Genomic DNA, 288358 nt, shown 5'->3' on the forward strand with positions numbered 1-288358 from the left:
TGCTGTTACCAGTGAAGGAACGAGGAAAGACACTGCAGGGTCTTCAGTCCTGAAAATCTTCCCAAGTATAAACACTCAATTTACAGAATGTAAAACATCATATGAATCACATGTGCAAATTCAGGACCACAACAAGATAAAAACATTGATTTTTTTTCTCCATAGCTCACAGAGGGTTCAATTCTGCTCTGATGAAACCAGTAGAAATCTTTGCCTTTGTCTTTTAAAGGGCAGTCACATTCTTTTACTCTCCTCTCAAAGAGTCCTCCAACTTTTCACCTCCCTTGCTTTTAGTCCAGCTTTCAACAACAGTCACTTAGTGATTCGTGGAAATCAGCAGTAAGTGTACAGCATTTCTATTTTTTATCTCACTTCTTTTAATCTTCCTGCTTACTGCTGGTGGGGTTTGGGTTTTTTTCATTTTTAGGCAAGTGTTTTCAGCTTCCCCTCATCTGTTCCACTCTGGAGTTGCTGTCCTTGCCACTCCTTTACATTCTTGCTTTCCATTTGACGTTTGCGTTTAGGTACTCTTCATCCACATGATTGTTTCCAATCAAACTACTATTAGGGACCAACAGCTCCCTAATATTTGCTGCCTCTACATTTAATCCATCACAAGCCACAGGAGACCTATTTTTCCCACAGTTGTCTAGCCCTTGAAATGAAGATTGCAGATAATTTGTAGAATTATAATCAACTGATAGATAAATCAATAAAGAAATTCAGCTCTATTAATGACCACCCATACTTTCCAAACTAAAAAAAAACCCCAAAGTAGTAAAAAATTTCACTGGTTACTTCAGCATTTATCTTCTCGGTGTCTTTTTTGGCCCTCCATAAGAGCACAAACAGTTCAGATAAGCATTAGTGCACAGAACAAGAACACATCCATAAAATAAGGTACTCATTAACAGTAAATTTCAGCGCCCAGATTCCTTACCAATATGCCAAGAAAATCAAGATGAAGGACTGGCAGGAATTTCAGGCCTGCTGTATATATTCTTTTATAATTTCTTTAAAGATGAGATGGGAGAAAATACACTTAGTTGTTTGTAAGACTCTTTAGAAAGAAGCAAAATTTGCTTTGAAGTTCACAAACTTGCGAATATTTGAGCTTGAGGCTGTTACACTGAACTGCTTGTTAAGTCCAGCAGGAACAATCTGTTGCACTATTAATTTAAGAGATCTATATACCTGCACTACTAACGATGCTGTCATTAAGAGAAGAGGGAGTGCTTCCTTCCTAAGACCTCCAGTGATCTTCACGTTGGCATGTTATGCATCAATCTGGAACTCGCAGCTGGATCAGGTACCAAGCCCCTACTTTCTCTTCTTTACAGTTTGTTTATATCTTTTGCAACTTGCTTAATTTCACGTCACCTTAGGAACCTTAGTTGGTCTCCCAACTGATCACCCAGCTAACAGCCAGAGGTGTGTCAACGAGAAGGTACTTGAGTTCACTCGCATTTAGCTGATTTAGCCACATGAACTGCAACCATAGCAGAGCCCAGGTACCTGTGCCAGGGCTGCTTGCTAATGGCAGCAACACCAGAAGCAGATAAACAGACAAAAAGTTCCAAATAAGCAAAACATCTGAGAAGCAGCAGGGTGTCACATGGCACAGGAGCACTTCAAATAGTGCTGGACTCCTACATGTGGGCAACTAAATCAAGCCTCTGAACATTGGTGTCTTAATCTGTGAGGTGAACCCCACACTTACAATAAATTTGCACAAAAATATATAAGAAGATTTTAGGGCACATCTCTCTCAAGTTTCATGGGACACAGTAGACCTCTGAGAGGCAGCAGAAGAGTCACCATAGTTTTGGTGGGTTTGAGGGGGGTGAATGTCCAACGCACAATTAACCTTTATAATTGTTTTATATTTTCAAGGGTTACTTTAGTAGAAAAAGGACTGGAAATATCTTTTTAAAAGAATCTGGAAAGCCTAAACACTTTGAGAAGCGCACAAAGACGGGGAGTCGACACATCTGTGTGAAGTGTCTCATCCGAACTCCAAAAACATTGCTTCTGAACAAGTAACTCTGGAAGACTCCATTACAGTCATTTGGACTTCGTGAGAGACTGAAATATACAAACATACTTCCTCCCACTGACAAAGAGACACCCTGTGTGATTGCATTGCAGGGGATGTTGCTGCAGAAGCAACCATAAACATCCATAAGAAGCAGTCTTATGGATGTTTATGGAGAATAGGTGCATTCTGGAAGATCAGACAAAAGCTGCAAACCAAATTTGCTGAGCTGTAAAGCCTACAACCCTGCCAGAGATACTCAGAAGTAAAGGCAGCCTTTGAACTGTATGTTATATGCAGCACGTTGCTGCTGACGAGCCTCAAATGGGAAAGCAGTGACAGATCAGGCAGCTTCTCTTCTAGCTAGAAAGGTACCTCAACTGCTTTTGGGCAAAAGAGGTCCACAGTTCTGTTTCTCATTGGAATTGATTCCTCACAATTAAGGCTAATCCTTCATTTGATGTTTACTCAGTTTACTGTCTTTCTGCATTCTGCACTGTCCACATCTGGCATTACACTTTGTATTTATTCTAGCCAACATACATTTATTCATCAGCTGTGTTTGTTCTAGCTATGATTGAGATGGCAATTTCATTCTAAGTCTTTGCATGCATTGATGGATACATTACCTTTCAGCTGAACTTTCTCATGCTTGTTCTCAGGCCAGAACTTACATTTTTTCTTAAAGTTAGAAGAAAATGTGTAGTCCTTTTCAAACCTCTCAAATTCAGATGTGAGAACGCGGCATTTTAACACAAACGCTTTTTGATACAAAGTGCTTTTTTATTTCTGTTTTTGAGTCCTTCCATTTTAAAGCAACTCTGAAATTATAGGCTCAAGTATTTCTTCAAATGTTATCATAAATGTGAAAAAGGCACAAGACTGTGTTTAGGAAAGGTAAGGTTTGTAAGGAGAAGGAACACCACCACTCCTGTTTGTGCGTGAACTCCAATGGGAGGGTAAAGTGTGTGACTGTGAGAATGTCTGAGTCACATTTGCATACAAATAGTTACAGAGCACTCAAATGAGTCATGAAAATTCACATAGTTTCTAAAAATGAGTGGATATGTTAATGCAATGGTAAGGTTGAGATTTCAATTGAAGATAAGCAAAAATATTTACTGTTCTGATTTCAAAAGGGACTTTAACTTCTGCCCTTATTCCTACCTACAACAGCCTACGTAGCATTCATTCAATTCAGATCTTGCCAGTATTTATCTATAGAGAGCTTTGAATTTTTTTTTTTTTTTTTAAGGGAGGGTGGATTTTTTTGGTGCAATCCAACATTATTTTTCTTGCATTAATGGCGAAGTGCCTTATGTCTGTATCGCTTTCTATTTTATGGCCACAATATCTGCTGACTTTCTTATCCTCCCTTCTAGAGACAACACTTAAAAACAGCACTATGCAACATCTTGAAGGTTATCAGAAGTAGGGCACAGAGCAGTGCTAACCCACTGACTACAGAAGGCACTGCAGAGACAAGGCCCTTTTCCTGAAGCTTTACCTCCTGCCTTCAGGAACCACTAAGGTGATAAACCTCTCCATTACAAGCACACAGGCAGCCTGAAACTAGCATTCAGAGTGGGTAATAGTGTCTGCTGAAAGAGTAACTGGACAGGATTTCTGGAAGTAAAAAAATCAGATGAGCAAGGAGAAAGCTGGGGCAGTCTGGGGCCCGGAGCAGACAGGATATATATTTATGAAGGACATCCGACAAAGGTGTAATAGTGATATCTTATCAACGAGTCATAAATAAACTTAAATTCTGTGTCCTGGTAAAAACAGGCACTTGGGCTAGGATGGTCTCATGTGCTGTTCAGGAAAGTAAGGAAGGTGTCAGAGAGCTGGGCTTTGTGCAAAGAGAAAGATAGGAAGGGGAAAGAGCTACCGGTTTTTGGACGAAGGCTTGGGTCCTTACTTGCAGAGCTGTGTCAGGCAGTATTAGAGGATGATTGAAAATGAGTTAGGATTTGTTGCTATAATGACAAAACAAAATTTAAAAAAACTTGAGTGCTGTTCATGTCCAGGACCCAGAAGACAAAGCAGCAGGCTTACTACAGCTTGAAGAGCTCACTCTCCATTACAACAGTTTATAAAAGCTAAGGTAATGTAACAAAGAGCAGAAAGAACAACGGATTTTTCTTTCTCTAGTACTAAGTGCAACAGCTAAGCAACTCAGAAAGATGACTCTCATTGATAACTCTACTCGCATACCAGCTATCATAAGCACCTCTCCATGCCACGGGTAACACTGTTATTGCTCTAGGAGAAGACATCACGTGAGGACTACAGGAACCAAGTACTGCCTGACTTTTGCATCTGTCATCCTCGCAAGCTGCCTGATTTTAAAACATTAGCAAAAATGGGAAGGTAACAGCTTGTGTTTGTTCTGTCATCCCCCCACTTCAAGACCCCTGACGCATTGAGAGACAGACTGCGGGTCAGGTTCTGCTCTGCCCCGTTCTTTCTGTAGTTATTTACACCTGTACAAACTGAGTGGAAAACATGCAAAATGGTACCATTTTGTTTTGATAGTGTTTTACCCTCACTTCACAGGGGTGAGAATGAATAGACAGGGTGCAAGGCAGTGGAGAATCAGGGATTCTGTATATTAAAAAACAGTGCAGACAGCCGCAGAAAGTGTCAAACACCATACAAAAGGACTGTTCATGCATTCACGCTCAGCATCTGTGATCCGGACAGTATAAACAGAAGTCAGTATCTTTGTGCTATGTGGGGCTTATAGGGTTTTGTTTATATAATTTAAAAATCAGCAGACCTGCAAGGCTGAATGTTGCAGGGTACTTTGCAAACAGCAATCTCACCCGTTCACAGCAGTTCAGAATCCTCTGGAGTATACACTGAGGAATTCCCTTATTGTTGGTAGATGGTGAAAGCCACTGTCAGATGACTGATGCTGGCTCTCTGCTACATGATGCTGGAGCCTACCGTTTTAACTAAAAACCCTAAAACAATTTGAAGAATTGCCTGTCTGAAGCTCTGATTAGCTAGGATGCCTGCCCCTTCCATACGCAGTTAGGCAAGTAATAGCAACTAGGAAGGGAGCCTTTCTGCCACTCTGAAAGGTTAAGATCTGTGGCTCCATACGCAAGAAAGCCACCCCCCCAAAACGGACCTTTGATGCTTGAAGCCAACATGTGTTAACGTATTCTGAAAGGGTGGACTCTGCATCAGTCCCTCAGCGAGGCAAGGGAGCTAAATTCACAGATGTGCGAGAGTCATGAAGAATGAAAGAAGTATGGTGGCTAAAAGCAAACTGGTAGAGTTGTGACTGAAGGAGAGGGAAGGTAACAACCAGCGGAGCTGAGAGCTGCTCTTATCTACGTCAGCTTCCAGTGACAGCTGGTGATTACTAAAACGGCATTATGGCCTTGTCCTCCCCAGCAGGAAAGGGGTTGATAGTAAAAACAGAGTAGAGATAATGTGAGCATGTTTTCACATAGGCTGCCTAGAAAACAATTTAACTTCCAGTCTGCCTAGCTATTATCAGCAATGCCCCATAGGCATCAGGGTCAAAGGGCATCTTAAGGAGTGATTTGAAGGAGAACGGCTGGAGAGAATTTTCCAGACCTTTGTTCCATGCATGGAGGATAGGATGCAGGAAAGCATGAAGATATCTGGGTGGGAAAAGGAGTAACGCATGGTAAAGGTCGGCATCGCTAGCAGAGCAAAGGTCATGTTCAGCGATGCGCTAAGTTAATAGAGCTGGAAAGAATGGATAAAGAGAGTCCGAAAAAAGAGCAAGGTTCTTTTTCGCCTGGAGCACAGAGCATGTAAGGTGAGGGCAGTGGCTGTAGGTGCAGGTTTTCCTCTTTAACTATCTGGTTTGTGAATTGATGGCATTTTTTGTTGTCTGGAAGAAAATCTCATGCATCCTGGGATTTTGCCTTGGTCTCCCTCATACTGTAAGCACGCTTGAGAGCTATTAAGTCGAACAGCCACTAGTTAAGCAGTTAAAGCTGGGCTCTGACAGGTTTCCCAAGCTGCTTCTGAATGTATTTGGCAAATAAATTCCTCCTCATCTGCTAATTTCAGACTTTTAAAATAATTTAGCTCTCAAGTACATAACATAAAGTGATTATCTTGTTCTTTACAGTCTGAGGGCAGAATCTATTTAGAACCTGAGCAAGCTGGCTACATGCAAGTGGAAGAAAGCTTTAGATAAAATTCACTTGCCAACCCAGAGCAGTGAAACAAATTCCCTCTCCACTCTCACGGGCAACTGCTATACTAGCCAAATACCAGCTACATCCCTCATATACATTCACAAACACACCTGAAGCTGGATCCAAAGCTGTGAACTAACAGGGAGAGTCTTCCTGGGTTTCACTGGATTTGCATCAGGCCCCATGTGCGTAAAGCATCAAGACTACTAAGTCTCCATCAAAGGAGTTTCCACAGCCTGTTTCATGTCTTACCCACAGCCACCCCCGTAACAGCTGATCCACGCAGACAGCCTGCTTACTCTATACAGGAATGTACATTTGCAGCTTATACACATGCGCTTAATTCCACAAAACACTACCAAAATAGCAGAAAAGAGAGCAATTGGCACACTGCAGATTGCTCCCTAAAACAATTCTGCAAGGTGTGTTGCTGCTCTCAGTACAGAGCAGAGAGTATCATCTCCCCAAATGGCAATGCCTTACCAGGTTTAAAAAAGGAACATCTGCATTACAGCAAAAAACACCCAGACAACAAAAAAATTACCTAAAACTTTCCCATGACATTTGCTTTTCCTTGATAGAATCTATACAAACACTATTGAAAACAAAGCAGAAGCCACATAAAAAAAAAAAAGACAAAACCATTGAAGCAGAACGTGGCCACTTTGTACAAAATAATTTCTGCAAACGTAGTCAAATACTCCCAAATACTCATCAAAATTTTAACATCAGATATGTCTTTAAAGTGATGATGGATCCTACGGAAAGATCCTGTACCCTAAATGATACTAAATGGATACAGGAAGAATGATTTTTCCTATCTTGTGGAACTTTTCAGGATTTCAGCAGTCTTACTATCATGCTTCAAAAGAAAACCAAGAGTATTCTCCTGAATATTTTCTCAAGAAATTCTCAAAGAAGTGGTCTGATGTTTAAAAGGCCTGTCAAAAACCAAGGCTTCATATCCTGTTCTTCCCAGTTCAGACTGCAACTCAGAATTTCCATTGCACCAGGTGAATGTCCCAAATCACCACTTCTGGAGTGTCTCTTATGTGAAGATTATAAGGACCTCATTGGGTCAGTCTTGAACCTGTATCTCCCATAAACTAGGAAATTTAGCTAGGTAGGGCTAAAATCACCACAGTTTACTTCACAAGTTGTCCTAACAGGAGACAGAAATACAGGAAACTTCTTCAGAAGCATTCAGTTTCTGGATAGTGTTGCTTATTTTAGCTTGTCATTTCAAATGAAAGAAACCTAAAGCAATGAATAGAGATCTGAAACTTGAATTCTCCCTCTCCCCTGTTCCCCTTTAATCCCTAGACTTCCTTGTTCCGGCTCCAAGTCCTCATCCAGCTGTGACTGGTACTTTCCTTGGTCCTCCAGCCCCATCATGCTCAAGCCAACCAACCCATCATCATCCTTCTCCCCATCTCCCTCAGTGTCACCTGGTCCCTGACGGTCACCTTACTGGCTCTGCACCACCTTGCGAGTTCCCAGCTGGAGAGCAGGAGCTAGAAGCAATCTATGGGCCGTGAAAAGCTTACTGGAAAGGAGACTGGAATGTCCCTTATTACAATGAACTTCTGCCACCCCAGAATCATTTCCCACACTTACTAGAATATACTCTGTCCTACCCTCAAAAGGGATATTCCCTTTTCAAGGAAAAAAGAAAAAAAAATTATAAGCTGTTAACTTTAAACCAATGGTCATTTGTGAAGCAGCTAACCAGAAAATGTACTGGTTAATAACTCTAGTCTGGCTGCCAAGCTTGTGATAGATGGGACCTGTTACTTCAGAGTGCTTGGCATTTTCATTACACTTTAGATATTTAAGAACAACTCCCATTGACTTCCCACGTGGTAAACAGTCTCCTGACAAAAGTCTGCTTTAAATGACTTGTCCATCATCTCACAAAAAACTTTGTGGCAGAGGCATGGATTGAATTAAGTCCTCCACAGCAGAATTCAGCTGTTTTATGGGAGCATCCTGCTTCTTTCACAACCCTTTGCATACCTTCTACAATAACTGAGGCAAGGCTCCCACAGAAAGCAACCTCCCTCACTACGTAAGTTGCATCTATGCTGCAGACTAATAAGCAGTCCTGCAATCGAAGATTACCACAGCAAAAAAGCAGAAATGCACGAAGCTTACAACTACGAGCATCTAGCCTAGAGGTTACACGCTATGGCCTGTAAATCCCCACTACTCCACAAGACCACAGCCAGAACAACTGCTTGGTGAAAGTATATTAGTCACCGCTCATTTTCTCACTGCTGTCAAGGGTTTTAATTAAAATGTGTCAAGTCACACAAAAAAACATTTGGAGAATTGTCAAGAAAGTCTGAGAACCAACCCTGGCATAGACCATCCACATCAAGATCAGGGTGTCTAGTTAAACCATATGCTGGTTGGGCCAAGGACAGCTGGACTCAGAAGTCAAGGGGGTATCAGGGTAGGGTTGGAGTCTTTTAGACTTCTGTATTAGGAAGAAATAAGTCACCACGGAAGCAACGATTTTCTCAATTGCCTGTCAACTGAGTCTTGAAAGACAGGCTTAGATGTAGACATCAACCAGACACATGCCTTAAGTCAAGTGAGGTGAATCCCATCTCCAGAGCCAAGAGACTTGTAGAGCTGTGAAAGAGAGTAAGAAGCACAAAACTATTGCTACTGAAGTGCAAACAAAGCAGAGTGAGAAGGCAGAAAATTAAGAAACTGCAGAAAGTCCAAATTCTGACTGTACAATGGAGAACAACTGAGATCCTCAGCTAGGTATAAACCAGCTGTTTCGTTCTGGCCCAAAATATTCTAAGAAGTCTGCAGATCCTTTTAATGTTTTCAGACCTCTTGTCTCTGCTGGAAACAATAGCTTGAGGCCTTAAGTAATTTAATTTTGAGTCCATTCCCGACTACTTTTACGTTGCCAAATTTAAACATCTTGGGTGCACATATAGTTTCAGTATTTTGATAAAAGAAGTAGAAGGGTTTCTGAAGCATGTGTTTTGTAATAGTTGAAGGCATTCAGCCTTATGGAGCGATTGACATGAACAATGTGGTGGAATCATCTTCAACTGTATTTGTAGCTAAAAACCCATCAGGAGAACATACGACTTTAATTTCATCAAACTGGACACTTATTGTCCACCACTGCCTCTACAATCTAAACTTTCCAAAATGACTGGACATAACCCTTTGATGACCTTTGACAAATATTACACTATAAAAACACATAGCTTGTCTTTTCCTGCAATCATCCATTTGCAAAGAATATATTCGCATCAAACTTAGACTAGCACAAAAAAACACTTGCAGTCCTGTAATCTGATAAGAAGGCTGGGTGACCTTTTGCTGATCTCTGATGAAACAATAAGGTACATATTTGGGACTTATCCTGTAGTACACCTCAGCATTACTCCACATTATCAAAAATGAAAAACTATAGCTTTTTGAAAGTGAAAATTACATGCTCAGCTCTTCAGGACCAGGATTAAAGGTAACATTTTTAAAGGCATCCAACCTCCAGTTTTAGAAGTGAGAGACAGATTTTTCTGGGTATGCAAGTGCATAAAATGCAATATACACTTAGTGATATTTTCCATTGTACTTAACTTTCTTTGAGTTAAATAAGGAGCCTTTCAGCTTTCTGAAAATCCCAGCTGTAACCTCTTTGTATCTTCAGACATTTTTAATGCATATGTTTATGCAACTGGCTCCTCTCTTACAAATAGTATGCAGTGCCTCTGGTCACTTAGACCATCCACAAAAGAAGTTTGCACAATGCCATTTAATAGTTCCACATTTTCAGACACCCAGTGCCAGGATTCACAAGTGCAAACTAGGGGCACACATGACCTTTAGGCTCTACAGGCTCAGAGAAAGATACACATCATCCCAGGACATTTCACCCCAGCTATCCATCCCCAGCCTCCCAACGGAAGGAATGACCATTGTACAGAGACAGAACTCAAATGACTAACTCTGATTACATACCCAATTTTTAAAGGCTAAAATCGGGTATGATGAATGAGAAAAATTAGTCATCTGCAGTGGAATTCACCTCACTTGGCATCTATAAGTCAGGCTTCTGGTCGAAATTGGTTGTCTAGCTTCTGCCGAGAACCGATGGGGAGCGACGGCCCCCAGCGAGGAGATTCATTCCATCCGGAGAGAGGTGTTGAACAGGCACAGAATGAATCACTCTCTGCAGGTGTCTCTTGTTCTCTCTTCCCACTGACTATAGAGAGACGAGACACCAAACCTCTAAATAGCTAAGATAAGGTGAGATGAACCTCACCCTCAAGAATGGGTGAGTCTGCCAGGCCAGGCCCAGCGTTCAGGCTTCTTGCCATCCAGGAGATGCCTTTACCCCTGAGATACAGTGTCAGGCTCCCTCTTGTTTATAATCCCTCTGGCCCTTTGAAATTTGCATCTATTTCTTTACCGTGGCAAGCTAGAACAGGATGGGTGGGTGTCCTCCACCTTAGCCTTATCTCTGCTCTGGTCGTTAGGGATGCTTTGCAAGCAGGAGGGAGTTTATATCACCTCTGATGAGGAGAACATTGAATCTGAGTCTCTTGCTTCCAGGGCAAGTGCTCTCACGAGAAAAATTGCGTATAAAAAAGCAGCAGTTCTTTTCCTTCTCTCCCCCTGAACTTTCCGGCAGCTACAGCTGCTGCGCTTTGTGCTAAACTCCATGCTGTCAGTGTGCATTTAAGCATGATCTGAGCACACCTCCTGGACCAGGCCTCTCAAGAGATTTAGACACATACCTATTTTGTGATTCTCAGGTGGGTTTATGCAGGTGACAGTCACTAAGAACGTCAGCTTAACCTAGATAACGCTCATTCTGGGCCCATAAAAAAGCAGAGTTTTAACAGCCTAGGAAACTTCACTGGAACTCACACGGTTCAGCAGGACTCATGAGGGTGCACTTGCATTTGGGATGCGCTGCACACATTTTGCTAAGCTGCACTTCCAGTATCCAAATGCTGAGTGGAATTAAGCTCTCCTGATCATAGAAAATTTTGCCCTCTACATTAGTTAAAAAGGACTGAGAATGCTGTGGGTCCTGTCCTAACACAACCAACAGCGATAGCTTTGGTAAAGCACTAAATTAGTACTGCCTGCGTAATACTACAAGGCTTTCCATCACGCAACTGAGGCATTCTGCCTGAAGTGAACAGGAAGGCGAGGTTATAGATTCACCAACAATTAGATGACAGTCACAGTACAGACTCCATTCCTCCTCTGTGTTCATGAAACATTATTACTGAGCAAGAACAAACACACAAAGCATACTATACAAACACATCTATACTTGAAATTATCATAATTTTACAATTTGAAGGGGGAAGGGTGTTTAAAACCATACCTGGAACAGGTTTTCAAGATCTTCTCCCACCAATGCAATTCCCAATCCCTCCTTTTTCCAGTGAAATTAAGCCAAGCATTTTGTGATCTTATTCCCACAGGCCTGTACCTAAAAATCAAAGTTAGACCAAAGTGGGAGGCTGAGGGGAGCTGGACCAGCCAGCCAGATAATTAACAAAAGAAAGAATAAGCCCATTTTTTTTCCTTGGTTTATTCCTTACCACATGCGAAGTACTGTCAGTAACCTCCTGCCTGGCCCCTCTCCCTTTTCTATTCTAAATGGATTTTCCAGAGAATTGTTAGGGAGTGCAAAATTTGCAACATTTTAGACCTATACTAATTTAAAGGTATCCCTAGAAAAGCTACAGTAGATGAAAACCATCTGCTATGTAAGCCATGCACTAAGAAGTGAACTTGTTTGATCCCAGATTTTAGCACAACCACGTTAAGTTAGAGCCACCCAACTGGTTCACTATAAACACTTCTAGAAGACATGCTATGTAACTTAATTAAAACATAGACATTGCATTAATAAAATAGTTAAAGATTTTAAAAAATAAATGTTTTTGCTTTTGAGTAAAAACGTAAGAGTTAATACATGGATTTAATACACCTCACACCAGTAACACCTACTATGCCAGAGAAATGCTGCTTTCAGAAAGATTTCATGGCAGTATTCTTCAAGTAGCATCAGGTAAAAAACAGCCCTTTGCAGATGGCAGTTGATGTAGAAATGCCTTCAGGGCACTGGTCCTCCTTACAGAAATGAGAAACCCTACAAAACAGAAGAAACCATTAGAACTGAAGTGTCTGAATTTGGACTCGATATAGATGTCCCAGCAAAACCACACAATTCACGTAGAAACACCCCTCTTTGCAGGGTGGCGCTAGAAAATACAGTTTGAGTAAAAGGCATTCCTGCAGAACAGTAGCTTGGGAACGTGATCATAAAACGATATGCATGTCAAAATTGAATCAGAACAAAGGCCTGTCCATCCAACACTTCTGGCCAAAAAGCAGACATTTAGGAAAAATGAGAAAATATATATGTTTCGTCACAATACTTCCCAAGCCGCCAACAACATGCAGCTTGGGAATAAAACAGCCGCAAATGAGGGATGTTTAAAAGTGGGGATGAAGGGAATGATACTGTACAAAAGCAACATTATTCAAAAGCATAGTAGGGGGAGAGGAAAAGAGATCTTACAGTTGGCAGATCCACGGCATTTGCAAATACAGCCCAGAAAAGAATGGAGTTCGGAAACGGGACTCAGAGAAGGTGCATCCATACGTTTCTTGAATAACACAGAGGGGTTCAGAGTGGGGTGGGTGGAAGCAACATGCTGCGCATCCTCACAGCCAAGTGAGGTACCTGGAAGTGAGGGGGAGCCGTGATGCCAGCCCTGCTGCCCTGAGACATGCTGCCAAAGGGACGTGAAGAGCCCTGCCACGGGCAACACGGGGGTGCCGGGAAGCAGGACTCATGCTCCCAGCAGCACGGTTGTTCACAAATAGCCCTGGGAGCAGGGAGATGTCACCCTGCTGCTGCTCCGGGGCTGCCCACACAGATGGGGTGCACCAGGGCCCCGCTTCCCAGCTGGCGGCGCACAGCATCGGTGTCCCACGGGCAGCTCCACTCCACCGGGACCGGGGCCGGGTGAACCACCGGCAGCGTTCACACACAGCAGCACACGACGGGCGTGTGGCAGAGGGCTTGCGGCCACAGCCGCGTCCCTGCGAGCCAGCGCTGCGGCGCTGGGGACAGGGGGAACAAGGAGGGCCTGCTGCTTGCATGGCACGGAGCTGAGCACTGAAGCAGGGGAAAGTAGAAATAAAATTTAAAAAAAAAAAAAAATCCCTTCCCCCAAGGCAGCTGCAGAGTGCGATGAAACCCCCTTTTAGGCACAATCAGCCCTGAGCATCTGGGCAAGGATGAGGTGGGTGCAAAGTGCACGGGGAGGAAATGTGTCAGCTGCAGCATCTGAGAGCAGCAGAGCAAACTCAGACGGGAAATGAGCTTGCAAAGTGCACCCAACAAGATGATCGCGGGGATAAGTTGCTTCTATGGAAACTGCAGCCCGATGAACCAAAAAACAGTTTGATGGCAAAGTTTTAGCAGGAGCCGGCTCATGCCTGGTTTCAGCTACATTCCCCACCCCCTAAAGAAAAAAAAGGGAAAAAGCTGCACAATGTGTTTCTTGTTATGGACAAAAAAAAAAAGAAATGGGGACACAGGTTTTTTCCTGTATGGGCTACATCATATTAAGCTGTAAGTTTAGTTCTGGACAAACAATCTCTTGTTGCATCTCTGGGATGGAGGTTAATGAATTCCCACAGATGATGTTGGCCAAACAGTGGTCGGCTTGTGACTTGATTTCCAGCATCATGATGTGAGGGGATCAGTATAGAAAAGCACTTTGAAGGGAAGAGGCTGCCTACAGCAGGATTGTTTCTACAAGCTAATTGTACTGAGTGCAGCTGCACAAAGCTGGATCAACAGTAATAGAAGGCGGCGCAGACTTCCTGACGCCAGCCCCGCAGAGCTCCCACCAACAGCCTGGCAATTCCAGATTGTTTTCCAGACCTTATCTCTCCCCCAAGTTTTTTTTTTTTTCTTTCGCCCTTTTTTTTTTTTTTTTTTTAATTTTGTGACCGGAACAAAAGTAACAGGAAAATCCTTTGTGAAAGTAGAAAATGCTGTTACAGATCGGTGCCTTTCGCAGAAGTTGTAACTAAATATTTTGCATGCATTACTCTCTCCCTCCCGCTCAAAAGAAAGAAAAGGGGAAAAAAAAAAAGCCAACCCCCAAACTTCTAAAACTTTTCTTTGAATGAATTGGAAACGTGAGGCAAACAAAAGGCACCGGGTGGTTAAAAGCAGCCGGGTTTAGCGAGATATTTCACCTGGTACATTGAAAACTCCTGTATCAAAACATATTTGGACACCCCGCTTGGATAGGTTGAATGGTGTCAATGACTTGGAAACGGGCCAATTTTGACAGATTTTTTTTTTTTTTTTTTTAGTCTGGCTTGATGGCTTAAATACGCGGCAATTAAAACCATTTACATTATTACTAGATGTTTTCGACAAATTTCATTAGAGGCATGGGACAGGGCGCGCGCAGGAACCTGCCAGTCCCTGAGGGGGGCGGCGGCGCAGCCCCATGGGCTCTGCCGGGAGCCCCCTTCGCCCCGCGTCTGTCACGGACACCGGGAGCCCCGGCCCGAGGGGTTGCTGTGTGACCCAGGGGCTGGTCTTAGGAGACCTTAAAAAGCGAGAGAACAGGCAACCTTTATAAAAAGCGTGATTTTTCCTCATAGAAAATACATGGGGGGGGGACGGGGGAACGACGGGGACGGGGACACACGGACGGACAGGACAGAAATTCCCCCCTCTCCCCCGCACCACAGCCGGGGCAGCCCGGCTCGCTCCTTCCCGCCCGGGTCGCGGCGGCCCGGCCCCGCGGGGCAGCCCGGCGGGGGCCAGCGGCGCCGGGATCTCTCCCGCGGAGGCGCCCCCGCGTCCGTGCGCGATTTTGCCCGTTTTACTCTTTTCTCTCCCCTTTCTGCGGGCGCCCCCCACCTCACATTCCCCCCCCCCCCCCCCCCCCCCCCCCCCCCCCCCCCCGCGGCATGGCGGGGCGTCCGGCGGCGGCCCCCGCTGCAGGTGCGCCCGGGAGGGGGAAGCGGGGCCGGGCCGCCGCCTGCCGCCGCCGCGGGCGCAGCCCCGGTCGCCATGGCAGCCGCCTGAGCGGCGCCGCCGGGCCCGGGCGGCGCGGGCGGGGGGGGCGGCGGCGAGGGGCTGATGTCACGGGGCTGGCGCCGCGCAGTCCAGGCCGGCCCCGGGCGCGGGGCGGCGGGGCGGGGCGGGGCGCGGCGCCCGGGGCGCGGGGAGGCGGGGGGGGGGGGGCGCCCCCGGGGGCGGCCGCGCACCCGCCGCCACCGCCGCGCACCCCAGCGCCGCCGCGGTCTGGCGCCGGGGGCCCCCCACGGCGGGGCGGCCCGCACCACCCCCCCCCCTCCCCCCCGGAGCGGAGCCGCGGGTTCGAGCCTCCGGGCGGCGGCGGGGCTGGGCTGGGGGGGACGCGGAGGAGAAAGCGGCGCTCTGTGCATGGCGAGCGGGCGAGGGTTTCCTACCAGATGTTTGCAGCGGCGTTTCGGGGTTGGGAACCGGCCGTAAAAATCCCGGCTGAACACAAAAGGCGGACGCGGCTCCCCGAGGCACCCGCCGCCACACGGGGGGCCCGTCCGCGCCTGGGACGTGCCCTGAGGTCCTGGGGAAGAGCCCCCGAGGAGCAGCTCGCAGCCCCGGTGGTTTCGGAGAGTGCCCCCGGAGCCCACCCGGCTCCCCGCGCGTCCCCCCGCCGGGGCACGGGCAGCGGGAGTGCCGCAGCTGCAGAGACCGTTCGTGTGACATGTGTTAGAGAGCAGGGAGCTTTCAGAGGTGGCGAGCCGCTGCCAAAGCTTTCAGGGTTAAAAGCAGAACTGAGGGAATGAAATGTTACGGAAAGATACCTCAGCCGCTTGCCTACTCGCAGGCTCTACTTTTCGTGCAGAAAGCGCACATGACAATCATTTGATGACAGAGAAAATAACCAGGTTAGCCTCTCTTCGCACAACTTCTCAGTGTTTTAAAAAGCGTGCTAAGCCCTCAGTATGGAAAACGGAAACCATTTGCAAAGGGATCCTCTGCAAAGCCCGGACGGACGCTACTGTAACACCGCTGCGCTGTCCAAGAATGACAAATAACGATAGGAGAAGCATGAACATACTTGTTTACGTTGGCTATTATTATACCAAAAATAGCGTCAAAATTTCTTCCACTGGTGCATTCATGAAACAGAAACACAAGCACGTTGACGGACTAAAACCTGTGGCCGCAGATCAAGTACCAGACACGCTTGAAACTGAGATCTTCGTGATGTAAAGGACTGAAGGCGCTCTAAGTGGTGATTTTAACCGAGTCGTTAATTGACAGGGTGTTTTTTATTATTATTTACTCTCTTTAACTGCACTTGAACAATGTATTTGTCTTCCTATCAGATTGAACGCCGAGATTCACTTTCACCCTTCGCGTTTCAAAACGCGTTGAATTGTGTTCCTGTCAGCCTCGGCACCGCCTACAGTCCACCCCCAGAGAAAAGCCCCGGGGCGAACACCCTGGTGCGGCAGCCACCAAAATGTCCTGCTAGAGAATAGCCAGCCACCGGCGCAGGAATGCCACGTTAATTGGAAAAAATACCGGTCCAGCTCTCGGCAGCTTTGTCTCCAAGTGTCCGTAATGTTCCTCCCCCACAGCCCCAACTCCCTTAGTGTAGCTATGCAACAACAGCGCAGATAAATCCAATTATTTGTCTGCTTTTAATAGTTATGATTGACAGCACAATCCTCGCTGATTTTATGGACGTATGCCGTTACTACGTTTTTGTTTGCAATGAACACTAACGTACTTTAAGCATCCGGGTGGTTATTACAGAATTGCTGCGTTTTGTGTAGAATGTCATTTATATTAATAGTATATGTATGTCCACGCTTTCCTAAGTTTAACCTTCCTCAGGTAGTATGTGAAAAGACGGGTGGAAGCTATGTCGGTATGTTATACAGCCGTTACAATAAGCAAAACATAGAAAAATACAATGGAGCTAAACTTAAAAAAAAAAAATAAAGGCACTTCTCCAGCTAAACAAAAAAACCCCAACTTTTTCCTCTGGAATGTTTCTGGAAGATGTTTCATTGGCTGCAACCAAAAGCTGCAAAAAGTACAGCGTGTAGCAAGTATTTGCATTTGTCACCAGAAACAATCTATGCATAATTAATGACAGTACTGTGTCACAAGCACTGATAGGGTGCAGATGAGCAGCCTTTCAAGGGTAATACATGTAAATGCACTTCCAATATGCACAGTTCCTTAATGATCTCCAATTAATAGCATCATCTAAAATATCCCTGTCCTCACGAAGCAGGGAGCTAACAGTGACGCCTGACTCAGTCCGGGCTCTCGGTGCCCTGTTCTCATCAAGACAGAAAGTTGCAGTCGGTTTTTTATAGGTCTATCTTTATTCTTGATGCTTACATCTCCTGCTTACATCTGCAGCCTACAGTGCTCTGCTGCCGACCCGACCATTGATTTACGCTGCCGTGTTTTAAACAGGTACACGCAAAAACCGCTCCACGCTTTAATTCAGTGACTTTGGGGAAGGCTCAGCCTCCGCCAGCCCCTCGGTACAGCGTTATCTGGTTGTCCCACACGCTGTGCCCCTCGCCCCGGCACCGCCAGCCCTCACAGCTGCTGCGCGCTCACCCCCGCCTCAGCGCCGGTCCTTCAACCCGCCGCGCTCCGTGCCCTTACAGAGAGGGGAACAGCGGCGGGGGGGGACGACACCCGCTGCCCCCGAGGGGAGGGAACGCGGACGGGGGCGCCGCGATGGCGCTCCGGTCTCCGCACAGCGCGGCCCGCCCCGCGGGGCTGCGACCCGCGCCTTTGTGGCGGGCCGGGCGCCAGCGGGCCGGCCGCGGGGGCCGCGCACTATTTACTCCCTCAGCTGTGCGGCGCGGCCACGCCCCCTCCCGGGATTGGCTCTCCAGGCGGAAGGCCCGCGCGGCCCCCGCGCTGCTCGCCCCACCAGTGAGGGCGCCCCGGGGTGATGGACGTGCCGGCGGCCGCCAATCGCAGCGAGCGCGGGCTGGGCTCGGCGGCGGCGGCGGCGGCGGCGGCATAAGAGGAGGCCGCGCAGCCCTGCGCCTCAGTGCGAGCTCCGGCAGCGCCCAGAGGGGGAGGGCAGCGCCACCGCTCCGCAGGCTTCCCGACCGACCGACCATCCGCCCGCTGGAACCGCGCTCCTCGCCCGCCTTGCAGCATGAAAGCCTTCAGCCCGGTGCGGTCCGTCAGGAAAAACGGTCTCTCGGAGCACAACCTGGGCATCTCCCGGAGCAAAACCCCCGTGGATGACCCCATGAGCCTGCTGTACAACATGAATGACTGCTACTCCAAGCTGAAAGAGCTGGTGCCCAGCATCCCGCAGAACAAGAAAGTGAGCAAGATGGAAATCCTGCAGCACGTTATCGACTACATCCTGGACCTGCAGATCGCCTTGGACTCGCACCCTAGCATCGTCAGCCTCCACCACCAGAGACCCGGGCAAAACCCTTCCTCCAGAACTCCTCTGACCACCCTAAACACAGACATCAGCATCCTCTCGCTACAGGTAAACGCCTTCCCCCGAGCCCCCCGGCTCTCCGCTGACCTAGAGAGGGGAGTTTAAGTCGGTGTTAGAAATGCCTTTAGCGCAGAGCGCGGTGGTCACTGAGGGGACAGGGCTAGATGATACGGCCGCCGCTCCCCGCTGGCGGGGTCTGTAGCCAGACGTGCCGCGGGTGAAGCGCTTCGTGATCCAGGACAGTTTTCTCCTGCTTCCCCGAGTGCTCGGGCACCTCACCCTTACCCTTGTGGTGTTTTCTCCTCGCAGGCGTCCGAATTCCCCTCAGAGCTCATGTCAAGTGACAGCAAAGCACTTTGTGGCTGAAGCGAACGGTGAGTGCAGTGCATCTTATTTCTAAACTTCAGGTAAAAAGTGCCTCCCTGGGGAATGGGAGGCGTGATGGCTATTTCTAAAAATCGGTCCTAAAAGTTGATTAGGAGATGCCTTTATAATCAGTAAGAAATTAGACTAATAACTGAGTCTTACAGTCCAAAGTGTATTTTGTTGCTAAGGTTCATTAAGCAGCACAGGCTGCTTTGATACTACTCGCTGCTTAACGCAAAGTCTCTTGTTATCTGTTCTTGGAGTCTTAACTTCCTGGGCCAAAGGGACTGATTAAGTTGGGAATCTTGGCACAATTCCTTAAATTCTGTGATGTGGGATTGTCTGTGCTATCAGTTAAATAAGTGACTGCTTTTAATCAAATAATTGCTCTAAGAGGCAGACTGGCGCCTCTGAGCATTGCATTTACAGAGATCTAAATAGAGATTGGACTGAGAATCCTCTTTCTACCCTTTCCCTTGAGTGTATGTTATTTTAATGTTCAATTTGTGCTCTTGAGAGCGAGTGTGTGAGGGTGTATGTGTTGCATCTGGACGCCAGGGTTTGCCCAATCTCTGAGTGTTTGGTTAAATGTTCAAACTGTGGCTTCCTCTCTGGCGCCAGTCTGTCCGGATCTCTGCCCTGTTAGCATTCTCCTAAATATGCCTCTTTTCAATCTCTTGCAGGTGTTCCACTGATGAGATTTTTTTTTTTTTGCACAAGAAAATGTCTACAGGATTTTTTCAAGGTGCTGAATTTATTTTTCAGCTGTATCTGGAGGGGAAAATCCACATCTAACTAAAAGGACCTTTTAAAATTAATAAAGAAGAAAAAAATCAAGATTGATCTTTATCCCCACCCCATTCTTCAACTTGGACTGAACCTAGTTATTTATGAAGAGACTCTTAAATACCCTTTCCCTAGTTGGAAGGCTTCCTTTATATACTATTCCCAACGTGGGGAGCGAAACAAAAATCTCACAAGGAGTTGCCCATTTTAAAGCAGACTTTGCCTTTTTTTTCCAAAGGTGGAGCGTGAGTACCAGAAGGATCCAGTGTTCAGGTTTTTAGGAAAGTCTGGTCAGAAATTACCTTTTTGACACAAACCTAGGACTGAATGCTGTGTATATATTTATATATAAATATATATATGAGTGAAACATTGTGAACTCTTTAATTAGAGTTTTCTTGTATAGTGGCAGAAATACACATTTCTGCAAAAAGTGTAATGATGTACTTAATCATGCTAAACTTTTTATAAAAGTTTAGTTGTAAACTTAACCCTTTTTATACAAAATAAATCAAGTGTGTTTATTGAACTGATTGCTTGCTCTATTCTTTGGGGACCAACTGTTTGCTGGCTTTGATTTGTGTTGTGTTTTGGGTTTTTTTAAAATACTTATACATTGTTATGACTTTACAAAGTAAAAATTCAAATATGTAGAGAATATAAAGAATAAAATTACCTGAAGTGAATAATAATTCTTGTAACTTGGAAAACCTTATTTAAGTGTGTATTCCAAACTTCTAAGTGATCTGCCTGTAAACAGCGTGAAAGGAACTAGAAAAGGAATTTACTATAGAGGGGATGCTATTGACAAAGTGTTTGGAAACATACAAAAGCAGTTAATTCTGAGACATTCCCATGGAGTATTGCCTCTCTTCCCCCCACCCCACCCCTGTGGATGATTCAGTTCTCAGTAGTAATGGCCCAGATCTGTTAATTTGTGTTTAGAATAATCACTCAGAATTAAGGGTTGTGGGTGGTTATTAGTCCCCCAACTATTAAATTTCTCTAAAAAGGCTTTGAATGTGAGAGTTGGTGATGCGTTAACATGGGATCTAGAATGATGAAGTGACTGTTGCCTTTCCACACTGGAATTTTCATGCTTCCATGCAATATTTCAATGAAATGGGGTTTCTAATCAGTTGCAGCAGCTTCTCTGTATGACTAAGATACTGAGAATTGAGCTAAATCACTGTTGTGTTACTGATTAAACTTTGGCTGCTCCTAAAGGGACTCTTTCTCCATAAGAATTAAATTAAGTTTGAAATAGGAGTCTGAATTCCTGAAAGCCAGTAACAGTTATTTCTTCTTTCTCTTTTGCCCTCAGAAGCTATGCAATATCCCTTATTCAAGGGACACTTACTGTACCCTATGAATCCACTATAACTAGTCACTGTTCATTAGATCTGTTTAGTTGTCGTAAGACAGTGGATGCAGGAACTGTGCCTCACCAGATGACATTCTAATTTAAGCTCACTTATAAACTTGCCTGAAATAGGAAGTTAAGTTTTAAGTCCTACATATGAACTGAAGAGAATCACTTGCAATAGGAACGGAGGAAACTTCACTGATGCTTCGGGTAAGTACAGCGCTCTGGCAGGCACGGCACTTTGGGCCTGAGGGAGCATGTTTAGGGACTCTCAGAGTGAAAGGCAGGAGCCTCACCTGGGGCCAGTAACGCTTTCACCAGCAAACAGGTGGGTGGGTGGTGCTGTGGGGCAGCAGCAGCTGCCTTTCCTTGCCCTTGACACCAAATCCATTCACGTAGGCTGGGAGAAAGCCAGCTCTGATCTCTTAATGCAGAAGCTGCCCTGCCCAAGCAGAAGCGCACCCTCTCAGAGGATCAATGCAATCAGAAGACAAGAAGGGTTAGCAAAAGCTGGGGGGGGGGGGGCTGACACGGGACAGGGCTGATCTACTGCTTCTCACCATGCCCCCCCAGTCCAGCAGGGATTAAGGAAATCTCTCCGTGCAGCGCACACTGGCTGTGCCGCCTGTGGCCAAACCTCGCTACTGTCTCAACACCCAGAGTGCATGGTTTGTTCCAGCGTCGTGCAATGAACGTTTAACCCTGACAGCCCAGTACTAAAACATTTCATCGTCGCAAATCAACACGCCTCAGTCCCTAAAATACTCCTTTTCGTGTAATATTTTAGCTAACTCTGAACAGTAGCAGATTCGGGGTTTTAATCACAGTATTGAGATCTTCCTCCTTCCAAACTAGTAACAATCTAACGTAATCGCCACTCAATTTCTCCCTCAAAACTGATTTTTCACCCTGTTGTTCATTTTCGGGTGAGACCACAGTAAGCGTCACTTTAAACCCACAGTTCAGTTTATGAAATTAAAGAGCTGCAACAGTCAGAGCATTGTAATTATTTTAAGATCAACCCCTTTAGAAACTCAGGCATTTGCACTTTGATATTTTTAAGCTACAGGATGATTAACACACTTGTAGAATGAAACCAATTTCCTTATCATGCATAGCCAAAAGAGAAATTCACAATTTACAAGGCGTGGGGAGCTGAGCAGGAAAACAAACAAACATGTTTTTTAAAATGTAAATTAAGAAAGGAAAAATTTTTTCCTCTTTCAGGATTAACTAATTCATCGTCTCAACAATGCATTCCTATGATCAAAACTAGGGGCTTAAGCTAGGTGCTCTACTTAGAGATCCACTCTCTGGTTTTGTTCTTAAGATTGTGTCGTTCAAAGATAAACAGCAAGGTCAAAGCTGAGTGCCCAAAGCCTTAACATTAATTCTTGAAGTTTCCTTGAAGATGTGGGATTTCTTTCTTGTCTAGCATTGTCATTGTCTCTCCAGAATACATGAGAAAAATCTGTGAAATTTTCACCACTTTCCCTGGCCCATTTACTCTGAACGCAGTTGTTGCCCACAGTCCTGTTAACTGACTAGCTGAACACAGTAGATTGAGAGGACCCATACTCTACTACATGATAGCAAAATAGTTTTGGCAACAATCATATTTAAACACTGTAAAATCTTTTCAAGTAGGCCATACACGGAAGTTGCAAATGCACCTATAGACACATCCCCACAGGGAAAAAAAAAAAAGGATCCAACAAGAGATTGAAGAGGACTCTCCCCTCCAGAAGAGAGGTTTCCAAACCTGGCTTTGCTTGTGTATTGCCCTTAACAACACATGGACCAGCCCAAGCCATGAATGTGCACTGAAATGTCTCATTTGGATTTCCAGGGAACATCTTTGTATTATAAAACGTGTAACGCACTGCTGGTGATAGGTATTACAGCAGTTCAGAAATCAGCCGTCTCACACACATGGGTGGTAGGAGTCCCTCCAGTCTATCACCAGGTAAGGGAAACGCAGAGAGCAGACGGCTGGGTTTTGTTTACTCTCCCCTGGGAAAACAGCATTGTGTCTATTGCACCAAAAATATTCATAAGCCACGTAAAGAACCAGTGCCAACATTTTGACAAAAACACGACCGAGAACGCTGACTCAAAGCTAAAAAAGGACGCACCTTTGAGCTGCCGCCTCTCCGCGGGGCCGGGGCGGGTGCATGGAGGGCCACTGCCACCCTCTGGTCCGGGCGCAGAAAGCAGGCGCCGCTCCAGCCCACCGCTCGCGGTTGCTGTATGCAAAGCAAAAGACATGTTTTTAGAAGGGTAAATCGCTCGATTCTTTCCATTTTATGAACAACAATCAGAGCACAGGTCTTCCATGGATTATTTAAAATCACATTTTATAGTTGCATCTGGGAAATGACGTTTTAGCTAATTCAGCTCTGCTAGCTGGGGATGTCACTCCTAAGAAGTAAAGTGGTTCGTAAAAATCTGAAGAGAAAGCTGCATTAAAGTAATAAATACTTTGCTTGTACTGTTATGGGAAAAGCACCATTTGATTAGCACTAGTTTGTATTTGACTCTGGAAAGTAAAACACGTTCTCTAAACAGACTGTAAGAGTAAAGTATGCGTTAAGGATTCTCCTATATAACAGTTTGCAGTCTGGATCAATTCATGCAATGTGGAAAAGATATAAAATAACTTACTAATGAGAATTATCGTATTTCTGAGTAAGCATCTCTTTCTGTTTATGACTGTCCTTGCTTACTTACACGCAACAAAAAATGATTTACACAGCTTTTACTGGAAGCTGTAAGGAAGAGGGATAACAGAATGCAACTGTTGTGTGACAAAAGATTGAGTAAACTACATAAACGCTGGTATTGAATTTTGTTCAGAAAAAGGTTTTCACAAATGTACTCTTTAAAACTACTGTTTTGCAAAAGGATCAGTATTTTCTGAATCTACAGATAAATGAAAACGTTTGATCTTTGAAATCCAATTTGTTTTATCCACATTACCGTTTTCCTCTCTAGAACAGCCATCTAAGATATCGTAATTCTAAAGTGTAAGAGCCAAATGCAAACACTATTTCAATAAAACAAAGCTTATATTTCACAGCAATAGTCACTGATTTTGTGAGCCACTTGCTAAAGTAAATTGAAGGGGAAGAGGAAACAAACAACTTTTGGAGTCGATCATAGTAACTGAGAGGAATTCATATTTCAGTTGGCTGCTTGCCTTGAAAAAACATTAAGAATGAGGGGACACGGGGCAAAGACTGTAAACAGGGCCAAACTGAGAAAAATGAATTGCACAGAAAGTGCTGCAGTGGACTTACTGCTGCTAGCTGCCCTAGAAGACAGCTCTTTACTTGCTGTCTATCCTCACAAGAATGTGATGAATGAACAGATAATACGACATTATATGAAGTTACAGGACCTATCCGGATTTGAAACAATTAAACTAACTACATTACTTGCCCAAAAGAGTATGTCGTTATAATTTCCAGTAAATATCCCCACAAACTACACCATGTCTGTGGTGAACAGTTTTATGAATAGATCAGGTATTGCTACTTAAAACTAAGAGCTTGAGCCAGCCGCTAAGTTTTACTACTGATGGCAGAACTTCAAAAGCTCACACAAAGCTCTTGTTTTATTTCTTTTTTTAAACAGAACTGGACTGTAAATCTGCTGAATTTCTCTTTAATTTGGAAGAGAACAAATTGATACTTACCATCTTGCATTTGAGCAGGCACAGGACCATCAGTATTGCCTCACTGAAGCCCACCTCGTGCAGCCCTCTCGCTGACAGCTGCAGCAGCCAGTGCCTAGGGAGGAGCGTAAGACCAGCGTCAGGTGGTCCTTCCTCCACGTACTCTCAGCATCTCGTGCTCTCTGAGAACAGCCTTCCTGATATTTTTGGCATGTAGATTCACTTTGTTGTACTGTTTGTCAACACAGAACTTGAATATCCTACCTGAGTTATACCTATCATCTTATTTTTTTCCTCATCCTGAGAAGAGGTGTAGTGCTCTGAAGGGGGAGAGAGAGGGCAGGAAGAAAAGGGGAGGACAGAGATAATGTAAGACTATCTCCTGCATATTAGACTGGGCAAGATCAAAGCAGCGTATCTTGCCTTAAACAAGCAATGAGGTTGAAGTTCGAGTTGTGTTTTCAGTCTTGTGCAAGTGTCTTTCACCTGGAGTAGAGAGCCCAGCCTCCTACCCAGACCGACCATCTCACTCAAGCAGAAAGTTTCTTACGCCCCACAGAACTGAGTTGGTTTAGCTATGCCTGATACCAGCACCCCAGGGAAATGCAATGTACTAGACAACCTCTGGAAGTGTCCTTCAGCCATATTTTCTGTCAGCCTCATGCTCATCCACAAGCTCTACGTGATCTTTTAGAAATTTGTGCAGTACTTGAAGAGAAGGGATGTGATTACAGTCTACTGGAAACCAATGTAGAGAGCAGAAAATACAGGAGAGCTTGTGCTCCCAACAGATGCTGGTGCTGAGATTTCTGCCATGTTCAGACCAGTAGCTTCATACCCAGCTGTAACATATTGATGCACTCTAGAAAAGACATAAACTCGTACAGCATCAGAAAGGCACAGAGACTCACCTCACTGGAAATGGGAGAAAACGTTACTCATGGACGTTGTTATGCAGGAGGTTAACTACAAGAGATGTGGAAGATGACAGAAGATACCTATCCTCCATTTGTTAAGGGTAGGAGAGTTCTGCTCCCAGAGCAAGAGTATGCAAAAAAAGACCAAGAATATGAACATGTAAATATTTTTTTAAGTTCAGATTCAGTGTCAACATGAGTTAACATACAGGAATAAAGTGATGGGAAAGCTATTTCAGAAAAACTGGTTAAGCTACATTTCACAACTTCTTGGAAAAGTATCTCACTTGTGCTTTTGTATTTCTGCTCATAAGTATATGAAAAAACTGTGCCACTGCTAGAGGTTTGCTTTTTTAATTAAAAAGTTTGTGTAAAACACATTAAGTAAACCTCCCATTAGTACTTTTCAAAAGATGTAATAGTTAGAAGGCTGAGTAAATTACATGCCAAATCTATAAACTCAGTCTAGCTCTTGTTAAAAAGTTGTTTTACTGCACATAGATGTTTCCACCCAACAGATATGAAGTAAGGTGCTACACATGTGGACACATACTGTTTACTAATCCTTACTGATTCCCATTTTGCTCAGATTATCCCATCGTTGCTCTTACCACTCTTACAGAAAAAGCTAGAAGTGTTGGTTGGACCTCATCCTGTAAGTATTAAAATTTCACAGTACCTATAAAATTAAATTTCTAAATTCCACTGTAAATCTGCTTCTTCAGTCATTCAAAAATTTTAAGAGATCCTTGGAGATTGAACTTTTTGACTGAATTCGTTTGATTCATGCACCTACCTAAGGATCTTTCTATCCTTCCAATCTAAATCTAATTTAGAAAAAAAGCCATGCTTAGAGGAAAAAAAAGCTTAATTGTTTAGAATTTTGGACCTTTGTAATAAATATATACATAAAAACTGTGTATGTTATGTACACACCACATCCAACATGCAATTAGCAGTTTATTGACAGCATGATGAAAATTTTCATAATCTGAAACAGATTGTCACTGATATTGAATGGTATGTTATTTTTTGGCAGCTTTAAGTACTTACTATTATTTTTATTACTATTTCAGGGGGCTCTGAGGTCGGCAATATTGTCCAAAAAGATAAAACAAAGGTGGATGAACAGCACTTGCCAGGAAGCACTTACAGATATCCAAAGGCAGAAACATATACCTGGACTATGACAGACCTGGAGGAAAGCAGATTTGTGAGTTATGAGCCTAAAAATAACTGAAGTTTTTCAAATGCAAAAAGAAACTCAGAAGCCAGGCAGAGTGAGAAAATGAAGCAGGTACTTTAGGATTTATTAGAGTTCCACTGGAAAATGTGACGTGGCAACAACCTGTCACAAAACAATGGAAATGTGACTAAAAGTGGAAGAATGAGACAAGAGGGACACACGGCACAGAAAGAATGAGTGATATCGTATTCCCCCTACCCTCTCCCCCCGGAAGAAAATCACCATGATTCTGCCAGGGGAAGGGAAGAAAAGCAGGTTTTATGCAAAGAATCACAAGTAATGAAAAAATGGAAAATACAATGAATGAGACAAAGAAGAACTGTCCAGGTAAGAAAGAGGCAGAATAGAAGAAAGTATTTTTACAACGCAGAAAGTGAGCGCAGCCACAAATTCTACAAGAAAAAAATCAAGAAATATTAGAACAAAGGTATGGAAAACTTACTTGTCCTGTGAACTAAGGAAGGGGATGGATGGATTTATCCTCCAGCCTCACTGATGAGTTTTAACAAAGAGCTAAAAAAACCTATTGTAATTCCACAGTATTTACAAATATAAAACGCTAGTTCCAGCTGGTCTTGAACCTCAATCAGAATGTAAATAATTTTTTTTTTCCCATTTTGTAGATTATTCACACTGCATAACCTATGGAAGATAAACTGGGATTTTAGCCCTTGATTCTTAGGCCTACCATAATTGACCAGATTTTACATTTTTTGAAGGAAAAATAAGATAATTACCTGTAAAAGTATTTCTTAAAAACTTCCTTTTCCAGGTTCATTTGCTAGGAAAATCATGAATTAATCATCTTCAGTAACTCAATTCCTGCCAAGCATACTGTAACAACAAAATATTATCATAGGAAGCATGTAATTCATTTAAAATAGGGAGAAGAAAAAATAGGTCAACTTTGACAACTTATTTTTTTAGATTCCATATTCAGGTTCATTGAATAGTGTTACTTCTGATTAAATCCTATGTATTTCACATGACCTCACATATGATTTCAGGGGTTTACCAATAAATGTGTAAATAAATAAGTAATCAGGAGATTTTTTTAATATTGTTTACAGAAGGAATAAAAAGTGGGTTTTTTTCCTTCAGATCTATATGCAGCAAAGGATAAAAAGGACTATTATTATATAAAAAATAAGACATGATGAGCAGAGTTCAGTAAATGACAGAGAGGAAAGGAGGACTCACACTAAAACCAAGAGTTCTGTGATCTAAATTTCTCCATCAATCAGATTTGCCAATGAAAGTCGTTCACTAAGAAACAGTAGAGGCAGGTTCTTTTGATATACAATTTTCAGGTTTACAAAGGAAAACCAACTCTATAAATGCTACTGTTGGGGGCATTAATTCATGCAGCAACCCAAAGGTTAGAGAGGGAGTGGATGTGACGAAGCAGCATTTTTCCAAACCTGAAAAAGGATACATCTGTGGTACAGCTGCGAAGCATGACTGCACTATGTGAAGACGAGCCTAAGCAAGCTTTCATCCTGTTAGGTTGGGTACCAACACCAGAGAAGATTGTCCAGTACAGACTTCAATGTAGGAGACAGCCATGGAAAATATACCAGGCTGTACTGACATCTAAATCTTTGCAACCTGACTGCTCTTGCTGCTTCAGACAGCTGGTTCAGTCATACTCATCTGCGTGAGCTGACCTAACACCATCAGACTACAGTATAGACATACCCAAAAGCAAATGCCAGGGGGCTTCACTGGAGCTATACTTGGAACTATTACTTCACATAATCAATTACTGGATATCTGTCCTTATCTTTGAGACACTGTCACATTGAAATGTAGGACCTAAAAGTAAATGTAAGGTAACTGTGTGGCAATTTGATGTGAGTCATAACAGAAAAAGGTCTCAAAAAAGAACACTTGCAAAGAGACCTTCAGATAGAGATGCCTCTTTAAGTAACTGAGTATTTCACCGAGCAGGCATTCATAGACATTCTTCAGTTTCCTGGAGAGAAAAAAAAGCTTTATAAATGTAATCATTTTCAAGTTTAAAAAGTACTAGTTTACTATCTCTTAGTCTCTGAACTATTGCTGAAATGTATTTTTAAGTTTTTTGATCAACTGATGGCTTCCACGCATTTCTTAAGCACTTAATTACAAGTTGGGAAAGAAGGTCCATTTCATTTGATGCCTATAAAGTTGGTGAATGATTTAAGGTGTCCATGAAAACACTTAAAAGCTACAAACACTTCTTACCTTTCCCTTCAAAGTTCTGGTGTTTAAGCAGCTCAAACAAGTAATTTATCAGCTGTTGAAGGTGATGAAACAGGGCTTCACTGATGTGGGGGAAAATAACGATCTCGTGGTTAAGACTTTGAACTGGGAGTTATGAGACATAGCTCTTAGCCCCAATTTCCCACAGACTTTGTATGTGACCTCTGCAAGTCACTTCACTCCTTCATGTTTCTATGCATCTGTAAAAATGGGAAATTTAGTTCTCTCTCTCGGGAATTCTTACGAACCAGCATGTCCAAAATGGTATGATACTGGGCTACCTTTGTAATAGTAAACAATGGCAGCAACATTCTTGGGCATTAAAATTAGTCATTTATCCTGTGAAATTGTACCTTCCACATGTTCAAACAACTGCCAGTCATGACTTCGGAGTTACATGGCCTAGAAGCCCTCCCAGAGTAGCCACTGCTTTTAGTATTATGTTTTAAAGAGAGAGTATCCGTATCAATAGGAGAGATTCCATCACCATAGGCCAAAGAATGGTCCTTATCCTGTTGGAAGTGTTAATGTAGATTCAAGCCCTAGTTTTGCTTATGTTACTAAGTAAAAAAGAGCCAGGGAGAAAGCATAAGCACTGGGCACCCACACATCTCTCTGTAAGGAAAAAGCTGTTTCTTTGGGCCTGAATGTAGATCAGGTAACATGATTTTATGTAGATTGCATTTTGCTTAAACAAGCACATTAGATACACATTCTCTCTCCTTTCTTACCATCCTCTAATAGTATAACGAGGATTTAAATTTAGCAGACCCTTGAGGAATTGAACAACATAATGTAAACAGTGAAGAGACAATTAAAACAAGAGCCTGAATGATGCTGTGACAAAGGAGAGACAGGGCGCTGAAGTGCAAAATTTCTTAAGAAGTTAAAAAGTAAACAGCAGACCATTTTACTTGGATTCTTCCAAGATGCATACATTTAAATATCGATGTTAATAACATTGTAACATGGAAGCGAAAACCCAACATGAAGATAGGCTGGGTGTAACGTCACTGTGCAAAATACAGGAATCACACTTGTGACTGGAAGCCTGGACATCAAGGGCATGAACAAGAAACTATTAATCTGATATGCAAAATATACTGGTTTGCTCCCCTGTTTCAGCTGGCAACCACTGTATCCCATACAACTGGAATGGTCTGTGGTTTCCCCTGTTATTGTTGCCGCTGTCTCTGCCTCCAACCAGCTTTGTGTCCCCTGGCACTTTCTATTTCACAGTATAAAGTGTGACCTTTTGCATTTGAACTTCTATTTCTGCTCCTCTGAGGGTGAATTTTGCAACTCTTGCTTTTTCACGGGTATTTATACCCAGGCCTACTCCATCAGTGAATTTCCCGGGAAAACAAATGTTTTGGCACATGCTGTTTTTCCTTTGGGAGTCCCATCAGTGGTGAATGCAGTGACAGCTGCTGCTTGAAACCAATTTCTGTGCATTTTGCTATGTAAAACCAAAAAGTGCAAACCAGAGTGGCAGGAGGTCATCTTATGATTCTTCTTGTTCACTTATATTACTCTCAAGCGCTCCCAGTGAATGAAATTCCACAACTTCCCTAGGTAACACTGATATTACTTTATTAGAAAGCTTTTATTTTCACAATATTGTTTATTTTCCACCACAAATTAGAAGCTGATTACTTTGTGCTCCACTGATGGAGCTTCTTATAATCTTTCTGTAAGAATATTTTACATGTCAAGAAATTATGTCCATTCACGCTTCCTTCTTCTAAACTCAACAAATCCAACTCTTTCAATATTACATACCTGTAAGTCATGTTTTCTAAATGTTTTTGCCATTCTTCTCCAGTTGCTTATTAAAGGTGCTCAGGTCTGGACACAGTACACCTTCAGCAGCAGAGCATACCTCTCCTGGATTGTATGATACTCCTATTAATACACCCCTCAGAGATTTCCCTTTCTTCCCTCTACCTTCAACAGTATCACTTATCTTGTTAGCTTAGTACTGGTTTACTAGCCATGCTAAAACCCCATTGTCTTCTGTGTATTTCAGTGGGTTATACTCCATTTTATCTTTCTGCATTTGATTTCACTTTTGTAAGTGCAATACTTTATACTTGCATTTACTGAATGACATCATGTTAATTTACAGTCCTCGATCTATCAAGTAATTCTGTCCTTCAGGATAAGGCAGGTTCAGACACGGGTAAACTTTGAAATTCCACCAGTAAGGTTGCTAATAAAAATTCTGAATAAAAATGGACCAAACAGAACCCCATGTGACCCTACTTTGACATGAGATAATTGATAATCACTCCAAGTCTACCTTTTCAAGCAGTCTGCTTTCACTTCATTGCATGATTTGCTTAAGCTTCGATGATAAAAGTCTTACTGAAGTCAAACATATCACATCTGCTGTATCCATCTTCTGCAGGCTAGTTAGTCAGCCAAAGGAGGAAATTAGAGCAATTTGATAAGGGTCATTCCTGAAAACTCCATATTGACTTTCATACTTGAAGTTTAAACACCTGATGAATAATAAAAGCTTGATGAATAAAGTTCCTGCAGATATCAAAGTAAAGATGACTTGTAATTCCCCAGGCCCTCCCTTTTCCCTTAAATATGGTTCCAGGTAGTCCTCTCCTGTCTTCTGATAGCTATATCTCCATGATACAGCTGTCTCTCCTTTTCTCCAAGAAAACTGAATATAGTTTATAGATTGTTTTGACTGGATCCTTAGCTTCAACAGGAAGCAGAGCTAGACCATACTGACTTGAGCCAGTCATTGAAAGAAAAACAAATACGCTTAAATTACTACCTGGACAAAAAACTGTTGGTATGCTGGACAGGTCTAAGTGTTCAGAACCTCCTGTTTCTGATCTCAGAAGTTTTCTTTTTTTAATAATTATTTATTTCTTAGGATTACATAACTCCCCTGCATAATTTAGCTTTGTAAGATAATTGGAGAGAAGAAAAATATATTCAAAGGTAAACCGCTGGTGCTGTCCTTCAACAAGCCAAACAGTTATGTGGGGTCAACTTATCTTGAATTATTTTTGTTTCTGCCTGATTTTCTTCAGAGAGCATTAAACAGAAAACCTTACAATAGCTAAACGTGAATGCATTTTGATGATGTTTTCTTAGGAGTATTTTCAAATCCAAATAATTCTAAGATACCTGAATCAAATAAATTTCAGTGCTATATAGCATCAATTTGGAAGATTTTAATGACTACCTTCAGTAATTTTTCTTCTGAAATCTCTTTTCTTTAGCAGTGATTTACTTTCTTAGAAGTGTTGTTCATTTACATATTCATATCGTAATTGCACATGTTCCCAGGCAGTTAAGAATTTTCAACCTTTGCGCTGCCCATGGCATGTGTTCACACCACATCCTCAGCTCATACTTGAGATATAGGTGCTGTATCATCTCAGTTCTGGCTCCACTACCAAACTCCAGAATTCTCAGAAAGACTTACCCTTTGGGGTAACCTATGAATAGTTTTTTTCTCCATTTTTAAATGTGTATTTAAAGACCTCCATGCATTAGTCTCAGTGACCTGGAAAGGGGTGTCCAAGTCCTCATACTAAGACTGACAGATCAATCTTACAAGCTTAATGTTAACTCCTACATACCTGTGTGATGGCATACCTCTTGCTGAATGTCGGCTCAAAGTCTGTTGGCTCTGCTCTAAGCAGAGAAGAGCTTGACAACTATCTACAGTGGAGACTCTCCTTAAGGGTTGCCAGAGTTCTGATGAAGAGTGCCACTATGAGTGAGCAGGTTCCACCGTAGACAAGTCATATATCATTATCCTGTTTAGCAGCCTTTTCAGATAGGTTTGCTCTGCTATTAACATGATCCTGACTGGATCCTGTGAAGACAAAACAGCCCCTCTTAACATCCTGGTCATGGAAGAATGGCCTGGGTATGGGAGGCTACATGAAAATTACATTCACTAGTTAAAATAGTATCACTTGGAAAAAGGGGAAGCTATAGGACTTCATACACGCTTTATCCAAAAAAGTGGAAGTGGCAGAGAGGGACGTAAGTGTGGATTTCACCTGCTCTCCTGAACAATGTTACAACCTGAGAAGAAACGTGATCATGAATGGCAATGTTGTAAACTCTACCGAGGTTCTGTCCTGCAGTCCTAGTCCTGATGATTACCCAGTTTGTTCCTGTTGGTCTTCCACACTGCAAACAATTTAATTAAACCTAGACAACCTTTGAGAATACCGAATGAACACATGCGGCTGGCGCACCAAGATAACTTTGCCAAGTGAATGGGGAGCAAACTGTGGCATGGCTGAGCTGCTTTAGCTCCAACAGAAAGTCCAAAGACTGGACCTTCAGCCAAGAGAGAGAACAGACAGAAGGCTTTGTAGATAACTCTCTCAGAGAGCCCTTTATGCTCTTGATAAGGATCTCTCTCATAGCATAGGAACATCAGTACTCTAACACTGACAGACATCCAGTATTCACGTTAAAATAGGAAGGTTGAGCGGACTAGGACAGGCAAAGAATTTTTCATCAGATCAGAGATCAGAAAGAGATGTTATTTTGAGATTTGTTACTGACAGAGCAAAAAAATCTTACAATGTGATGTAAGAAATCCCAGAAATGTGCATATTGAATTTCTGATCATAGACCTGGGAACATATTGAACAGCGATTAAGGTTAAGGACACCTTAGGAACAGAAAGCTCTGCTTCTTATATTAAAGACAAAAAATATGTATTGAAATAAATCAGGAGATATATATACACACATGCACACAAAATCAGGACAGAAAAATTAGGATTCTGTTCCCAATCATGACTCAAGTCATCCACCACATATTTAAAGTACTCAGGAGAGGAATGGGCAGATGAATATGGTGCTTAACGTATCAAAAACAAGGACTTCTGGACTGTGAGGAGTAGACCTTGTACCACACTATACATTGATACAATACATCACTTTGGTGTTGTCAGTTGTCACTTGAACATGTCATCTCTGAATGTGAACGAGAAATGCCCAGCACGTGTTTCAGACATAAGTTTTGAGATACTGATGAGCAGAATTTCTTCCTCTTCAGTCAGAGCATGTCTCGAAGAATTGATATGTTATGGTCTTGTAATTAAAATATGTAGAAAGAGACATCTTTTTGCATAAAGTGGCTGAGTTTCACTATCATAGTCAGGGATTTCTCAACTTCTAGAAGTATGCCATGGGATTACGCAGTTCACAGCTAGACCTCAAAATATGTGCTGATAGATATAAAAAAAACCACAAAACAAAAATGCCCTAAGGTTGTTTTTCCAGGTATTACAGAAAGACTAGAAAGGAGCTCATCATAGTAGGAGGATGAGTGTCCAACTACTTTATCCAACTTTCCACAGCCTGAAATGAATCCTGAGGAGAAAGAACTGATAGGTTTCTTCCTTCCCCACTCTCCCTTGAACTCCAGGGGCTATTTAACTACAGGTGATTTTTTTTTTTTGTCTACTGGCCCTTAAATTAAAAAAAAAAATTTGAAGAATGATAAAGTAGTTTATAGAACCTGAGCAAACTGGTCTTATAATATGTTTTTAAGAAGCCAGTCATTCAGGCAAATGAGTCCTGGTCCATCTCAGATGAGCAATCATCACTGTCGGGTCTTTGCTAAAAGACAACTAGTCCAAACAAAAGTAATTTGCATTGTTTTCTGAAAGTCCAAATATTTTCAAGGATGAGAATAAAATAACAGTCCCCTTCCTACACTGGAAAAATAACAGAAGTGGGACTACTTTCCTGAATTTGAATTTTAAGCATAAATGCCTTCTGTTGCAAATCTAGGATGAATCACCATTGTACTTTCTGCTTGGAAGTAAAGTGTGTGTACTGCAAATGCAGAAAAATGAGTTCTATGGGTCCCAGTATTGCAAAGAACCTACCAGGTGCTTAAAGAAATTACCGTACAGAGAGGCCTGAAAGTTGATGTGAAGACTGTGGGACCAAAAAAGAGAAAAGATAATTATCAAACACCGTAGCCATGGACTACAAAATTAAAGACTCGAGTTCATATTAGCATATAAAAAGATCTGATGAAGCTGAGCTAGTCTGTCATCAGATGGAAGAGAGGCAGAAGGTAGCACAGATGGTGAAAACAGAGGAAATTATTCATGGTTCCTCATCACACCTTGAAAGGAGCTACTGAAAAGATGATGTTGAAAATTAAGACCAGAAGGCATCCAGGAACAACAAAACCTCTAAACTCTCCTTTATATTCCAAAGGTGTAAATATGTCCTGAGGTTAAATAGGCTTATGGTTTGAGGATTCGTCTTTTATAGAAAATGAAAAAAAATCAAGATTTCTTTTTATCTTTCAGAGTAAAAATACCTGAACACCAAAGGTTGGCTCTTGAGTGTTTAAACAAATGTAGAACCTCATAAATCCTGGCATACTAGATCAACACTCATGAACATAAGTCTTCAAAGTTTGTCCTTCTTCAGATTACTTCAAAGCAAGAGCTAAAATGTCCTGTACATTACATTATTTGCAGTGCCATTCAGACCTGCAGCATCAAGCATAACTTACAGAGGTCCATGAGGAAAATTAACCCTCCCTGAGTGCAGCCCTAAAGTTCTAGAATCTTAATAGACTACTTACAAAGCAGATGAGCTGACAACTGTGCTTATCTTATGAGCAAGCATTGCCTGATTATTTATCAGGAATAGTTGTAAGGAAACCAAGAAGCAGATTTTTCCCCCCACTAAATAAAGTTTGAAGATTCTTTCCATTGGCAGATATAAACTAATGCACTTTTTTTCACATGTCCATTACTGTCCACAACAAAGATATAACATAAAATATATTTTAGAACCAGTTTTGTGGGCTGTGGGTATGTGTATCCTGTGAATTTTCCAGGACATGAGGAAGAGGATGGAGAGAAGTGAGGAAAAAATTTATTGTAGAACCTAGACCCTACCTACGTTGTAAAACCTACCTAGGGTAAAAAAAACCACCAAACAAAAATCCCCATCCAAGCAAAAACCACCACCATCACCGCAGCAGAAGAGCATTTTCTGCCATTGCTGAAGTGGGAAAAATTGCAGTGTGCAGCAGTTCTGAGGTTATGATGAAAAAGTTGAAGAGAAGGTAAGCTACACTGTCAGCAACCAAAGCCCCAACTACCAGTCAGGTGGTGAGGCAGAACTGAAACAGTTCCAAGTATTCTACACAATGTACTCATGCACTGAACATGGTGAGTGGGGGCCAGACAGGACATAAACATGTCCAGTAAGAACAAGGGAAAGCAAATATACTCAGTCCCAAATGACTGGCATGCCAAAGACATTCAAAGTTAGAATCTTAACTTTTTGCCAAAAGGAGAGGACCACAAACAGGCTGCAAGGTTTACAGTCAAATAGGAAACATAAAGAGGATGGAAAACAAAAATGCTGAGTGATGACAGAAAGCTAACTTAATAGCAATCTTCAGTTTAGATTTCAGGACTTCTCATGGCTTAAATGAACATGAAATAACAGAGGCCTCTGATATCAAAAGTCCAATTTGACTGGCAGATGAAAGCTCAGGACTCAATTCTTGACTCTCCTAGAAAAATATGTATAATTCTGTATTCTACCATTGCTGAGGTGGGAAAGGCTTTTTCTGGTGTCCAAAATGAGGCTAGTAAATTTTGCTGCCTCTCAAAAGTACTATGACAAATTCAGAAAGATTTGAAGGTGCCGTGATACGTAAACAGATTCAAGACTACGTATTGCCTTTAGCCAAGCACAAACCATCACATTATTTCAGAACAGAGAAATATTAAAAACAAAAAAGTTAAATCTCTGCTGATTGCTTCCCTGTAGTTTAATTAGTGAGGAAAGCCAGTAAGGCATCACAGAATTTCCATTTTAGTTTTACTGTTCCCCACAGTCAATATTTTATGCCTGTGTTTTTATTTCTAGGTTCCAGGGACACATACAAACCATTCAAACTTTGTTGTTTTGTTTTCTATCACGAGAAATCTGGGACACAAATAAAATCTTGTAATGGACCACTATTATTTCTCTCCTCTCCTTCTCTTTCATAAACACGTTGTACTCAAGTAACGATATACAGACACTCTGGTTTACTTACAAAGATAATTCTGCAATCCAGGTTACTTCTGTAAGAAGCAACGAGGATACATGACGTCAGTACTCAGAAAGGAGACTTGAAACATGAAAGAACCCTGTACACTGTGCTATGTAATGGCAACGTTAAGAATTCACATTACAAAACGTATGCTCTGTTGCTAGAATCCCATCTTTAAAAGAAATACACACTAACTCTCAAATACAACCTTTTGTTACATACAACCTCACACAACCGCTCACCTAATTTTTTTTCCTCCAAAAGACCATGTTCTTCCAAAATATTCCAAAGATTTTTTTTTCCTTCCACTTCAGAAGAAGGTGACCCTAAGATATGATAAACTAAGAGAAGGAAATTGGCCAACAGCATTTCTTTTAGAAGTTTATCCAGTGTCACTATCATAATAAAACATGCTTTGGGGAAAAAAGAACACCTTTTAATGCTTAAGGCCCAAACATTTGGTGTTGTGAGTATCAGTCTTATTAAGGAACTACAATCACTTATGACTGAGAAAACATTGCTAAAAAACCTGTAGCTCTGAGTCTTTCTGGAAGACGGGGCATAAATTTCTAAACCAAAACTTAACTAAAATACTAAGTGCATCTCAGGAGTCAGACCTGCAAATGAAAATACAAATATTAGACTCAAAGCTCAATAAAAGAAGAAAACCCCCTCTATCATTAGCCTTATGTTTCACCACAAAGAACTGAATCATTACAGTGCCAGAAGCTGTGCTAAGCTGCAATGAATACAGGCCTCTATTAGAAAAATCCATGTGAAGACTTTAACAAAGCAATCATAAGCAACCTAACCATAAATCAATGAAATAAAACAAGAAACACACTACAGCCAAAAAAGAATCAGCTTTTCATCAGCTTTAAATTGCATTTTGACTTCTATATCCTGCTTCCATTTGTTAACCAAAGGGCAGAACATACTGCATACTCAGCTTGCATGATAGACATCTTTAATGAAAAAGTTATCTGGATGTTAAATAGCTCAATCTTTTTAACACTGTTTTATAGGTCTCTGTGTGCCAATTAGTCTTTAGAAAATTCTAGTTCTCTTGGAAACATGGTTTGATATTATTTATACTTCATATTATTAAAATTTTTGAGCACCCACCTCCCTTTCTCCTTTTTGTTGAAATTCAGAAACCTGTGAGAACATAAACTCATGAAACTGTTCTGTATTTCCATGAAGAAAGATTCTAAGTAAAATTATCCCCACCCTGCCCTTATACTGATGAAGTGGGCCTTAATAAAGATAACCGAAATCTAGAAAATACAATGCACAAGGCTAACAGAAAACAGCGTGTAAGGTTAGCGGTCTTTCCAGTCTTCTCTGCTTAACCGGAATTTGAATTCTGCTCCAAGTTCTCCCCACCACAGCTATTATTTGGCACAGAAAAGACCAAAATCCTAACAGCAGGCTTTATCTTACACTAATTAGCGCATTGTATTTCTCTCATGTATCTGAAAATTCACTACTAGGTATTAACACTGCTATTTTACCACAACTGTGGCTTTCTGTTAAGAAACCTCAAATATCCAGGTATTATTTTCTTTTGCAATTTCTTAATAATGTATTTAGAAACTTAAATAAACCTGTCACAGGTGATAAAGCTATCTAGCATCAAGGCCACGGGGTGCCACATGCTGGACTATGGATAACAGATGCTACTGGGATCCTCTGCCTGTGTGTCTCATGGCCATACAAAGAACTGCCCATATTCTTACCATGAGGTCCAGAAAGCTTCCCACGAGAGCTGCAAAGGTAAAAAACAGGCTTCAAGGATTCTGTGGACAGAAGTGAATAGCTGAACCCCAGACCACAAGAGAAACCACTTATTTTCAGCATGCTGTATAAACGCATGCTAAGTGTGTCCCAGGAAAGTTTCCCAAAGATTATATAAAGAAAAAAATAAGAGAAGAAACAAAAAAATGAACAGCATTTGAAAAGAAAACTTAAGAAAGCTCAGGACTGAAAACTTACTAATGCCACATACATATTCTGCTGCATGGACAAAGTCATACAGGGTGATCAGATATCCCAGGCTGACAAGGACAAGCTCAAAATGGAAACCTTTTTTCAGAATCTCTAAGCATTTTACTAGATCATTATTTTTTTTGCAAGTTTTACAAGTGGGATGTAAGAATTTCCCTCTCCCTCTTCCTCATAAACTGCAACCCTGGAAAAAGCTGGCAAATAGCCACAGACATCTCACATAAATCCTGGAATGTTACTTGCATCCAATTTTTCCTTTCAAAAACGATTTATTTTCACCCTACCATGCAAACATATCCAGGCATCAGAACAAGAGGACAAGCCAAACTGTGCTCTTCAGATTCAGTTAGGCAAAGAAGTCATGGTTTCGAGTTCCTGTAGTGTTCAGTCATCCAAAATTAGAGTTGATACATAAACCATCATTACAAGAGTTCTGGAAAGTGGTGAGTACCAGAAATAAGTTTGCAGTTGTCTTACTGCTTTATACTCTTCATTCATTTCCATTCTTCATGGAACTCTTGGGTTCCATGATTCCCACAAGTCACAGAGCTAACATTTAATATTTCAACACTGGAAATTGTTTATGGTTCCTTAACTCCAAGAACTGTGCAACAAACTAAGCAAGCTAGTAATCATAGCAACTGTGGTAGAGAAAAAACAAGTTTCAGCTATGAAACTGCAGTGTATTTCTAATTCTTCCAAATGCTATTCTTTCATATTCTACATGTGAAAAATTCATTAAACATGTACAGTAACTAACATATATGTCTATTATGTACTAAAAGACACTTCTTACTACTGTGCTGTATTAAGTACTCCATTTCTCTCTTCTCTCTTTTCCTCTCCCCCTTTATCAGAGTACTACACTTTCTTCTGTTTGCTTATGAACACCTGTATAAAAAAATTAAAAAGATGCTTCAATGGAGAAGAAAAATGCACTCTGTCTAGTTATTTTTATGCAAGTAGATTCTAAGTGTCAGTTATATTTACTGCCCTATTAACAAACAGCTTTTGTAGCATACTGTCCTTGAATTAGCTATGAAGCACTCATATTTTGCTGATTCTAGGAACTTCGCTAGGAAGGCATTAAATAACAAGCCCATGAACACATCTGATTATATAAACTACAGCATGCATTACTATGTAATGCAGTTAAAGCAGTTAAAGGAAGCAGGACTGAACCACTGTTTGGAACTGAAATGATTTTAGATACCCACATCCCATGCGGGGCATGGATCTACATACCCAAGGTATTACATTAAGCCCTCTACATTCTTACACAGACATCTTGCTTGTAACTATTGTTTCTTAGTGGTAGTAAGCAATTACACTGGTATTAATGAATACAAGACAGAAACACTGAAAAGTTTTCCACTCAACTACCTATTTCATCCCAATTCTGGTATTTTATGAAGACTTGAGGGATAAAATTTTCAGGAAGAAAAAGATCTCAAAACCATATGAAAATTTAAAATTCATCCATTTGGATTATTTGAGGACTTTAACAGTCAAAATGACTTGAAATAACTGGTATCTTTCATCAATACTGTATGTCTAAACGAAGAAGGCTACACTTCTTGTCCTCTCTTACAAAACAATGCTTATAAGTACCTTTCTGTAAAAAGCTTTTACATCCCAAAAATTTCAGAAAGCAGAGTGATGTACTTTTTTTTTTTTTTTTTTTAAAACAGATAGAACCTAAACCAAAAAACTGTTCCCAAAGATTCGGCAAAATATCATGAAGCTACACAGGCTTTGGGGGCTTCTTAGTTTGTTTTGGGAGGCTTTTTGGTTAAACTAATAATCTTTCTAATAGATAAAGATATGTGCACACAAGTTTCCAGTACTTCTGTAGCACTCTGATGAGTAAATTTTAATTCAATCAAATAACGCACCAATTTAACAGAATCCAAAAACGTACAGATCACGTCTCCAGTCCTGTAAGTGCGAGACATCCATGGAATGAAAAAATAAAGAGCCTAGATAAAGCCAGTTTTTCTCTGTTGACTCTGGCATAGAAAAGCATCCTCTTGATTTGCATAACAAAGGCCACAACCACAGGGTCCGCTGGAGGCATCTGTTTGGAGATGCAGTAGGACAGAAACAAAGCTGCGTAGAACTACCAGCACATGTTAACTGCCACACACAGCAGGATTACTGCTTTGGACTAGCGGAAGGTGGCCACATCTCTGCAGCTCACACCACTTCCTTTAGAAACGCCTACTTTGGCAATTCCATTCAGCAAATGTATTTTTATACTTGATGCTTATTTAGTATTGTATTAATAACAATATTGTTTTAATGCATTCCTTTTAATTAAATCTGTGAAGTACTTTAACCAAAACAACATGGATGTAACATTTTTATCAAGTGAAGAAATAAAATACTGCAATAGATAGAAATTTGGACACAAACCCAACATGCCAATTTATTTTTTATTCTCTTTGTACTACCAGAATCTAGTTTGAACAATTCTTCCTCAAAAACATGCAGATTTCACTGGACAGTATAAGTATTTGCTACAATAACATTCAGGTACATTACTTAGATGACATAAAAATCTTCAAACACTGTACTTCAGAAATAAAGAAGCTGGCATACAGCTCTGACAAGATTCCAAAAAGTAAGCATTATTTTTAAAATGGCAAACACTGCTTATTTTTCTTTCCATAACCAAATGATAAACACTGTACCAAGGAAAGATCACGCACAGCAACAGATACTCCATAAGTTCAGACACCACATTCATACTTTATCCTTACAATATTTTAATGTCGCTCAGGTGGTTGCGTCTATTTAGACCAGTGACTGTAAAATTATGTACCTATAATAAATAATGGATCCACTAAATCAACAATAAGGTATTACCTTATAAATAATTGCCAATTCCAATGACACATCAAGACAATGTTCCTTACAAACCTTATCACCACTCTACCCGAAGTTCACAAAGTCAATAGCAATTACTGAACATACAGAGAGTAAAAGTGTACACATAGCCAAACAGGTATCTTAACACTCAAATTTCAACATATGTAATATATGTTGCACACATTTATCCACTAATTAACGCAAAGTTTGATAAGGGTGTCACAGGTTGTGATATTTAATCTTCTGGCATCCCTTACATCAAATGGCAAAGATGCACAGTCTTAACTTTACTCGCAAGTATGCAGACTTAACTGGAATGTTTAGAAGGGATAAGTAATACGTATTCCAACAGAAAGTAAAATCACATCATAATTTTAATAATTAAACCATATTTACTTCTGTAACATCTGCCCCTGACCAAACCTTTGCACAGTGTCTTAACAAAGAACTGGTTTTCCATGCTGACAAGTACTGCTTTTATATCTGGGGAAGGTCTGAAGTAATTTGCTTCTTGTAACAATTACTTCTTCTCTCCAAGAAAATGACTGAAAATAATCTAGACCTTCTATTACAATATTGAAAGCTTAAACTACAGAGCTTCATGTAACCACACACTGAGAAAGAATTCCAAGCAAGCTACAATTCATGGGCATACTCTGTTTTAACCCGGCTGCTTTTTACAGGATACTCTCTCTTTCTTCTCCAAAACCAGCCCCTTCTGAGGCCGTAACAGTGTGGAGCTCTGACGAATCTTTTGAAAGCCTGGTATAACTTGAACGCTGGCTGCGCTTGTGAGCAACACTCTTCAGGTTCTCATTCTGAACTGCAGTTGAATTGGAACCTGAGCCAGGGTGCAGGATAATTTGAGGTGAATCTCTGATACCTTGTATTTCTTCAAAATTTTGATTAGCTCGATTGTTTGGAGCACTGTTATTATTTAAGGTCACTGTACTAGGGGTTCTATTTAAATTATAGACTTTCTGGCAAGCTGGCCAGTTCTCTTCTGGGCTACTTGCTATCAAGCTGCTTTCAGAAGGGCTTTTCTTATCTTCTGAGCAAATAGACATGCGAACCACAGCTGGATCTTGAAGGCCACTAAGGCTGTGTGGAATTCCTCTCTTTCCACTGTGACTGTCATCTTCAAGCTCAATGAGATTTGCCTTTTCAAGCTGTGAATCATCTGCTCCTTCATTATGGAGGGAATGATTTGGAGAACTTTCGTTGGATCTTACACCAGAGTCAGACGAATCTTTTTTATCCAAAAGGGCATCTGTCAAATACTCCTTTGCTTTGATGAAGGTTCTAATAGGTTCAGATCCATGTTCTGGAGATTTGGGCTGCTTCTCTGTTTTGCCATCTGTTTTCTTATCTTTACCTTCCTTAAGAAGTGGAGTATTATCTGATTCCTCAGTTCCTGACTCATCTTCATCACTTGGAAGTTTCTGATACCGGAGAGTAACTCCCTTAAGCTTTAAATCTGCAGCCTGGAAAATACTTGTTCTTTCCGAAGACTTCTTTCCTGGGAGAAGCTTGGAACCAGACTGATCAGATTTTTCATCTTCTTCAGTAATAGGATCCAAAGGAGATGCATCATTAGTAGAAACACCTGAAGTACTGTAATCAACAACATCATTCCTCTTCAGCAAGAAGGACTTTCTTCCATCATCTTGTTTCTGTTCACCATCTTTTCCTTTTTCCTGTTCTGCACTGGAATGCAAGGAACCCCCTGATGTACTCTGCCCCATATAGAAAGCACTTGAGCTATGAGGGGAGGACCTACCACTTACTGTAGTAGAATTGGCGCCTCCTTCTAACTGTGACATTTGAGCAATATACTCTCTGTATGCATCTCTGTATTCTGCCTGCACCTTGTCAGTAAGCTTTGATATTTCAATACTAGAATCTTGAGAGTTAAGACTTGAAAGACTTGGAGTTCTACGAGTTTGTGACTGGGAAAAAAGAGAGAGAGAGAGAGAGAGAGAGAACAGTTAAGTGAACTATTTATTTTGACTTTTACTAATCTTTTTAAATTAAATAACTCAAAGCATTAAGTATGTGCTTAAATGATTTTTTTTGTTGGGAATAGATTATGCAAGTGAAATTGTCAATACTATAATTAAAATATGCTTACTATAATCATATATATGCAATCACACACATTCACTAAACTTAGGAAGTATTCCTATTGTTGGTCCCCATAGCATAATTTTTCCACGAAACAAGCATTTTATCCAGTGCATTTGAGGCTAACTCTTTTTGAGTATACAATTATAACAAATTTGTACGTCAAGACAGGCTTTTCTAATATGTTTTTGTACATTTACAAAATTAGCATTTTATATTAAAAAGATAACAAGAGTTCACCTAAATGCTAAACGTCTCTCAAAAACATTTTTGAAAGACCCCCATCATACATACTTCAATATATCCTGGCAAAATTCCATTGCATATAGCTGATTTCAGAAAAATCAGTTCTCAGACAAACATATTCTTCTTTGCCCCCACCTCTGCTCTCTTTTAGCGTTCACACGGAGAATTCCATAGGCATAGAATACTAGGCCGTCTATTAAATTCTAGAACCAAGGTCTAGCACAGAGCTGAACAAGGTAAGGAGTGGATTGTGGCTGAACATACAGCTTTGTGTCATGCCTATAACGGGCTGCTCACTACCACCAAGCAAGAGGCGTACGGTGCCCAGTGCACTGGAGCTGAGGCATTGACTTAAGCAGTACGTACTTTAGGAAACCTATTCAACTTTGCAATGCACAAGAGATCAGATTTTGAAAGACTGTTGAAATATTATGTCTTATTTGGGGCAACACTGAAAATGAACCATGTGTCAAAAACCTACCTTCTGCTAGAAAACACTATTAAAAAAAACCTAAAAGGGCTCAGTAATTTTAACAAGCTACATGTAAGCAGGAAAATTAATGTGTGGATTCAAACACTTTGAATGAATTTAAGATTTAGAACAGAATTGCTTAATGTTATAGATATACCCTCTTGGTCCATCCTTCTCTTTCTCACCCTCTGTTTTTCTTTTCTCCCTTCCCTCCACCTTTTTCCTGCTCTTATATGCATCCTTCTTATCTTTCTTGTTTCTGTTCATCATCTTTTCCTTTTTCTTGTTCTGCACTGGAATGCAATGCAAACCAACATGTTTGTTTCCTTCTCAGAAGATGCTCATAATCCCCCCAGCAAGCAACATACACAAGATCTGCAGGTTCCATTATTCCATCTATATTACTAAACCAGTATTACTGACAGCTTTTCATAAGATCAATAATGTTGTATATACACTAGAACATTGGGGAACAGCTAAACATGATTAACTAAAGGAAAATGGTGTTTAAGTGATTTCTATCTGCCATGACACCTAAGCAATTCAATGCCCAAAGCAAAATGCAAGAATCTCACAAATATTAACACTTGATTATTTATGCATATTCATTACTATTTATCCATACTCACAGCAGCTGTGGTTCCTCACCAAAAAGAGAGCTATCTGATTTTATTGTGCATTTCCAGGAGTACTCCTCCTTTTTTACACAGAAGTAGCAATATTCTTTTTTAATCAATATTGACTTCAAAAATTCCAACAGGCGAATTCTAATGTTTTCTTAAGGACAAACTACCTTTCTCATTCTTTTGATTTAACTTCAGATAACTATATGGGCATCGGATGCACTATTTATTTAAACTTGCATTTTAAAGAATGTTTTAAAAAAGATTTTCTTGTATTTCTTTCTGTGTTTCTGACACAAAAACAACATAACAAATGTGAGTCATGCCACTTCAGTTTTGAAAAACATACATTAATACTCCGTTGCTGGAAATAGGCAGTAAGGGTAATCAGGATCCTACAAACACACACAAGTGTGCACGCACACACACACACAGAGGTATCAGGGATAGAAATCTATCTCTGGGATATACATCTCAAGCCTCTTTTCAGCAACAATTTTGAATATTAAAAATATCACCTACAGCTAGTAACTTGGGGTGTCTTCCTATTTTGATGCACCTTCAAGATTTTCTAATTTAGACTTCTAAAACCAGAGATGAGAAAGCTGCTAAATGTTCAGGTTTTGGTGTGGTTTGGTTTTTTTAAAAATGCTAATCACTACTTAGATATCAACTGATTTGTCTTATTTCTTAAAGAGGACAAAAAAAAAAAAAAAATCACACATTTCGGGTGATTTCATAAGATACAAAAGAAAACTGACCATAACCTATGACAGAAACTGTAGTTAGAGAAGGATGTCAGCTCTAGAGTCTATGAATAGATTATGCAGTGTCAGGACAAGGCTCTGATGTCATGGAGCACTGTAGTTGTCTGTTTGAAAAAACCTAATAAATGTATCTGTAATCCTTTGAATAGCATAACATCCGGCTAACACATAGCTAAAATATTTCACACACAAAGTCTGAACACTACGATAAACAGAAATCTTGCAGGATGCCACCCTAAGCAAGATGAGAAAAGCATGATAGCTTTGATTTTTTTCTTTTGAAGAGTGATTACTCAAACAGATGAATAGTTTTCAGATGGCAAGGACAAAGTCTTGGACTCAGAGAGTGTGATTAGAGTTTACATCTCTGCAAAACTGGTCTTTGCCAAGACTGAGAACTGAAAGTTCTTGAACTGTCACAGTAGACTTATTTCTTGACCTCTCTGTATCCAAGAATAGAAAAACCCCTTTACCATACAGGTAAGCAAGCAGAATACATTTCTCTATTAAATACCTGCCAACTTAAGTTACTATGGCGTGGAGGAGCTTCATCAAGACCAATTGCGTTGAGTTCTTCAAAGCTGAAGTTAAGCGTGTAGGGAGCTTGACCAGAAAGACCTGTAAGCTCAGTGTGAGGCAACTCAGTGTTATGCCCAGGACGACGAGTAAGTTCATTATGAGGAATCGCAGTGGTAACATGCTCAGTTGTTCCACGAGGATCTTCCTGAACAGCCTGATTTTCTGAATTTCTCATTTCAAGTATCTTAATACACAAAAGGAGACAGTATAAATGTAATTATATAAATAGAAAAAGTTCTCAAGATTGTTAAAGAAGAATTCTATTAAAAATAGGAACAAGGAACTCACAACTGTAAAAGTGTACTTGCATATGTGGTTGTGATCATGGAAAAGTATGAAGAAAAATCTGTTCACAGATCTAGTGCATTCAATGTCTTCACTGCAAATCACATTTTAAGATTTTTTTTGTATTTACCAATCATTCTTATTACTGCTGAAACCTTAAAAGAACTCATATGCCACAAAACACTTAAATTCTTGTAAAACTAAGTAAGTGATAAATTACAAATTTAAAAGCAAAACCAAACACTTCCATTTTATAGTTTAATCAACCTGAACCTAACAATAAATCTCATCTTGTAATTCTCAGTGTTTTCAAGACTGATTTAGCAGTTCAGAGACATACTGTAATTTTCAGAAAGAAAACTGGCAATATACTAAAAATACTTCAGAGAAAACACAGTTCTCTGTGATGCATAACCCTCACTGTAAAACTGTCATTTACTCTCAAACCAGGAGGAAGGAAATGGGGGAAATAAGATATCTATATATATGCTTCAATAATAGTATTCAATGCAGCATTCTTGCATTATACAAGTATGTGTCAATCGAATATTGTACATTTATCTCATTGGCTTGATTTTTAGCTTAACTTTCTTTAAAAATTATGCTTATGCAATTGTGTGCCATGCATCCCTAACACGGCTGCCCACCGGCTGTCCTGGCTGTCCACTTCCTCGCACTAATATACTTTAAACTCCCTGACTAACTTTTAACAGAAGGACAGAGGCTTCAAAGAGAATTAAGTTCTGACAATTTCATTAAAATAGGCAAATTTTAAAAGGGAAAAGGGAACCCATACAGGAAAAATAGATCTTACAAAAAGAGGAGGCAAAACTTCAGAGTTCACAATCAATTAAGATGCAAATCCACAGGCAACCAGTTCTTCGTTAAAGTGCTCAAGACAAAAAGACAAAGTAACAAAATAATAAATGCATGCATGTTTTAAGACGATACTTATCATCTTAAAGATGACGATAACAAGAAAGCAACAGGAAAGAAAAAAAGATAAGGTTCATAATGAAAAAGACTAATTTATGATGACCTGAATACTGAAGAGAAAGTCTTACCGTGCTCCTGAACAGGTGCCAGTCACCAAAATTCATATTCATTTCTTTTTTCAGTTCATCAATGTTGCACTGAGCCAAGACACGGCCATTTATGTTTGCCTAAAACAATAAAACTAAACAATGTAGATCACCGATACAAGACTTATGGCGTGGCAGTAACAGACTAAAAAGGTAATTAAAATTGGATATGTTGATGGGGACTACTAGTGAAACTCCCCAACATCACTCTTAAGTCCAATCCTATATAATAAACATGTGTTTTTATAAAATAATATTTATTGATGATTGCTGATGGACAAGAAGAACCTATGTGTCATGAAAAAAATGAAAATAGTAAACCCATCAAAAAATGTGTATATGAAAGGCAATATGATTGTGTTCTATAAATAGACATAAGGAAACAACACATCAGTGGCAGAAAATTTCACAGACAATAAACCACATTCATCTGCCTAGATTTCTCAGACTCAGAACACAAACGGACTGCAGATGCCCAAGTATCTGAAGGTAATCAGACAATTAAGTCCCAGGCATCATCTGACCCCTTGCTTGAGGCATTTAAGATCAAGTACTACCTCCATCAAGTTCCCTCCCTGCATAAATACAGGCTTACACTCCTCCCATCATCAGGAATACCCGGGGACAGAAGACTAGACTTCTTTCTAATTTTCATCATCATTCAGAGATCAACACAGAAGTGCCTAAACACCATCTGTATTCCAGGAAGGTGATTCTGTATGTTAGGCATGTTTATGTAGTGCTTAACTTTCAACAGCACCAAATTCAGTACAGAACCATTTTCATTACATAACAATGAGAGGTATTTCTCTTTATACCATGTATCAGTGGACAGACAGAATGTAAAAGAGGAACCATGTCTTAGGAGAGTAGCGACAAAATGGAAGACCCAAGTTGAGAGCTCTGCTCAGTCTGAGGGATCTCAGTGGTTTTGTTCCCATATCCCAGCAGATGGTCTTAATCAAACCAGGAAAAAGATGAGGCTGAGCCATTTTCATTCTTCCTTTTTACATGATATCACTTGCAGTAAGAAATGCAAGAATATAAATAAGAGGAATCTCATTAGAGATAACTGATAAGCACATTCCTTTAGCACTCTAGAGCCACTGAAGCAACTGGAATTTTTTGCAGCTACACTTCATGAGCTGCAATCTGACATCCTACTTCATGCTTTAAGCAACATTGCTGAAGCTTCCTATGATAAACCTGTCTCTTAATCCTTGAATCAACATCTTCCCTGTATTTTTTAAGATACAATAGGTACCGGGACAAAGCAAGCTCAGCAAAAACATTCACTAATGACAACCTTCATATTTTTCCCTTCTTTCTTCGTAAAAGGAGCACACAGAGCAGTGGGAAAAAAGGAATAAAGACAAAAATGATTCTGTGCTAATGTCTCAGAGAAAAGAGCAGTAACAGAAAAATGTACAGTGGCCTTTTTCTGAAGCAAATAGATGTGGAATGTGATAAGAGAGAAATGGAACCATCTTCACCACTCATTTAAAACAGAAGAGATGTGCCAATTTCTCATGGGGGGGGGGGGGGGGGGGGGGATGTTGCTACCTGGATACAGAACACATTTGCAACCCTATTTATCTACACATGGCAATTTTGAAATCGTTTTTCTTGCTTCTTTTCTCAAAATAACGAGTCTCATCAGCATTTATATTTTTGAGTCTGTTTTTCCTTTTTGAGAAAGAGCATTTTCTCTGAAAAATATATGCTTGCATTAAAATGTCCTCCAAACTTAGCACACATAGAAGTTAGGATGTTGGTTTGACATTTGATGTGTTTCAATAAACATTTTCAATAAATGAGGCAACTAAGTATTTCCTTTTCCTTGTGTATCTCCATGTTTAGGTACTAAATACATTAATGAAATTCAGCTGAGACCTTTCTTATAGTTGCAGAGTACTGAGGTAGCATGCTCTGGTCCAGACCATCTATCTGCTTTAGCTTCTCACACACAGCTTCCACACTCATTGTGCTCAGACACACATGTGATACTCCTGCGGTCGATCCCGTGCCTGTTCCTGCTCCCTGTAAGAAGTGAGAAAATGTGTACATAAGATTTGTTCAAATACTCAGTACACCCAGAATTTCACAATATACACTAAACACAAATCAAGCTGTGTTCAACTACACTTTAAAATTAAGAGATGGGAATAAGAATGCACAGGCATTTTTAATTACTATCAGAATATCTATATATTGGGAAACATTTATTATAGGTATTTATATGAGAAAAAACATAGCATCTTGAGTCCTGCCTATGTGAGAAAATAACTCTCTTAAATAACGTTATTTAAGAAAAGCAACATAAAAATCAGAAATATTAAGTAAGGGTTAATCAATTTCAAATGCACCTTTACTCAGAGCTTCCCCCTGATTTTAATAATTAGTTTGGTTTTGGGTTTGTTTTGGTTTTTTTTTAAATAATACAGACACAACTTAGATTTTCCTGTCTTAAAAACTCCTGGTTTAGTATCAGACAAAGACAACCTAAAACATAACTCCTCAATTACTTGGATTCATTGGGTAATTTTAGCAACATCTGTCCATTTTCCAGAGGCTCCTTCAGCTCCATTTATGCAAGATCAGCCAAGGGGCTGTGTACCACAGTACAGAAACACAGAGCAGCACTGCCACTGCCCTCCAAGATAGTATGAGGATGCCTCATGGATCTTGAACTTTGGCAAGATTTAGGTAGAAATTATTCACAACTCAGATCTGTAACATAGAAGTTGTCCTGTTAATGTTGCCAGCCTCTGGGAATTTCAAAGACAGCGTGGAAAAACAAAACAAATGCATCTGCAGGTAGTCAGTATACTAAGACAGTTATGTTCTCAGAAAAACCCACATTCTCCCTGGCTGGGGACCTGTGCATTAAGTAGGAGCAAAGTGCAAAGCTCTAAACAGTTACACTACTGATTCCAAATTCCTAACAGCAAAATCAGAACCAGTTCTATCAGCTATGAAATACTTGTATGCCCTCCTCCTGGGAGGGAGGTTGCACCCTCCCCTTTTTCTGAACATGAAGTTTTGGTTTCAGCACTGTAGACCATGCATCAAATGAAGCTCATTTTTGGAGGATGCAAAAGTGCTTCTAAAGCTTCAGAGCTTATCACCACATGCGTAAACCCTGGGATGTAGATGTGCATTTTGACTATCCAGAGTTCAGTTAATCAAGTTTGACTATATTCCTAAAATCACCAATGAAGACTGTTTTTATAGTCACAGTACCTTTTTTCCATTTTTATTTAATTACTTCAAAGTTATTTAATCTTTCAAAATTAATATAAATTAATAGATCCAAATATATTGCTTACGAAAGCCAAGCATTATCACACAGAATGGCATTAACCATATCTGAATTATCTAACCCAGGATATTTAAGAAGAATTTATTCAACTATTAATTCCAAGGCAGCAAGCCAAAAACCCATTATCTACTAGTATTTAACCTCAGAGTTATTTCTAACTTATTGTTATTGGAGATATCCTGATCTGGGGAGGTAGGCACGCTCCCCACCTAAGCTACTCTGAGTTTCAAAGTTTAGATGCTATTACATGTAATTCCCCCGACGTTCTTTGCCAGATGTGCTTGAAACAGACTTAAAACTGGCAAACTATCAACTTCACTCGAGAACACTACAGGAGGCTGTGGGGAAACTAAGCCTAGTAGTTCGCACACTTGCCTGAAAACAGAGCTGGGGCACTAATCTTTGTTCCTTTGACCATTTATTTTTTTTTTTAATGTGATGTCAACTGGACACTAAACAAACATAAGATATACCCCATTTTCTGGGTAGGTAGTCTACCTAAATTATTGCATAAAAATTAAGCATTATAATTCCACTACAGTCTAGGCACCTAACTTAGGGGCTTGTATTACTTCCGAGGACAAGAGTTACTTTTCAGATTCTGCAATGTCTTCCTAATTAGGTGCCTACAATACCTAATTAGTTATCACATTAGGCATCTAAAGGAGGAAATTTAGGTCTTAATCTAGTCTGATTTTTAGCACAGCTAAAATCTTTATCATGTTAAGCATATAAGCCAACCATCAAACTGATGAAGATGACAGGAAGAAGCTTCATCCATAAACTATTTATCATATACTTCTTTTATGTACATCTCTATTTTTCCTCTTTAAAAAATCACTTCGAGTTTTTCTTCAGAATACCAGTTTTGTCTATTATTTCCCCATAAACACACTATTTACACACTATTTATGAGTTAGGGAATACATCAATGAAGAAAAGTTATTAAGTTAATTCAAATCTTAATTATTTTTTCAAAGAAAGCTTATCAATTAAAATAAAAGAAACCATTATAGCCAAAATTACATTGTGGCACTACTAAAATAAATGATCCCTAAGCAATGTGTGTAAGCAATTGCCTTTGTTCTCTAAATCTATTCAATACATTATCTATCTCATATCTACAAATAAATGAAGAAAAGTTTTAAACACTTCTAATTTAACAGTTCTCCTTCAGATCAAAATATTTTTTTAACAATCAAGAACAAGTCATTCTTTCTGCATGCATTAAGAGTTAGTTTAGAAACTCTCTTCTGTGTATAAAAAAATACGGAAAAGCGCTAAAATATTTAGACTATTTTTGTTAAAGTGTGAACTGTCTGAAATAGATGCACATTAATCCAAATCATTCTTTATAAAAAGCACCCTCCAAAGAATAAGTAATGTAACAGCTTTAGGGATACTGTCATCATGTAAGTGAATTAAAACTGTACTTAAACTGACACATTTTTCAGCCTTAGTGGTTTTGTTAGAGGTGCTTAGAGAACATTAGTCTGAAAAGTATTTGCCATGCAAAAGCTAAAAGCAGCTTGTCAAAACAAACCTCAAGGCTAGTAATGAGCATTAGTTTACAGACAGCCCAGCATGAAGCACCAGTATGATAGCTTCTGAAATGACTCTGAAATAAGTGAATGATAATTCAAAGAAGGTGGCTGTACCTGTCTGTTTTTGTTTAACCCAGACTTACACAGCTTTGAGAAAAGGACAAAACAGAATGAAAAGAAACAACAGCTTAAAGCAACATCAGAAAGGTTGAACATACAGATGACGTGCTTTGAAGTAAACAGAGGAAATCAGTGTTAGGACAGAAACGGGATATTTTCATAATGTGATGAAACTTTTAAGATAGACCTTCAGAATATACATTTAGTATATGCTATACAAATACTATTTTCCTATGAGCGGAATACTCCATTTTGCACTTGTGAAAAAGTAACACTTGCTGTATTTTGTTTGCATAAAAGTTTTACATTATGTTTCTGATGGAAAATCCTGCTTTTAACCATTCTCCAGCCATTTCAAGATCACATTATACCATCAATGTATCTCAAATAACTTTGAAACCTTGTATCTAAGCACACACCACCTCCCCACCCCCCAAAAAAGCAAACCACCACTACCCACAGAACTGAAAAGGTACTTCTTTTAAGAACAAATATTCAAAGCACAAAAATGTTACATAGAAGCACCTGGAAAATCCATATAAGAAAACTTCCATGCCACACACTTTCATTCAGGCTCAAACTTTTGAAAAGCACTCCCAGTTTCTTGAAGAGTATTGTACGTTGATCTACACTACATGCTCTGGGCCATGTTAGTTCTCACTCAAAGCACACATACTACATCTTAAGGTATTATATATTCAATGCAGTATGAAAAATGTATTTAAACAAAGTAATTATATTGCAATAAGCTGCATCCTAACAAGTCATAATCAACAATGTAAACTAAAGCACACAATTAAGTTTATGACAGATAACCACTGCTAATGCTAGTTTGATTTCTAACATAATAGGGGACACCATGAACAGATATTGGTAACACTACAATCCAATGGTACTCTTCAGAAGAGCACTCTAGAAGTTTTTGCAGTTCCTGTCAGAAATAACCATTTGTATAGTAAAGTCAGCAGAAATGGATGTTTGCCTCCACCACAGCTGTGCCAAGGTTGACATGTTAAGTCAAGCTTATTTTCATTAGCCATTTAAGCCGATACCCTAAAATCTGCACTGCACCTTCATGTTGATACAACTACATAGATGGTATGGGTAAACTCAGCGGTTTGACATCTAATGTTTTGATCCATTCAGTGAAGAACAGTAAACTACAGTCTGAGATAGACAAGTTTTATCATCAGCAACAGAATCCAAATATAGAAGGTGGCAGAAGTCAAATTATTGATACAGGATGACCGCTCTCAAAGTATTTCTGATTTCCACTATGCTAACCTAGACTTACAGTGATTTTACAGGACTAATGATTAGGATATGAAATTTCATAACTTGGTCACCTCCAGTGTCAGACTGACAACAACGGCAGGGCCTTAACTAGATCATGTAACAGCCTCAACACAGCTCTGCCAACTCATACAATGAGTAGCAATGATGATCTGCATTAAAAAAATTGATACTCCTGAAGAAACTGGGTTTTGCCCTGTAAGACTTAGAACATTCAAAAGAATGATTATTCTCTATTTTACACAGATGTAAAATTGCAACATTTCTGGCTCCTTCCCAGATTTGCATGAAAGACAAATTTTGATTCTACACGCTCCTCTTGTTTTCAATCATCAAACCAGTTACACATCTTGGTGCTCATTAACTACTTTGTACAGTTTTTTAGTTTATTTCATTACTTTGCATGCACCAATCCATTTAATAAGTAAAAGCTGTATTATTTATATAGTGGCAATGACCCATCAATTAAGAGCTACCTAAATAGCTGGATGAAATTATTGTACCCATCACCTCTGGATAATTGCAGTACCTAAAACAAGTATAATACTGTTTCCTTTCAAAGACATTTCAATAAAGTCGACAAAAGAGGTGTTTTTAGAATAGATGAAACCCTGATGAGGTATCCTGTCAGGCACACACTCTTCTTTACTGAGAGGGTGGTCAAACACTGGAACAGGCTTCCTAGGGAGGTGGTGGATGTCCCAAGCCTGTCAGTGTTTAAGAGGCATTTGGACAATGCCCTTAACAACATGCTTTAACTTCTGGTCAGCCCTGAAGTGGTCAGGCAGTTGGACTAGATGATCATTGTACATCCCTTCCAACTGGAACAGTCTATTCTATTCTATTCTAATACCATACTAACAACATTCTCGCAAACTACCCAAGAGATTTTAAAAAATTCAAAATTTTAGATTTACACTATAGGTTAAATATTGCTAAGTCTTAGAAAAGTGTATGATCTGATGTGCTGTACTACACAGATTCACGGCAGTATAAATTAAACTCAAAAACAGATCTAATAAAATCCTCCATTATTGTTATTTCAAACAAAGTTTCTTTTTAATGTTCTAAGTCCTGTATTTTCTTACCTACAGCCAACAGACTACATAACTTACATGAGTCTTTTAAATTGCTGCTTGAAACTGCAGCCTATGTGTGCTTAAGATACACACTCAGAGCGGCAAGCAGAAGAGCAACCAGGTCTGGGTCTGCTGCTGGAGGTCATTCACTACTTTGCCCTGAGACTAAATCCCACTTTTCCAGTCCTGTATCCCTTCTCACACTCACAGATACACACATACTTCAGCCATCACTCTGCTACTTTCTTAAAAGTCCCTACTTTTTCTCCTTGCACTGACATGCTGCAAAGGACTGGGAAGAGAATGGGATACTGAGATAAGGAATCAAACACAGGGAAGGCATCAGCATCTCCAAAAACATACTACCAGAAAAACTTACTCCGAAGTCATCCTTTCATACAAGGTAACTGATGACCTCGAAGAGGTAACATTGCATCGCCCATACATGGGTGCTCAGTGAAGGTTATGTGCAGTTAAATATGGTTCTGGAATTTGTGTGGGGTTTTTTTCATTGCACAACAATGGAAAGACATTTTTGCAATCATTTACTAGAAGAAAAAATAACCGAGATCAAACTATAACTGTTGCCAACAACTACTGGAAGCAAGTATTAAGAGAATGATGACAATCATATTAACCTCTTTGCTTTGGCAATAAACCATGATTTTCCATCGATTCCCACAGTTAGAGTTAAAACAGATACCCATAAAGAAGACATCTTTGTGTGAATACTTAGGATAAAACAACAACAAGTCATGGAAAAGGTAGATGTTAGCATTCTGACTCAAGAATAAGCTTATGACCAGCAACTTTTTTTTTTTAAAGTTTCTATCAAAAGTTGCTTTATACTATGTTAACTGCAATAGCTTTATGTCACCAACTAAAGAAGTATGGATCAGGTGAGAGAGCTGACTAAAGGAGAAAAAACACAGTTACTTCATTCTAAAATCTAAGCGCTGAATGACCAGCTGTCATTCTTCACTCTGTTTAGCTACCACAACACTCTTTTTACTGAAAGCTCACCACAGCTACTGAAAAAGGCAAGGGGAAAACTACAGGGGAAAAATCTAATACATCTTATAAGTCAAATATTAGCTCTTAAATTCATTCACGAACTACATTAGTTTTCAACTATTCTATTTGCCCACCAAAGCCACTGATGCAGTGTTAGTGAACTGCAGTTATGATTAATGCAGACTCATTACTGCTGAAAAAGCAATGAGATGCTAAAATTTCCACACCACATGACTACTCATTTACCATTGAGGGGTCTGTGGGTGAAGGAAGCCCCTCATCAGCATCCTCCTTGATAACATCCTAACAACAACAAAATATTATGGTTTGGGTAAAAAGATCAAGAGCTTAAGAAAAAATATGAAGTAAACACTGAATGAGAATGATCTTGTAATAATACATAATTCAACAGAAACACATTTGTTCTCCTTGTGATTAAAGATTTTACCACCTTTTAATAGCTTTGCTCATTGTATCAATGTCCTAGAAATAAACTGATTGACAAGTGAGGCTTTTACTTTTTTAGCTTTCCTTAGTTCTTAATTCCATTTGAACAGCCATCTGTCAGTAAAATACATACTGTTAAATAGGAATTTTATTGTCTACAGGAAGCTAGAAAAGTCTTCTTGTTTTTCCTTTTTAATGGGTAAAGTTCAATTATACGTACTTACAAAACCAAGCTGTAACTGATGCATACTTAAGATAAAATGTATTTTGTTTTACTTAAATATTTAAAACATTCCTTTTAACTTTTTACTTTGGCCTTCCAATTTCTAGTATTCTCTACAACATAAAAGGATGTTACTTTAGCTTATAAAATTTGAAGATAAATTTACAAGTAGCACTCTTTTCTTACAATATTACGCTATTATCAATTTCTTTACTGTAGTATAGCTGGCATTTTCATTAAAATATTTTCCTGCCAATACTACAGGTCATACTCCTCTAATCTTGATACCTGGATGTTAGAATTGGTTTTCCTCTCTAAGTAATTTCTAAAGTTAAAACAAAACACATTTTACATTACATGTTAATAACACCTTTGCTTAAACTATTTGTAATATAGAGCTTGTACTTGTCTAATACTGAATCATCATTAATAACCTTCATTTTCATTACTTGCTATATTTATTGTCTAGGTTAGTATTTGAATTATCCTTCAAAATACTTACTAGGCCATTGTTCTGATCTCTGGACAAACTCGTTTTTAGTGGTGGACGTGAGATGAGATGAGAACTGCCAGGGTAATACCTTGGCATGTAAAGATATGGGGCAAAGAATGGCTATGGAAAAAAAAAAATGTAACAAAAAAGGGACAAACAATTACACAAATCAAAATGTAATAATAAAATAAAACTTATTTCAACAAAACACATCCTCTAGTTGAGTTTAATAAAGTGAAAAATAGCAATTACTAATAGCTTTCTTTACTTTTTGCATTGAACAGAATTCAATCAAAAGTTCTGGAGTTCTTCAAAATCCCTCAGTGCCAATGGGTGCTCTGGCATGGTATTCTGGAGGAACAGAGTTGGAGTGGTTTTGGTAGCTACACTCTAACATCTGTTCTGAGTATGGGAAAAGGATCATTTAAGGATAATTCTGATAATTTCACTCTCTCAGACCTGCTAAATCCAAAATTAGATGCTCAGTAAAACTTACAATGTTTCATAATACTGAAGACAACTGTACCAAAAGAAAAAAATGTGATGCATAATAGCATCACTAGTACTTCCCATATTTGTGGTAACCAATCTGAAGGCTTCCACAAATACTAATTTTATAGATCTAGAAATAGATTTTTATAGCAGACAATATTTGAGCTTTGTTTTGTTGAAAATACATCAATGCATGTTGTTCAATACAAATACCATTTTAAAGGACAACGTTAATTATCATAAAACAAATATCAGAAATATTTTTTTAAAATAGAAATACTTTTTTCCCCCCCTCCACATATATCAGGTAACTTTAATTACGATTTTTAGAACCAGGTTCCTTTTTATCCCTTTCTACTAACCAATTTCAAGAAAATAAACACTATCCAAGTTTCCAAAAGTCAGCACATCAGTGTAAAGGGTCCAAATGAGAACTCAGGCTTTTAATAAAGTCACTTCTAGAAGATACAGAGATCTCAAAATTATAAATATACCTCCAACAGAGGACTCCATATGCTCCAATCTTTCAAGTTTTAAAATCAGCTGTAAAAACGTGTTCCCTGAAATTCACATGCTACCCACCAGGATGCAACAAAACCTCTGTGTGTGTGTGTATGCACAAGCATGCATTTAAGAGTTATGAACCTTACAACTGGCAATACAGTTAGGAGGTACAAACTGCTTTTCCAATATTGTGAAATTTTGTTTTGACCTATCTGTGAATTTGAGTTAGGTTTTGAAACAAAGATTTTCATCTCCTTATTAATCCTATTTTAAGGCAACATAATGGAAACCAATAGAGCCTTCAGACTTTAGGAAAGCAGAATTACAGTGCTCACTGCTTTCAATTCATTACCCAGTTCTTAAGAAAAACACACAGAAATCTCAAAATAATGGCTGTATTACAGGTTTCTGATGTTTCTATACATAGCATTTAAAAAACTGTATTACCCAGCTATTTAACAAAACAGAACATACTATTTGGTTTGTGTTTCTGCACATGACAAGATTCTGAGTCATCTACTGCACCAAATTCAGCATAGAGTAAATAATTTTATGACTCAATGGCCAATATATGAGGGAGGAGTAAAATTTGTTGACGTATTCCACTTTGGATTTGTCTATAAGGACTAAAAAAACTCTGCATTCAGAAGCAGCTGTAAATGAACTGAGAAATTGAAGTTTAATTCCTGCGTACATCGATTACTTAGATGGCATATGCTACAGCTTTGAGTAATTTCTGGAAAACACAAATCGTTCCATATTCTTAGCTGCTAGACATAGTCTTTGCACACTCTTTCACACAATTACCACAAGAAGTTCATATGCTCTTCCAACATACGAAGTGACATGATATGCATTGTAACCATTAGTCTAAATGTGGAAGTTTGGTTTGATTTGTTCTAAATAGGTAGGAGAACCAATACCTAGCCTTTGCCTTACATTTACTGGTTAGTATAGGATGACTCAGAAAATTCACTGATTTAAAACTATTTCACTGTCATAAGGTACAGATTCTATGGGATTTTCTGGAAATAAAACTCCCTTTTAAAAGAGTTCATGTTATTTCTAGAATAATTAAATGCCTCAGTTTTCCACTAACAGCTTAAATCACGTGGAAAACCCCCAAGCATGAAATGCTTAATGATCATACCGCATTCAAGTGCCTAGCTCTCACTGCAAAGACTATCCTCTGAAACAGAGTGAGCCCCTGTTTGTTGGTTGCGATTCATCAAACTACAAAGCAATGAAAAAAATCTGTCCAATAAGGCAATTATCCCACAATTCTTTCATAATTTCTAATTATGCCTTGAGCCCACTTCAGCTACTCCACTGCTTCCCAGTCGTGGGATTAATTCTCCATTATAGGCTTGAACTCTACAGACTCAATCTTCATTTGAAGTACGGTAATACAGATATCATGAAAACATGAGATCACTGGTTCATGTTGGGCATGAACCAGTGTAGAGCTGTTCTCCAACTCTGCTGATAGCCTATAAAGCGTGTGGTGTTTATTATTTTTCCAAGATATCAAAGATTTTGCTCCTCTTTTGCAAAAAAAGTCTTCACATACCATAATTTCTTGTCCCCACCCAGGAAATCCCAGTTAGACTTGCCTACTGCTCTGACCTTCCCCATAAGAACCATGATCTCCACAATGATCCATAATAGCAGCAATTGTGAGAAGCTGAACTTGAATCCAACTTGTAGTCAAGCCATTAGACAGTGGTAAAATGTACACGTCCAGCATAGTCCTATACTGAGAGCAAAAGCACCAAGTTGAAGAGCTGCTAAATGGGACTATAATCTTTCCTTTACAGCTACACAGAGGGAGAATGAGGTTTTAAACCAAAAATGAATAGATTATATCACTGGAAGTTCAAGGTCCCTAACATAGGAGCATCTAAAGAACAAAGCAGAAACATACATAATAAAAAACCCTGTATTTCCTAAAAATAAACAGAGTTTTTTCCCCAACAGCTCAAAGGCTTTTTTCTTAAGCACAAATGAATGCTTAAAAACAACAGGATAGGAACCATTTACTGGTCTGAATAAGGCATCTATCCCTAGAACTTAGGCCGTTTTTGCATAACATTCAGGCATTTCCACAGAAGCATTTGAACCCACTCTGTTGTGTCATACAGGTATCCAAGACCTCTCTCAGAAACTTCTACTGTGGAGAGCCTATTCTTCAGTTGCTGTTCTTTTTTTTAAACACTTTTCTTACAAAAATCTGAGAAATGAAATATGATTGAAAATGCTGAAGGAAACAGTCTTTCAGTCTAAATTTTCTATTATATGGTTCTCATCACTTACCTCAGTATGTAGTGTTCATGACAGTACCTTTATGACTCCAAAGTAACGAATATAGCTCTTTGTCAATATTTGAAAGTGTGAAACACTAAAAACAATTATACCTTAGAAGGGCAGTATAAAATTCCAGAGAGAAAGGCCAAAACAGAAGTATTTTAGTCTTCAGCAGGCAAAAAAGTAAGCATGCCTGTAAGCCTGTGTATGCACTTAATACAAATGAACAAATAAACTGATTGTAAGAACAGCTTATGACTCACCAATAATTGCTTTTGTAATGCTTATTAGAGCCAAAAAACCACACAAGTTTCAACTGTATATCACCCCATACTTTAAACCTTGTCATGTACAGTAACACAGACACAAAAACAGAGCTTCCAAATAAACGCCTACTTTAACAAAGCTGAGCTAGTACCTGCACACAGATTCATGTGACAAGCATTCATCAGTGTTGGACTACTTCAAAGTATATGTAATTTTAAGTTATTTTCAACAAAACAGTATATTGTCACTGTATTGAGGGTATATAAGAATAATTTTAGAACTGATAACTTAAGAAGTTCTGTGCTACATGTACTCTTTTCTGCCTTGGTTGACAAACACTAATTTAGGAATAACGCAATTTTCTTTCCAGCTTATTAGCTTAAACATTTACGTATGGTCAATTCTACTTAAAGTTGAGGCCATTTCCTGTATATAGGAGTAAGCTATGACTTATATCAGCTCTCTACTTTTTTTTTTCCTGATAGTACTGCAGGAAAAAAAAAAGTAAAAAATAAAGTTTAAAAATACTGACTACATCGCACAAAAATAGAAAGTTTAGACTTGATCCAACTATACAGTAAAGTACTTCATTCAATTTTCAAGTGAGCTATGCCCAGGACTATGTTTTCTGAGGCCCACAAATAGATGAAAAATATATGTTTCATGTAATTTATTTTAATTCCTTTAAACTAGTGCAACACCGGTGTACGGAAAAGATCCCAGCATAACTTTAAAAAGAGACAAAAGGGAAGACAGACATACATTCTTGTGATGTAGCTCCCCACTTGAGCTTCTGTATGTTTTAACCAAAGTCACCAAGAAAAAGTCAGGATCCCTTCCAATGTCTGTGAGCAAGTATGTGAACGATTGAGCACAGTTTACCCCACAAAAATAAAAACACCCCTGCAATATTCTACAGTTGAGCAGTGTCTCAAAATGATTTGACCTTTTTTCCCCCCTTGTGTAATTTGTTTTTCTGATGCAATTTACCACAGACTCCCCCAGTCTGGGGGGAGTGACTGAACATTACTGTGAAATTTACCAACTTTTGGACTTTTCTCCATTCCTAAATAAAACTTGCATGGGTCTTTTAATATTTTATAGATGACATCTGCAATATTACCAGATTAAATCAGAAGAATGTTAATTGGTTCTCGATTATTTACCCGATTGTAAAATGGATGCTGAGGTCCTGTCATACCACTATAGTAACTGCTATGAGGTTGTGGTGATAAAACTCCGCTATTGAAAGGTCCATTGAAAGAGGTTGTAGAAGAGCAAGCTGATGAAGGCTGACTGAACAGAGATGTTGCTCTAGCAGGAGCCTCATGTAAAGGCAATGTGGGATAAGGAAGTCCTCCAATATTCATTTGATCTCTTGCAGCACGAACATCTGAAAAATAAAAAGGTAAAAAAGAATGAGATTTTGCTTGAAATATCTGAAAAAGTTTTGATTTGTTTGCCAATTCATTACAGTACATTTTTGTGTATTTAACTCCAATCAGAATTCATCAAGTAGAATGTCAAATGTCACTTTCAGCTGCATTTGGTTGATTTCTCTTGAGGATCACATCTACAAAGGAGTCTTTAGGAGAGTTAGGACAATTTATTGCATAAATTTATGTAGCATATTAAATGCCTCTAAACATTCTCTCTCAGAGAGAAAAAGTTACAAATCTCAACCCAAATGGGAAGAAATGCAGGAATACATCACGCCAAGTGTGTCTCTGAGGGTATGTCTGATGTGATAGTCAGACCTGTACTGTTTCTGAAGAGATTAAGTGGACAAAGTTAGGCCATCCCACTGCAGCTATCAAGTGCAGAGAAGAAAGTTAGAAAAAAGTAATAACAAAAAGGATTCCAGCTGAGGACTGAAGAAAAGTCTCATGACAGAAAGACAGGCAAAGAGAACTATTAATGCCTGAATTCAGTTCCCACCTAGAATACTGACTGTCATACCAAAGACTCATAAGGATCCTATTTTAAATTTAAAGTTCTGGTTTTCTTCATAGGTTTAGCATCTCTTAACAGGTGGAAATGTTAGGATGCCTTAGCCTTACTCCAGACCAAATAGTAATCCCTAAGACTGGACAAGAAGTGCCGTACCATGCGTCACATCAATCCACAGCAGCAGTGAGCAGTCAGAACATTTAATGCTGAGCAGAGTGTTTTTGCAGAACAGAACAAACCTGAACCTGAGTGCATTTTTTGAGACTACAAACAACTAAAGATAACTGTGTAACAACCACTGCACAATAACAACACTTGCCCTAGGATGAATTTAAATATCATACTATAGCAGACTAAAAAGTAACTCACAGGTACCAACTGCACAGGTATCTAGTGGGCTATACATCAAATGGAGACGTTCCACTTTGTTTCACTGGCTTCAGTTCTACACGATCTTACTGACGCTATTCAAAATTGTTAACAAAGATCTGAAAGTCAACTGCATCTCTACTACTAAAATATCATTGTGTGTGTTGGTTTCCTCCATCTGCCAAAGCAGTCTTCAAGTCAAGAACAGTGGATTCCCCCCTCCAAAAGAGAAGCTTTAGTCTAGCGTGATCTGTCCTTTACAGCAAAGCTACTAAGAGAAACTGAATGGCCTGTTACTGAAGTCAAATCAGACAAACTGAAGGTCTGATTTGATGAACAAATCAGGATTCTGCGTAACATGCGAAGTAGCTCTACCTAAAATGAAAAGAAATAATACAATTGTCATTTTCAATTTATTCAACAGCATACTCACCTGCAATGATTTCTCGTAGCTTGGGATCTAAGTTTACAGTACATGGCAAAAAGGTTCTTACGTCACGTGCAACAAGAACAGGTGTTCGAGAAGATAAAAACACTTCAAAGTTCCGTATATCTCCATCAATTTCAAGTAGAGGTTCAACATCTTTAGTTGTAGGAATATTCTTTGAAATTCTGGGGGGAAAAAAATTAGATAAATCATAAACCATGTTTATTAGAGTATGACTTCCATTTGCATAGTGATATTCTAGGGCAAAATACTAGTACACTTGCATCCTTTCTCCCTGCTCTCTGGAAAATGAGGAGAACCCATAAAGAGCTGCACTGTCTGCAGAAAGAACAATTTAACATTTTCTAATATGCAAAAAATCTCAAACTGCTAAGTAATCTGATCTAAGTGTATGCTTCAGAGAAATCTCAAAGAAGCCATACAGAAGACTAAAATCAGATCATGAATTTATTGATCAGTAACATCAAATCCAAAGTACAGGAAAGTTAACATTTGTCAACATTAACCTCAAACATCCATTCAAATTCTGATACCCCAAATCAGAAATTCCACGGTTAAAAATCTCATTTTTAAACTAACATTTCTTGTAACAGGAACACTCAGGCATCTTAGACGTTGATCAAAACCCAATTGTGCATGATTTCATGGCAAAAAGTGGAAAAACAACTGCCTGCTTTCAAGCAATTCACCTTGTAAGACAAGAAGCCACAAACAGAGGAGAACAACAAAACAATGAGACATGATCAATATAAGGGACTGTTGATGCATTATGACTATTGTCAAGCAATGGTGGGATTTTTTTGTAAGCACTAGTATAAAGGAGAGCTTTAGGAAGGAACAAGGAGAAGGATTAAATGTTAGCCTTGTGGAAGTTTATGAAAAGCTCCTACCAAATGCAAGCAAGTGATGGAGGCTGACATGATGGGTCAGATGGACCTATCTTATTTGACAACTCATCTCATAGTATCATGACTGGTATCTCATCTGATAGCAAATGAGAAATGATAATCTAAATTAAGGATTACTAAAATGAAAAAATGTTTCTCACACCCAGTATAATAAAAATGGAAACAGTGAAAGAATGCACTGAGAATGGTTGACATGGTTATAGTAATGACTATAAAGTAACCGTGACAGCACTCTATGTAGATACCAGTCAAGTAACCATGCTGTATTTAAAGTAAAAATAGAAAGAAGTTATGAGAAATATATATAAAAATAAAAAACTTCATAAAAATATAAAATGAATGATGCACCTCACTAGTTAACGGCTTTTCCCAAAGACTTATTATGATCGCAGTTCCATGAAAAGGGGTGACTTAGCATTGACATGTTGACTGCTCTGTGAGCTGCTATAACTTGCTAAAAAGAAACTAGCATAGCACAAAGAAAACGTAAGAGTTTTCTCTGATTGCTGGACAATTAAAGCAGCTAAGGCAACTGCCAGTGCTGTCATGGGGGAAAGGAGTGCACTGATGCATGGATGGAAAGGGAGGAAGGAGCCTTCATTTATACTCAGTAACCCATCAGAACGCAACCAAGAATCTCTTACATTAAATAAATACACACTCATGAGTCTATGAAGAGAAAAGAACATAACACTTTAAAAAAAAAAATCTGGTTGTAATTGAATTGTATTTTTAACACAGCTAATGAACTAAATCTATCATTAGCTGAACGATCTTACCTTATTTCACAATGTTAGCTTTTTAAAAGCAGTGATCTTCTTTTATCTTTATTTTTAGATCCTCCATAAAAAGTAGAATTTTATGTACCATGGGATTATTCCAGAGACAACAGTGGCAGATTTACACAGAATATTTAGCATTTAATGAGAAATAAAAGAATTGAGGATCAATGCTAGATGCCTGAAGTAAGTGCAACTCTTTTACATTAAAAATGTATTTTAACTGTGTGTTAATCTTTCAGTCTGATCTTTTAGGACAGTCTTGCCCTATACTAAAAGTAAAATTAGCAAATTCCTATAAATTTTACCAGAAAACATCTGAATGGACCATATACCTAACAGATGGAGTATAACGCCATACCATGCTGTCATAAGCAGTATCTACAAATAACCTTATTCAGTGAGATGTTACTTCTACAGCATAGGAAAACGTAACAAATACAAAGCATAAAAGCAAGTGTAGGCTATTCTAACAAAGGTTCTGATCCTGTAAATCATTATAAGCAGTTGTCCGGATGGCAGTGGGATTAACCACTTTAGGGAAGTTCAATGCCTGTAAGGCTTCACAGGCTCCAGCCTTAAAAGAATAAAAGGTGGTGCTTCTGTATGAAGAGAAACTTGACAGCCAGAAGTAGGTTACAGTTTGAAAGAATGGAAACAGGTCATTCTCCAACAGTGTTTAAAGAAATCTAATAGGAGCTAAAAGTGGTCCTCACCTCAAGGAGTAAATGGTCAAAAGAAAAAGAACAGTATCAAAGTAAAACTTGTATACTCAACAGAATCTGAGCAGTGTATATTTTACACTAGTATTTAGCTACTACCTTAGGTTCTTCTGTTTTGCCTTATATAAAACTACGACTAAACTGACTGTAAATGTGTAAGTTTTTATTCAAACATCAGAAATGTAAAAAAACCAAAACTACTAATGCACACTTTAGTTACATATATTTACTGTGAGTATTCTAGACAAGAGTTCAACACTGGCAAAATGAAAATTAAGCCACTTCTTATGTCAGGGACTGAAGAGTTAAAGAGTGGCCTACTTCAACACTTAAATCTACAAAATAAAAAGCCAAAAGAGAATGTGACATAGATTTAAATAAAACACACAGCTGATGAATCACATGAAACAAATTAGCTGAATTTTAATGCCAGCTCTACTTAAGTCTGAATGTGAACAGTGTTCTGAATACGATGAACAAAGCTACTGTTCAGAAGCCAATAGCCCACTGCTGGTGTGCAGACTGAAGTCTCTATTCTAACCTCCTGAGCTCAATGACTTAAACTACGCCTTTGAAAGAAATGTTTATGTAAATGATAATCTTTTGGCAAAGAGCCACAAAAATCGCATGTGCCTGTACTTCTCAGATAAAAAATAAAAGGTTAGCATGTAAAGCACTTCAGGAGTTACTTTTTCTAAAATATAAGCACACAGATCTAAAAATAAGCACTGTGAACACCCTATTCTCATTTTGGGGCTAGATTTTCCTGAGGCAGAAGAATTAGTCTTTAAATCAGAAACATCAAAAACTGTCAGTGTTACAGAGTGTCTGTTTCCATGAGAAACTACTCAAATTTAAAAGGAATGAGCCCAAAACAGAACATTACATTGACAGAATAGAACCTTAAAAATTCATTCCACTACTCCGCACGTGTCCTTTCCACGTGCAGATAAATTAAAAATTGCTTTCAGTGTGGATTAAGTTATATTCCAACAATGATGGATTATTTCTGGCTTTTTCCTCAAATAAAAATAATTTACTACAAGTACATACAGGTATGTCATCTTATCTTCCATTCAAGAGATGGTGAACTTGCTCCAAATTTTTTCCAGTTTATTTTCACCCTGCACTTCCACGACTGACTTGGAAAATAACCAGCATGGTCCAACAGTGGGTCCAGCACTGGATGTTGCCAGCATACCTTAGGAAGATGCGAGGCTGTTGGGCTATGCATGACACAGTCCACCTATTCACCACCTACTGCAGGAGATGGTCGCCACCATAGGACGTGGTCCTTCACCACCCAACCAGGTGGTGACAAAACAGCAGCAGCATCAACTACCTTCATCCACACTGAAGGCTGTGCTGTGCCCACATTCCCTGTTTGATTCGTCATGTCAGGTCCTGGAGTACGCCAAGAGGCCCTATTACCTCTTCCCCCGGCCAGGGGTTTCGCTGCCTGTGCTCAAGGCAAGCTCTGATACAGTGCAGCTGAGTAACCTGGGATCGGACTGCTGTGATAAGAGCTGCGAGAAGCCTCACTGGAGGCCTCTCTTGCTTGATTCGAGAACTGCCTTCAAGCTCAGGCCTTTGCTCTTGGTCCCTGCCTGAGCTACAACTATATACCTTACTGGCCATGACCTTGACTCACTGACTTGACTTCCTAGCTTGACCTAAAATGTGCCTCGTGGCTACAGACCACTGGGCTGTTTGCTGTCCCTGGTTACTGTCACTGAACCTGCTCTGATCTTCCCGTTTGGCTACTGTGGGACTGCACCCCTTGCTCATGAGGACAACGCCCTGCCTGTCTTGCTGTCCTCCTCAGCTCCCAGCTTGCCTTCTCTCATGGAGCAGCCTGCCCTGCTGCTCCCAGACAGGTGGAAGGTTGACTTCTCTGCAAGTCCTCATACCCAGAAGAGCCATTCTCCCTGCTCTTTCCAAACCTCTCCCCCTGAAGGTGAAAACAAAGAAATTCTACAAGTTACTCTTTGCACACCTACATTTTTTTTTTTTTCTCATGTGTTTTAGAGGAGCAAGTAACTATGTGGACAAGAGTCATTTAACTTTTGCACTCCATAAAAAGTAACAGACCTAATTAATTGTTATTAAATAATAAACAGAGCAACGGAAGGCATGAGCATGAAGGCATGACATGTTTTATCTATCACGTGCCTTTTAAATTTTTCTCTCAATACAGTTTAAGACAAAAACGTTGCTTAAAATAATGAAATAACTTCTCATTAAAAATGACACAAAATTATTTTTTTTAAAGGTTTGATACTGAGAAACAGAAAACTATAAAATCTGGGCCACTTTAGAATGCAATATGAAATTTTTATGCTTAACAGTCTGCTAATTAGACATCTGATCTCTAATATCTAATAATACAATGCTTTGCTCTGAAGTTATTTACCCTATTCTTCTTATGTGTGGTCAGTATAGTGACAGCGTATCTTTATGCCTAAGGGTGCCTTTTTTCTGGATTAAAAGCCCCCACACAAAACGCTCCAGAAAATTTGCAGTACTATCAACATCTCAAGAATAATGCTGCAAATATTGTTTCAAACTGAAATTTGCAACAGGTTATTTGGACGTTGAAAAACAGCATTTGCTCATATACACACTTGTATAAAGGCAGGAATAAAAAGTCATCACACACATAAGGGAATCAATGTTTTCTCTTAATAAAGACCAAAAAAAAGAAAGCTGTAGTTTGATATATCTATCTAGACAAAAATTATAAACCCCTCAGTGCATATTAAGCAGTACAGAGACTTCACTGAACAGATGCAATAGCTATTTAAAAACTGCTATTACCATAGGTATTCAGGAAAGCTTGCTCTGGAAAACCGACTCTAACTACCCAATTCAAGTAACAGTAGATAAAGCACCTCTTCCAAGTGTTCCTGCTTTTGATCATTTCAGGAAGAAAAACCATTTTGATCCTTAAAAGATTGATATTTATTAAACTAATCTCCCACACCCAGTATCATGCACTGTCACTGAGCCATATTAAAAAGGTCTACTTTTAATACAACTTTCCAGAATACAGGCCACACCGGCCTTCTTTATAATTAAAAAAAGTGTTAGTACAGTTACAAATGCCTGGATTCATTCACAGCTTTGCAGTGCTATTTGAATTACAGAAGGCAAAAGAATTTTTAAAAAATCAATATATTTATTACACAGATGGAAAAGCAGCGAAACAGAGTAGCACAGAAGAATCTAAGACTGCTCAAAGCTGCTCTGTAAACAAAAAAGTAATTATGTCTCACTAACTGACAAGTCCAACAAGATCACTCACACAAGTGAAATACAAGAATACTGTATTAATCTGGTTTTGGTATTTTCATTACTGAACATCAGTTACAAAGCTACTTTATGGCTTTATGTACGGATTCTTTTACTCAATACCTCCACCCATAGAACTTCAGAAATTCAGCAAATATTTGCAGCTCCTCTAGCATTAGAAATGGCCATGGTTCATCCTAGTCTCCACACAAGATTCTTTTCTGGGGCTACATTATGGCATACAGTTAAATCTCAGGACCAGGCAAAAGGACACTCTCCTCCAAAAGTCCATGGCAAACACTTCACTCACAGAAGCATGAGTTCTACTTCTCAGAGTAAGTCAAAGACTAATCCATCAATCTGTTGCAAATACTACCCAGAAATGGAAGGCAAAAAGGTAAAACTGCTATACTGCATTAATAGGTTCATAACCAAAATTCAAGTCAACGAGGACCAAAGACATATTACTTTCTTTATACAGCATTTGGATTACCTGATCTGTTCCTTATCTTGCCCTTCTGAAGCAGCTTCTTATGACAGAGTTGATCTAATGAGGCAAATTTATTGTATGGGCATATGAGCAAGTTATTGCAAGGAATACTAGACCATTAGCTTCCAAAGAACTTGATATTCCATGCTACTGCTCACTGGTAGGCTTTTACAGCAATGAGACACAAGTCTTTTCTGAATATGAAGCAAGTATTTTATCTCCTCTTTTTTCCTGAGAGATAGATTACATCACATTTATTGTGGGGTAAGATCCAGGATATAGTCCACTAGCACTATGTAGCTAAGAGATGCCTTTCCAGCTTATCATCTTACATCACAATGTTCTCCCATGTTCTCAGGCTTTGAATAAATAGTCTACTTTTGAGAAAAATGTTCAGCAGACACAAAAAGCTATCATCTCCAATTTTATTTCCCAACTTTATCAATTCCCCCAAAAGTACAGAAGTCTTCTGAATTGACTTACACAGGTTAAAAATAAAAGTTTTCTTTCCTGAAATTGTTTATAGTGTTGCCAAAATTAAGGCTTCTGTATTCTACCCTAAACTATTATCAATCAGTGGTGCTTGGAGGGATTCGAAATATATAGAGGAGCATTTCTGAGAGATATCATTAATGCACATTAACTACACTGTAAGCATTTTAAATTATCCAGAAAGTATTTTAGAAATATGACTTACTACTCTATATTACAAAGGCACCTAAAAAAAGCTAAAAAATATTCCTCTGCCTTGTTCTGATTAGCTTTTGCTCCAATTCTTTTTCTCTCCCTATTACCTTTTCATCTGAACTTCCCTCTTACTTGTCATATCCTCTGGTACTCTCTTCTCTTTTATGCCTTGCCTCATGTAGGTCTATTTAGTAGACAGTTTGGGCAACAACCACCTGCTACTCAACTGGTATGTTGCCTTTTAACATTGAGACCGCATTATTAGCACAGTAAGAAACATAACAACTTTATGTGCCCTGCCTTTTAAGTAAGAGACAATAAAAGGAAACTGAAAAACAAAAAGCAGGTTAAATATTCAGAAGTAATGCCTCACTGTGAGGTCTACAAGAATATTAAATTGTCTACTTAAAGGAAGTGATTTATTTAAACCTGGCCTGGGCAAAAGATGATTGCAGAGAACATTATAACCAGAGTGATGAATGTGGCACCTTCCATAGCTTTTTCATTTTTAATTCCTATAATCACTACAAAGTTACACTTCTTAAATTAATACATCAATAGATTTTATACAACTTGCAAATCCCTCAACACTTAATTTCACCCTTTTTATTAAAAAGTATTTAAACAGTGTCAAAACTGGAATTAACATAATAACCTTCCAGAAAAGTTACATTTCAAATGATCTTGCTCAATTTTAACATTGCTAGAGATTTGCTGAAAACATGTAACATACTTTTTTAAAAGAATAATTTAATAGATACTTGTCTAAAGCACTGTAATGAAAAAGTAGACAGATAATGCTTATCTTTAGTTTTTATTTTACTTCTTTTCTTCTTACTTATGTATATTAACAAAAAACCCTCAAATGATTTAGACAAAAGCTTTTAGCTCAACACATAATTGCAACAAAATTACAATAATTGTACCAATTAAAATAATCCTGAATGAACAGTTTGTCATCTTAATGTTCCAATGGTTTATAGAAGGATCTACTTAATTAGCTGAAATTGCTTTCCAATGTTACTATCAAATGTCATTTGTTAAAAGTTGAACGATTTCGAAAATAATTTAACAAAGCAATTTTACAAAACACCAAGAACCAACATTTTCTTTTCAGCTGAATAAAGCAAGCAGATGTGTCATCAAATTGCTATAAAAATAAATGAGCCTTTATATGGGGAAAAATAAATTTTACTACTAGTGCTACAGAATACTATTTTCTGATTTTTTTATGAAATCGATTTCTTTAATAAAATAATTTCATATCATTTATATCTTGGTGGTATTTTTAGTATGCTGTAAATACACTTTCTTAAATTGAAGTAGTAAACAATGAAGTACAAATATTCAACTGTATGTGAAACAGAAAAATGTTTTAACCTGCCTAAGTGATTTCCTAATTTGATTCACATGGGCGTATCACACACAAGATCTGAACTTATCAGTAAAACACAGCACCAATGAAACCACGCTATAGAATTCCAAACCTACAGTAATCAACTGCTGTTCCACTTACAACTAAATTAGTTTTTACCAGTTTAATCTGAAGAAAAAAAGGAGAAACAGAGGATGAGTTGTCTAGTAACCTGAAATTAAGTATTTCTCTGGTTACCATTACTAGAGATAACTATTTCTGTGGTTGCTTCCAAAAAGGGGTAACATCAGTAAAAAGACTGGGGAAAAAAGCAAGCAAAATCATATACCAGTGCTGAAACTGGAAAGACAACATCTAGAACTGAAGAAATGAAGAAACACCGACACTTTCCAGTATTCATAAATCAGGCAGAGCAGATGTCTTCCACAAATTATTCCTTAGAATGGTGTAAGAGTTGCAAAAGCATTAAAAAAAGTAATAAATAAGCTACAGCTGGCTTAGATCCTTTAGTCCCACACATTTAAAAAAATCCTGAATAAAAGAAAGCTATTATGTTATTCTTCTAAATTTGGTGTTCTGCTTTGGCACATCGTTTTGCCATCCAATTTGACATCCATCATAGGTAGGCATGCATACATATATGCACAAATACTTTATTGCAGAGGTTAAATTAAACCCAAGTGATGGATGAATTATATGTTGCTAAGTTTTAAATAATGGTTACTTACAACTCTGAGGAAAGCACAACCATTTTCTCATCCTGGAAGATATATATCTTTTTTCAAAATCAAAGATTTAAGATTCTTGATTTCTATAGTTTCCTTCAGCTTCCCAAAAAGCAGGTTTTCAAGGAGATTAAGTAAGGGTGGAGATCCTGATCTGAACAGATGGCTCATGAGAGTTTCTTCTCTCCTGAGCCAAGCTCTCATGATCTAATATTTTGAATGAATATATATGGTCACGTCACAGAAATTCAGGGACCCGCAACTATTTCCTAATATCCTCACAAAGAATGGATAAGCCCTGTCTTAATACCCCAGTTTGAGCAAAGCCTGGGCAAAGAATAACAGGTAGGACTGTCCCTCATCACGTGGGACATCAAGCACAACAAGCAGAGTAACATCAAAACCAGTCAGTAGGAAGCGCTTGAATAGAAGGTTGTGTGAATAGCTGAATTCTGTATCATTAAACAAATTGTAAATTCTGTTCTGGGGACAAGCACTCTCCTCTCCCCAGTGAGTATCTTTAAGCACTGAAACAGTGAGTCATGGTCTCTCTTAGAACTATCTCCCTAGATACACCAGCTTTACATTTCTCACAGTTTCATCAGGTAATGGCTAGAATTATATTCAGAAAGACATGGAATCTAGATCCTAACCCCATGAGAGAGAGGACAATACTTACCATGGATCTACCAAATTCCTGGGTGAATGTTCTACCCCAGTGGTATCCAGACATGACCATAAGAAAATTCTCATGGATTATTATCAACTTCATACTGACTTTTTTCCCCAAGGGGCCCTCCGTAACAGGTAGGTCATTAAATTGTTCTGGTAGCCTGCAGTGTGTTCGCTGCCATTTTCGTTTCAAAGGCCAGCTGGAACTTTGCTACAGTGCCCAGGCCTGCCTGGACAACTCATCATGCTCACTAGGACCAGAAGGTTCCTGCAACTTGTCATAGAGCCTGCCCCAGCACTTGGTATAACTAATTTAGAACACATCTATCTTCAAATTAAAGTAGCCTTTGCTGCTGTTTTTTTGTGCTAAACCTAGTCTTTTCCTCCACCTGCAAACGTGCTCAAACCACATTTATTTGTCCAGGCTTTTTAAGGGCTTCAGCTACTGACTCTCAAGGATCCTGAACAGGTTCTAGATGCAAGGTAAGCACCACGAGACTCAACTTAGGCCTCACATTAGCAATTCTGGGCATTCACACTAGCAGAACTGTAGATGTTGCAGGAACTTCAGGGGTAAAAATTCAGTCATCCATAGTTTTTCAAGCATTCATAAGTTTAGTCAGTCATTTTCTGAATTGCATTCTTGAGCTCAAGGGGCATATACGTGCCTGAAGTTTCACTTTCAACTGTATAAACCTTAACACATGGAACAGATTTTATCAGTGAAGACAGTCTAGCTACTAACGGCTTTAAGAAATGACAGGCTGGTAAATCTGCCATATCTATAAGAGAACTGGTTAGCTCATAGATGCAGAAACTCTCCCTAACACCTTCAGATTTCAGAAGGACAAAGGCCTACAGGCAAGAGGGTTACAAAATTACTTTAGTGGCTTCTAGGAACATCTTCCAATAGACAAAGTACTGCAGACTTTGGTTTCTGCAGTGATAAGATGGATATAAACAGATAAAACGTGTTCAGCAGATTATCTCATTTAACGTGTAAACTTAATGAGGAAAGGGACTGAGAAGACACTCCCTCCCTTACAATCAGCTTTAACAGTATGATTTTTAATCAACAAGGTGACAATATCAAATCACTGCCATCTACAGGCTTAAGCAGTAGAAAATACCAAGAAACAAAATAAGATGACTAAAACTCAGAGCCTCAAACTGAAATGAAAAACTAAGGCCTTGGGTGAAAAGAAATAAATGACTCAAATGTCTTAGACTGAGGAAGACTTGAGAATCCAAAAAAGAGAGGAGAAAGTATTCAAGCAAAACTGGGACTCCTCACTGCATGGGAAATCGGACAGTGATGATATTCACAGCAAAATTTGAAGTGAGACTAGGGCTCTCCTCATCCTCTTTAATATCTTTCTACTTTGGTACAACCTTTTTGAAATGTGATGACTAGAATCTCATAATGTTTAGAATTTAGATACATCACACATTTATGTAATACAAGACCTTCCTTCCTTCCATTGCTTTGCTAATAACTCCTAAAGACACTGCTTCATTTTCTGACTATTGCTGAGCACTGAACATACTTTTTCAGAGAAATCGGCAATGATTTGTGAATTCTTTCCTCAATGCAGATTTACAGCCCATTACTACATTAGCAGGATTATAGATGAGATTATTTTCCCCAGTATGTTATGATACCTATATCCACAATGACTTTGATCTGCAATTTACTCATAGCTGCTTCCACAGCCCTCTGTGAAACAGCTGTCCTGGTTATATTCCCACATTGCATCTTCTCCCTCTGCCAGACCATTTACAGGTATGTCAAAGAGCGCAAGTATTATCTTTGGAAACTTTGTCTGCAAGTTTCTCATGAGACTCTTATTCCTATCCTTCACTTCCTTCTTTTATTTTCCTGAGGCAATCTTAACTGTTATTACCTTAAATTTTAATACATTTAAATGTTCTTAGATCAAGATCTTGCTTAAAATTTCTTAAGTTTCAAAATAATACATTGCCTTCTTCACATGTTCATTGACTCTGTTGAGAATTCAGTTTCTTGAAGCACATCTTCTCTCTACAAAAGCCACAGTGACTTTTCCCCAGTATATCATTTATTTAGATCTGGCACTGACATTCATTCTGGTGTCATGGATGTTTCATTTAGTCTTCACGAGAGAGCACATTCCCATAGCTGGCTAATTTACAAGTCTGAGAAGTATCAGTTGCAAACATTCAACAGAAACTTGCTTTAATCTGACAACTTAATTCTCTTACAACTTCATTTACAGAAAGCCCACATATTTTACTCCACTTCAGGGCTTTAAAAATTTGCTTTTTGTAACTTCTGCAAACCATTTTGGCATTACACAAAACTGACATTAGGAAGACTCTTTACAGCAACACGGAGGAGAACACAGCACAACATAAATGTAGAGGAATATTAACTGTATGTCACAATTATAAATAAAACGGTAACAATAATTAAAGTAGACCAGGATGGAGAGGTGGGTAATAACAATAGTGGGCTTGACCACAGAACAACCTAAACACGAAAGGGGAAGGAGAACACAATAGACAAGAAATCAGAATTGGGAGCTTAACCTGGCAAGGAGAAAGACTACATGAAAATCCTGATGATGAGAGATGACTTGAAAAGGCAACACATAAACCCAAAGGAGTAAATACTAGTACTAAGTATACCAGCTGGAAAGCTAAACCAAGCAAAGATCCAGACCAGCAAAGAGATAGGCTGGAATTGAGAGGATAGAAGTGAGATGATACAGCAAGTCAGTTTAAGGAAGTAAAAAGAGTAAAGACATTCTCCTCCAGAATCTGGAACAAAAGCCAACAATGCAGACTCAGCATTTTTTTATTTTCAAAATTTGACACAATTACAAAGCATGGGCTTGTTTCCCTCTATGAAAGAATTACAACATAGCGTCTCTATCTGTTACTAAGAGAGAAGTCTAAGTGACTCCAGTCCATAAAGATTGTCACAGAGGTGTGCCTGTGCCACAAATTGAAGCCTAATTTTGGTTTGTTGTTTTTGTTTTGTTTTTTTTTAAAGACCCTGGGAAAATGTTGCCAATGTAACATTCAATAGGTTTTCCCATCTCTGCATAATATGATACAGTAAAGATACACTACTCCTGACAGAACTGGTTTCATACTCACCAATATAGTCTTCCATATCCATCATCGTATCTATAGAAAAGCACTCGCAAATTTACTTTCCCCAACAATCCTTCACAATGATAATATATTAGCTTTTTTTTTTAATAACAAATTGAAGCACAGAGATATAGGTATATTTATGTCGTAACCAAATTGAGATATCCATTTTTTTCCAGAGTACTCCACCTACTGAAAGCAGAGCTCCACTAGCTTCAGATATAGCTCTGAACACTGAGCACTTACTAATATCAGCTTACAGCCTTGTATCAGTATCAGTACAACCATAAGCCATATATCACCTCCCAACAGAGGCACAAATACTGTCCAAGTGAAATATATGATAGAGGTGACTAGACCAGCATCACACAAACTCTGACGAACAGTTCTAGAGCAACTTTCAGTTATCTTAGTTTAGTTTTCCTATTGCATTCTTTTCAACTATAACAGACAGCACTGAGATGTGACAGAAAATGGTCCTCTCCTTTACTACATAACCTGTCTATACAGTTTGCAAAATTAAATTCTGGACATTACAAGACAGGAATCTTATGGGGGCAAAATAGTATATGATCATATAAATCATATCTTTATAATGCATATATACAGGGGAATTAACTGCAGACTATTTTTATTCTTTCATCTCTTAATGCTTGACTACTTGATTCTTTTCATTTTACTATGCTTTTTGGATGTTGTGAAAGTATTGCTTATTCTTTGAAATACTGAAAAACAAAGCATCTAGTGAAAAAGATCACTACCATTAAATATGAATACAGAGTATGCTAAGACAAGCAAGCAAACAAGCTGTCAGAGCTACGCCGGACAGACAGTCATTCTGCTAGTGCCACCTGCCGGCACAGCACCACCACGCACACCGGTACCACGTTCCACCCTTGCACTGACTCACACTTCCTACAGTATCAGCAGTATTGATAGTAAAGAGCTGGTTATAATCTGCCTCCAAAGATACAGCAGTAAAACAACATAGGTTTTATTACCACTTGTCATACCCTCAGTGCACACACAAATTATCTACTGTAACTCTTCAGCTGAAGGTACCCGTAACAGGTCAATCCATTGCGTTAACCCTCTGCCCTGCACAGTCAGCAGCTAAGAGGAAGGCAATGGAGAGTTTTCACTGCAAGGGAATCCTGGTGATTCACAAGCTTTTTAACACATGGTATTTTAAAAGTTGGAAAAGTAACTATAATATCAAAGCATTCTCCTTATATAAAGAATGTGATCGAATGTGAAACTCCTACACTTAACACAAATCTACAAGATTCCTTTCATCCAAGGGAGATGTCCAAGCACACCCCTCTCCCCGACACACTTAGAGTTCAGAAATGCAGCAAGATCAAATAAAAATTTGCACTGTCACAATAAAAAGTAGTTTGACACAAACTATTCAATACCAGGAAAACTATATTCTTGCTTCTGTTCTAAAGTACCAAAATACTAAAAAAAAAAAAAAAAAAAAAAAAGTCCTTGCAGAAGAAAAGGCAGGGAAGAAGTAACACAAACTCAGTACAGGAACAGAAGCTATAGAAGTATCAAAATCTGGTATCTATTCACGAGACTCCAAATGGGAAAGCTGCTCTATAAACTAGAAAAACCTTAGAAAACAGAAACTGAAGTTTTAAAAGAGGAACTAAAGTAAATACTCTACTTTGAACTGATAAACAGATATTCAAGCCAAGTGACTTCAAACAGTTGTAGATAAAAAAGAATAACAATGACACAGAAAGGATTATTTTGGATAAAACAGAATTTTTAGAACGTTAGATAATCCCAGAGAAGAGTTCACAGACCTTTTCATATTCAGCATACGGTAAAGATGATCACCCAAATTACCAGACAGATGAGATCTCAGCTCTGTCACTACATCAGTAGAGTTATATATTTAGTTCCTCACACAGGTTCAACAGAAGCAGCTGAGAGACATCAACTCTCTTCCTGAGTATGCGGCAACGTTATTATTATGAACTTTTTTTTAATGGTTAAGTAGTCAAAAGAAACTCAGTCTTGTAGCTTTATCATTTTCATATCAAATAATCCTGTTGGTATTTCTTGCTAAAGAGAGAATCCTGAATGTTGGTCCTCTTTTCCTTTTCCTTGTTTTCCTGGTATTGCACATAGAATACCAACAGCTTTACTTAAAAGAAGATCATCACCTTCCCTTTTCCAATATATGGTACAGGGTTCTTCACTGTTTCTTCACATTACAGAGCCTAGTTTTATACACTATAAATTTATTTATACATTTATAACTATCAGTTATGAATTGGCACTCTACTCAAGTGGCTAAATTACTTCCAAACACAACCTGCATAGCAAGAGGCACAACAGCATAGCAGGAATCACGAATCTCCTCCACACCTGAACTAATAAACCCTGACACACTCTAGTTGGCAGTGAATATCAACAGCTCAAGTGTCTGTACTAACAACAAATAATCCAGAACCCAAATAAGTCATTCACATTCAATTGTGACTGTCCTTTCCTTCTCCTCACATTGGTTTACTACAGATTTAACATTAGTTTATACTGGCATTACTAGCACCCATTTGTGACAACAAATCGGGTCTCTAATACCTCCTTTGGTTTATCAGAAAACATAAACACTGTTATGTCTTGAAGATAGCTTTGGACCTCGATCACTCCAAAGCGATTTATTACTGTCGATGCTAATAATCAAAAGGCTGTAGTGAGTTTGTTGGATAAACACTGAAAATATAAAATTGTGAAACATGCCATACGGCAAACCTAACAGATAGCTAACATGCCAAAGGCAAAATCTAAACAAATCTAACATGCCAAAGGCAAATCTAAATACAGAGAAGTTAGAAATATCTACAGCAAGGGTACTGGAAAGCATGACAGAAGAGGGAATCCCTGATGATTCTGAATAGGTTCTCTGTGTTCAGATCTTAACCTCACTTCCACTTTCCTTTCCTAATACAACTCACTCCAGTCATCTTTCCCAATCAATCCTAATTCCATTCTCAACACTTCAACCATTTCCAGCCCATCCCAGACCCTCATCCAGTTCATCTTCTTCCATTCCTAGACTCTTAGTACAGGGCACCTTCCCAGAATTTTCTGTGCAAGTTCATTCTGCTCTCCATTCTTTCCCTGGACCCTGCAAAGTCTCTAGATTTTCTGGTAACTTGTTCAATCAATCCCAGCCTTCCCTCTTTACCTCAGCTGTTTTTTCCATCTGATCTCAGTTATTTCTCACCCAAGTCAAACCCTTCCTTCCTCTCACTGACTTTCATTCTCAGATTCTGCTTTTTTCCCTATAGGCCCTTCCATTCCTCCCACTGTCTTCAGGTCACTTGTCACAATCCACAAGTCCTTTCTTACAAGCAGCCAGGTTCTGGGGAGGCATGTTCACTGGCAACACAGGGACCATTTGCTCTCAGTTGCAATACCTAGACAGCTCTGTTGGACAGCAACTTGCATCAGCAATGGAGAAAGTCATGCTTCACTTCATATTCTGTAACTGCAGCACAAGGCACTGCCACAGCCTCAGGCACACTTGCCAAGCACCAAACCTTCAGAGATCTTTACCAGTAAAGGCAGTTTTTGCAGAGCTTAGCTCAGATTTCTAACTAGGGGAAAAAAAAAAAAACTTCTAGCTTGGCCAAGGTAGAGACGAAAATTTTATCAAGAGACAGAAGCACAGGTAGCTATCTGTGAAAGAATTCCAGTATAATTCTCTTTGTTTTTAATACAAAGCACACATTCATACGTGGTGCATTAAACAGCAATGAAAGTCATTTAAAAGTTTCCAAAATTTAACAGAAGAGACTAAGATTGTGGGAATTTTAGATTACAACTTGGTAGCTATTTGAAAGCCATGTTACTCTAATACTCATTAATAATGATCGCTATTTTAATCATTGAAAGTGTATACCATTACCAAAACAACACCTACCTCTCATAGATGGTTTTTAAAGTCAGCTGATCCGGAACACCTTCAGTCTCTTCAAGATGCAGTATGAGCCACGATGTTCTATACGGCCACTGCTCTGTGAGATTGATCCAACTAGCCAGTCTATCCCAATTGAATGTGATTTGATTAGCTCTCAATAAACGACCTAATGTAACAGGGAAGGAGGAAAGAAACACAGGGGATTTTTTCCTCTTTTGAAAGATACCTTTTTTCCCCTCAAAGTAACAGCTATGTAAGTCCTTTAACCTGATCTGTGAACTTTCTGGTATTATCATTTTAGCTCAGTAAGTTCAAAATCATCTCAAGTCGCATCTAGAAATATCATTTGACAACCTAATAAAAATTCTTGCAAATACTAGTCGGAACATAAGACTCTCCAAAACCATCAACTTCAGCTCCAGGTTAAGCACTAATTACTATCATCCTGTTACAGGTGAATCTTAAGTTACTTTTAAGCATACAACTCCCATCTTCAATAGCCAATAAAGTAAAATTCAAAGCTATAAACAAAAGACTGTTTTAAGTTAATAAGGCAAAGCATGAATTACAAATAAAGTTAATTTTAAAAAACAGAAAAAGTTAATGTTACAGTTTATGCATTTAAGTTTTAGCAAATTCTCTAGAATTGCATTATTAATATCAGTCACAATGTATAACTTACAGCCTGAAGGCTCTGCTCATGAAACTGTTCATGAAATCATCATATATAACCACAGATTATAGTACACTAAAAGTGTTCTTGCAGAGGTTTTGTTTGTTTGTTTGTTTTTACAACTAACAGTTTGTGATTTTGTTATACTTTCACATCTGCACTATAATTTGCCAAAACCAGACATTTCATACTACAAATTGTAATGACAATGCTAAGAGACTGCACATTTATTTAAAAGATTAGCTCAGAATTTTAGGTCTGTTGTCACATATGAATGATCACTGAAAAAGGGAAAAAGCAGGGGAAAATGGGGAAAATGACACTGTAACACTCTTCTACTAATTATACTAGCATTAAGTTAACGGAACAGAAAATAAGCCATGGGTTATTTTACTTAATTTAGAACAGCATTTACATTTAATTCTTCATAACCTGAGTGAAGGTAAATTAGGACAATCCAAACTATGCAAGCACTGGGAATGGAACTGCAGAGACAGCCAACCCCTCTGTGTTACCCAGGTTGGTTCAACAGAGCTGAACCTCAGTTCAGAGACATACAACTGTGTCCTTGTATCATACTTCCTACTGAGATGATCACCTCAGCACCGTACCAGACCTGAACCAGTTCCACCTACTTGTGACAAGCTGGAAATAAGTACTCCCAAATGCAATGTTAAGTTGGGCAGTGGATGCAGCATCAATACTGCTGTAAGCAGGTTTCTGTAACCAAATGGATCCGCAGGAATCAGTTCAGTTTTGGCCTGTATTATTACTCTGTGCATCTATTAGTAAAGCAAACACGCTAAGTGAGACCCGAGATGGATGCAGCAGGTTGCTTAGCTCCAGCTATGTGCTGTGCAATAGAGACAGGCTGATTTCTGAACTGCACCCAGTGTAGGCAATATGGCTACAATCACCCAACGCAGAATGCCAAATCTGTTGAACTCATCCTTGATATGCCTGCAGGCAACCGTGACATTTCTGTATCTGTGAAAGTTTTCTTCCTAAAATTCTCTCTCTCAAATGATCCAGCCCTCATTAGAAAATTAAGAAGAGTTTTTACTTAAGTATTAAATGTTATCGTAGAAAGACATAGGTCGTATTTCTAGAAATTACAAAGGTCATTTAACACAATCTTTTATTGCTAGTATTATTGGTAGAATCATACTGTAGTCTTCCTATGAATCAAATTTTATTAGGCTTACTGAAATGAGAAGTTTTAGAGATTCTATTTTCATTAACATAACCAAGAGCTTGTGATAATTTGATTAATGTTGAAATAACTAAAAAACAAGAGCAGAACTCTTTTCCTTCAGAACACAGTAACACTCACTTTGTTCTCCATTTGTACAGTGTAGTACTACTCATCATTTACTGAGATCCTTTATCATAAAACCAGGAACTCAGATTAAAAGAGTTGAAGTGGCATAAAAACAAGTAATCCATTTTATTCAGGGGAAAAGTTCTACAGCACAGGAGCTGTAGAGAATAGGATTAATGCCATCTTCCAAGATCCTCCTTAAAGTGTAATGTAGGAAGCTGTAACTAGGATCGATTTGTTAGTGAAGAGCTCAAAGGTGCACCGCTTCTTCTTAAAGACATCACTGATATCTAATGGGTCAACAGGAAAGCTACAATTGCATGCAAAACTAGATATAAAGAAAAGAAACAAAACAAAAGCAGAAATATCTGTATAGTAAACGCAACGGTTTTTCAACTAGCTATTTCAAATTTTAAAAGCACTATTTGTCCTTTCCTAAACTCAGTCGTAGGTAGAACAACTGTTTACTGTCTCTTCAATCACTATGCTACTCATTATTTTGTGAGCCAATAACCTTGCTTACCAGTGGCAAGAAGTTCTCCTGAATTAACCTTCCTGTTTGCATCCTATGTTATCTAATGAACCTAACTTAATATACTAAATATGCAGGCTAAATAGTACTAAAATATTTTTAAGTATTAAGGACAATACATTTGACATATCTGTGAATCCCTTATATTTTCCAGTTAGTCCCAGAAACTGTTAGTATTATTTGTTTCGCAGAATCACGGAATGGGTGAGGTTGGAAGGGACCTCTGGAGGTCATCTGGTCCAACCCCCCCGCTCAAGCAGGGCCACCTAGAGCCAGCTGCCAAGGACTGTGTCCAGATGGCTTCTGAATATCTCCAAGGATGGAGGCTCCATAACTTCCCTGAGCAACCTGTTTCAGTGCTTAGTCACCCTCATAGTCAAAAAGTGTTTCACTAGCACCTGGTGAATAATGGCAGTTTTCTACAAGGGTCCACATCCGAATTATAAACATTCAGAATAGAAAGCCTGGAACAGAGAAAACATTAAATTCGATCCTTTTGAAAAGGCTGGTATTGGCTTTCACATCAACACAAAAATGAGTTAAGGATACTGAAACTAAGCTCAAGCTTTTGACAGGGTATTTTTTTCTGGTTAAAGATCAAGCCAATTCTGAGTAAAGGTCCAAGTTGCCCAGAAGCCTCATACTGTACAATAGCAAATACATATGTAAAAGCTTCAGAACCTGGGGAAAAATAATATTCTCTTTTGTTATTCCAGTCCCTGGTGATTTGTGGTTCATTGCTTGCTTTCTATTAGCACTTGAAGAATTTTACTTTTCAGGTATTTAATTGTTTCTGAATCCATGTAAGCTTCCCACATCCTTATGATACTGTTGTAGAGTTATGCACTTAACCATATACGGTGTGAAAAGTAACTCAATTCGTTTGTTCTGAACCAGTTAGCTGTAAGGCTATTCAGTGCCTTTTAGTGTCTGTAACAGAAAAGACAGTAAATAATGATTCCCCATTCACTTCCTACATGAAACATGTATTAGACTTCCATAAGTCCTCTTCCAGTTTCCAGTTTTTAAACCTCAAAGATACCACTGTCTTGATTGTGTTTTGCTGAAGGAAAACAGGTCATAAAATGCTTTCATCAGCCCCAGACAACCATTTAGGGAAAAAGGACCCCAAATATCCATAGCAAAAATGTGAAGGATACATACCTGGTTTTGTCTTGCAGTTTACCTTTTAAGATACCAGCACTACCAGCTTTGTTCTCATTAGAGTATTATGAAATTAAAAAATGTATTTTATTATCCCACTTCAAAACTAAAAAATATAAAACTTTCTAAAAATGTAGAGTAGAATCATTTGCCTCCCAACTGAAGTCAATGAAACAACAAACAAATATATTTAATTTTTTTTAATTCTACATAGAATAGTATATAATCTTTGCTTGCACTCTAGAAGAGTTTGGTTCAGAAGGACTTTCAAAATCAACACATGGACTGACTTGCTAAATTTAGTTTACACACTAAAAGGTCTGAGTGTAACTACAAGCAAGCAAAACACAATACTGTTTATTGTACACAAACATGCCACACTTACCTGTCACTGAAACAATATTTAGCAATCTTCTCATGGTCTGAGGACTGATATCACTGAACCAATCCTCTGTAACCAACAGCTTGGTCAAATCAAAAGACATTTGGCGGGTAATGGTACGTTGCATCTGGCGTCTTCGGTAAGTATCCTGATAATGAGACAAAAAAGCAAGGAATACTGATTAGTAGCAAAAACTTTTATGCGTTTGAAACACTTCAGTTTTACTTGATTATAAAGTTATAACCTTTGTGAATATGTGTCTGTGAGGTTGACATGAAATACCATAAAAATATTTACCAGACTTTAATTCTGATATAGCTCTGTAACAGTTGAACATGATTTCCACGTAAGCCAAGAACTGGTAAGAGTTACACATTTTACTTCCATGCCAATTCTGAGAGGGCAAAATAGTGACACAGTGAGATATTTTGTAAAAAGGTTACTAATTTCAGCATTGCCATCATGGTTTCCTGCTGTCTCTACAAAAAGTTAATGCCATCCATTTACTAATTACATTTTAAAATTGAAGTGAACATCAGGTTCCTCTGCTACAAAACTCCTCAAGTCTCTACCTATGGCAGCTCAAAAACCTCAGAATCCTCAGACTCTGTGTTGCTTTTCACTACTTCCTAGTTACCTTTTATTCAATCACTTTCTGATTTGATGTAAAGATGGGAAAACAGAACAGAAAGCAGGAAAGAAAGCGTGATGGACATGTTGCAGTAAAAGCCCAGTACTACAATATTCTAAATTCCTTGATTTGCTCAATTACTGCCTGTTGTTGCAACATCCTGTGATCAAGTGATACCGGTCTTACACACAAAAAACCAAAATATACATACATCCATAGATCATAGCTACTACCAGTATGCTGTATCATCTCAGCATTCACAGAGAGCTGAATTTACGTATTTGTGGAAAAGAACACTTTGGTGAGCAAGCAAACTTCTTCCTCTTTGATAGAGCATCAGTCTACTGATTTAAGAATGTACTTTTCCTACACGGATCATTTATATTAATTTTATAAGAATGGTTTGATAAGTCTCCCATGTTGAAATCATTAAAAATGTGAAAGAAAAAAGAAAAGAATAGAAAAGAAAAAAGGTATTACCAGTATCTCCATTTAGTCTAAAAATCTTTCTCACCCGCCTATTGAGAGCAGTTTTGCTACCAAGCTTGGTCATGTCTCCAAGACTGTTCTGAGAAACTCTCCTGTCAACCTCTTCATGCAATCCTGTGGAAAGGAAAACAAAAGGCAGGCATTTTCTCCATTCATATACATTTAACTGATCTACAAAATAACACTAATGATCTGCCAATTATTTAAACAGTTTGTTCCAAACCCCAGATTTTTGGAACATTGGTTTTGTAACTTTCGTATCATCCTCCTGCCATAACCTTACCTGCATTATCTGTATAAGGAATATCCCCATTGGTTGTCGAAGCTACCATCAGTTTTTTTGCATTACTAAGCCCTCGGCTATTCAGAAAAACAGGCAAATGGACTATGTTTCGCATGTAATCATGTCCATTTATGTTTGAATCACGTAGAACACTGTTGAGATTCTGGTTAATAGCCTTTATAATAATGTGTGGGTCACTTGCAAAAATAGCAATAAATGGGCCTTTTGAAAACAAGACTCGCACCTGTAAAAAAGCAGACAGTACACGTTAATAATAATTAATAATTAATAGTAACTGTGGATCATTTGAACATCTGACTCAACATTTTATATTCCTTCTGTTCGAGTCATAAACTTGAGAGGACAAGAGATGTATAGAGATGTCAGTTTCTTCAATATGAGATATCTAATGTTAGGAACTTATCTACTATTAGAAATAAGCATACTTGACAAATTAGCAGTAGTAGTTACAGTGGAAGTCATCACCAAGAAGGTATCATGCAGTAATGTCCTAGCCATCCCAAATATTTAGCATTTAAGTACTTTTCATCTGAAGTACTTCAAAAGTAAATATGAAAAACTCTCCAAACATTGTAAGTTTGTTTCAACAGGACATTAATTTTCAATAATTTACATCTCATTATTTCAAAACTTTTCAGAACTATTAACATGTACAGTGCTACTGGGATTTAATTTTCAACTTTTAAAGCCCATCCCTCTTTGTATTAGTTATGCCAATGTACACAAACGTTAAAAGACTACAACACAGACTCTGTATACATGCCATCTTTCTACAGAAAATACACAGTAACTGTATGTATCTGAGCTCATCTATGGAAGAGATCATCCAGATGATCCAGAGATCATCTTTATAAAATGATCCAACTCACAGTATCAAGCATCTGTAAAACTTTGTCCTGTTCACAAGCATCCAATCCATCAATAATTACAACAAGCCTTGTCTGGTTCTGAGTGAAGCTGTCAATAGTTTTTGCCATTTTGGCCATCAGTTCCACTTCACATTTCAAAACCTATAAAAACGAAAAGCAAAGAAGCAAAAGACATCTTTATAATACTTAAAACTCACAAAAATGCATGTAATTCCTTTTGCAGATTGCTACTTGTCCCAAAAATACTTCAATAAGATTACAAAAATAAACACTTATAAATACCCAGTGAAAGTCCTAAAATGTCACTTCCAAAATTTTAATTTCCTATTTGCACAAAAATGTACAGCAGAACCGCATATTCCACTTCAATGTAACAAACTATCCTTATTTAAATGCCATTACAATGTTATTTAAAAAGAAAGTAATATTTATGCACTGTAAATCAGTATTTCAAGAGTAAACAAAAAAGTATTTGTAGCTTCAGCTAATCCTCAAAAATTGCTTTGCATAAAATGTATACTAAAATTTTCTATCTGTCTTCCAGTCAAGCAAATTATGCTATTACTCTAATGCTCAGTCATTCCTGTTCGGGATATGTAATTTGAAGATTTTTTAAGTTTTTCGACATTAAGTTACACATTTAACAACTACCCTTAATATAGAAACAAAGGTGGAATTCACCTGCCTAATTTCAGCAACTAACAGGTAGACATTAAAATCTGATCTATTGACCACTAGATTCATCTTGAATGTGCACATTAAGATGACATAAGTCGTATGAATAACTCTCTGGAAATACCCACTTCTCTCCCCTGATTGCAAAGGGTGAACCTAACTCCTGAATGGTTGAAGTTATGCCAGATAAACACCACTCAAAAAACAATTGTCAAGAAACACAGCAGCAATACACAGACAAGGTCTTCTGTGCTACAAAAATATTTGCACAACATATTGTCATACAATGTATTCGCTGTAATCTACAGAGGTAACCATCACGATGCTGAAGTTTATTTTCAAATAGGAGCATACAGAATATTCAATGACAGCCTGATGGGTACATTTTTTATCAGTTTAGATACAACCGAGCAAAACAATAGTACTTTCTATCATTTTTCATGAAATATGTGAACTGTTTTGGAACGTTCTTTCAGTGCTATCATTTCTTTCTTAGTAAAGAGGTTGTGCAGACAGCCAAAGTTAGGTTTGGGTTTTCATCTTTACAATATTTTGAAAGTTATTCTTTCTAATCTTATGATCTAAAGTAAGCTTTTACTAAATACTGATCATTTAGAACAATTGTTTTCCTAGTACTTTCCTTCCAGCAAAAATAAAATTAGCAACTGAAAACTTAATCCAAATTTAACATTCCTGGTTGAGCAGACAGATCTCGTACACTAAGCATAATCACCAGTGGAACAGAAGTGTTCCCTTCAGTAAAAACTCACCAAGGCTCATTCTAATGTTGCAAGACTTGGCCTGATTAAATAAATGGCGCTCCATCTTAAGAAGGCTACAGGTCTGGGGTTTTGTTTCAATTCTTTTAATGGTCAATTCATACAAATGCTTACCTTCATGAACCCCTCGCTTTTCAACTTGTGAAGCTTGGAGGCAGCATTGTGAAGACGTTTTCTTTGAGAATTCAAAACTGAATCCATCACTTGCCACCATGTGCGACAATTCAAGATAAAGGCCAAACCAACAACACAGGTAACCGATATAAGAATAACATTCACTGTCATGTTGGCTGGTTCTACATTAAAAATCGCCAGCAGGGCAATCGCAGAAACAACACAAGACAATATGAACAGGAAAATCACAAAGGATGGGAGACAGCAAGTTTTCTTCCATTTCTTTTTACCTAGGAAACAAGTATTTTCTGTTAAAATGAATGTAAAATGTAATTACAGGTGAGTACAAAATCCACTAACCTGCATACTTCTCATAAAACACTAACTTGCACAAAAGGTTACTGCAGTGTTATCATCCAGTCACAAACATGTGAAAAAAATCGCCTAAATCTGCCAAAATTCTTGGAAATTATGAAGCAGAGATATTCCTTTAATCTTCAGTTTATTTCCATTGTTTCAAATCAAAATTGCAAGCTACAACCTGAGACTATCCTTTCTTGCATGCTAAAACATACACAAACAAGGGAGGACTGCAGTACGTAAGGTTTGGACAGATCACAAGGGCCTCAGAAGAGAATACAGACCTCCTGACTTCAATTGGATTGATAAGGAGAGACAAAGAAACATTGCAGTTGCAGGTTAGCACAGCTGAAGCAGTGATCAAAGAAATAGCTTTTTTTCAAAGTAGCAGCCTCTGCCTTTAGGGTCCGTACACATCTAGTGGTGTACACATCTAGAAGATACAAATCTTCTGTACACATTTGTTGATAACAAAGAACAGAAGACAGCAATAATCTAATGTAAAATGATGACAGCTAAAAATCAGTATGTGAACTGGAACAGAAAAATAATATTTTAAATATGCTACATGGAAAGAATATCCAAGGTTTATACATGGCCCATGTATGATATTCTAGACCGGGGTATGAGCTGGAAAGGTCTTTCACATTACTGACATATGTGACAGACAGGATTGTGATGCAGGACAAAGCAACAGAAATGCATAATGACAGGAATGAGGGGCAAGAAGAGAAGAATAACAGCTCAGTTATAATTACATTCAGTTCTAGACATTCTGAAGTAGGGATGTAAGCTTCCTCTAGCTAGAGAGAGAGACAGAACTGGATTAGAGAGAGACTTAGGAATCATCAACAATGAAATGGCAATTGAATAGGCTTGTCTGCAAGTTTACAGACATAACAAAAATTAAAGATACAGGATACTAAAAGGAAACCTGTATGAAATTTCTATGAACATCTAGAGACAAGAAACCTATGACCCTAGACCTACAAACATCTGGAGACAAGGTGAAGATGTGCAAGATCATCAAATTGATAAAATTTAAAAAAAAAATATCAATTAGATAATTAGGAAGAGCACAGGAAGGCAACAGGGCCAAGGAATACAAGAGAAATGTAAGATTACAAATGAAAGGGAAAAGATGATTACTGCAATTAATCACAAGAAGTCAGCACTACACTGCCATTCTCAAGTCAGTTCTGGGAGAAATTACAGCATCATGAAAGCTGTTTCACTGAGGTTAAGGAAAAGAACTGCAGAATGTCTAATATGGAAACAAGGGTGAAAAATTCCACATATCACTTTCATAAAGAACATTCAGTGAATTTGAGAAAGAACAATGAAGAATAAGTTGTGTTCAGCACATAGCATGGTTTTTTCCACCCTCTGCAAGACAGGAGAGTCTAAACATTTCACTTTGTGAGAGGAGACAGCATCTAACAGATTCCTCAATTTGTGGTCAAGGTCAAAATGAAATGAGAAGTAACTGACTGAAACTGAACTCAAAGTAGAAATAAGTCCTCTATGAATTGAAAGTTACCCTCAAGAACTCCCTTTCTTCACAATATCATACTCTGTTCTACATATTTTTTTCTGAAATCTACAGATGGGACAGCAGAAAAAAGTTTGTTCCATTTGGATCAAGTAGGAATATTTCATCCCATCTAAGCAGCACGGATCGCAGCAATTTATGGCTTTGGACCAACATGTTCTATACATTTATTATTTCCAAGAATAAGTAGTGGTCACTCATAAAACCTCTGAATTAAAATCTAATAAACTAAACAGAAACTTCTCTTAGCAATACACAAAAGTATACTTTTCCCTTTATCTGACTCAGACACATTGACTTAATTGCTATGGAAAAATACCACAATGCATGTAAAAGGATGTTATATAAATATACATTTCCATTGACACTTCTGAAAACTATACTTCACAGAAGATGTCCCTTTATGATATTAATAAAATCAAGATGAGCAAAGAAAACAGGGCATTTTTCTGTCCAAAACAATACAAAGAGTTTCCCCTTCTGTATGAATTTCTGCATGACTACAACAGTTTCTAAAAAGAGCTTATAATGTGAAAAACAGAACCCCTGATAACAGTGCATTGAAATGGAATAATCGGAAATGTCATTCAGGTAATAAAAACCTTGTGTATCTTCTGTCTTGAAAACTCGAAATAGCCTTGTTGCTAAGAAACCAAATTCCCTTTCACATGCATCAGAAAGGGTAGCAATCATCTCAGCCAATGAAGTTTCTCCACCTACACTGGACAGTCTATTGTAGTCCGTAAACAAGAATCTGAAAGAGAAAAAACATGTATTTTGTATACTTTTGAAAGCTTTAAATATCTTCTGGCAACCAAAACAAAAATCTTCCAGCATCTCTGCAGCTAAAAGTTTTTTCAAGTGGCATAAAATGTAAAATACTTAATTATTTTTTAAACTCTACATGGAATTTAAGTATTTATTTCTTTATTTCTTCTCCTGTTACCAACCTCTTCTTTGCCCCACTTCCTACTCTAAAACTTGATTTCTTAAAAAGATAAAAATGATCACATCACTAGCAGCACCTCAGACAGCAGTAAAAACGTAAAAATATCTTTATGATGCCAAAACATAATATTGACAAGTATTTTTAAAATTGCATTCTGAGCTATTTTCAAATATTTATGGAGGATTAAAAAAAAATACAGAAGAACAAGATCACATAAAAGCACCATGAGGTTAAAATACAAGTCTCTAAACAATAGGAGTAAACAAAATTATAACACACATGGCATAAATTTTCTTGATTTCAGGTAAACTAGAAGCTTTGAGCAGTCTGATGCTCTACTTACAGGAAAAAGGGAAAGGGGGGGGAAAGGGGAAAGGGGAAAGACCTTAACAGAAGTAATCAGTGAAACAAGCATTAAACGTAATACGCAGTAAGCTATACCAGAAAACCAAATTCTTATTTTGTCTGTTACAAATTTTTATTAGTATGATAGTCAAAACCCCTAATACTAAAAAGCAGTAACTTTCACTGACTTTGGCACAGAGTTTTTCTTGAAAACACTACTATCTTTTCCACACTGAAAAATATAACTACATAATCTTCTAGGGCTACTGTTTTTCAAACAAGAATCTCAACAGCTTTTCATAGGAAGATAAATATGCACATTAATAAGCACAGTTTGACAAGTATCAGAGTGAACCTGAATTATTCATTCAAGAGTAAATAAATGAAATAACTAACCTGACAGGTAAAGCTTTAGTGGTTTGCTCTGGTAATTCTGGTGGGTTCACAAACATGAGTTTAAGAAGCAACTCTAAATATCCAATATGTCTTGCCAACCTTGCACTTAACACCCAGGCCCAGTTCCAGCTCTCACCCTCTCTTCGGCCACCAAAGTAAATTACAGCTAAAATATTAAAAATTTAAAAAGATGTTACGGCTATATTTTAGTCAACAATAACAACTGAAAGAATCATGAAGTTTGAACAGATAAGGCATGGAGTTGTGTAAAAGGAGTTGAATGAATTTTGAACAGTTATGGCTAAAAATGGGAATGGTAAGAGTAACGTAATGAAGTCAATATATAAAATTCTTCTTTAATTTCAAGAATGCCCTCTCACAAATCACATGCAAAATACAAGGAAAGGCTCCAAAGGGGTCCTATTTTCTACAAAAACATTTAGTACTTTTTCTGAATCACAAAGCATGTCTACAAAACAATACTGAATTCCAAAAATAGATAAAAACTTTCACAAACTGCATATCAAATAAGACTTACTAAAGAAAATGTAGAGAACTGCTAATAAACTGAGTGACACCGCTATTCCAAGCTTTGCATCCACTGTGAAAGCAAGCAATAAACCCAAACCTCCACACAGCAAAAGTGTGAGGAATACAATAAGCCAGGAGAACTGAAACAGAGGTTCAATCTGCTGTCCTGCAAAAGTCTTCATTTCATCTAAAACAAAAAGACAAAGACCAGGTAACATGTGAAATCATTCTAGAACGGAAAGCAAAAAACGTATTATAATGATCGTCTTTGAAAAGAAACACTTTTTCACTAGACTGTGTAACTCTTCCCTATTAGTGATCCAAAAAAAAAAAAAAAAAGACAATGATGCTTGAATTCTTCTTCATACATTAGTGCAAAACCTTAAGTTTTCATCCATGCAATGAATGAAACCATTTAAATACATATTTGCACCGTTTGCTGCAGATTTTCTACTTTTAAAGGCATATTAAAAGCCATGCCATTTCCTACCCTCCTTCAAAAGTTCAAAACATATTTTATGACACCAAGAAAAATAAATCCACCATATCTGTCAAAAAAAACCCAACCCCCAAAACCTCCATCATTGAAATCTGGACCACGTTCTTCAAATAGTCAGATACAACAGTGCAATGTAAAGGCTTCAGTATTTATTTCTGTTTGTTGATTCATATTTACTAAAACAGGAATTCCTGAAGAAACTTATTTAGGATCTATTGAATAAGAAACATTAAATACACAATCCAGAATAAAAAGATGAATGAGGAACAGGAAGAAAATACTGAAAAAGCATTTTAAATATGTAAGAACTCATCAACAATAAACATCACAGTCAAAAATGCGTATCGCTTTTTGTTTATGACATGGTGTATGAGATGAACAAAATTAACGCAGAGACCCCATTTTGACTAATATAGAAGCTTTTAAAAACATAGAAATCACAGAAAGTAAGAAACATCAAGACTGGTAAAAGTATTTTGAATTATACTGAAACATCTCAGAAAAACATCCTTTGTTAGTAAGAGCTAAAACTGTAAATAAGATGCCTATTTCCACTGTGAAAAATATTGACTCTCTTCATATACTGCATTTGCCTTCCTCTGTCATTTCAGAAAGTTCAAAAAGCTCAAAGTAAATAAAGGGAAAGGGGAAGAAAACTAGACGCAGAGAAAATACACTACAGAGAAAAAATATTAATAGCCTGGAATTTGTTCTTAAACTTAAAAAAAAAAAAATTAAGATGACACATAGGAGGTACAATAAATAAATACTGCAGCAAAAGAGGTCTGAACCTGATTTGACACACAAACACCCCCAGCAAGGCATATTTCAGCAGCCATACTTTCAGCAGTACCTAAAGGGTAGATTCACTGCTGCAGGAAACCCACAGGATAATAGACAGCAACACTTAAAGACTGTCTTGACACTGTATAAATGAACAAAGCAACCTATGGATGAACTGACCACACTAAAATTCAAATCCTTTCATTACAGAAACAGAGACCGGATACAACATTACATGGACCAACGGCTGTCACAAAAACTAGTAACTCCCATGGGATGCTTTTCATAGATAGATTTGAACCTACAGAAGAGGCTAAATCAACTTTTACCTTCCAGTTTCTTGAGCAGGAAAGATTTTCCACTTCCCCACTGTGCATATAAGCCTACACAGATAGGTGGCTGCATGGTTGGTTCACTCAGAATATCAGCTAAAGCACTGCTGTACAGATCGTAACCCAGCATGTCACCATCAGATTCTGTGGGAGACAAGTGTCCTGCAATACAAATAGTATGTTACAGAACTTTGCTTTAAGAAATCTCTTCAATATGACAATTTTCATATATAAAATCATGACAGGTTCGCCTATATTTGTATATATACTTCTCCCCTGTAATAGCCATTATTATTGGTACGTTCTTGTTCAAAGGAATTTGTTATACAACTATCAAAACCATTAGAGCTTACCACAAAAGACTCAAACAAAATCCTAAATCAGAGTAACTCAAAGAAAATAATTCCTACACGAGCAAGATCTAAGTAAAAACAAAACGATCAACAGAAGTTGCCCAGCATCCAATGTCAAACGTAAAAAATAAAACCTACGTTTGACCTTTGTTAGGCTTTTAGAATGGTGAATTTTTTTGCCAGCTGATTTTTTTAAAGCGCTCCCATTAGTTGTAACATTAAAAAAACCTAAACGGCTACCACTTTTCAATACAGAATTGAATAAACTGGATTCTCAATATACAAGTGATTAAAAAAAAAAAATTAAATACTTATACTCACTGGCTCCAAATATCTGTGTTAAAATACTCTTCTGGTGGCTACAGTCAATATTGTAAGGTGTTTCTCCTGTTTTATTGGGTCTATAAAGCAATCTACCATCTTTTGGATTTCTTAAGAGTAATTCAGCAAGTTTACGGCTTCTTCCACGAATGGCAATATGAAGTGGAGTATCTCCTTTCTGCAATTAAGTGAAAAACTAGTAATATCTAACATGAATTCCTAAGATTATAAACAGACTATATGTTCCACATCGTTTCAGATGCATTATTTACTTGAAATACACCTTAAGGTATTCTCAACAGCATTAACGCCTTACAGCAAGCATTTTTTCCCCTCGAAAAAGCATTACAAAAGTTTCAGAAAAGATACGTGAAAAGGCAGTTCTTATAACGCTAAATCTAAGGCACTACCTTCTTTCTTAAACGTTTATAGTAATATCTTAAGGTTCATGAAAACTGTGGTCTCTATTTAGAACCAAGTGTCTACTAGCAAATTCAGAAACTTGTTTGGAACAAGAGATACTGCTTGTTAGAATTATTTCAATGTTGGCTCAGACTTCTCCAAAAAGCTTTCTGGTAACAGTTTCCTTATTACATCAAATCAACGTTATGACTTATTTGCCCTAAATATAATACTAAGAGGTTAAAAAAGTATCAAATAAATGTTCCTGTATTTAAAAGGTTTACAGTCAAAGTAGGTAATGCATAAGAGGACAGCAACAAACTGTTGTATTTGTCCTTGGCATTGCATAGTTTAATGTCTATTCATCAAAAACAAACATTGGTGACAAATAACAACCATTCTCTACGTTCTTTTTCAAGTGTATTAAGAATTAGTATTCTTATCTGTGAAATTTTTATTCCTGACCTGGAATTTTTTCTTTTCATATTACTAAAAGCACCCTAATACAAACAAAAAATGAATATATTAATGGTGGGAATTAATTTATATTTAAGTATATATTAATCTATTGTATACTATATTAATAATTATCACTTAATAGAGTATATAATAGATTATTAATTATTAATAATAGCATATTTAATAATTTTAAGCTCTCTTTCTCTATTAGCCTTGACAGCTCACTACAAAATTCAGCTGCAAAACTAAAATGATTAAATATACTAAAGTAATAAACAAATATTCTTTACCTTGTCTACAGCAGAGACCTTAGCTCCTTTATCCAGAAGAAGCTCTACTATTTCAATATTTCTCATCTTGGTTGCCTTTATAAGTGGTGTTTCTCCATCCTAAAAGGGAAAAGTAGGCCTAATAAAAAGATCTTCTCTGGATACTCAAAACCAAGCAAAAACTAGTGACAGCATAAGAAGTTAAATCCCAAACTTTTAAGAGAATTTTTTAATTAAATATGTTACTGTGCAAGTAACAACACTTCAGCGCATGTGTTATTGAAAAAGTATCACAGACCCTGTATTCCAGATTGATTAGAATCACAGAACAAAATACATTTCTGTTAATAACTGTCAAACAGAGAAAGACAAGATTCAGATATAATACAAGGTATTTGAAAAGAGAGTCATGGAAGAGGTAATTCACTGCTGTACATACTACTAATCTATTTTTTTATTCCTGCACATGCAATAAATGGTGGTCTGAACTTTCATGCTTAGTAATATCAGAAACCTCTTTCCTCAGTTTCCAGTAGCACCTGCTCTCTACTCCTTATTGCTGGTCATGTCAGTGATGCTGTGGTAAAGTGTCCACACTTCCCTTGCTACTGAGTTTTAGTAGCAGGTGATGTTTATCAACAAAGAGGACATTACCAGTGCAGAAAATAAATTTTGTATTTCAGAAGAATTTTTTTTTTTTTTTTTTTTTTTACAGCGTGCAAGGTACCAACTCTTCACAAAACCTGAGTTTGGTATTATAATCTTATTGTCACATAGGAACTGACAAAAGAACAGATGTTAAAGCAATTCAATTAAAATTCTAATCATTACCTTGGTACATGTTTCAGTATCAGGGTTGCATTGCAAGATATCCCTCACCATTGTAGCATTTCCTTTCTCAACTGCCCAATATAAAGCAGTTTTATTATCCTGAAAAAAAGAGAGTATTAAATGTTAACAGTACTTTCATTCAGTTGGATTAATTTCAAAAACTGCATATAAAGTACAACCATTATACTGACAACAGCACATAATACAGCAAATTTTAGCACAGCTCAGGGTAAAGGGTAACACCACCAAATCCAATTGGCACACCAGTAGAACTTTGGGGACGAATGGACATCTGGCTAGAGAACACAAATCCATTTTAAAAACCTGCGCAAAATATATTAAGAGCTTTGACAATCCAAGCAGATTCAACCTGCCTGGAAACAGTTTCCAAAGCTATGTATGAGTATTCAGTTGTAACTCAAATATACAAGTTTCCTAATGAAATAAAACAACTTTTTCCAGAGTGTTGTCTTTTTTACCCCTATTATGTAAGTCATGTTTGTCTGTGGCTTTTTTTTTTCTTTTTAAAAGATTTCTCTCCTATTAGAACATGGAAGTGCTAACTACTTCCAGGCCTTTAAAAAAAAATTTCCATTTTGTTCTCAATTTTACAGTATAGCCTAATAAAACTGTTGAACTGGTTGGCTGGCCTAAAAACAGGCCATGAAAGCCAGAAAGCTGTAAAAGTAGATGGACACGAAAGTCAACACAAAGTACCAGAATGCAGATCAGCCATACACTGTATCACTGAACCAGGGGGAATGGCTGATAGTTGCAAATCCGCTTGTGTCATCTTTTTTTTTTTTCCCCCAGCGATATGTGCTATCCCAGAAGTCTCCATGCCTGCAATCTTTTTGTAGCCTAGTGACTGCACCACGACTCTTTCTGTTGGATGCACACTTGTGTAGAGACATTTAAGAAAAGCCTCTGAACACACACCTGCTTCTAAGCAGGAATATCAAAGTCGCCCTTGCAGTCTTCTCCCTTGTTTACTTCTTTCATGTGCGGCCGTTCCTCTCCCACTCAGCTTCACAGCAAACTGAGTTTAAAGCCTTTCTCGACAGTTTAACAAGCCTGGTCACTAAGATTTCTTTCCTCTCTGGTCACCTGGGTTTCAGGTCCTCTGTCCTTCAGTCAGGTGGCTTCCAACAAGACACCAGCCTGAGGAAGCTGACTCCTCACTAGCAACATCAGCTGCACAGCCAGGCACAGGTCTGCCAGATGCTCCCAGCTGGGCCCTTCCCCCTTACCAGAAAGGCTGAGGAGAACATCACCTGAGCCCCCCCACTGCCTCAACATTCACTCCCAGAGGCCTAGAGTCACATTTTATCTGCTCAAGGTCTCCCTTGACCAGTGTCCATATGAACGAATGAGCAGCAAGGAACACAGTTGCTGGAAGGCTGGACAAGACTCAGCAATCTTTCCAGAACACGACAGATTTGGGCAGGCAGCAAATCTCCCCAGAACAGGTCTGGCTGGCAGACAGGTGCTGCAGTGCTGAACAGCAGGGGAGTTGCTAAACACCAGCGCTCATCACCAATTTTGATACTGCTGGTCCTAATCTGAAGATCTGAAGCGCACAGCCAGAATCTTCCTCTGATGGTACTCACTCCTGCTGTGTCAACAAGGCCACAAATGTATTCTCTAGATTAACCACTGCAAATGGCTATACAGGCACCCTCACACTGCCAGAAATCACAAGCTTCCCCGCTCCCGAGGAGGCTGGGTCCTCTTGCTGTTTCTGTATTGCCTTGGTCATATCAAGACGTTGAAAAGCTTCAGATTTTCAGACCCATGTCAACAAGAAGCTGAGACATGCAATTCCAGGTTTCCAGTGGCAGGTTAGAGGAAGAGATCCAAACACTAATTTTTCTCCAAACTAAAATCTTCTTGGCTTCTCAAAGAGGCTCTGCATCGATAGCAGGCACTGAATCTTTGCAGCTCTTAGTGACCAGTTAGTTTTGTGTTCAAACTTGGCAGAACATATGTGCCTGTGAGCAGATTTGAATAGCTTCAAGCAAAAGAAAGCAAGTTGAATGTAACAATAAAAAAAAGTACCATGCTGAGTAAGAGAGCTTTTGGTAGAAGAATAAAAACAATACCTTAATCAAAGGACAAAAAAAGAAAGAAGGGGTAGGTAGAAAACATGGAAATCACTGACAACACTGCTTAACACCAGAAAGAAAGTTAGTGAAGGAGACAAGAACCAACCAAGCATAGTGACAGAACTGCACTGGCAACAGATATAATCTAAGGTGTATCGTATTTTAATATACTGATATTAAATCTAAAATATTAAGTATTAAAATAATAATATTAAGGGTTTTTAAAAGTATTTCATTCTTTTAAATCTGCTCAGTAGTGCAGATGAAATAAGTTCAATTTACATCTTTTGCTTTTCAACCATCAGACAAATTAACTGAAAAAAATGCTGCTTAACAAGTCATTACAATTACATATGTCTTATATCTTAAAAACTGCACAGCAACATAATGTATTTTTAATGTTTGATGGGAATCTGAGTTTCCTACAGAGTAGACTGAGCAAGTTTTTAAAGCCCTGTTTTGAGAAACACAGTATAATTGTTTGGTATTCAAATTCACATCCTATTTAAGAACTACTCTAACATTTACATTGTTGTACTTACCTGACCTCTGATATCTATATCAGCATATTTATGGAGCAGGGCCCTCACAATTTCAACATGACCTCCTCTAACAGCCCCAATCAGCACTGTATCTCCACTCTAGAAAAATTGTGAAAGAATATTGAAGATGAATTAATACTATTTAGCAAGAAGAAATGCAACACAGAATAAATTATAGTCTCAAAATACACATTATGCCTATTTACATTAAGAAATCTGCAGTCTTTTTAAAGATAGATACAAAAAATAGTTCTATCACTGCAAAAAACAGATATGTAGAAGAAAAAGTCCTGGACTGTCTTTTTTGTATTTTTTTGCAAAGAGATGAAATATTATATATTTATTGCAAAACAAACACCCCAAAAATAGGTCCAGCTTAAACCATTATCCTAAAAAGTAACAGCACAAATTAATAATGAGTATGAAAAAATCCAGCTGTTCTCTATGTTCATAGGAAGACCAACCACTCACAGTAATAACCTCTTTACAGTCAGACAAGTAATTACTCACAGTAATAACCTCTTTACAATCAGACAAGAATGTTGGCTGTCTCCTTTAGATGTTTCACAGCTGACAAAAGATCTTCAAGAATTTTAAAGAATTTTATCTCTTTTTTTTGTGCAGATTTGACTGCTATCCTGTTTACATACACTATGCTGTTATAAAGAAAAGAAGCAAAAGGCTGATTTTATCTCAAATTGATCAAAAGAAAAAAAATATTTTGCTGTGGTAAATGGAGTTGTATATACGTAAAACAAAGTTACAATTCTGCTTACGGCTTCTGATTTTAACACTTAAGGATATGTCAGAATTTCAGAAAATGAAATCCTGAAATTACCTAATACCTCTTTTATGATGAAACAGGAAAAACAAATAAAAGTATAGCTAAATCACAGGTGTGGAATTCAGTTAGAAAGCTCAGTAGTAGCAGCTCCCCTGTCAACCAGTCATTACATACCTGCCTGCAAACCAAGAAATTTTCCTTATCAAAACCTACTCTAGCATCTGAAACTAAGACTACTCATTGTTTGATGTATTTTTGGAAGACAGTCAGCTGTACTGAAAGCTGTAATTTATCCTTCCTAAAAGCACAGGAACGCAGACAGTGGTAGAATTTTGTGACAGAAGAGGTAGGAAGGCAGATTGCAATGTATTTTCTTCAATATTTAAAGTTTTGCTTTGATATGGGCCTGAGATCAAATTTGTTGTCACATGCAACACTGCAGCTCAGTACGTAACCACCTAAGAAATGCACCAAACTGACACCTGAAATATAGGAAAATGCATCCAAAAATCTTTTTTAAATTATGAGGCAAATACTGGGAGGTCTTCCTCTCTTCTCTGCAACCCCAAGCAATTCAATTTAGGGATTGGGAATTCAGCCTCAAAACCGTATTACTGCTCTGAACTAAACCACTGATCTTGACAGAGGCACCTAAGTTTAGGTATCTAACCATCTACAGCCCCAAGGGTGCAGTGCTCGGCCTGCCTCTGACACTTGAGAAAAACCTGACTATCAAGAGGACACTGCAGATAGTCCAAGGCACCTATGTAAGCAACCAGCTAAATCCCTGAGTGGCTAGCAAGCAGATTCACACTCTGGTCACTGCCCAATACTACATGCCTCTACTGAACAATGCAATCGCAGCTCACGTACACGGCGCTCCTTTCAACAGTTACATTTACATGTCTTAACCCAGAGCTGAAGTCTTCCTCTAATACATGCAAGTTTCCTAGTAAAAAGTTTCATTGTAAAAGATAAAAGGTAGACGCTGAATGAAATATATTCTTTTTCAAAAATTGTAAAACAATGGATATTATAACAGCACTACCACACATATTAGTACACAAAAACCCCCACCCAAATCTGCAAGTTAGTTCAGTATTAGTCTTATGTTACAGATATGACAAATATACAACCATAAATCATTTCCATGCCCTACGGAAACTCACAATTCAAGAATCTCAAACAAAAAAGAGTAGTTTCTGTGGTTTATCCTTTACCTTCACACAGCAACATTTGCTACTTAACATACTTGTAAAATAGCAATACATAAAAATACCCCTAGGTGGCAGAAAAATTAGAAAGCCAGAAAAACCATGCACCCACAAATCTGCATACACTGGTATTTAAATATATATTATTATTACATATATATAAAACCACAATTATGATGAAAATTTACTCACTCTATCAGGAATGTTCACATAAGTTCCAGCATCAAGAAGATCCTGCACAATTTCAGTATGTCCCTCCTTTGATGCAATCATCAAAGCTGTATTTCCATCTTTATCTGTTAAGTTTACATTTGGGTTCCTTTTCAGTATTTCTTTTACTGAGTCAGTATAGCCACCCTTCACTGCTACAATAAGTGCAGTCATAGAATTCTTTAAAAAAAACCAACAGATTTTATTGTACAGTGGATATAAAAATCATTATATCAGCAGTTTAACAAAAGAACACTCACTGACATTACTTTCTTAACCATCCAAATGTTACTTCAGTTTTATGTTTTAAAGTGCACTTGCTATGCTTTTTTTAAAAAAGAAATAAACTAAGTACTATAGTAGAGAACACTTCAAACGCAAGCAGTAAAGCTCAGATCAGTTTATTCTGAGTCCTGAATGTCACACACACAGTAAAATAATTTTCTTGTCATATGGGAACACAGTATTATGAGAGCACCCAGGTCTGCCAATACTGTTCACAAAGAGGTTTTTTAAAGAACTTCAGAAATAATCATATGAATACCCAAAGCTGTCCTAATTTTCCACTTAACTTTTACTGATTTTTTTTTTATTTTTGACAAGCATTTTAAATGTCTTATGCAACAAAAAATTGTTTTATTTAAAAACAACATGCAGCCGAAAACTTCTAAAAAAATTCCAACTTCTGAAAAGGCACAACAGCCATTATTATTTTCAAAAGATGCTTTGTGTTTGATTTACTTTTCAAATAGCACTGAGGAATAAGTTGTTTGACGTAACAGGCTTGGGTACAGAATGAATTTTGATAGTGTTAACCTTCAGAGAACAATAACCTAAATTCATATGTTCATTAAAATTTGCACTTTACATAACAGTGTGTCAGCTGTCAATACGACTCCCTAGATACATAATATTTTTCTTAAAAGGCACAAAGAAGTTTAAATAATCCTCACGTAGTTTGCAAATAGCTGGAAAGTAATATACTCCAACATCAACATTTCATCTTGTTTTATGTATTTCTTGGTATTTGTATTATAAAATAAAACAGGACACACAGATGTATGTACCCACACCTTATCCCTGGAAAACGAACACTTACAGCTCCTTCTTGATCAACATCAGCTCCCATCTGCAGCAAGTATTTCACACACTCCAAATGACCCTTCCTCGCTGCCCAAACCAGTGGGGTGGTTCCATACTGCAAAGATATTTATAATATTTTATCATATTGCTCTCTGTATTTAGCATCCCCTACAATCTAGTATTCATCCTATACTTTATTGCTTTAGTTTTTAAAAAGATATAATTTGGTCTTGTGAATTAACAAAAGCATTTGAAAAGCCATTTTAACTTTTTCTTTGTAGATGATAGCTGTAAGAATTATTTTTCTGTGCAACCTACAATAGTAAGCTTTCCAATAGCTTAGAAAACAGAAATAGGCTCCACTGAAATAAATGTTCACAACCATCTTCAGCATACCATGGAAAAACCTCTTGCAAGTATAATGACTTACTCTAGCACACTAATTCTAATTTCATGGGCAAAATATAACAGCAGGTGTTTTTCCAATCAAAAACTCAGAGATTTTTTTTTAATAAAACTTACTTTTACAAAAAATGTATCAAGCATTAAAGAAGTTAAATATTATATAAATATAACTTACTTTGTCAGAGCAGTTCACTTTAGCTCCGTGCTGCAGTAAGAGATGTACTATATCTGAGTGGCCCCGTCCTGCTGCCCAAATAATTGGATAAACACTGTATTGCTTAGAATTTAAAAAAAAAAACAACAACAACAAAAAAAAAACATATGAAATTAAATCACAGTCTTAATTTTTTTCATGAACTATATTGATCGCAATGCTCCAAGAGACAATAAACCCATAGAAGAAGGAATATACAGAAATAAATCTAACTACATATCAGTAACTGTTGCCTAGTACATTGTCTAGATGATATCTAGGAAGATGTCTACTGTTTTGATTCAATTTTGTTTTATAACTCCTTAAACTAGGTTTAAAAATTCATATCCTCATCTTAATATAAACATTTGTAATGTAAGAGAGAAGCAACAGACAGCTATGCAATATCCCTAAGTAATCAGGACTGCAGATCAGTCATGTCACGCATGCAGAAGCTGCATAAGCAAACCAGATTAAATTGACAATCAGAAAGGTAAGTCACTAGTGTTCTTCCTTGATTGTTCAGTGTTGCCTCAAACACCAGAGAGCTGACAGCATAAATAAATAGTTCATTCAAGTTTCAACATGCCTACACTTTTATAGAAAATGCTTATAAAATGAAATAAATCTCAAAATCTTAGTTTTTTCATTCTCTCTCACATGTATGGTATATATTTATATAATCTAGCCCATTTGGTAACTATTATGAAACAATTAAATTATTGTTTCTAAATCGCACATATTAGTTACTCCATTAACTTCTACAAACGCAGAAAAATGACAATTGTAGCATTAGATACACTACTTACCTTTTCTATTATTTCCTCTCCTGCTAATTTGAATCTTATTAAGAGCTATACACTCATTTGCTTTAATTGAAAAAAATTTAAAATTAATCAAAAAGATAGTGGCTGTCATACAGATTATTAAAGCAATCCCTTTATAAATACAGTGATTAATGTTATATTGCAAAAAATGCAAAATGTTTAATCAAGATAATAAGATGAGTGTACAATTCAGGACTTCAAACACTTGGGAGGAGGGGGCGTTTAAGACTAAAACTTACCATTCCTGTGATGTTTGGATTTGCTCCTTTCTCAAGCAGCAGTTTAGCTACTTCGGTACGGCCTTTATATGATGCCCACATCAGGGCAGTCCATCCTCCCTGGCAAGCACAATTCAAAGAAACGTAAAAACTGAAAAATACTCTTTAGAAACCTAATTAGTGACTTTTATTTCATTTTGTATTTATCCTGAGACTGTTTTGCAAGTCCAAAACATACTAAGGATTGACTACACAACCTTGTAATCCTACTTACGTAGGATAAATAATAAGCACACATATGAAAGTACTAATTTCCTGCTGTATGGAAAACTTGGGAGAATGTCGTGTCCTAAATGTTTCTGAATTTGCTGTAAGCACTCAATTCAGACTTCAAGTGCATACAAATCCGATCACTGGATAAACAAACCAAAAACAAAGCGCTATCTTAAAACAAAAGTCTAGAATCCAAATCAATTAACATGGAGGGTTTACTTTTGATCTGTGTAACAGACAGCTGGCCTTCATAAAGTAACTATGTAATGATTTGCTTTTTCATGAAAAAGCAGCAAATCATGTATCCTCTTAAGGGAGTAATAACAGATATTAATTTCAAACTGCATTGGTGTGTTCATTTAAGTTTGTAAACTAGGAGACAACGAGGTTTTACTACCTAAGGCATTTGACAGGTCAAGTAACCAAAATTAATTTTAAAATAACAGTATGCCTCTGATAACTGTAAGTACAATTTTTATGTATTTCTTTATAATACACTTTTGGGGAGCTAACAGATCTCTCTCACACTGACACAGGCCTAGAAATCAACCACTGGCCATATGGATGTGCTTAACATTACACTTAAGAAAAAGCTAGATTAGTAGGACATGGCAAGATGCCTCAGCCTTCAGACAGAGCGGAACTTCAATTAAAGTAAACACCTGAACTCTCCCCTAGTGGTTTTCCATACTCTAACTTAAGCAGAACAAAATTAGTCCTTGCAGGTACCTAATTCCCTCTTCAGTCAATGGAGACAAGTCTATAGCTCTTCAGAGGCATCTAACCTTCTAATCATGTAAGCAACTTCTGTAATTCTTTAGGTGGACTGGACTATAGAACCCACTTTCCTGTACAAAAAATTTGGCAAGATGAATGAAAACAAATTCCAGGATCTTGAGAACAAGGACTGCTATATGAATAATCACAGTTGTCCAGAGAAAAAGTAAATATGAACAGGTATCTTCTGGGAAAAGATAACATTTATTTTACCAGAATACTTAAAAAAAAGCCACCACCACCAAAAAAAACCCCAAACAAACCACACACACACCCCCCAAAAACCCACCCACCCAACACACACCCAAATATCAAACTGTTCTTCAGTTTAGCTTTTTTCCAAAGCAAATGAAGAGGAAAAAAGCAGCCCTAGAAAACAAGTTGCCTCTATTAACGCCAAAGCAACTATTTTACAGCTGTAAAACCAATATTTAAATATATATTCTTTTCCATTTTAACAGCTCTGAGTAGATAATTTAAGAATAAAAGATCTTTGATTTGTTTTACAGAACTGAAAATTTCCAACTCCCAAAATTGTTCTTCTTACGAAAAACTATTTTATTTTTACACTAGGACAACACATACCAAATCCCGATGCTCCAAACTGACATTATAATTGAGCAGCTCTGCTACAATAGCTGCATGTCCTTCTTTAGCTGCTGAAATAAGAGCTGTCCAGTTATCCTAGAAAAATGAAAAAACGTGATATTCAATATGTTAATACAATTACCTTGTTTTTCAAGTGTTTAACCCACAATAGGAAATCCACAACCCCTTAAAAAAGCTGTCCTTTAAAAAAAAAGTAATGAACTCATAGACTACATGCCAGTTATAAACATGAAAATACAGACCAACAACTACTCCAAATCTCCCCTCCAATTATCTCCTCTCCTACCCAATATCCATCACTCTCCACTCCTCAGTTCACTGCAGGTTAACTTAAAAATTTTATGGAGGAAGCAACATCTACAAAGGATTAGAGAATGAGGTCAAGACACTGGGAACTGCTTGGATGGGGACGAGATGGCAACCAAGACCACAGAAAATGGTGACGGTCTCTCTCCATATACAGTGGGTGACAGCAGCCAAGGGGCTAATATGCAGGGGAATTTGGACCACAGCTTCTTAGATTTATGATCACTTCAGGAGATACATTTCCTCTTGCATTACACTTATCTTCCATCCACTGCTCAAACCATGTCCAGGTGTGGACTACAGTTTTATGTGCTATACACATATAAATATAGCAACAGTTTATATAGCAACTGTTCTTCCTATAAGTATAGGAACCGTAACATTTACAGCAAATGTAATAAAATGTCTCCAGAAATAGAGGCTTTTTTCTTTTCTTTTCTTTTTTTTTTTTTTAAATGACAGGTTTCATACCAGACCTTTCCTAGATGTCTACACTGCTACAATTAAACTAAGTGCAGAAGAAAAAAAAACACAAGCAACGTTCAAAACTTTTTAACAACACCTCTATCCTATTCACCCTTTCTGGGCATCTTTCACCTAGAGTCAACCTCTTCCACAAAGGCAGGAAGACGATTCATAAATTCAAAACCCTTCTCTGCCACTGTTCTGGCTTTCACCTGAAATAATCCTTTGACCTAAATTCTCCCTCAGTATTTACTGAAAAACACCAAAACCAAGCAAAAAAAAAAAAAATTAAAAAAATCCTGACATACCACAACATCACTGAGATGAGCAAAGTCACTTGGACCTCATTGTTGATGCTGTATTTCTCTATTCCGCCTATCTTTTTATGTCAACTACTGCAAATCCTATTATTATAGCTTCCCAGTACTGATTTCCCAGAAGAAACAGCAGCAGCATTCAGCAGAGACCCTCAGACGTTTAAAACATCTTAAATATCCCTATTCTTGATGACGAATCAAATCAGAAGAATACAGAGCCAAGCAATTTTGGATAAAATTTCTCTTATATGTCATCATATTCCACCTTCTTGTTTTTTTTCCCCTCCCCTCAACACAAACCTAAATTCCTTTTCTTTGCCTGCCTCTTGAAATTTCTTCTTCCTCTACTGTTAGGTACCATCACATAAAGCACTACTACTTACTGCATCTTCCAAGTTGCAATTAGCTCCCTTCTTGAGAAGCTCCTGGACGATTTCTAAATTGCCTTGCTCAGCAGCCAACATGAGTGGAGTCTGGCCATTCTGAAATCAAAATGATAGGAAAAGTGATGCATTGGAAGTGATGCAAACAATGAACACACACCGACAATAAAAGGCCAAAAACTACAGAGGAACGTTAAGTTCTTTCCAGTTTTTAATTGCCAGTGAGAGGCAGTGAGAAGGACTGGTTTTCAAACCACGCAGTAAACTTGCAATAAAAATGGAGAACATGATATTAAATCCCATCCCATAAGAGATTAAAAAAACAAACAAACAAACAAAAATTTCAGGCATTAAAAATGGCTGCCAAAAAAAAAGTTACATTGTTAAATATCTTTCTTTCTGAATGATTTGCCCACTGCAGACATCTCTAATAGAGCCTGTTACATCTTTACTTCTTGAAGTAACTCAGTCACATTGTTTACAAATGAATAAATAAATAAATCCAGCCTAGGAACCACAATGGCTATTAAAACATGCACACTGATTCAGAGGAACAGTAAGATGTCTTGCTGAAGTCTTGGAAAAAATAGTCAAGTTATATACCACACTTTCGTCTGACAGTATACCAAATACAGACATCATTCCTGTCCTGTGCAACACAGGGTCTTAACAGACAGACTCATCTCAGGGAAGATGAAAGACAGAAAAGCTGGTTTATTTGCCTTCAAGGATGTTTTAAAAGTCATTTACAATGTCACTCTTCCATCAGCCTATTTCTGTGTCAGCAAACTTCTGAGATACAACTGCTCTAAACGATGAAAAGTAAAACTTAGTAAATTTGACAGTAAATTTGTTAATTTCAAGAAGCTTAATAAACAAAGAAAAATTTTCCTGACCTCTCTTCCGTCTTTTCTCTGTACCATATAGAAAACTCAAATTATCTAGTCTCTAAATAATGCAAAAGCTACAGGTTAGGAGTTATATACCAGCAAATTCCCTGAAAAGAATAAAAATCAATGCAGAATCAGAATACAATAAGATCACGAATCTTCATTAGTGAAACAGTTAACAGTAAGATTAATAAAGATATTTGATGAGTTCTTTCTGCTCTTTCCGTACCCCCCCCCCCCCAAAAAAAAAAAAAAAAAAATCACAGAAATGCACTGATTCTTTCAAAAAAGCTTTCTGGTCCATCAACTACTCCCTAACTAGTCTTCACAGAATCTTCCCCATGACATTATAGATAACCAACAGTATTACTCATGACAGGACATAATGTAATATCTAACCGTGCAATTTTTTACAGGGAGAAATTATGCTCTTGTATAAGTTTATGTTGTTATAACTATCCATTGTATACATTCAAAATGATCCTTTGCTTTTAGATCCTAAGGCATATTTTGTATCGACAAGCAGTAGTATTTACGTCTGGTCGTAAAAAAAAATTAAAATACTCAAAAAATCAAGAGGAAGGAAACTACTACTTTCCAGAAGAGAACAGCTCTCTTCGGAGGAGAGAACAGTCATAACTTTTGCTCTTTAAGATTAGAGTTCTTTATATGCAAGTTAATATTTTGGGAATATACATGCCAAGTGATTTGGGAAATCATGCCTGATCAATCTGACTGCCTTCTGTGATGACATCATTGGCTTGGTGAATGAAGAGCTGTTTATTCCACCTCTAGCAAGGATTTAGACACTGTCTCCCACAACATCTACACAGACAAACTAATGAAGTATGGACTAGATAAATGGACAGTGAGGTGGACTGAAACTGGCTGAACTGCTGGGCTCAGAGAGCTGTGATCAGCGGCACAACATCCAGCTGGAGGCCAGTCACTAATGCAGTACCACAGGGCTCAATACTGGGGTCCTGTCTAACTCCTTCATTAAGGACCTGGGCAATGGGACAGAGTGCACCCTCAGCACCTTCGCAGCTGATACGATGTTGGGAGGAGTGGCTGATGCACCAGATGCTTGTGCTGCCATCCAGAGGGACCTTGACAGGTTGCAGAAATGGGCAGACAGGAACCTCACTGTACTGAGTGTAGGTGTCCAAGTTTTGGAACCAGGGGAGCTGCATGGGGTCTCTGTAAAGAGAGGCTAGGACTGCCCTGTGCCGGACACAGCCAATTCCAGCTGGCTCCAACCAACCCACCTCAGGACACAGGACTAGATAATCTCCAGAGGTCCCTTCCAAGCAGTGCTTTAGTAATACATATAAAAATCCCTATTTTAGCATGAGCATTCTTCTTATTGCCTTCTGAACAGTTACTATTGTCATCACTGTGATCGTCTTCCATGGGCGCATAACACAAAAGGATAACACAAACCAAACAAAAGTATCTCTGGGCAAGAGGAGGTTGTGGACGGGAAAATGATCCCCTCCTGTAAGAAGTGTCATACAGTTGTAGACTGGCTCTGGTATTCTTAGACAGACGTAAAATTTTTCTGTAGGGGTACTGAAAACATCCTTCCCTCTTTGCTAGGAGACTGTCAAATATAGGTTCAATGTTAGAGCAAATCATGAAGATTTCACCAACACAGAAACAAAAGATAATTACTACGCCTGTGACATCCAGATTAATTCTCAAAAGTTGCCCAAGTCTAGACACTCCACAACAACTAAATGCTCCTATTTCTTACAAGCACATCAAGTACTGTGTATCTGTACATCACAGCTAAGTCTAAGTATTGGAATATCCAAACTATAAAGGGGCACACCCATAACTTTTTAGGGAAATCATTCAGTGCTGTTACCTTACAGATTAGCGCTCTCTCACAGTCTGTGAGAGAACAGAAGATTCAGAATTGAAAATGCAGAAGGTACTTCAGAATCAAGAGCAGAAGAGCAGAAAGAAAGGCACATCAAAGGAAACTGCAGGCTGTTAGGATCAAAGTGTATCACACAAGGCAAGCATCTATCATTAGCTGTTAAATAATCAAGGTAGCTGGTATGAGAGAGAAGAACGCGCGCAGGGGAAGGGACGCGCAGGGGAAGGGACGCGCAGGGGAAGGGACGCGCAGGGGAAGGGACGCGAGACTGAGACTTGCTCCAGTTAACTCAAACTGTTAATCCAACAAAACCATCCATACACAAGCTGACTGGAACATGCCAGTTTTTCTGGCAACTCATCACAGCCCAGATATAAAGGGTTGGTAACAATGTGGGTGATCCTACCATTGGACAAGTCACTGCAGCCTGGGAGGTCCTGGCACTAGCAAACCTCGGCTTGCCAGCAATCTTTTTAGACCTACTCCACTGGCACTCCCATTTTGGTATTTTGTTTTTACCCAAGAAGAAAAGACTTCCTGGCAGGTCCAAAACTGGAAACAGAATTGCACTCAATGCCACTGAGTTCCAATGAAGAGCTAGCACTTAAACAAAACTGCTATCATTGATATGTACGAACAGCCCCCACCCCCATGGGTTTAAAACTGATGCAAACCATACATGTCTCCAGAAATTACCTTCTCCAATGCAATATATCAGAAGACTGAAAAAATTAGGTATCAGAGAAATGATCTCTGCAAGAAAGGCAGTTACTGAAACTCAGGAGTGCACTTAGTCCCATCAAGAAGAGAAGAAAAATTTAGAAAAGAAGGTGAAGGCTTCTGTTGATAAAGTCAACACAGACTACCCGTCTGATTTCGGCCACACTGTTGAGAGGAATTGCCAGCAGAGGGAACAGACTATTTCTCTTCTCAGATACACAGCATGCTAGGCAGTGAGGTTCATGTGTATGCTCTGAAACTTAAAAATTCTCCCATCTCAAATACCTCAGCATATGTGCGTACACAGCATGAAATGAATGTGCCGACAATGAAAGAAAACTATCTTAATTGAAACCAGATCTAATAACTACAGTAAGGCTAAATTCTGTACATTGTTTTCACATTTGCATGATGCTTTTTGGTTTTGAGTAATATATGCCATTCAACTTCCTTCCAAAAATATTCTTTCCATCTTATGCAGGTTTAAAAAAATAATGCAACAGAACATGCATTTTCCAAGACTTACTTAAAAAAAGGAAAAAAAAAAGATATGAATTGGAAAGCCAGTCTTCCATACACTACAAGGTGAGTAAAAAAAATGCTTGGACTGTCAGACTCAACGGGTAATGGTCAACTGTTCACAGGAACTGGTGCCCAGTTGGGAAGGTTTGATTTGGGGCTAACATTGTAGCATCTTCATCAACACCCAGAACCATGAAACAGAAAGCGCGCTCAGCAAGTTTACAACTGCCGCAAGCTATGGAGAGCAGCTGATATGCCAGAGGACGGGGATGCCGTTCAGAGGAAATTCAACAGACTGGAGAAACGGGCTGACAACCCCCCTGCAGTTCAACAAAGGCAAACACAGAGACTGGAACAGACCGACCCCATGCAACAGTACTGGTTAGGGACTGCCTGCCTGGGGAGCCACGCTGCAGAAATGGGCATGGGGTCCCAACGGACAAGAGGGCCATGAGTCAGCAGTGCACCCCTGCAGCAACAAAGGCAAATCTAATACTGGGCTGCATTAACAAGAGCACAGCTAGCCCTCTGCTCAACACTGGTAGGGCTGAATCCAGAACACAATGCCCCATTTTGGGCTCCCAATAGAGAGACTCCCAACAACAGAGAGACTGACAAACTGCAGAGTCCAGCAATGGGGTCACTCAGACGGTTATGAGACTGGAGCATAAGACGTGCAAGCAGAAGCTGAGAGCTGGATTTGTTCAGTCTGGAAAACAGAAGAGTAAGGGGCCATCAACATCAGTCTTACACTACCTAGACAGAAGGGGAATCTTAGAAGACAAAGGCAGATTCTTGTCAGAGACACACAACAAGAAGACAAGAAGCAACAGTCACAAGATGCAGCAAAGGATATTCCAAAAAAACCTAAGGAAAATGTTTTTAAACAAAGTGTGGTTAAGCACTGGAGCATTGCCCAGAGAGGTTGCAGGTTCTCCATCCCTTTGAGGACTTTCAAATTTTGCTTGTTAAGTCCCTGAGCAACCTGATGTAACAATGAAGTTAGTCCTGCAATTAGGAAGGAGGAGATTGAATCCAATGACCTCCAGAGGTCCCATCTATCCTGAATTTTTCTATGAATCCGATTCTCTGAATATGCTACATAAGTTGACAAGGTTCCAGTTCTGCAAGACTGTTTAGGAAATCAGAACTAAAATAAAAATTGATGATACAAGCTGTACATCCAGATGAAAGAAAAGTCTAGACGCTTACAAACCAGAAAATCTGCTACAGTAGGTGAAATAAATTAGTCAAATCATCTAAACTTATTTGTAAAATACACAGAAGACTTAACAGTGCATCAAGATAACCTGAATTTTAAACATTGTGCAAAACAATGTAAACAGTCACTAGCAACAGACATTTGCATGAATCAAACCTCCCAAGAAACTCTCAGGAATCTTTAGTGCAGTATAATGAAATTGCAGCACATTCACTTAAATTGCTGGTGGTGATATGCTCAAATCAGACTAAATCAGATGACAAAGCAGAAGCTAACAATTATCACACTATCCCAGGATTCAGAATAATCCATATTTAAACTCCCTACTGTGTATCAAGATTTCCTGTGTAATCCTGGCAAAGTCATTTAATCCTCCTGGTTACATCTAGACTTACTTTTTGGATACATATCTTTTCATCCAGATGAGCATCTGCTCGGAGTAATTTGCAGTATATGCTCCTGTTCAGATCGTATAACAAAGTTTCTCTTGCCTGGAAACCAGGATGTGGGGGAAGAGTTGTTATCATCCCAGGTTTCACCCCAAAATGGACAGGGCAAGAATGCACATGCAGCTGGATCTGTGAACTAAGAAACAATTCCTAGCTGCAGAAATACAGGTATAATCTCCATTCAGAAAGTAAGGATGGAGCCACATTTTCCAGCTCAGAAGAACACTAAGAAAACAAATACAATGGAAGATGCTGAGGTGCTGACAGAGACTGAATACTGCGTGTTCAGTCTGTGCAAAGGTAAGCAATCACTTGAAAATAAAACTGAAATTTGTTTATTAAATAACTAGTGTAATCTCACTAATTATTCATTCTGTAACTAATAAGCTGCAATATGAAACTGACCTTTCAAAAAATCATCTTACCTCATTTCTCTCATCTACATCTCTGCATTTCTCAAGAAGCGCTTTCAGAGCAGGAACATTTCCTTCTTCTACGTAGGTCAACAGACTCTGACTCATCAGACTTGCCATCTTCGCACAGTATTTAAAATGCTTCTATAACAAAGCTTACCTGTATTTCAGGAAAGGAAAAAAAAAAGCAAAGTGTAAGTAAAGGCTATGACAGTTAACTTTGACATTAGAAAGCATGAATTGTACATGCCAGTACATTGGTTGGGTACGAATACCCATCATTCTCCTCAACAAAACACTGGAGACATGTGCATTGAAATGCACTACATTTCAATGAAAAGTTAATTGCTTAATCTTTCTAGTTCTTAGAAAATTACAGAAATTATTCTAATTTTGAGGTATTGTCTAAATATGTATTTTGAATGGCATGCATAGTAGTCTTTCATTTGCATAAATTTTTATGCATATATAACATTATAAGAATACCTGTATATGTTACACTTTATATATGCTAGTTATTTACAATATAACCCTTATCCTCTATGTACATAAGCAGAACATTGAGACTATTCAGCATTATGAAATACAGTGATAATATCTAAATTGCAGCCATATGGAACTCTGAGAAACACCATTTTTATTAAATCAGTTATCATCAACTTTATCCAGACATGCCTGCATGTGATGGCACGTTGTTAACTTGCTAGTCAAACTTAGCATAGCTTCTGTTGACTGATTATACATTTTTAACCTCTAACACATAAGACAGGAAACTATTTTCTTGGTTAAGGCAGACCATTAAGAACCATTTAAGACTTCCTAAAAAGCTGTGGGCTAGTAAGTTCAGAGAACCAGTAGTATTACTGCGCCAAATTTATACGCATATGGCTCCAGAAGCTGAATTATTCATCACACCTAAATTAAGTTTCACTGGATGCAGAACAAGTCGTGGGGCTAAACAAAAGGCCCCATCCACCCCCCCCACCTTTCTCCTCACCAGCGGATGACATGATTGCTCTCTCTCTGGCTTTTTCTTGCATGATAGCAGTGTAACAGCAGAGGAAAAACTGCAGTTTAGTGTTAACTAAAAGCCTGCTGGTTAGGTTATTCTCTACCAGGCAGAAGCCAAAGACCAGTGGCTTTCCCAGGCAAATGTTCTAACTTTTATTCTCACATAAAAGCAGCCAGTGAATTTTTCTATACTCGCAACTGAAGTGGAACATTAGCCAAAAAGAGACGAGAGGAAGCCAGCAGGAACTTCACTACACTTAGCATGGAGAAGTTAGTTTAGATGTAGAGATTTAAATCAATCAATCTAGCTCTGCTTTAAATTGTTTACATAGACTGTAACAGTATCGCACCATCCTTTCTCCTTTAGCAAGTAAGTATATATAGACAAACACATTGTTGTCAGGATATGTTAGACACAACCTGAGCTCACCTATAGCACCACAGCCATCAGATGACCCACATATAGAAATGCCTTGTTCATAAAAGTGCTGGCAAAGAAGCCAACACACCCAGTTCAGTTAAGATGACAGCAGCTCTGGGTACCTGCAGAAGAACTTTAGGCACACATGAATGTCTAGTGACAAAAGAAACTATAAACTACGTACATTTTAGGTATGCAAGCAGAAGAACACAAGAGGGAGAAGAGAGGAAAAGGAGAGACTGTGACTCCCACTGTTAAATTTGTGCTTAAAATCCAGATTGCAGTTTAAGGGACAAATTCCAAAGAGGATTTAGGCATCTGAACTCTCCATACTCCGAATGTCCACATACCATGTAAAAATACACAAATCAAATCGTATCATCCAGACATTATTTAAAACCCAAACCTAAAATCAGTTCCAAAAAAATCTAGATTTGACATGCAAAGCCCAGCAACAGTTCTACTAGGCACTGCACAAATCGCCAGTCTCTCCCACAAGAAAGTTATAAATAAAGTAAGAACACAAAAGGTCTGTCACGTTTACCATAGAGTTAAAGTACCGACACGCAAAGGGGAGTGAGCAGTACAACAGTGGTATCGTATAATTGTCTTTATTTTTTTCAGTAAGAGGAAGAGCTAATTGAGAGGCTGCAAACTTAAAAAAAAACTTAAACCACACCAAAAATGAAAGGCTGAAAAGAAACAGTGATTGTAGTGACTCAGTGCCCACACACAGGCTCCTACTGCCATTTCAGATACAAAAACATCAGAAAAGTCAGCATCTTGCCTGGCATCCAGCTGCCAGTCCAGAACAGTCGGCCTCCCTTCCGGCCTGCGCCAGTATCTTACAGCCCTATGCAGATGTCTCAGATATTCTCAGGCACCTAAAATGACGTTAGATATTCACATGCAGGCACCTGAATTGCTCCCATCATTTTTTACATATTTTGACAGAAATTCATGAAACGTGACTTGCCACTAGCTCCACTGCTACCACAGACATTTTCTGATTTCCCTGTGCAGTATCCCAGCTTCTCTCCTGTAGCTGTACCTTGAATCCCCATGCTATTTTCCATGCCCAATACTAAATTGAAAATGGTATTAAAAATCATCAGCAAAACATGACTACAATGTCCAACCAAGTGAATTATATTCTGCAGTTGGTATCAAAATTTCGCCAATTCTTAGCTAGTGTGACAAGGAAAAAAGTATTCAGCATTGCTTCCTCCTCAAAGATTCTTCCTTTGATGTTCCCCACTGTCATATTACAAAAAGGCAAAGGCAGCCCTGCTGCACCATAGATAAGTATCCTGCTTCAGAAATCATGACTTTAACTCCCAGTTATCGAGACAGTGCAGATGCTGCCTTAATGTAGATCTGATTCCTCAGAGGCAACTTAAACCTTTGACAAACAGCAAAATACCCGATGCTGAAGAACACAACTAGAGCTGTATTTACAAACCCTATGTTAATACTACTTTTTTAAAGTGATAAAAGCTTTGTAGGGGTGAACCATCTCCAAGTATATTAATATTCTTTGTCACCTACACTTCACTGTCACATAATATCCCCTTCTTAGAATTAATAACGGTCTATTTTATAAAAACAAAACAAAAAAAATCAAATATTATAATAATGAATTTTATATCCTCATGCTTTCATCTGCCACTTTTCAGGCAAGCTTCTTAGAGCATCCAAAAGACTAAGGTCACTGGAGGGCTTTAGGAAAGCACTGTTTAGGGAATCAGTAACAGAAATTTCCATTTAAAATGCAACCTGAATTCACCAGGTTAGTCTATGTGTTAGTTTCTTTCATCCTTAAACAAACCCAGCAAAATAAAGCATAGTTATCATAAATGCTTTGAACCAAGACTCTGAGATACAGTCTCTAGCTAGATAAGTAACTCTATTCTGGCCCCTCCACTGGAAAAAGCTCCTGAAATGTATATTCATATACTTTTCAAAACAAACAACCTTAGAACACAAAAAACATCAATAGCTTGTCCTTTACCAAAATAAAGGATGAGAACTTAATCCCTGCCAAATTTCATAAACCTAGTGCAAAACCAGTGCCATTCAAGAGCATCCAATACATATACGGTCCTTAATTGCTCAATCAACTATTTACTTTGTTCTTTGACACAGCAGAAGTATTTTCACAATCTATAACAAAACCAGGAGCCCATTTGGAAGTTGATTCCCTTTCCAGTAAGGATTAATGCTGTTATTTTTTTCTCCCACCAAAGCAAGCCAATTCCCAGCCCAAAAACAAGCTCTTCATTCACAATCCAAACTTTCAAGCTTGGAAAACTCACAATGCCCTCGGGCACCAAATCCTGGTATTTTATAAGACTAACAACACACCAAGAACTATGAAACGATATATTAAGAGCAAAAATGCTCAGGTGAAGGTAATGTTTGCACAAGGATTAACCTGTTTCTCACATCCTAGCTGAAGCAGATGTTATCACTGTTTTGGAAAGACTGCAAAAATTTGCTGATTTACAGAAACTTAGTTTCTCTCAACTGCACCAATACTGACTGCAGACGTCCTGATAACTCAAATCTGTAGTTATTTAATGTACTCTCAGAATCTTGTACAGTTTCTAACTACACTAAAAAAATATTATTACACACTAAATTTTCCAAATATCACCATCTTTTTCATAGTTCTCCCCCACATTCTTTTTATTGTGTGAGCTGTGATCATTTATGAATAAAGATCAAAATTGGTCAGCAAACACTAGCGTTATTGAGAAGACTTTCTTTTCTTGTTTTGTTTTCAATAGGTAAAGATTGTAGTGACTTACATGAAATTCATACTTTTCATCATACGATGAAAAAAATTCTCACCTTCTTTTTAACATGTTTCCTTCTATTTCCAGATACAAAAGCTACCTTCCCAACATGCAATACTGTGGCAGATCTTTCAGTAACTGTAAAAGGAAATAATTACAGTGCTGCTGAAATCTGGGCATGTACAGATCAGATACAGAAATATGCCATATTGTGCCCTTAAGAACTGGAAATGTCATCCTTCCAAATTAGAATTTAAAGAAACATGGAACACAGAAGAACTGTACATATAAAATTTATTACAAAAGACGAACATAAGTTGTTTCATATTCTCACACATTTTTATACTTTATGATGGCATGAAAAATGAAAAACAAGTTGGAACATCACCTTTACTCATGCTGCAGAGAATCTTGCTAATACAAGCATTACCCATCCTTTATGACACCTTATTGTAATTACTTGCTAAATGGACATATTTCATAAACATTAAGAGATCACAAGTCAGGCATCACATGAAGCGGTAAATATTTTTAACTATTCTTTCTATAGGGACTGAGTCAACCAGGATTCTGTTTAAAGAACAAATTTTCAAAACAGTTTAAATAAGTCTCTAAAATATCAATTTCTGTTATTCAGAGGTGGAAGGAAAAAACAAATCTAAGTTTTCATAAGCAGTCTACACCCACATCTCTTCTCCAGTGCCTGAAGTTCCAGTATGACTAATGACTTTATGCTGATTTTCAGCTTTTCCTTATTTATTTAGGAACATTTATTCTACTTCTCTTAGCCACACTCCTATTATCCAGATAAGAAATATTTTGATAGATTACCTTATTTTTTCGTTACTTTGTATCAGAGAACAAATAGCATAACTAGAAAATATTAAGACACAAAAAGATAACTATAGACACACAGACATTCTTATTTTGAAATCCGTAACAAATAGAACTAAAAAAAGCTTGCACAAAAGGAGGTCCCTATGGTTGTAACCATTATTACAGTACACTGTAAGAAATAAGGAAAACTGGATATACGCAAGTCATTCTTTTCCATCTTAGGCACTCAAGGCAACGGCCATTTCCAAATATTGTAGTGAGAGGATTTTTATTTTTTTAAAATAAAACAATCGAGACTAGAGGTTACATCCAAAATACTGGAAAGATACAAACACATATTTAAACAAAAAATCACCACTGTCATCTGATAGCAACTATCAGATATGTCTATGTTCTATCCTGGTTAAAAAGATCAGTTAAAAGAAAGGTTTTGTGAAGTATCTGGTAATGGGATTTAAACCTTATCAGAGAAACTAGTCTACTTTTAAGACTGAATTTATAAGTAGGGTCAATGAACAATAAAGTATTGCTAAGCACATCTGAATTCCAAGAGAAAATTCAACTCCTGTACAAAATACAAAACACTTAGTCCTACAAAACACTATTTCAGGTTTCAAATACTTCAAATAAAGGAAAGTAAACAGAAACAGGTATCAATATTAAGTTTTTCAAAAAATTATACCAACTAATATAAATCAATTCTGTCAAAACCTGTACAAAACACACACAAGTTCAGCAAGAAAGTCTACAGTATTATCTTATACTGTCTTACAAAGCCAATGCACTTCTCTGTATCATAAGATGAAGGGTTTGTTAGTCACAGCCACAAGGTCTATGACAAAATCTAACTCTTGGAGTATTTTCACTTAAGGAAAAAGTCAGTTGTGATGAAGATTTTTTTGTTAAAAAGATTTTAAAATTAATACAACCACATTTCAGAAGCTGTGGTTGCACAGGATTTCAAGTAGATTTGAATTTCTTGATAACCGAGTTACTTTAAATAACCACCACTGCAGAACAAAGAACAAATGTCTACTCAATAGACAAATGCATGGGTTTTCTTATGCATTCCAACCTGATAAAAAACTCCTTTTAATCTTTCCATTTCTTTAGTACTTGACGGGGGGGGGGGGGGTCAGATAATTACTCCCATGATTCAAACACTTTTCCAGCAAAAAACGTATTACTGTATTACTCCAGCATCAATCCTTTGTTAAAAGTTACAGATGGGAAAGCACTTTCCCCAACAAATTTTTAAGCATATATATGAAGTAGCAAAGCCCTGTCCTTAAGGGATTTTGCTATTCAAACTCAACTTCTTCAGTGGTGCCCAGCGACAGGACCAGAGGCAATGGGCACAAACTGAAACACAGGAGGTGCTGTCTGAACATCAGGAGACACTTCGTTACTGTGAGGGTGACCCAGCACTGGCACAGGTTGCCCAGGGAGGCTGTGGAGTCTCCATCCTTGGAGATTCACAAAAGCCATCTGGACACGGTCCTGAGCAACCAGCTCTGGGTACCCCTGCTTGAGCAGGGGGGTTGGACCAGATGACCCGCGGAGGTCCCTCCCAACCGCAACCATTCTGTGATTCTTTACCTTGGAAATTAGATACCAAGCTTTCCTGACGGGTCCAGCTCGTATCTACCTTTCCGAGTTAACAAAAGGAGAGGAAAACGGTACAAGAGGCTCCCCACCCCCGGGGGCGGAGCTGACAGCGATACCCGGCCGTGCCTGCGGCACCTCACGGGCCGTCTTATCGCCGGTAAGACGTCCCCGCCACCCACAAAAGAGGGCCCTGTCCGCCCTTCGCACCCAGCGCTGCCGCAGCCCCAGGGGCCGGCCAGGGCGGAGCGGCCCGGGCACCGCCGCTGCTCCCGGCCCCGCGGCCCTCCAGCCCGGTCCGGGGCGGGAGCGCGCCATGCCCACGGGCACACCGCGACCGTTAATCCCCCCCCCCCAGCGAGACCCCTGCGGCCCCGCCGCTGCGAGGGGGCGCCGGGCGCGGCGGCGAGGAGGGGCCGCGCGGCGCCCTTTGTTTGGCAACTGGGAGCGCCCCCTCCCCCCGTGCCCTTCCCCTGTCCTTCCGCGCCCGGCCCGCGCTGCCCCCGCTCCCCGCCTTCCTCTCGCCACTCACCCCACAGCCGGAGGGACTCGGCCCCTGCGGGCGGCTCCCCGGGCCCAGCCGGAGACTGACGGGGGAGGCAGCGGCCCCGAGCGTTCCTCACTTCCCCCCGGCAGCGGCGGCCATCTTACCTCCCTCTGCCCTCCTCCCCCCCACACCGGGCTGGTCACGTGGGCTGGGGGGGGCGGCACCGCCCACCGCCCTGAGGGAGGGCGGCCGCTGCCCGGCTGGTGGCAGCGCCGTGCCCTAGGGACAGCCGGGGGAAAGGCGAGGCGCAGGCTTCAGGAGCCTCGCGTTGAACAGCCCGCAGGGCCGGCGCGCTAACGGCCCTGTATAAGCGGCTAATAACGGGGACCCAAAAAAACCCTGCCCGGGAGCCCTGACGGCAGTGAGTCACCGCGCCCCGCGGCGTCCCCGCCACCCCAGCGGTAACGGCGGGCGGAGGCGCTGACGGACGGGGCTCAGGCACCGGCGGAGCGGAGCCGTGGCCCAGCTCTGCGCCCCTCAGGATGGACATCCCCGAGAGATGGCACCGCCCTGGAGAGTACCTGGAGCACAGCGGCCGCCTTAGCATTCACCCCCGGGCTGCTTTCTGAAAAAAAAGGGGGGAAAAAAGGTTTTGTTAACAGTGGCCGTCTGATAAGCCAACGAAAGCGTGGTTTTCAAACTGAAGGTGAGGACTGCCGTTGGTAAACACGGGGGGGGGGGGGGGAGAACCAACTCGCCTCACCTTGAGATTCACCAGCTTCTCCCAGACCTCCCCCACAACACAGATGCCCGAGCAGCTTCGCGAGTATTTTGAAAACTCACCTCACGGCCCAGGCCGGGGTGTGTGTGGCTGTGGCCTTCTGATGCCATTTCCAACGTGTTTTACAATTCTTCAATCTGTACTTTGTGACCATAAAATGTATCCAGTGACTGTAAAACCTCACTTCCATCTTCAGCACAGTCCAAATCCATGACGACAGATGCATCTTTAATTCATTTGGACAACTGGATGAGAGATGATCTCTGACTACAGCAATAACATCTCCCCAAGAGATCATGGAACCTAGCTTAAACCCAGGATGGCAACAAACCAGCAAGGGAAAGGAGTATAGCCCCCATACTCCTGCTTATTTCTAAGGCTGCTGATTCCCAAGGGTCAAAGCATTGATTTAAAATCTTTACAACACTGAGATCTTCCATCTCTCTAAAGAGCCACCACTGTTAGCTTCTTACAGAAACATCTGACAGTGCTTCCTGTACATCCCAAATACTTATAACAAGAAAGTGTGCTGCAAGTGCTTTTGCTCACTTTTTTAAGCATGATTTCTCCTATTACCTTGAGAAATTCTTCACACCCAGATGAAATAAACAACTTACATGCACAAAAGTTGCTAATGCAAGGCAAAAGAGCAAGCTGTGAAAATAAAAAGCTAAATCCACTTAGATCTTGCACCGAAACACCGATTCAGCTGAAAAACTGGGAGAAAGCACATTCTTCTTATTTACACAACAGAAGTACAACATGAACAGATGGCGGATGAATGAATCCCTGCAGTTACCACTGGGCTGAAAAGTGCTCACTACGTGCTACCTGAATGTATGCGTAGGGGCTGCTACTCAAGGATGAGCGATCCTGATGTTTCAAGCATCCATATAATCTTATGTACGTAAGAGAAACTACAGTCTGACAATGGATTTTCAAACATTTTCAAAATATTACCTTTTCCAGAGTTTATACTAAAATGTATATTAATCTCTCACTTCACAATCTCCTCCTCACCCAAATCCTTATTCCAGTATCATAGTGTTTCCACCCATCAGGTGTTAGCTGTGTTCTCACCCCACAGCTACAAATTTATCAGGCAGAGACAGTAGCTTCCCTCCTGTGTACGAAGGAACTGTACACATGCTGGGAATATGGAGGCAGGGAAGGCACAGTTTTCTGTATGGTTCTTCACTTTCTTCCCCGTTTGCTACACATCGGTCCAACTCCTGACATCCTTGTGCTCTTCTACTTGTACCCTATGCTTACATTAGGAACAATGCTTTCCCACCAGTGATTAGTTCACATAGACAATGAAACATGGTCCCACTGAAGGGTCGAAATAATAGTTAGGATTTCACACAAAGCAGTCCACTTCTTATCAAATACTTTTTTTTTGTTGGTAAGGCATATAAATAATCTCTTAACAGTTGTCCCTGAAAACTTTTGTCAGAGCCTACTACTCTGCTCAGACTTAAGTGGCACTTAACTCTGAGTAGAAATTTTCCAGAGTCTGCACAGAAATACTTGATTTTTATGATGCTTCTTAAAAAGATAATAAACATTGATGTTTGTAAGCTGCTGCAGCAGAGCACATAATCTGACAAAATAAAAAATTTCTTCCAAGCAAATTTCTTTTCTGTTTCCAGCTTTTCCATCTCCTACAGGATTTCACAGAATCACAGAACGGTTGAGGTTTGAAGGGACCTCTGGAGGTCCCTTCTTTGCAGCAAGGGCACATTGCTGGCTCATGTTCAACTTGGTGACCACCAGGACCCCCAGCTCCTTCTCTGCAAAGCTGCTTTCCAGCTGGGTGGCCACCAGCACATACTGGTGTGTGGGGTTACCCCTCCCCAGTTGCAGGACTTGGCGCTTCCCCTTGCTGAACTTCATGAGGTTCCTGTCAGCCTATTTCTCCAGCCCGTTGAGGTCCCTCTGGGTAGCCTCATGACCCTCTGGCGTATCAGCCACTCCTTCCAGTTTGGTGTCATCGGCAAACTTGCTGAGGGTACACTCTGCCCCATCATCCAGATCATTAACAATGATGTTAAAGACGATTGGATCCAGTATCGACCCCTGAGGTACGCTGCTAGTTACTGGCCTCCAACTCGGCTTCGTGCCACTGATCACCATCCTCTGGTCCCGGCCATTCAGCCTGTTTTCAATCCACCTTGCTGTCTGCTCATCCAGCCCATACATCAACAGGTTCTGTATGAGGATCTTATAGGTGGCAGTGTCAAAAGCCTTACTGAAGTCCAGGCAGACAATATTCACTGCTCTCCCCTCGTCTACCAAGACAGTCGTTTCATCATAGAAGTTTATCAAGTTGGTCAAGTATGACTTCCCCTTGGTGAATCGATGCCGACTATTTCCAATCACCTTCTTGTCCTTCAAGTGCCTGGAAATTGTTTCCAGGATTAGCTGATATTCAATACTCCAAAATCATGGATAAAATTTAGCAAGACTCACAAAAAAAAACCCACCCAAAAACATTAAGTGCATTTTTCAAGTAATTCTTAACCTTTTTGTTTAGCCTCCCTCATAACAGATGTATGATTTTTAATCTTTTAATTTTTAAGCAACTGAAAACTTGAACTGTCACGGTAACCAAGCTTGTCTCAGGCACAAAATTGCCCCACTATTTCAGATTTCAACATCTACCCAATACAAATATAAATTAAAAATTATTGCTGTGCTTTAATTATTAAGCTTATTATTCTGATTATAATTACTGTAATACTTAAAACTGTTTTCTTTCCTTCCTCCAATTTCCTCAAATTGATCAAAATCATGACCATGTAATATGCATATTTTTGCTATCTGACAAAAGCATTAATATGGGAAGAGGCTGTTACGGGGTCGAGTCCATGGGCAGCCATGTTACTCATTGTGTAACAACCCAAATGGTAAAGTAGGCAATGGAGGGCAAACCAGGAGGATTTGACACAAAGACCACCATATATCAAACAAAAGGAAAGCTGGCATGGAATTCTCCCCCATGAAATAAGTTATTAATTATCAACCAAGTAATTTAGGTATCCTATCAGGAAATCCTGGGAAAACATTGCTTTAAGCATGTGTAATACAGGAGTGTTTTGGTTTTTATCTCATGCTTGATTTGTATTTAAATGTTTTTCTTATGACAGCAGAATAACTAGAATAAAAGTGTGGAGAGTCCTTTTACTGTCATAGTTTATTTAGTTTGGAAAGATAATGAGTAACCCACACAGAGAAATAACTCTTTTGCTACTATGTATGACTATCCTAAGAACATCTGTAAGATGTACTGGTAAACCTTGCTGAGGGTACAGGTCTCCAACTCTAACCTAGTAAGTAGGTTGAAGACATCTTCCCCTAGAACTACTTCTGTATTCTACGCCGAAACATCCTGCATGTTATCAGGAAGTTATTCAGATGGAATTAAGTTAATTATAGGCACAGGAAAATATCTGCTGGCTCCGGGATGTTCTTAATCAGGACTCTTTTTGTTCAGTACCTTAAAAGAGCAGAGTTAAAAATTTCCATCATAAGAATAATCAGATTCACCAAGTCTTAGCATCCTGAAGTAGTAGCAGAAAGCTGTCTTTTATCTTAATACGTTCAAATGAGTTTTTCACTAAATGCAGCAATAAATGTTTAGTTCATGAAGATACTTTTCATACTCCTGACTGACTCCATTGTGAATGCATATTTGACAAGGCAATTTCCATTGCAGCCTCTAAGTTCTGGTTGAAACGACAAAAATCACCAGAGCTTCTAAAATTGCATCTGTAGTCCTTTGTGTTGAAATAGCAAGTATTTTTATCTCCCACAATACAGCTTGCTAAGAGTACTCTAAACACACAAAGCTTAAAAATATCATTACTACAGTAGGGCCTTTCAAGACATCAACACACACATTCCAGTATTCCTCTAGGGTGGGACCACTTGCAGAAACAGATCTTTGTAAAGATGTCTTCACAAAGTTACACTGGCTTTACAAGGTTTGTACTGAAGCAGAATTAATACCAGATCAAGAGAAGAGAGAAAATGATTCAGTGTAAGACAGGAAGCAAAGGAAACAGCCCTTGTTTAGTAGAGACATATAATATCCCTTCTTTTCTATAACAATCTAAACGCACATGGTAAAGAACCTGTAGGTCAAGGAGTCTCAGCCTGCTTTAACATACTGTCACCAGCCAACAGAAACTATCAGAGTGGAGTCCTAGTAGTCAAGTTTCAAAAAGCAAAGAAATGCACGTGTATGGTACACATTTAATCCTGCTTCTTTGGAATCATCAGTTAAAGCAGCAGCTTGTTCAAAACATTGATTTTGATTTGTTAGTTACGAGGTTTCCATTTCTCAAGCTAAAAATATCTGAGTTGTCATATTCAGAAGTAGTGCATGTGAGGCAGCAATATGCTTTGAGATGGAGGGTTTAAAGTTGCATAAGTACCTTTCCCAAGTAACAAGAGGCTAGATTTGAAATTCTATTTACCAGCTCTACTGGAAAATAATTATATACATGTATTTGTATATAAGCTCTAGAAAACAAATGAAAAGCAATTGTGGAGTAGAATGCTCCAAATAACAGTGTAAATGCATGCATTGTAATGTTTAGTAATCTAAAAGGAGAAACTGCATTAAAATAATTTTGTTCTTTAGCACTCATTAAAGACAGACACCAAAGAAATCAGAAAAAGAAGTTCACTTTTTTTAAACTACAGTTTAATCAGATTTAAAGACACAAATTAGAAAAAAACATTTATAGGCAAGTTAAAAACACCTTTAAAACATAACAGCATGCTGCTTCTGCAGTATTGCTGAGACAAATTAGAAATAAGTAATTATTAAAATATCACAATCACAGTGTAACTAACAGTGGTATTTTAATTTTACCATACACCAACACTTAGTTTATGGATCTGTTGAAAAATAACACTTTTTAAAAAATATATATTTTGGAATAATAAAAATGAAATTCACCGACAATGCATTATAATCTGAACCAGGAAAGGCAAATTTAGGAATACTGTAGCTATCCACTTTTAGGGGTGTTTTCTCACCTTAACATACGGGTAGTTGGAGGTGTAACTACTTCTGCATTGAGGTAAAACTATTCCCTTGAATGTGTAACCAAGGCAGGAAAGAACAAAGTTCCATATTTTAAATTCTGAAATTGAATAACTTATTACAACATCTTTGAATAATGCTATATTTATCCATCTTACACTATTTTTCATTCAATACATTTTGATTGTTCTCTTCTAACTGATCTAGAACACATCTGAGGTCTGGGATTTAAGAATAACTACTTAATTACTATTGTATCATTTTGACACCTTTGTCACAGTAAGACACATCAGAAGATTCTTCATAGAAATAGTCAACACCACTGGACAAAAGAAGGTACAAAGAAAAGATGTAAAGAGAACTGATAAGAAAGGCAAAATATGCATAGGCAAATACTCCTTAACTTATTGTGACAAAAGATTGTTGCACCTTTAACATGTAGTGTTGCACTATTCTGATTACCGCTCTCTAGGCACCCTGTTTCAGATTACATCATCACAGTTTGGAAGCCTAATCCGACTAGAGCATGGACCACAGCTATCTGTTCATATGACATATTGTAGTGAAACCTAAATGAAAATCCAGCTTGGGGTATTTCTCCCTCAGAGAACAAAAGGGAGGAAGATTGTGCAGAGGTCTCTCTTGCCAACAGGTTCACTTGGAATAAGGTGCTGGACTGAGTCACTATTAATACAAAACATTTCCTCCGAAAGTGGCCCTAACGCAGGTTTCAGTCATACATCTGAAGTCAAATTTTGTATTCACAGCCTGCAGCAGAATATCCTGTAAGGGTTGGTTTTGCAACAGAGTGAAAGAAGCCCTTTACTTTCCACTTACAGTGTAACCAACAGATTCTATTTTCACTTTAGGAAGCAGAAAGCTTAGTACTCTGAGAACAGAGCCCAACAGCCTTCAGCAGATGTAGTGTACAACTGGAGGGCTCAACACTAGCCTCACAGAAATATTGATATGGCCTATTTGAAGTATATTTATGCACACTATATGTATCTACAGTTTGTCAACTCAAAGTTTACACAATGTTTATATGGATATGCACACGGATTTAGAAAATCTAAAAATGCTGAAAACCAAAACCAGGCCTAAGTCACTGGACACACAGCTAATGCACAGATGATGAAATGGCAAAATTTGCTTTTGCACATTCGTATACCTGAAGTGAGCAAAATTATGTTTTAAATATTTAATGGGATGAAAATTGATACAGTTGATGGTTAGGTTTTGTAAAAAAACATACAAAAAGCTCATCTCAAAACAAGTTTTTAAGAAACTAATTTTTTTTTCTAAAACTAAATGGTTTTGACCATAATAAGCAACTGTTGCAATATTTGCAGTTGTAACCTTGTGGGGTGACTTTGTGGATGCCTGGATTTCATGGTGTTTCAAAAGTGTCCCAGTTCAGACAGCAAACACATCAAAAATCCAGGCAGATGTAGCACAGAGCAGCTGCAGCCTGGGTCACAAGCAAGTAGCTCCCCCGTCAAGCTCTGCATGGAGGCTTAGCTCCCCCCAGGAACTCTGTGGCAAACCCTCCCGGCCACTGACGGGACATGTTCTTACCAGAGGCTTCTTCACAGTCAGCTTTTCCACCATGACTATGAACAAGATCAAGACCGACAGCGCAAACTAGCTTAGATCCAGACAGATCTGGTAATCTAATGAGAGCAGGCTCAATTCACTAGAGTATCTGCTTAGATACTTATTCAGCATAGCATTTAAATACTTAAGTACTTATAGCCGATTGTTTTTTTTTTTTTAACAGGAAATTTAAAAATACTCCCAAGTGCTGTTCAGAGTATTACTGGACCTAAATAAATACATAAAGGCTAATCATGTAGTGAAATGCTGTGATTAATCAGCACAGAACCAATGTATATTTTTTATATGTACAGTCTGCATCATATTAAAATCCTTACATTTATTTCCATCTGTTTTTCTAACATGGATCACTTTTCAACATAAATGGCAGTATTTCCCAATTTTCATTGACAACGAAAAATTCTCAAACCTGATTTCAGAATTCAATGGGAATTACAAAGTGAAAGACTTAAGGATAAGAGAAATGAAAGCCTAAATTATTGTAACTTGTGCTTTTAAATTTCTTTATCATTCAAGGCCAACTTATAAAGTTGAGCATGTGAAAGTTTACATGTAAGCAACAGTGACACATTTGCAGGCAAACGTGAGGACACATTTGACCATGTATTTAAACAAACTGTCAACAATTTGTTTGCAAAGCTTCCGAGAGAAAAATCCAGACTCTGTTAAAACAACTCTTCAGATGAATTTGACAGGAGGTAAGGATCTCATAAGGGTCTCCTCTGCATCACAGGACATTTTACCACTAACCAAATCAATGCCATCAAAAGAGGCACAACTACCTAGTGCGCATCCTGTCATACAATCATAGCATTTATATTCGTATTACTTATTCCCACAGGGGAAACAGAACAAGTTATTTAAGTGTAAAATTCTTCTAATAAATAATATGCTATACCGGTAAAACTCATACCGCAAGTCAGTGTAGAGCAGGGAATATACAAAGACCTCTTCGTAAAGTCTTCTCACTGAAGTATGATTTGTTATCAAGAGCATATTGAAATGCATACCAATATTTTTACATGGTAATATATTTTAAAATGTCACCTATTACTGAAATCTTGTCTACATGTCAACTTAAGGAATGGCCACGGAAGAGTAAGTTTCCTGAATAAGAAGGGCATATCTGTAACTGTAAAGCTAACAAAGCCTTCCCGATTACAACAGTAGTAGGCACTACTGAAAGTATTATTTAAATATATAATATGTATCTCTTTCATTAATACAGAATCATAAAGGTTAAAAAAGGTTAAGCAAGCAAATAGTTACTATCAGGGTGACTACATTTACTAACGAACATTAACTCATTAAGTGCCTGAATGAATTGTTCACAATAGGCAAATATCTGCAAAGCACCATAAAATTATGAATGATATGTTGTATTTACTTTTCATAGTGTGCTGATCTGCAATACAAAAAACACTTTTACCTTTTGGACATACATTAGTTAATAAGTGAAAGAATACTTAAAACCATGTTTCCTTCATGCCCAAAACATTTCTAGGACATATACTTTCTACTTTTTTTCTCAGCAAGAGCAATAGTAAATCACCGCCACCCTTTCAAATGCAGTGTTGTAAAATGATGTGTGTAAAACCTAAAAATTACCTAAAGCATCGGGGCTGGCTGCTCTTGACTTTCTGACTAAACAGATAAAAAGGATCCAGTGCGATAGCAAGCCAGAAAACTAGTAAAGCAGAGGGAAAGCAACAACAACAAAACCCCAGTCTGACTAAAATCAGAGTGCTGCCATTAAAACAAAAAACCTCTTTCCATAGTCCCCAAGAGAATTCATTTGCATGAAGAGCAGATTTTGGTTCAAAGTACTTTTATATTCAGCAATTACATTTAAAGGGTAAATTCTAGGACACTACACTTAAAAATAAATTCTGTGCAGAACTAATTAATTGTCATAATTTTCTTGTGTTGCAATTATTTAAGGGGTTCAAATCATGAAGAAAAAAGTAATTGTATTGCACGCAGACACCAGTCATGTCCAATTTTGAAACCCATATCTTGCCACCTGTGCCCAATTAAAGCATGCACATATTTTCTTAGCTGTTTTAACTTCCCCATATACAGAAGTTCTGAACGAAACTGTCCCTGTGAATTCACTCACACTGAAGCACCAGTCTTCACTATCCTAAACCTGCTTATTTTCTGGGAGTGCTTACAACTGTTTTCATATTTCATAATGAAGAATTAGTAAGCCTCCATCACACATATGGGCGCTCACGCCAAAACAAGAAAACAAGAGTACCAGAACATTAATGGGAAAAATGGCACATTAGATGTTGTACTGGCATCCCAAAGTGCTCGTTTGGGTAGATATGTAGACTGCACCAACGAGATGAATTCAAGTTCAACAGCAACAAATGCTGAAAGAATCAACCCTAATTCTACTCACCCACCCAGAAATGTGCAATTCTAATTTGTTATTTTATGTAAGTGTCCCTTCAAGAACAGAAAGTGGAAAAATGTCTTTCCTGGTTCTGTAGCTAACAAGGATAATCAAACACAAAGAAACTAGTGTGCCCTTACTTATAAACAACAGAAAAAAACCCACAATGCCATTTCAAAGAGGCATATGAAAACCATGACCCCATGTAAGGGGAGGTCTACTTGGGGAATCAAAGTAAGGATTTAGAAGTCAGATTATTTTATCTTAAAGATAATACAGCTGTCACTGAAACAACGAACATCCCTGCTCATCTAAACAGACTCATCCACTCTCATTTCATATTTAGTTCCTACACTATTTTGTGTAGGTTAATTAGTGCTAACCTACGTATATGGAAAAGGTATGTTACCCTCCTGGAGTTTTAGGCAAGGAGCCAAAGGCCAGACACAGAACTATCACAGCACGGAAACAACTCTGACCTGACTTAGGATGTGGTTCTTTAGAGAGTAAGCCAGAAGTACTGTGACTATTTTTGCATGGTAGTATCCCCAAAGCTGAGGACCATCATTGCACTTCTGGTACTAAGAATATTCACCCCACTAGTGCCAGGTATTTGATGAAAAGTTCAAAATATTATGACAAAATTTTCTCATTCATTTGTAGGTTATTAATCAACAAGCTGCATTATTTTTCTCCGGTAGTATTTTGTGTCAGTTTTAAAGCTAAAAAAACCCACGTGGATAAACAGTTTGTGTTTACTTAAAAAAAATATAAGAAAATACAGAATATAAGCAATTAAAATGTAGCCCTTTAACAGTAGTACTCTAGCAGGGACCATCATCACAATAAATGGTCTGGAATAGATATAACCACTGCATTATTCCCTTGACACACTTCCATAATTCAGTAAGTCGGATATTGTGAAGGATTTCTTTCTTTCATTATATTACCCACAAATACGATGTGAACTTTGCATCTAAAATTCTAATTTAAAGAAGAAGCTTTTCCTCAAATTCATATACTTCTTTGGATAAAGGGCCATCAATTATCAAGCATACAGAAATTGGTTGTGATAGTAGTTTCATGTTTGACTACCTATGCACTAGAGCTCAGGGTAACTTTGCTATTTTATACTGAAAGCATCATTAACTAACTACTGTATGCCTGAAAATTCAAAACAGCTTTAAGTATTAAAAATCATTTTTTGTAAAACAGTTCTATTGTAGAACAAGTATTTCTGGTATTTAAGGGTACAAATGCACTGTCATTGAAATCCCGGTGCTTGCACGTTGTCTTCTGTGTCCTATGGCTGCCTTTCCTTCTCTAGCTGCAAAGCCCACTTGGCAGTGTTTTATTGTTTTTAGGTACTTCAAAGTAAAAGAAACCTAGATTAGAGCTATCAAGCCCTGGAAAAGGTGAACCTTCAGGTGTTTTGGTTTTTTTTAATCCATTCAGAAGGGCTATGTGTAATGATACTCTTTATCAAAGAAACCTAACTATAATTTGGCATCAGTAATGTTTACAGTTCTGTAATGTACTGTAATAGTTTGAGATACTTTAAGAAAACCCTCCAAATACTGAGATGCTTATTGCAATTCCCTTTTAAAGATTCAAAAGCCTTCTAATGACTTTGCATTTCCTATTTTTATCTTCTTTATAGCACATAGTATTATATATTTGAAATATGCTTTCCACATAAAATCAAATTTGAAAATACCCACTTAGAAACAATATTTCAGTAAATAGAGGGTTTAAGGCAAGTCATTCATTTGGAAAAATTAATTTCCATTTGTTAATCCTAGATTGACACAATGTTATTCCACCCCATCAGTGCCTTGGGATACACAACGTACATTCAGCAAAGGGCACACATATGACCCTATGGACATACGCTGCAAGTCCTGAGTGCCCATTGAAATAATGGTAGTATCTTCATATAAGGCGTGACCCACAGGGACATGGCATGGGAGGGGTTAATTTGTTTTGTTTCCAGTCTTGCTATTGTATGTGATTTCCTAAGTAATGCATTCTTTTCTTACTAAACATCTTTGCAAACAAATACAAACCCCTTTAAAAGGTGCTAAAAATGGGTTTCTGAAAACATACAAAATATATTCATCATAGTATTTCCTCAATCACTGTTTTAATGCTTGATATCTGCAGGTTATTTCTTGTTTCTGACTGAAACTATTATTTGTTGTGGAATAACTGTTATTTTGCAAAAGATTTTCTTCTTCTAGTTTTTTGGACCACACGGGCTGGACACTTTCATGCTTTTTACTTCCTTTTTGAGTTCTTTTCAGTGGAAATACCAACAACACCAGGATGCTGGCAATATGAAGACAGAAATAGCAGGAGCTAAAAAACAAACAAAAATAATAATTCAATAAAACTCTGACCACTCTTACAGGATGCTTAAGGAATAAACTGTCAAAACCTACTTGCATACGGTACTTTGCATATAAGACAGCAAGACATTAATACTTCCTTTAAGAAAAGTAATAAGGGGGAAATCAGAAATGAAGTCTTCCCTCACAGTACTTAGTGCTGTACCAGAGACGTAAAGTGAATAGAAGTCTGCTTTCAACTTTTCACAAGTTACTTTTGGGAAGTCATTATCTAGTCTTGCTATAAAATAGTTCAAGTGCCTACAGTAATCTCAAAGGTACCCTCTGGTTTTGGTTGGCTTTTTTCCCCTGCACAGGAAAAATAAGGCTATTACGACAGGAAAAACGAGAGCACTTTATAGTTTCTCATACACAACACAAACTATGTTCGAGCACTAGAACAGAAATACAGTTTGCTCAGCTAACAAATCAATCTTGTAATTATCACTAAAATAGCTCCAGAAATCTTATGCCACAGAACATACTTCTATTGCAAGTCAAAGCAAAGAAGAAGGAAACAGGTAGAATGTGCTTACCTGTAAAAGGTGAAAGAGGGTTTTACAGAGAGCAGTACAAATGGCACGACTGTGTAACTTATTGCTACTTGAGTTGCCATCCACGTTATAATATCATAACATAGTTTAACAGCAGGAGATTCAACAAAATAGTGTCTGATATTGTTTCTTATCTGAAAAAGCAGATAATAGAAAGTTAGCTTAGGAATAAACTGAGAGCTATCTTACTGTACAGAGTTTGTTGCACTTCCACATAATTCATAGGATGAATTTAAACGCTACAGTTTGGTCAAGTGTCTTTGAACCATTCAAAATGCCCATCAACTTCAATAGGAGTCAGTTCAAATTCCCTGTCTTGTAGGACAGTGCGCTTCATCCAGCACAGGAATTTAAGTATTTAAGAATTTAAGCAGAATTTAAGAAAATTAATCCCCCTCTAAATCCAATGCAACTTAGGACTACTTGTCTGAATGAGACAGACATTCTATTCTATCAAGCCATTCTGTAAATAGAGAGTGTTGGAGTAAATGAAAGCCACAATGCTTCTGTTGAAAGATTCTATATGCTAAGCCATTTTCATATACTTGCTAATGAGATATATTTTAGGACAAGTAGGGTATAAATCAGAATATACAAAATATCAGTTCTAATGACATATTTCAGGAGTCTTAATAACAACTAATATCAAGTGGGACTATTATAAAATTACTCAATTTTCTATGCTCAGTCTTCTTTTGTTTGTAAAATTCTGTTCAAACAATGCAATACCAAAGGTATTTAAAAGAATCCAAAACCCACACAGGTTTGGGTTCAGTTTTATTTAAGTCTATAATTAAAAAGACACCAGCAGATCTTTGCCCCTCCTTCCTTTGACTGAACTGTCATCCTTGCTCATACTCTTATTTGCTGACAAGCCAAGATGGGCTCAATTCAGCCTTTTTGTAGCTTGGTATCACAGTTGCCACCTTCCAGTCATCTGCACTGAGGTAGTCCTCTCTGAAAAGCTGCACACCAAAGCACACAGTTTAGCTTCTTCAACCTTCAGTTTCTTTAGAACTCCTGGTTCTAAAGAACATAGCCAAGGCTAGCTCCTGCTGGTTTCATTCTTTACATTAAAAACCCTTTTTACCCTTCTTGTCCTTCTTACCCAAATTCCCCTGTAGATACCGCATTCCCACTCAGCCTTTGTTTAGTTAAGCTAAGTAAAACAAGTACTAGCCACATACCCTTCATCCTGCCATCTCCCCCCAGTTTTCTCCTACGGTCACGTGCAATGACTTGTTCCTGAGTTCTGTAAAACTTGGATGAACTTTCACAGAATTTTATAGAGAAATCTGGTATTTTAGGACTTGAAGGACAACTTTTAAGATAAATCTGTAATTGCCCCTAGTAAACACCCGATTATGAAATGTGTAATGATTAAAGGGGGTAAAACGAGTTGAATACATGCTTAGGCATGGCAGAAGAAAGTGTGGATCAGAGCTGCCAAACTTTGCAGTTAAAGGCTAACAGAGTTAAATAATAAACATGCTAAAGTACCTCTAACATATCTTATCAGTTAATATTAAGTACCTTTTAATACAGAAACTCAAAATATTTTTTTTACTTAATAGCCTATTGATTGATACATATGAAATGTGAATACAAACGCAGCTTACAGGACGAAGTGCAGTGAGCACTCTGATTTGCTGGACACACCTTACTCGGAGAACACAACAACTTTTACCTGTGAACTGTCCCTGAACCTTGGCTTTTGCACCACTCCCTGGCTGATAAATGTCAAAAGTTCACTGTGATAGAGTCTGGAAAGGAGGAGGGAGCTATACCTATTGTAAAGAAAGGAGTCAATTTTGTCAAACAAGGGCTATACCTACATCTTTGTGAAGAAAGAGGAGGAGCATCTGTTTTACTACTGTTAGTAACAATCTAAATCTGAAGTACCACCTTCCCCTAGCTATCACAGCAACAAAGAGCAGTCTGCTTCATTTCTCATTCTCCTGGTTCTTTCAACAGAAGAGTGGTCTGTTATGCTGCTCTGAGCTGACATTTAATTTGTTTGTTCCACTTTCCCACTGAGTAACTGATAAACCTGCCTCTGTTCTTATGCAGCTTTCTCAAGCAGAATTGTGAGACATTTGGCGGCAGATTTGCTGGTTCCGTATGGTTCTGAATAGCAGCTGCAAAAAGCTTGTTAATGTGACTGCACTGCTGGCTGGCCAATTTTGAATAGTAACTGCACTAGAGATTTTTATCTGCTGGTTGAGGGGGAGCATTCTTTAGTTACCATCTTTACAATAGTACTGGACAGAAATTAGGGAGGGGGGGACTCTAAATATGTAGCATTGACCCCCAAATTTTAAGCTACTTATCATCAGTGATTTTTTCATCATCAGAAAGTTTTTTCAAAATGATCTTAGATAACATCATCCTGTTCAGCATGGCATAGTAACACACGATCAGTTAATTCAGAGGAAAAGCTTCCACAAAAGATGTGCTACAAAGATGTTATAGGCTGTGTACAGTCTTGCTTGTTTCCACCGATCAACCCCTGCTTCTAATTAATCATTCCCACTGCTCTCGTAACTAAAAAAGGAAACACCACTATCAGACAGACTGTGTATCAACTGTAAAGCGCATCTTTGGACTACAGAACATGATGAATTTTCTTTTACAGAACTTATTATTATTCAAGAAGATACTTGGTTGGTACTTACAGCTCGTGCTGCTAGTGTCATTAGTACTCCTGTTAAAAATGTCAAATAATATCCTGGGTAAACCCCATGCCAGATGGCAGAAAGGATGAAGGTTTGGATCGTTGGGCTGAAGGTGGCTCGCTCATAGCACACTCTAGCAAGTCAAAGACAATTCAAGATAAGTAACATGAGACAAATCACCAACAATCTTCCCAGTTATCATTTATACATTTATACTTTTAGCAGTTTCATCTCCAACACATCATTTGCAATGCAATTGCAGTTCACTATTATTTAATAATGTTGCCACTATATTATGACTTACAGAAAATACTGAAAGCTATTCACAGCTCCCGATTTAACCCCTCAGTGCTAACCAATGCTCAGTGCCATCACATGTGGTACTTATTTATAATGAAGTGATACATAAGCAGCCAAAGACAGGTGTTGGTGTTAATAAGGGATCTTGAGCCATCCAAGAATGTGTTTGAAAAGCTACAGTGGAAGGCACAAACCACCCTGCAAACTCTTGCGATGAGTCAGATATGTATTTTTCGTAAAATGAAAGCAGTTTATAGGAGAAGGGGAAAAGTAACAACTACCTTCAATTTTGAGTAAGAGAGACTACAGTTGAAAATGTGTCTGTGTAGGGCAATTAGGTGAGCATGATGATGAAACTATAATTAATGACTCCAGGGATGTGAGAATATCAAGTAAGGAGAATGCTGAACTCTGCTATTTTAAAAATAGAGACTCTGAATTATTAGGCAAGGTCCTACAGTAAGGAATTCTAAAAGGAAGAAGGGAAAAAAGAATCCAAGAAAGGTAATTTCTAGAAGACAACATTAAATGACACAATGACAAACCATCATGATGTGGAAGAATGATAGGAAACATGGTAAGGTCCTGATATGGCTTCATCAAGAGTTCTTTAATGTCTTTAATGATCTGAAAACCAAAAAGCAATAGGAAATATGGAAACAGATACACACTAACACGAAGCAAAAATAAACAGCACAAGCATGCATGAACACAAATCTAAGGCTAACATACAAAAGTGAGTTTTAACTAAAAAAGTCCATAGACACCAATATGTAAAAACGTTTTACAAACACGTAGCAAGTAACAGAGAAAGAGAAGAGAATGCACATCTATTATTCAAAGAAGACGACAAGCTAATGATACAGAGGGCCAAAATATTCACTACTAATGTAACTACTTTACTACAACTTCCATATATACAAAAGATTGCCGAGACCAAATGATACAGTCAGTGTTAAAGAGCAGAAGGTAAAAAGACAGGATCTGAATAGGGAAAGATCAAAAGTATATTTTGCTAATTTAGTTTATTCCAGTCAAATAGATGTGGTAAGTTTTATCTTAGGAGGTCTTCAGTGCGGGGTACCAGCACAACGCCCTCCCCTTGCCAAAGGGCTTCACTAACAATGGCCATTAAGATGAGAACATGGGGCTAAGTAGGGTGCAGGTGCATGCATGTGTAACACACAAAACTATCTGAGGACATTTGCCCAAAACAGACCACCTTAAAGAGGAAAGCAACATTGGCCAGACTAAACAGTAACCAGGGAATTTCAAAGAGACTTTTGAGACAAAGAATCTGTCAGCCTAGAAAGTACAAAAACATTAGGAAAATTTGTAACAAGTCAGGGAGACATCTTGGAGCAAAATACTAGTCATCAAAACCTGGTCTGACACTGCCAGAAGTCGCCCCACCAGCACCATGACCTCTGTCTCGGCCAAGACAGAGCATCCTCCCTGGTAGACACTGAGTAGCCTGCATCCAGCTAGGGCACTGTCAGTGCAGGGAGCAATATCTCATCCCTGTCAGCTGCATGCACGTGAACTCATGGCATGCTTTTCTAATCGGCATGTGAATGAGCGGGTTCACATAGAGCTGGAGCACCCACATCTCCCACAGGCAGCGCATACGAGCAGGGGGCCCACGCTGCCAGAAGGAGGTGTGTTTTTGTATCCCACATGACCTTGGGAGTGGAGGCACAGTTTGCATATAACTGTGTGCATACATGTGTGCTTTTTAAACTCCCTGGGATTAGTTACAGAAGCGTGTTTAGAAATGTTTATTAAACCAGAACACTAAACACGTATAAAATGTTATCTGTTCTAGTACTGATATTAATTCTGAATGTATATTTCACTGTCTGGTGGTTAATTATATCTCATTAATAAATAGCTTCAATCTTTATTTGGTTTAAACTCCTTTAAGGAAATTTTCCCCTGCAAAGCATTCAGGAGGTAACAAAACTAACTAAATTAACTAACCAAATTTCAGCTATATCAATGCAAGTCAGATAAGATATACAGTAGAAAAAAATCATTAGGCTTCAATTTCAAAGAATAAATAGTAAGTGTAAACTCCTCCATGGATTTGTCAATAATAAATTGTGTTGAAATGCTTCACTTGACATTCCTAAAAGCAAACCAAGGAAATATGGTCATCATAACAGGCTGAGAAAATTTATTCAAATACGGGTGGTTCAGGTTATCTTATCCATAATTTGCTCTAGAAGTGGGAAGACACATCAACTGTTCAGCAAGGTACTGCCTTTGGTCTGGTTCTATACTTTCATTACTAGCTCGGGTGGTAGACCGAGAAGTATATTTTTCCACCTTGTCTTTCCTTCCTTTTTTGGGGCGGGAGGTGGGGTGGATGAGATTGGCATTGTTCTCTTAGCAGGCAGAGCACTAGGATCCAAAATGATCTTGACAGGCTTGAATGATGTTCTGAAATCAACAAGATGAAGTTCAAAGTATAGAACATCGAATAAGAAAAGTGGAAGAAACAAAACAGTACCCATTCCTGTAACGTTAATGAAAAAGTGTAGCTGAGTATGAATATGAATCAACAGTATGAAACACTGAGTGTCAGCTGAGCGTGAATCAACAGTAGATTGCTGCTGCAGAAGAGACAGATGTAATATTGTGATGTATTAGAAAGAGTGTTATCTAAAGAAAATAAAGGTAATTAATCCACTCAAATCATTCAACTCTGCCCGTAACAAGCCAGGGAAAGACCTTGGAGGTCTTAGCAGAAGTACTACATCCACTGTAAGATGACACAAAGTTTGGAAAGATGCCAGAAGAGAGCAATAAGAACCACAGAGGTTTTGCAAACATGACCAAAGACAAATGGAATTAGATGTTTTCTTTGGAAAAAAGCATGAACAGGCTGAGGGGGAACATAACAGCTTCCCCAGTCAGGAAACATTATTATGATGTATATATTGTTGATATATGCTACTATGTAAATATCTGCTTTAACTTGCATGTTTGTAACAATACCACCTTTGAACTGCTGTATTTTGTGATCTACACTGAATGTTTATTAAACTTCTTTATGATCTGTAGATCCGTTAACTGTGTTTTTACAAGGACTTTGTTTTTACACACAACCAGGGTTTAAGTCCTGTAATTCTGATGGTTCAGTTTCTCTTTACAGAGTATCAGAAAAGTACAGAATAAATGCTGATGTCTGGTATTTCATGTGAGATAAATGGCTAAGATTTTAGGTACTTCTATAAATGGTAAACAAGTGAGGTATTAAAAGTGGATGCTTAAAGTAATACATGAGCTTGTCCTCTATTCAAACTGCTGTAGCATTGCAACTAACCAAATGGTTGGTAATATAATATATATTCTGTACCACTATTTATGGTCCTCATATATAATCATTAAAACAATCTTTTACTTGCAACAAAACTTTAAGAAAACATCCACCCTTCTCCTTTTCACTGTGGCAGAATCAATATGGATTTAGACTATCCTCAAAGATTCTTCTACAATTGTTCTCAAAAATATTTATTAAAGGAGATGCTTTAATTTTTCTTCACATCTTCTTTTAATGTCACCCTGAGCAATTGATTTACTTCCCCCCCCTCCCCCAATTCTTAACAGAAATGTTACTCTTCTCCACTAAAAGGAATTTTCGTTTAGAATCATTCCATTTAGGAGATTTGAAAGTTTGTTGAAACATAACCTTTTCCTAGTAAGTTTTAATACTGATAAACTTCTGTTCTCTAATAAGAGATTATTAAATAATTAAGCAAATAGCTTATTTGCTTTATTAAATGATACATTTCAATACCTACAAGCATGCAATTCTTCCTTGCTGACTGTCCTAGCAATAGATTCTATTGCCTATTGAGCCAACTAGAATAATCACATAAAATTCAATTTCTGTTTTCAATTGGGTCAGAAAAATATTTAGGGAAGAAATTACGGAAGAAAGAGAATACACTATAAAGAAATTTGATGGAAGAAATATCCTGTTGCCAGCCATCCTAGAATAAGAGATGAAGTCCTCTGATCCCAAGGTAGGGGTCTCAGTTAAACTTGCACCTATTGATAAAAGATCAACTAAAGAGAGACTGGGAGAAGAGAAACAACACCCGTGCACTACTCAAGAACAGTTTTCACTTTCTAGTTACCACAAAAAAGTAGTAAAAGCAGAATGATGTAGTTCACTGGGCACTATACCTGTTTCCCAGACAAGGAAAAAAGTGCATCTGAGGGATATTAATTTGCAATTTCTGTTGATAGCACATTGTAGGGTTAGATATTTGCCATGCCCTCATTATGGAAGGAGTGCATAAAGTTCTTTCACAGAATGTATGGAAGTTCCTGTATCACTGTGTGGCTAAAAATAATGCAGAGCTTCCACAGGCTAAGATGTACATTTTGCCTGGTGCTCTCAGCAACATGCACTGCTTTGAATGCTAAGAGAGAAAAGAAGAGAGACGCCTCCACAAATTAATAGTTTTAGGTTCCCTATGACCAGTGAAGAAAAACAGTTTCTATCATAACCTGATAGTTTACACTAAGAGAAAAGTCCTAAATTCAGAGGCTTTAATTCAAGTATTACAAGAAGAATGTCCCGTGCGGTTGCTAAACAACTGATGTTTCGTGGGGTTTAGCTTTAAATGTTAAATTATCTTCAAAGAAATATTTATTTAAGGAACTTCAGTGGAGAAAAGCTTTCCTTTAAGAAATAAATACCTTTTAAGCCAAAGAGCTGTTTGGATATTCCAGTTATCAAGAAACATCTTGAAACTTGTGGAAAACTGTAAAGTAAAAACAAACTAATTATTTCCATTATTGTAAAGTGTTGCAAAATATTTCAAAATTCTGACATATAAATTATTAAAAAAAACCCCGAATTTGTGATGAGTTGAATAAGGTATTTACTCCACTACTTATAACCACAAAATATTTTGGAAGTCAACTGACAAGTAGAATATATTCAAAACAGAGTCTATTTTCCATCCTTTCCTAAGGGTGTGAACACATCATTTCTGACTTAGAACATATTCACTACCTTGGGGAACAAAATGCGTAGGAGAAGTTACTGAAATTACAAGCAACTATCTACACAGGCACGTATTTTATTTGAAAGAGCCAGAAACAAACCTCTATTTGCTGGATTCTCAGATTTGATATTAGATCCCAACGTGTAACTCCATTTTTATCATAGCCTCTAAAACCAAACCCTGCTGCATTATTAATTGCATCTGCTGCAATGAAACAAAAAGAAACAAATTAATTATAAACTGACTGTATTACAAATTGTGCATCGCACACGTAGTTTGTTCAAAATATTTATCACATTTTAAAGGCTACCTTTTTTTTTTTTAAAATACTGAGGATCACTGTATTAGACACTTGAACAAACAGAGAATAATCCAAGCAACACCCCGGCTTTCAATTCAAAACTTATACAAAAGCAAAAGAATGAAAGGTAGCACTATCTACTGCACAGTACAGATAACCCCTCTCTCTCATATCACTACTTAGACTTGCTTGAGCAATTTGACAGAAAAACAAAGCCAATGAGGTGCATCAAGACTACGAAACAGTGGCTGGTTGTAATGATTTGAGATAGTAGCTCAACATTCAGATGCACGTCTTTGGTCTTCATTATGCAGCAACAGTGATGTTTAAAGCATAAAGATAAAATTGCACGATTCACTTCAAGTAGGTGCACATTCACAGCACCGCACACGTAGCAGTGCAAACCTAACAGAAGAAAACAGTAATTTACTAAGCGATGCAGAGTTTGTCGGACTTCCACTAATGGCACAAGGCTGCTGTTAACAACACTTTTGAATGCGAAGTGTTTACAGTGCATGTCAAAGGTCAAATAGTTCAAAGCAAACAACATTTTTCCCTAGGAGAAAAAGCTGCTACCATCATCTGGACTATGTAGGAAAATACAAAGGATCTCAGTCTGAATACCGTCTGTCACTCTCAGTCATCACCTTTGCCTCAGCTTTGTTAGCTCAGACACTAAAATTTCCTCAGCTGTACTTCTCAAATTAGGACTGCCACGTACAAGGAAATGATTTTTTTTTCCAAATATTGCCTCTGTTGAGCCAGGTGCTTGGTTGCATGCACCCAAACATGGGGACACATCCACGAGGCATGAACCCAACCACATCTCCACTTACGCAGATAAATAAGTGACCATGGGGAGAAGAATGCCAGCTCCTCTCCCAGTCCAGAGGAGCCCTGAGGAATTGGAAGCGAGGTAGGCAAAAGGCTCCGCAGAAGCAATACAGATCTAGTCCTCTAGTTACAGGGCATCAGCCCTCTCTGTTAGCTCAGAATTCATCTAAAGCACTGTAATTAGATTGTCACCTTTTAAATTACAACTAGCAAGGCAAGAGAAATTGCTCAGTTTGTATTACCATATTAAAAAGAGTTTATTTTATACAATGGTGACATGTAAAAGAAATTCATATCTTTTGCATTTTCCTTTCTTCTCAACAACTTTTTCAAGGTATTAATCCAGTGTACTTGGAAAGTAAAAGAAACAATTGACTCAAACACTCAAACAGTTCCTTTCCTGAAGTTCAGTTTCTCCAGTTAGCTACCAGTCTGGAAGAGGGCTTTGTGACACTTGATTTAATATAGAGTAATTTATAATATTTTTATTTCCTCATAAAAAACAATTTTAGAAACATCTTTGAAAGCAACAAAATTTACTGCTATACATCTGATATCACTGATGTGGACTTCAAACATTAGACAATGATTTTATGCTCAATTAGAAACAGCTGAAGACATGAACTCTCCATAATCTCTTGCTAGCCAGAGTACAAAGACTACAGCTAGAGTAAGTACTCATTTTATCGACTAGCATTTTAGTAAGCATTCATTTTAAGTAATTCATTTTGTTAACAGATTTTTTTTTCTTAAATGCAAAAAATAGCAACGTACAACTCAAAAGCATAATGTCCAGTAAAACTGTTAAGGCCCCCTCACATTCTGCTCATACCATTAGAAGTTTAGATGAGGTAAAGTGGAAGGAAGAAGGTAAAAAAAGCTATTTAGCAAACTAAAAGTACAGAGTTGATATAGTTTATTTTCTTCAGTATTTTAGCAAAGGAATGCTAGGTCTACACTGCTAGCAAGTGCATAAGGAGAAATCCATCTGAAGTGTTACAGGGAAAAAAAACAACGAAGGTTATTCATTTTTCAGATGACTCCTACTCTTTACAGGCGATGACACTGGTGCATAAGAGCACAATATTCAAAATTATTCCATTCCACAACAAGCCCCAGAATTACTATATCCAGACAAGCTGAAAGCACTTCATTCATTGACCAGGAATGAAACCAGCAGCTGTAAATGAGTCATGCTGCTCTGCTACACTAAAGCTTTCTTTATTGCATTGTTTCCCACAGATTCTCTCTCAAAAGAATTACGAAACAAATATGTAAAACTGGAGAGGAGGAGGAAGCTGATGAAATCTGTTTTGTGAGCCACTTCCAAGATGTCAGCTTACATAAATACAGCATTTTGCTGTTGTATGTGTTGTTTTTTCCAAATAACTTGAAGTGAAAAGCAAAATGTTCTTTAAACTCCATCACCTATTCAGTGTCTTAAATCAGTGACTATGGGTGTTATCCCGTCGGTCATTAGAACTTTTAGTAAACAAAGACTAAAACTGAAGTGACACCTATCAAATTCTGAAAATACTACTGCGAATGCCATCTATTAACAACACTACGACATATGTGAATTTCAATATATTCATTTTTCCTTCATGAATAACATCAAGCAAATTACTGATAACTAACTACAGAAAGAGCCTTAGAATGACTTTTCAGATATGCCAAAACCAAGGTATCAAAAAAAAAAAAAAAAACCTCAGGGATTGTACATCAGACTAGATTTACTATGTTTAAAAAACAAAAAAGTCATTGCTCATTAAAACACTATCAATCTCCAAAAAACCTTATGTTTCACTCAGATTTGTTCAGGAGACCATGATCTACTTTGCAACACTGTCACAACACTGTGCTTAGATTTATGGTAAGTTTTGTTTCTCAAGAAGAGAGACACCATCCAATATACTTTGACAATACCTCGTAATACTTAAATGTAATAATGTTTTCCTAAGGCCTCAAGAGGGCACTGTCACTTTTTAATACATGCTTAGTGTGCAGCATCTCAAATGAAACTGAATGTATACACTTTCTTTTATTTTTTTGATATATACACTTACCTAATGTCCATGCAAAATAATACTTGGGTCTGGCAGCCATAAGAGACACATATAGGTAGAAAAACCTTACAGGCCATGATGCTGTAGCTCTGAAGTTATCATCAATGTTGTATTCCACAGGCAAAGTTTTTGTAATAGTCATGTGGAAGAGTAAGGATAGTCCACAGATTAAGAGTTTCTGTGCCACGGCTATCTGAAAAGTTTAAGATGGGAGACTTTGTAAGCTTCATTTTTAGTTAATCTTCTGGAAACAAAGGCAAGTTATAATCTTCCTTCCCTAAACAGATGTATATATATGTCAATTTTTCAGTAGTACACACTATCAACTTTAAAACAGTTGGTAACATTTTAGAGAGGCTCAAGGAATATTATCATCTTGATTAAGTTGTGAGCACCACTTCTGGCAAACACAGCAAATCCAATCTGACTACAGTGAGCCTCCAAAAACCCTTTCAATAATGGAACACCTTTTGCAACTCCAGTTTTTTTCTTATTTCATTGTCAAATTACTGAAGCAATGAAGTTGTTAAGACATCATAACACAAAGCATATAATCTACAACAAGATGAGTACAATTATTGCAGAGATTCCAAGAACAATGGCAAAGCTTCAGTTCATTTTTGGTAATCTTTGGTGTAACGCAGGTGTTCAATTGCTGCCCAGCTCAATATATCAATCGTCTCTGTTAGATTATTACAATACCTAAATTCTAAACCAACTAAAATACTGAAATAACTTATGAATTTTCAGCCAAAATGCCTTAGTTCTATATAGACCTGTTTTCCCAAGTAGAGTGATCAAGCTATAAGGGGTCAAATAATATGCTTACAGACATGTAAAAATACATGTTCAGGTAGGACCTGGACTCGGGTTTTCTCAAAATTCAGTTTTGCTATAACCACCACACTAAAGAGTACGTATTTTTAGGAAAACATTTCTAAGGTTCTATTATAAAACACACAGAGCAATAATGCATGACATTGACTGCTTTAAGTAGCTAGTCTGATCCACATCCCATGGGCAGATACCATTTTTGTGCAAGTTCCTAAAGTAACAAACTAACTAAGCACCTACAAAAGAGAAGTTTGAGAGCTAGTTCATTTAAATGTAAGTTTCAAGTTTTAATTGTAAGTAATTCGATATTTAAATTTAAACATTACAGTTTTAATTTACATTACAATTCTACAGACACTAAACTTGGCAAGAAAACAATCAGTCTAGCTCTTTTTCTTTGAAGCATCAGAACAAAAAGATAACCAGAATCCTTTTTCTGTCCATCCGGTTTCCAGTATACCTGCCCAAACTTTTAAAGATAACATCCTCCTTCAATTAGAGTGCAGCTTCACATATCTAGTTCCAAAATAAAGAGTAATTCTGTTCCATGATACAGAATGGAGCATTAAGTGCCCAACTGAAAACACAGATCTCTGCAAGACACACAGTATCAAAGATTCACACAGTCACACAGATGGAAGAGGTGGTACAACCTGACAAAAAAATTAGACTTGGAAAAGCTGTAAAACGGTGAGGGGAACTTTGGATATTGCATATATTTCATGTGGCTCGTCTCAGAAGATATTTCAGAGACGATCAGAAAACCCAGCTAATTAAACAAACCAGCTGGATAATTCAGGAGGCAACTACCTATTAACAGCTAAAGCTGGTGTTTAATTATTTGTTTCTACTTGCTTTCTAATAAACTTCATTTTAATATTTTACTCTATTACAAGAGTTCAAAGTAAAGGGCATTAACTTTCTAAAAGTGTTCCTTTGTTTTTCTAGCAACTGTTAATCCATCTCTCTCTTTGCCAGAGCAGAGGGAAAGTTCAGTTGGCTTAACTTCTTCAGGAATTTAAATAGAAATGAATGTTCATAAAATCAGTTATTATTAACACTAATGAATCTTTGATTTTGGTATGCAATATCTGATACATGCAAAAGTTAGATATTTGTAAATACCAAAAGGCATCACTCCGAAGTTCTGAAGACAGCTGCAAGGATTTAGCTTCAAAGTCTAAGCCATAATTAAAAGTCATGTTCAATTTAGCATGAGAAACAGTATTTATAGGCTGGTAACATTAACATGCAACTTAAAATATAAGCCTGAACATATAAAATAGGTGTTTTCCATCTGAAGATCTCTAAGTTGCCAAAACATATTTTCAGACTTTGTGTAAGTAATGTTATCTCTGTTTAAAGGCCTGCTTTTTGCCACTGCCACTATTTACCAGTTTTTCTATTGTAAATAGAAATAATTAATCTGCCTATTCAACTCAAAATACGCCTAGTACCTCTTTGAAGGTTTTTAACTAAATTGTGGAGGTGAAAGTCCTTCTTTTAAGGGAAAGCATCAGAGTTTCAACAAAATTTATCTTAAGAAAATGTAAGGAACTCACACAGGGCTCTGCCACAAATTGTACTTTTAAAAATAAACTCTGCAGTTTTCAATTTGTAGTTGTAGAAAAAATACTGTAGGAGGAAAGTGTTTTAATTTATTTATTAAGTATTTAAACGATGTATTTCTACAATTTTTTTTAGCAGTAACTTTTAAGTGTAGGGACAAATAAACGACATCCAGAAACACTGTGACTTCTTTTTTTTTTTTTTAAATTATACTACTTCACTCAATTATAAATCCCAGAACTCCAATCAAGCATGTTGATACCACTTACAGGGACCAGTATCAGGGATATCAGTGTCCTTAGCAAACAGCGACGGACACTCTGCCTCTACAAAGACTGGGAGCTGCAGTTTCAGGACTGGTTTAAGCAGACTTTCTGAAGGACAACCCAAACACAGGCTGCAATGCAAAGAAGCAGTCCTGCCCTGTCTCCTCACCTTGCCTGCAAGTTTTTGCTCTTTTTCCTTCTAGTGAGTTAGATTAGAGAAACAAATCAGGTGAAAAACTAGGGTTTTGGCATGGGGGGGGGGGGGGTAATGTGTTGTTTGGGGGGATTTTGTAGGCTGTTTTCTTTTTTTAAAGACAGGTTAGTTTTAGGCTGGATCAAATGATCTGAATCAGAGCACAATGCAGTGCAATGCATGTTAGGACTGCTAGGATAAGCAAGAGTTTGTACTTCGGTTGGCCTAAAGAGATTATTAAACTACAGCCTGGGGCTTGTTTATAGTAATCAAGTTTTGAACACATTTAGACAGAAATAAAAAGTCCTCACCTGACACCAAAATAATCTATCTTTCCATTACCTATAGAAATGTCTTTGTTAAAACATTAACTCACTTCCTATGGCTTAATTAACTAGGTTATTGATAAACCTTCTTTGCCAAGGCATAAATGGGTAATCACTGGACTGCACGTTCACAGGAGGGTTGGTCAGTTTTTACGAGGATGAACTAACTAATTTAAAAGTTTGAAGTTTAATTTCATTCACTCTTTAAAGTTTTCAACATATCAAAATAACTGTTCTGTTAAGGAATTAAAAGACCATAAGCTAACAGCATAACTTTGACCTCATATGAAGTAGAATATACAATTTATTTTACAACAAAAAGGTAGAAAGGCCTGGCTCATTTAGTTTTGATGAACAAAAACTGGGCATACCTGCATAAAAATATCAAATATGGTCAACACTGGGAAGGAAAAAAGGTACTTAAGCTAAAAGACAGTGCCAGGACAAAACCAAATGTGCATAAATTAGATGGGAATATAATTAGGTTGAAAGCTAGGTACCTAATCAGAGAAAGGAGTTCAGGAACTGCTTTCTAATTGAAGCAATAAAGGTGAAACACTCACTGAGCTGAGGAATCTTATAAATATATTATTGTATAAATGTGTATAATTATAACAATATATACAAAAAAGTGGAAAAGGATCTTTAAAACTTTTATTTGAATGAACTCGTTCTCGGTTGATAAAGAATGAATAAGGAGCTCACTATAATATTGAGCTATATTAAAGCATATTATTTTGGGGAGGTTAGCACCTCAGGTAAAAATTATAGGTAATTAAGCAAGAACTTTATAACCTGTAGGAAGAGTCTGCATAATACGCAAGAAAGCAGATATCTGCTGACAGGAATCTTGTATTTTAAGGGTAGCCATAATAAAAAGAAACTTACAAAGACAGACATTAATTTCTGAGAGTTGACACCATTTTGAGCACCAACAATTGATAGCTTGCAAAAAGGCATAATAGGAGGGATATAAGAAATAAGTTTTAATATGTTGACTTGATTCATTTAACATGCAATGAACACAGCAAAAATACTAAATCAAGCTAACATCACGCAGTCAACACACAGTGTAGAGGAGGAGGCTGGCATGAACTACTTTGGTTATGTAATTATATTTAACAAGAAATGAAACTTACGGTAACTCAGCTGAAGGATTTTATTTTTTTCATTTACTACATTAACATTTGCTGATCCCCATTACAGTTCATTTTTTTTGAGTTACCTAACAATTTATTCTTCTTGAACTAATAACATGAGAATCAAAGAACAAATTTAAAGTATTAATATGAAGTTAATGGTATTTAAACATTCTTCTAGAACAAGACAATGAACATTTTAATTGATGCAGCAAATGCAGTAAAATTGTATCATACATGTTTCTCCAAAAGCACACAACACTCGCTGGTGTTTTAAAATGCAGCCAGATTTCTCTAACACCAGTTGGGAGATGAAGTATCAACAGCATAGACAGGTTCTCTTTATTTTTATGTCAAAACTAATGCAGCATAAGTCACAAAAAGTTTCAAGCACTTAAGAGCAATTCATTTTAAGGAAAACAGCTTACCTGAAAGAAGAATCCGTCATAGGTTTACATTTATTTCTATTGACTTTGTTCAGATTACTAGCAAGATTATGTGGTAAAAAGCTAGGAAGTCCCACCAGGCAATCCAGAAGTACTGACACTGGCAGATTTGGTTAGTGCCATTTATTTGCAATAATTTTACTACATAATATTTTTCTGCAGAAACAGGATTTTAGTACATCAGATGTGATGCCTTTACTGAGCCAAAACAATGTTTAAAAACAAAAGAAGTGTCTGCAACTTTGCCGGTACAATACATCAATGCAGACTACAGACTGAGGTGCCAATCTAGGCAAGGAATTCTCCCGTGTCTTTTGCCCTTCCTAACTACTTGCTCCACAGCACACTTCTATGAGCTTAGGTGCTTTGCCAACAGGTGGAGCAGTTTAAAGTGTTATCATCCTCCAGCCACTAGCTTACATTCTGTGGTGCAAGTTACTACAACCACACAAGATGGGCAGAATGGAACGTGCAAAGAGTCCTCATCCATATTCAAAGGATGGAAGTGTTTGGAGATGACACAACTGATTGGGAAGCACTCCCTGTTAGCCCAGCTGTGGGGATGGTAACCTCTACATGGTAGGACAAGACAAGCAGCTACATGTGGGAATGCCTTCATCTGCTCCAGCAACAGTTGGTGGTCCACAAGATAAGCAGAAAACAGGTAATTGGCACTGGAACTAGCAAAAGCCATTTATCTGAAGTGTTCCAGTCGACTCCATGAGAATTGTGCTTTTTTTGTGGTAATAATTATCTTAGGCACACACAAATTTAAAAGTCTGATACACTCCTATTTAAGAGAATATGAAAAGAGTGACAAGATAATATTCAGTACCCTGAGCATTAAACTAATTGGATTAAATTCAAAAAGTAACAAGCTTCGGGAGCTTTTGATTTTAATTCAGGCCATACAATATCTCTCGTAAGGTATGATCAACTGGACTTTCTTCTGTATGTATTTGGTCTCTTTTCCAATAATGGAACAAAGAGAAAAAAGAACTATGTTGTATGGATTACTAGCCACAGTGTTATGGCTAGTACATCTTTTACTACACCTTCAAATCAAAATCCATCTTTAATACCTCCCTACATGAATGAAAGCAAGAAAAATGAAACTATTTCTGTGAGTGTTTTTCAACTTATTACATGTGAATGTTTTCTACTTGCTGCAAGAAGGCATTAAAAAACAGAATTTGAAAACATTCATGAAACCTTGCTGGAACTTTTAAGTCTCATCAGCTTTCAAATGACAAAACGTGCACTTCACCCTTACCAGGACTTTTTTTATGCACAGTATATGCTTCAAAGGAAACATGCATGAACTGCTTTAATTTAAAGACGGCTCTTTACCATATAAGCTTGTTAGGAAGCTCCAATTTAATCTGCTTTTATCCACAAGATCCAGACTGGAAGCCATAGAGAAAACCTGCCTTAAAAAAATAAGTATTTAACTTTTTGAACAGGGAACTATACTGTTGATGAATGAACTCCAGATACAGCTCAGAAGTTATGCCTGTAAATGAACAGTGCAAACCAAGCTTTTCATGCAATGATGACATACGCATCAGCACTGCAAGTGTCAGACAACTTACATTTGGAGAAGGATCCGTTTGTTCATATTTTGTATCTTCCTTCCCATTTGCTTCGGACTGTTGCAGTTGGTATGATCTGCCTTCAATGAAAGTAATATAGTCTTTGTAAGAGCATAACGGGCCTGCCAGGATACCCATGAAATTACAGTTGTAACTTAAATACTCCAGTAGACTTGGCATGCGTCTGTAATTCAAAGACAAGCAACTCGTGAGATGGAATGTGTAGTTCTACAGAATCTCCACAGTAGGAAAAGTCATACTCCATGTTATTGCTTACTCTAACTGCAGTAAAAACCACATGTAGAAAAGCAGTTTGTGTGTTGTAATCACAGCTTAAAACATTCTACACATAGTATTTCTTTCCAATCCATACTGAGCATTTTCAGACAGATCTCCTGAACTCTGGTGACTCTCTCCTTGCCCAGTAGAGGTGTTTGACTGAAGCTGAGCCTGGGGAAGGAGAAGGAAGGGTGTTTCCCTAAGCGTTTGTTCAACTGTTTATGTTTTCTTTTTTTCCTCAATAACTGAATCAGTAAACAAACATTTGTGTTAACTGGCAATAATTTCAATTAAGGAAAATGCCCCAAGTCAAGACTGTTTTGCCCAGGACAACAATTTGCCCAGGCAAATACTATTTTCAAATCTCCTGAATAAGGAAAGGAGAAAAGGTAAGTGAAATACTGAAAAACAGAATTAAACAAGCACGTTCCTTCACCAGCTACTTTATGCGTGTACTAAATGTTAACTAGTCTCCTGTCTGATATGGCATTAATTTGCATAGACTGCATAGAACTTTTCTTAAATAAGTATAAAACCTACTTCTAGTGATGTTTTCCAGGAGAACAGATGTATGGATTAAGCTACAAATATAAAAAGCATGGATCTGTTTTACATGAGTTTGTAAATTCTATCTTGAATGTGAACCGTAGCAATTCCACAGAGCATTAATAAAGCACACAAAACACCAGCTTCTCCCCACCCCCAAAACTAGACTCTCAGAGATGTCTGAAAGCCTACCTTACGGCCAAGCACCTTTGTGACGGAGTCAAATCTTCATTTTTCCGAAACATTCCTAGGGAAGAGGACAGGAAAAAGGAAAAAGAAAGAAAAGCTAAACCCCTACACATTAATTAGCAGTTTCTTTACTCAGTAAAGCAAGCCTCATGCTGCAATGTAATTTCTTAAGTCCTCAAGTAATTTCAGAGGTATTATGTCACATAACATTTTTGCTGGACCTGGATCAAACAATTCTTACTGTTGACAAAATTACGAACTCTGGTATCCTCAGTTATATCCAGCAGTGCCTAAACCTGAAATCACATGAATTTCAGGAAAGCATTAAGAAGGCTTGTAGTAAGTGTTGACAAATACAATTCCCCTACATTGGTTAAGATTTCAAAGTCTGCAGGTTTTAAACCCCTTTATTCCCAGTCCTGGAAATTGGACAAGCCCCAAACCCCTTTCAACATTGCAGTAACCCAGGGACATTACACTAGTCATTGCCCTTTTGATGTATACTATGAACATGGTCCAAGACAGATTCAAGCAATCCAAAACTTAAGGCAGACCTCAAGAGCACCTTCATGCTGCAAGTAAAAACTGTGAACAAGGTCCAGTGAAACAGGCACAACTGTAAAGGGTGCTCCAGTCTTTCATGAGCACTAATGAGAAGCCTTAACCCCTGCTAGCAGACAGGGGCAGGCTAAGTCTAAGTTCAGCAGCAAGACTGAATTTACCTTCTTGCCATATGAGGCACTTTCTGAAATGCTAGTGTCCTACCTCTGAAAAATAGGCTTCAAAATTTGTACTCCCATAAAAGAGAAAAGTAAAAAATATGACCTTCAACACTTTAAATTATTATAAAACACACTAATTCAGGGGCACAGAAGCAGCAGAGCTCCTTCCTTCAGACAGCCCTGGTTTATACCAGCCACCACTGCTTGCCAAAATGACTGCTTCAGCTCCTTCTGCAGCCTCTCCACTGGTTCAGACATTAGCACATGCATCCATTCCCTGCTATTCACATTTACAAGTTTTCTTTGCCATTACAAGCACTAAAAAAATTTATTTTTATGAGCTTAGCTTCCTAAAGGAAATGAAGTTTATGGAATCCCACTTCAATTATTTTCCTCCCTAGCAGTGCCTAAACACAACAGCCAATTTCTAACCAAGCTTGATGAAAGAGTAGAGGTAATATAGATAGGAAATCCCAATATGCTTTATGAAAATAGGTGATTCTCCTCCACTCACAGAACGGTTGCCTTCAACCCCACATCCCTGGATGCCAGTAAATCCACAGAAGGGAGCCTTATATTTGATCCAAGCATAAGGAAAGCTTTAACTGGAGCCAATTTTTTTTTAGATATCAAAATCAGTCAGGCTTAAGACTAAAAAAGATTGGGGGGCAGGGGGGAAGTCAAACCTTGTTTAATTCTATGACTCATGGAAATACTTGTTATCTAAAGAGAAGATAACTCTGTTGTCTTCATATGACTCCAGGAACTGTGACCTATAGACACTCAGGACTTTAAAACTGCACTTTTAGTCTTCAACAAAGCTGAGAATACAGAGGGGTTAGCAACTTGCCATCTCCTCTCTTCCAATATGACCTGGAAAAATACCTTCCTCTGTCCTGATCCTTTCACAGTGGAAAGTCACACTCATTCACACCCACTCAAGGTAAGAAACTGAAGGACAAAGCATCACCCCTAACTTCATGCAGGCACTTTCTCTTCCCCATCGTTACATTTTCACATCTTCTCCTTGGTGCTACTGCAAAGATTTCCATGCTGATTACTGAATAAAAAATGTGGGAGAAGCATTTTGAAAGGTCCTTTAACCTTTAAGGCCATAAGATTATAGTTATCAGGTAGTGAATCTTTGAATTTAACACAAACTTAAACAGAAATTTAACACAGACTCCTATAGATAGATGCAGATCACATGACATGCCTTGTGTAGGGAAGTAGCCTGTACAGAGCCTTCAGTCTCTCACAGCGTACACAATGCAAACTGACCAGAGCAGGAGCCTCCTTTGCTGTTATATTCCATATGAGTATTTTACCCTTAAGTCAGAAAGAGGAAGCAGTCACCAAGTATGTCCAAATGAACTTGCATAAAGCCAGACCAACCACTAAATAAAGGTAATTAGTCAAATGAAAGATTTCACATCATTTATGTGGTATGAAAAAGGAGGGGAAAAAAACTCAAACCTGAAACAGAAGAATCTAACCACTGAAATATGACCTATACTTTCGGAGGGGTGAGGAAGAAAGAACTGGTATATTTAAAACGGGTTCAAGTTATATACATACATAAGAAGTCACTTAAGGCCTAAATAACCTGGTGAGCAATACACTTGCTGTCTCACACATATTGCATACAAGTAAGCCTCCATTACTTTTTCATTTCCCTATCTCACTAAGATTTCCAGCCAGCCAGCAGCTTCTTTGAGGTCAGTTCAGTGGCTTTCGCTGTATTTTTTTTTTTTTTTTTAAATGCCTCCTCAGTGCCTTGAAGGCCCACTTATCTTTGCATAGCACGCAAGAACAAGGAAACCATCGATCTCTGCCTCTGTCATACTCTTGAAAGCTTTCAGGAAGCTACTGTTAGCATTTTTTAATTCATAGAAAATACATATGGAAAAAGTGCTCTTACATTGATGCTTATCTAATATGAGATGAATTAATATATATACATTCAATATTGCCCAGGCAATGTATCTGCCCATGGGAACAGAGGCCTCATAAATCATAGCTGTTCCCTACCTACTGCACATTGGAGATGATGAAACCCCACTTCATGAGTTCCCTAGCAGTGGCATGCTGCTGAAGTTTTGTAACCTTTCTCTGGGGATTATGAAAATTGTTTTGTCCTGTCCTAAAGCAGGAGATGACTGCAATGGCTGCAGCTTTTAGTTGCTACCAAAACACACAGTGGGGATTAGAGAAAATGGGTTTTATCGAACATCTGTTAGTGAGGTGAAATAGTTTGGTCACTCAGCAACTGTAACTCAGTTTTCTCATCTGTAAAGTAGGAAATATTCCTACTTTCCTTCCTTGGTAAAAGAATTTTGTAAATAATCAGTAACCAAATTTATCCTCAGTGGTCTAGATCATGAGGAAGTTGCATCTTTTCATTCCTCCTCAGGAGATCACATCCTAATGGTAACAAAATCAACATCTGTAGGTACACACCAATATCCTGCCATATAGGTTTTATTAAGGCATATTATGACTACTACCATGCTCTCACTATGATAATACGTTTACAATCATATCATAGCACCACACCAGCTTTGCTGTTAATCTGCTTGAATATATCCACCTTTGTATTTGCATGAAATCTGCCTAATCAGTAACTCATTAATAATGCTTAGACATAAGATTATATTACATTAATAATACTTAAACATGGAGATCATATCACAGGCTTTGTTGTAATTACAGTAAATTTTAATTTGAGGTTCTGAAATGGATCACCAGCTGAGCCCAAATGAATGCTGTTATTAAAATATTTTAAGACCTGAAGAAGACAGACAATAACAGTTTTAGTTGTTTACTAGCACATTGGCAGCCACAAAAGCAAACAGACACAGATGCCAGCTGAGTAAAATTGCAAAGAAACTACAAAAAGCAAGAAAAATCAGATGTCTTCATATCCAGAGAGCTGTGCAAGCAAACGTAGGCCCAGAACAACACTTGAAGACTTAGGAGGGGAGAAATACAATATCATTCCTTTAAACACTAATGACATGTACTGTAACCAAAGTGATTTGGTAACTGATACTGAAACTATAATGACCATGCTGTCACTAACACAAGAGGGAGCACTTAAAAAAAAAATATATATATGTATAAAAATATAGATCAAGAGACAATTGGAGAGCATTAAAAGAAACTCCTAGATGTAAGAATAAAGCATCAAGTTACCAAAAAAAAAAAAAAAAAAGACACACCCACACACCACCACACTATGGCAGTTTCACTGACATAATTAACAGACAAATTAGAAGACAACATTCTTGGTTAAACAGCTGCAACTTTTTTGCTGTAATACTAGCATTTATAAAGCGGAACTGGGTCATGATGACCTATCAAAAATCCTTAAGAATATTTAGTTCTACATATATAAGGACACATTTCTCTGTCTCAAGAGTTGTTCAATTTTCTCTTGCTTATACTTCTACAACAGCAACCATCCAAATACACTTTTAAAAAGACATAATAAAATAATAATAAAAAAGACCTATTTGAAATCAGAAAAGCACACTGATAGTTTATGAGACCTTTATTTTCATAAACATAACAACATTCTTAACCAAGCACTCCTCACTACAACAAAAAACCCCCACTCAATCACAAAAGTAAATTGGCCAAAACACAGTATGTTCCCTTTTACCATGGGGTCACACTGTGACAATCAGCAATTCAGCCTGGTAATCCTGTTCTGGTTTTGTAAGTATTTATTTAAAATAAATTTGAAATATCGCATCCAATGTACAGAAATACAAAAGCTGTTCAACCCTTCAGTACATCCACATTTCTACCCTTTAAGCCAGAGCAGACCAATACTAAAGTTGTCTGCAAGCCTTTAGAAAGATGTAGTGTCTTTCTGCTGAATATGGGAATTATTTACCTTTGAGAAAAGTAAAAGGCAAAGAATCTAGTTAATTGAAAATAAAGAAGAAATTTTTATATCAACTAAATCAAGAAACATTCTTCAATACTTCTATTGAAGTATTTATTACATTCTTCAAGAACAGCTAACAAAAGCATTACTACTAACATAACAGCAGGCACCACAGTTTGGATGGGACTGCTCATTAGCTGCAAACAAACAAAAAAAAAGCAGCATTGTCTGAAAAACCTCCCAAGCATATGGTATAGTAACACAATCTGATGAGGCAGGTAGCAATAGATAATTAAGACCATGGCAACGAATACAGCGTTTGCGCATAAGTTTCTCCAACATCACCTTTGTTTCTTTTTTCTCATCTCCTTCGCATTTTCCATGTGTTTCATCTATCCACTGAAATATCTCTCCTCTCAGGGGCCATACTGGACAGAGACTATACTTTTATTATTTTGCAGGGGGAAATAGGCTCTAATAGCCTATTTGGAAATCTTACAACTTTGTAATAGTACAACAGAAATATGAGGAAAATAGCATAAAATAATCCAGCTATTGTCCTAATAGCCTGCTGTTGGAGCAAAGTAAATGAGACTGCTGTAAGACTAGCCTTTAACTATATTTCACCAATATAGTATTCAAACTAAAAGTAGAGGTAAAAAAAAAAAAAAAAAAATCCTTCGAGTTGCATATTCACTGTACTCTTTATCTCCTTTTAGTTCTCACAGTAAATGCAGTGCCTTACCAGATCAGCATCAATGTCTACTCTATTGCTTTTAAAAAAATGGAGAGCGCCAGATACATAGGAGGAAATAATAATTATAAAAAAAAAAAAAGCAAGTAGCATTCCAGGAAAAGCACATTTGAAAATTAGCAACTACAGAGCTGAAACCCAAGGCATAAGGGATGGGAGAAGCATACACACAGGAGCAAAGAGTTTATTTTTTTGTGGTCAGAAAGCATGTGAGATAAGCCCCTGGGAACCAAGAAGCAGCTGACAGAACAGAAGAGTGTTATGGTTCTGGTTTCTTACCTGTATCTAGCCACACATTTTTATGGACAAGTGCAACATAGTAATATGAAGAAATAATTTGGAAGAATTAGATTTCATGTTTAGTAGATGGGTATTACATTTAAAAAATGGCTTTTTTTCCTCAAAGTTTTATGTATTATTTAGTTTAAATTAGAGAAAGAAGCAAGAACAAGGTTGGAAGAAGCTGTGAGAAATTTTTTTTTCCTTTTAAATATCAAATATCAAGTCTAATGTTCCCTAGTTTTGCTGGCTGAATCTCTTGGAGATTTAAAAATAAATACATTGTGAGCTCCAGAACTTCAATGGGTTATGAATATAAACATTTGAAGAGACTCTTTGTTTAAGATTCATTAAGCACTAGAATTAAAAACAAGCTGCCAAAGCGCATACAGATTAGTGAGGTTAGATTTGGATACAGGTCCTTCGTGTAAAGATCCCTGATCTCATACAGAATTGCAGCAAAATGAGTGAGGCTCTGCGGGGCCAAGTGGGTTATAAGCAAAAAAGGGAGAATGCCATATGAACTCATTGCAAGATACAGAGTTAAGCAGTGACAGTATCTCTCTTCCTCTCCCCTGCTTAACTTTTAGTACCTTATAACTATAATTGCAAAAGCTTCTCTACTTGCCACCATCTCTTAGTTAGAAATTTCTCATGCAAGTACAATCCTCCATTTTATAGCCCTTCTAAACTGCACTTGTAGACAAGCCCCCTGCTTCTGGAATAACTGCAATGCACCTTTCCTTCTCCAAAATATCCTAGTTTTAAATTTGATGAAAAAAAGGTACTCCAGAATATAGGATCTGAAGTACCAAAAATTCCTTTTCTTGCTTAACTCTGTCATTAGCCTGAAGTGCTGCATAAATAAATCTAAATCTTGCCATAAAGAATGAACATGGACACAAGCGGTCTCCAAATCATGTAAAAACATTTCTGCCTTTAGAATATACATGTGTGATGCCAAAGATAATCAGCAAGAAATACAAAGCAAATCTTAACATGCTGACTACTCATTTTTGGCAGTGCTCATTTGAGTAACAAGAAACTGTAAGAAGGCAAGAACTATCAAGGGCTTAAGTTCAAAATGTAAATCAGAGTACACCAGAGGCATACTCCAAATTTATTCAGGTGTAAATTTGTGATCCATGCAACCTTCTGAAAAGTCAGTATTACACAGTAAGCTTAAATTAATCCTATGGAACTTGCATAGAGTTTTCCTGCTTAAAAAAAAGCCCACAGTAAGTGCACAGGGTTGTAACAGTTATAGGGGTAGTTGTTATTTATTTACGGGATTCCATACCAGTGTTCAACTTGGAATCAAGCATATCCACTTAGCTAGACAGACTCTTTAATATGCAGCATGAGTGGCCTTCATGATTACATCCAGTTCTCTCCAGGACCTTCAAATGTAACACTGAAACCAGCTGAACACAACAAACAGGCTGCCAGGAAAAGATCCAAGTCCAGAAGACTTATCTTTCCCACAAAACCAACCTAACTACAACTAGAGTCTTGAAGCTTACCAAGATCTTCCAATACACCAAACATCTTTCTTTCAGCTGTTTAGTTTCGTTACCTCTCCTTGGACATACTGGTAAAAAAATGAGGGGGGAAAATAAAGTAATTTGTGATTAATATAGCCAAGCTGATGTGACTAGAGGCTCAAAGTGCCATTAATCACTCAGTATAATGATTTTCAACGTTACCACCTCTCCCATCAGTATATCTTGAAGTATTTTCCAGTGGAAGCATGGACCTTTCTACAGTGAACAAAAGCCCATTTACAGCAGGCTTTTTTTCATTAACTTCTCGTGATGGACCCCTTTTAAGTTGTCTATGGTTAAAAATCATTGCTTTAATACAGTCTCAGTTTCCCCTGTACATCTTTTCATAGCATCTCCTGACACCAGACTAGCAGTTGCTCCTGAATTCACATTGGTCATGCCAACACTTGAAAGTCACATGCACACTGTGCTCCCAGCAACAGTGATCATCCAACTCAAGTCAAGGACTCTGCTAAATTGCAAATGCAACTAGAGAGAAAGTTTTCCAATATATTATCAGCTACTCCTCACAGGCTGACAAAGACTCTAGAGGATTTCTGATATGAGGTCAAAAAGGAACAAAATTTCAAGATTGATACTCAGAATTCAATGATATCTACAAGAAAATCAGACAGAAAATAAGCTGGGCTTATGAAGAAAACACAAATTATCTGAATTAATTTAAGTAGGAAAAAAATCTAGTTTAGTTTGTGATGAAAGCTAAGAATAGAGCTAAATGAAACATTTGTTTCAAGATTACCAGGAACACTCACATGCTTGTCCCATACCACAACTCCACTATTTGTGCATGATGTCAGCAAATCGAGAATAGCTCTTTCCCCAAGCAAAGTAATAGCATAAGGAAGCATTTATCTTTGATACTAGAATTATTACTTCCTTATAATAAGCTGTTTCCTCTAACTTGTGTACTCTATATTATAGCTTGCAAGACTAATACTTCTGAATATATTTTCTCTGGAAGTTAGGCATCAACTTCTTTGACCAACTAGATACGCCCAGCATTATTTTCATTCAAACAAGAATTCTTAAAAAAAGGTGTTTTCCTGACTTTTCATATTCATGAATGTTGTTGCCTACAGGCTTCTCTAGACAGTGTAACTTAACGAGAATGGAAAAAAATGAAACACCAACAGCACTAAAGCTAGGATGCATACAAGACAAAAACATATTAAACTCCATACATAATGTTAACTAAAGAAATTTCAGAAAAACAGGTGGCTTGATCCAGGTGTCTGGGGCTACACTCCCAAATCTTCAACTGACAGCTGTAGCTGCAAATGGTTCAAGCTAATTGGCTAGGTTTATTGGATGATATTTTCAAATTTTAAAATGAAAATTACTCCTTTGAATTTGAAGGTAACTAAAAATCTGGATACCCTACCCACAAAAGCCAACATTAGGATTCATTTTTGTCACAACGAGGGCCCACTTATCTGATGGATAAATCTGACAGGAGTAAAGACAGAAACGTAATTAGATAATCTCCCTGTTCACACTGACACATTAGCAGTAACTATGATAATAAACAATATGAAACATACACAAAGGTTTTATAAAAATCAGTATACATTGCACAAATTAGGGGGAGATTAACAGTTAGCATTTTAAAATAAGAGGTGCTCAACAACTGAAATTTCATATACTTTTTCTACCAATCTGTCAGCAACAGTGATCTCTGAATTTGGAAATTATTTATCTAACTCTCAGGATCAATACCCCAGCCCAAAAAAAAGTCTGTGGTCTTTGGCCCCAGAAGTGTCATTGGTCTTCTGATAAGTAGTATCTTCCACACAATGTAAGCATTTTCAGAGCTTTTGTAGTGTCTAAGCAACTTCTTTTGGTACTTCCATTAGTAAGCATCAAAAGAATCAATTGAGACACAAAAATATATTTTGTTCTAAAACACAAACTGGACTAAAGTAACTCACTGACTCATGAATAACTTTCCTTAAATTTTTTTTGTATGGAAAATTAAACACAGTTTAAAGAAATCTTACCATCATGAATCTCAAATGCCAAACTAGTGATCTTCTGCGTAATTATCATCATTGGACTGTTACAAAAAAGGAAGAAAGAATAATTTAGAAAAAAGTTCAGGATTTTCCTTCACATGTAAATATCAGGGAAAGTTTATACTAATAGTCCAGGTTAATTACTCTCAACTGGAAGATTTTCAATGCAAGGACAAAGTGATTAGTTTTTGGAGCTCAAACCATTACAGACTTTTCAATGCAATGAAAAGAATTTAATCCTTAGACATAGTATCTGATAACCCATGCCTTTTATTGCTGCATTAGGTTCCACAAACACAGCCAAAGTGTTTCACATTTATTTTCTACTAACATAGTTTATTTTTTCACAGTGGGAAGAGTAAAGAAAAAAGGGCAGTAAGAGCAATTATATGCATTGTAAATTACAGCAGCAGTAAGCAAAGGACAATAAAAATATACCAAAGTTGAACAATACTATAAATTATTTAGATATGCAGACCACTTCCACTGTTTCTACTAATACCTGGTCCCATGCTTAATTTTTCCATCTAGAATTATTATTTGCTTCAAGTAAACATATCTGGCAAAACAAAAACCCAGCATAATTATGCTGGCTCCAATAGAGTTTAGTTTGTTTTGAATTTGGTACACTTGAGCAGATCCTAAACTGTTGTTGTGGTTTAACCCCAGCCAGCAACTAAGCACCACGCAGCTGCTCGCTCACTCCCCCCCCCAGTGGGATGGGGGAGAGAATCAGGAAAAAAAAAGAAAAAAACAAAACCAAAAACTCATGGGTTGAGATAAAGACAGTTTAATAGGACAGAAAGGAAGGAAAAATAATGATGATAATAATAAAATGACAATAATAATACTAAAGGAATTAGAATATACAAAACAAGTGATGCACAATGCAATTGCTCACCACTTGCAGACCGATGCCCAGTTAGTTCCCGAGCAGCGATCCACCCCTCCCAGCCAGCTCCCCCCTGTTTATATACTGGGCATGATGTCACATGGTATGGAATATTCCTTTGGCCAGTTTGGGTCAGCTGTCCTGGCTGTGTCCCCTCCCAGCTTCTTGTGCCCCTCCAGCCTTCTTGCTGGCTGGGCACGAGAAGCTGAAAAATCCTTGACTTAGTATAAACACTACTTAGCAACAACTACAAACATCAGTGTGTTATCAACATTGTTCTCATACTAAATCCCAACCATAACACTATACCAGCTACTAGAAAGAAAATTAACTCTATCCCAGCTGAAACCAGGACAATTGCCCAAGAAATATTCTTCCTTGGCTAAGTGAGTCAGCTTTATACTGAGAAATTATACCATCTTCGTAGTATCTAAGAGTTTTTGACTGATGTACATCCCAGTATTGCTAACCTCCTAAGTGGGGGGAGAGAGGGGATGGGGGACAGCATGAAGTAGGCTACCAGAATTTAGAAATCTAACTTTGAAATCCGATCTCAAAAATATATCAGGGACTGTATTTACTTAGTAGTATCTGCACTGGGGACAAAAAAAATCCACCCACAACAAAATAATCATACTGTAGGACGGGCACATAGTTTTGTTCAAGTCCTTTGACTGCACTTGGCCTTTTTATAACATATTTAAGTTGGCACACAAAAACAAATCCAAGAGCCATCAAGTCCTCCTTCATTGACAGGGCTATGCCAGTATTTTGCTAGATGGCTCAGTCTGTCAAATTAATTTTTTTTAGGTTATGGTTATTTCAAAGAACACAATATTTCCAGTCTTCAAAATGCAATCAGGGAAAAAGTTTTTTCTACTGTATTATCAGTGCCCCAAAATCCTGATATCAAGACTAGAGTGACAGGCAAGGGTCAGCAAGGAAAAAAACTAAACAAGAACAGACAGTCTGGGAAATCCCTCATATCTCTTTCTAGCATTTAAGCTGTAGACCGCCTGGTGCTGGCAGAAATCCCCAATTGATTCTGAACATAATGGGTTTTTCTTCTGTAAGTGGACATGTGACAGCATGGATCCTGCCTGGTAGAAGGATGGAACCCAAGAGGAGCTTGGTCAGACCTTACATTAATTCTAGCTGATAGAGCTGTCATTGTTATTATAGCAGACCTCAGTATTTTTTTCCTTCTCAAGTGGCTATTCCAGTATCATCAGAGATTTGGCTGAGGAGCAACAATCTAGAGACTAAAAGAGGAACAGTGAGGCTGTGAACCAGGATTTTAACAATCCTTTTTAGGTGCTGGCAGAAAGGCAAAGGAGGTGGTGGAAGGTTCACTGGCAGCTGGGATCTGTTAGTACTGAAGCCAGGACCACGCAGCTCTGCACAAGCAATTGCACCTCCAGTATGAGGTCTCCTCAGCTTTCTCCACTGTCAATGCATTGATACCTTCCTTCAAACTTTTTGCAGATTCTCTGGGCTTGGACACCTCAGATGGTCATGGCATGCCAGGAGAAATATCTAGGTAAACAGACATTCAAAGCTCTTTTGGGGCTAACCACTGTATGAATCCATGCCAACATCTTTGGAAGAACCTGCTGGTGCTGGGGTTCAACAGCTGGTTAGGCAACTTTTGTTATTTTCTTGAGCTTACTCTCTTCCCCCGAAACTAGAAAAAATTGACAGAAAATAGCCCCCTTCAGTTCATTTGCCTTCTCCTCCTGTTTTGGAAGTAACCTCTCTCTCAGGCCTCCAGGGAGCAGACGCAGCATATGCCAGAGATTTAATGTGATATGCATACACCAAGCTCCCAAACTGGTGCATTAAAGGATGGTTTAAATCAGGCAGCTCAAACACACAGAGAGTTGGATCTAGGCTTCAGAACAGTTCTATCCTGAGCACAGATCTCATAAATCTTTGGACGTGTTTAGACCTAGCAGAAATCTCTGAGCTAACATCAAACCAACAGAGCCACAAAGACAGCTGCTATCTGAAAGCAGTACAGGCGCATACGAGCAATGGTGTGCTCAAGCTCTACTAATACCTTCGAGAGCAGCAACAAACAAGCGCAATTATACTGTTTCCAGAGTCAGCTCAGAGCTTTGACCACTGCCAGGGTTGTAAATTTTGGCCCTACAGTGAACCGGAAGGGACAGTATTTGGATTGCAGTTCCACTTGTAACGGTGAAATTTAATTCAACATCAGTAAACTTAGCTTTAAAGTGTCTTTATGCATATGTCTATGTTGCAAGCTCTCATTATAGCCAGTGGAGATCTAGTCAATAGAGTCAGGGGCATCCGGCAAGTGACCCAGTTCACACTAAGGTAGATACTTAGCGGTGAGTCAGCTGAAATGCCCTCCAGGCTCTACTGTCTGCATCAATCAGATCTCTACTGACTACAACTGGAACTCGGATATCTGGCTTGAAGGCAGACACTTGGATGTAGGTGTAAATGTAGAAAGATGTTTCAGAAGGCAAGACGTAGCTAAAAGTGACAGAAAAGATGAACTTAACCATAAAAGCTTTTCGCTTCAGCCTGCAAGTTAAGTTTCTGGACTACATGCCTGTTACCAATGAAGACTAAAAAGCAACAAGGCTAACAAGCACAACTCTACTACACAACACAGGTAATACTAAACTACAAAGATCACTGCCATTCGTAGTATTCCTCAAAAGTATTTAATGCATTTTTTTAAGCAGACTAGCAAACACTCCCCATCTCTTTTTTCCAAAATACATACTGTCCTTTAAATCAACAAAAGCACCACCACAGTAGCAACCTTATTTATAGGAAAGGTTGTGCTTCATTTCTCTGTGTCTGCAGTACAAAGAAGAATCACCAATATGGTTTATTTTTACTTTAATTCTGTTTTGCTCCTATACAGCTTAAGTCAAACACCGGTTTAAGTTCATTATATAAAATGAGAACACATATAGACAAAAGTTTCTGTTTCCAAGGGCTGTGTGACCACTCCACCATACAGGTGCCTCTCTCCTTAGCTTTCTCCTTCTGGAACATCTAACATAGAACCAAAAAAGAAAGAAGCTAAAAGCTAAATTCCATAAAACATTCAGAGTTTCCTCACAAAGTGGTGTCAGACTGTTCCAGGCATGCAAGTACATCAGATACAATTCAAGTTTCATCATGTTGTCATGGGTGGTAACAGAGATTTTAGGGGAAAAAGCAAAAGCAAAAAAATCCCACAGCCACCATACCCTTTATTCCCTTCAGACAGGAACAGGAGGCAGCAGATAATGCATTTGTGGTTCTAACAGACACAACTGTTCCGAAAATTCTCAGTTTGCATGATTAAAGCATAGATACATACATATTTGTATGTGTGCCAATACACACGCAGAGGCCCAGCTTTCTCCCAAAGTTTAAAAGTTTGACACACTTAACTTGGGGAAAAAAAACAATAACAGATACAGTATCACTTAGGAGGACAAGATGGAAAGATTCTTTTTCTCCTTACCCAGAAAAATCAGCAGAATACTGTCCGTAATCAAAGATATAGACTCTAGTAATTTGGCACACAGTGAGGTATCCCAAAGCAAAAACAAAGCAATACCTGGAAGGAAAATGGGGAAAAAAAAAAGCTTTTCAATTAAAAATCATAAACATTTCTCCATTGAATAAACTACCTTTTAAGTAGAGTTTAGTCTCCTATTATTTCTAGTTAATATTACATAATTGGAGGGTGCAATCACACCTTCATTCTGACTGGGGGTTTTTTGGTAATATTTATTCTACGCAAGCACATAGACTTATTTTTTTTAAAAGTGTGCAGTACTAACTTACAAATTCTATTGTCATTAGCCAAAATATTTATTCACATAAATAAAGCATAAGATTTGTAATTTCAAGCGACACTGTAAAAACTGGAGGTCCTATAAAGAGAAAATGAATCTGTTAAGCTTTTTTCTTAGTTCAAAGTTAATTTTTGTCTACATGAGTATAGAAATTTGGCAAATTATACATCAAACAATTTCCATTGAAAGTATTTCCATACATTCAAAATTCAGCACCACAAAACCCACTGCTGCTGTTTTCAAAGGAACTGGAAAAGGCAATTCATTTTCAAATACGCATATTAAAACATATCTGAGTGAAAAAGGAACAACGATGCCTTTATGCCTCCCGTTAAAGCCGATCCTCAGCAAATGTAAGAAAAACACAGATAAGAAGCACCTTATATAAGTATTACAAATTTAATTTCACATACCATTTTTTCAGGTCAGGGTTGGGATTTCTGCCCCCCCCCCCCCAAGATATACAACAGTACACTAGTGAGAACTGATTTGCCAATGCACTTCACAAAATCTGCCACATATTCTTTGCATTCAAAAAGGATGGTGAATGCCAGCAGGAACTTAACTAATCCTTTAGGACTTTATGTATGAACTTCACAGTCTTGAACATTTCCACGTAACTTGGGAAACATTCATGGTAATGAAATGAAGCACGTGTTTCATGTTCACAAGACTAATGTACAACTCCTACAGCAGACCATATTATACATTCAAAATCCAGTTAGAATGAAAATATTCATATACCAAATGGAAAATCATGACTAGGACTGGATTTAGATGAAATAGTGATGGACACTACAGGAAGGCCTTGGAACATGCTTTTCCTTTCTTTTCCAAATAAATTTTTGGAAAAAAAAAAAGTGTTAACATAATAAATTCTAAAGTCTTAAAAAATTGTTCTTCAATCTGAAAGTTGCCACACAGTACACTTGCAGTTTAACCTTTAATTAAGAATTGTGCTAGATATAAACCATTTAATATTTTAAAACATCCAACTTTCGAATTACAGATTACCTTATGTATCAGCAGCTACATTAAACCACACTTGTTACTTTTTAAAAAAAAAGTTTAGGGCGCCTGTTTTAGCAATCGTTTATTTTGTTTTCATGAATATTAATAATCCAGAAACAATATTATATTGGTTGGCTAATTGGTAGAAAAGTGTTTATAATAAGAATCCAACAAAATTACACAATAATTGGCTCATAATTTACCAAATCATGTCAGCAAGAGAAACAATTTAACATAATTAAGTAGGATGTAGTAGACTGCAGATATCAGGAGTATGATATAATGTAGAACTCTCTTAAAGTTAGGAATTAAAATTTTCCTGAGATATTTTAATAAAAGCTACCCCCCAAAAAATCACCCAGGTTTCACATGAATGAGGAGTATGTGGGCTTACTTTGCCCATGCTGAAATCAGTCCCAGTTCTTCCATTCATAAAAATTCAGTATGATTTTCAGCTTTACCAGCCTCCTGATTTACATACTAAACAATCCCAGATTAAAGGTAACTTGTTACGTGTAGAGATGCCTACATAGCCACCTATAGATACCATACTAAAAAGCCAAGAAAAATTAAAATACTGTAGTTTCCTTTAAGAGAATGTCGTTTTATCCCCACTGGCAAGATCATGTATTTATTAACAACAGTCTATTCACAGTACATTGCAATACGTCTAGAATAAACAGAATTACAAAAGTAACACTAACTACAGCTTTCATAACTTAAAATGCTGTCCATAGCAGCAATACATACTTTGTTAGGACAAGAAACACACTTAATACGTTAGTGGATTAGGTACACTCCCTCAGATAGAAGAAAACAGACACCAGTTTCTACCTCATACAGTTTATGTCGTAAAACATTTACGCTGATTTTAAACAAGACGTTATGAAGACTTCCTTTTGCAAGCAGAAAAGCTATGCTGGTAAGTACAACTGAAGAAAAACTAATAAATATCCTAAAAGAAGAAAAGCACTGAGAAGTCAGGAAACCTTGGGTTCTTTTCTATATAGTCATTATGATACAGTCCTGCAGCATTATGTGAACATGCAACTGCAAATTCCTGTCTCATTGAAGAAAAAAGGTCATTATTCTTGATATCTTTTAAAGGCTTTGCATTCAAGTTCAAGACATATCCAGTGACTTTACTTACTGCATACCTTCCACATGCTGCACTCAAGAAGTTTGGGATTTCCCCATAAGCACTTCCTCAGCTACTCTCCATGCATTCAAGTGTTTCATAAAAATTGGATTCCTCTTTAAGATGAATTTTAGTGATACTTAATATTACCCCAGTTCTACATGTACGGGGAAATTGAGAAGTAAAGAGATTACGTGGGTCTGAATACCAAACTGGGGAGATGCAAGGTCGATTCTTGGGCAAACTTAGCTTTTCTGAAGTTGACAGAAAGGACATCACCATTTCATTTCAGTCACACACACAGACAAGTGCTCTGTACTTCTACAAATCTAACCACAGGTGTTCCATGAAAGGTGAAAGATAATATTTGTAGCTAATACAAGTAGCTTAAACCACGTGGTAGTGTCCTGCACTTAGGAACACAGACTGAGGCAGCAATGCTACCCGATTACGGAACAGTGAAATGTCTAGGGCAGTTTAACGGTTACTTCTTCACCTGCAGGCTCCTGTGGCTTAAATGCCTTCCAACTTCTACAACAAGTTAACTTTCCATCATTAAATGACTGGCCTGGCAGATGACAGGAGAGCAGTGGATATTGTCTACCTGGACTTCAGAAAAGCTTTTGACGCTTGACATCCTCGTAGACAAGCTGATGACATATGGACTGGATGAGCAGACAGTCAAGTGGATTGAAAACAGGATGAATGGCCGGGCCCAGAAGGTGGTGATCAGTGGCACAAAGTTGAGTTGGAAGCCAGTAGCTTCCTGTGTACCCCAAAGGTCAATACTGGGTCTGATCCTCTTGAACATCTTCATTAATGATCTGGATGAGGGGGCAGAGTGTCATCAGGTTTGCTGATGACATCAAATTGGGAGGAGTGGCCGATACTCCAGAAGGTCTTGCTACCATCCAGGGGGACCTCAACAGGTTGGAGAAATGGACTGACAGAAACCTCATGATGGTCAGCAAGGGGAAGTGCGAAGACCTGCACCTGGGGAAGAACAACCCCAGGCACCAATATATGCTGGTAGCCACCCAGCTGGAAAGCAGCTTGGCAGAAAAGGACCTGGGGGTCCTGGTGGACACCAAGTTGAACATGAGCCAGCAACGTGCCCTTGCAGTAAACAAGGCAAGGGGGAGGGACAGAGCTTTCCCAACATCTTTAAAGGAGAAAATATCATTTGCTACGACACTTGAGCAGGAGCCCAACTGGCACCTTGCCTTGAAGAAAGCCAGAAACATCTATCAGATGCCATCCTTCCCAATACCCTCTTCCAAATCAAAACCCAACTTTACTATGAAAAGTCCGGTTAGAAAGAACAGCAACAAAATGAGCACATCCTTTCTTGCCTTCACATTTATACAGCATTTCTCTGGTTTTGCTATCTGCTGACCAAAATGTCAGCCACCTGGGTACTTCCAGATATCCTTTGAAATAGATGTTAGCCATCATGACCGACATGGTGGGATTTCTCACAACATTCAGTTACTTCAGTTCACTGAAGTTACAGTGCAGAAATGGAAGAAAGAAAACATTAAACTTCTTGCTGAGATTCCCGATTCCATTTTAGGATCTAAAACAAAAGCTGTCTTCCCACAGAGCAGTGAAACTTGCTGCTATGTTGCATTCAAACACAACTATGAATTGAAGTATCTTCCAACTATGTCAGCCACCAGCTCCAAGTTACACACAGCTTGGAAAACTTCAAATTTTTAACTGATGAGGAAAACACAGGAACTTGCAACCCATACAATGCTTTTCACCTTCCAAGTGCATCTCTGCACATTAGCCATGTCACATCACATCCCTTGTTGATGAGAAATGTCATTTAACCAGGGAGAGTAAAGCAACACATTCTCCCTAAAGGAGATTTAAAAGGTTTACGACAGCTTGCATCACTCCTGTTGTTTCTCCTGCAGGTTTGTGGTGCAACTTGATCATCTTAACTCTCATACAAATCCAGCTTTATTTTAAAAAATTCAAAACAGATCCGAAAATGCTTTGACAACTTTCTAAAGTACTCTTACTGCACATTTCCTACCCTCTTCAAAGACTCATTCACCAAAAACACCCCTTAGATCAGAAAACTGAGTAAGGTTTTGCAGAGCTCAACTACATGAAGTTTTACCCAACTACAACAAAATTAATTACAGGCTGTACATGAATGCAACGGTTCTACCCAAGGCTAAATTTTCTCCTCCAGCAGAAAAGCAATTGGTCTTAAAAGCGAATGTTACTCTATACCTGCTACTTGGTTAATAATTTTCTTGTGAGTAGAATGACAGAAGTAATTCATGCTGGACATGAACAACTAGAAGAAGTCACAGTATTGTTATTATTACAAATAACTTTAAGACAAACTGACCTGTAGTTAATATTGTACTATGTATAATAAAAAGACACAGAGACTTTCATTTAGAATATGTTTGAGACTAATTCACAGGATCTTTGTCAAAATGACCTTACTTTATCTATCAACAGATGCAACAAAGTCAGACATGTCTGGGAGACACTGCAGTAATGAAGTAGCAGAAAGCAGAACAGATTGTCTGATATGTCTAACTTCTGATGTAAAGTTTAAAAAAAAAAGATTTTAAGCAAACAATACTGGATAACCTATTATACAGGAGGGCTTTTCTTGTACGTCTGCCATATTATGTTTTAATTCCTTACTATTTTGAACTTCCCAGAGCACTAAAAATAGCATTTAATATGTTCTATCCATAAAATTCAAGATATTTCTTTTCAAAGGAATGACAAACTAAGAGTTTTTAAAAAGTATATTCTAATATATTATACATAAAATATAACTTATAACATACTGTACACATATCTTACAATCTACAGAAAATACTAAGTAAGCAGCCTCTCCAAGTAGTATTCTACAGAAGGCGCTTATCAAGAGAACTTATGTTTAATTCTATTAAAAAAAAGAAATGCAAAAGAATCTCTTATTAGCAAAGAAAATACATTGCCCTATATCATTATTTCTTGTCCAGTCATTTTTTGTCAAGTAACATTAATAAACATAAATGTTAGGGTTTTTCACCTGCATATATAGAAAGCCAAAAAGCTTCCTTATATCTGTATGTATACATATATATACACATACACACGTACAGATATACAGGCTTCAGTTCTTTCACGTTACATGAATTTTCTTTTAGTTTCCGAACATTTTGATGGAATTCAATATACATTTTCTATTACACTTTCTACTGCTAAACTGGAGTAGCTACATTAAATAGACTTCTGAAGCACCATTTCTGCTAATGCAGAAAACCTCATCAATCTCATCCCTGTACTACCCCTCTTTTTTATCATCCTCACAAGTTTAGCAGAGCCAACAGAACATTCACACCAGCACTGCTCATCTGCTTCAGTGCAAAGTGGTCCGATACTGTTTGAACAGCTGATTTTTTTTTTTCCTACAGGTAAAGCCTTTTTATCCAGTGTTGCCTTATAAATTCATTCCACATGATACATCTACTATCCTGCCCACCCCGTCATCTATAACAGAGAAGGACATAAAGGCCCCACACAAGTGGCAGTACTAGGTCAGGCGAAGTCTCCATCTAGCCCAGGATCCAGGACTGTGTCTTCCCCAAAGCAGCAGCTAAAACACAGATGCCCAGGAAAGCAGATGAGCTGAACAAGCACAGAAACTACTTCCCAACACTCTCCCAGACTCAAACCGTCAGCACCTTAAAGACCTGGATTCAAACATGGCATCTATGCATTTAATAACCCTCAGAATATTACTCCTCTATCAATTCTTTGCTCCAAAGCATGCCCTCATCTTTACCACCCTCTGTTGCTCCAAATACACTTAAGAAAGATCTGCTAATTTCTACATTTTTCAGCATAACTATGTACAAATTTGATAGCACAGAATGAGCCAGCAGAACCTGCTTATATAAAGCTTCCATAGCTGTACATTCTGTGGTTTAACAGCAGAACCCCCAGCTTTTACCCGTCCCTCAGAAATTTTGGGTTGCTGGCTAAGAAAGAGCAAGAACATCCGTAGGTTAATTCTAGAGCTTTGTATCCACTGATGGGCAAGCCGGGCTGCACACAGGCCCAGGCTAACCATAACATACATTAGCTGATTGTATTTGCATAACCAGGGGTGGGAGTTGCATTTTTGTTCGATTTTACACTTTTGGGGGACTCAGCGTCTTAGTTATAAAATATTTGGTCAAGTACCTACCATATCTATCTCTGTTTGCACAAAATGCAGCAAAAATAGAACTGTGACCTTGACAAAGGCACGCTTTGGGCGATGTCATAACAGCTTCTGTTACTTTAGGCTCTTCCCATGCAGTGGAAGGACAACAGCACAGTATGCTATTTTGCTGGAAGAAAGTTAAATAAACCAATCAACACAGGGCACTTTTTCACCAGCTAGTTGGCACATACTACAGATTTAGCCTTGAAATAAAGGTTTCATGTCCAGTCAAGATCCCTTCCTTCCACTATGTTAGAAAAGAATTTTTTTTTTTTTAAATGTGTAATTATTCGGTTTCAAAAGGCAGACCTGTCCACCATGTAACATCATATTGCTTTGATTTTTAGAAAAGGTGACAGAATAGCCTCTGAGTTTTCCCGTGCCCTGTGCCGAAAGCTGCTGCCTCAGTTTGTTTGTTTGTTTTTCCTACTGCTTGTGCCAGCATAAAAACCTAAAAAAAAAAAATTCTTGTCTCTAGGGTCAGAACTGAATTCTTATCAAAACACAGCTATATTAATTGTTTTAATTCTAATGAGCATAATTAGTTTTCATTGTTCACACTGAGAAATTCCACTCTATGCAGTTAGAACATACAATATTTGTTTGCAAAACTTCAGGGGGGAAAATATATGTCAAGCAAAAAGGTTCAAAATGCCAAAGCTAAACATCTAATTCTGCAATCATCAAGGAAAAGCCAATAAAAATATTGATTAGAATTAGCTTAGTTTTGACTGTCTAAGAGTCACAAGGTAAGCTAGCCTGCCCCAACCTGCTGTTGTTACACTGAGAAGAGATTCCTACTTACACCATGTTCAAACTATGGATGCACTATTGACATACATCATCAGCATTACTTAGAACATGGATCAGTTTTATGACGTAATCAGTAACAGACTCTGAGTGTGTGGCCTTAACCGAGTGTCAATACTCTCTGTATTTCAAGAAACAACTCTCAAAAATGTGAGCAATATTAATCCTTTTGAGCCAGTTGGAAGCTTTCTGATGCACGCACTAGTCTGTCCCTTCCGATTACTTCAAGTGGAGATCCAAAATGCATGGAAAAAAACCCCAAAAAGACAAAACCAGACCGCCTATGAGCCCATTTCCAGAGAAGGAAACGTTCATACTATCATGCTTTGGCAACGAGCAATCCGGCTATCCCATCCCATCCCATCCCTCTTCACCCCTCAGTTGAAGATTTCTGGGTCTGATAGCCATTTTAAAGCAAATTTAACAAGTGGACAGATTTCTCCAACATTTAGATGCAACAACAGTCCTACACAACATACGGCACAATGGCTGCATGCGGCCTCCAATGCCACTTGCTTGACCTGCTTGTTGCTATGGCGCAGTGGCTCGCTGAGCTGGTCAGCACGTGCTGGCCACACATCAGGCCCACACCTCCGGATCGCTAGTGTCTACATTGAGTTTTCCTCAGCCAGTAGAGGAAAAAAAAGCTATCCAGGCCCATCGGTTTCCTGCATACAACCAGGTACAGAAAGCCATGGGACACAAGGCTTCATTACCTCAACTGCACCCAGAACCATTTGCCATGGTTTTGCTAGTTTTGTTTACTACAGATTCACTGTAGACATTATCACTTGCCTAATGTATTTTGATGTTTTGCTACATAATGGCAACATAATGGCTTAGTAAAGTAAATCTTGAACCAAGCTAAATTAAACATCATTCCATTTATAGCTACAGGCCATATTCCAAATGCAACATTAATATATGACAAATACAACACAGATATTCCTGTCAAAAATGCATACTAAAAATTTGGTATTTTCCACATGCTCCCTAAGTTTACATTAGGGACATCTCGCTTTCCGACCTCTCGCCCCACTCCCTCCAAATCCGGAACATCTCAAGGACAAGGAGATCAGCTTCAGGCTCTTGTACAAGGGAGAAACATCATCTGCAACTAAAGGAGGAGCAGGGGGGAGGGTGCTTTCATTTATTCCCTGGGATGGAAGAAACATGTTGTGCGCTCCATTCTTCCTGTTAGTCTCCAAAGGAAGACAGAATCAGGAAGGGAGGCAATAGAAAAATTGATTTTATCCCTTATCAGACTCAAAGCTGACAGCTGAAGCTGACCCTGTCCAAAATCTTAATGTTAAACTGAGATGAGACCTGAGAGGTCACCTAAGTTCTCTCTCACTTGAAAAACCATAGTGTGTCATATCAACCCCTATTTCTGCAATCGCTTGAAAGTATAACAGTAAACAATGCAGATAAGAGCACCAGATCTGACCTTTATATTTTAAAAAGTTGACAATAGTATGTAGCACTTAAACACACACACAAAAAAGAAAGCCTAACAGCTTCACAACACAAAACATGTAAAGGCAGAACTCCCTGATGCTGGAATCCGCCGTACAAAGCCCAGATGAAGGAAGGAGATTCTTGCCACATCTTCTGACAAAGATGAGTACTCATAACTCAGAAATAAAACAGCTGCTAAGTTCCACAAACACTTCTATGCTGGCACTATGAATTTTCATCTGTTCACCCATTTTTCTATCCATTTTTCTATATAATATTTGCCTATCTATATGACGTTTCAGCATCACAGCAAGTAATTTTATCTTTCCTCTTTCTCCCATGTGATACATAAGTAACCTTCTTCCAAACATCAGAACCATGCCCAGCATCTTTACTTTTACAAACCAGCAGAAACCCATAGAGCACACAGCGAGAAGACAGTCTCCTTCTATGAGCTAGGCAGCAATACCACTTCTGTAGAATATTTTTAAGGAAATAAAGATGTTATTACAGAATATTGACAATAACAGAACTATTGAAAGTACTATTTTGAAGTACAGCCCTACTAGTCATAATGGTTTAGCAACTGTAAACTAGAACTGCTAAATACAAAATATTTTGCAAGACTAAATCATTTTGTTTCAGTGGACCATAAAGCTTCATATAAGAACTCACAGCCAGTAAAACAGAACAAGTTCTCTGCTGGCAAAACCACGGTGAGGTCAATCATTAAACCCGTTGCTGCCGTAAACTCGGTACTTGGCAAGTATCATCTTGGATAAAGATAAGGGTGAGCTGTTATTTTCATTCACCCACTGATCACCCTGCTCTAGCTACACACAACCCCTCGTACCCCATGCACAACCCCACGTGCCGCAGCTGTTGCTCCTTCCTGGCTGCAGCACAGAACAGATTCCCAGCTGCCTCAGCCCCCCAAGCTCTGCTGCAACCCCACACCCTTGCCTGGAGACACAACACCTGAGACAGAGAAACAGCACGACTGTAACACCGCCAGGAGAGAGGGGGGAGTTTTGCTCAGTCATGAGGTGATGCCAGCTAGAATTTGTGTTCACTCAGCCAGGAGACATTTTCTGCATGTGTTAAGGATGGCAGCAGCTGGGAAACGTACGGGATGTGATTTGCTGAGAAGGTGGTTGTGCAGCCAGAGTCAGTACACAGGGCAGCTAGCAGATTAATAAACAACCCAAATCCCTGCAAGGTGGAGTATGCAAAGTGAAAGGCCACAAGAATCAAGTTTAGTTACAGGAACAGAATATTTGAATGATTCCAATATCAAAGGAAAGCCAGGAGTTTGTGTTAACAACCTAACACAGTTGCATTTCCTTTTAAACCATTTCTCAAAACAAAATGCCCTCTTTTACAGAGGTACTTTATCGGAGGGGATGATGGTACTCTATTTCCCACCCTATTTCTTGCTTTGCCTTAGGAAGGAATCAAACAGTTCTTTGATTTCAACTGGCCACTGAGTCAACTGCAAGCCCCACAGCTGGTCTGACCTGCACCAGAGCTGCAGCCTTATTCCTTCCCGAGCTATTTACATCATCTTGCAATCAGACACACATCTCAAGCAGCACAACATCTGGAATAAAGGCTTTTCTGAAAAAATCCAAAAATATAGCTTAAATGAAATGCCTGCTTCACTCCGACGCTTAACATTCCTTTAACCTGGAAAGACCTATCCCTTCGGATGACTTGTTTAATTTCTGTCCAATTTTCTCTCCCACTCCCTGCCCCCCCCCCCAGCTAAGTTAAAGCACCACAATCACACAACAATTTCATATCTTCTACATCCTTTAATCAATGCATGGCAACGTATATAACATTCACATGATGCACCAACTTCACCACTGTCTCAGTATTTGTCATATGCTCCTGCAGAATCACATGTAGAGATTTAAGTCAGCTGTCTCCTGCTCCCAGCCAGGAGAAAACCTGTGAGTAGCTCCATTTTCTTTGCTCCATGGTGAAGCCTGACACAGGTTACTCCTGAATACAGGATGGCAACTTCTATTTTCATGCAGATTTCTTTTCTCCCACATGACAGAAACACTATTGACTATTTCCAGAGGTGAATTCGAGATACGCCACAAAGAGTGATATGCAATAGAAATGGCATGGCAAGAAATCAATGCTCAGCAGAAGTAAACTCTATGCATAATGATTATTTGTGGGATGCAGTAGTCCTGCTGTACACTCATAAGGAAATACTTCAGACTGATGGCTGGAAAGAATCAGTAACTATAGATTGTTGCATGCAAGTACACAAGGAATCCACTATGAAAAAAGCTTTACATTTATTTTTGGAACATTTTTCCTTCTTCCAGTTAACAATGGGAAACCAAAAAAAGAAAATTAACTACTCAATGACAGTCCAAGTCACAGCACAATCATTCATGGAAGTGTCATACGTTAACCCCAGGCAAACAATAATTATTCAAAGCTACATTTATGATCTCTAAGTTAGGAAGTAATTGTATTCTCAGAGTATATGTTTATATATTACACATTTATAATTATATAAACTATACCTTTTTTTAAGATTTTATTTACTTGGACATTGTCTTGATCCTACCTCCATATACATTTGAACTCAGCTACACTTTCAGCCTACACTAGCCGCCGAACCGCTTGCACTCTGCTTTGTAATCTCCCTGCTCTTCAGTAAAGACGTACAAACCCACTTGTGTTCATGAACTTCTAATGCCCTTCAAAATTTTCCCTCTAAATGCCTAGAGCAATCAAATTATCTCACAATTAACTAAAAATAAAATAAAAAAAATAAACATCAGAATTGCTTATTTTATTCCAGACAGAAGAATCATATGACCTGTCCCTAACAACATAAAGTCAACTAGCAGAAACTTTTGGGTAGATTTAATCACAATATATGCTAGTGGAAGATGCTACATTTCTGTATAAATGTAGTTTTCGTGTCAATGCTAAGAAGGATAAGGAATGTCATGTTGTTCATCAATTATCCTTTGAGATATGGAATTAAAATCATGAATTATTTACCTATATGTACACCCATATTAGTGCCATTTGTCTATCACTCCTCATCAATGTGTTCCATTACCTTCCTGAATTATTCTCTCTCTTATATTTCCTAAAACTCACTACAGGCCTCAACTTTCAATTCATTGACTTTATATAATTGAGAAAAGTCACTTAAAATTCTCGCAAGGAAATAAATAATAATCAATCTTACTTCAACAATTTCTTTCTCCCATCATTCAAACACTTTTCATACTCACTGACTATCTGGAAATTTCCTCATAGTACTGGTTTATTCTGTTTTGTACAAGTAGGGGTATGACCAAACACAATGAGCCATTCTTTATGCGAGCTAAAATCAGTTTCTTTTCTCGTCACAAACAGGGTGTCCAAGCAAATGAACTTCTCGCTCCCGAATCTTTTGTAACACTGACTTATCGATGAACAGATCTTTTGCTGCTAGCAGGACTGCCTGGAGGCTGCAAGTTACATACAAGGAAGGTATCTGCAATCATTTTGCCAGCTCAAAGCTTCCTTTGTGAAAATTTTCATTACTTAAATTCCTTTATCTACAGGTAACACAAAAGTCACATGAGAATTCTAAAGAGACATTTATGAATTTTAAACCTGAACTACAAAAAAGAGACTGAGAAGAGAGTTTGTCTTGATTTGTATTTTTCATGACGTACTAGTCTGAATTGGGAAATACGCTCAAATTTCTTTTTAATCATAATTCTAGACATTATGCAGTGAAAAACTCTTCATTTAGACTATTAAAAGCCAAATATTATCACTTAGAAGTAAGTTTGTTAAACTTAGAGCAACAGTCAAAAAAGTAATTTACATGAAATAGTTTATACCTATTTATTCATAGCAGGAAATACGTTACATACATATAGAAGCAGATTACTGTTATTACAGTGCCAAAGGTGCCACTGCACATTAGATAGTTCACCATAACACCACTCAACAGCCAGCAGACAGGCAGAACAATCAAGGAAGACAAGTAAACTCCAGCAGCCTGCGAGACCCATCACAGACTCATCGTACCATTACAAACAGGTGACTTAAACCAAGATCCACAAATGCAAGTGTTCCTATTTATATAGTTGTTCTTTAGGCATTCAAATTCCCATTGTATAAATCCACAGAACCTTAGGAGCTAAATTTACGGAGCTATTTCAATCCCTCTGACTGCCCCATCTATAAAACACGAATAGAAACACTTACCTAGTTCACAAGAGCATTCTATGAGTAAGTGCGTTAAAGATTACAATTCACTGAACTGCTTTATGGTCACTGTTACAGGAACACCTAAATGCTAGTTTACTCTCCAAAAGAAGTTTTGTTAGAAAGTGTCCAACATATGTATAAACTGTGTTCAAGTTAATTAAAATCACTAATTTTTAGATAGAACTTTTTGTTTCATTCTAAGCATGTTAAACTCCATGCTGTAACCCTTCAAGCCTAAAAATAGCGTGATTGCCAGTCAGCCAGATATTTAGCACGCATCCAGAAGCTCCTACGCTGCACTTGCCAGGAATGTCAAGACTTTGAAAAATCACATATATTATAACATTCAAGACAAACTAATCTGTAACACAAGCACACAGCACACACTCTCTGATTATTCATTACTGTGATGCCTGGCAGTGTTGTTGTAGTTAAGCTTCCTTCTGTGTTTTCATTATAAACCAAATTTGAAGAGAAGCTTCAGCTAAATGTGCATGCCCTGTTCCACATGCCTTAAAAAACCAGTTTAACATGTTTGGGGTTTACGACACTGATTAGTGACTTGAGAATGTGAGGGGAAGTGGACTGTATCTTTTAAGCAAACAGAATTTCATACCGTTTTAGCCATCGAAATTCATAGGTATCTATATAGTCACAGACTGGAGTAATGAGAACTCCCCCATTAGGGGTTTGAATCAGCTGTATTCTATTCATAGGAATATAAACACAATGTGTTTTGTTTCACATTTTTTGCCTTAGTTATTTGATTATCAGTTATGTTTTCAAAATGTGAAAAAAATCTCATTGCTTGATCTTAAGACCACCAGGTATTCCTCCAGCCAGCGCTAAATTTAAATTACTATTCAATACTAAGAGTCCTAGCTCTGCAATCATTTATAATGCTCTTGCTCTACTAGTAATCACTCTCCTCCCACCTTTAGTTGTCAGAATAGTTGAGAAAGCATTCTGTAAAGACAGTCTGAAAACATTATTCTGTTTAGGCCTTTTTGTTACTTAGAAGAGAAAATTTAAGTGGCATTAGTTTGGAAAAATGTCACATTGGAACGCTTTTCAAACTTCTGCTAGGTGTTAGGGACAAATACTGTTTGCTGTAACACCATTTCACATAGATTCATACTAGAAAGAGGCAAGAGGAAGAAAAAAGTTGGTGGCAGTCTTGTGAGAAGAGCACAGAATTAAAACGAAGCAAACAGATTGTAAGATTCATATTTTGCTTTGGTGAGTTCAGCTGAATGCCAGAACCTTGTCATACTTCCTCTCTGGAGATGCAAAGATAACGAGAAAAGTGTAGAGTGAAAAAGGACAGGGGAAAAAAGAATCAACAGAAGTCGTCATGAGAAAAAGCATTCTACTTCAAGCAGCATCAACTGTAAGTGACACCTACAAGAGGGAGCTTCAGTCTTGTCACAATTCATAGTGAATTTATTATTAATAGCTAAAGACAATAGTCTTAAACTTTTCAGTTGTTGGTTTATTGAAGTATTTTCAGTCTATATGAAAACTCTACGATGCAGATCAGATATTTCTATTATAACTGAAAGCAGCACATAGGTTAGCCTTCAGCTACTAGTAAATTAAAATCAGTGACACAGTCAAATCAACAGCATTCCCTTAAGTTATTTTTACCTTCGCCAGAGAAGGCACTTTTAGGAGACCATGACCATATTAGCACACCTCTAGCCACTAGATACAGACGTGCTACACCTCTGCAATGACTCAATTTATTTCTCAAATTTCTGAAATTATTTCAACAGTGAAGCAATAAAGCCTGTGAATGTAATGTCATAGAAAAAAGTACAAACATATGTCTTATGAAATCTATGACTGCAAGAATAAAGGGACAAAGATTTTAACCCAAAGGAGTGGCTATTCATCACTGCCCAAATCATACTGGACCACTGCAAAAACCATGAGGCCAGATTTGCAAGGAAGAGAGGGAAACCTCAGACTATCAGAACTGCTGTTAAGAAGCCCACAGCTTTGCACTTTTTTTGTTTGCCTAAGGTATGTTTTATGAAGTGGTAATAAAATACATTAACTGCAGTCAATTTTAATTCAATGTGGATGATGAAGCGTAGGGTAGGTTTTCGTTCTCAAAGTCCACTTTGATCTTTTATAGATCTACTCCTAGCTGATTATCAGCTTGAAGGAGAACAGCATAGGATGGTGATGGTTACCGTGACCCAACAGGATAAAGTCCTGAGTAACCTCATCTGACCCCATCGCTGACCCTGCTTTGAGCAGGAGGCTGGATCAGAGACCTCTTGAGGTCCCTTCCACCTGAAACCTCTCATTCTATGAATTTATTCAGTTTATTTAACTGTTAATTTTCTATGACAAAATGTGATAAATAAAATGAGCAACTTTTTTCCACTAAAGTTTCCCATCAAATAATAACATAGCTGCATTCCAAGCATAAAATAGTAGTGTCTAACAGCTTTTTGTCCCAAAACAAGTTAATTTTCCTCAAATAATCAAAATCCTTCCTAGCACTTGTGAGAGAGGAGAGTTGCACAACAAGAGTACCACAGGATGCAGGCTGAAGCAGACCTTACTGAAAGAAGTTACACTGCAGTGATCAATACTGGAGCACAACTGAGATGTTGCCACATGGGATAAATGCAACAACAATGATACTTTTGCATAGTTTTGTCTGTACGGTATCTATACATCATCATACAGTAAGTTATAAAATATTGCTGTATTTATGGAATTGTACTAAGAGCATCGAGCTTTAAAATCCCAGTATTTTAATGTAATAGTAGAAACACGTACCTCCTATACAAACTTGTAAATTCCTAAAACGTGAATTTAAATAGAAGACTCTCTTGCACTGTAAGCATCACAGTTACAGCTCAGATTTCTCTTACTGCTCTAGTTACAAAACTATTTACTCCCAAATACACATTTTTAAGTTGCAGAACCCTGTAACTATGAAAGCAAACATGTCATCTCAACTTTTAGTATAGGTGGAAGAGACTGTAGAAAAATGCACATCTTTATTAAATATGCCAAACATTTGTAAAAATACTTTGAAAGAAATAACTTGGGAAATGACAGGGGAGCATCTGAGAGGAAAGGAGTCAAAAAGATTATTTACTTTAACAACCATATGCTCCACCAGTTACTACAATTTGCTGTGGGAAAACATCATTAAAAAAAATGTTCACATGTGCATGCCTCAAACCACTTAGTCAAAGGACAGGAGTTATGCAAAGCACCCAGAGTTAGCCACAGTTTTAAAATTACATGTCTGGACCCCCCCCCTTATCGAAAGCTTTCCAGAAGTGTTATAAAGGCTTTTTAATGGGGGGCTGGGGCATGACACACAACAAAATAAAAACAACACACACGCATTACTAGAACATACTAGAACAAGAACTAGAAGTTTAAATTTTAAACAAAAATCTGAGAGCAAGTAGGGCAGACAGAACAAAACGCACATCCCTTCCTCTGTTCATTGTGTCCTTGGCAGACAGGCCTATACTTCCAGCCAATTCTACTATTTTCTGAACAGTGGCGGATTCTGCTCAATTACCCCAGTCCCTCGGAAGCTCTCCCTGTCCCCTTCGAGGCCTGGCTGCCTGCTCCTGGCCCCTCACCGAAGCCTCGCAGCCTCTGGATGAGCCATGGGCATCAGCAGCTCCCTCTCCGACTCTCCTTTTGCCACACTTCAGCAATTTCTCAGTCCCTTAATCCCTAAGCAAGCTCTCACAGGAAGAAGCAATTTCCCCCTCCACACAAGAGATCCACCTATCCTTGTCTTAAAAGGAAGAAACAAGTCACAATGCATTTTGTTCACTGCAATTTATTTTGGTACTTCTCGGGCAATTTTTGTTTCACATAAAGGATCAAACCAATGGCTCACTTAACTCGGTATCCTTGTCAGGAGCAGATAAATCAGCAGCAGTTGCGAGCGCCACATGGCACAGTAGCTCAGACTAGAAAATATCTGGTTAGAAGACAAACGTTACTTTCATAGTGAAAGAATGGGAGGTCCATTAGGAGACCTATTAAAAAGGCAAAAAACAGGCAGGCATAACAAGAAATAGTGCCAGGAATATAGCTCAAAAACAGTCAGACTAGAATCAATAAAAGTGATTACGGGAATCAACTTTTAATGGAAAACATTTTCTGACTCTCAGAATCTTCCACAAAAGCATCCAATCTTGATTTTGAAATACATCTGATTAGACAAGTTATTGGTTTAACCATGGGAAATACTATGTCTGTGCTATATCAGAAGCTAGGTAAGATGAACATAAAAATCTCCCTTTAAAAGTTTACCTCATGAAGGCTTTATCCTAATTCCTTATAGCTAGAAGCCATTTTAGATTTTGATGCCCAGCAGTTATAAGCCTTCCAGAATCCTTTCTCTCTAGTAAGGATATTGAAGCCCTTCTTGGCATTCTCCTACAGTCCTGGCCCCAGGAACATCCTAGAAAATTAAAATCTAGATTTCCACTCTGAACTGAGACAAAAGCAAACCCTTGCACCTTTTGGAAGTGGAATTTTAAATGCAATTTGGTTTTACATTCTTCATGACAGAAAAGTTAACAAGCTGACTTTCCTATCCTCTTCATACACATCTCTATTCATAGCCCAAACTAGGTATATCATTAAAAGCAGGTACTTGCTTAGGGCAACAGATTGCCAGGAACAAAAAAATTTCTTCTTAGAAATGGGTATCCCTATTGGACAGGACAGTCATAACTCCTGCTTCTTGTATTTTCTCAGCAGCAATAGGAACATCAAACCCAGCTTTCCATCCCAGATACCTTCCCAGTCTCCTGCCCACTGTCCTACAACAGAAGTGCAATTTCTCCTATGCAGACACAGCTTTAGGCAGGTTCTGATCTTACACCCCTTCTAATTAACTTCCTTTTCAAGATAACCAACTCAAATGTCCTCAATTTCTCATCTGAGTTTTCTGCGCCTCTCAGGTTTTTTACTAATCTTCTCCAAATCCTCAGTAATTGTGCACTACTCCATGTGAAATAAAGTCCTCAACACTGGGCTCTGTATGACACCACATCCCCTATCCACGTAAGAACACTATGTCTTCCCTATTATTCTCCACTTCACATAGCTTGCTTTACAAAGCTTCTCTTAGAGGTCCTCCATGACATACAGATCCCATTCCTAATTTCAAGCCAACTATGTTATATGCACAGTTGAACAGCCTCAACTCAAGTAAGTATTGTTTGCTTTTTCAGTGTTGAACTAAGTCTGTCATTTTTTGTCCATTTATTGTCTTCTATTAGTTCTGAAGTTCCTCAAAGTCTTCCTTTGTCTGAAGAAAACACTATTACCTGCAGTTGTTTGCTGAATTAGGCAAAGCGTTGCCAGCAGGTCGAGGGAGGTGATCCTTCTCCTGTACTCAGCACTGGTGAGGCCACACCTGGAGTACTGCGTCCAGTTCTGGGCTCCTCAGCACAAGGGAGACATGGACATACTGGAGTAAGTCCAACGAAGGGCCACAAGGATAATGAAGGGACTGGAGCATCTCTGCTATGAGAACAGGCTGAGAGAGCGGGGACTGTTCAGCTTGGAGAAGAGAAGACCCAGGGGATCTCATCAATGTATATAAATACCTGAAGGGAAGGTACAAAGAAGATGGAGCCAGGCTCTTTTCAGTGGTGCCCAGTGACAGGACCAGAGGCAATGGGCACAAACTGAACACAGAAGGTGCTGTCTGAACAGCAGGAAACACTTTTTTACTGTGAGGGTGACTGAGCACCGGGACAGGTTGTCCAGAGAGGTTGTGGAGTCTCCCTCCTTCGAGATACTCAAAAGCTGTCTGTACATGGACCTGGGCAACATGCTCTAGGTGGCCCTGCTTGAGCAGGGGGGTTGGACCAGATTACCTCCAGAGGTCCCTTCCAACCTCAACCATTCTGTGATTCTGTGATTTTTAATGTCTTTTTCAGATCATTAATACATCTGAGTTGTGGGGTTGCTAAACTTTTACCCAGAAAAAGTCTATTTCTACTAGCTTCCTATTAGTACATGATACTTAATAGACAGCAGCCCTTTGCCTCTAACAAACACTTAATGCTTAAGAGCAACTCACAAGAAGCTGCTTTTGATCCATCTTTCCTTCTAACAGTTACAATACATTCAAAAACATGCAAATCAAATAGCCTGTAAATCATAAAGGCATTATTGCCAATTTCAGAAAACAAAGATAAGGTTCAGAGACAATGTGGAGAGATAAGAGTTGACAAATCAAATTACAAGTAAAATCTAAAAGTTATTAAGTTAATGCAGCTTAATTAGTCATTATTTAATAATTATCCATTGAGAAAAATTTAGCATGGGTAAGATTTCCTCGAAACTGGAAAAAAGGGCGAAGGTTCTTTAGAACCTTATCTTTAAAAGCAGGAAGGGGAACTCAGAAAATCATAGACCTGTAAACTTGATATCAAATACTATAAAGGGTTTTGGTTTGTTGGTGTTTTTTACCCAGTGTATATTTATAAACACCTAGAAGGTAAACAGTGCAACACAACTGACTCAAAGGCTTGTCCAGAACAAGTACTATCAAAATAGCCTATTTCTAATGACTTGGTTAGATGACTGCAACTAACAGACGTGGTCTGCCATACGAGCCGCACCATGCGCGCCCAAAGCCTAGTGACTGCCATATCAAACCTACCCTATTAGCACAGCCAGTGAGGTACACGTATGCATACAGCCAGTTACTCTGTCTTTATCCTAATGCTGGAGTTGCTGAAGACTCCCTGCCAATATCCAAACTGTAAAAAAAGTATTGATGAAACACCATCAAATCATAAGGATGTATCAGATATAGTTCTACTAACTCAAGCATAGCAAAACAAAGGAAACATTTATTAAGTATTTTGGTAACAGTAAGTACACTAATTAAATCTGCAGGTGGACATTAAATTATGAAAACTGCAAACACTTAGTCGATCAGAAAACCAAGTTACCTTAAAAAAAAAAGAAGAAAGGCTTAAAAGCATCAGACGGAATTGAATTAAATTGTGTGCAAAGCACAATTTTGGCTGTAAATAATCAACCATACAAACCTGTAATGGAAACCAACTATTAGGTAGCATTAAAGCAGAAAAGGGTCTGTGGAAAGTAACAGCATTGCAGAACAGACAGAATAAGCTTTTTACTCTGCTTAGTATTACAAATACCTCGACCTGTTTTGAAAAGCACATCTCCAAATGACATAGAACAACTGAAAGAAGTCCAAAAGCAGCTACACAAAAATGGAAAGAGGTCTTGAAAACACAACCTCAGGAGAGATTTAATACACGCGTTCAGGCTTTACTGGACTGAAAGGAGACAATATAAATAGAAGACTGCTACAAACAGCAAGGGAATACACTTCCCTACACAGATGAGGGGGCTCAGACTACAGAAGATTTAGGCTAAACTTAGGCTAATTTCTAGGATAATCTAACCGCAAGCATAGTTAAGCACCTATACAGATTGCCTAACAAGACTGGAAACTCTTTGTGGATTTTTTTATTATTATTTTTAAAAGATCTCAAACTGCCTTTGATTAGAGGTCCAGATGAACTCTCAAATCCTTTCCAGCCTCCTTTTCCAGAATTCTATTATCAGGTTTTGTTTCCCAAATAAACATTTTTAGAAATGAGAGAAAAGGAATCTGCCTAAAAAATTGTTCAGTATGTGGATGAAAAGACATCTGTATTTAAAGTATTTATAATTTAGAGTCTGTTAAGAGCTCAGATGCAATAGAGAGGAAAAACAGCTGTGGGAGCCAGTCAAGATGTTGATGATCTGGCAAGACAAACTCAAAAATAGGAATGAAAGAGACACACCCACGGGAGTTGTTTTTGTGTTGTAACATTTTAGTACTACTCAGATTTCTTTTAGATGTTTCCAACTTTGTCAAACCAAGGTTAGGTTTGCTGCAAAGATTTCACATTTTGCATTACATAGTCACATACCTGTTTTTGAACACATATTCCATACACTAAACATTGTTTGATTAAGGAGTTCAGCTATGCTGTGAGGGTGGGCAGTCTACATCACTCATCTCCTGATCAATGCAAACAAATATTTTTGAGTGAGAATGAGGCTTTAGCACCAGTAATTTCAGAAACATTTGTTTGGTAAGAGGGAGGTAACCCACAATTTTTTCTATCTTCTAATTTACAGATTGTTCAAATAGTTTGTGTATCAAATTTCTTTGCAATATGCCACAGAACACATCATGAAATGCAAAAATAAAATGCAAGCAATGTAGAAAATTGAACTAAGTTCTCCCACATACTTTTTTTTTCCTTCTACATGTATCTCTCATGTACTTTACATACTTTTCTCCTGGAAAAGCCAGATGGAACATTTCCTCTTAATACCTTTGGGAAAGCAGAGACTGCAAGAAAGAGGACAGAATCTCTGAAGAAATTCAGAAATCCGAATTCTATGCTTAGAATACTGGATTCCTTAATTTCCATAAAGAGGGGAGAAAATATTGAGCAAGATGCAAATCTAGTAATAGAACTATAGCATTCAAGTCAGCACCATCCTAAACGAGGACAAAGTTTGTGGCCAAAGTAATATTGACAGCAGGCCTCCGTGAGGCAAGTTATTCCTTAAACTTTCATAAAAACCCCCAAATATGCATATTTACCTCAGGAACAGATGTAAAGCAGCTGTGGATTAAAAACCTGAAAGTTACGTTCCATCAAAAGCTTTGGTCCTCCTCCTTTCCTTGAGCAGTGATCTTGGACTCTGCAGCAGAACTGCACCCACACACTGATTCTCACAAGACATGCCCTGATCAGCACAATAATAAAGAAGCAGGCAGAGAAGCATTTAGAAATATGAAGGCTTCTTCCTTCAAAAAGGCACTTCCAGGAGTGTTAAACTGTTGACATAAGTCTTATTGTTTTCTCCTTTTCAGCAACTGGGAGAAGACAGTGTAGGAAGAAATGGAATACTGTTTCTGATCTACTCCTGCTTATTCCTGCTGCTCTCTTCATAGTCTACCTAGTCTGCCAAAGGGTATAAAAATCAAAACCAAAGTAATGCAATTAAATACAGATGCTTTCTTTGCTTTTAAGAAAAAAAAACACACTAAATTGAAAGTACTTGTAATATTCGTCAGCTCAGAAAAAGCCTTCAATTTCCAATTAACATTTTAATAGTGACAAATCATCAAGAATCAGTCTCTTTCTAAAAGTCTAAGCTCATCTAAAAAAGGAAAGTTTATACTTGCTTCATTTAAATGGTGACCTCCACACTAGTAGTTGGTCGGTAGACTTTCTGCACCCTGTATTTTAGGCAGCTTCGTGTCCCAGTGGAATACCTGGGAATAGGACAGCCAGATGTCTGAAATAATTTCTAGGTCATCAAGAAGTCCAGAAATGCTCTCTTACTATCTAGAAATGTTTCCTATGGATTTGGAGCTCTATTTATACAACCTCTGGAAATCACATTTCATTGTATTTATCTAGTTCAAGTATCAGGGAGATCTGAAGTTTCATGAATGATATAATATCTTTCATTACTGCAGCCAAATAATCTCCAAAATAGCCTATGACATTTAAAGGGTAAAGCTGCTAGTCTCCTTTTAGAAATTAAGTCACCTCCTCCCCAACGGTTAGCTGGAAAGCATGATGCAAAGATTTTTTTAAAAAAAACCACAAACTGTATTTGCAGAAAAAAGTAACAGCTACCGAAGTTCGTACATGAACTAATTAAGCCAGAGGACCTTCTTCCAACTCACCTTTCATGTTGTACTTCCCTCTTCTTAGCTTTTGCTATGCTGAACTATGTCAGGCTATAAAATGACAGCAAACACCCAAAGATTCATGGGGTTTTATTTTTGTTCTTGCTTGTTTGTTTTAGGAGGTGTTTGGTCTGGTTTTGGGGTTGGTTTTTTTAGTTGGAATTTTTTGGTTTGGTTTGGGGCAGGTTGTTTTTTCATTTGCCTGGGTTTTTTTACAACTAAGACACCCTAGCAAGGAAGATTATCTCAAAATGATCTTTTAAAAGAACCCTAAAGGAAATGAGATGCCGGTACACGCTCTGATAGCATCATGTATTTGGGTGAGTAGTTAATCCCTTCAAAAAGAGGAACAGAAACATTAAAATCATTTGGAAGTAGTTGGCTCTCTAATACCGTCCAACACTGACTACCACAAAAGCCTGGAAAAAACATGCAACAACTTCTTTCCTGCCTGAAGCCAAAAGGGCTTTCCTCTGCCCAAACTTAGGTCTGAGGCTGACCTACAGAAAATGTTTGTAACAGACACAGATACAGGAAAACATGAGAGCACTAAGTATGTAACAGAGTTCAAATTCAAGAAAAATGAACATGCCACTCATGAACTGGAGAGCATGGAAAGGAATGGGAGTTCACCAGACAAAAGGTCGAGGCACCACACAGTGTTCTACAGAAAGACAGGAGAGGCAGGCAGTAGGTGGAAGGAAACAGCAAGGAGTTGCCTAGGTTCACAGGAATGCAACCATTAGCAGGTTCTCAGAATGGAAATGGAAGGTCCAGCTAGTGAAGGGAAAAGTGTGTACGAGAGGATGGCCAAGTTCAACCTGCAAAACAAAGCAAGTCTGAAAGAAATGGATGAAGGTTTTGAAAGTGTTACAGACTTAGGATGGTCAGTACTCTCTTCTCCACTCTGCATCCAATTTTCACGACATGCAAAGCAAATTATCTTGAAGAAAGCCAAATTTATGCCCACGTTGATTGAACCAGTTGGCCATTAGCATAGCATTAGCTTCCTTCCACTAAAAAACTGAAGGGGGGGGGGAGAAATCAATCACACAGAGCTCATCATGCACTTCCATTTTTAAGAAAAAAATGGGACCAGAAAGGGATTGAACTGTGGAAGAACAATTGACCCCATTAATACTAAAACGAGGACCTGATCTTTGGAAATCTGCAAGTGTCTTAAAGTATCGCTTTAGAATTAAAAAGTTAAAAAGCAAAATCAAACATGGAATAAAATAAAGCAGTATGGCCTCAGATATAGCAGGCAAATAAATATTGTGGCTAGAAAGATTTGTACAAAAGCAAGTTGGGATTGTTTCAAATCTAGTAGACTTAAATATCTTAATAGGTTTTCTTAAGGGAAAAGACTCAGGTGTTTGTTTTCCAAAAGTAAAGTTCCTTCTGCTTAGATAACAGCCCACTTCAGACATGAGCCAGCAGTGTGCCCTTACCACAAAGAAGGCTAATGGTATCCTGGGCTGCATTAGGCAAAGTATTGCCAGCAGGTCGAGGGAGGTAACCCATCTCCTCTACCCAGCACTGGTGAGGCCACACCTGGAGTGCTGAGTGCAGTGCTGGGTTTTCCAGTACAAAGGAGACATGGACATACTGGAGTAAGTCCAACAAATGGCCACTAAGATAAGGGACTGGAGCATCCCTGTTATGAAGAAAGGCTGAGAGAGCTGACACTGTTCAGCTTGGAGAAGACAAGGCCTGGGGGATCTCATCAATGTATGTATATACCTGAAAGAAGGGTGCAAAGAGAACAGAGCCAGGCTCTTTTCAGTGGTGCCCAGCGACAGGACCAGAGGCAATGGGCACAAACTGAAACACAGGAGGTGCTGTGCAAACAGCAGGAAACACTTCTTTACTGTGAGGGTGACCAAGCTCTGGCACACATTCCCCAGGGAGTTGTGGAGTCTCCCTCCTTAGAGATATTGAAAAGCTATCTGGACATGGTCCTGGACAAGTGGCTCTAGGTAGCCCTGCTTGAGCAGGGGTGTGACCTTCAGAGGTTCCTTCCAACCTCAACCATTCTCTGATTCTGCAAAGACTTTTCAGCCTATTACAATTAATAAAACAGATTATTTCAGGTAAGTATCAGAAAACTAGGACATGCTCCTGTATGAGTCAATCCTAGAACCCCAAGCCCAAAATTCTGCCCTTAGAAAATAAGATGCTAGCAGAACACACAAAGCAACCAGTTGCTGCAGGAGAAGGTTCACTGTTAAGCCTTTAATGAGAATTGTCTGGCTTATGTTGAGGCTACCATCCATTTTCTCCCTCTGCCTCCTCAGATCTCTTGGCATCTAAAGCTCCAGCAACCAGCATCCATCTGGCAGGAGTCCCATTCTGGAATCCTTCAGGCTCCCTCTAAGAGATGGGGTACTCTGAACTTCTCTGGCAAAACTAAGCAATATTTCCATTTGCAAAAGATTCCCTTTGACAGAGAATCCTTAACTAACCATACTGATAGTTCAAGGATTGTCTGCTGAAGTTACCCAATGACAAAGCCTGATTACTCAAAGATAAGAGACCAACAGGTCAGGACAACAATAAATGCACAAAGTCCATAATTCAAGTACTAATTATTCTGTCCGGGTTGTTTGGTCTCCTCTTTCCCATCCCATCTTCACTCAAATGCCAAATGAACTGCAAGTTGCAAGAGTTATCTGTTAATCATTACCTACTACAATTCTTAAGCATACGCACACACAGGGGCAGGAACACCGCAAGAATTCTCACTACCAAGGAGAGCAAAGGAAAGTGACCTATACAGTTTGGTCAGGTATCTGCTCAGTGACTTGATCAAATGCCACTTCAAACACGTCATCACTGTTAATGTCCTGCGACACGGAAACTGAGGCAGCGTATCCAGAACAAACCAGACAGTCTGCCACAATGTTCCTGTGTGTTTGCAGATGGTGAAGGAGAAAAACAACAATTAAGACACAGGAACTATCTGCTGATTGCTCACATATTTTCATTCTTACTATGAGACAATGAGGAAAGAAAATCAAATATGTGATTATGCAACACTGGAGAAATACACTATGGATAATCAGATAATGGTGTCATTTCACAATGAACTCAAGTACACAGCAGGTCATTACCATTCTGATAAAAGACACTTTAAACAACTGGCTCCCAGTGCTGATATGAAAAATAAGTTTCCAAGAAATATCTTGAATAATAGATGCTCCTACATCAAGTTAACACCTATAGCAGAAGATTCAAAAGAATAAGAATGATTTTACTTCTTCATTGATTCTTCTCATAAACACAAGACGGTCATGCTTGTGAGGAATGGATGATCTAGCCAACACTGGCATGACTTCTACCATTGCCCATTTTATCAAGCTTAGAAAGTATCACTTGCCTCATAACCCAATGCATTATTATTAACTGCTAAAATATATGGGGTTTACTGCTTCCAAAAAAAGTATTTCTTCTACCATAAGAACTGGACAGGGATTGCATCTAGAATTCTCTTCTAGGATAGAATATTTCTGTTGGAAGGGACACACAACCATCATCCAGTCCAACTGCCTGACCACTTCAGGGCTGACCAAAAGTTAAAGCGTGTTGTTAAGGGCATTGTCCAAATGCCTCAAACACTGACAGGCTTGGGGCCTCGACCACCTCTCTAGAAAGCCTGTTCCAGTGTTTGACCACCCTTTCGGTAAAGAAATGCTTCCTAATGTCCAGTCTAAACCTCCCCAGCACAGCTTTGAACCGTTCCCACACGTCCTATCACTGGATACCAGGGAGAAGGGATCAGCACCTCCCTCTCCACTTCCCCTCCTCAGGAAGCTGTAGAGAGCAACGAGGTCGCCCCTCAGCCTCCTTTTCTCCAAACTAGACAACCCCAAGGTCCTCAGCCGCTCCTCACAGAACATGCCTTCCAGCCCTTCAGAAGTTCTGATTTTTGTGTGTGTTTTAGATGATTGATGTTGTACTTTGTATCTCAACCCTTATTCATAAGAGGATAGCGTTGAGGAGCAGAAATCATTTCATAGTCTTGAGGTACTTGCACTTCTACACTGCAAAGGGAATACCTTTGCAGGATCTTTGAAAAACCCACTGAGTAGTTATATGAATAGCAAAGCATAGCTGGCACAACAAACTAAACTCAATCTGCTTCTAGGTGCCTTAGGCTCCTTTATTTAGGCCCTTCTACTGTTTATACAGATTGTGTCATATACACTAATTGCTCACACATGAAGTATGGAAAAATGCCAGAGAAACTAACCAGCTCCCAAAGCCACATATCAAACCAACATCAGAATAAAGCTTTATTTCAACCCACTTTTTAGAAGCCACCTATGAACCAAGTTTTGCTTTCACACCCTTTAGAAAGGTTTAGAAAGCTTTAGCTATTTCAGTTTGGAGATATCCTGCCTGGATATGGATGTTGTTACTTCAGACATTTATATAAAACACAGCAAAATGTGTTACTCTGCTCTTCAGGAGCTAGGAATGATGAAGAAGCCAGTAGCTTCTGACTGCAGCTCTGACAGCAGCTTGGTAGCAAGGCCCTCTGGTTCTTCTGGAAAGCTCCCTCAGGCCCAGTAATAACATACCACATCATGTTCACATAGACCGATTCTAATATTGTTACCTTATAAAGTGGTAAGAAGTTACCGTGGGGATAATTCTTAAGAAATGGCAATCACACTGCTTACATGAATTTCTGAAGCAAACCTTTCAGTGAAACTATTGCAGTCAAGACAACTGAAAAACAATGCCCTCAAGACCACAGTTTTACATGAATGTCCTCTGCCTGCAGAAGAACGTGCCTACAGCATTTACTGGTCAGCTTTCCAGAGCACCAGGGTCACATAGAGAAAGAAAGCCAGAGGAGCCTGGACCTGGAGGCAAAAACTGAATACTGCTGATCAATGAGACCTACCTCCAATCTTGGAGGAAAAAAACAAACAAACAAAAAAAAGATAGCTCTATAGGTTTTTCTTTCGATTTATTAAAATACATTTACCAAGTTTCAGCTGGCATCTGTATACCTTACGTAAGGAAATGGCCGAATCTTACTAATTCTCACTATACACATACCACCTCATTCATACCTCATAAGATGTCCTTAAAGCATTCAACAGATTGTGAGCTGCTTTGAAGACTAAAAGCTTTCTGCAGAAGCAATAATACCAATCACAAAAAATTAGCACTCTATATCAAAGCCAGAAGACAGTGATTAGACACATGGATGATGCCACAGCATACATTAAATGTGATATCACAAACGGATACCATGGTGTAGGGAAGGAGAAGAACACCACCTGATGAACCGAAAAGCCTGACACTTACTAAGGAGTTTCCATGGAATTTAAAACTTCATAGACACTCCTAGAAAGGGCAGAATACCAAGAAAAAGAAAGCCAGTTACATGACTGTTGTTTAAAATTATGCATTACTTGTATGCATTGTGCATTTCCATGTGATATGATCTATTAATAAAACAGATTATTCACTCTAGGTAATCATACACTGAAATACCCAGAGCCTCCTTTTGCAAGCCTACAGACTTCACAGTTCCTGTTGTGCCTGTGATTAGTAATGACTGTGCAAACTGCTTAGCGCTTGGCTATACAAAGTATTTGTTTCATCTCCAGTTTTGAAGATTAACACCACACTACATTGTCCAAGGTACTTGCATCTCCTTACCAGATGTAGAAACACAGCAAACCTGCTTCAGTACCATATAACCAAATTTCCCAGAAAACAGAACACCAAAAACTCCACTATCACTTAAGTCAGATTTAAGATGGGAGAGTCATTTACAGTATCTTTTTTTATTTACCCACTTCTCTTTCAACATAATCAAGTGCAACTTTTAAACAGCAAAGTTTGAAATTTACTGTCATAAAACAATAAGCTTCCCAGCTAAAAAACTATGACAACCGATATACAAGGAAATAGGACTTCTTGCACCGTAGCCCTCTTAAAACTTTCAGGCAATTCATCCATACTGAAGAGAGTACAAGTAAATGCCTTACATATCTTCTCATGGCATAGAAGAAAAGAATTAATTTCTTGTTTCAATACTGGAAACACATTTGTCTTCAAATGCCATTGAAAAGTGAATTGAAAGTAAAAACCAAACTTGAAGTATCAAATACTTCCTCTGATATTTCTTTCTTACTCAGCCTGGATTCCACCTTTTTCTACTGAGTCAAAGACACAAGAGTTACGTACTTTCTCTTGGCATAGTCTTTGCTTTGTGTGTTTCGCCCCTACCCCCCCTTTTCATTATTGAGACTATCTCTTATCAAAAAGGATAGGAAGACAGACTACTACTACTTGTTGCCTAACATGGTCTCCTCCCACCAAAATAATTGTCTCAATTGCAGTTGTTTTATTTCACTTTAAATTGAAATGAGCCTAATAGATTTAAGTTAACAATGCTAAATCTGTGCAATTATTGGGTGGTGGGGAAATTAAAGAATTAAAAAAGCTTTTGTAGCAAGTCCAGATCAGATCAGAAAACTAAGCTGCATGAAGTCACCTCAAACAAATTTTAAGCTGTAATAGAGATTGAAGCAAGACACCGAAAGGAAATGGCTAGCATGCTTATGACAACTGGAGCTATCCAGGATCATGTTCGCATTAAGGAAGACTTGGGTTTCACAGAGCAACCTGCTGCAGTTGATCCTGCTTTGAACAGGGGGGTTGGACTCTAAAACACTTCCCCCTCAGTTATTCTATGATTCTGTGATCTCATCTTTGACTTCCAGTAAAGGCATTTGACCTGCAAAACGGATCAGCTTTAAAAGCTACATGAAACCTATTCACATGTATAATTGAGACACCGGATTTTAAAATGAAGAAGTATTTTTGAAATATCAATGCTTTTTATTTACATCCACCTTCCCTTAAAGGAAACAAAACACAAATAGATTTTTTGTGTTTTCTTGTGCATCTGTAACAAAAGAGGTCATCATCTTTTACTTCTTCAAACATCTTTTAGCTCCAACCCAGACACTTTGTACACCACCACTTGCCCTTCTGCAAGCAAAACTGACTTGCATAATTTACAGCCAATGGTTCCATTAAGGACAGCGAAATGATTGTTTGCTGAGCTTGTCATAATTACTCAAGTGAAATTTGTCTTAAATACAAGATATTTCACCAAAGAATAAAAAAAAAAAAAAAAAAAAACTATGCAGAAGCATCCACTTAGAGAAGAAAGTTGACTATAATACACAGAATCCTTGCATCTAATCTCTCTATCAAACACCACTGGTTAAATTCAGACAATGCCATGCAACCAGAATTTTTAATCAACTCTTATTAGCGGCAGTCTTTGCCAGGAGCTGAAGAAGAACACAGCTTTCACTGAGCTCTTCTAGGTACAATTTATTCTGCCACTTCATTTTGTAGGGAGCCTGATTTATTTGACATCAATAGTTTGCTGAGGTAATAAACCATGCAGCAATGATACCATGACTCAGAGCTCATTTGCTAGCAGTCAAGTTGCTTGGCAGCATGACAGGCAGAGTAATGCCCCTTGAAGAAGTATCTATATAGATGCTACAGCTTTCAGAGATTACCAAACAAATACAGAGCCCAGAAAACGTGACTTCACTCTCGCTATCAATTTTCTTTTGCTTGATTGATTGTGCTCAGCTTCACTTTAAGCACAAAGATTAAAAAAAAAATTGAGATCTATGCAAGCCAAAAAGCAATAGCTACTCAGTCCCAACAGATTTCTAACACACCCAACCATTTTACACTACTGCTTCCTGCCAAGAAAAGGTTGTCCTCTATATGCTTATAGAAACCAAGTACACAGTGTGAAAAAACTACCTATCAATTTAAAGTTTAGGGAAGAGAACCCTCTTTCAGGTAAACAGCAATACTCAATAATGTATAGCTACTTCATAAAACAGAAGTCCAGAAATTTTTTCACCTGAGCTCTCAAGTGTGATGATAGAGGTTTTATGTGCCAACAACATTTTTAAAATGCCTATTCTTCCGAAAACTCCATTCTTTGAATAACATCAGCAACCAAGTAAAAAATAAAATGAAAAAAAAAAAAAAGATTTTTAAAAAAAGGGGGAGGGAATTTAAAACCAGACTAATTTAGACTCTTCTCCCTGGAAATACAAAGTTTACAATCAGAATTTTTTCTAGCTGCATTAAGGCAGCATATGCCCCTTTTGTACCAAAGCAACCGAAGTGGCTACACCACTTCAAAAATGCCTTATTTTGCATTGTTGTTTATTATCTTTATCAGCCTCTCTAAGTGTCAACCTTCACAAAGCTGCAGACACTACATGATTCCTGTCCTTCCATCTTTCTCCCTATATATACACATGGAGGACACACACCAAAGATTAAATAAGTGTATTTAATCTTTATTTAAAAATAAGGCAAAAGTGACAGGCACTAAAGATAAGAAAATTCTAGTTCTCTTTTCACTCCACTGCTGTAATTACAAAAAAATATGATCAATAAAGGCCTTTCCATTTGAACATTCCACTTTTAAGAAGGATAGTATATCAAGTTATTTTTCAACTTATACCTTTATTGTTTTAAGCAATGCATTGAGTTCTATCCAAGCACAGCCAGGAGAGTTACAGGAAGTTATCAAAGTGGATGAACTTGTAATAGCTATTTAAAACAAACACATTCAAAAGAAATTCATAAGGATTACTAGGAAATTCCTTCACAGCTGTTTACTTCAGCAAGTGCTCACTTTTCAAGTCATTGAAGACAGCCATCCATTTACATGGCTATTTTTGTAGTGATCAAATCTTCAGCATACAGAGAATCACTGCCTGGTGCTAGTCAGTGTTTCCATTCACACTCTTCAGAATACAAAAGTCTGATCTCTAGGTAAGCATCAGAAAAATCAATCATATAACAAATTATGAGGATAAATAAGTCAATAAAGCACACTCAAGAAAAACAAAACCTCTAGCACTATTAATCTCAGTTTCCAAGCTCCACGAAAGTAAACAGAGATACAGGGAGTTTTGTTGTTGTTTTGGTTTTTAAATTTGCTAGGTCAGTTTTAAACTGTAAGTGGTTTTGATGAGCAATTTGACATAGAAGTGATGCAAAGAGCATGTGGGAGGCAGCTATTAAACTTCAAAGAACTACAGGATATGCCCCATGCAAGTCCTATCCCCACACATTACCAAGGTAGCAGCAGCAGGATACAAGAATCTGAGTAGTGCAGAGCTCTCATGTGCACAGTTAACTCAAGACATTCTCAAGTAGATCATCTGATTTAACCATATAAAGAAGCAGCTTGGCAGTTAAGGACAAAATTAACAGCCATGAGAAATTTCAATGAAAACATGAAGGCTATTTCAAATCATAATTTCAGTTATCTGTGATAGTTCTATTTTAACTCTGGTTTTACCTTTTTAATATATGTGTACAAGGTAAGCTACATTGTTGAAGAAAAAAAAAAATTAGTGTTCACCTCTGCAAACAAACAAGAAAAGTCTTTGCCATTACACAAGCAAAACGTCAAAGATTTTATCTAACTAGGAAGACCATCTAGCAGCCAGACCATATGCTTTGCTAGTCAAAAAAAATTAAAAATGTACTAACCAATTCAACAAGAAAGGTGAAGCATCCTTCTGCATAGAGCCATACTAGTATTTCTGATAGCAGAAGAGTTTCCATCTAAAGGAAAACAGCAATCTTGCTTTCAATACCATTAACTCAACTTTTTGTAATGCTCTGTCTGCTAAAATAGAAGTTCTCTGCATTTTTATCTCCAATATAAAAAACTTCACTGTCTCGTAGGTCCTTGATAAGAACCCAATAAGGTTTTTAACAATACTTGGTTTCAGTTCCCCAAATCACTGCTATGACTCTTCACATGAGATTCAGTATTTCCAAATCATTCCTTAATCCTGGCTACTAGAACAGGACAAAATTCTGCAATCTGACCGCTACTTTTGGAAATAAAAAACAAACTGATGATCTTTTTTATACTGAAGATTTGGATTAGCTATTTTAGCTACAACACTGCTCATGCTGAGACAGATACATATAATGACCATCTACCCTTTCTTAGAGGGAAATCAACAAGTGCAATCCCTTTTCTTTGGGAAGAGACATACCACTTCAAAATGGAAAACTGATTCTTTTTAGTCGATAGCTATTGAAATATGGTTCTAAATACAGCCATTCATTAGCCTTGGTGGTTATTTTAATCGGGGAGGATAAGATTTCTATGCATACTGTAGAAACTATACTGTTTAATATGTATTTGATTCTTTTCTATACAAAAAATACTTTTAAATTGCTTTTTAATCAAATACAAACTTTATAATTATAAAATTTTAACAGGTTTTTTTTGCATTTAACATAGATCTGATGAGACACCAATTGCTTGCAGTGACAGAACAGTACTTGTTTTTTCAGTCTTTGTGTTATTTAAGGCTACAGAACCAGTAGATCTCATCTTCCTCCATCTTGCCTTTATCCTTGGCTGAATGATAAGAACATACTTAATATTTTTCAGCTCTGAATTAGTTTCTTAACTTCAAATAAGTTTCTCTTATTTGCACTAACTCTAGAAGCAGAAATGCAGAAAAATTGTGTTTGCATATGCAGAACAGTTCGCAGCTACTAATATTCAAATTCTGAATCCAGGTATTCTCAGTGCATGCCCACTGTCCTTTGGCAGCTACTTATGTATCAAACGTTTTTATTCAAGTTACATAAATAAATTACGAATTTGTAATTGAGAAGTTATACCAGATAGCTTACAGTTGTTTGGATGCCCTCGCACCTTTAAAGAACTGTAATTATATTGGCAGGCTTCCAATCCTAGATTTGCTAAAAATTGTTATTAGAAATTGATAGCATTTCTTAGTCAAATCCTTAATGATTGTTAGATATTGTTATTTCAGTCTGTTGATTTGATGATGACTAACTTTAGATGTTGCTTCAGATCCTCTTTTGCAGATAAAAAAAAAATCTTTATCCACATCATATATGTTCTTCATAGACTAAGACACCTGTGATCAAATCAAAAGCAGACAGCAACAAAAAAAACCCAAAAAACCAACAAACTTACATTTACCTTGATCAAGGACCTTTGGAAAAGACAAAAGTTCAAAAAACAGCCTAACTCTCATTTTCAAAAATCATTTCAGCTTAAGAACACCCTCACATCTGAAGATACAAAGATGCTTATGAAAACCTTGCCAATAACTCACAGGACGAGTAAGAGTAGTTTGCTTGATCCATTTTGTATTTCACTGAAATTGTAACTTCTAAAAAATATCTAACTTAATTTTCACAGCAATCTAAGTTGTAGGCTAACTAGCAGTCAAACCTGTCTATCAACAAGTCATGACATTCAGCATTTCTAAACACCTGACTGACAAATTAAGTGCCTCAATTAACATGCTGAGCGAATTAGTTCACTCAGATAAACAAGACTTACTTGTCTCTTATTCTGAGAGTTCTAAGATTAAACCATCAAGTCTCCTCCACCTCTCCTTTGCCAAATCTCCCACTGGTTGTCAAAGCCACAGCAAGGAGTGAAGGAAAAGGGGAGCAAGGCATTGCTCTGTCCTGGCTCTGGCTAAGAGGTGGAAAGGAATTTAACGAGGACTAACGTTCCCAAATCCCAAGGAAAGGGATGACCAGGAAGCACCTCCACAGGGGCGAGATCAGTTACAACCAAAGTTTGTTTACTCAAATTCAGATATCTCTTTACATTACCATGTTCAAACAGCTCACATACATGAGCATAGGTACAGTACAAAGAATCGTATGTGCATCAAAATAAAATAGAACCACAGAATGGTTGAGGTTGGGAGGGACCTCTGGAGTTCATCTGGTCCAACCTCTCTGCTCAAGCAGACCACCCAGAGCCAGCTGCCCAGGACCGTGGCCAGACGGCTTTTGAATATCTCTAAGGAGGGAGACTCCACAACCTCTCTCACAGTAGAACAGTGTTTCCTGCTGTTCAGACGGCACCTTCTGTGTTTTAGTTTGTGCCCATTGCCTCTGGTCCTGTCACTTGGCACCACTGAGAGCCTGGCTCCCTTCCTTCAGGTATTTCTATACATCGATGAGATCCCCTAAGCCTTCTCTTCTCCAGGCTGAACAGTCCCAGCTTTCTCAGCCTTTCCTCATAGGAGAGACACTCCAGTCCCTTCATCATCTTTGTGGCCCTTGTGGCACACACACATCAGCTCATTATGTATTTACTGCTATTAGTTATCTCAGGTCTCTGGGTTCTTCACTGATTTACTTTTCACAACTTAAATACGCCAGAAAACAGTTAAGTGAATTTTTTCTTTTCTAAAGCCAGAAATAACCTCCTGAAGTCTTCGTAGTTCAGCTCTAGACTTCCGGAACGAGAAAAGTATCATCCTGCAACTTTAAGCATAACACAGAAGATATCAGACATGAATAGCATGTCTACCACTTGATTTTTACATTAGCACATTTAAGACATTTAAGTGAACAGTTTAACAGGAATGATTTTAAATAAACAGGTTATATTCTACACTGACACAGCTGGGACTTCCATATTTTGTCCATGAAGTCACTGAGAAAACTACTGACTTCAGTGAAACACCTGTGAGCCATGTAATTAACTTCCCTTTCCCCACAGGCTGAGGGACATTATTTACCATCCATAAAATGAACAATCAAGGCAAAAGAGAAAGAGTTACCTAGAAACCTTAAAAACTTTGTCATCAAATCACCTGTGCAAGCACTGCTTACATAGCTCTTCGCTAACAGTAGCTAAATGCTTTAAGGAAAAACCTTGTGGCATTTGGGGTTTTGTCTTTTAAGACAAGTAGCAATTTCACAACCATAGAAGAAACAGAAGAATTTCTAAGGGGAAAAAAAAAAAAAAAAAATACTAGCACCACATCAGTTACCAAATGCAAATTCATTGGGATTGAGAACTTGTTTAAACGCGTTTTTCAGTTTCACAGTTAACAGAGCCATGAAAGCACCAAATAAAGACAGCTTAGTCACAAATTAAAAGATAAGAGCTTTTGAACCAGTGTTATCACTCCATCTTTCATTTAAAGTACCATCATTTAAATAAGACTTAAGTATAGAAATAATTTATCAATTTTAGTTAAATCCAAGTCTCAGGTAACTAATTTTCTGCTAATTAACTTTATGGTACTAAAATATAAAAGGTAAGGTTTCCTTCCTTTTTAATATGGTCAGTTCTTCCCGCCACCCCACCCCGGGTTTTACCTTCTTTCTCTCCCCCAACCCCCTTTTCTGTTGTTCAAGTAAGGCTTTCATCTCTAACATACTATGTATTGTCAAGACCAACCTAGAAGCAATAGCTGCACAAGGTTCAGTTCCTTCAGGAAAATCACAAAGGTAGGAACCTTGTGGAGCAGAGACTTTTAGAATCCAATGGAATTACATTAAGAAAGCAACAGAGGTTTAGAAGAGTATCAGACTTGAAAGTCTGCTTTGGAGAATGGACAAGTTTATCAAAAACCTCTCCTTGCTTCAGATGGTAAGGAAAGCCAGTATACCCAACACATAGCGGCTGAACTGATAAGGAATCTAAGAACTTCAGTTGTCTCTTATTTGTTTAAACAATTTTTAGAGAGGCTGGAGAGACTGAGGAACTGTATTAGGGGGTGGGGGAGGAAGGAGAGGGATAATGGCTTTCGCAATCCATACACTCAGGAAATCTGCAGGACAGCAGGGAAAGGAAAAGAAGAGGAAAACTTACTTCAGTGAATGAATTTAGATAATAGACAGAAATATTTTGTACAATACACCAGTGCTTTTCCAATACAAAAGTCACTTGAATCCATATTTACGTCATGTATAGGTATTCGATATTCTAAGTCTCCAAGTTTAAGAAGCTTATGAACAATGCAGGTAACCTAACTAGGACTGCCAGCCAATGGGTCCCTCCACGACATACAAAGTAAATCCCAAAACTTGGGCTATGCAGGTATATACAAGTACTCTGATTAGCTGTATATATACACACACACCCCAGTAAAACATGACAGGGCCCTTCTCCAGTCCTGAGGCCAGGTGGTACCAGCTGCGCCCTACTATACAGCACTTAACCTTAAATCTCCCCTGGGCTCCATGAGACATATTTGTAGCCTGAAGACAAACATTTAAGTGGGAAGGGGAGTCATTCACATTAGTTTCTGTTCAGCCTGCCAAACAGAAAGCTGTAAGTGGCATTTTCATAGCAGAAAATTAAGAGTACGTGGTGCATTCCTTCAGTAAAAGGTACAGGCATATAGGGACACCAAGAGGCATCAACCCTCTGGGATACTGTGGCAATGGAGGGAGCAAACCTGGTACAGTCTTGCCTGTACCACCTATTAGAAATGGCTCCTGGAGCTTCCCATACAGTATACAAGCATTGTCCACAATTTGAAGTAACAAACTACTCCATTTATTGCATTTTTTCCCTCCACTGAAAGAAGAGCTTTCTAGTTTTATCCAACGGTATGTTAATTCATACTGTGATAGAGCAACATAAGCCCGGTAGTCAAATCTAGGTTTTACCCTCCCAGCTGCACAGTAACTAAGAGTCACAGAGAACAGACGTACATGGTTGTGTATAGCACAGCAAACATTTCAGCGGATCAGGCCATGCAGTTAAACCAGCTGATATGAACTGGGAGGATCAGGAACTAGCGAGTTCCCTTGCTCCAATGCAGGAATGTTAAATACACACATGCCTACCTGCCTCTCACTATTAGGGAAGTAAACCACCGTTAGATTTCCTTTTACAAGAAACCTATGTAATTTATTATGATAAAGACCAAAGTATTCCTACCTGGTACCTCCCTTTGCAGCATTTAACCGCATTAACAGTTTCTTTTAAAATATTAAGCTGCATAAGTTATAACTTACATCGTTACCTGTCTGAAAAGAAATTGATATTAACAAGTTGCTTTAAAACTTCTAATTAAATAAACCATTAGAATATAAACCAGCCATCCAACCAAATGAAGTTCTCTACCATCTGCAGTAGCTTGAATACGTCAGGCTTTGTAGAAAATCCTGAAAATAAGAGCCTAATATGGGATATTTCAAAAGACAATAACATTATATTCAGTAACAGAGTACGAAGAAGAGTGTTCTAATAGGCAGGATCATGAACTATGGCCACCCTGGCTTTGCACTTTGTGTAAAGCAATCTTCCTTTTTGGTTCTTTCACCAGCTTCTTTCCTGACAGCCTCACATACTTCAGGAACCTATTCAAGCAAGGATTTGCAGTTTTACTAAACATTTATGCAGGAATTAACACAGTGGAAACCTAATTTGGTTCTGATCTCTAGACTAGTGAAATAGTAAAACACATGCATACAGTAATAAAATAAATGATTGAAAAAGAGGAACAAGTGCCATTCTATATGGATTCAGATACTGCTAATCCAATAGTGTTCAAGCAAACCTAAAATAATGCCCCACATATGTAATTTTACCATAGTATTCTTAACCTAAGACAGCATTCACACTGCATTATTTACAAAACAAACAAACAAAAAGAGGAAATTACAAACACTTAGTACCCAAAAAAATTTCTCACACAAATTCTGTTCCCTTCAGACATCTTCCTTCTACTAACACTGGCTGTTATCAAATTACATTTGTATAGTTAACTCATCTATGAAACACCTAGAATTATTTATGATGAAGTAATGACAAAAAAAATCAGAATGCTGAGAACACAAAAGTCTCAGTGGGATATTACCAATTGTAACAAGCTTCAGATAGTCCAAAAAGCTGGCAAAAATACCCAAATAAGCCATTTTTTCCTCCTGGAAATAAAACCATGGTTAGCAGAATTCAAATACTGAAATATTATGATACAACCAGAAGTATGGCATATGTGCACAGTTACAAAAAAACCCTAAACAGTAGCATTCTAGTAAAAGAAAAAAAATATTTTAGAATGGAAACTTACTTGTGCATATTTTCCACTCCTATTATGATCATGATGTAGTAGGAAATTCCACTTTGTATAACAAAATGTAAGGCATACCTAGGAAAAAAAATAGTAAACCTTCACAGCATTTTCATTAATGACAATAAAATGCATGCATTTATTTATTTAACGTGAAATTAAAGAGGTTTAAATTGTAACTCCGTTACTGCTTCAAAAAACCCTTTTGTTCTATACAGATTTTCTGCAGCCCTCCCTTCTGTTGAGAGCTTCCTCCTTTAGCATAGCACAGACAGCAGTAATGAACAAAAACTACAGACTTAGCTAGAATTCTCCTGCTCATAAACAAGAAATGTTTATCGGCAAATGCCGATAATCCTTAAAATACAAAGAATGTCTCATAATACTTCCCCTTGGCTTTATTTCATGTGTAAATAACATGACTGTTTTGTGGTTCAATTTCCATACTCATCTTTTTACCTATTTTTGCAAAAATAGGTATCTCAGATAAGGCCAACAATATCTTAGTATCCACAATATCAGTATATGGGAAGATTTCCCAGTCAATAGAAATGGTAACTCTGTCCAGCCAGTCTCTTTGCCCCGGGTCATCAATAACTGACAAAGGTATGGTGGTGATGATGGTCTCAAAAACACAAACAAAAAACCTACACACCAACAACGCACAGATTTATTTCACAACCTCTTCTCTTTATTTGTTTTCCACAGCTTACCAGCATAGCTACCACACCATCATTGTTTTGGGTTTTGGGGTTTGGTTTTGTTTTTTAAAGGAGTTATACTTCAGTAAGCTAGTAGAGCACTGGTGGCAAACCATTGCCAGTGATTGGGGAAAAGCGTCTCATCTTCAGTAAGTTGATTCTCTTTCACTCTGGTACTTTAAGTGCCTCAGTAGCATACTTACATGTGCTCAAGTGACACACTGATCTAGTTTTGGAATTTTTCCCATAAAAAGCAGCCACTATTTTGTTATACTGATACTGTTTTCTTTCAGCTTATCATCAGCAATTTCCTAATTTCACTCCTCATCTATTCACAAGGAAATGTCTTCGAAGACTTTCAACAAGAAACCCAGTTCTATCCAGCTAAAATCCTACAAAGTCTACACATGATGAACTGAAGGAAAACAATTCACTTGGGTATTAACTGACCTTGAAAATCTTGACTTTCTATGGAAGATCCAATCTGCACATGCTCCCATGCTTCACTACTAGCTAGTCTCATCTAAGATATGACTACCTAAAATTCAAATGCATATTTAATATAAGCAATTGCCAGTTAAAAAAAAATATTCACTTTTTCTTTTCATATCAGCCATGTATTAGCAACACTGTGTAGCAAAGACAGGCATTAGTGAAACAACAAAAATTTAAGTTTGAGGTTTGCTTCTTAAACAGAGAAAGGGACATAATAAGATATCAAAGCCTGAAAAAGTGTGGGTTGACATGGAGTACCATATCAAGATTACAGTCTCTGAAAATATTTCTTTCAGAGTTGTTAACAGTAGCAATATGATTGATATCCGAGTCAAAAATTAAAAGGGATGCATTTAAATATAACATGAAGTAGTAAATTTTAGCTACATACAAAAGGTATTCTAGGCCTTTTATGCAATTTGCTATTATCCCAAGGGAATTATCCCTTCTCTTCCTGTCCCACACCACCATCACAAGCACTACAAAGGTGACTGAAAACTAACACACCTGAAATTGAAGAGGACAACATGACTAATAAATATTCTTAAAAGGGTGCAGATTCCAAACTATTTCCCACATTTAGGTTCGCATGAGATTATCTGCAAATCTACATTTACTAACACTATATAACACTATATGAGTTTCTCATATAAACACTATATGAGAAAACTGTAATGGCTTCCCTCTTGTACACACATGTTATAACACAACTGAAGAGTCATTGAAGGTGTACCATGGGATTGTAACCTGTATGTATACTTGATTCCCTGGGGAGGGGTGAGGGGAACCAAACAAAATAAAACCCTCAAAAAACATGCTTGTATAATACGTACTTAAGCAATAGGAAAAAGAGTTGGCACAAGTGCAACAGAAATATCAGCTTTTTAAAGAACGTGTACTTTGAACATCTCAAATTATGTTATTTCTTTTTGGCATTTTAAAAGAGCTTTTAGTTCCATGATTGTAAGAAAAAAACCTTTTAGTAAAATAGAAATTCATTGCTAAAATAATTGCTTTGAGTATGATCCAAAGCAAACTAGAATAATCTGGATTTCTCCTATGGCAGAAAATTTCTCTCTGATTTCTTTTCCAGGGCATATTGCCAATGAGAGGCTTCCACAAATCTTTATTTATGTCTGTTGGGGGTGGAGATTGTTTCTTTCTAAAGTCTCCCATCCCCAAATTTCAGGTACGAATATATTGTTAACACTTTCTAATTACGATCTACAATTAAAGATTTCTGTTTCCAAAGCAATGGATACAGAATGTATTTCTGAAGCTTACACAGCTCTCAAAAACCACACACAGTAGCACCTATCTCCCATATTATCCTCCTCATTTGGTGCTAAGACTGGAAATCTTTGACATCAGATCATTCTCTCAAAGCAGAATACCATGGCCAAAAGTTTAAGAAATGTATGGGAGTTATGGAATTATATATACAACTAAATTGCACATGTAAATCCAAAGAATAAAACTTACTGATTTTTCTTTTCCTAAGTTTAAAATTAATACATAGTAACTAATGTTGAGAAGCCTCTGCAACATGCCAATGTAGAGGCCAAATCTGTGGTTTGGAATTCCAGGATTTATTTATACACATTGTGTGTGTGCACAGACACATGCATGCACACACTGTGTGCATCTTCCCACCTGCACAACAGCTTGATTAATTCCCCCTAGTTCAGTAATACACAGTAGTCAGTATAAATAAGTCTTCCATACACTTAAAGCTGAGCAAGCACTTTGTTTACCATGCAATAAAACAAAACTGGCACTTAATTAATCTTAAGCCATCTTGGGAAGATTAGAGCCATTTAGTAAGCTAATTTTGAAGGAAAAAAAAATTCACCAAACTAAATGCATACCCTTTAATAGCCCTACTAACATTCTGGCTTGCTACACTGTGAAAAGATCAAGATGTGAAAACAGCACTCACAGCAAATTTGTGTTTTTAAAACAACACACACACACCACACAGCACACCCTCATCCAAAACCTAAAAGAAAAAACCCACGCACAAAGAACTATCAATCAAGGCCAGCTCCTTTCCAGGTGTTTTATACTACTAGGAGCATCATCAGTACCGCAGTTCCTGCCACTCTTCCTGCAAAAAGTCAGATTACATTCAACATTCAGAAAAAGACACAGCCAGTTATCTCATGCAGTGAATATTTAAGAGAAATTATCTTAGTCATCACACCTGTGCTGCGCCTCAAGAGAATACTTCTCAAGCAAGTTTACAGAAAAACTGGTACAAGTTAAACAAACTGCACCTGCTCCATGCTCCTAAAACCACAGGCAGAAGCATGTTAGTTACCAGTTTGCAAATGGAAGATCTTTCAAGATTTGTGCACCGCATCAGAAAATTTAAGCTAATTTCTGTACATTTGCAGCAGCTAAAAACCACAGAATCGGTAATAAGGTTCTTCATAACAAGACTTTGCTTCCCTGCAAACAAGAAATGAAAATCTACAAGTCCCTGAAAAGTGAATTTAAGTGCAACTTACCATCCAAAACAAAAAAGTGCAAGATAAAGGCCCAAGAGGGTTGCAACAACATGTCTTATAAATGGGCTAGTTTTGCTTGAATGAAGGTATGTTCGAAACCAAATAGCCGCAAGCAAGGCAAACAGTTGGCACACTACAAAGTTGACCTGCATAAAAAAAGAAAAGAAAAAAGTTATTACACACTTGTGTATTAAAAATTAACAGAAATATCGACACACTATTAGCAATTTGCAGAACCTTTGGCTCTGCTGTGGCTCTTACCACAGCATGTCAGCCTCAAAGAGCTTCCCCCAAGAGCCCCTCCCCTCCTAAAGCACAAAACAGTGCTCCCCTGAGCAGCTAAGAAGAAAAGATACAATAAAACCTGCAGAGGCACTCTGCGCATGAATCAAGGGAAGAAAATTTTTACATGTTTTCCTGTAAATTTTCTGTATACCAAACCACTCTATCAACCTTGGAATCGTTTCTACTCTCCCAGTAATGTCAAGATCTGGGTTGAGTTTTTATTTGTTTTTTAAGTGAGCATGACTTGGAAATACATGTCAGCTACACAAACCACTGGCAGATCACTTCAGTGGCCTGCGCAGAAGCAGGGCTCAACGAAGTGCACTTCAGTGGTACGCAATCAGATAAACAGCTTGGTGGCACGCTGGATTTTCTTCTTGTACATTCAAATGGGATAGTTTCAGAAATTCCTCCTCCCTTCAGGTCGTTTATTCTAGAAGATAGAAAATCTCCTGTATATTAAATATTTAAAGACATTAGGGCACTGAAAGCAAAAGTGGAATTAAAAAAACCAAACCAGTGAGTAAAAAGAATCGTGCTGACTGTGGCCTGGAAAAAATTTAACAGTAAGGGCATGATAAAGAAATAATTTCCTCAAATACGGTAACCGCTACCAAAACTGGCTTAAGCTACAAAAAGTCAGATGAATTCCTTTATTTAGAAAAGAACGTTTCCCACTCCATGGATTATTTTTCTTCCATAGAAAACGGCTTAACAATTTTCTGTGTCTAACAGCAGCATCCCAAGTCATAACAAGCAACAGCTCGGGGACCATTGCTTCAGGTCATAAGGACTTCAATACAAGAAACTTGCACATACTGCAATGCTTGACTAGTCCTTAGCACAACAGTGTTTTAGCCTGTTTGATGTCACTTAGCCGAAATATATACTTAATCTTAATACCTCAGGGTACAATGACAATATGTTTTTTATGTTCATGCCAGCAGGCCTAATATTGATGTTTGCAGCAACACAGTGCACACCTCTAGTACTATAATTCAGCTAATCCATTCCTTCACCATTTTTTAGCCAAGCTTCAGGCAATAACAGGTAAGGGGGAGAGTATGCAAACATGGTTGTATTTAAAGTAGAAGCTAAATAACACCGAGTACCTACAGAACTCTCATCTGTGTAACAATTGCATAGATTCTCCGTTTGCAAATCCAAGGATAATTCCCCTTTTTCTGAACCACTCTAAAACTTTCTGTAATACCAAGTTACACAAGCATTAAGTGCTAGCAGGGAAAGAGGCTCAGAAGGCAGGGCTGCTCTTTTTAACAGGAACAGTTCCCTAAACTAAACCATCATGTACACTTTGCCATCCATTCTCTTATTCCCACATTTCCATTATGCTTTTAATAGTATTTGAAAAATCCTAAATAAATGAGGAGATATTCTTTCAGGGTATAATTTGACCTGTTTTCTCTCCTTTATAAGCAATGATGCAAATGAAATGGAGTGAGGTTTATAACTCAGGATGAGTCTGTGGATTTAGTGGAAAAGTTTCATACAAAACAGTCAAGTTTAATGAACCACTGAAAGGGAAACAAACTGATAATGTTTTAAAAAAGAGGGCAAGAAAGAAAAATTAAAGCCAAAGTAATTAACTATGAATTCAGTATTGACATTTATTTTTTATATTTATTACAGAAATTATGCTATGTATACCACAGAGCATGTTTCTGACCCAAGGAACTCACACCCTAGACAGACTAGAAGGGGGAGGGAGACAGAGGAGAAAATTGGGACAGATATGCAGTGAAGCTGAGGTGAAGAGACAGAGGGAAGAAATGGGCACGAATACCTGTCCATAAGCGGACAAGTTAGCATTGCTGGTTTTACTGAATGTCCAGACATCACTGCTTTGGCTGCATTACAGATGATTTACCAACTGGTGTCTCATGATGCCCTTCTTTTTCAGATTATCCCTCAAAGCAAGCTAGCAAGACCCAGGGAAGAAGAAAGTCATCACCTGCCTTGTACTATTACCACGGCAAAGGGTAGGAGTGCTTGGCGTCTCTGACCTGTATCATCATCTCTACAGGAACAGACACAAGTAAAACAACAAACCTTTAATTTCACAACTCAGGATGAGCCTGCAGGTTTAGGAATGTGGAAAACCCTCATACTAAACATGCAAAGAGAATAAGAGAAAGGTACCCCCTCCTCACTCCCTACCAGCTGACTTCTTTCCTGGCACTTGCTCTTGCTCTAGCTATTTACTCAAATGACCAAATCCATACCTGAAAAAACAGTATCCCATTAAATAATAATTAAAAAACCCAAAACAACCAACCACCTTCCCCAATAAGAATATTTTGAGAACAGCAATAAAATGCAGGATATCATATCTGTAGACCAACCCCACAAACAAAACTTCCAGGGATACCAATTCATGATGTTGGTGTTTCGAACACACAACTAAATGACTCAAGCAACACAATCTTGTTCTGAAAGCCTTTCTCACAAGTGAATCCAAAACTACCAGTGGGTATTTTTAAACTGCTCTTCCCAAAAAGTACACAAACATATGCATACTTGGATACATAAAAGACATCACCACAATGTTCACACACCACGCTGCATTCCTTCTCTACTCTTACCAATCCAATCCTTACACTTGCCTCAGTGCACCGAAATGCAGATTACAAAACACCAGTGGTTTTGCAGACTTGTATCACATCAAATCCTCCCAAAGCTTTAAATACATATTTGCAAAACCAAGCTATGCAGCAGTTAAATTTGAAAGCCATGCAACTCCAGTTTAGCCTTTATACATACCTACTTCTGATAATATTCTTTCTGCTGCCTTATTCCATTTTCCCCAGCAGGATTTCTGATTCATTCAGCAAATGAACAATTGCCCAGTTTTTGCCCTCATCCTATGACCCATTAAATGCTTACCATCTGCATCCTACACTGAATACAAAAACCTTACATTTCCCCATAGACACGTTTATGCAGATCTGTCCATAACGTGGGAAGACTACATACAATAAAGGTAAACTTTGCAGTAACTTTGTGAGATCAGTATTCCTATTCCTGTTCTAAAGGTGGGTGAGTGGCATGCAATGATGAAAGCCCGAAGGGTAAAATAAATGCCCACTAACTTTGGCTGCCCAATTTCAGACACTCAGTGCCTAGTTTTTCAGTCAGTACTTTTAACAGAACTTTAACTGGAGCTGTGCTTTGAAAATACAACTTCAGCTGCTATTTTGAATATCCAGCATGCCTATAAATCAGGCCCAAAGTATCTCAAAATGCAAGCAAAATTGAAAGTCATCACTACAACATATTTTCATCATATTGTTTCTCCAGGTCACTAAAACTCTGGTTTACTAGTGATTTGTATTCCGAATAAGGGAAGGAGCTCATATGGAAGAGTTTGTGACCACTACTGGGCTGTGTTACAGTCCCATAGGTCATCTTCATCTGACGCTTTTTCTGACTTTTGAGCATCTGCTCTCACAGGCTATATATTCACTTGGTAAACATTTTTAATATCTCATTTCTTAACATTTTAAAAAGAAATGGAAAACACAGCATTTCTACCACAACATCAAAGCTTACCCATTTGCAATTACCTGTGGCTTTCAGTCCAAATCACAGATTTCTACCACTTCAGGTATCAGAAATATGTACTCACTTCCACAGAGAAATAAGATTAATCCCTTGCCAATACTATAGGGAGTAGAAAGAGAAACAGACTCTGTGTGATCCCAGATTCCATCCCATGCACTTCCAACTCCAGCAGCAACACAATGCATGCATCTACACAATGTTTTAGTTCAGATCAGGAGAGGGCTTCTGAAGCAAGCCTCCCAGTTGTCCTGACTTCAGATGCGTTGTACAGCGGTGTCCAAATACACAAACCTGATTTCTTTTAAGCTAAACTGAACTAGAAGATCTGCTCTAAAGATGAATGGACATTTAGCCCATGGACTGACCTAGCCAAAAGCAGTATTTCCCAAAATTATTATAGCATCAATGTTGGATCCTCAATGCCAACCACTTCATTCCACAGAAACACTCCTCCTGTACTGCACTACTTGCTGAAGTAAACAAAGCCAAAATGTAACATTCAGCCTTTTCCTAACTACATCTCCCATCTTTACCCACACTGACCAGTGTGGAGCTGACATACAGCTCCACTGTATCCACACACTGAGATACATGAAGAACTGAAGATACACAACCTGCCTTGAAATAGAGCACAAAAATTACCCGGTTTCCTAGAAGGCAAACGGAACAGTCATTCAGATAGCAAGCAAGCAGGAACAAGGACAGAGTTGGACATCACCATCTTGAAAGCTTCCACAAAAAAGAGGTGCTTAACCAAGCAGTTATTTTGTTGGCAAATGTTATATACAGTAACTTCAACATCTGGGAGTGGTATACTTGTGTACCTTTTGAAAACTTATGTCAAGCTCTTATAACATTGTGAGTATGGGCAAAATGCAACTTTTAAACACCTCATGACTTGGTCAGATGTGAGCAGAACACCCACAAAGAATAAAGAAAGACGACACATTCTCGAAAGCTGCATGATTCATTCCTCAAACCAAATTGTAACATGCCTCCCCGAAGTCATAAAACCTGTTCCAATAAGCAGCTCCAGTTTTATAGAAGAAATAAAAAAACCCTGATCCACTTAAAGGTGAGACTTCCTAGGGGGGAAAAAGTCTGATACAGATGCACGGAACAGCAAGTTTCACCCTGAATAGTTATAATCTAGCACATGTATAAGAAAACAAACAGAATTTTTTACCTCCTCAGGTACAGGTCATATCAACATCTCAGCTTATGAGAGTAACACCTCAAAGTCCCACAAAGAGCAACATGTAATGGAAAGTTAGGTGCACATAAGAATAAAAAAGACTTACAACGATAATGCAAATTATTATCAGCACTGGTTATTCAGCAATGATTACTGTAGGTGTGTGTTAAATACCACTTAGACATACTAAGCTATTACAAAACCTGCTGTATGTACTCTAGCAATTTAAAAATTAAATCCACTATTTTGGTGCAAGACCAGTCATACAGCCAGTGCAGTTTACAGGCACACTTTGTGTCAAATGTAAAACATGAGCACAAATTCAGTTTCAATGTTTGGAGTAGCTACATAAAATGCAAATCCATTATATCATTAACTGCATTAAGCTATCTACATAACAAATTTTCCATTTGCATGACCTGTGCAAAAGTCAATAGAAAGTTTGTAATAAAACTTTTAAAAATATTTATTCTAGTCTTTTAGAAATTTAAGTGTAATTTATGCCATGCATTTGTAAAAACAAAGTTATTTCTTAGGGAAAAAAGTGTTTAAGGGATCAATTCTTCACATAAAGCAAAAGAAAAGGAGAAAGGTCACTGACTGCTACAAGAATTTTCATCATCAAGAGGAAGTTTTCGCAAAACATTTGATTTGAATAGCTAGAAATCGCCAACCTTTCAACATAGGCAGCATCTTTAATAAACCATTAAAGAAATTTTCTAAGTCCACGTTAAAAAGAAATATAGAAGAAGATTATTTCTCCTATGAAGCTAATTTTTAATATGTGCAATTTTTATCCACGAATTCAGACTTTAGGCGAAGCTTCCTCTTCATATCAGCTATATTTTAATATCAAAAGCCAGTCGTTGCAGCCAAGTCCTCCAGAATCCTGCTACTTCACAGCACAGAAGGCATTTGCCTCATTCAAAAAAGCAGTGAGGGAATTTTACTGATATAGATAATTCCTAACTGGATGGCACGAACTAATCATACAGGCCCACACAGCCTACAGTCCACTGAGAAGTAGCAACATGATTGTATGAAGTTTTGCTTACTAGCTCTAGCAAGGCACTGAGAGGCACTCAGAAGAAGTACCTCACAAGAGAAACAGTGGTCTAGCACGTGGAGCACCAAATAAGATTCAGGAATATTGCATTTTACTCTTCTGCCAACGACCCACACAAACTCTTCTGGAAGTTACCTTGTCTTCGTGTTTCTTTAGTTTCTCATTTTTAACAAATCTTCTCTGATCAGAAGAAAAAAAGTATTCAAACCTGTAAACTGCAATGAATGCCTGTGGCCTCAATAACACACTTGGGATGAATTAAAGCCAATGCGGGGTTTTTGTTTGGTTGGTTTGTTTGGTTTTGTGGGGGGGGTTACAGGTTTTTCTGTTTTGTTTTGTGGGGTTTTTTTTAAGCTGTTCTTTTAAAAAAGAAGGCAGCAGTTTAATTCTTATTGCTAATGAAACAGGCTTTGGAAAAAGATTACCCAAATAGAAGCAGAAGCACTGAAGCCTTCCTGATCATGCACAGAGCCTAAAACAACAGTTTTAAGATGCAAGATGCTTCATAGGTAACAGTCAAGAACCTGTGGAGACGATTATTCTGCAGCCAGAGATTTAGGGTTTTTTCCCCATTTTGCCACACCACCATATGTTTCTTCCACAGAATTCAGGTTCTCAGCTGCAAGATGCCAGCATTATTTGTCTCCCTGTCTATAGCCATTTTTGGTCCCCGACTCTACCACAGAAACAAAGTTGTCACACATGCTTCCTGCTTTGCCTGACAGGGCTAGTGAGCAAGGTGCGTTTAGCAGCATTCCTATTCTCCCACCTTTACCCCTACTTTTCAACAACTGTAGTTATCAGAGAGAAAAGACAACTTAAAAAAACATTTCATAATATGAACTACAAAAACACTTTGAGAAGAGCTCTTGCAAGAGCTAGGAGATCAAGACAGAATAATGTACATTTTCTTTAACAAGAAGCACTGATCTTGAAGCTGAGGCTTTGATTTTTTTTCTAAATATATAGGGCTATTTTAGCAGTAACATTTTGAACACAAACCCCCTCCAAGCATCATATTTGTTGACACATACTTGTCAAAAATTGCCAAACCTTACCACAATTAATGAAACCTCAGTTGTGCCTTGTTTCTCAAGCGTCAAGATTTTCTTGTTCTTGCTGCCAGTTAGGTCAAAACCATCTCCCTTTTCCACCAAAACACTCAGTTGAGGAATTAAAAACATCTACAGATGTTCACAAAAAGCTACTTATAACACAGGAGAGCTGATGCTTCTCCACAGCAACCAGACAGCAGTACAGATGGACCTTCTTCTGTCCAATTTCTAACCTTCATCCAGTATAAAAGAAAAGGAATGAACAGCTTGTACAATTATCCAGTAATTGCCTACTGCCAAACCACTAAGAACTGAAGAGTGAGAATAACTTATTTGAAACTAACGATCAATTTTCCAACTATTTCCTGAAAATTGCTGCACTGATATTAAAAAAAAAAATTTCCACAGTAAAGCTGAAAAAAAGCAATTCCATGACACCAATCAAAATCAAAGTGTTTGGTAATTTTCTTCAATTTATTGGGAAATGTCAGAAAGAAGAGTCCAGAGACACCGGCACAGGTATCTGATAAAGTTGAAGGATACTTGAGAGTAATTCAGAGAACGTTTCTTTAACTGATAGGAAGAAACAGGTATTCCTCTTTCAACTCAAAGATCATAAATCATGTGGCAATGCTTTCAAATGCATTTTTGATTCAAATAATAACCAGTGTCTTACATGATGAAAATGTAACTAATTAACACTCCTGCCCTGAAGTCTCAACCTCGTTCCATGGGTAAAATATGAAGAAATGGAGGATAAGCAGCAGTGATTATTTTGGGGTAGTATCAGTATGGGAGATGTTTATGTTAAGGCAGTGTGTTCTTTGTAGCAAAGACTGTGTTACTGCATGTTGATACAGTACCCAATGTGAAAGGACACTCATTTTCACATGAGACTTCCAAGCACAGCCCCTCTAATAGCAGCCACTTCCTTGAAGTGCATACTCTAATCATTTGTGTTAGTCAACTTTAACAACACTGGCAAAAGCTTTTTGATGTTGCACGAATATACTTCATCCTCATATGAATTTATTGACAGTTGTAAGGACCTACTCATCTGATTCAGAATGCTTTGTTTCCAAGCTGATTTCAGTCCAAAACAAAGACAGTCATGACATACGTTAATAATAGTATTTCTATTTCTAGTATTAACTTCCCATTTCTAGCTTGTAATTCTTAAGTATGCTGGAGAGAGTGAAGAACATAATGAAGAACATGATGTAGGCACTAGTAATCTGGTTTGTGCAGTAAATGAGCATCAAATCCAATAAGCTTTTTCAAACAGGGCTTACTAAATCATTACTCAGAATTACTCTAAGAAAAACTCTATGACTAAGGATGTAAAATGAAACATCCATGTACACATTTTATAGTGAAAACAACTAAAACTAATTCATTAAGGATAGGAAGATGTCAGCTGAAGGGTGTTCTCTCTCATGGGCTCTTCAGGATTCAGCATTATAGATACTGAGCTGTCACACGTAACACCTATTTATTCACAGAAGTAGCCAACATCTAGGAAGCAAGTTTGGTTTAAAGGTGAAATTGGACTAAGAATGCTGTCTTGGGGTTTTTGCTTGTGTGTTTTGTTTTCTTCTTTCCTCAAAAACAATAAGGACCTAAAATGCTTCTGTTGAGCAAAAACTGGTTTGGCCAGTTAAGGGTTGCAGAACTCAGACTACCAGGGAAAAAGGGTTTACAACATCAAAGTACAACAGCCTGGCTTTATGTTGGCAAAACACAGTTCCAAACAAAGATCAACTCAGCTACTGCTTTTTCAGAAGCATGGCTTTTTATCACCTGCTCACAGTGCACATGCACATAGTGATTAACCTCAAAATCTCTATTCTTTGTCACATGAGTCTCAGCAGTATATGGATACTCAAATGCGTATTTCAACAAGTTTTTATTTTAACGCTCAGAGAGCCACTACAATGCCTGAAATTTTGTAAAAACTTTACAAGTTACTAACTTTCCTAGCCATTTAAAAAGAAAGCAAAATAACTAACTTCTATGGAGGTATCCTTCTCAAATGCAACCAGAAACAGACACTTTCTCCATTAAGATCTACCTCAGTACTATTATATTCTGCTGATATGTGAGAAACTGAAATCCATCCTAAAATAAGCAACAAAACACAGAAAGTAATGCTCTCTTGTCCATATAGCCTGCAGAAATCCAGTAACAGCAGTAGTCATTTTAATTAGCAAGTAAAACTAATACTCCCCATCTTTAAAATGGTCAGCTTCTCAGTGTTCTCCACAGAAAAAAAAGAAAAAGAAAAGGACTTCACCACAATCTCCCTTGAATGAACTACTGTTCAACTCAGACAGTCTCTACTCCTCCATGTCTGTTATCCTCCTGCTCTTCCCAATTCAGGAATCATCTGCATGAAATCAACCACCTACAAAGTCTCCGAGCACCACAACAGCAGCCCTGTAAACATTTGCAATACACAGCAAACTGCAGAAGTAATGGACACTACTTCCAGTTGTTACAGCTTTTCAAATTAATTCCATTTTCTTTTATAATATTTTAGTAACATTTAGAATTATGCTTCCATATTAAAATATTTTATCTAACTTCTTAGATTTAATCCCACTACAGATAATCATTTGTTAACATATTCTAAGGCTAGACCTTCTACAGATCTGGTAGCTATCACTGGGCTTCTAATAAATCCCTGCAGATTCATGGTGATCTTTCTAGTTTTTCCACCGTGAAGAATAAAAACCCATTCATTATAGTCTGGACTGTCAGTCCACTTTTTGACATGCTTAGTCTTCACTGAATTACTATTCTTTTTTTTTTTATATATATATATATATATATATATATATATATATATATATATGAATGATTGACAGGAAGCAGTAGAATCAAAACCATTACTCAGCCAGAAGGCAGGTCAGAAAGATTAAGAACGGATCTATACAGGTAGCATTACCAGTATAGAATATACCACTGTAGTTATACAACCAGTGCGCTCACAAGCCGTGTTACAGGATAAGAGTACCTTCTTCTTAGGCCACTTTAACTAGAAGTAAAAGGAAACACCAAAATCCCAGCTACAGCAAATTACACCATTACAGCCAAACCAAAATAGCTTCTTCACCTTTGGATATATTATTCCAGGGTAAAAGGCAGAGCTATGGATGTTTTCCTTTGCAAAAGATGGCTTAGCTGCTGAAAACATCACTTAAAACAAGCAGGCATAACTAGCATATATCTAAATTTGCAGACAAATTGAAATTGCCAAACAGCTCAGTTCACTTGAACGAGTGCTAAAAGACTAATAATGATAACTAATGTTGAATTTAAAGTACTTTGCAAAGGAAAGAAGGAAAATGAAATATCCATACTGAAACTGCATCAACATTCTTTGTAAAATAAATACTGTAAAGATGCACACATTAAGCAAACAGGTTTTCACCTAGGTACATGTAGGTTTTTTTCACCTGCCAGGAGAAAATAAAACCCCACAGTCTAGACTCTCTCATTCAAAGGCCTGGAAAACAAGAAAAAAACCTGGGCAACTGTTAATCAGAAAAAGTGCACGTTAGTCAACATAATAAATGTGAAGACGACATGCCGTAATCAAGGCTGCAAAGGATGTATCACAGTGCTTCATCAGGTCAACACAGGAACAGATAAACAGAGTTAAAGTCAACAAATATCAGGGCTAATGAATCAAAGATGAATCATTTATTTCAGTTTTATCAGTTTTCAGAACTCTTGTTTTAAGTCAGCACAGTACCCAAGAAAAAGCCCACAGAGGGAAAAGATCTGTGTAGCTGTGGTACAACAGATTTACAGCAGTAACACCTCAAAAACAAACAGAAAGCAACACAGTGGCAACCATGTACGCAGTAAATAAGTGACTCTTGTCATCTTCCTTATGCCTTACTGTTTTTTCATTATTAGCCTGTTCTTTGGGCACTCCAGTATTTCTTTTCAACATCCCAGGACCGCAGTATTTTTGTAGCAATTTCTGAACCGCATTTTGAATTCAGAAATGGCTTGTACTGTGGTGAACATAGGTCAGTTCACACTTACACCACCTAAATGAATTGCCTAGGGATGGGAAAAACAATTTGACAAAACAAAGCAGGTGACTATAGGCTGTTCAGGTAAAGACTGTTTATTTTAGATGTTTACTGTAGAAACCTCGGGCTGTAATTCTATTTGAGTTTTTCCACTGCTTCACAAAAAACTGGAGAAAGGGTGCGAGAGTATATCAGAATGAAAATTCACGGCTGCCTCCCTAAAAATTAAAGAATTAAAGTAGCGCTATACTTCACGTCCTCACAACAATATTCATAAACCTCAATTAAATAGAGGTATTTCCTTCTTGCACTAAATCTTTCTACCACTTAATAGATAGCTCATCTTTTCCAACACGGTAACCAGTGTCTGCTTCCTCTTCCTTTCCAACTCTACTCATTACAGCTTCCACTCCTTCCTTCAGGACAGTCACTTTCTCTTGCCAATTTTTTCTCTTATCCCAAGAGTTTCATCCTTCTCTACAGATTTTTCATTGCAGACTAATTTCAATGAACAATATGTGGAGAGTTAAGTCAACACCTAAACACTAATACTAAAATCTGCAGAGAGACTAGGACCCTTCCGATGATATATTCCCTCCCTTCCATTAGTTCAAAGGGAAGTTAGGAAAACAGTAAAAAACTTTGCTAGCAAGTCCAAACAATTCAAAACATCCAATCACTGAGAACAGCACATACAGAAAGGAGAATGGGACTTTTTTCCCAGCTTCTTTTCACTCACTACAGTCTCCATCTATTGTCATTGGAGCTCATGCTTTGCTATCCACCCTTCATTCTTCCGACTGCTGCTAGCAGCAGATAAGGAAAGTACAGGGCAAAGTAGGGGCACAATTTTCTTATCCTACCACTCCCTCATCGTCAGTGTTTGGATTTTACACACCCATGAATGCTACTTTCACTCACTTCCATTACTCCTAAGTTTCCTGGCTTACATCAGAAAAATCAATAATGTGCTGCTCTGTATTTCACAGCAACACACAAGAGTCTAAGAATCAATGGTGAAAGAGAATAAAACTTGGGACACTCTTCACTTTATTATTTATAGTTCTTTATAGTTTCATAATGCTTAAGACAAATATTAGGCCATCTAAATTCTGGACAGCTATACAGGACAAACTTTTTGATTTCCACTCCATGTTTAGACAAAAAGGTTTTTATCAGACTAAAACATTTCAGACCTCAGGAAGCTACATTAGGTTGCCTTAGCAGAAAATAAGAGAGGCTAAGGCATCACTAATGCCCAAAACTTTGTGAAATAACAGAGATCTAACTAGGAGACACATCCAGATGTTCCCTGCAGGCAAATCAGGCACATACTGCTTCTCAGCAAAATTATTCCCTATGCCACCTCCAAGCCTGGCCTTTTACCTAAACTCCAGCTGTGGCTCATCTCCAAAGCATCAAAATGAAGTGAAAAAAATTGCAAATACATCTTGGCAATCACATGCGTGTAATAAATAAACATTTCATACATATATACGAGGGGGAAAAAAAAATCCTGCTCATTCTCCTTGAAGGCAACAAGGTGAAACATGAAGGCTCAACATACATCAATGATAATTGCTTTTATGTGGAACTGAGTGCGTTAAGGGCATGTTGAAAGCAACTCGGGTAACCCTCTGCACGAGGAAGCGTATGCAGAAAATTATGCAAAGATGTAGATGCAGCAGACTGGCCTGTGATCACTAGATTAAGGAAGTTCATATGGTTTATGCAGTTCACGTTTAGGAGGACTTAGATTTTTATGCCTATTCTTATTAAAAAAAGGTCAGTTCAGATTCTTTGAAGGTTGATGGCACTCATGTAGAAAATTATATTTATTCTACAAAAATGAGCAAATTTATTCAAATAAAAGCCAAAATTAGACTGCAAAAAAAACCCAAGAAAAGTGTGGAAATAGCAAGGCTTTTTTTTTTTTTTTTTACTTTTGTTGAAAAAACACTGCTTATCTTTACATCCTGGATTTTAAGTGAAGTGCATCATCAAAAGCATGACATTTTATTCAGTCCACACATCTTCACATAGCTATACTGTTAGCAGGTGGAGCCACACTCTTTCTTTTCTTATCTAGAAGATAATCACTGAAGTTAGCTTGGTTGATCCAGTTGTTCAGACCATATTTCAGGATCTCAAGATCAATCTTAGCCCACGCAAAAAGTTGACGCTCGCATATTGTCGTAGTCAATCTCCTATCTCCCCTGCTCAGCTATTCCTCTACTACAGTTATCTGTTTCTATGGCAAATGAAGGGCAATAATAACCCATATAATTTTTGCCGATTTTCAGCTAAAAATTGTGCTCCCTCTGGTGGAAGCAGTGAAATCAAAGATTATTCTCTGAACTCACCTTACCCCGCAGAGACCCAAAGCCAGGAAGAAAGCTTTGCCCTCCTAGAATCATTCTCACCTCACACCAAATTTAAATATCTCCAATTTAAGCTGACATGTGATCAAGAGAAGTAATTTGTCAACAGACAATCAGCAAGATAGTGCCAGAACTAGAAATGGACCAAGGTCCAACATGCTATTTATCAGGCTTCACCTCAGAGAAAGAAGAAAGCGGCAGAGACACAAATATGACATGAATACAGGAAAAACAGGTGGCTAGGTGAGAGACGTAACTATAATAAAATAATTCAAGTTGCAACCTCAATGCACTATGCAACACATGATTCTCTGGCAGCCAAGTTTTTACGATAATCCTTCCCATACTCCTGTATAGCTGTCAGGGGTGGGAAGGACATAACTACTTTTATTGCGTCTCTCCCCTAACAAGACAGAAGGAATACTGCAGTACATTAACATTCACTCATTAACTTTAAGGACCCAAGGTGACACAGTTGTCAACAGGATGCTTCCTTCGCTGAGTAACAAACTTAGGTTCTCCAAGAAGTGAAAAGATACAGTTCTTATGAGGCTTTTCACCCTCAAGGAGTGATTTTTTTTTTTTCCCTATAACAAAACACAAAAGAAAGGTGTGCAACTCGCCTTCCCAAATCTATAATCGTAGGTTCTTGTTCACACCAAGCATTTTCCCTTGCACCAATAACAACAAGAATAGAAAAATTGGAACAAGAAGCCTATCAAAAACACATTAGCTTTTCCAAGTAGCCATTTCAGTTAACTTGGTGCAAGACAAAATAAGGGCCAAAGGAAGGGTTAACAGAGAGACAAGTTATCACATACCACCTTGTTGGGGGATACACACAGAAGCGGAAAACAAGTTCTTCTCCATTCCTGTAGCTAACTAGTACTCTAGTACCAAGCAGAAAGGTCTAGGAACAGCAATCTGTTAAAGCAACAAAGCTTTTCTCTTGTAACACAGTTGGGCACATAGAGGAGACTGTTCTTCTAACAAGTGTGTCAAATGGCTCTGGTGGAGCTCTCATCCTCCATCTTTTACACTGACCACCAACTAGCACGTAACCAACACCAAACACATCTGTGTCTCTAGTTCTACCAAGCATTAAGTCAAGGAGTAATCAATTTCTCACATTCAACCCACACACAGATGTGGATCTGATTAATTAGTTCAATCTTACAGATAGCAGCTTCACCTTTAACTGAAATTTCTACTTTCATTCACTGCCAAATAGGCAAGGTTCTTCCATCCATCTGTTTGAACACCCAGACAGTAAAATAACATTGACACATGCTACCCGGATTTGTCCTCCAGAGTTACATGCCTTTGCCTTCACTAAAACTTTATAGCAGGATAATTAGACAGTAATGGCTTAAACATAAATCACAGTTGCAACATTTTGGATATAAAGATTAGTATCTACTTGTGGTCAAAACTGAAACATAGAAGCAGAGAAACAAAACCCACTCATCTCCATCAGTTCTGAGTGCTGGTATTATCCTGGAGTGCCCATTTCAAGTACCTACTGTACTGGTATGATTGTAGTCACAGTATAGATTTGGATCAAGTAGCAGAAACAATCTACTAATCACAAAACCTTTATTTTTTTATTATTTTTTTTCAAACCACTGCTACATTTTCATACCAAGTGTGTGTATAGTATCACCGAATGTCACGCATAATCTTAAAGCACACACACCAAAGAGTATCAGCGCTTTCTTTTTCTTCTCTGCCCTCATTCTCTCCTTTACTACCTTTGATTTGATTACACTGAACACATTTCACATTCTTTCTGTATTACAAACTTACTATCAAGATAGACTCTTAAGCTGAGAGGTTACAAAAATCTAACTGCCTTTTTTTTTTTAAATCGGTTCTAGATGCATTCTCCTCAGTGCAGCATAATTTTGTAACTCTTCAGTCCATACTCCAGTCATAATCAGTGCTCTTCATACACAACTGGACCTACATTATGTACAGTCCGCTGATGTCTAAAAACAAAGTATGTATGATTTTTAACTGCTTATAACAAATCTTTTAAGCCAAGTGTTTAGCCACCCTCCATTGTGATTATCCCCAAAGCTTCAACAGAGCTCAAATAGTTTTTTACACTATTTATACTATTTATTTATACTACAAATTGTATTTTATAAAAACATTTTGGCTTTACAGGAGCACCTGTTGCAAAACATTCAATACAGGGAAGTTTTCCAGGCTTTGATAAAAAGTATCTTTATTATCATCAAAATGCCATATCCACAACATTTAAAACAAATCTGGTAGAAGCTGCACTACATCACAAAACAATTAAATTTATGACTACTATTATGAATTATATGACGCCAGCATCATGCCATAAAAAGTTGGTCATCTCTTATTTGTTTTACAGTACCCTGTAGAAACTACATGTTTTATGGAAATAAATACACGTCACCTGCCAAGAGCAGCTTACAGCCTGCCCGTATGAGGCACTGAGCCATGTGGTGCCATTGATCCCGGATGCAGGTACCATTGCAAGTTGTGCGCAGTATCTATTCCATCACAGCAAGCTCAATTTCAGCTTGCCCGCTTTTGTCAGTTTTCTAGAAGATACTTTTTCCTGTGTGTCCTTAACCTAAGGTTCCATTCAAACAAATGGCTGGTGGAGTGGGGGAAGAAAAAAAAGAAAGTGCGTAGTTCAGTCACTTCCAAAACTCTTTCACTAGACATGCTCCTTCCTCTGTATTTTGCTTCCAGGTACTTTTCTCACTTATTAGGTGTATTTTGTAAAACCAAACCATCAAAATCTCCCTCTACATAAGCACAGACTGTTTTCCGTGATGTGCTTCATTCATTCATACATTAATGGAGATTATTTTTTTTTTTTTAAGAAGAACTCCTCACATGAAATTTCCTGGTGCTACAAAATTTACAGGAGGAGTTACTTAAGGTTACTTTACTTACATATTCATAAACACATAAATATTCTGTAGATTTAGGAGGTCTAGACCACTTCCCCATACACAAACATTCCTGTACAACTTCAGTCATTAAGCTCTGCAAACCTCAGTTTCCCAATCTTATTTTGTAATCTTCTGATGTTTGGAACAGACGACAGGATTAACAACCTTCAGGAATTTTTATATCACTCGGACAAAAGATACCACAGAAACGCTCTGCCTACAAAGTACATATGAATTCCCAAGAGCATTGTGCGCAGCACACATTACCATTTAACGCCGCATTTAAAAATCACTGGCAGGCGCATCTAGGCACAGCACGCTGCTTTGCATTTGCAATTACTACCCAACCTTTGCATTGCTGAGCTGATACCGGCCCCGCTCCCAGCTGCGGAGCCACATCTGGCCAGACGGGGATGCCAACAAGTTGGCCAGCCCGGGGCCGCGGCAGCCCGGCCGCGATCACAGCCCCCGCGGCCTGACCCCGGCACGCCCGAAGAGGCGCACCGGCGGGGCGAGGCGAGGCGGGCCGGGCCCGGGATGCGGCCGCGCTGCTGGACCAGCCGCCGGCGGGCGCGGGGCGGGCGGCGGCGCGACCGCACCTGCACGCGAAGCGGGGCCGCAGCTCGCCGCCCCAGCGCCCCCCCCGCGGGCCGCGCCCGCGCCCCCCTCTCCCCTCACCCGCGGGTGCGTGAGGGGAACGGCCGCCGCCGCCTCACCGGGCGCTGCCCACCCTCCCCCCGGCCCCCCGCCCGGCGGAGGCGGGGAGGACGGAGGGGCCGCGGGGGGATGGGCGGCGGGACGGGAACAGCGCGGAGCGGGGGCGCCCGCCCGGCGCGGCGCCGCCCCTCCCCGGCGAGCCCCCGGGAGGCAGCGGCGGGGCAGGCGCCTCCCCATCCTCACCTGGTCGACGGGCAGCCGCACGGCGTTGCTGAGGGGCTGCAGCAGCGTAGAGCCCGTGGTGCTGGTGGCCATGGCGAGGGCGCCTCCTCCCGCGCCGGGAGAGCGGGCGACGAGGCCGGGAAACCGCTCCCCTCCCGGGCTCCCGCGGCGGCGGCAACAACGGCGGCGGCGGCGGCGCGAAGAGCCCCAGCCCCGCGCGGCGCCGTGACAACAAGGGCCCGGCGCGGCCCCGCCGCTGACTGACAGCGCCAGCGGCCAACCCGCGCGCGGCGCCGCCGCGGAGTGACGAGCGGGCTCGCCCAATCCCCGCCCCTCGGCGGCGTGGGCGGGACGAGGCGGCTCCCCTCCGGCGGCTGCCAGCGGCCGCGGCCCGGCGCGGGGAGCGGGAGGGGGACGATGGTGCCCGGGCGGGCGGGGGTCGGTGAGGTAAATCACGGGGCGGGGGGCGGACGGCCCCGCGGCGGCCGCTCCGCGCTGAGGGAGAAGCTGCGCGCAGCGCGCAGGTACCGCGCAGGGCCCGGCGCGGCCTCGCCCTGCGCCAGGCGGGGCTGCGCGGGGCAGGGGCCCGGCCGCGCTTCACCTCGCTGCGGCGTGCGGAGCTCCGACGTGCGCCGAAGTGTGCGCGACGTCGCCGAGGGCGCGGTGGGGGGACACGGGTGGGGGCACCGGAGGGGAAATGGCACCGTCCTGCGCGGGCTGGGGAAGCGGGGACAGCCTGACAGGGGAGCTCCCCGAGGAAGCGGGGTGCTGGCAGCGCTGGCGGGGTCGGTGCCAGGCGGCGGTCGGCCCAGGTGGCAGCCGTGGAGGTGTCTGTCGCTGAGGGTAGCGCAGAAGCATGTGGGCGTAGGCGTATGTTGAGGTAACGAAGAGATCAGCCCCCCGTTCTGCTCCTCACCATCTCCCCTTCGCCAGGATGGACACACAGGCAGCTCAATACCTGCGTACGCAGCGGTGGATGAGTGATGGATACACACGGGGTGTGAGGGTGGCCTGGCACCCTGAAGAAGTCGCAAAAAATGGCTAAAACCCCCTGTTGCTACAGCCACCCGTTGACTTACGGAAGTCTGTCTATCATGGCTATAAGCCACAGTTTTTAGTTTATTAATGGCCTGTTTGTTAAATACAGAAACCTGAAATGGTACAAGCGTAAGTACTTTTTCAGTAGGTTCAGCCTAGCAGTGCAGCTTCCTTAAAGAAAGCGAGAAGTGATGTGGTGGTGCCAATAGTAATAAATTGGTGTGCAGCACAACTCTTCCACCTGTCCGGTCAGCATTATCCAGTGTGAAACAGAGTGAAGTCTTGAGTGAGGGCTTCACGTTAGGAAGTGCAGCAAACTCTACCAGATGAGCTTGTGCAGTAGGCTACTTATTAAATCATTCTGGTTTAGCGCCCTGCCTGCCTCTTTCACGTTAGAGCTTTCTGTAGAGTTTTTTCTTATGAAATAACTGTAACCTTAATTGTTCTAAATGATGTGGTGAAGGAGGCTACAAAGGAATATACTGCTCTTATCTATAAAACTGCTGGAGAATCCTGGGTCTCTTGAGAGAAAACTGCAAGTTATTCCTTGCACTTTATTAGACATTTTTTATAATTACTGTATATTATACCTCTAAACCCTGCTGCGATCAGTAATTTACCCTCAACACAAAAATTTCACTATTTTAAGTATGTGAAAGATGAAATGCCTTGTCCAATATCACGCTAACAGTCAGAACCATGTCTGGAGTAGTGGCTAGGTATAGTGATTTACATAGCCATTTAAGTTCACCGTTAATGCTAATTGGTAGTAGCAGGAAAACGGAGGTAAAGTAATTATCTGAAAACATCCGTTGTTTCTCTTACTGAATTGCAGACCACACTCTACTTATGTTTTAGCTTGTGGTAAGGTCTTTTGTCTGCATTTGGACTGGTTAATAGGTACAAATAAGTGGTTTTAATTAGATTTCTTCACTGCGTGACAGGCAATTACAATTGTGGTAGCATCTGCAGCTGCAGAAGCAATAGCATGATGTTTTTGTAGTAAAGCAAAGAGAGCTGCTTTCAGAAAGGAGAAAAAAAAGCATTTTCCCAATTAATTCTGAATCAGTCTCTTAAATCTAAACCTGCAAATTATATATACGTGTGAGTAACTTCATAGGAGTGCAGTGCCACTAGGCTCAGTACAGTCTGCATTACACTATACATATGTATATATGTATATAAAGACTAAGCTCATTTTATCTGATTTTCTTTTAGTAGAGAGACATATACCTACGCACAAATATTTGGAAATCTTAACCTAAACATTCTCGAATGAAGCCACAAAAGAGCTGCTTTAGAAAAGGCTGATAGCTAATTCTGAATCATAGTCTAGTCACAAGAAATGATTCTAGTGCATCTATATAAATCCATGGAGGTGGTGTTACTGAGATTTTCATGAAATATTCGCAGGAAATAATTAACCTACTGAATGAACTCCTTACTTTCAATTAACAAAATGCCTGAGAAGAAGCTCGTGATATCACAGCATAAATGTCAGTTGGTTTTAAAACACAGCCCTTAATTTTCTGGTAATTTTTATTCTTTTTTCTATGTATGTGTTCTTGCAATGCTCAGAAAACACAAAAATATGCTTCCCTGCATGACTCCTAGGATCTTAGGGGTTCATACTTAAAAGATACATTTATCTATACTGTAAATCCCAGTATCATTATAAATCGTTTGCATCTATGGCATTAAGTTACATAATTACATCTTTCACAGGTTTCCACTGGAGAAACGCAGTGTTTTGGGAAGATGTTCTTGTGGTCTTATTTCAGAAGGTGTGTGTTGGGGAAGACAACATCAAAGAAATACATCTTGAAAAAGTCACAAAATAATAGTTCCTTTGTAGTGACAGGGGAGATTGGCTACATGAAAGAACAAAAGGGGTCCTGCCCCACAGAGCTTAAAATCTATGTTCGCAATTAGAAGTGAAGCATACAAATGTTGGTTGAGAAGAAAGTAACAGGAAAATAAGCAATTTCTGCCAGAGAAAAAGTAGCTTGTCTTTTGTCTTGATGTCTGCTGTAAAATGTATGGTAAGGGCTTTCATGGGCACTGCAGTAAAACTAGGTCTTCTGCTTTTCCTTTTTTTTTTGAAAGAAGATTTCATTACATATGTTTTCAGAGTACTTCCTGCCTGTGTGAGAATACTATGTTGTGTGTGGGAAGATGAAGCATTGGCTGGTGACAGGTAGCGTTCCGCATCACATTGACGCTGTAACAGTGCAGTTAGTCCTGAAAGTTAAATGATGCTGTGAAAAAGAAGGCTGGTGAGCGATACAAAGAAGCTAATGTACCCAGAGTAGTGAATCTGTAAAATTTCACCTAAGTGGGACAGTTTTCAATAAACATTACTTACTTCCCTACTGTTTTAAATATTTGCATGTAAGTGAGTAAGAAGTGGTACTTCCACAAGGAATTTCTTTCCACCAAAGGCTGTCAGTCAAAATGCAGGAGGATGTGTTGATTTAAATAATCCCTGGAGAGTGGCTTGGCATACCATGAACTTCTAATGTTCTACGATTAAGTTTTTATGGTCCCATAAATGCTTATATTTCTTAGGTATAAAAATAATCACAAAGGCATCTCTCAGCCCTACAGAGATTACTTAATCTGTCAGAATGATGTAACAAACACTAGAGGTTTCCTGTAAACTTTATTTGAATGACAATTTAAGATATTCAGGTGTTTACAATAGCAGTCTTCCCATATGACATTATACAGTAAAGAACAAAAAGAGAAGAGCTGTGGCAGAGGACAGGAAGGCACAATGGGACAAAGTTACTAGATGCACCATTGTGTACAGTTCTTGTTCCTCTGTTTGATAAGGTCGTTCTGGGAACACATTCACAGTCAGAAAATAGGAACAATTATTGAAACTCCTTTTAGCAAAATAGATGAAAAGGAAAATGGGTTTCAGTATTAGCTATAGAGAGGCGATCACCTTTGCACAGTAAAGTCTTATTTTAGCCTTACCTATCTGGCTTTGCTTAGCCTAAAATATTTGAGACTTCATGCTGAAGAGAAGAGTATTTCTGCAAAAACTGATGGCAGTCAAACTGAATTACTGTTCATAAAAAATCTACTATTTTGGCATTTGTATCTTTGTCTTACCCTTCCTCCAGAGCAGTCTTTTGCCATCCCTTCAAATATTCTGTACAGCACAATAAGCTCATGCATCAGCTGTTTTCTGAACTAATACAATCTTTAATTAGCCAGTTCTGCTATATTAGTAATTTAATGCCCAGTGTGATTCCTGTTAACATTAGTAGGAATTCACCATGATGATACTGTTGATTGCCAGTTCAAGTAACATTTGTTTGGCTCTCTACTTATTAGGAAAAATATAAATACCTTTCTACAGTCTAGATACAAGATAGCTAAAATCTCCCTTTGGCTCTTCCAGCAGGACACTTTGGCTTTAGATTTTTGACTTGTTCTTTTGTTTTGGTCTTAGAGCTGCTCTGAGAGTGAGCAAGCTTCTCTGTTTTTAAGGCAGCAATCGGTTTCTATCGTAAAACTGATTTGGACCGCTGTCTTTCCTCTAAGTGCTTAAGTTTTGTAAATTGTGTGATGGGGAAATGCATCAGTGTCTCTCGAAAACATAGACTCATGTTCAGCTCAGACCATTTTGTTTTTCAATTATAACACGAAGTCTATTAACAAAATCAGGCACAGCTTCTAAAGAAGGATGAGTGAAAGCTCGCTTTACTGTTCAGCTGTAAGTATCAACTCTCAAGTACAGATCTTAGAAATGATAATTTCCTTGCTAAAGGAACTTCCTGCTTTCATGACAAGGACAAACCAACTGACTTCAACAAGAAGTTACTCTGATAAATGAGTGAGTTGCCTTTTCAAAGCAAATTCTACTCTAAAATTCTTTATGGGGAAACAGTACAAACTCACCATGTACAGCATATCTAAGTGTAATAACTCGTGCCACATGCAATTGGGGTATCGTCACTCTGATGACTGAAAAGTTTGGGGAATAGAAGCCTTTTTTTTCAGAACTGAAATAAAAGCAATTAAATTCAAAGCTAAGTTATGAGTTTAAGAACAGTTTTGAGCTTAATTAGGTATTTACCAGACTATGGGAAATACGGTGGATGGGAGAGGCTAGTGATAACCTTGCAAGGAACCTACTACTATAAAAACAGTAGTAAAGAACTGACAAGTCTACCTTTTTTATTGATTTAACTATAAAAAAAGCACATTCATATTAAACATATGAATAAATGTACAGTGAATACATCATTTAGTTTTATTTCCTGTCATACTGTAACAGCAGGGCATGGCAATAACTGCTTTTAACAAGTTTCTCAGGTTTCTGGGCTGTCTTTGTATTGTGTCTCCTTGGCTGAAAGGGGAGACGTGACTTTTCTCAATATCTGATGGTACAGATTCTCAAACTGATCCTTGCCACTTCGAGAGCTCAGTTCCCAAAGTTCCTCCCACTTGCCCTAGGTGAGTGCAACAAGATAGGACTAAGACTCTTCTTTATTTGGATTAATTGTTTCTGAAATAATAATATGCCTTATTCATCCCAGAGTTGCTTAAGAGTTGCTTTTAATGCCAAGATAAGCTTCCAGAGTAAAGTGAGTTTATTCTAAGAGCAAAGGTTGAAGTGTAGGAGGGGGTGCAAAGTAAATAACAAAAATGCAGTTTAAAATTAAGCTTACCAAATAAGTTTTCCTTTCAGTTGCTTCAGGTTCACAGTTAACTTAAAGGAGAGAAAGGGAGGACTATGGAATTTTCTTTTTCTGTCCCCCAGGAGTGGCTCGCCCTAAATAGCTTTCTCAGTCCATATGGTCATTGCTACTTAGTTCGGGATGGTTCTGCCTGTTCTTATGAATTATCATGTTCAATCCTGATCATATTTCTATTCAGTAAGAAGTACGTATTTTTCCTTGAGGGGTTTCTGGGGTTAGTCCTTGTGCGCTCATTTGAGCTTAAATTACCCTCCTAGTTTTGGAACGTTTTGTAAATTTTTGTCATAAGACGTCTTCAGTGTCCATGCATCTTATTAGCTTTATTGTCTGCCTTTCATTTTAAATTCTTTATAAAAATTGCACGTATCAACACTAGAAAGGATACGGTTGGTCGTACGGCACTTCATTGCCACCCCTCTCATCTTTCCCACTGTCTCCTCCGCACACAGTTTTGAGGCTCTTAAAATTCCTCCCTTGCTACTTCGGACTCCAACAGCGTCAGTCAGCACAGCTTGAGGTACCTCGTCTTTGCCAGCCAGTAAGTCATACCAGACTGTTTAGCAGCCAAAACTGGTGGTGTGTGTCAGAATCGGGGTGAGTGTCAGGTAATAAATGGAAAGTAGGTACTCGGGATGTTAGAGCTGTCAGCCACAGCCTGGAACAGCCCAGTGCAATTGAACTTGTCACTGAGTCAGAGCCTGAATGTTTCTGCAATTGTTCCAGGACCCACCTGCTTCCCCAATGCCTTTCTCTTGCTTTGTACGACAAGCAAGAAACCGTTGCCATCTGTTCTAGTTGGTAAGCCTTCGCTTTTCAGAGCAGCAGGATAGGGGAAGCTTTGCTGAACTCGGAGATCTAGAGACCTGAGAGGAAATGGACCTAAAGCCTCACACTGGTCAGCCACTGAGCATAAAAATACTTCATTGAGATTTAATTTTGTTAGTTGCATCTTAGCTTGATGTCCCATCTGCTAAGTGTCCCTCTGCAAGCATGCGAGCATTGTCCAAACACAAATTTGTGAGGTAATAGTCATAACAACATAGTCCTCCCCACAACGCACCCAAAGCTTTAATGAGTAACGTTCTGGGAACAGTAGCCAAAGATGCATATTAGTATTCATGTTTCTGAGAGTTACTTCAAGTCATATACAAGCTCAGATATGTGTTCCATTTATATAAGCGGTGTTATTTGCATAAGTAAAGCCATGAGTTTTTTCAACCATTCAGTCAAGCAGCAGTCTTTCTAAAATTGCACTATGTGAACCTGAAACGCTCTAGGATATAGATTTCTTTTTTGGAAAACCTATCTAGGAAACTGAAGAAGCATTTTAGTAAATTGAGTATACTAATCGATATATATAAATTCAAATTTTTTCCTTGTCAGTTCAGTTAAATGATTATCACATTAGGTATATTTATCCTGCTGTATTTTATACAGTGGTTCATTCTTTTGACCCCCTAAACTGTATGTAAGAGCAGAGTTTGGCTATTATGTCCACCATGATTTTTGAAACTGATATTTATGATGATAGTAAATTTAACATGTTTCTAAACTGTACTTAAATTGGGGGGGATATTTAGGGCCATGACAGATTAAACAGCCTGAATGAATAGGCAGTATTCCGTCTCTTGCTTTAAGTCAGTAGCACCTTCATCACTTCTGTGAAGATTAGGATATATGCTTGCGTATAACAAAAACTGTTCATAACATCAACTTGCTGTGCTCTGTTATGGAGGTCAGAATAGTCCATTTCATAACATTTTGTCCACATATCTTTGTTGTAGAGAGCAAATCTGGCTGACGTTGCTGCTTGTTTTGTTTCATCCTGCTCCTAGTTTTGACATTTTTATAGCCAAATTATGATTACATTTACTTTTAATAAGGAATTGTGAGTACTAAAGATTTCATAGGAGCACTGGCTATATCTCCTTGTCTTGTTTAAATGTGAAGTACAATTATTATGAAATTGAGAGAACAATGAAGAGCTTGACTGTTCCTGTTTTTCTTCTAAAAGTACCACATTAAAGTGAAATTCCATGAAAGAATGTAGAACAGACAACAAATTTAAAAGTATGTAGTTATTCTGTGGAAATCACTACCAGAAAATAAAAGCCATTTTAAAGGTATTTTAAAAAATAGCAGCAACGGTAGACATAGTTTAAAATTACAAGGGATATAAATCTTTAGGCCTTGGACTTCTAGTTATTAAGCTAAGCAATTGTAATCTGTTCTGTGGAAGAAACTTATGTGTAGGTTATTATGTAATTGACTTCTCAGATTTTTTGCACCTTTTTGAAAGATGCTAGAGAGAGAGAGGATGCTAGACCACTGATCTGATTCCCTAGCACTGTAAGGTTGTTCCATCTCTTCCCAACTATACCAGTTTCTTAGAGAGTTATTGTGTCACAGTGAAGAAATACTAACTTTGGGATCCTGCAGTATATAACATTGCAGGGGACCCTTGAAGCTGAATGGAGCTCTGTTCCTGCAATGCTCCAGTCGAGTTAATATCATGAACCGTGTGATTGATGTTCTCGGGGCTGCACTCCCTGCTGTTTTAAACAGGAAGCTCTTCCAGTATCACTTCAGTTCAGCGAACAAGGCCACTTCCTTAACAATACAATAACAGGAATTTGATCAGAAACTTCAAAATTCAGTTCTCAAAGACTTGAAGGTGATTGCTTTCATTCTTGCATTTTCTCCAGTATTTTGGTATAAAAGTTATGGGGTTTGTTTGAAAAAAAAAATGCTTTCCTCATATTCTTTTCACAAGGAGGAATCTGGCGCTTTTATGATTGTTAAAACATCGTTCCAGTTTTGTGAGAGATTTGTCATTCTTCTCTCTTTCCCTAGACTAGATTTATGTTGCCAGTATCACAATATGATTCTGCAGGAAAATGCCCTCAGCTACTTCTAACGGTTTTTCATCTTTTAATATCCCTATGTGGTTCACCACTAAGAACAGTAGTTTTAGACAGATACTGTTCAGGTGCACGTTGCTCAAGAGGCAACCCTCAGTCACTGCCTGTATTCATTTGCTACTTCTAATACAGATACAAGAAATATTACAGCTAAATAAAACTGAATTATTTATACTGCAGAACTAAATTATTTGCCTTGGTTTTTACTGGTAAGATTTGCTTTCAGGGATCCCAGGCCATGGAGATCAGTGGAAAAGTCTGGAGCTCTGAAGACTTAACCTCAGTAGAGGAGGATCGAGTTAGGAAACATTTAAACAAATAGAGCATACACAGGTCCGTAGGATTTGGTGGGATTCATCCATGCATGCAGGGCTGCTCTCAATTATATCTGGAAGGTCGTGGCAATCGGAGGAGGTTCCTGGGGACTGTGAGAAAGCAAATATCCCACCTGTCTTCCAGAAGGGCAAGGAGAATTCAGGGAACTACGAGCCTGTCAGCCTCACCTCAATCCCTGGGAGGGTAATAGAGCAAATCCTCATGGAAGCTATTTTCAAATATGTCATGGACAAGATGGTTAGGAGTTGTCAGCATGGATATAAGCAGGGGAAATCATGCCTGACCAATCTGGTAGCCTTCTGTGATGAGACAACTGGCTTTGCGGATCAGGGGAGAGCGGTGCATGTTGCTTATCTTGACTTTAGCAAGGCTTTTGACATTGTCTCCCATAACATCCACATAGACAAACTAATGAAGTACAGACTAGATAAATGAACGGTGAGGTGGGCTGAAAACTGGCTGAACTATTGGGCTCGAAGTGTTGGGCTGGGCACAAAGTCCAGCTGGAGGCCAGTCACTAGTGCAGTACCACGGGGGTTGATACCAGGGGCAGTACTGTTTAACCTCTTCATTAAGGACCTGGATGCTGGGGACAGAGTGCACCCTCAGCAAGTTTGCAGACAATACAAAGTTGAGAGGAGTGGTTGATAGACCAGATAGATGTCCTGCCATTCAGAGGGACCTCGACAGGCTGGAGAAATGGGCCAACTCCTGTTCATGAACCTCATAAAGTTCAACAAAGGGAAATGCCAAGTCCTGCAGCGGGTGAGGATTAACCCTGTGCACTAGTACACATTGAAGCCTGGAAAGCAGCTTTGCAGAAAAGGACCCAGGGCTCTTGGTGGACAAAAAGTTGACCATGAGCCAGCAATGTGTGCTTACAGAAAAGAACACCAACAACATCCTGGGCATTGCCAGCAGGTCAAGGGAAGTGATTCTTCCTCTCTAGTGGGGCACCGGTGAGACCGCACTTCAAGTGCTGTGTCCAGTTCTGGGCTCCCTAGCACAGGAGATACATGCACCTAGTGGAGAAAGTTCAGTGAAGGATCACAAAGATAATTAAGAGAATGGAGCATGTGTCATACAAGGAGAGGCTGAGAGAGCTGGAATTGTTTAGCCTGGAGGAAAGAAGGCTCTGGAGGTCTTATCAATGTGTGTAAATACCGAAAGGGAGGTAGTAAAAGACAACAGAACCAGCATCTTTTCACTGCTGCCCGGAAAGGGCAAGTGGCAATGGGCACAAATTCAAAGACAGGAAATTCCACTTAAATGTAAGAAATAACTTCTTTACAGTGAGGGTGGTCAAACATGGAAACAGGTTTCCCAGAGGGGTTGTGGAGTCTTCAGCCTTGGAGATCCTTGAAACCCAACTGGATAAGGTCCTAAGCAACCTGCTGTAGTTGACCTTTCAAGCAGGGTGGGGCCTGAACTAGACAATCTGATGAGGTCCCTTCATGCCTCAACTATTACTATTCTGTGATTCTATCAAATTAGGGTAGCCAGAAAGGTTTGAGATAAATTCCATCATTTACAAATGGAGCATAAGAGCATAAGGAGCCAGGTAAAGTCTCGAGGTACATTGTTGGCCAGGAGTTGAAGGCTCCAGGGAGACCTTAGAGCAGCCTTCCAGTACCTAAAGGGGGCCTACAAGAAAGCCAGAGAGGGACTTTTTACAAGGGCATGTAGTGATAGGACAAGGGGTAACAGTTTTAAACTGAAAGAGGGTAGATTTAGATTAGATGTAAGCAAGAAGTTCTTCACTGTGAGGGTGGTGAGGCACTGGGAACAGGTTGCCCAGAGAAGTAGCAGATACCCCATCCCTGGCAGCATTCAAGGCCAGGTTGGATGGGGCTTTGAGCATCCTGGTCTAGTGGAAGGTGTCCCTGCTCATGGCAGGGGGGTTGGAGCTAGATGATCTTTAAGGTCCTTTCCAACCCAAACCATTCTATGATTCTAAGAATACAGGATTTGTGCATATCAGGAGTGAAATACATGTAAACGGACAAATGCTTGTAGAACAGACTTCAACAGTTCCTTTTGGCACTCTACGCTAAGTTGCTAATAGACGTCCTCCAGATTGGAATTTCCAATTGTAGAGGGACCCTTGAATGAAAAAGTAATTTAAAATCCTTCTCAATTTCTCTTGAAATCTGTTAATTCAAGGAACCTGCTGGGAAACACTATGATTCAACTATGCACAGACTTGTATTTTTAATGTGTGTTCAAAGAACTTGATTGAACTGCCAAGTCCAAGAAATTGCAAGTTGTGGCTTTTATGTGTATGTGCAACAATGTCACTAAATAAAGGGGAAATAGCATAAAGATGCTTTTCTCCACCCTTTTACTGAACCTTTGTTTAGTATCTCACAGACGCTTTCTGGCTTTTGGAATTGTCTGGGCTGATGCCATGTTTTGGATAGTGCTAGGCGTGGTACTCACTTGGGTAAATCACTCCTTTTCCTGCAGTTTATTCCTAGCCATGGTTATACCTACTCTGGATTAAGTTCTCTTCCCTTTTTTCCTTTTTTTGTGTCCTTTATTTCCCCTCCCATCTCCTTGTGGTGCATGGCACGGCACATACCTGGAGACGCACCACACTTAAGCTTCAGGTTCTCCCTCGGATGAGAGATTCTACAGCCGTTCTTCAACAATTCAGACATTTCTCTTGGATCTGCATTGTCAGCTGTGCGGGCCTTAGCAGAGATTCAACAACTTCCCTTTTCTTTCATGGTAGGCGCCAATAGTCTCCTTTTGGCCAACGTGCAAGTAGTCTGTCCAGAACAACTGCAAAGGCTTTCCCTTTTCTCTTCAGTAACAGATGGGTGCTTGCATGTTTTGGAAAGAAGATAAAGGCTGGACCTCTATTTCTCAGCCATCTGCTTCCTTGATGACCTCTTTCTTTAAACTGTGTTATGGAAGAGGACTAGCAGGGTCTCCAGTATGATGGGTCTACATTAACAAAAAGGCATGGTTCCGGCTCTAAAATTTTACAGTAAAAAGAGAAATACCATGAAAATCAGTTAAATCATTGAGGCTTGACACAGGTGTGTAAGTTTAACAGGGATAAATCTGCATCATGTAAGATAGAAAATATTCATAAATTCAATCTTTGCAATACATCATTATTTATCTCATGTACACAGTTCCACCCATAGATCCTAAAAAACCTGCCAAAATTTCATATATTAGATTTTGCAGCACTATAGACTAGAAGCATATGATGTGTTTTATACCTGACATGAAAAAGCCTGTTGACAGATGTGCTTGTGTTGAAGGGATTACAAGGTCTATGCTGCTTAATTGCATCATTCTCCACTTGCCTGTGTGTATACTTGGGTTTGTCCTGCAGGTTGGGAAGTGCAAAGCTCTTTTTTTTTATCACACACGCTTTCTGAAACTTATGCAAGGTCATAATACCCATGTGCATGCTGTGCTGCTTGGAGCTTTTGGCTGTATTATCCTGGGAGGAGCATTGCCCGTTTCCTATAGGACCCAATAAAACGGCCTTTTGCCTTTGGGAAGTAATTTGTGTTTGTTAGTTAGCCCAAAGCTAGAGGCCGTTTTAATCCTCCAAGGTCTGCACTTTACTGATCTAGACTCAGACTTTCATGCTTACTGCTGTGGAGAAAAAAAACAACAAAAAAAGCATGGATCTTCTTTACATCTGCAAGTCATGTTTTCTTTTGGGGGAACAACGTACAGAGGCATTACAGCACTAAGGAGGAGATAAAGCAGGAAGGAAGGAAGCAGTACAGATGTGGAAGATCTAATACATGGCTACATAGTGGGCTTTTCAGAGCAGGATAAGTGTCGTTGCCTACATTGTTCATACCTCTCCCAGCAGACAGAACAATATCAATGATCCCAGAACCTCTGCCTGAGGAACCTGCCTCAAATCTCTAGTGCCTCAATCAGGAAATGGTAGAGACTGGCTACCCTGGACTGGTGTTGGCAAGTCAACTATTAGACTCAATAGATAAACCATGTTATCAGGAACACACCTGAAATATTAGCTAGTTTTTAGAATGTTCTAGTTATCGGATACAAATGACCACTTGATTGCACCATTTGAAAGAGCCAAGTTAACCTCAAAAGTAGCATTCCTTTGTCCTGCAGGATTAGGAGACTGTTGGGGAACATTCATAAACACCCATTTGGATGAAGGCTCCCCTTCAACATGTTCTGAAACAAGTGAGTGCTCACCTCCTTGGACAGCCGAAACCTACTGCCTCGCGTATAGCTCTCTGTCACAGTTTAGGGGGAACTGAGCCTGTCAACTTCTGACGTGGCCTGAAAGCAACCTCACACAATATGGGACGTGAAGAACATTTTGTTCTTAGTTGCTCAAAGGTAGCAGAGTTCCACAGTCATAAAGCAGTCACATAAGCAACGTTGACCTAGGCCAAGAGAGGCTCGTGAAATTAATGTTGAACATGTTTACTTCCCTGCTTTTACAGGTACTTTAATAAGTAATTGCCGACAACCATGTACAGTGTTAAGTTGCAAAATACCTTGCAACACATTGTCCTAATTTGTTGCAGGCCATGTGGTCTATATTTGCTTAAGCTTCTAGTGTCTGTGGCTGTTCTTCTGCCTGAGGTGTTTTGTCACAGGTTAATTTTTGGACTTCATTAGGCAAGCATTTAATTACTGTAGGGAACAATATGACGTGTTTAAACAGACAGCCGTACTAAATTCACAAAGCATACAAGAAAATATTTAAGGAGCCCCATCAGCTTGCTAAGAAAAAGTAAATGTACTTTTTAACTGTGGGAATGTGTGCAAACAAGCCAAAATTCAACTTCTGAAATGCTAGGACTGAGGCGTGAGTTGTGATTTCTTCTACATTTGAGGGTTTTCTTTTCCCCTACACCTCTTCTTTATTTGGCGTGGACTAAAGAGGTTGCCTGACCACTATGTGAGGTCACACAAGTATCTCATAAAATGCTCGTCTTTGCCTTCTTCGTTCTCTGAGAAGCAACAGACCAAAGATTCAGAGGAGTTTGGGATGCCTGCCTGTGAACCTGGAGGGGAACTTGTGAGACAAGGATCATGTGTCCTTGTGTCTGTCGGAGCTGTTTCTTAGAGCCCTGGCAAAAGTGCCAGTGCTGGGACTTGCACATACTTTTGTTCCTGCATGAGGGTTTATGGACCTTCATCACTGAACCAATGCTGAAAGTGTTTCTGGTCTACTTCCACCAAAGGATTTCTCTTTCAAGAACCCTGCCAGGGTTTGCGATTCCCACATGCCTGCAATAACTTTTGTGATTTTTTGCCTCTTAATTTGGGTATAGAGGTGCATTTTCTCCCAGCCTCACACTATGGTGACCACGTGCTCATGCTCCTCTGTTTTTACATTGTCTACAATGGGAAAAAACAATCCCTTCAGTATTCTTTTTCAGATAGCAAGACATGGATTTTCAATGTGAGAATTAATTAATGCTGCATTACAGGATCGCAGTTTGCAGATTCAGTTGTATTTTGTGTCATTTCACCTTTGAGCTCAGCAGTCCTCAGAGGTTTCTGGTAAAATGTATCAAGGTGACAACAGACCATATGGTGAGAAGTTGGGTTTTATTTGTTGCTTTGTTTAAATCACTTTTACAAGCTTACTGACTTTCAATGGAAAGTGATTGGCCTCTCAGCATTAATGTAGCTAAACAGATAATTAGAGCCTCAGTCTTGGGCCTGTTTGACTCTCCTAGAGCCTGGGCAACCCACTGGTGATATAAATATCTTAGAGATGCCTGAATGGGGAAGAGAGGAAATCTCCAAGGCCAACATGGCCTGAGCATTCTCTTCAGGCCGTGCAAAGGTTTTTTAATAGCCTTATGAACACATAATGTATAAGTAAAATGAGAAATATTCTGAACTACAGGAGCTCGAACACAAATTGTGCTATTAATTGAGCAAATCCATTGCCTAAAATGCTTTCTCCCTTAAATATTGTCAATTATTATTTTAGATCTGGATCTGGAAGAGCGCTGATCTGAAGTAACTACTTTTTGAATGACACCTGCCAACTAGCCTTCCCACAAGGACAGCTTATCTGCCACAGCAGAGGGAGAAGTGAGTGGTATGCAGTTTATCACCAGGATCTCCCATGATATCACTCTACAACTGTGAATGCTCAAAGGAACCCTTGCCAAAAAGCATTGGCTGCTGCACTGCCTGGGACGGCTTCCACCTAAAACAGACCAGCAGTACAGAACTCTGGTGACTTTTAACATTAACAAATGTCACCCACTAAAGCAGCCTCACAATTCAAAAGCTAAATCACAATTTAACTTTGCTAAAACTTTTCCTTAGACTAATTCACAAGCACTATGCTTATGCAGATGATGATGATGATTGTTATTATTATTAGCGAAGTACAGGGCGTTTCCCACACACCACAAACTGTCTTCACTTAGGGGACAACTCTCTATGAAAACAGATATCATTAGTATAAATTAACCCAGGAGAAAGAAGTTTAAGGAGATGGATGACTTAACAGTTCTGCAGCATTGGTGCTGTTACATGACTTTGGGTTGGATCACTGAGACAGTGTTGGAGAAGCTGCTGTGCTATTCTCATGGGTTCTGAAACAGCAGATCCATCAAAGATGTCTCACTGTGAAGAAATTGGCCAACAAGTATCCAAGGCAGTTTCTTTTAGGTGAAAAATATTGGGTTAGATTGTTTCCTTTGCAGATCACTATACCACACCTGGCTGGACGCAGCGGTCAGACCAAGTAATGTAGCACAAGCTGTCAGCTGCTTCTGAAAGTTATTTTCCATGTGAGTTGACCGTACTTGTGCTGCAACCATGACAAAAACAGCCTTTTTTGCTATTTGAATATTTATGCACATAATTGCATATTTTAAAATATTTTAACCTTTGTGTGGCAATTGCTGAGATGTGTTTTACTACATAATTTAAAAAAAAAAAACACTATGGCAATTAAAAGTGATACAATTGCTCAGTTTATGTATATAAAAACACCTCCTGTTGGCAGTTATCCATGCAAGCAGCAGGCATAAACCCATTACTTGGTTTCTTCCATATATCAAACTCAGTCAATCTGTGAGGAGGACAGGATCCTTTCTAACAGCAAGGCTCCCTGTAGCTGTCTGTCCAGAAATCTCCTCCCTGTTGTACAGAAATTTTCCTCAAACAGTAATAAAATCAGTGCCTGCTGTTTTGGGGGTCTCATTCAGAGCACAGAAGGATTTCTCCCAGTGCACCAGGTCCCCCGATAATTCTTCTAGCATCTGGGGGAACCATTTGTTAAGGAGGTTGCTCCAGATCGTGTGTTGGGACATCTGGCCACATGTTGTGGTAACACTTCATGGCATGCCGTTCTACTCTCCTCCCTTTTTTCTCCCCTGGAAAAATGACTTGTGAAAAAAAATGGGATTGCAGAATCTGTGCTGAAGGCAATATAAGCACTTTACTGGGCTTTGTGTAGCAAAGACTTGAAGCCAGGGCATGTCCAGGCACGGTTCAGACCCGTTGCCTTTCAGGAAGTTAGCGTCATATGTCTGATGCTCTCCTCAGATGGCTATGTGCAGCCTCCCTCAAAATGGCATTGCTGCAATGTGCTTAATATATCAGCTGAAGTCATGAGGCCTGTCGTGTCCCTGCCGGGATCTGAGCAGGATTTGACTGCACTCTTCCTACCAATCGGCTGTATGTCAGGAACGCGTATGACTTGGGCTGGCAGCCTGGGGCAGCCCACAGCAATGAGAGGCTGAAGGCCAAACACAGGGTTGTACAATAACTGCCTCAGTAAAGCAGTGGGATGGGAGAGTTTGTCCAAAAGGCAGGAGAGCAGGAGATTTGCGGATGGCGAGTGAAGGATGGACTGGCTTAAATCCCAGCAGCTTGTGGTTCTGCTGCAGCCACGGTGCAAATGAGCCGGATAAAGCGGGGACAGCAGCTGAAGCAGGTGTGGGAGCGAAATCTGAGCTCCCCGAGTCAGGCTGCCCTTACGCCACAGAGCAAATATAGGAGCGCGGAGGGCTGCTTCTCGGGTGGCCTGGACAGAAGCGTGAGCAGGAGCTCACACCCAAGCCCAGCCGGGCACGCAGTTAGCAGTGCGTGCTCGAGGAGCCCCAGCCACAGCAGCGCTTGCGGAGCTGCTGGAGCACTGTCAGGCAGGTTTGTGACCACGCAGCCCTGCAGCACAGCATCGCCATGGCCAGTAACAGGCCATCAGCTTTGTCCTGAGCCTGCAAGGCCTCAGGCTCTGCCTGAACTTTTCTTGACCTGCCTGCATCTTTGTTTTACTTAGATTGGCTGTGGCAGCAATTTCTGTCATTGACCAGGTGTCTGTATCTAACATGTTTTACTTCAGTTTATCTTTGTGTGGTAGACCAATAGTTTTCTACAGACAACAGTAACAAGCAGTTGTTCTGGGTAGAAAGAGATGTTTAGAACTCTGACACCACGATGTCCTGTAGAGCAATACAGGGCTGGTACAGTGGCGGAGGCATTGAGAAGTGGAGACACGGGGTGTGGGGTAGAGGCGTGCGGGGTGGGGTGGGTGGTAAGAGATGGGGCACAGGTTGGCACTGGAGAGCCCACAGCCATAAACAGCTCCGTAACAGTCAGTTAAAAGAACCTGCAGACCTGGAGCTGGACAAGGCTGGTTTTAGGAGTAACAACGAAAACAAAGAAATAGTATCTAATATACATAAATGGGACCATATATAGTAAATTTGGATGTTACCTCGACCTACAGACCGATTAAGAAAGACAAACGTGTAAATGTGTGTTAGCAAACTTACATACATGACACTAAGTAGAAGGAAGATTGCTATTACTGTAACTTTTTCCATATATAAATATCCTACCTGCATTATTATTCTTTGTTTTTCTGTAATAATTAGATCTAGACTAATGATGATTCCTGAATTAAACTGTGAAGATTTGCATTACACTAACAATAAATTCTTGCCTTTACTTATACATATAAGGAATGCTTCTTTTTTTCCCATAAGCAAGATTTTAAACATAACAAAATTGAGCACACATTTTCTTTATTTGTATAGCTCTTGCAGTGTCCCAGGAAGAGAGGCACTATCCTGAGTGGGCTGTTTGTGGAGCAGCCCGGGTACCTTCCCAAGGTATGGCTGAGAGGGCAACTAGCAAATGCATGGCAGAGGGGAACCAAGTACCTACGTCATCTTGATTCATCCAGCACGTGTTTTCACTATGTGACTACACCCTTGTTTCCCACGGATTTTGAGACTGAGATTTCTTAATTTAACATATGATCTAATTATGTACTTTTGACACTACCATAAAACTATTGTCCTTAGTATTATTTTTTCTTTTCTTTTCTTTTCAGTGTTCTGAAGTAAACCTCTAGATTGAACACAAGATTACTCAGGAGTTCAGATTTAAATGCTAATTTTTGTTTAAACAATAGTAATTACTACTAATTGTTCTTACGCAGCAAGTGCATAGCACTTTACAAACGTTGATGGAGTCAGTCTTGTAGTGCCAAGAAAATGTAAGTAAGCATAAATTTGGGCACTCAGCGTGAAACAAATCTGGTAATGCGTGTGTGTCATGAAAGCGTGTAATGGTTTATGCTGATTTACTAAGCCCATTGACTCACTATGTAATGAAAACCCAGTTAAAGGAACTGGCAAGTGGCTGTGTAGGACAAGGGGCAAGGACTGTACAGCCTGGAAGGGTTTGCTAGGGTGGGACACTGTAAACACAAGGCAGAAAGCTTGAATTGATATTTATTTCCTCACTTTATTTCTTTTTTATGGTTGTCAAATTCCAGAAAGGGACGAGTTACATTGAATGTGTCATTGAGCAGGTTGGGCTCAACATCTGTTCATATTAGAACTGCATCTGCTTTGAGATGGGAAATTTGAAGAAGAAGGCATAAGAGGAACGCTGGAGCAGCATGTATTGCCTCAGCAAAGCCAGTCTCTGCCTTTATTTGACAACCACCTCACATATTTCCTTTCATAAATAAATCGATTTATAAGCACTGTTACATTGTTTGCCCTTATAACTCTCATTGGAAGTTTTTTTCAGAAACTCCCTAGTTTGTTCTAGTCAGTGAAAATCAACTTGGGTACCTTGATACCCACTGTGTGCTTTAATTTGAAGAGCACACTTCCATGTGCTTCTTCAACTCAAAATTTACTTTATAGTCCCATTCCTACTGATGGTCCTGCACTGGGAGCTGCCCTTACAGAGCACCTGGCATCGCTGCTCTTTCCAGTATTTTAAGTCATCCGTGTGTTGTTTTCTTCACTCATTGCCAGTGCCCTAATCAGTATAAGTAATTTGCTCTAAGTGCAACAATTTTACTACAGTGAATTGCATTTGCTGTCACTTTGCTATGTGTGTTTAAGATGTTCTCCTTAATTATTCCATTCATACATTTCTGCCTTATTTTGAGTTAGCCCCTCAGTGTGCTGGATTGGATTGATGGCCCAGAATTCAGTGTTCACTTGTCCTGCCCTGCATTACAGGATTTTTTTCTTTTCCTTTGGCAATGTTCATGGATTCTTAGCAGAAGGAATGGAGATCAAATTAACAAAGCTGTACGCTTCCTTTGCTGGCATTAAATAAGAAGTGCTGTACATTTCGTGTCATTTCAGCCATTCAGTCCGTTTTAAGCCATTCTCAAACCACCGTCAGACAGCCAGGGGAATCTACTGCTGAGCTGGGCTATTCTTAAGAAGAAAATGTTGCACTTGTATTTGGAGTAGCTTATTAATTTTGCTTTCTAAGTACAGCTAAAAATCAAATATAAACTGTGATTGAAAAACAAGCCAAGAGTTTCCAGTGCTACCTGACATAAATCACAACCTGTCACCAGCCAGTGACCAACTCCATCCCACTAGGCAGGTAAGTCCTAAGCTTAGCGGACTCCAATGCATGCCTCAGGCAATTCAGATGGTTTTTAACATCTTCCACTATTAACATCTTCCAATATAACTCCAACACTAGAATGATTTTATTCTAGTATTTATTAAGCAAGAGTGCATGTTGTGTGGTAGACAGTTTTTGCCATGCAGCTAGGTGGTCCCTTCTTAGGTTGTTGATATAGTTATGACAAATTGTTCTGAATAAAATGCACTGCAAGTCAGTAATTAATCTAGTAACAAATTGCTTTTAGCTGCAGTCACTAAACTTTGTTGTGGAAAAATAAGAAAGTAAAAGTAGCCAAAATATTCAAGAATTTGTACTTGAAAAATACTGAAAAAACTGTAAGTCAATTGTGATTTGGTCAAGATCTTCTTCCTGAGTGCTATTAAGGATGAACCATTTCAGGCAAAAGAGATTTGTTATAGCAAATAATATAGTTTGTTTATAGGTTTGTTACAGCAATGGAAAACACTCTGTCTTATGCAAGACTTCTCCCCAGAATGGCAAGACACTAGCCACCAGTTTGGTTGCTTTATTTTCAGCCCACCACTACAGGGCACTTTAATAATCTGTTGTGTGAAGTATCGGTCAAAATCTCCAAAGCTCTTTGCTACAGAGTAAAAGTTAACGCCTCCAAGTTCTGATGTTGGTATTCTTTCACTGACTGCTGTTTTCCAGCACATTCTCTCCTAACTGACCAGCTGCTGAATCTCATCTTTGAACATATTGAGCATGAAGCTGTACAACTTTTTTTCTTGAGCTTATTAGAAAACAAGGTTATGTTTGTGGAGTGGGTCCAGCATAATAGCTTTAATGAGCACATGAAGTTGGCAGCTTGTAGCATTCATGTTGAGTCAAAAATTGTTCTGTAGATAAATTTGTTTTAAACTTACATACTGCTGGGATATCATCGTCTTTTGCGATCAAATGTCTACTGAGAAGGCCTATTGAGATAGACATTGAATGACGTTATTGCAGCTTCAGTTGACCGATACTCACTGATAGCTTGGACCGGTTTTAGCACAGACAGCAGGCTTTCCGTAAGCTGCCAGTGTGCTCCTTTCATGTCTGCTTTGGGGCCTTCTGCATTTCCAATGACATTTGCATTGTGCAGAGGAAGTACTGTGAGCCATCCCACTTCCAATGTCCATTCGGTGTCTTATAAAACATTGCTTATCCTTGCTTTGCAGTGCTGTCTTGGACCGTGACGTGTCAGCAGCCTTGTCACCATCATCTTTTGTTGGGGAGAGCTGAAATCCAGTTTGGGGAGCACCGCCAGGCAGGTGAAAGCCTCAGCTGCAAAACCTCATATTGGCAACGTGTTTTCTCCCGTGACCAGTAGAGCCTTGCACCATCGTGACAATTGAAGATCTGAGGCTTCAGTTTGAGGTTCTGAAGAAATTCTGACTTTCCAAAGAAACATGTATGTTTGGCCAGTTTTGCCGCTGTTCTGATGTTTGCCGGAAGTGCTCCAACGTGAGCAGTTGTGCTGATGTTTGACCCAGAAAGCTGAGCTCTTCACGGCTGGTAAATTAGTGCAGCACCACCTTTCCCCACCTTAATAGAATACCCACAGGCATCTAGCAGGTATTTTTCTTGACCAGCGTAATAAGTTCCCCTTTGTGTCAGGTAAAAAGACAAGTAAACCATGGATTGAACAAGGAACCCTCCAGCTGTGAGGCTACTGAGTGATCCTATGTTTGAATGTTACTTCTTTGTATTGCTCGTGAGCTTGGTTGATTCTTCAGCAGAACTAGTGTGAACCTCCATTATGATTTCAAAACGTATTCATGTTTTCTAAATTCAGAAAATAACAAATTTCAGTGAAAAATAATAGTTGTATAATTTTACGTCCTAGCATGGCACACAGGTGCTATGAAATTACTACTGTTTTCGTACAAAGAAAAGTACATATTCTTTTTAAAACTTCTTTGACTTAGTAACTTTTAAAGTCATTAACCTTTGGTGCCGTGATCGGTTATGGATTAAGAGCCCTCATTTTGTCCCCCAGACACAAACATATTTTACCCCTGCAGCTTCTACAAGGAACAGAAGAAGGTAACGAAGGAGTCACTTCTGGAAAGAGTATACCCAGATCATCTTTATCTTGTTGATTATCAGTCCTTAATGCTAGCCAGCCTGCAGTGGTCAGTGGGCGAAGGCAATGAATGAGGCAGTAAAGAGACAAGCAGGAAGTTTGGATGATAAAAGCCATTTTCCCAGAAATAAGTAGAGAAATGCAGTGACAGACCAACCCCGTGGAAAGGTTGCACTGACAGCACAACCCAAGTGCTCACACCCGTCGCTGTTGACTGCTTCTGTTAGCACTTAAGCTGGGTCATGGTAAATCAACTGCCAGGGCGGTACGGTAGAGGTTTGTAGCCCAGTTTGCCTGTCACCGAATTGGGAAATCCAGGGCAGGGGGCTCATGATTGGCGGTGTTGGAAGACAGACCCCATGCTTAGGTGGGAATGATATATAAATCTCCCTGGTAACAAGTTGCGTGGAAACATGGGCCCATTTGCCCACACGAGCAAGGAAGGAAATATCTGCTCCTTAGGCTATTGCGGACGATAGTGGAGTATTCTCTTATTTTGGGAGATTTTGCTTCCATAGTTTGTGAGAGTTGTTAGCCCATGAGAAAAGAGTTTAGCCATAACCTAAGGGACAGTTGAACGTCTGTGGGATGTTTTTTGAAAAGCTGAAAGAGAAATTATGTCTGTTACAGCAAGGCTAGAGATTGGCCTTTGCCTTTGCATCATTATGTGCTCCGGAGAGAAACGCCTGCTATTGTACAACATTGGGGAGAGCAAAGCATTACTTCTGGGAGGGGGAGAAAAGCCAGGTACAGTCTGAACAACTCAAAAGGATGCAGGAGAAATGTATGAAGCAGTCAAGGAAACAAATCCTCCCATTTGCTGCCAAAAGACAATCATGGTTAAGGACTATGCTGTAAGCAAGGAAACATGTTTGTATCTGATTTTATTAGGGAGAATTGTATGGACTCTGTATTCTGATATGCATAGGTTAAACTGTATTTGAACAACATTTTCCAGAAAAATAGTAGCAACAAATTTAAATAAGACAATGAATCTTTCATAGAAATAGTTATCAAAGATTGCAATAAAAGACCAATAATCATGAGGAATGGTCAAAATAAGGTTCTCCTGATCCATTGATCCTGTAATTAGGCAGAGAGAAATTGTAGTTCCATTAACAATGGGTTTTTTATGCTTTGTGAGGGTAGAAGATGGAAGGACAACACTTTAGTCATCTGAGCCACCAGTTCTGTTTGTTGTTTTGGCAGTCCACTTCCTCCCCAGTTAAGGCTGCTTAGAGACCCGAGCACCACCTCTCTGCTTCGGGTACCGCAGCTAAGATGAATTCTGCCTTTACAAACCTCTCTAGCTTTTAGAAATTTGTCAGGTTCTCTGAGAGAAGTGGAGTTCTTTCCCTCATGATTGTAAGTGCTATGGAAAATCAGAAACTGAGGTTTCAGAAGATAAATAGCCAGGAATATATGTTTTCTTCAAGATCTCAGTGGTCCAATTAAACTATTTTCTTTATGAAGACTCAGCTCATGAAAAAATGAGTATACTAATAAAACTGTGAGTCATTGTGGCTTTCTTATTGATTCTTGTTATCTTTCTGTATCCGAGGCAACAATAAACATGATTTATATGCACGGCGTTTAATTTCCCGTGGTGTTCTAATCTCGCGTTGGTGTGGGGGAAAAGTCAATGAAGATGGATGGTGAGCAGAATGCAAACGGGGAGGCAGGCAGCAAATGTGGCCAGAAATTGGGGGGGGTCATATTACAGAGGTAAGTAACGCTTTTACATCTCTAAAGCTGATGCCATTTAGAGTATATTAAAAGAAAAGGAATGATGTGACGGTAAGGCAGGAAGATGGTTCTGTCTGTACCCACAAAAAATGCCCATTTAAATCCCCTTGTGCAGATGAATCATAATATGGTGCTTAATACTTACGAGCATTGCTTCCCTCCACAGCACTGCTGAGCAGGAACAAGTTTCTGTGAGGATGTCTTCTGTAAAGTCCAGATAATCTGATCTATATTGGTCCTACCTGCTACAGCAGTTCTCCTCATTGAACCACATGGACAATATGTCACACACATGGCGTCACAGGAACTTCCAGTTTCTTCATGTGCATTTCCTATGTCACATGGGTATTTGATGGATAGCTGCCTGGAAATAGGCCATAGGCTCCCTGGTGGCGTCGTTTGCAAAACATTAATTCAATCTTCTGAAGTATAGGCAGACTAGAGGAAAATTACTGCAGGCTATTTTCTGGTTCCTTCTTTTGGATACATTGTTGGGGCTTTTTTGTTTTGAAACAACATTGAAATAGGCTGTGAAAGCCCCGCCTTTCATTTGCTGGCTCTGATAATACCCTCTGTATGACTGTGTTTCAGTTACTGTTGAAATGGTGCTATTTAACTAAATGCTATTTATCTTTGCCCAAGGGACAGTTAAGCCTACAGCTTCTGGCAGAGGAGTCGTGACCCTCGTGTCTCCATGTGGACCTCTGTATGGAGGTACATGATCCAAAAGAGGCACCACTGGCTGCCTGTGAGTATTTGAATGAAGACGAGATGCCAGAGCACTTGATTGAAAAGGGAATCGGTGCTGAGGACAGCTACCAGGAAAGTGCTTAAAAGTGAAAGTGCAAATACATATTGACTTCTGTTCCTCACAAGATTACTTACCGTGGCTCAAGAAGCCAGGAGCATCGATTTGAAAACATGTCAGTCATGGACACAGAAAACTTAGAGGCAAAGTAACTAGACTTCTAGAAATGTTGTATACCTCTGTAGAGAAAGCCTCAGAGAGAAAGAAAAATGCCTTTCCAAGGAACAGCTATTTGCAGGGCCATTGCAGCCACTGGAGAGGAACATCCCAGGAAGCCCAGCTTTGTCTCCGGTTGTTGTTTTTGGAATAAGAAAAAGGTCACATTCTGAGGCAACAATACTTTAAGCCTTTGTGAGCAGCTCCTTCTTTATGGTTCATTTTGTGGTCTCACCAGTAAATTATATTACTTTTTCTTCCAGGGAAAGGCAGCCCTACAGTTAGAGAAAAGCCTTTTGGGTTCTGTTCCTCAGCTCCGTTATCCCTCCCTTCTCCAGTGAACACAGAGATCCTTAACCTACTTTTACATTATTATGAGGCTCAGAGCCTGTGCCTGCTCCCTTTGAGGACAACTGGAATGCTGCCATTGACTTCAAAAAGAGCATGGGCAGGCTTCTCGTTAGTTAACATTCGTGAAGTGCTTGGAGGTACTTAGGCAACAGATGTTACATAAATGCGATTAATATTGTAACTTCGCTATCAATACTGCAATGCTATACTGCAACTTGGTCAGCAGGCTTCTTAATTCACACTGAAGCACTGTGTTTGCAGGATTAGGGTTTAGTTAAATGCAGATAAATAATCTTTCCAAATTCAATGCAACTATTCATCTACATAAATAAAGCTTCTACCTTAGTCTCCTAAATAAGGAAAACTGTTGTTTGTGTGTTTCTGTTTGTGTGAAAAGTCTTCTAGAAGTATATATTGACACAAGCTCGCTATTTCTGGTGCAATTATAAAACATAGCTGTTTAGATGTCGTATGCTTGAATCATCACAGATGTCCAGGGGATAGCAATATAATAATAGATACAGAAGGCAAATGCTATTTAATACTGATCATTCAACTGTTCATGTTAGCTTTTTCCAGTTAATTGTCAAAATTTAGCTTTATCTGCCAGTGATACAGAGAAGTCCACTAACACTGATGAGTTATATAGGTTACGTTAATACTTTGGTGTAGTTTTTTACTTGCACATTCCATGAGAAGAAAGTTATTTCTTTATCATTTTACAGAATTTACATTGATGTTTCAAATTCTATGGGCATTTCTTAGCAATTTCAAACAGGAATCTTCAAATTAACTTTGGGCAGTATTGCTGGACTTTATCAGCTTGAGGCCGCTTGTCCTGGTTTCAGCTGGGATAGAGTTAATTTTCTTCCTAGTAGCTGGTATAGTGTTATGGTTGGGATTTAGTATGAGAACAATGTTGATAACACACTGATGTTTGTAGTTGTTGCTAAGTAGTGTTTATACTAAGTCAAGGATTTTTCAGCTTTCATACCCAGCCAGCAAGAAGGCTGGAGGGGCACAAGAAGCTGGGAGGGGACACAGCCAGGACAGCTGACCCAAACTGGCCAAAGGAATATTCCATACCATATGACATCATGCCCAGTATATAAACAGGGGGGAGCTGGCTGGGAGGGGCGGATTGCTGCTCGGGAGCTAACTGGGCATCGGTCTGCAAGTGGTGAGCAATTGCATTGTGCATCACTTGTCTTTCTTGGGTTATGTTTCACCCTCTTTTTGTTATCTTCCTTTTCATTACTATTATTATTATTATATGTTATTTTTTATTTCAATTATTAAACTGTTCTTATCTCAGCCCACGAGTTTTACTTGTTTTCAATTCTCCTCCCATCCCACGGGGCGGGGGGAGGAATGAGTGAGCAGCTGCACAGTGCTTAGTTGCTGGCTGGGGTTAAACCACGACACCACTACAGCCAGAGATTCGAAAAAGAAGTTAGATTCTTGGAAAGACAGTCAGATGAATGCGAGTCCTTGAAATCACCTATTGATATGTAATGGCAGCCAGTGCAGATAGCAAAAGGTGGATGCAGTATGCTCACCGGAGAAGAATCACTGGCAGAGAGCTGGTAGAAGGAGGCAGATTTCATATGAGTCACGGCTCATTGCACCAGCAATGGCAATGGGCTAGACAGTGAAATCCAATAGCTGGAAGGGAGTAACAAGCACAAGCACAAGCACTTGTCTACCCTGTCCTGTGTAGACAAGTCACCTACATGATGTATGCTTTATGTTGTATAAGCAGAGCCATCATCCATTATGAAAGCTATCATCATATGCATTAGCTGATTGATTTAATTATGTTCTGTGAACCATTGACTTTTTTCCAAAAATTCAATCCACAAGATAAAATCTGGCATCAAAAGTCTTTTGATAGGTTTTCTAATACAATGTAAAATTCCCCTTTTGTGTCACACCCCTGCAATTCTCCATCAACATTCTTTATGCGTTTCTGTTGCTCAGAGCCTAAAATGAATATTTTATAGTAGCTCCTTTGTGTATTGTAAGCACTTCGTTGTCATGTGCTGCAAGGATTAATCAATTCAATTATCCTTAATAAAAACAATGATGTGATGTAAATGATCAACATGAGCATGTATCTACTGTTTCGGATACTAGTTTACTTGGTTGAGATCAGAACCAATGGAATTTTCAGATCATCCATGGATAATATACTTGAAGAGCAAAGCAATCTTGTAAAAATGAACATGAGTTCAATGACAAAATAAAAATATAGAGTACAGAGGAAACCTACTGTGTATTTGAAGGGGAAAACATAATGCACCTTATCAAATCAAATATTCAGCACTTGTATTCCCACATTTCTTTCTTGACAAGTACATGAAGAAAGCAACTCCTGATATAGACAGGTGTTTTACTAGTCTTTAACTGATGGAGAACCTGAGGTACATGGATAGTTAGGGCAAATACTTGCAAGCAGTGCAACTGATCTGAGCTTTTCATTCCTTAGACACATAATGTAAGACACATGGAGTGTGATGTGAAGAAGTATTTAGCCCATTATTCCAGTCATGGCCTAGCAAACGAAATGCCAGTTCATGCATCTATTGATATATTTGGTGTCTGAACACTTTGAGTCACAGCATCTCTACAGAAGAGGATGCTCAACTGTTATTCACTATAGCTGCTGCTTTGCAGGCACTTTCAAGGTTAGCATTTTCAAGGCTGCTGTTCCCTTCTGTACAAGTATGACCTTTCATTCTCTTAAATTATTTGTCAGTATTAAAATGCAGGATGCTTCTTTGCACTCTGTCCACCAAGTGATACAGATCTTTTGCTATAAAAGTTAGGTTTGCATTCTTAATTTCCATTCCACCAGTCTTTATGCTGCACAGGGATATTAAAGCTAGCTCGAAATGAGCTCACTACAGACTCATGTTGCTGAACAAACCCATGCTCCCAGCTATCTCCAGGCTTCACCAGTTCCCTTCAGCCACATACCAGCTCTGAAGTGCATATCGTTTCTCAGCCAGTTCAATGACTGGCGAGGAGCGGATCTGGATAGAGAAGTGCAATTTGTCTGCAATTTGCCAGTCATAACCACAGAAGTGGCATGCTAACGCTGCTTTCCGGGTTAGCTGGACTAGCTGAGTCACATAGAGGTTGGGAAGCTTCTTACAATACTTCGTTGCACTATGTGGACATAATCTTTCTCCTCTCTCTAAAGCTTATGAGCAACTATTTTATATAGTCTTCAAGGTGACTGATTAAAAATTTAGTTTAACGTATAGCTGCTTAAATAATTTAAATTCTGTAGTGGAGTTAAATTGTCAAACTGAGTAATAAAGATGGGTATTTACTCTACCCCACCTCTATTCAAATTCAGCCAACTCAGTATTTTATGCCTGTAAAAGCTTTACACTGAAGTTTGGAGAAGAAAGTTGTATGTAGGTTCCTTGTTAAAAATTTGTTGATTAAGTGATAAGGACAATGATAGGCAGTGCCTGATATATAATGCATTGAACCTGAAGATCCTTCAGACTGGGCTTCCATTTTGCAGGGAGAAGACAGCGAAAGCGGATGTCTAGGGAGAGCTGGCTCCATTCTTCCTATGCACCTCTAGCATCTGTCATTTATAGATGTATATATTCTTTGTTCACAAGGCTGGAGAGAACCATTTTGTCATTGTAGTATGACCTTCTGCATAAAGCACCGCAGGGCTGCCCAGCATTAGCTGTTGTCTAAACTAGAGCACAAATATCCTGTCTTGATGTTAAAATTGACAGAAACGAGCAAGGAACTGCAACCTTTAAACGCTCTCGGTGTTAAAAAATTGTTCCTTGTTTGTAGTCAGAATATATCTAGCATCAGTGTCACTTGCATGTAATGTAGAGGGGTATTTTCCCCCTGTGTTTAGCGTAGCCATTTATTAAGGCAGACCCAGTTCTGCCTAGAAGCTACCAGTCACAATCATCCCTTGTGCAGCTCCGCTGGAACAAATGGAGTTTGCCTCAGAGACTCTGCTAAATGTAATCTACCCTTTAAAATATTTCTACAATCACATTTGGATCATCCACCTAATGCATTTTTTCTTCAGTTTTTGAAATAAGACTTATTCCCAATTACGTAGCTTCTTTTTCTCTACAGCGCTTCACAAGAGTGGATAATTGTTGACTAGGAAGTGGTGTGCACCGTAGAACAAGGTCACTGATTTAATACTTGAAAAACTACATGGACTTGTCATTTAGAACAGCTTGATTTTTTTCTTCAAACGATTACACTCATGAACTGAAGCAAGAAAAGTAGAATATAGACCAGCACAGAGACAAAAACAGCACCTTATTACACAATATGGAAAGCGGTAGATGTGTTTTATGTTTTCTCAGAACATTCAGGAAATATTTTGTTATACTTGGTACTCACACCCTCTTAATTCAAAGAGGCTCTAATCTAATCAAATAAATATTGTAGCAGTGAAAATCCTTATATCAAGTGCAAGAAGTTTTGTGGTAAAACAAGAAACACAAAAAGCAGTCCAGAACATTATATGTCCTCCAACTAACTTGTTAGAGCTGATTTATTAATGAGAATGTCTACCTATACAGACTGTTGTCTTAGTTTTACTAAGGATCTTAAATATATGTAAAGTCCACCTAAACGCTGAATATTCTTTTTCTGATCCCAAAGACCCTCTTGCTACCGAGCAATAGCTCCAGCTTGTTGAGAGAGTCCCCTGTGCTACGACCGCAGTGGCTGGGAGTCTGATGTGACCACCACAGAAGACAGTAAATCTTGGGGTTTTTCTGGGTTTGGACACCTCTCCCACAGGAGAACTGAATTATCAGTTTCAATGATCAGGTTTTGTTTCCTTGAGCTCTTAAAAGCACTTGACCTGCATCATTCTTGTTCTGGTACTAACGATCTGATTAATGATGTGCCTACCAAGATTTTTTATGTGAACCTTTTTTGTTCTTTCTTTGCTCATTTCAAATTTAGCCACAATCCTGAATAAAGCCATACAGCCATAAGCAAGCTTGGAACAATATTTAGCAAATGCTGTGATTTGTGTGGATATCCATATTAATTTCAAATCACACCTTGTTTGGCAATCATATGGGTGCACTATTTGTAATTCACCAACGTTCTGTTATTCACCACATTATGCAGTTTATTGCTGAACAGTTTACTATTTCCTAGTTTATTTTTAATCAGTTTACTGTTAAACAGTTAAGCAAGGACATACATACATGGACACTGAGAGGAGACTGACTCTGGGCTGTAAAAAGGAGCCAACATTTTCAAATACATGGTCAGTTTACTATTTCTGCCCTCTAGCAGAAAGGTAGCATCCAGACTCCAAAATAAGATACTAACATTTAATTGCTAATGTTGGGCTGGCTATGGATAATAGATTTAAACTGTTATAGTCCTAATGAGTTCACCACAGTAACTTAATTAAGCAATTGAACATGACAGGCAGTGCATTGTAGGGGGATTATTGCATGCCTTTAATAAAACATAAAATAAAAAGCAAGGCATTTCAGCTACCAAGAAACCTCTGAAAACAAATCTCCTGTCCACCTTGTTGAAACAAAAGAAACTAATGGAATTTTAAGAAAGCAGAAAAGCAAGTAGGTCAGTCTTGCATTTAGCAGTCTGAGGATATTTATCACTACTCAGAAAAATCTGCCCAGAATACTGTATTTCTCATAACACATTGCATGGTGATTTTTACCCTGGAACTAAGAAACGATTCAAGCAATGGTTTAACGTTAGGACCCTTCTCCATGTATTCTGACAAATAGCGTGAATCATTGGGGAACTGACCTCAAGGTGTCCTTTTGAGGAGTGAGCAGAGATGGAGACAATCTCCTTTCACGGAGGTTTGTCTCCTTTTCTGGAGACAACTGCAGAGGCAGTGCAAAGAAACAGTATTAACAGCTAGGAGTTGGTGGGAGGGAGCCCAGTTTACTTGAGCCAAGCCCTATATTATTGTCAGAACTTTGCCAGACCGAAGTGACAATATGAATTGCAGCAGATAAATTTGTATTGACTAAAGACTTGGACCTAGATCCAGTTATGTAATGCAGAAATGCCCAAATCACTTATTTCACTAAAATTATGAGGAGAGCTGAAATTCTGCCATGTTAATAAAAAGAATTTTATCTGCATAAGCCAGGTACTTACCACAAGCACTCAACTGACAGGGGCTACCAGCATAGTTGTACTGTAATGCCTTCCAAGACCTTACCTTCAGTCTTTCTCACCTAAATGTAATATGTCAGAAAAGGAATTAAAAGATTAGGCCTGTCAGAGCCAAACCAGGAGGATATGAAACTACTCTCCTTTTTAGAGTTTTTGAGATTAGTATGCTGCAGACTGCATGGAGAAATAATAAAGACTTTGATTAAATCTGTTTCAATCTGGAGCAATGAAAAAAGAGTAACATGGAGGGTATTGTGTTTAAGCCTGTGTTTGCAAAAGGGTTTGGCTTTCTTTTGATCCCTGCTTTTCTATTTGAGCTCTGCTATGAGGTCTCACTGGGCTATATTCAGTCTTCAGTATCTGAAGGGCACTGATTGTCCTTGTTGGATACCTGATCAGTGTCAAGTGTAAGCAGTAGTTAGGTACCAACATATTCATTTAACACAGACTCTTTACTGTATTGATATTGTATTGTATTTTGAAGGCTATTCAAAAACCAAACCATGAACTTCGTCTTCAGCTTTCACCCCACATAGTCTTTGGACTTACCACTGGTGTCAAATATATCAAATATCTCCCTCCCATCTTGTATCTGATGTCAGTGATAAACTGTCTTCACAGCAGCATGTGCTGTCCATTGAAGAACAGAAGATGAAAAGATGAAGTTGCTCGACCTACCCTGGAGTTAGCAAGTGGTCAAAATGAAGAAGATGCCATTTCTATTTAGTTGACTGACACCTGAACAACCACTGATATACGAATCCATGCCGGTGAAGGAGAAAGAGAGCTGTGAAGGCGCCTGACGCACTCCTCATCACAGTCCTCATCTAAATGCCATGGAGACATTTCTTCTGCCACTCCGGCACCAGAGCGAGGGCCGACATTCCCTTTGTTTCCCTTTCCTGTTATCTCTCTGCTATGCTCTCTTCCTTGAGCTGAGGATAATCACATTAGGAACATACTGTGCTTTCTATGTTTAGATCTCTAATTAGTTTACTCAATAGGGTAGGTATAATTATCCTCATTTTGAACCATCATAAGAAGATGAAACAATTTGCTCAACATCTCACCCCAAATCACTTTTATATATATGCTTATATCTATGAAAATCCTACTAATGTATTCCTTTTAGTAATATCTTATCGCAGTTAGTTCCACATGCTAACTGTGCCCCACATCTCACTTTCAAGCATTTATTTCCAAGTAAACTCCATACTAGACTTCTGCCCACATCGCACCAGACAACTCACTGCAGAGGGTGAGAGGCACAGCCACACAGCAACAGCAGCGGAGCAATCTGCGCCGCAGGGCACCTCATGCTCTGCAAGGTAAGTAATGAAAACTTTGAAATTTTCCCTATTTACTCTGATAAACCAGGAAAAAAAAACCCAACAGATGTATGTTGACATTTAATTTCTCCCAGACAGTTATTTGTAAGCACATCACTTCTCAGAGCAAACATAAAGTGGTGCACATAGAGGTTAAGTAATTTTAAAAAGACAGTCTGTGGCTGATGAATCCCAACCCAGTTTTCTGTCCAGTTACCACTCTTTGTTATGATGAAGGACTGAAAAGTTGCACTCATAAGCCACAGTCACTCAGAAAGTTCATTTTTCTTTTTTTTCGGCTCTATTTTATGTGATTTTTTTTAAAGAAGAGAAAGTTTAAAGGAACCTTGAAAAAAGTTTTTGCCAATTACCTCCGCAGTGGCACATGTATTCTGTTCAGCACAGTCATTACACTGGAGCATACAAAACCCCAGCTTTCATTTGTCGAGACTGACTTTTAAGAAGCTTTTTCACCAGTGCATACAATTTGGTCTGTGTGTCCTCTTTTGTAGCCATTATTAACTCACAGTGTGGGCTATAAACCCAAGCTTCCTCATCTGGTGCCAACTGGCATCTGTCACCACTCTCTCCTTATCTGCTACCTCTGCCAGTTCCCAGCGTTAAATGAGGCCACGCCACGCTATCATCGGGATTAGACCTAATGCACGGAGTTCTGTCTGCCCTGTTTATTTTTACCAACTTATTTAGATTTCCAGTCTGGGCATCTGAGCTCCAGAAATGCTGGTGTTTTAATGAGCAGTAAATCCACACGGATGCAAAGCCTGACTATTTTGTCTCGCATTTGTCTGCGTGTTCTTAGAGAGCATGGAGGAGATGCAAAATCCTACAGCACAGGAAGCTCTGCAAAAATTACTTCCATACCACTGCCATGTGTGTGTCCAGGGGCTAGAAGGACCAAGGGACACAAGACGGACAATTGCCCGCCTGTGATGAGAGGTACCTGGAGCAGATTGAGCTAATGCTCTGCAGCTATTGAGCAGAGAATTGTACTCCTACTATTTCCTAAACTAGCTGTATCTTTATTAGATACTGGGAGGTAAAATGGACGAGCAAATAAATGGATTTATAACTTCCTCCTCTAACATGTAATGATGATTAGATAAAAACACTGTATGATCCATTTATTACCCTGATCTGAAACTGATGGAGCAAAATCCAAACTAGGTCAGATGCCAAAGCACAAAGAGCAGTGACACAAACATGAGATATACAGTTTGGTTCCCATGTATGGAAGAACGTAAAGGAACTCACTGCAGAGAAAGCATCTAGTAGTTATTTAATGCTAATGCAGAAGTATCCTTAGCCACTCTTTCCTAAGGGTTCTGGTCCAGTCCATTTTTAGACACAACCAATCTCTTACTAGATATTTCAGACAGGAATACATTGCACTGTTGGAAAATATTTTCCTTCACAGTTGAAACAGAGTCCTCCTCAGTTTCCTCCCCTAATGCCTTTTCATATTACTACACAAAATTTTTCAGCATCATGGGTGTTTACACCTTTTCTAATACTTATTTGCTTGTTAAATCCCTCAGTACTCTCTTTGCCTTCCTTAAATTCCACACCATAACTTTTTGATTTATCAACTCACTAGTCAGAAAGTAATAAAAACATCAGGCTTACAATTAAGAAAATAAGGCTAGTAAGGTTAAGAAAAAAATGGAAATTAAGCAAGCCACCAAAGCAAAAAGCTGTGGAACACTTCCAGAGGATGTTATAGATAGTAAAATTTCATACATGTCCAGGAAGCAATTAGCTTCATGGAAGAAAAACACTTCGAGGGCTGTGAAACAGAAAGATGTCACCTCTCAGCAAGTCAGTCAGTTGCAGATCCCTGAAGGGTGGGTGGTGAACTGGGGAAGAGTCACCACATGCTCTCCTTGCTCGTCTGCTGCTTCCCAAGCATCTTGTGTCAGCCACTTTCAAGGAAAGACTAATGAACTAGATGGACCTCTGGCCTGATTCAGTACATCAGTTCTTACATTTTTTTGTTATCCATTTGGGATGGGTGGATTGCTTGTTTGATTGATTTAATTTATCTACTGTATCACACAGAAACTGTGCCAAGAAAACAAATTGCTATATTCATCATAATGTTGCTGGGATGGAGGTCAACAGTGCAGAGTAGCACTTCTGGACTGATAAAGGTATAGCTTGACAGCCTCGGAAAGGAGTTTCAGAAAGAGGTGCTCAAGGTCTGCGCTTGTGCGGGTAAGAGATGAAGAGTGCGCGAGTGCACAAAAGCAGAAGTGTCACTCGGATTTTGCTCTTCATGCATCTCACGTAAGTGAAGCTCTCGTGACAGATGATAGATATAGCTGTGCAGCTTCAGTGAGAAGCTGCGTGAACTAGGAAATCAAGTAGCACCGCATTTACGGGGGCCCAAGCGAGGCCCGGTGATGATGAGGCACTGCCCACAGAGCTGTGAGGTGATGCTGGCAAGGAGCTGGAAGCAGCAAGCATAATTCAGCTCCATCAGCGCCTGTGCTAGCAAGATGCCCTGCTTACCAAAGCCCAGGGCAGTGCTCCTTATGAGCAAAACATCAGCACCCTGCAGTGCAACACTGCTTTAAGCTGCAGAGGAGTCATGTTTTCCCTGCGTGAAGTTCGTCAGGATGAGCTCCAGGTCATTGGCTGAGGTTTCACTAACTGAAACTTGCCCTTTCAGGCCATTACAATCTCAGGATCGTATTTTCCTATGCACAGATTCCCCTTTCCTCACTTTCTTCTTTTTCTGTTTCATTCAACAGTGATGCTTGGCTTGTATCATTCTTGGCACAAGGTAATTGAGGGTAAGTGCCCTGAGCTTAGTGACTGTACTTGGGTCAGGAGGTGAAACAGTTGACGGAGACTCATGGACACAAACCAGAATGGGTTTCAGATCTCTGTTTTCTTATCAGTTCATACAAACTACATTTATTTAGTCCAAGAAAGTGAAATTCAATATTGGAATTAGTATCTTTTATTTTCCTCAGTAATTAAAAAAATCAGACTACTGAAATTTCAAAAATAAGTAACATTTTAAAACACTTGATTGCTTCTGTAAGCTTAAATGCAGTGATTTGTTCAGAAATATTAAGCCCAAACACTTGATATATATCACTTGCTACTGGGAGAAAAATTGTCCAAACCAGTCAACTTTCAGCTTGATTCATTGCCACTTGGCAAAATGGACCTCTGTCACAAGCACGGCATTGCAATTTACAGTCCTTACCAGTCAGATGTAGCCTCTGACTGTATTTCTCCATAAACAGATCTAGAAATTGCAGCCCCAATAATTATTAAATTCTTGGAGTTTATTAGTTTTATTCTTTTAGATCATTTTTATCTATCTGTCTACCAACATAACAAAAGTAGGATTCATAGATCAATTACCTACTGTTTTCTTGATCGTTTAACGTATTCTGTGATTGCCTAACTTGGGCTAAGATGGTGACAAACACCTGTGTTTTTCCATTCAGTTCAGGCTATTTTTTATATTTGGGGAAGGGAGAAAAATATTGCCTCTCTTCCTATCAGTTTCAGTGCTCTGATGCACTTCACTCCTGTTTTTCTGTACTTTGCTTCCCTTTCCAAGCTATAAAATACTTGGGCCAGGTACTCCACTCTAAACTGATTCATACATGCTGAGGACAGTTTTCAAGAGCTCACGAATAGAAGAACCTTGTTCATCTATTTGTTTTCACCTTATTAAACCAAAGCCAGATTGTATTAAATCATGTATTCAGTTGTATTATAATCGTGTTAGTACATGTTTCTGCAGTAGTCAGCAACTTAGAAACATATTCTTATATAAATAGCTTTATGCTTGAGATATATACAGTGGTTTTGGGAGTTATTCAACATCCTCATGTGTGTTTGTATATGCAGGATCAGGGTCACAGCTTTCTGGAAGTCATTTCTAGACAGGAACATGATATGCTATGTTTCACACCGTGACAGATCTTGTAGTAATACTCAGATCTTCAAGAAAGATTCTCACAAAAGTGTGATTCAAACCGGCCTCAACTGTCAGCATGAGTAAGGGATCAAATGCTCAGAAAAAAAAGAAGTATCAAAGCAAGAAGCCAAAGCAGTGTAACTATTCTCTGGTACAGGAAGCTGCTGATGAGCAAAACCCAGCTGCAACTTGGCTGACATAAACACGGTAGTTGCCAATTAAAAGGAAAAATAAAGATAATGAAGAACGTTAAATGGAGGACTAGTTAAGGAGTTTACATAACCTGACTTTGCCTTAAACCGGATGATCAGAGACAAACTAATAAACCAGAAAAACTCATGAAGAACATATCTGGTGCGTTCAACCTTCGCAGAGATCAGAAAAGCCTTGTTTTGAGGTTTGGTGTTTCTACTACAAGAGCGTAGCTGTGATTTGTGGGATAATATCCATATCAAATACTTTTCATGGCAAAAACTATTGAAAAAGAAATATTTTCACAAAGCAGGACTTCTTAAAACAGTTAAAAGTTTTTAATCAATACTTTTAATTTTCCATTTTCAATCCCAACTTTAGAATTATTTAGCAAACTTTCCATTCTACTTTTTTTTTTGATGAATGTAGCAGGTTTTCTATGTAATTTTGACTTGATAATTGAAAATTCTATTTCTCTCCGAAGTGTCATATGCTGCCTTATGTGTTGTTGTATTAGATAAATGAAAAATATTTTTAATTGAATCAGTGTAGCCATATGAAGTCACAAGCTCCTTATGACTGAGCAATAAGTTATCGAAATACTTGCATAGTTATATATATATTAGACATACATTTTTCTACAGAAATATCAAACAGAAGTTGGTCTGAAATCGGACCAACTGTTGGGCTGTGTGTATGCTGTAACCTCTGGGATGTGCTGGTCTTCCTGTTTAAGTGTGTTACGGCTGGCCATCACATGAACTGTGTGCCTGATGTGGTGGTGTATTGATGCGTGCTTGATGATGTTGTGTACCTACTGCATTGAGCCAGTGACCACAATGGATTTATTTCACGTGCACTTTATAGCCGTGTACCTATGCTCTTTGGATATGCCTGGGATTTCATGTGATATTAATTCTGTCTCTTTCCCACTGAATTTACCCTTTTATCCATTGTTCACTAGGTCTCTCCTCAGCCTCCTCTCACCAGGTGAAACAAGTGCAGCTCCCTTAACCCTTCCTTGTAGGCCATCTGCTGTAGGCCCCTAACAATCCTGGCACCCTCCCCTCCGTCTTCTCAGCATCCATCCTAACTGGACCAAACAAAACCCCTCTGAAAGCTGTATTTCAGATGGAGCCTCACCACCACTGAGTAGCAAGAGACAAGGCAGAGCGACCGAGAGTATGAAGTCACACATATAAACTTCCTAAAGACCTGGATGTTTTCATTTAGGAGTAACATGTCCTTAGAAAACGCTAACAAAAATGCAGCAGGTTAAGATCACCCTCGCCCTGGACAGGAGCACAGCATCAGGGCATAGCCCTTTGGAGCACGCATAGCAGGGCTTAGCACTTTCTCCTTCATGTTGATTTTCTTCAATGTTTTTAGCTGATAAACTTTCACGAGTGCTTCTTTAATGCCCGGGTATGAACACTGCACCAGCTGAGGACTGCTGCCACACAGCAGTCAGGGCAGGCGATTCAGGCAATACTTCTTGGTTCACTCACCAGCTGATCCTGGTGGCAAGGGTGGGAAAGGGACCCTCAGTCAGGACCAGTAGCTATTCCGGCTCCAAAGGACAAACACAGTGACACACACACACCTTACTGGTGACAATAGGGAACAACTACCAGATAGATTAAATTAACTCTTTGTCTACTACAGCTACTGTTAAGTGCGATTTGATCAGCTCTTACCCATCTCTAAGGGAGTCTGAGGCTCTTTGGTTCTGGTACTGCTCTTTGATATAGAACAGTTGTTGGTCATGTTTATTGTCAGCCTTGAGAATGTTTGGTCAGGACCATCTTTTCTGATGTTTCCTGCGCGCCACAATTGCTGAGGTGTGTCGCGGTTTAACGCCAGCCGGCAACTAAGCACCACGCAGCTCCTCGCTCACTCCCCCCTGCCCCAGTGGGATGGGAGAGAGAATTGGGAAAAAAAAAGTAAAATTCGTGGGTTGAGATAAGGACAGTTTAATAGGACAGAAAAGGAAGGGGAAATAATAATAATAATAATAGAATTAGAATATACAAAACAAGTGATGCACAATGCAAATGCTCACCACCTGCCAACTGATGCCCAGCCAGTTCCTGAGCAGCGGCCCCCAGCCAGCTTTCCCCCTAGTTTATATACTGAGCATGAATTCATATGGTATGGAATAGCCCTTTGGCCAGTTTGGGTCAACTGTCCTGGCTGTGTCTTCTCTCAGCTTCTTGTGCCCCCAGCCTACTCACTGGTGGGGTGGGGTGAGAAGCTGAGAAGTCCTTGACTTAGTCTAAACACTGCTTAGCAACAGCTAAAACATCAGTATGCTATCAACATTATTCTCATCCTAAATCCAAAACACAACACTACCAGCTACTAGGAAGAAAATGAACTCTATCCCAGCCAAAACCAGGACAGGTGTTACGCAGAACTATGGTTCTGCCCAGTCAGGGCCTTCATCACATCTGCCATGGGCAGCCAACCCTCCTCGACATCACCTCCTACTTGTGGTCTTCAAACTGCTGCGATTTATGCCATTGCTAAGCCAGTTCAGTACAAGTAACATTCTGGAAAAGATGTAGTTGTTTAACAGTGCTCATCCCAGGGGAATGGCATCTCAAAAACACTGTTATAACATATTGCCATTTAAATAGGTATAACCACACTCTTGTGAATTTAACTCCCTGAATTCAAAACACATCCATTTCTGGCTTTGCCAGGGACTTGCTTCTGGTTTGTACCATCTCTTAGTGACTGCAGCTGTTCCTCCATGTCTCTGTACGCTGCTTGGAGCTATGTAAAGAATTGCTAACACTCAGTAAGGTCTACGTATCCAGCCTGATAATTCAATATTGCTTTCTCATGTAATGAACGATTACTGAAGCTAATGAAGGGTTCTCCAGATGACTGGGGTTATGAGGTCTGTGAACTCTGCTTACAGTGTTTCCCACGACTGGAGGGATTAGGGTGTTTTTTCCAGTTCAGATTCCCTCTCGCCACCGATTACAGGTGAACTCATGCTGCAGCTGCTCCTTCAGCCACGGTATTTATAGCTTCCCTCTCCATGCCCTGGCCATCTAGTTTCATGAAACTTTCAGGAATTTAGGGTGGAGTTAAGGAGCTGCATTGAGGCAGCCGGGTTTAGATGGGCAGGATCTCCCTCTGGAGGCCTTCAACAGCAACTGCTTCTCTCCCTTGGTTTCACAGAGGCCTGTGGGAGAAGAGCTTTGGTAGAGCCGAAATGCTGCTACAAATTAGATCTCTCACCCCAGGCTGGATGTCCTCGCTTTCTGATTTGCCTTACAACCCCAGTCCTTCTGCCAAATGCGGCTGCAATTCGCCAGCAGCTTCAAAAGCTCAGGGACAGACACCTCTCCCTCCTCCACCCCAAATGGAAAAGCAGGGAGAAGAGATGAGGCTGTTTCTGTGCGCTGGACGTCGGGCCAGAGGCTGCCAAGCAAGCAGTGCCCAGCAGCAGTGGGGGCTCCTCCCTCAGGTTTGCTCAGAAGGACATGACCCCAGCTTATCTGACAAGTAGCAGCAATCTTAGAATGGGAATCAAGAAGTCTGATCATAGAAAATCAGTCTCACAAAGAAGATAAGGAACCAGAGGAAACTCTAAACCAACCCATAATGAAGCTTCTAACGCAAGTGTTTGAAAAGCATAAAAGAAAGCCAGAAATAACTACGAAGGTCTTTAGACATGTTCAAGGATTACTGCCACATGTATTACAGAATTATATACTTACTTCATTATCATAGTCCCCCATCTGACCTGTTGAATCTCTTTTTTTCAAATATAATTGGCATACAATAAAGTATTTCTGGGCATAGGAAGAAAGATACGTAGGCTACCAGTTTTTCCCAACAAAATATTCTGGATATTATAAAAGGTTTACAGTTGTAAGTTTAAAAACAATAAACATGCCTTTTTTCTGTTAACTGGAGTAATCTGTATTGAGAACTTAGAATCAATCTTTATTGTAGGGACCATGTTGGATTAAATGAGTTTCACTTAGTACCTTCCACTCTTCTTGTACTCCTTTTTTTTTACTTTCACAAGTCTTTTGAACTCATGTTGGTCAGGTATCCCACTAATAAGGTGGCCTCCGTTATACTTTTAAAGGATGTCATCAGACTGAAACCCAGCGACTTGCAAAAGTTGTTTGAAAAGTTATACTGTAATATCAATACCTGTGTATAAATAAAAGGCTTCCATTGAATTTCAGCCAGTTTAGCTGGTATAAAATTCCCAACTAAAGAATAATTCAGACTGCAATCTCTTTTGAAATTCTAGTGGTTAGCATATTGAACATCTTGTAATCAAAAAGCATCTTTAGTACATTTAAGATGAGAAATTTTTTTAATAACAGATAATAGATTTTTCTCAGATTTTAAAAGTATATCATCTAAGCTAAAAAAATATGACAAATGTCAACCCATGATCTGAAGGGGAGATTGCAGTGCAAGTCCATGCATAGCCATAAATGTAACAAGAACTATGGCTTGAATAGTAAGAATAATTCTCAGATATAAGTTATTGGAAATTAAAATGTTTGTCTGCTGTGTTAGTGACTTTGGAATCAAGTAAAAGGAAAGGCAAGCAAAAATATTTCTGCTCCTATACTAACTAAATGCAGAATTTACTTCTATCACTAAGAGGCGCTGCTGCATAAGGTCCCTGGGCTACTCTTGCTCACCACACTGTGAGGTGTGGCCAAGAGCGAGTACCTGCAATACACAGATGATTTTTTTTTATGCTGGAAGGTGTTTGTATTATCATTATATGTATATGTCTGAACTAATATTGTTCTTTCAACAAAAAAAAATCTTTCAGCTTTGTCCTGGTTTCAGCTGGGATAGAGTTAATTTTCTTCTTAGTAGCTGGTACAGTGCTGGGTTTTGGATTTAGTGTGAGAATAATGCTGATAACACGCTGATGTTTTAGTTGTTGCTAAGTAGCGCTTGTCCTAAGTTAAGGATTTTCAGTTTCCCATGCTCTGCCAGCAAGCAGGTGTGCAAGAAGCTGGGAGGGAGCAGAGCCGGGGCAGCTGACCTGAACTAGCCAAAGGGGTATTCCATACCATGGAACGTCATGCCCAGTATATAAACTGGGCGGAGTTGGCTGGGAGGGGCGGATCGCTGCTGGGGCATTGGTCAGCGGGTGGTGAGCAATGGCATTGTGCATCACTGGTTTTTTATTGGGTTTTATTTCTCTCTTTTTTTTGTTACAATCCTTTTCATTACAACTATTATTATTATTCTATTTTTATTATTATTAGTTAATATCATATTTTATTTTACTTTAGTTACTAAACTACTCTTATCTCAACCCATGAGTTTTACTTTTTTCCCCGATCCTCCTCCCCATCCCACTGGGAGAGGGAAGGGGGGAAGCGGCTGTGTGGTGCTTAGTTGCTGGCTGGGGTTAAACCACAACAAGCTTAAAAAATACATTTTACTGAGTGGCTGCTGTATCTTCCTTCAGAAATGTCCTTTATTTTAGTTCAGTTATAGAAGGTTTTGTGCTGGACTTGCAATCTCAGAAATCGTTCTGAAAATTATGATATGGACAGCAAATTCTTTGTGCCTGAGGCTGTGTAAGTCCTCAAGCTGACAATTTACATTAAAAAGGAATTTTAGACTTATAGAGTCAACTCCATTTTCATGAGAGGATCTAAGGACGGGCTCACAGTGCTTTTACACTATGATACACAGAGTATGTTAAGCAATATCTTACTCCAGTTGTAAAGATGGCGTTTCAGGGGGGGCATAGGTAAGCCAGAAAAACGCATAAATAATGTTAAAATTGTTTATACAGGTAAGGTGACTGTTACTAGCTGGTACAACTTGTGCTAATTTGGCAAGGAGATTTCTCAGCAGAGTTCACAGCAAGCTGGATGTGGACTGGGATGGAGCAGGGCAGGAATCTCAGGAAGGATTTGCAGGTGAGGAGGGTGAATGCACCTGCAAAACTCATTATGAGTACAAGAGTAAAATGACCACAGCTCCAGGGTGCAGCCAGCCGTGCATCATCTAGAAAGTACAGGTTGGGCTTAGTACACTTGATTTGGTTTTGCTCTTTCCATCCTTGCTATGGACACTCTGGAAATCCCAGAGATAAAAATATTAGATTATAAGATCGTAAGTGGTCCTTATGGCTCTTCCCAGATGGTTTTTAGGAAGAGGAAGGGAAACACAAGCAGTACTTCACTCCTTGAAGAACTGCAGAGAAGAATTTATAGCTGCAAGTACTGATAAAGCAAGAAACCATCCATCTCTTCAAAACAGTGTATGGCATAAAAATATGACAATCTGAATTAAATCGATTTACAGTTTGTCACAATTGCTCTGTATACATTCTCCTGTTAAAAGCTAACAACATCTGTGTCTTTTGAAACTGTTTTTGTTCCATTATTCAAAAATAGCACAAACAGTAAGAAAGAAAAGGGAGATAAAATGCATTTGTAAAGGCTCTTGTAGCTATAGGCTCTTCGCATCATTTGCTTCAGGAAGAAATAAAGCAAACTAACACCGGAGAAAGCAGTAGTTACAACCACAACATTTACTGCTTCCCACTCCTTGCAGATTATTTAACAATTAAATTAGAGGAGGGATGTTCTTCTTTTGTGATCAGTGATTTTGGAACTATAAAGCAAAACACTTTCCAAAGAAGTGAGTTTAAGGGTATGGTTTTAAACACAGCAAAGCTGTTCCAATGGCAAGCTGCTGTTACAATGCAGTCCCCCTCCCCTTCCCCACCCTTCGCCTGAGCCCTTGTGCTGATGTTTGCCTGATCCTATTACAGGCCAGTTGAAAAAAATCTAAACTAACAGAAAACACGCTACCAATTAAAAAAATACAAGTCAACAAATTTTTGCTAGTTTGACTCCCTTAGCTCATGCACTAGGTTGGTGAGAGAAGCACCAGTGCAAGGGAGGGCATGGGAACAGGTGGCTGCAGCGTGGGCATGGGATCAAGTAGGGGCGTCCATTTTGGCAGCAGTTGTTGCCTCAGCTTATGTGGATCGTCAAACAGAAACCTATCCCTTTCTGCCTTCTATTTCCCATTTGTGACTGATTTTTACATAGCCTTTTTCTTGTGGATGAAGACTCTTAAGTTTTGTCTCTGATTAAGGTCCTCTTCAGACATTAACTATTATAACATCTGGCTATACTTAGCTGTCTTCAATTAGAAGATCAGTGTTGTTTCCAATGCAATTTTTGCTAGTTAACTTTAAGAAAAACATCAGTTCCAATCAAAGGACTTTGAGAATTTTTATATGTATCTTCTTCCTGCTTCTTTTGCTACATCAGCATCCCACAAATGATCAAGGGATTGTTTGGACTTCCGAGTTACTCTCTCCATCTGCTCTTCAGACCTGTAAAGCAGATTACGAAGACATGCCACCAAGACGCCTGCCCCACCTCTCGGTGCCACTGCTGGAGATAGTGCTGCACAGAGAGGGGCCTGATCCAGCAGGCCATGCCCAGGTCCTCACGAAAGGCTCACTGTCCTCCGGCAAACTCTTTGCTTTCCAAATGGAGAAGAGTTATGAAAGAGGCAAAGGGCACGGTGACCAGACGTCAAGAAGACACAAGGTATGACTTTAACATGGTAACAATACAGCAGTGTGTGATAACAAGGAGTTGAAAGCACTTCAGCACGTTGCGTGCTCTGTAGGCGTTCAGGACATGAAGGTAAAATGCAAGGTGGTTTATATCCTCTCAGCATTCACATCCCATGCCTGTGAAAGCTCCAATTATCCCTGTGAGAACAGGGTTTTGTTTTCCTTTTAAAATCCTGCTGTTCTTTTGGCCTCAGGTGGCTGAAAGTTCCTGATGTTATTTAACGTTGTGCAAAAAAATGTCTTTTGTCGGTTTAAGAGTGATAGCTCCGTTGTGACAGTCTGTAAGTAGGAGACAGTGGCAGGATCAAGATGCAAAATTCAGTACATATAGAGAACAGCTGAACAGGAAAATGGCTCAGCTTCCTCAAGTAGAGGAAGATTTATAATTGTCAACATATAGAGTAGGAACATAATAAAAATATTCAGTGGAACTCTACCTTTTCTAAATTTCAACAGCATTTCAATTATAAAAATACTACAGGTGTTTGTTGGAAAATCTGCCTAATTTCCAATATACCTTTGTATAACTGTTTGCCACTGTAGCATATTATCAAGACATCATCAAAGCAGACCAAATGTAAGACTTTTCTGTATCTCTGTCTTCAGCAGTTGTAATAAAGCTGCATATGCCTTCAGAAGGGTAAGGGTACACCAGCAGGGATGGCTTCAGAATTTGTTTTCATTTATCAGCATTAAGAGTTTGGTGGAAAACATTCTGAATAATAATTAATTGATGATATGATGATTGTATTTGTGCGAGTACTTTGCTTGCCCATGACCTCTGTCTTTAACCACATCCCAGCATAGCATTAGCAGTGTCTGTCTTCTGCTTTATTGTTCAAGTTCAGTCATTCTTTCAATTTCTAGAGCCACTGCAGCATTCATAATTGAACAACTCCATGTGAAGGAAAAGTGCCTTCTGTCATAATTAAACACTCTCTCTGTACTGCAAACATCATAATAAAGCAATTAACATGCCAAAATTTGTTCAAATTACTATAATTCTTGTATCTCAAACTCTGATAATGGTCCTTTAAATTCAAAGCCCATAAACAATGGTTAAATAAGAAATAATCTAAAGGAATGGTAAAGGGAGAAAAAAGATAATTTCTCTGGAAACATAGTGAACATATTGTATTCCATCCAAAATGTCTAGCAACAGCAAGGCAGTGGCTGTATGTTAACCACTGAGCAAACCACATAGCATTTCTCTTTCACCTTCCCCTGGTATAAAATTTGAAATAATAATCTTGCTGCATGTTGCAACTCCTACTTAACTTCCACTGGTGTTTTTAATTGTGTAAGGATCTAAAACACATAAGCTCTTCTGCTAGTCCCCAGCTTTAAAAAAAAAATTAAGCGATAAGCAGCAGAGAAATACTGTAGAAACTCTAGGTTGATCTTTATTATAATTTTTTCCTGTAGCCAGGGTGATCAGAAACTAATCTTTAACTAAAATGATATCCAAGATTCCTCCTCTATCACTTCTAGAACTGGGCCTTAAGAAGATAAACAATGGTCCTAAGACTTGTGATAAAATCAGCAGAATTAGCACAGCGTGGAAATGTAGCATATTAGGAATATTATGCAGTGAAGATGGAAAACTACAGTGCAAGAGGTAAAAGTAATTCCACACACAGTATGACAGTCACTTCAAGATTAAACATTTTTTGGGTCACAGGCATTCTTGTCTGTGCTGATGCATCCACACATCACATTATGTCTGATTCTTTTTTCCCAATTAAATAAAATGCAACCTTATTATCTGATTGTTTTTCTGGCAACGACACTGTATTTTCCTCTTGCGCTTCTTAAAAAGAGATGCAGATTCTTAAACAGCTGGGCATCCAACAGAAGTGATCTCATTCTTTAAATCTGTAGCATCAAAACAAGACAGAAATAACCTTTGAGTGCAATGAATATTTTTGACAAGATTAAGGTCCCATGCAGGAAATAGGACACAGAATTGTTTTTAAAATCTTTAATATGTGTCTCTCGGAAGAAAGCTGAATTGACTTTTGGAAAGGAAGGATGAAGTGGACTTAGAATTTTCTTGTGGCTGTACCATAATTAAAGTTATTGTTGCCAGGCTAATTTATACTCGCTAAAAGCCTCTGCTTTCCCCTTTGACTGCACGAGGAATTTGACTGCAGGATGGAGTAAGTTTTTCCAGTACCCTGGGTAATCCCTGCTCTTCCTACCCATCACTAAAACCATTCTTTACATTAGTGTGGTTTTCAGCTGCACTTCAGATCTGAAAGCAGAACTCTTAACAGTTACTGAAATGAATTCCAAAATATTGTGACTAATGCTACAGACAGAGCTATAAATCATCATGCCAATAAAGGGTAAGGTCTAAAAAAATTATCTTTGTATTCCTAAGAAACTAGAATTTTAATATAAACCCTGAAGTATCAGAGTTTTTCAGGGCTCTCTGTGGCTCCATGAGTGCCAGAGTCCTCAGGAAGCAATGGAAGCAGAGATCAGGTATGTGTGCAACTTCTGAAAGGTCCTCAGCTCCTGCTTCCTGCGCACCACCGCTTAATACCAAAGCATTAGGTGATTTTTGGAAGTGAGATGAATAGCCTAGTTTGCTTCTCTCAGGAGTTTGGGGGGGGGGGGTTGGTTTGGGTTTTTTTTTTTCCCTGGCTCAGGAGTTTGAGTAAATTTTCTGGGTAAGCTGGAACAGACTAAACCTCCAAGAAGGAGAGGAACAGCTGTGAACGGAAAAAATGTTCCTGCTCAGAAAGGGCTGTCTTTCCCACATTTACTTGAAAAGTAGTTACACTTCTATACATGTGTCTGTGTACTTTAGAATATAATTTACTATAACAAACAGGATACTATGGTCTTTGGGAAGAGCTGCAAGGGGCTTTAATAGCAGCAGTGTGGAAAGAGCTACATCCTTCCTGCAGCAGCCAGCAACAACAGCAGCCAGCCTAGTGTAAAGCTGAACTACAGTCAGTGGTCTTCATTAATCTCAATCTAAGTCTCCCGGGAATCCCTGCAGCAAACAGTATTTGACAAACTCCTGTGATGGATCCATCACAAAGACTACTTATTACCTGACTTTCTGCCTCAAGCTCCCTCTTTTCCCAGCATCCTGGTAGTTACCCAGGCTATCAAACAGGGAGTAAGTGCCTTTGCTCTTTTTTGGGGGGAGAGGGAATTTAGGAGGAGGCAGGAATTTCAAGGCCAGTAGCTGTGTGAAGAGGACCACTGTCATGTGGGCCATGGGGAACCATATCCAGCAAATTCTGTTTTCAATATCCCACGATCTCAAGTGTCAGAATACAGTGCTCCAGATGGACAACAAACCAGCTGTCCTGTGTAAGCATTTCAGGGCGAGGTGGTCTTGTGTGCTGCTGTCACAGGCTCAAGACAACTTGGAACTGAGCTCTATAAATATATCTCTCTTATGGCCTCACTCATTTCGCAGTTTCCTCGAAGAGCTGACAAAATTGCTTGAAAATACAGCAGCTTTGCCCATATGTAGATGCTGATAATGTCATAAATAGAGCTGGTCAGAAACAAAAACATGGAGACTTTTTTAATATTTTGCCCTAAATCAGGACAAAAAGTAGCATTTTTTTCTATAATGAGAAATTCTAAAATATTTGAATTATAAATATAAAAATTATAAAAAGGCATTGTAACATAGAAGTGAAACATTTCCTTCCTTAACACATTAACCTTTTAAGGAGGCAGAACAAAACAATATTCACTTGCATTTTTTTTTTTTAATTTTCCACTGAAAATTATTTTTGTTTTTTTAACCTGACGTTACTCAATTTTAGAGAGAGGGTATTGAAACAGAGCAATCTGTTTCAAACACCATCACCATGAAGCCACCATGCTGGGCTCTTATCAGGCACCTTGTATCGCTGTGGTCTACACCTGCACAAATAGAGATGCCCTGGCTTGAGCTAGCGTGACAGCAAACCGCACCCTTTTTGTCCATCAAGAATGGGTCATACAGATATGAAATGGGCAGAGCTATGACCAAAAGCTGAAAAGGCTTTGACAGACCACGTTCAGCAGCCTCACGCTCTCACTCAAAACGCTCTATGAATGGAGGCACACCAAACCTTTCGTCATGAGAAAAGCTATGCATAGGATTTGCATATTCCATTTTTTTATGGGTTTCTATGACCCGATGCCTTGGAAAACATACGGTTTTTCACGTACCCTCTTCTGTCACGAATTCTCTGAAGAATGAAATGTCAATGTGAGAAAACCTCAAGTGCTGTAGGATGCTGCCTCAGTTCCAGTCAATTATTCCACCTTTTTTTACATATTTTTCAGAATTGTTCTTTCTCAGCACGAGACCCTGAGCCACTACTTCATACCATAGCCCACCTGTCCTGGAAAATGGTGACTGGCTTCATAAGCAGCTTCTCACTGACCCAAAACTCCCACAGGGACATCTTTGGTGGACTACAAATCCCACTTGGACACAAAACTACCATGAACTCTACAATCAAGAGAAGCTTGCTGCAACACAGAAGGTGTTTTCGCAAGCCAGCACTTGAACATATTCTTGGATTTTAGAGACAGAAAGGCCTGTCTGCTCTTCTGACTAGCCGTCCATCACAAGCCTTTACGTGGAAAAGCAAAGTTTACATAGTTCGTGAGAGTCCCTTTTGCTCAACAGTTCAGAATTCAAGCCCCTCCTGCAGGACCTTCAGGCTGGTCCCTGCTCCAACCTCCCTTTTTAAATTCCAAGCTGCATCCAAATACATCTGAGCTGATCCCCTGACCACTGTCCTGGACTCAGGAGAAGAAGAAGAAGGAAGGAGAAGTTTCTTGCCCAAGCAATTATGAAAAGGGATGTTTTGGCTGTTGTTATCTATTGTGTTTCCAAAGTCAATCTTCTCATCTCTTGATTGTCTGTTCATATGCACCCTGGCAGGTCTACCTGACTGACACCATCTGCTATTCCTGTGCTTGGGGAAAGAAATTAGTCTCTTCAGTCTCTGTAGGGAACCATATAAAAACAAATGCTGAAAACCTAGTTGCTGCCTCTAATATACTGCAAAGGCCGAAACCAGTGATATTTATCTCTTGAGTTGCATTAAATTTAGGCTGTGGGCAAATGCCCAAATCTTTTTGCAAGTTCTTGCAAACATTTGTTAACAATAAATATGTGACATGAGTATCCAGCATGTCTATGAAGAAGAGGTGTTAAAACAACATTTCTGCAGACAACTGCTTATAATATATCCTTGGAAACTTGTAGCTGAAGTATGATTGCTATCTTGACATAATTTGTAGATTTATTATCTTAAGGCCTGAACTTTAGGGAAAAAAAGTCTTTTTAAAAAACAAGAATGCCTTCAATGTTTAAACAAGCAGAATAAGAAATGGGGGGGGAACTACGACTGTGAAAATCAACCTTTTCTTACAGGAGTCTTTCTCTACACTTTGTCTTTTCATCTGGGATCCATCATTGCTTTATTGTGATGCTTTGGGTCAATTAGATTTTTATCTGAACTGATAAAGAATGATAAATCCTTAAGAAAAAAAAGAGTATTAGTTAATTATACCAGAATTAACTAGCTGGATTTCATGAGGAAACTTGCTGAGAAGCTTCAAAGGGTTTTTAATAAAACGGGTACTCTAGTTCCTGGGAGCTAAAAAAAATAATGAGTGCTTAAAGCTTGAAATGTTAGATCTTATTCATAATAAGTCTGGAGGGTGGTAACCTACAATAGCAGTTACTAATATTCCTACTTCCTTTGCTTTAAGGAGAAATATCTCCATAGCTGTGAAATTGGCAGCTTAGAAAATTCTTAAATTACATGCTATGTAGCTTTATTGGCTGCTTTATTCAAGCAAGAGTTGGCTGACACTGCCATAGTAGTGTCAGAAGCTGTTTGCTTCATAAAACATCTCTCTGATTAGACTGTGGGCAGATATCTCGGCATTAAAGCTATTAGACTGTGGTGGATTTCACTGAGTTTAGGAATACATGTTTCTTAAGCATTTTATTTCTTCTTTCAGACAGTAAAATCAGAATTAAACACATACTCATCTTTCTTTAATCAAGGCATATTGTGAAGGACCTCCCACGCAGCTCATATTGTTACTGTGATCTTTTTCCTGCTTGCAGGGGACAATAACTCGATGCTTCTCCAGTAGACATCCCCTTGAAAGAGGCCTTGAACCTTTTTCTGAAAGATCTGTTCCTCTTTGGTGCTGTCAGATTAAGTTTCTCTATTTCAAGAGAGCAGTCTTCTGTGAGTGACGGGGGTTTTCCTGCCTTTCCTGTTATTTTTTCCCTACTACTTCCAAGTAGTGGGACAGGATGAACATCTTTCTGGAAGTTCTCCGGCAGCTTCCAAAAGTGCTAAGTCACAAGTAGACATGCAGTACCATGCACCACAGATTTTCTGCCAGCCATAGAGGAAGATACAGACTTAATGTCTTTCTGCCTGAAGACGTTTTCATCACTGCCCTGAATCAGGTACTAATTTATATCCCAGAAAGTGAATAGAAAATAGTAAATATCAGAGCGGTATCATATTTACCTTGAATTTATAGCAATATGTTTTACCTAGCAAGGTGCAGGGCAAAGGCAATTCATGTCCCCTATACCGTACAGACACAGTATCATTGTGCTAAGTGATTTCCAGATGTAACATCTAAACGCAACGCAATTTTGAAAGTCGTTATCATGGTCTGCTACAATGGTGGTAGATGCCACACAGTCTTAAAAAAAAATACAAGCTACCAACAGACACTACATTATCATTAGTAAGCTGTTTGGCTAAGAGATTTCTGTGAAGACTAAAAATGGTAAGTACTCTCTACTCATAATTAACTCTAGTACTGTGGACAGTAAAGGTCAAAACTGAAATATCTGGCAGACTCAGAGACTGACAGCATGTTGCCGTGACCTAATTCTATCCAACTTACTACAGAGACTTCTTTATCACAACCAGCAAAATGATTCAGTTAGAATGGAAAAAAATCTGATGATTTCTACAATTTCTCTCTTGTCTAAGAAGAGAGAAAATAACATCTCTGAGCTGATGACCATCACCACAGTGAACTTGTATCACCATACAAATGCTATCCAGTGGCAGAAAACATTTCCTCACTCACCTTAAAGTGATTGTGATAAGCTAATTACATCTTTTATACTCTGTTAGATGATTGTCTGCTTATGTGTAAAGGAGATTTCGTGTCTTCAAGGTTGGCAGCATACATGTGCACACTTCAAATAATACCTTCTCACTAAGCAAACCCAAAGCTGCCTCTAGACACAACCTATTGCAGCCAGACTGCAAGCATTGGCCTCCAGGCAAAAATGGAGGTGGCAACCGGTTTATGTATGGAATTGAATTGTATTGGTCTTAAGCCTTCAGTTAAGCTTTCCTCTGAAAATTGTGGAAGGAAAGATTCAGTGGCCTTTTTTCTTTCTTTAGCTATTACTAATTGATGTTATTTCTATAGTTCCACTGCCATGCACCTTTTTCCTTTGCTTTCAGTTTACCACTGAAAGGAATGGCTAAACAGAGTACCGATGAGGCAGGGATTCCCTGCCATCTCCTTCACTTTAGTGACAATTATGTGCAGCAAGTAGGGAACTGTAAAACAGTGAGATAAAAGAACAAACATAGTATTTTAAAGAACAACACAGAAGATGCTATATCATAGCATGTTGATATAAAGGCTTACTTTGGGAGCAGCTGGGTTTGCAGCCCCAACTGCTTATCGATGTGTGCAGGGAGCTATTGTTTTAAACAATGTGTGACCTTCACTGCCACGGGGACGCCACATACATGTTCCACTACCATGAAGAAAAGCACAAATGGCCTTGCTGGTTACAAAACTATGGAGAACAGTCACCACTAATGAGGCTTTGCTTTTTTGGCTTTTCTGTGAAAAAAGTCAGCAGATCTTTTTCATTCACAGGCGCAAAAGAAAGGGTAGGGGAAGATGCTGACTTCCAGACTCTGCAAATGCTAACAGAAAATGTAGTCCAGTGACAGGTAATTTATTTATTGTCATTCTGTTGTGAAATCACGATATTAATTTCCCACCATTGTGGGAGGATTAGATAGTATGCGTTCAAGTGGCCTTAAGTGTAGAAATAAGCTACCTTCAGAGGTCAATTAAACAGTCCCTGAAAGTGCCCATCATCTTGGGTATATGAGAACCCATTAATACAGTGAAGGCGGGATGCAGTTGGGAGGGATGAATTTTAGAAGACATTTAGTTGAAACTAATGGAAGGTAGGTACAAAACCTAATTGGATAACAATATGCTAAGAGTAATTATTAATGGACCACTGTTAAAATTGAGGGATCGATCAAGCGACATTTTTCTAACAAGCTTGGGACTATAAGAATCTGGCCCAGATCCAGTTTCATTCAAAGTTTCATTTGCAACCTGGATGATGGACTAGAGAACATTTCTATTAAAATTGCAGACAACGTGAAACTGTGGGGGACTGAAAGGATATTGGCTGATAGGATTAGAATTCAAAGTGATTTTGACATATTGGAAAAATACTGAGAAGAAGATATGAGAGGGAATTCAGAGGAAGTGATGCAAAGCTCTACGCTTAGGCCATGTTTCCACAATCATAAATGTGAGATCGAGGCCATGTTTCCACAATCATAAATGTGAGATCGAGGCCATGTTTCCACAATCGTAAGTGTGAGATCTGTGCATTGCTCCATCACCTACCATTACCACCTAGCTCAGTGGCAGACAGAATGTTTAACGTCACCAGTTGTAACCTATTACTGCATGAGCAACATACCAGTTTCACCCCTACCTCAAGCAGCAGCAGAAGCAGCAGCAGCAGGCTGGACATCTACCTGGAAGTGGTCAGAAAGCTGTGTGAAGAGGCAGGGACCCATTCAAAGTACCTCACACACATCAAGGTGAGTGCATGCAGAAAGGGCCAGTGCAATTGTACGGCAGTCAATGGTACTAAATCCGGGCTGCTGTAGTCCTGCCATCTACAGGACTTCCCAGCTATATTCCCATCCTTTTCTTTTTGGTAGCACTGCTTCTAATGCAACCACATGCTGAGACAGTTCAGGGGGCTGACAGCTGGCTCCACCAAGAAGGTCATTATTTCTCAGCCAGAGCAGCTTCCAGAGCCAGCTCACCACGTATTTATATGAGCTTGTGCAACGCAAGGGATAGGAACATGCATCTGGGGTTGAGGGGGACAGCAGGACCACAGCAGCCGAGATGCAATCAGCTTCAGGTACCATAGCACTGTAAAAAGAAAGAGGACTCAACTAAGACTGTGAAGAATTCACTCTAGCCATGAAGATAAAGAGACTCCCCCTCCCAAACCGTCTTGTCCCATGAGAAAAGAGATGTCTCATAGCTATGAGATGAGCTCCAAATGTGGGGGGATTGGCTGTAGAAAATGTGCTTGATCACCTGAAGGCCAGAGGAATAGCCCTTAAAAGGAAGAGAGTCAGATCTCAGACTAACCTTAAGAGGATTCTGCTTCGCTGCTGTCTCCTGCATGGTATTTGCAGGAGCAAAGAGGAGCAGATGGCACAAGGCAGAGAGCGAGAAGCCCAAATGGAGCCTCGGTCACCACCTGTGCCTGCCACAGCTTGTGCACTCACCCAGGAGAAATGGGAGGGGCAACTTGTGCAGAATGCCCTGATTGACTATTTTATGCAAAATCCCTGACTGCTGCTTGCTGTGCTGTGAAATTATGCATATGCTGGAGTGACAGCAATAAACAATTGTTTTCTGCAAATCTTGCTCCCGGTCTTTTTTTAATGGTGCTTGCCCTGCTTTGCATCCTAGACCCCCAGCCTATGCCAGACCAGGCATAGGGCTGGCACAGCCTATATCCCAGAGTCTGTTATTTCACTGATTATTCCCAACACTGTCTTAATAGCTCCCAAAATTATTATTGCAACTTTTCTGCCTGGCAAAAGAAAAGTGCAAACACAACCCAAATCTGTTAAAGTGTAACAGAATTTGTTATAATGTAATAAAGGGCTGAGCTACATAAAGACAAATGCAGGTCTGAAAGACAGAGGGTGTATGGGCAACTGCAGTGGTTTAAATCCCAGACTTAGCGTGTTGCATCATGTGGCCTGCTGCATCTATCCCATCTAGTGACCCTTAAAATCTGCTGTTCCTCAATAGAAGGTATTTTTCAGCACTAGAAGGAATCTTGGTCTTCTAGGGAAATATATCAACTGCCATACTTAGGGCACAAATGCTGAGGGTGGCGTGGTGGAGGAAGCCACAAATATGCAGAATGTGGCAGATAATGCGGCGATCTCTTGGCCACTGGCGCTAACTCTCCAGCATCTGCTCTCACTTCAACAAAAGCATAGAAGACATGATCACCTGGACAGAATCCATAAGGGAGCAGTAAGAGCAATTGGAGGTCTAGAAACATAAGGAAAGATTAGAAGAATAAGGGCTATTTATTCTGTGGAGGAAAGACAAAGGAAAGCCTCATAATAGTCTTCAAAACTTTCTAATGGGGAGGAGTAGAGCACTGGAATAAACTGCTTGCAGTGATTACACTCACTCTAAGTCTTCAGGAGCTGCTCAGACAAGGCCTCGTGAGGAATGCGGTGGTACAATCTTGGGATGAATTGGCGGGCTGTGCCACCTCTGCCTAAATTTTTATGATTTTATAATTAATACACATCATTGCATTTGCATCCTAGAGCAGACAAAGCAATAAAGAGATTCTTTAGATATGGAAGAGGATTACAGGGATTTAGTTAAGAATATTGCTGTAATCAGAGTCCCCTCTTATTACAGTGAAAGGATTCTTGCTCAGAAATCAGAGGCCCAGACAACTCTGCAAGCCATACTATCGATGCCATTCCTCTTCAGTCCTCAAGTTATTATTCAATTGCTCTTTTAATTACCTTTATTATAATTTGTTTTAATTAATTTTACTCAAATAAAAAAGAATTACTCATATTTACCAAAACTAGAAGTATTTTATAACTTGTGTTTGTATAAATAGAATATGTTGCCACCTATTTGGGCACTATTCTGTGGATTTAATACTGCTAAACCACATTAAGTTCTTCATCCAGCTCTTCTTAAGTCCTTCAGTGTATTGCACTAAGAAGTACGCTCTGGAGAAATGCTTCTGGAATCACCTCCTGTCTTTTAAGATAGCATCAGAATGGTTCCAGTGATTATTCTGTCAATCAAACCCATTTTACTGAACTACCTGCATGATCTGATTTGACTATGCAAAGTAATGACAACAATGAAATAAAAGATCAGCACAGGAACTGCTTCAACAATCCCTGACTCCTCACTTAAGTCCCTCTATGGAAATGTTCATTTTGCTAAGCTTCTCCTCTTTTTGCTGGTCCTTTAGCAGATATCTGGTCCTTTTACTGGTGCACTTGTGTACCTGAATCTCATTGCTTGTTTCATTTCAACTGTCCGGGTGTGCTCACACAGTGCTACAAGAAGGAGGAAGCCTGGAAGCAGTCTGGGTTACCTCCAAAAGGACAGGCTGAAATGCTGTTTAGTGCTTTGCTATTGCTTACACTCCAGTGCTGAATGACAATGTAGAATACAAGTTACGATCACCCGATTCCAGATTTTGTGGTGGTAAAATGAATCCTGGGATAACAGACATGGTGCCACACTGCAGGTTTATTCTGGGTCCTATTAATATTTCCTATCCCCTGCTTCCAAACACACACCCTTATTGCCTTTTGATCCAAAAGGTTAGCCAGTTTTCTGGGTTCTAGGTGGGTCGTTCCAGGGAGAAGGGGAAGCTGATGTTGGGGCAATTGCTGTGTTTCTCTCCTTTATTTACAAATAGGTTCTCTTCTCTAAATACAAGAAAAATCAAAATAATAGTACATAATTCTACAGATCCCATCCCCAAATCTCTCCCATCCAAAACCTGATTAAAAATCTCTTTTTCTTTCTCAGCTTTTTCTCAGGTCACAGTACCAGACTTCTGTGGGTGTGCCCTATTCCGTATTTATTTATCCGAGTGATGTTTCTGCCTCCTTTTGTAAAGACAAGTAAAAAAGAACAAAGCAATACCCAACAAATTCCTCTGCTGATATATGCAGAGGAAAATCACCGTCACCACCAGCCTGAGGAAGCTTAATTCAAGAAGTTGTTAGTGCAGGCTAGCAATTAAGAACGTAACTCACAGACATTAGGAAAATGAAAGCAAACACGGCTACAGTTCAGCTATGTAGTATACACAGTCCTGCATGAAGATAAAGTCGAAGAATTTATTATTTATATTACACATTGCATACAGAATCAAAATACTCTTAATGTAATAGCATTTTTGATAAGCATATGACAGAAGGAGCCAACAGAAGTGTATTTCCCATTGATACTGAGTCAGTAAGTCTGATTCAGCTCGAGGCTGATTTCCATTTTGCAGACTCAATAGACTTCCAGTCCTAGTGGAAGAAAGGCTAACTGCATGTTTTTCCAACAGAAAACTCCTCACAGAGAACGGACAAGATCTCAGGATTTTTGAGATCTTTAAAAAATTAATGTGTCCTCCCCATTCAAAAGACAGAAGATTTCCTAGTATTCATTGGGCAGAATTGTTCTTTCCTTTTCTCAGATTGAAAATAAAAGTGCATTCAGAGATGCACTCATGATTTTATACTAGAATGACTGTGGCATGCAATGTCTCAGCTAGCAGGTGACAAGAGCAGCTTAGAAGATGAGCTTCCAGCTAGATATTCAGTCTTGCTATAGTCCACCTTTAATATGCTACTCATGCAGGCATCCATCCGTCAATGCAGTTTTACTACTGCCTCCCCATAGTCATACCAGTAAGTACATCTTCTTCCTTCACACTTTGCTGTATGTACACGTCTCATCTGAAAAGCTTTAAATCATCCTGGGACCTCCTTAACAAGACAGACCCTAACACATACTCTTTCTTTAAACCTTTGTTGGCAAGTTCCTCATGAGACATACAGTAAATTCACTCAAATGAAAAAAACAGGTCATCCCACTGTACCTTGCCACTGAATCATTGCATACCTCCCATTCCTGTGCTTCAGATGCAAGTACTGTGTTTTGCTACTCCATTATATTTTAGCTATTTTCCTTTTATAAAGTGAGTCCAAAGTATCATCAAATCAAAGTTCTCCACTTGTTCTGATGATAGGTTTTATAATTTCTTGGCACAAATGAAAGTTTTGTTATAAAATGAGGTCAATAAAGGACTGCTATATTAGGTCACTGAAGAGCTCATACAGCGCCCATCATACAATGCCAACTAGTAAAGTGAGCTACCAGTAACAAACCATGACAATGGCAACAGTAATGATAATGATGCTTAGCCACCTCACAGTTGTTTGGAGTTTTCCACAAAAACAGCACTTCTCATGCAAACAGGAAGTCAGAACCTGCTAATAATAATTTATGAAAATGACATACTGTTTTGCAACAAACAGGCATTATGTTAATGCACAAAGTCTAACCACTCTTTTGGACTAGATAATTATCCCCACTGTACTTCTGGAAAGGCAGAATTGTACAAAGGAGAACTGCACTAGCTCAGACACATGGTCAAATAGTGGCACAACTGAGACCTCAGTGCTTGTGGGTACATTTTATTATTGCTGTAAAATAACAATAATTTGTGGTAACATGAGACAGAACCCTTCTGCTGCAAAATCCTGTAACATTGCCTTCATTCTCATTCCCAGATTTTTCCAGACAGTGATTGTAGTCTATAGCAGAGCTGAGCTAGCATCACACAGCACCAGGGAAAAACAGAGGATTATAACAAATAATGCACATAGACCGTAACAGGGAACTTAGAATGAGGACAGAGAGAGGTTAAGCACCAGCAAGAGGTCATTTTATGTAAATAGAAGTGGAGAGCACTGATTTTAGTCAGTTGATTATTTATCTCATATTAAATTTTGCTTGAACATTTGGCTGTGGGATACAAAAATGCTAATGTGACTCTGTGGATATTCTTGAAAGCATAATAAATTTGAAGAGTAGATAGATAATCTCATAGAAATAAATACTTTGGACCATGCTAAAATGGCACTCATGACAATACCACTTAGACATTAGAGATATTACAATAATTGGTTTCATGTAAAACAGATAGCTAAAGACATTGGATTAGTTCCCAGGAGTGTGCTAGAATACATCATTGAAGATGGGTTCTTTAATTGAATGCATATAGGAATAGATATAACAGCTTGAGCCACACACAGTATGTCACAAACCTTAACAATTACGGCTACATTTCATTTTGCGCACCATCCCATCCCCATAAAAGAGCTTGTTTGAAATTTAAAGGTACAGAATCCAATCTATTTGCTTAAGTGGAGTTTTATATTCTTTGAGGAAGGAAACACATCATCCTGCTTTTTACTGAAAAGAACCTAGTACAGTCCTGGAGCAATATAAATAATAAATCTCTCTCTTACACATTTATAAAGAATCCATCGGTATGATACATACTTAACATACATGCACTTTAAATTTCATTATATATGTATGTGAAAATTAATTCCATTTTCTGGGTTTTCACAAATTGTCCTGTATAACTGGTTTATAAATATGGGCTAAGTATTTTTATTTTCATTTTCCATTTTTTTTTAGTATATTTATAGAAGCTGAAAAACTGTTTGCAGCTACGTTTATCCTTTTCCTACTTGGGGAAAGTGGCATCTCTCCATTTTTTTAAAAGGAGCTGCCAATATCTAGACTGTTTTTTTGATTAAGTGCAGGAAATAGAGAATTTTCTTTGGTAGAGTGTACCTACCCTGTTCTGATTTTCCAGTTGTACATGTGGAAAAGCAAATACAGAGCTACTCAAGGCATAAGGACCACAGACCACTCTGATCAAATAATCGGACATCCTGCATTAAAGAACTTTCTCCACATTTTTTTTTTCCAAAAAGATAGGTATCATAAAGCGAATCATCTCTACCTTCGGCCAAAAACAACTGTGCACTGTAATGGCTCTCTTATGAGACTTATCATAAGACAATACCTTTGGAAATAAAGTGCTGTGCTGTCTGTTAGTGTAAAGATAATGAAAATATGTGAATGGAAATCATGTGACTTCCTTGGAATGTTATATTAAATCTCTTGATTGACTCTCATAAATTGCTTTCAAATTACTGCACTAATTCTTTTCCCTTGGTTAGAGATGAAACAATGTAGTATTTACTCAACAAGTTTTCCAACACTTAAAAAATGCTTCAGAAAAAGTCTGAGCTGCTTTCAAAATGGCATATGTGCTTTGAAGCATATACAGGAATTCATTATAAGTTTTTCCAGAATCTATTATTCTCTTACAGGACAAAATTAGATTGTAAAGCCATAAATGTCAAATTAGGTTGCTTGCAGTTTGCACTAGAGTAGCCTCATTTCAGAGGTGTTCAGAAACCACACGCTCCATTCACAACTGTGGAAACTGTGGTGGCTCTGTTTTTCTGAAATGAATTTCAGACTGCGTTGTTACATTATTTATAGATACTGTTAAGTTAAACCTAAATGAACCACACAGAAATAATGATCAAATCTTGCTTTTTAATTCATGAAGATAATCTAATTCAGATGAGTGAGACTGGTCACATAGATAACAAAGCAAGAAAGATTTAGATTTGGATCTGTAAGTTTAATAAAAATACTGTTCAGATATTTTTAATTTAGGCTAGTAAAAGCTAACAGTCAATTAATAAGCTGAGCTCAGAGAGCCTGAATCTCCTGGGCAGCCCCCCTGTTGGTCCCAGGAGGGAGTGGATTGCATCAGCTCTCAATCCAGTGAAGATACTTTCCATGACACGCCATTCATGCACATGGCAATTATGGGGCAAATTCTCATGCTCAGCTTACTCCGACCCATATGGACAGTCTAGTTCTGCAGAGCCAGATTTTCTTCATGTACTGCTACTTGGGATGCTAATGCAGAGGAATTAAGGGGCTGCCTTAGGCTCCTTACATGCATCACAGTAAGCAACTGCACTGCACACAAGCACTACTGCATTTGAATTCTTAATGGCAAGTCAGTTGTTAGTATTTATTTTTCGTTTCCTTCATGTGATACTGTAAATGTTAATGTTAACATAAATGAAGGATTTTTTAAATTATTATTTTTAATCAGATAAACTTACTAGCTACTGCACACCAAGCAACATGCTGGCATGTGATTTGTTTCTCTTCATTGATAATATGCTCATAGCTTTTTGTGCCAAGGCATGAAAAGTTCATTACTTACAGCACAGGGGATATTAAATCTCCTTGGATTCTAAGTGTCGGTATTTTCTTGATGGAGTATTTAAACCATTTTTTGAGGCAGCAGTCTCTTTTTTTGTTACTTGAAGGCACATCATGATTGTGTCCCTTTTTCTTCCTATCTAGACTTCAACAATGGATTGTTTTCTCCTTTTCCTCTGGGTACTGATGATACATTCTTTTAGCCACTGAGAACTGTGTACTCGTTACCACTTGTCACTACCTTTTAGTCATTAGATAGTGACACCAAAAGAAAGAGTGGCAGATACCTCAAGAGAGTTAGTGCAACTCTGCTCAAACACAAATAAAGCTGATGTAAAAGGACTGAACTTCGTGGCATCCACAAGTCTGTACATTTCTACTGAAGTTCGTCACTGTCTGCCACTAATCCTACAAAGCTTGGTAGGGATCAGCTGCTGATAACACCAATGAAAGAGGGTCTTTGTTATAACACTCTTGTTTTCTTGTACATACTGAAGACCTTGTAAGCCTCATTCAGATTGTCTGTTACTTAGCAAACATTAACAGTGTATATAATTTAGTGCTTCAGACAAATCTGTATTTTTCTCTTTGTTTTTTTCCTGCTATTTCCATTAATCACAAATGTTTTTATTTACAATTCATGCTTATGATTTAATTCTCTATCCACAATAAATGTCTCATAAATAAACATTTGGGTTTTTTTGGCCTTCTCTTTAGTGGCAAAATAATGATTGCATTGATAAAGTTCAAAGCTAGAATGTTTTGCCTGTAGTGGATTTATTATTACCATTATAAATGTTATCTTCAAAGAGTTAAAGTTAGTTAGTTATCCCAATCCTCTCTGTTTAATGAAATTATTTTGTTTCCCTAAACTGTGTTTAATAAGTAATAAGAGAGACTGGAAAATTAATATACATCTTGCTGTATTGATCTAGTTTTAGTCCATTCTGTTTTCTCTCTGAAGTCTGTAAGCCTTCAGGTCCTATCTAATCTATTCATTTCTGACATGCGCATCTTTCTACTGCCTAAGCGCCTCTGCTGTTCTTGAAACAGCCTCAGAGATTATTTAAATCCTTATGCTTTGCTTTTTCAGCTGTTTACCATTTCCCACATAATTTTATTATGTACTTCAAAACATTATAATTGTACTCTAAGAAACTCCATTATCATATCAAGTCTAACTTAACACTGAAGAGCATTATCCAAGTATAGTGCCTGCATCCATTGTCCTGCAACTGCAGGAACACTGCCAGACCCTCCCATGAATTCTAGAAGTGCCTGGCAGCAATTCCATACTTAGGACTGCATTTTAAAATGGATAGCTACTAGTGTTGGAGGGTAATGACTTAGTAATAGGTTGTACATAAATAGGTAAGATGTAAGCAAAGTTAAGAC

The 288358-nt window shown here is 38.8% G+C and overlaps 3 protein-coding genes across 5 annotated transcripts; 1 reads left to right on the forward strand and 2 right to left on the reverse strand.

Annotated features, from left to right (window-relative positions):
* The first annotated feature begins 18395 nt into the window (after positions 1-18395).
* Positions 18396-20436, forward strand: ID2 (inhibitor of DNA binding 2). Its single transcript, XM_050893926.1, has 3 exons — positions 18396-18803; positions 19065-19129; positions 19805-20436. Exons 1-2 carry the CDS (start codon positions 18456-18458, stop codon positions 19119-19121), a joined length of 405 nt encoding a protein of 134 aa, XP_050749883.1. The 5' UTR covers positions 18396-18455; the 3' UTR covers positions 19122-19129; positions 19805-20436.
* A 21428-nt stretch (positions 20437-41864) lies between these two features.
* Positions 41865-121464, reverse strand: KIDINS220 (kinase D interacting substrate 220). Of its 3 annotated transcripts, XM_050893619.1 has the most exons (31): positions 121422-121464; positions 114230-114377; positions 108117-108215; positions 106622-106720; positions 105008-105106; positions 103924-104025; positions 103360-103458; positions 102243-102440; positions 100053-100151; positions 97406-97504; positions 96596-96694; positions 95445-95622; positions 94768-94932; positions 93164-93343; positions 92626-92791; positions 91538-91689; positions 89024-89313; positions 87456-87596; positions 86566-86809; positions 86308-86396; positions 85166-85310; positions 81094-81256; positions 64349-64527; positions 62763-62989; positions 58039-58149; positions 57113-57169; positions 53475-53507; positions 50388-50534; positions 48477-48575; positions 47063-47311; positions 41865-44265 (listed from the first exon to the last, which is right to left on the reverse strand). In XM_050893619.1, the coding sequence occupies exons 2-31, from the start codon at positions 114335-114337 to the stop codon at positions 42994-42996; spliced, it is 5388 nt and encodes a 1795-aa protein (XP_050749576.1). In that variant the 5' UTR covers positions 114338-114377; positions 121422-121464; the 3' UTR covers positions 41865-42993. The 3 variants fall into 3 exon arrangements, with proteins under 3 accessions (XP_050749576.1, XP_050749577.1, XP_050749578.1); XM_050893620.1 differs by lacking the exons at positions 53475-53507; positions 57113-57169; XM_050893621.1 differs by lacking the exons at positions 53475-53507; positions 57113-57169; positions 58039-58149.
* Positions 121465-132645: 11181 nt separating this feature from the next.
* On the reverse strand, positions 132646-226545 carry MBOAT2 (membrane bound O-acyltransferase domain containing 2). Its single transcript, XM_050894044.1, has 13 exons — positions 226435-226545; positions 208986-209131; positions 205280-205357; positions 166364-166459; positions 161964-162019; positions 152755-152809; positions 151738-151921; positions 145373-145565; positions 142272-142375; positions 141861-141925; positions 136848-136980; positions 134155-134306; positions 132646-133589 (listed from the first exon to the last, which is right to left on the reverse strand). Exons 1-13 carry the CDS (start codon positions 226504-226506, stop codon positions 133367-133369), a joined length of 1557 nt encoding a protein of 518 aa, XP_050750001.1. The 5' UTR covers positions 226507-226545; the 3' UTR covers positions 132646-133366.
* Between the last annotated feature and the right edge of the window lie 61813 nt (positions 226546-288358).

This window comes from Gymnogyps californianus, chromosome 3 (assembly GCF_018139145.2).
Source record: "Gymnogyps californianus isolate 813 chromosome 3, ASM1813914v2, whole genome shotgun sequence".
Lineage (NCBI taxonomy): Eukaryota > Metazoa > Chordata > Aves > Accipitriformes > Cathartidae > Gymnogyps > Gymnogyps californianus.

Coding starts and splice junctions, on each gene's coding strand:
- ID2 (XM_050893926.1), top strand. CDS start 18,456: ATGAAAGCCTTCAGCCCGGTGCGGTCCGTCAGGAAAAACGGTCTCTCG. Junction 18,804..19,064: donor TCAGCATCCTCTCGCTACAG/GTAAACGCCTTC, acceptor TTCTCCTCGCAG/GCGTCCGAATTCCCCTCAGA.
- KIDINS220 (XM_050893619.1), bottom strand. CDS start 114,337: ATGGCAAGTCTGATGAGTCAGAGTCTGTTGACCTACGTAGAAGAAGGA. Junction 103,459..103,923: donor AAGTGAACTGCTCTGACAAA/GTAAGTTATATT, acceptor ATATCTTTGCAG/TATGGAACCACCCCACTGGT. Junction 44,266..47,062: donor ATAGTAACTTAAGTTGGCAG/GTATTTAATAGA, acceptor CTTTTTTCCCAG/TCACAAACTCGTAGAACTCC.
- MBOAT2 (XM_050894044.1), bottom strand. CDS start 226,506: ATGGCCACCAGCACCACGGGCTCTACGCTGCTGCAGCCCCTCAGCAAC. Junction 142,376..145,372: donor TTATTTTGCATGGACATTAG/GTAAGTGTATAT, acceptor GTTTCATTGCAG/CAGATGCAATTAATAATGCA. Junction 136,981..141,860: donor ACAGCTCTTTGGCTTAAAAG/GTATTTATTTCT, acceptor TTGACTTGCTAG/AGTGTGCTATGAGCGAGCCA.